Below are 288,358 nucleotides of genomic sequence, written 5' to 3'. Positions count from 1 at the left end.
AATGCCAGAGTGAGCGTGAGGTGCAGCCCACGTCAGTGTGCTGGAAAGTGATGTGGTGAAAGACCAGGGAGAGGTGAAAGTAACATAAAATGTGCATCCCTAGATCTGGTTTTATAAAGCCTTTAACAGAGAATGTCCATGTTAGGCAGCAAGTTGGTGACAGGTGTAGGGTCTGGGCCGTGGGTTAGTACACTGCAATCTGAGATGGCAGCTTCATGCAGTTGCAATGCCATAGGATCGTCTTTTGTCGACGAGTTGGCAAATGGAGGATCGGTGTCTTAACTTATGTCTATGAAAAGGTGGTCCATTGGAAAGGATGAACCAGGTGGGACAATTGAAAACGTGATTCCCCGAAATGGATGTGATGTGTCCGGTTGTGAGAAGACTTTCATAGTGAGCGAAACTCAAGACACCGCGCATGTCACAGAATACGTGGATGTCTCATGCGACACATCAAAGTGTGGGACCAGTTCCATTTGAAAGATATGCTGACACTGGTGTAAAGCTGTAGAACAGTCCCATTGGAAGTCCAATAACAAGTCTTGTGGAATTGGTGAGCAGCTTTGGGCAACGTCGAGTAGTGACATGACAGACAACAGTCGTGCACAGTGTTATGGAATAGTTCCCATGCAATTGTGGCAGCAAATTGGGCATGAGTGCTCGGTGTGATAGTTGTTTTGACTGGGTGCAGGTCACTGTGCTGTGTGGTGGCAGTGACATCACAGACAGAGGCGGTCAGGCGGAGTTGGTCGGGCCGCTATGTGGAAGTAAGCGTCTAGAGGCTGATACTGTGGCACATGGTCACCGACATTGTTGTCAATGGTATAAGTGCATTGTCGGTGATTGGTGAAATGTTCTTGATGTAATTTATCATTCACAGTCCACAAAGGGCATTGAATTATGGCAAACAAGTGCAAATCTGAGCAGATAAAATGTTTCAGCTCAGCAGTTGTGTGGTATTTCTGCATGATAGGAATGTCAATGAGGTTCCACAGTAAACTGTTCATTACTTTCAGCTATTCAGTACTGCCAGTGTACATTGAGTGACAGTGCTGAAGCACATTGCTTACACAATTGATGTATATAGATGGTCAGAGAGTTGGTTGAGAAGCATTGCACTGTTCACAGTTTTGGCACATGTCAGTTATGCATGGGTTGCATTCCCTTTGTGTAATAACTGTGTCGGCACAAAAATTGACCCATATCCAGTTCTTGCATATTGTTGGGATCACCTCTGTGGATGATGTCCCTACTTTGCTAATAGGGAGTCTTCCATTAATATATGCGAGGCAGGTATATATAAATATACTTTATTGAGTCATGAACACAACTCAGAACAAACTGCAGTCTTTGGTCAAATCATAAGTATTCCCCTTATAGTACTTCAGCAACACATATCACAATGCATGTCCCCTCAAAGCTTTCCCTTCCTGGAGATTTCTCTGAATATACAAATTCTATAAACACAGATTTGCTGTCCTCTGAGCCATCTTATAGGATAACTTGTAGTGTCAATATGGCCTCACATGCTCCTGAATTTCTCTGGTACCCAAACTTACCTGCCCCAATTATAATTTCTGCCAGTTTTTCCATTCTTCTGTAAATAATTTGTATCAGTATTTTGCAAGCATGACTTATTAAACTGATGGTTCCATGATGTTAGCCCCTGCCCTAATTGATATTATGAGGGTAATTTCAAAAGTAAGGTCTTCTATTTTTTATAAGTACATAGACCTGTTTATTTCTACAATGGTTACATCAGTTTACAGCTTGAACATTTAGCTTTTTTTGACATAATCACCATTTCTGTTGATGCATTTTTGTAGGCACTGTGACGGTTTTTGTATGCCCATGTCATACCAGCTCGCTGACAGCTCTGCGGCTTTGGTGAAGAAGGATGCCGCCACTGGCGTTATTGTTGCTTGGTCTCAGGTGTTAAGTGGTATGCCCAGGTTTTGTCACCTGTGACAATTGAGTCCAGAAAGTTGTCCTGTTCGGTTGCAAGGTGGTGAAGAAATGCACAGGAAGCATCAGCTTGTTGCCGCATGTGGTCCTCAGTCAGCATGCGTGGCACCCATCTTGTGCACACCTTCCGGTAGTTCAATGTTTCCGTTAAAATTCTGTGAGTGGTGCTTCGGGAAACCTTAGGAACCAACGTACAGAGATCATCCAGGGTGATCCGTCAATCTTCACGCATGCTTTGCTCAACCTGTCTCCTCTGAAACTGATTGTCTCCCACTTCTTTGTTTGTCGTGAATTTCAGTCCGAACAGCTGTGAACTCTCTATACCACTTACAACATTTTTGACAACCATGCATGACTCACCATACACTACCATCAATTGGCGATGGATTTCAATCGGCACAGTGCCATTTGCATTCAAAAACCAAATAACTGGGCGCAATTCACACTTGGCGGTAACATCCAACTGGAGCTCCATTCTCAATGGCTGCCAAGCCAAGACTGAGTGCCTCAGTGCGGTGTGCGCATGTTTACACACAGTGCGTGGAGCACTCTTCATAACAGTGTGACCAACTGCCACACAAACAGAGTTATGTACTTATAAAAAAATAGGAGACGTTGCTTTTGGGATTACCCTTGTATGATTGTTACATTCTTCTTGAAGTCTAGGGGTACTTCATTTGTCTACTATAGCCCACTTATCAGAGGAACAGTTTTGACATCACAGGCTCTCCCAACGATATTAATAATTCAGAGGAATATCATCTATTCCTGGTGCCATGTTTTGACTTAGTTCTTTCAGTGTTCTGTCAAATTTGTCATGCAGTAAAATATTATCCAGTTCTCCCCCCCCCCCCCAGTTCTCCCCCCCCCCCCCCTCCATGGACATGGGCATGCACATTGACAATGTGGGGTGACTTGCATCCCTTAATGATACAGACAATTATATGGTAGGTGCAACCACTCTAGGTGAGTATCTGTGGAGAGGCTGGGATGATGATTCCTCAAGAGGAATTTAGGGGATGGTGAATGTCACTGTGGCCTCTTCATGACCATCATAGCACCCTGCTCATGTCCATGGACCAGTACCCTTTCTTCAACACAGAGGAAGTGAGGTATTCCATCTTCTCCCCAAGCAAATTTGGCTTGCACATATTCCAAGCCCTATCCTCTAAGATCATCTTGCCCTTCATTAAAAATGGTACTGACCACCAGAGAAGATCACAGAGAAATGGAACATTCCCCTAATATATAAACCACACAGAAGATTAGTTCAAAAATGTTTCTAAGCACTATGGGACTTAACAGCTGAGGTCATCACTCCCCTAGACTTAGAACTGCTTAAATCTAACTAACCTAAGGACATCACACTCATCCATGCCCGAGGCAGGATTCGAACCTGCGACTGTAGCAGCAGCATGGTTCTGGACTGAAGCGCCTAGAACCGCTCGGCCAGGCAGCGGCCGACAGAAGATTAGTGACTATCTAAAGTTGGTCAAGGATGTTTGTCAACCTCTGGAGCAAGCAGGAGCGTACAGAATAACATGTAGTTCTGATTCTTGGAAGTTTTCCTGGCTTACTGAATATTCGATGAAGTTTTGGGATTGCAGCTGGATCATGTTGACTTCTTGCCACAGTATTTCAACTGGCAATTGTCCAGCCATCTTCAGGTGAGTTTCCACCACTGGAGACTGCCAAGTTACCAGCATCAGCTTTATAGCAAAAATTGACACAGAAATGCATGCACATTGGCAGCAGTCACATAAGCATTCTCTATCAAAATCTGTACCTTCCGCAAATACTGTTCTATCTGTGGCATGCAGGTGCATGCATAAAGGTGAAACTACATGTCTGCCCACTGTCGGAATGTGTGCTTGCTTCGCTAATACCAGATGTCAGATGTCACCAGATGTGTCATTATGAATAAACTGTTTACTCTCATTAAAAATTAGAGAGATCAACGGGTTAAATGTTTTGTCCAGTTGAAAGTCGCCATCATGATTTATAAGATTTTGTGGTAGTCATATTTCCACAGATTCCTTAATCATCGAATCCCAAAAAAGTTCTCGCTGGGGCCAAGATTTTTGTAGGAGAAAAAGACATAGAGTGTCCTGTGATAATACAGTGCTCAGTTATGGCTGACTCACTGGGCTGTGAAAGGTGAGTGTGTTGCTCATGTTCAATGCACCTTTCCCGTACTGTGCGTATCGTCTGACCTATGTAAGCTTTGCCACACTGGCAAGGAACACTCTAGATCATAGTCTTCTGCAGAGCCAGATCATCTTTTACTGAGCTGAGAAGGGCACTAATCTTTGCCGGTGGCCGGAAGATTACTTTAACTTGATGTTTCCTTAGGATCCTGTGTACCTTAGATGAAAGGGTGCTGACATACGGAAGAAACACCCTGGACTTGTACAGCTCCTTATCTTCTTGATGTTACGGGTGATCACGTTTCTTCCTCCATAGTGCCATTCTAATCTGATGTGGAGAGTAACCATTATCTTTGAACACTGACTGTAGATGTTCTAGCTCCTTTGTAAGGCTGTTTCCATCAGAAACAACATGAGCCCAGTGCACCAACATTCTAATGACTCCAGTAGTTTGTGAAGGGTGATGGCAACTCAACGCTTGCAGGTTAAGGTTCGTATGTGTGGGCTTAAAGATGGACAGAATGCCACTCTCCTAGTAACAAAGATATCCAAAAATGATAAGCAATAATCCTTCTCTATTTCCATTGTAAACAGGATGTTCTCAGGGTTTGTATTCAGTGTTGCAAGAAATGTGACAGTTGTTTTTCACCATGGGGCCACACTACAAAAGTGTCATCTACATATCACCAGAAGACTCTTGGTTTAAGTTCTGCCGAATCATTCTGCCCTTTCCCCAAAGGCTTCCATAAAAAATTTTGCTACCAAAGGGGAGAGGTGACTGCCCATTGCAACACCATCAGTCTGTTCAAAATATTCGTTGTTAAATAAAAAGTAGGTTGAGGAAAGGACATGATGAAAAAGTGGTGTTATATTGGCCGTGAACTTATTGCTGGTGAGTGCCAAAGAGTCCGTAAGAGGAACCTTAGTGAAAGTGAGATGACATTGAAGCTCACTAGTAAGTCAGTTTCACTGAGTTGAAGTGACTTCAGTCTGTTGATAAAGTCAGTCGAGTTGCGAACATGGTGCACACATTTCCCCACAAAAGTTCTCAGAAGAGAGGCAAGATGTATCACCAAATCATTCATGGGGGCATCGATATTACTGACGATTGGCCGTAGTGAAATTTCTTTTTATGAATCTTCGGACTAAGACCTCGTAGTTCTGTGCCAACCAGGTTATGTGGTCTTTCGAGCCCACACATATGGACCTTTACCTGCAAGTGTCGAGTTGCCATCACCCTTCACAAACTACTGGCGTCCTTAGAATGTTCTCGCATTCGGGAGGACGACGGTTCAATCCCGCGTCCGGCCATCCTGATTTAGGTTTTCCGTGATTTCCCTAAATCGCTCCAGGCAAATGCCGGGATGGTTCCTTTCAAAGGGCACGGCCGACTTCCTTCCCCGTCATTCCCTAATCCGATGAGACCGATGACCTCGCTGTCTGGTCTCCTTCCCCAAACCAACCAACCAACCTTAGAATGTTGGTGCACTGGGCTCGTGTTGTTTCTGATGGAAACAGCCTTACAAAGGACTGGAAGATCTACGGTCAGTGTTCAAAGATAATGGTTGCTCTCTGCATCAGAACAGTGCTAAGTGGGAAGAAACTTGACCACCCACAAACATCAAGAAGATGAGGAGCTGTTCAAGTCCAGGGCACTCCTTCTATATGTTGGCAATCTTTCCTCTAAAGTAGGCAAGATCCTAAGGAAATGTCAAGTTAAAGTAACCTTCTGGCCACTGGCGAAGATTAGTGCCCTTCGCGGCTCAGTAAAAGATGATCTGGGTCTGCGGAAGGCTGCAATCTACAGAGTTCCTTGCCAGTGTGGCAAAGCTTACATAGTTCAGACAATATGCACAGTACATGAAAGGTGCATTGAACATGAGTGCCACATCCACCTTTTGCAGCCCAGTAAGTCATTCATAGCTGAGCATTGTATTACCACAGGACACTCTATGGATTTTTCTGCCACAAAAATCTTGGCCCCATCAAGAACTTTTTGGGATTCAGTAGTTAAAGAATCCGTGGAAATACATCTACCACAAAATCTTATAAATCATGATGGCAGCTTTCAACAGGACGAGGCTTGGGACCTGTTGATCTCTCTAATTTGTACTGAGAGAAAACTGTTTATTCATAATGACGTGTCTGGCGACATCTGACGTCTGGTTTTAGCGATGTGAGTGCACATTCCAACAGAGGACAGACATGTGGTTTCACCTTTATGCGTGTACCTGAACGCCACAGGTAGAACAGTATTTACAGAGGGTACAGATTTCAATAGAGGATGCTCCTGTGACGGCCAACAATGAGCATGCATTTCCACACCAATTTTTGCTATAAAACCAATGCCAGTAACTTGCAGTCTCCAGTGGTGGACACTCATCTGAAGATGGCTGGACGATTGACAGCCAAAATATTGTGGCAATAAGTCAGCGTGATCCGGTTGCAATCCCGAAACCTCATGAAATACCATGTAGTTGTATACGTACTGCTGATAATGAGTTTAACGAGACTAAATATCTTGGAGACTAAACATCTACGGTCATCAACACAGACTGGAGCTTTGGCAGAATGTTTTTTAACTGTGTTAAATCTATCTTCAATTTGAAAGTGATTTTGTACAATTTACACCTTTGTGATTGAAACACTGTAGTTTTATGTTGTCCTTTTCTGTCCTTCTTTTTATATATATATATAAATGCCTAATCGTCAAAATAAAGGCCTTTTGTTGCCTTTTTTATTATTATTTATTCCTCCATTATTAAAAAACAACTATGAATGTTTCCATGAAAAGTGGTAATGTTAGGTATGGGTTTAAATTATGGCTTGTGTTTACTTAGCTTCATGTCAGGTCATACCTTCTTCAGAAGGGACAGTCAGTGCCAGAGCTGAAACATGGTTTCATAATTATTCTAAATTTCTCTTTCTATCAATTTTCTTGTTGTGGAGTCTAGTGAGTAACATGCTGAAATTAAATGTTCATTTATTTAGTAAAATGCAAAGTTATGTTTATACTTTTGGATCTGACATACTTGGACTGATGGTAAAATCCTTCTGTGAAAAATATGAGCTGTCAGTGATCTTCAAAAATAAATATTTCATTTCTCGATTTATCAATACAATCAAACCCAAAAATGCACTTTCCAAGGACACTGGGAAGAAGATTCCTTTGCTTCCAATGGCAATTGCAACATCAAGTTGAAAATTGCTGTTTGTATTCAAATTATGCAAAGCTTTTACTAATGCTGGAGCCCTTTTCAGAAATTACAGAATTGCACATTAAGAAGTATTTTGGAGAAGTGTATGGATGAATCTGTGCCCAGTGAGTCAAGTTTGCGGGAAAGTTATGGAAGTGAATGTTTCGATGAAGTAATAAAAAATCATTAAAGATGAAGTGAAAAATAAAATGATCTTAATTTCATCAACAAGACAACTGATCCTACAGGTCATTTTATTGCCAATGTCATTATTGGACCATTCGATCCTTCATAAGGTGAATCAATAGAAGCGCTGCTGCTGCTTACAACAGAGTGTCTGGAAAAAGTTAACAATTCAACTATCGCACAGTTATTTACCAATTCATTAGTTACTGTAGCCTGAAGAAATTTAATACAGATTCAAAACAGTTCAATAATGGAGGCAGTTGCATAATAATGAGGGATAACATTAACTGCCCTGTAACAACAATTCCCATGAATAGCAAATGGCGCAAAAGTTGGGCTCCAAAATATAAATTGTATTGCACTATCTGTATACAGGGCACCATGTGGTGATTTCAATATATTTGTACTGTAGGAAGACAGGTGTAGCTATGGGCAATCTGGAGTTGGACAAGAGCAGTACTTCTTGCAGAGCGGGTTTGAGTCTTCCTGTGGGTGTGGTAAAATCTGTAGATAGTTTGGAAGACAGGGGTCGCTTGTGGGGGAGCGGCAGAGAGACCAGAGGTGGATATACACAGTCCTTTATTCACTACGTTTACATGTGACACATCTTCTGAAAGACGAAATGCGAATTTTGGAAACTGTTTTTCGCTGTCGTATTTACATGTTAAGGTCTAGCCTAGTTAAATATGGCACCTGGAAAACAGCTGATATAGTTTATGATTTAGTCAGCAGAATTGCTATTTCACTTCAATTAGACGAGGTGTAAACAGCTTCAGTCTAATATTTCTACTTATTATTCACTGTACAAAAAGCCATTCCATCCATACTAGCCGAAATTTTGTTAAAACAAGATGAATCCTGGCCACCAAAGCAAGTTTTAAAACTGGTTGCATTTATGTGGTAGCAAAAATCAATTGTGGAATTGGAAAACTGGCAACCAGAAGTGGATTTCCAGAATCAATTTTTAAGTATTTATATGACCGCCCAGAAGCAGTATTGGGAAATTGGTTTACAAAATCCGGTGTTTAGAGCCCCATGTAAAAGGGGTGATTCAGTCACTCAAATTGATTCCTCCATGAACATGAACAAGTCTTTAATTATTCCATCCAGCTAGTACAGTCATTCAAGTGCATTTTCTTCTTCACATAATATTCTGCACTGAGTGGCCTGTGTAGTCATACAGTGAGCAGCATGCATTCACTGCCTGGGAGACAGAACACTGCATTGGCATCTCTGGTTTGTGAGAAGAGCTGAGACGGCAGTATGCGCCCATGCCGCAGTTATCATATCTTCTCGGCAGTGGAAGGTCATGTCATCCCAGTGGCACAACAATGGTGTTGCCCAGAGTTGAAGTCTGGACCAATGCCGAACAGCAGAGTCTGGCACCTTTCATGGTGTTGGCTGCCTGGGCTGGGCAGAAGAGCAGAAGTGTCTCATTCATGATCTATTGGCAGCTGAGTTTATGGTGAAGTACCCCAGCTGACACACGGCAGGTGCTGTGCATAGCACTGCCAGGCAAAACATGACGTACTTTGCTTGGCGACATTGAAATACTGGTTCTTGACAGTGAATTCATGGAAGGGCTGCATTTGTGGACCACTGTGTACCATCTGGAATAGGACAAAGTCTGGCGTGTGGCATAATCGGCAGCATGTATTGATGACGTAAAGTCAGTCAGGCCGTAGTGGCTTCTCAGAGGCTGCTCTCCAGCCACTAACACCTGGAACAGCATCACAGAAGTCTTGCTGATGCTGAATGGTGCTGATCGAGGATGGACAATGCCTGCCTGCATCCAATGTCTGTGGTTTGTGGCCTGATTTTGACGTTCGTGGCTTGATGACACAGGAGCTGATCACAGAGTTCAGTTCCTGTCTGGCTATGTCCTCATTGCAGTTCTGGACCCTGACTTCTGCTTTAAGTTCTCCTATAGTCTTATTCAGTTACAATACAAGTCATGGACAGGGTACTATAATACTTCGAGAAGATGAAACTAAGTTTATGTGGGGACTTGAACATTAACTTTTCATCAGACACAAGATCCAAAGTAGAGCTTGACACACTACTTACAACATAATGATTTTCAAAATACTGTTCAGTTTTTTACTAGAATAAGCAGGAATACAAAGTGTGTCACTGATTTTATAATTACATATGGTAAATTCATTAGGTATAAATACCTGACAAATGAAGTGAGTCTGTCAGACCATGACTCACGGATTACAATTACGAAACATGCTATGGAGGTAGATATTCACTACTATTTCTCTTATAGGCCTTGAGAGTAGACAACATTCCATTAGAACTACTGACAGCCTTGAGAGAGCCAGTCCTGACAAAACTCTACCATATGGTGAGCAAGATGTATGAGACAGGCAAAATACCCTCGGACTTCAAGAAGAATATAATAATTCCAATCCCAAAGAAAGCAGGTGTTGACAAATGTGAAAATTACTGAACTATATAAGTCACAGCTGCAAAATACTAACGCGAATTCTTTACAGACAAATGGAAAAACTGGTAGAAGCCGACCTCGGGGAAGATCAGTTTGGATTCCGTAGAAATATTGGAACATGTGAGGCAATACTGACCCTACAACTTATCTTAGAAGAAAGATTAAGGAAAGGCAAACCTACATTTCTAGCATTTGTAGACTTAGAGAAAGCTTTTGACAATGTTGAGTGGAACACTCTCTTTCAAATTCTAAAGGTGGCAGGGGTAAAATACAGGGAGTGAAAGGCTATTTACAATTTGTACAGAAACCAGATGGTAGTTATAAGAGTCAAGGGACATGAAAGGGAAGCAGTGGATGGGAAGGGAGTGAGACAGGGTTGTAGCCTCTCCCCGGTGTTATTCAATCTGTATATTGAGCAAGCAGTAAAGGAAACAAAAGAAAAATTTGGAGTAGGTATTAAAATCCAAACTTTGAGGTCTGCCGATGACATTGTAATTCTGTCAGAGACAGCAAGGGACTTGGAAGAGCAGTTGAACGGAATGGACAGTGTCTTGAAAGGAGGGTATAAGATGAACATCAACAAAAGCAAAATGAGGATAATAGAATGTAGTCAAATTAAATCGGGTGATGCTGAGGGTATTAGATTAGGAAATGAGACACTTGAAGTAGTAAAGTAGTTTTGATATTTGGGTTGTAGAGAGGATATAAAATGGAGACTTGCAACGGCAAGGAAATCGTTTCTGAAGAAGAGAAATTTGCTAACATTGAGTATAGATTTAAGTGTCAGGAAGTCGTTTCTGAAAGTATTTGTATAGAAGTGAAACATGGACAATGAATAGTTCAGACAAGAAGAGAATAGAAGCTTTACCGAGCGAGGTGGCACAGTGGTTAGACACTGGACTCGCATTCGGGAGGACGACGGTTCAACCCCGCGTCCGGCCATCCTGATTTAGGTTTTCCGTGATTTCCCTAAATCGCTCCAGGCAAATGCCAGGATGGTTCCTTTGAAAGGGCACGGCCGATTCCTTCCCCATCCTCCCCTAATCCGATGAGACCGATGACATCGCTGTCTGGTCTCCTTCCCCAAAACAACTCAACTCAACTCAATAGAAGCTTTCAAAATGTGGTGCTACAGAAGAATGCTGAAGATTAGATGGGTTGATCACATAACTAATGAAGAGATATTGAATAGAATTGGGGAGAAGAGGAGTTTGTGGCACAACTTGACTAGAAGAAGGGATTGGTTGGTAGGACATGTTCTGAGGCATCAAGCTATCACCAGTTTAGTATTGGAGGGCAGCGTGGAGGGTAAAAATCGTAGAGGGAGACCAAGAGATGAATACACTAAGCAGATTCAGAAGGATGTAGGTTGCAGTAGATACTGGGAGATGAAGAAGCTTGCACAGGGTAGAGTAGCATGGAGAGCTGCATCAAACCAGTCTCAGGACTGAAGACCATAACAACAACAATATAGAGACATCAGAATCTTAAACATTCAGTTTCAAAAGAAAAAACTGGATAATGAAATTTGTCAGAACTGTTTCTTTCTGATAACATAAATGTTAACTATAACATTTTGTTGGGTACTTACTTAATAGTTGTAGAAGAGTATCTACCAAGTAAAACAAGGAACAAGGGCACTGAAGAAGGTGGGGGAGGGGGGGGGGGGCATGTGCCATTGTTGACAAAGAGTATAAACCTATATCCTGTAAAATACTAAAACATCTTTATAGTATTAACAAAGATCCATACACGCCTGACCTTTTTGGTGAATATTATAAAGTAATTATAATAAATAATTATTATAAATAATTATAAAGTTTCATCATCTTTGTTTTTAGAGATATAAAGTTTACAAGTAGACTCCAACAAAAAAAAAAAAAAAAAAAAAAAAAAAAGGGAAGAAGAAGAAGGCATTGCTCAGTCATTGAACAAAGTCAGGAGCACATGGAAGATAATTAACACAGAAACAGGGAATTCATCAGACAAAATTAGCAAAAGCCTAAAGCTCAAAGTAAACAACAGAGTAATAGAAGATTCTGTAGCTGTTAGCAATACTTCCAACAAATTATTTACAAACATATGCCAGAGAATTACACAAAATAACTAAAATGATCATCTGCAAGCCCTACAGCTGATTAAAAATAAGCAAGACTACGCCATTAACTCATGTCATTAGTATCTGACTACAGAGCAAGAGACAGTAAAAGTTATAAATAAATTAGATAATAAAATAGTAGATGACAGGGGTTGATAACAGCTGTGGAGATGTGTACAGATGAACAGACATGCACCTGTTGGGAACTGACTGTGCATTTGAAACAAGGAGATACCAACAGTGTCCCCTCAATGACTGTTCAACAAACATTGCTGTGTATGGGCCTCTGCAGCAGATGCCTGGTTCATGCACCCCTGCTGACCACTGTTCATCCGCAACAAAAGTGAAATTTGCATGCCAATACCGCAATTTGGTGTCCACGGAATGGTGTCAGGTGCCCTCTTCAGATGAATAATGTTTTATGCTCCATCAGAGTAATGGCTGTTGGCACGTGTGGCATGAAATGTCTGAAAGTAAACACCCTGCAACAGTCGTCGGAATGGTCCAGGCCGGAGGAGGGAGCATGTTTTCATGGCATTCCCTGGGTGATGTTATTCTGGAAGGCACAGTTGATCAACACAAGTATTCATCTATCGCTGGGGAGGATTTCCACCCCTACCTGCAGTTTGTTTTTCCTCAGCACAATGGCATCTACAGGCAGGACAATGCAACATGTCACACAGATTGCAGTGTGCATGTGTGGTTCGAAGAGCACCAGGATGAGTTTACCATACTCCACTGGCCACCAAACTCCCCAGACTTAAACCAAATTGAGAATCTGTGGGACCATCTGAATGAGGCTGTACATTCCATAGATCCTCAGCAGAGAAACCTAGTGCAGTTGGCCATGGCACCGGAATCAGCATTGCTCCACATTCCTGTCACTACCTTCAGGCCTTTGACAGACAGCCACATTAATGTGACTGCATGGTGTATAAAGGATGTACCTCTAAACACTGAAAGGGAAGTGATTCTTTTTGCAGATGATACCACTGTCACAGCTATTGACATAAATTTACAGGCTATCATAACAAAAAGGAAAGAGATACTTGAATCTATCACTCAGTGGTATGAAACCTACAGGCTACTTTTCTGTCATGAGAAAAGTAAAGCAATACTGTTCATGAAAAATAACAGAAGACAAATAGCAGAAACTCCTCAAAATTCCAAACACTAAATATAAATGTAATTCAAAACATAAAATTCTTAGATCACTCTGTAGATAACCATTTCCTGTGGAAAGACCACATTGCTACCATAACTTGCAGACGAACTTCTGCCTTATTTGTCCTCCAAAACATTATACCACTAGCAGCAGATAATTTTATGTGAATGATTATTTCTCATGCTATCATAAGCTGTGCAATAGAAATAAGGGGTCAGTTGAGTGGTGCAATTAAAATCTTCAGACTGCAAAAAATAACAATCAGAATAATGCCTAATACAAGAAGAACAGACACCTGTAAGCTGCTATTCAAAAAACTTAAAATTTTAACTTTCTACGGTACGTGTATATGCACAAACTATTGCATGCATGGGAAAATAAGAAGCAGTTCAATAAGAATGATGAATACATAGTCATGATACCAGGAACTGTACAAAGTTAAGTGTTCCTCAACACAATATGGCTAAACTTTGTGATGTACACCTGCTTTATTTCTTCTTTGATAGTCCTCGGTTCTGATGTACTGCACTGTTATACTGGCCTAAAAAATGGGGTGTGGGAGTTCTACACTGACTACTGTAAATGGCGTAGTTGACAATTGCACAGTTATGTTTCACAATTCTGTACTTTCGCTGATCACAACCCCCCCCCCCCCCCTCCAATCCTCCAATATTACACAGTTATACGGCCAGTTCACTATTGGTAAATGATAAGCCTCATTAATAGCTTGCAGGCAAACATCAGCAGACTTCTACAATAGTTTGCTGTTGAACATCTATGAGCAGTAAATACCCCACAGTTCTTGCAGAATAATAAGGTTTGATACAGACTCCCCGTCTGAAAATTGGCTGTGGACTGACTGTCTCAGGACCTTTATATATCCTCACAATAATGGGCACTGAAACTATACATGGTCAATGTTTGATTTACAGAAATTACAATTAACACATAACTTATTCAATTAATTTAATCCATTGAAAAATTCCTCGTCTTTAACTGTTCCTTCTATCACAAAGGTTAGACCAAATTATTTGTTTAAATAATGAAATTAACACGTATAGTTATGCAAACAATGCTTTTGACAAACCAGGTAATCATTTTGGAATTAATTAAGGGCTGGCTTTGCTAACATGTTTTCAAATAGAGCCAAATAAATACTTAAAGAATCCTACTAGTTCTTCTTCCAAATGCTCATAATTAGTACAGAATTTATATTTGTTTATAAGTCAACAATAAAATCTAAGTCAAGAAACAATTACTGATTTCACCCTATAACAAAGGTATTAACTAGGAATAGCTAAAATAAATTAGGTACATACCCAAAACTAAGCAGAAAATTAGAGTTGGTGCCAACCTTTCTCTTTTATGGAAATGCAGATTATGCTCATGTATGTTAATGGTAATTAGTCAAAAATGGAAATAAAACGAATTTAAAAGAGGCAGACGGCAAAACAAGAGAGGAAGCAGAGAGGAAGTAAAGTAATCCCAGCTTGCTTCATCACAACTTGGAAGAAGTATTGCTTATATGGCAATAAATCTGTACAATCGTTAACTGCTTTATATTTCAAATATTAACTTTAAAGATAAATTTAAACAAACAATAAAACTGTTCCTTATAGAAAGTCCTTTCTGTTCAGTCAATAATTCATGCTAAATATAAAAAAATTGGAAGTAGGCGTACAGTGTAATAGAATTAAAATGTCTGTAGGCAGAATAGTAGTAGTTTCAAGATGTGTACTTCTGTACGATGTAACAGAATAAAATTTTGTATTGGTAGATTTTACAGTAGCTTCAGAATGTGTTATTGCGTATGGCATTGCTGTATTTAAAATGATATATCTATGATAATTAAATGGTGAATGTGATTATTATTTTGTAAAACTGCCAATGTAAATGTGTAGTTGGATCTTATCCTTACTACATGTTCATGCAAAGCTGCTAAATAAAGTAAATAAATATGACAATGTATTTATTACTTTTCATCTCATATGCTATGCCATGTATTAAAAACACTGAGACGACTTTAAAACTGCTGTTTCTGAGCATGCTTTACATGAGCTGCATAGTATGAGGGTGACTCAGAGGAAAACCTTAAAAGTGCTATAATACTTTGAATTGTAAACATGGACAAAAAACTTGCATGTCATTTTTCAACGTAGTCTCTCTGATGTTGAATGCATATACATCACCACTTTCGAAGTGCATGTATACCAAGCTGAAGGCTTGTTTTGGTTGTGTATGTAGTCAGCCCTGTACTGCCATTTTCACCTCTCTGTCACTTCTGAAATGCCTCCCTCCCATTGCTTCTTTGAGTGCACCGAACAGATGAAAGTCATTGGGGGTGAGTTCTGGTGAATAAGGATGATGTACAAGGCACCCAGATTTAATTTCCTGAATAGTCTCAACTGTCTTATAGGCTGTACACAGTTGGGCATTGTCGGGCTGTAGTAATTAACATTCCTGAAGTCAGAAGTCCTCATCTTTTACCCCTGATTGTAGAGTCAAGATGATTTTTCAGCTTGTCTTCATATGTGCTGGTTACTGTCACTCTTCTATCCATGTAATGTTCTAGTATTACTCTGTTTGCATCCCAGAAAATAGTGTGTATGACTTTTCAAGTAAATGGTTGAGTGGAGAATTTTTTTTGGTTTCAGCATGAGCTGTGGCACCATTTCTTGCTTGAGCTTTTCATTTCTGATTGGTGGTAGTAGACCCAAGTCTCATTGCGTGTAAAATTTTTCCCATAAATGCATCACCTTCGATGTGTAAACAACGGAATCACCTTCGATGTGTAAACAACGGAAAAGTTCTTCACAGCTATCGATGCGACGGTCTTCCAGTTTGGCAGTTGACTGACATGGCACCCATCTTGCAGAATCTTACTGGAGTGCAGTACATTGTGAACAAGCACTGCGAACAAATCCACTAACGCAATGCAATGTTCTCGTCCATCACTACACGGTGAGATTGCCCTCGCCTTGGGGCATCCTGCACAGAAGTTACACCAGTTTTAAACTCCCTACACCACTAGTACACCTGCTGCAATAAAACATGAATCACTATACTGCGCTGTCATTCTCCGATCAATTTCAATTGGTTGCAATGAATTTAGATTAGTTTGACACCTTCACTACACAAAAAACACATCACAGATCACTGCCAAATCATGGAACACATTGACTGCAGGGTGGCCTTCTCCTGTGTTGTAGCCTCACTCTGTCACCTGCCTGCACTTTCTGATCCACAAGGCACACTGTTGCCACCTACCAACTTATCACACAACTTTTTGAAATTTTATGGAACTTTTAAGGTTTTGATTTGAATCATCCTTATATGTGGTTTTCACAAGGTGTCAGGGGGAATACAGTTCTTGTTTCCAGATATTGACAAATTGATTTCTGGAATTAACAAGATCGTTTTGTGAAATACCCATAAAGGTTTCAGACATTTAAAGATGTTGCATCAAGTATATCTCTTTCCCGTCAGCCTATCATAATGAGATGTGGGACACACATTTCAGCAGCAGTGTATTAAAATTCAAATTTCCGTGATATAGTAAGGTGTTCATCACTCTGGAGCACCTCTTCTACTGTAGCAGTGAAGAACTTCTCAGAAGTGAGAAATGACTTAACTCATCCACTTGAATTGTGAGCAGAATTTCAATTATTGATCTAGCCGTCCTGTACAGTGTGGACAGGGACCACAGAGGACTTACGTTGTTGTACTGATCCCTCTAACAAACGAGTCCAAGTTGCTGTCCTTCACTGAAACTGAAACTTGAGCCAATGGGACTCACTTCACCTGTTTTGGAGAAACCCATTGTGCAAAGTGTCAAGAAGAAGCAAATGTAAAAGCATAGGGGTCTATTAATTATTGGAAATTCAAACGTACACCAAATGATGGTACCCTTAGGGAAATGGCAGCGAGGGAAAGGAAAGCACACCAGGTGCACTCAGGGAGTACACCAGGGGGCCTCATTCAACGTACTGAAGAGGCTATTCCAGTGGCCATTGAGGGAACGATGCAAGCAACTGCAGACTGTGGAGCACATTGGAACTAATGATGCCTGTCATCTGGGCTCTGAGGTCATGCTTGGATCACTCCAGCGACTGGCAGAAAAGACTGAAAACCATCCTTGTGCATGGAGTTTCAATTAAGCTCACAATTTGCAGCATTGTCCCCAGAACTAATCAAGTCCCCTTGGTTGTGAGTCGAGCAGAAGCACTAAACCAGATCTGTGACAAGCTAGGCTGTGACTTCCTGGATTGCACCATAGGACTGTGAACTGTAGGGTGCCCCTAAATGGGTCATGTGTGCATTACACATCAGAGGCTGCTACCCAGGTGAACACAAGGATTTTTTAGATTAGACAACTCTCCATCCAATCCAGATAACGATAGCTGTAGGAAACCCAGAAGTATCAATGAAAGATCAAAAGAAATGCATCTTACAGGTGAGAGTATGAAAATCCTAGTAGTCAACTGCCAGAACATTCCCAACAAAGTGCCAGAGGTTGAAGGACTCCTGAAAAGCAGTGATGCTCACATAATAATAGCTACAGAAAGCTGGTTTAAACCTGAAATTGACAGCAGTGAGATTTATGTGGAAAATTTAAGTGTATATCAAAAGGATAAGCAAATGGGAAATTGAGGTGTTGTATTAGTTGCTGTAGAGAAGAAACTCAAATCCACCGAGATATGAAATTGAAGCTGCATGACAGATTGTTTGTGCAAGACTCAGTATCAAGGGTGGGCATACAGTGATAATTGGCTCCTTCTATTGCCCATCAGACTAATCTCCTGATGTAACCCACAAATTTAGAGATAACTTCAGTTCACTTGTACGTAGGTCTGCCTATCATACTGTAATCATTGGTGGAGACTTTAATGATCCAACATTATCAATTGGGAAAATTACAGTTGTGTTTGTGGTGGGCATGATAAAATATCCTGTGAAACTTTACTAAATGTGTTCTCTGAAAACTACCTAGAACAGACAGTTCAAAATCTCACTTACGATGGAAATATATTGGATCTAATTCCAACAAAGGGACCTAACCTCTTTCAGGACGTCCACATAGAAACTGGTATCAGTGACCATGATGCAGTTGTGGCAATAATGATTACCAAACTACGAAGGACAACTCAAACAAGCAGAAAGATATATATGTTCAGTAAAGTTGAAACTTTCAGCACAGGGCAGGAGCACATACAGGGCAGGAGCACATAGAGGAACTCTGGCTCAAGTTTTAGAAAATAGTTGACAATGCAGTGGATAGATATGAACCAAGAAACTTCTAAATGGAGATTACTGCATAATAGGCATACAACAAGGTGTAGGACTATAGCTAGAGAGATGTTGGTTGAAACATGTGTGGCCATTAAGAGAGGATTGCCATATCAGAATACTGCCATAGAAGAATATTGTCAAGTGATCTTTCACAGAACCCAAAGAAATGCTGGATGTAGGTAATGGCTGTTAGTGGCACCGAAGTAACTCTCCAGTCCTAGCAAATGAGACAAGGACTAGAATTGAGTGTAGCAAAGCAAAAGCTGAAACACTTAACTCCAGTTTCAAGTGTTTCTTTATAAAGGAAAACCCAGGAGAAATGCCACAATTTAATCTTCGTATCACTGATAAGATGAGTGAAATCGATATTAGTGGTGTTGAGAAACAGCTGAAATCATTAAAATTGTACAAAGCTCCAGGGCCCAATGAAGTCACTGCCAGATTCTAAATTGAATTTTTGGCTGAGTTAACCCCTCTTCTAATTATAACCTATCACAGATCCCTCAAACAAAAATCTCTGCCCATTTGTGGAAAAAAAGCACAGGTAGCACCTGTCTACAATAATGGTAGCAGAAGTAGTCCACAAAATTGCTGACCAATATCTTTAACTTTGATTTGTTGTAGAATCTTAGAACATAGTGTTAGCTCAAACACAATGAGGTATCTTGAACAAAATTACTATACCACCAATCAGTACGGATTATGAAAACATCGATCATGTGAAACCTAATTCACACTTTTCTCATATGACATACTGGAAGTTTTGGATCTAGGCCATCAGGTAGATGCAATATTTCTTGATTTCTGAAAAGCACTTGACTCAGTACCACACATATGCCTACTGCCAAAAGTTCAATCATATGGGGCATCAACTGAATTTTTGTGACTGCATTGAGAATATTTTGGAAGGGATGGCACAGCATGTTATCTCAGATGGAGAGTCATTGTTAGCTGTAGAAGTAACTTCGGGTGCGCCTCAGGTAAGTGTGTTGGGATACTTGCTGTTGGTGCTGTATATTAACGACCTTACAGACAGCATTAATAGTAACCTCAGATTGTTTGCAGATGATGCAGTTATCTGTAATGAAGTACTGTTGGAAAGAAGCAGCATAAATATTCAAGCAGATCTTCATAAGATTTCAAGTGGTGCAAAGACTGACAACTTAACTTTGAATGTTCAAAAATGTAAAACTGTGCACATCACACTTCACACAATGGGTGTAAAACTTCACAAGGATATGAAATGGAGTGGTGACACAGGCTCAGTTGTGGGTGGAACAGGTGTTAGACTTCGGTTCATTGGCAGAATACTGGGAAGCACAATCCACCTATGAAGGAGATAGCTTACAAATCACTCATGTGATCTACACTCCTGGAAATGGAAAAAAGAACACATTGACACCGGTGTGTCAGACCCACCATACTTGCTCCGGACACTGCGAGAGGGCTGTACAAGCAATGATCACACGCACGGCACAGCGGACACACCAGGAACCGCGGTGTTGGCCGTCGAATGGCGCTAGCTGCGCAGCATTTGTGCACCGCCGCCGTCAGTGTCAGCCAGTTTGCCGTGGCATACGGAGCTCCATCGCAGTCTTTAACACTGGTAGCATGCCGCGACAGCGTGGACGTGAACCGTATGTGCAGTTGACGGACTTTGAGCGAGGGCGTATAGTGGGCATGCGGGAGGCCGGGTGGACGTACCGCCGAATTGCTCAACACGTGGGGCGTGAGGTCTCCACAGTACATCGATGTTGTCGCCAGTGGTCGGCGGAAGGTGCACGTGCCCGTCGACCTGGGACCGGACCGCAGCGACGCACGGATGCACGCCAAGACCGTAGGATCCTAGCAGTGCCGTAGGGGACCGCACCGCCACTTCCCAGCAAATTAGGGACACTGTTGCTCCTGGGGTATCGGCGAGGACCATTCGCAACCGTCTCCATGAAGCTGGGCTACGGTCCCGCACACCGTTAGGCCGTCTTCCGCTCACGCCCCAACATCGTGCAGCCCGCCTCCAGTGGTGTCACGACAGGCGTGAATGGAGGGACGAATGGAGACGTGTCGTCTTCAGCGATGAGAGTCGCTTCTGCCTTGGTGCCAATGATGGTCGTATGCGTGTTTGGCGCCGTGCAGGTGAGCACCACAATCAGGACTGCATACGACCGAGGCACACAGGGCCAACACCCGGCATCATGGTGTGGGGAGCGATCTCCTACACTGGCCGTACACCACTGGTGATCGTCGAGGGGACACTGAATAGTGCATGGTACATCCAAACCGTCATCGAACCCATCGTTCTACCATTCCTAGACCGGCAAGGGAACTTGCTGTTCCAACAGGACAATGCACGTCCGCATGTATCCCGTGCCACCCAACGTGCTCTAGAAGGTGTAAGTCAACTACCCTGGCCAGCAAGATCTCCGGATCTGTCCCCCATTGAGCATGTTTGGGACTGGATGAAGCGTCGTCTCACGCGGTCTGCACGTCCAGCACGAACGCTGGTCCAACTGAGGCGCCAGGTGGAAATGGCATGGCAAGCCGTTCCACAGGACTACATCCAGCATCTCTGCGATCGTCTCCATGGGAGAATAGCAGCCTGCATTGCTGCGAAAGGTGGATATACACAGTACTAGTGCCGACATTGGGCATGCTCTGTTGCCTGTGTCTATGTGCCTGTGGTTCTGTCAGTGTGATCATGTGATGTATCTGACCCCAGGAATGTGTCAATAAAGTTTCCCCTTCCTGGGACAATGAATTCATGGTGTTCTTATTTCAATTTCCAGGAGTGTATTCTAGAATATTGCTCAAGTGTGTGGGACCCATACTAAATAGGACTAACAGGGATATTGAATGTATAGAGAGAAGGGCATCACAAAGGTCATAGGTTTATTTGATCCATGGGAGAGTGTCACAGAGATACTGAAGAAACTAAACTGGCAGACTCTTGAAGATAGATGTAAACTATCCCAAGAAAGTCTACTAATGAAGTTTCAAGAACTGGCTTTAAATGATGACTGTAGGAATATACTACAACCTCCTACCTGTTTCTCATGCAAGAATAATGAGGATAAGATTAGAATAATTATAACACAGTGCATTCAAACACTCATTCTTCTTGAGCTCCATATGTGAATTGAATGGGAAGAAACCCTAATAGCTGGTACAATGGGATGTACCCCTCTGCCATGCATTTTGCAGTGGTAGAACTTTCACTGCTGCTGAGTTCAGTTTTCTGCCCCAATGACATGCCAGCCTCAAGAACCAAGCACCCTTTGATGAAGTCAGTGAAAATTTTGGATGATGCAGTGCAAAGATTGGAGAGACTACCAGGGAAAAAAGATTCACTAGTTAGGGAAAAGTGTAAAATGTTGTTTTTTAAAAATGCCTTTCTTAACAAACTTAGAATCATTTCAAACATTGTATAAGGTTAAAGTTCTACTGCAGTAGAAATGGACCCTACAACAGTTAAGTGTTTTAAATTTGCTCAAATTACTTCTCTAGACGTTAAGTGATTATTTTCACTTATGAAAAGTATTGTATTATCAGACAGGAGGCTCAACATGAATCCAGAAAATTTGCAACCAACAAGCTGGCAAATCATTTTAATGCATAGGCTTTCAAGAAGCATTTTCATTTTCCTATTGGATACAATTAGCATTTTGTTTAGTGTTATTTTAAAAATATGATACAACATGATGTTATTATAAATATGCTGAGTGTGCCATTTTATGAATAATACAATCTAGAGAATAAATAGGTGTAATGTAAGGTTTTCTATGCTGCTTTTTATTGCCTGCTTTAGCTATTTAAAATGCCTTTTTGCTTGCCTTTTTTTAATACTTTATAATGCCTAAACTTCCAGTCTCTGCTCAGCAGTCTCGTATTCGTCCCGTCCCTAGAATAGAATCAGTGTATGATACCCATCTGTCTGCATCTATAGTAAATTCTCTAAACAATTGTAAGAAAGTTGTCTAAATCTTTGGATAGCATGTATCTGAGATGGAACATAGGTATCAACCTGGTACTCACATAGTGGGAAATGGGAAATCACATAAAAACCACGTCCGGGCTGGCCAGCACAGAGGCCCTTATTATTAATGCACCAGTTGGACTTGAACCAGAACCGGCTTGCTTCCCCATTGTTTGGAAGTGTGTACTTTAACACACGTGCCATTTGGGTGAGTTTGTGGACAAGTTTATATGGTTACCATGGAGGGAACAATAGAAAAGAGAATAGAGCAGCACAAAGTCACTTGTTGAAGAGGGGAAACAGATAAATGGATTGTGATGGCTCCATCCAAACTTCTATCCACATTAAACTCACTAACCACCAACAGTACCTGTGCATTTCGACAGCTGCCATTGCTTGTACACCAAAAAATGCCTCCCATACCCTCTGGGAATCTGGAGACGGCATATGTGCAATGATTAGATTGCCCAGTATACTGAAAGTCTCACAGAGGTCTTCACAAACGAGCACTCCCCCCAGACCTAGTCTTAAAAACATATCTCCCATGTCATATCCCCGCACACCCCAAATCCTCCAAGAACCAGCTACAGAGGAGTGCCCCCCTTGTCACTCAGTACCATCATGGACTGGAACAACTGAACCACATCTTTTATCAGGGCTATGATTATCTATCATCATAACACATTCTCCAGACCCAAAATCATCATAGCCTCAACTTACGGTAACCTGCTGTCCCCACACCCTGCACCCAACAGTATCTGCCCCTCTGCCTGTACATCTCCCAATTCATCTCCCCTCACCCTCAGTGTGTGTGCCACTCTCTGACAATGCACCCACCTATCTTTTCCTCTTCTTTTATGTGCTCCTCTCCTTTTCCACTTTCCAATTCCCCCCCCCCCCCCCCCCCCGCCCCCCCTTCTCCCACAGCCTCCCAAGGCACAAACCTGGCAGCTTTATTCTGTTACTTTCTAGTCTCTGCATAATCTTCCAGGCCATACCTCTCTCTCTCTCCCCAGCCTCTCGCCTCTCCCATCTGTACCCTGCTATCCCACCCCTTTCTTGCCCACATACTTCTTGGGGCTTCAGCTGCCAGAGACTGCAGTTATGTGTGTGAGAGTTGCATTTTTGTGTGTGTGTGTGTGTGTGTGTGTGTGTGTGTGTGTGTGTGTGGTGTATTTTTGACATTGGCCTTGTTGCCCAAAAGCTTATTTGTGACAATCTTTTTATTGTAACTATCTGCAACTCAGCATCTCCACTATATGTTGAGTAGTAACTTTCATAATGTTGTTATATTCTATTCTGGATTTTCCATTGTTTGATTTCTACCCTATCTGGTATTTTTTTTCCAATAAGTAAGTCCCATTGTCCATTGCTACTGAGAGCTACCTGTCTTCCAATACTCCCACACATGACTTTCACCCTTCCAGTTGCTGAAATCATTTCCTTCGCCTCCGCGAACATCTTTGGGACCAATTAACTGGGACAGTGTGCACGTCTGTAATTACATAAAAAAGATCAAATGCTCAAAAGTTATTTCAATTTTCTTACTTTTTACATGTGCCTCCCACAGTTAATTAGAAGGTAATATTTACCTTTCCTCCTATTTGGTTTACAAAAACTATTTGTTTCTTCTTCTTAGCTTCTAAGGTCTTGAAGTTCCCATGCTGACCTCACATGTTGCCTAAAATTGCTGCTATCTTGTGCTACTTCCTGCCACTTATTTACATCCATCCTGCTGCATATTGTTTTAATTTCATTCACCTGCATACTTCTGGATTTCCCCCTGGGTCTCTTACCAAATGACTCCATGAATATTCTTGAAACCAAGTGATCACCTTTCATTCTCATCATATGACCTGTCCATTGAAGTCTTCGGGAAATTATTATGAGCATTATTGCTGCTTGTTGTGACAGCATGTGGATTTCTGTGTTATCTCTTCTTTTCCAGTTTTGCGATTCATTATCATAGTATGGATCAAAGATTTTTCTATAAACTTCATTTTCAGATACTTGTAATTGGTACTCTTCTGTTTTAGTTAAATTGCATGTTAGGTAAGAACTGATCTGATTATTATGTTATGTAGCTTCATTTTATATTTTCTTGTCAATAGCTTAGGCCCTAGAAGTTTTTGTATCCATTTTTCAATCTCATTTTCACTTCTGCTTGTCTCTGATTTTCTTTGCCTATTATTGCACCCAGAAATTTGAACTATTCAGCTTTATGTAAATTGAAGGTGGAGGTGAGGGGTTGTTATAGCAAGAACAATTGTGATTTATGGAATGTAGTACTTTATAGTAAAACAAGTAAGATACAATTAAGTACAGGTTGTGCATAGCACTGAACACATTGACTGGATAACAGTAATACAGATTACAGAATAGGCTGAGCACTCATTTGGAATTGCTTAAATAAAACTGTTTCCTTGGCGGCTCACCAGACCACGCCAGGGGGCTGCCTAGATGACCTCTATAGGGGACCTGTGAACTGTACGGACGTGTGATCTCTGAAATTGCATGTCAAAAGCACTGATATCACAAGGCACTGTGAATATGAGTCACGAAAAGCGTCAATGACAGCACTGGTGTCAATTTCATCACCTGATAGACAGCAGCTGCTGCAGCAAGTGGCGGGCAGGCACCTAAGAGTAGTGGCGTAAGTGATGAGGAGGCAGGTTGGCATACCTGCTCTCGTCTCATGAGAGGCTGTATGGCTGGACCAGGGATGGGGTTTCCATAGCAACATCCTTGTTGACATCAGTGGTTGACACCAGATGTGTCACCGGAGGTGTCGAAGACAGCGGCCACACAGGACCCAGTAACGGATGTGGGGGCTGCACTGGTGACGGCAGCTGAGCAGTGGAGGCAGAGGCAGAGGCAGAAACCCCAGCCAGTGACCAGGCAGCAACACCCACTACAGTGCACAATGAACTATCTGTGACACAGGAACAGGCATCAGTGGGGGCAGGGAAGGCGGTGGTCACTCTGGGACAGATCCTGTGATGCACAGCCACTGTTTGAAGGAACGGGACGTCCACCTGTCAGGAGTGTGGATAACACATAGATGCTGGCCCTGGTGATGCTTGGTGAGGGCAGGATCCCAGTTTGGCCGGCAGTCAAAACTACGAGCCCAAGACAGGCACACCAGCTGGAACCGTCACGGAGCTGGCGGGCACAGTGTTGGATGCAGCAGGTGAAGGAGGGTCCGTGATTGGCGTGCATGTAGTAGCTCTGCCAGGCTCTTGTCCATCATGAGAAAAAAACAGTACAAACTCAAACTTCCACATCTGAGTTTTAAACATCTGAACCATGTTTTTGGCCACACCATTAGATTGAGGATGAAATGGGGGAGCTGTGAGATGGTGAACACCACTAAAATGACAAAAAGATGCAAATTCTACAGAAACAAACTGTATGTCATTATCAGTAACCATGGTGTACAAAAGTCCTTCAATTGCAAAATTTTAAAACAGAACCAAAATAGTGGCTGCCACAGAAGTGAATGGACAACATGCAATGAAGGGAAATTTGGAATAGGCATCCAATACAATGAGTGAATACTGATTTAGGAAGGGCCCAGCAAAATCAATATGTCAATGTTCCCATGGATGCTGCAGCATTGGCCAGGGGGAAAAAGATGCCCACAGGGCTACCTGTTGCTGAATACAATGAGTGCAAGCAGTGCTAAGGTGCATAATGTCCCCATCTATGCCCAGCCAATTCACACACCTGCAGGCCAAAGCTTTGATGCGAAAGGTTCGCCAACAACCAACATGTTATGCCGCAGTACATCTTGGCAGAAGCAAATGGGAATCGCAACCCATGGAGCAGCATCCTCCATAGCTAAGAAAAGAATCTCATCAAACACAGAAAGGCGGCACACCAGCAGCTGATCCTATCGTGATGCTAATGATGGGAAAACCATCGACCACATTCTGGTTCTCAGTATCTAAATAGAAACAAAGTAACTCATCCTGATTGGACTCCAGGTATGGCCCAATTGGAAGGGGAGATAAGTCATTGGTGTTGGCATGTTGAGCTGTTAGCCGGTAGTGGATCTGATAATGATGAGAGGAGAGGAAGAAGGCCCACCGCTGCAAACCAAGTGCTGCCTTGCCTGGCACAGAAGCCAAAAGGTTAAAAATAGCCACCAGTGAATTGTGATCCATGATTAAATGGAACTTTGAACCATATAAGACGACAGGAAATTTATTGAGGATGAACACAGTCGCTAATGCATCCTTTTCAGTCTGAGAATACCTATACCAAACAGGAGTTAAAGTCTTACAAGTGTAAGGAATGGGTTGTTCAGACCAGTCTGTGTGTTTGTGTGCCAACATAGCACCAAGACCGTGCTGAGAGGCATCTGTAGCCAATATGAGATGCTGATCTGGCTGAAAAGTGGCCAAATATGGGGCAGATTGAAGCTTAGATTTAAGCAAACGAAATGCTTGGTCACAAGCTGGGGAACACAAAAAGGCACATCCTTACGCAAAAGCATGTGCAGGGGCTGACCAACAGTGGATGCATCCAGTAAAAACTTATGGTAGTATGCATCTTTACCTAGAAATGCCTGCATCTCCTTAATGGATGTCGGCCATCACAAAGTCACAATTGTGTCAACATGGTGAAGCAATGTCTTGACCCCTGTGCAAGAAACCACAAAACCAAGATACTCAATTGACAACTGAAAAAAATTGAGATTTGAGAAGATTACACTTGAGACTCACAGACTGGAAAACAGAAAACAAACAATTGATGATTACTAAGGTGATCTTCGGTGGAAGAATCTGAAACAATGATATCGTCAAGGTTATTGATGCAGCTGGGCACACAGGCTGTCAGTTGTTCTAAAACCCTCTGAAAAATTTCGGGTACACTACCGATGCCAAAAGGCAGGTGTTGATATTGCTATAGGTCGAAAGGTGTATTGACAATGAGAAGGTGCCTAGTGCCCCATCCAAGGCGAGCTGGAGGTACGCTTCTAACAAATCAGTCTTGCAAAAGTAGTGGCTGCCTGATAATTTTGTGAGCAACTCGTAAGGGTGGGGCAAAGTGTATGTATCTATCACAGACTGTGTATTAATCTTGACACTGAAGTTGCCGCACAGGTGAAGCTTACATGTCGCCTTCTTAATGATGATCACTGATGTAGCCCATTCACTGAAATAAATAGGCCAAATGACGTAGAGTGGTATCAAATGGTCTAATTTGGCCTTGACAGAGTCATGCAAAGCGACAAGAATCTGCTGTGCCTGAAAAAAAGGAGAGCAGGTGGACTCTTTCATGGTAACGTGGGCCTGAAAACCAGCAGCACAATTCTCATGGGAAAACAGAGATGAAAACTCAGATTAGAGGGCTCCAGTTGCTGGTACAGAACTTGATCTGATATTAAATGGACCTAATTGGCAATGGAGTAACCAAAAGTGTTAAACACATCTAATGTGAATAGGTCTTCAGTATGGGAATGATCCACAACAAGGAAGGTGAGAGGCTGAACTAAAAAGATTTGTAAGAGACAGAAGTGGAGAACTTACCTAGGATTTAAATATGCTGTTCATTGTAGCTAACCAACTTCCATGAAACCTGAGTGAGGGGAGGGCTAGCCAATGTCCACATACATTTGTGTTTACTAAAGTCACTGCAGCTCCTGTATCCCCTTGCAGTTTTATCGGGTTATTAAACACATGCAAGTCAATAAACAATTTGTCCAGGGAGACAGTCACTGCAGAGATACTGTGTGTGTGTTGGGGCTTATGGGCACTCAACGTCGAGGTCATCAGCACCAGAGATACTGTTTATGTCCATTGGTTCTACTGCGTCCGCCACGTTTGGAGAGGACTTACATGTCGATGAATGTGGCCTTTCTTTCAACACTTGTTGCAAACAGCCCAACACTTATGTCATGCAGTATGCTCATTTTGGACGAAGCAATATGGGCAAGACAGAATGGGGCACACGGCCTGTTGCTGCTGTGGCCATAACCGACGTTGCCCTATGTGATGCTGAGACGAAGGTTGTACTGTTGCAATGGCTTCCCATCATCCTGAACACTTGCAGCATGCCTAACAGGGGTTGACTGAACAACTTCTGATACTTCTCTCCATGCAGCAATCTGACCACCTGCAGCCCATGGCACTTCAAAGTGTACATTGAGTACATTCACAAGTGTTGGAATTGAAGTGCTTTTCCATGAACTTCTCTATCTGGGGACCGACGAATAATAATGTCAAGCACCAAGCGATCAGCAGAGGATTCACGATGGGTACTAGTAACAAATTTACGATAGTGGCTGAGCCCTGTGTAATTCTGCAGCCCAGGCTTTGTAAGATGGGTTTGGGCATTTCTGACAATGGTAAAATTTCACACTTCGCAATGACATGCACTCTGTCATAGTAATAGGATGAGAAAAGCTTGCACATTTCATCAACTGATAAGCTGGCTGGTTCTTGCAAAGGTGCATGTCAGCACAAGAACTGATAAATGCACGACAAAAGCCACGAAAGAAAGGAAGCCCTGCACAAATTTGCATTGACCCCACAAAAACCTTGGAAATGTTGGAGTAATCATGTCCCGTAGGAGTCTCAAATCCTTCAGCCGATTAATCATATGCCGGAAATGATGACTGTTGCGCTGACAGGAGAGCAACATGCCGCAAACACACAGATGCCACCTTCGCAAGAGCAGTGATGAGAGCCTGCTGTTGTTCCCCGGAACCTTGCTGCTGGGCAATGAGCAGTTGGAGTATTTCTTCCATTGAGATATTTGCCAGGTGACTGAGCACTGACACTAACATGTGGAGGAAACGTAACTCTCATTCACTGCCAAATTTATTATAGCAAGAACAAACACGATTTATGGAATGTAGTACTTCACAGAGAAACATGTAAGATACAATGAAATACAGACTGCATGGCACTGAATACCTTGACTGGACAACAGTAATAGGTTGAGCACTCACCGGCAATTGCTTAAATAACAGTTTCTTTGGCATCTCACCAGAGTGCATCAGGGCACCAACCCAGGTGGGCCATTATGTGAAATCAGTGGCGCAGAGTGAAAATATGTGCCGGGCCAGGATTCAAACCCAAGATCTCGTGCTTACTAGGCAGGGGCGCTAACCACTGTGCCATCCTGACACAATGTTTACCGCATTTGCAAGGACTATCTCGGCATGCCTCTCGGCTGACCCACATTCCCATCTAGCACCACCTATCCACCAGTCCCTGTTCACGTCCTCTGTGCTCATTACTTCGAGATTCTGGCAGGATGTCGGACATAATTGTGCATCTGCACTGACGGTGGTAGATTCATCACCCATCGAGACAAATCAATTATACGAATTATCTGAATGCGGACACGTCAAAAGAGCAGACACCTCACGGGATCCGTAGCACATTGACATTCGACCTCAAGCAGAAATCTAAAATCAGTGAGCACGGATGGCACGGACAGAGATTGTGGAGAGATGGGAACGTGGGTCAGCTGAGAGGCGTGCTGAGATAGTCCGCGCAGTTGCGATAAACACTGTGTCTGGGTGGCACAGCAGTTAATGCAACTGCCTTGTAAGCAGGAGACCCCAATCTGGCACACTTTTTCACTTTTCATTTCACATTTGTGACTGATTCTGCATAAAGTCCCTATGCAGCTGACATAAATTTATGGATGGCAATTATTAGGTTCAGTTGGTGGTTTTGTCTGTCTCTGCACCTCTGAAGTACTGCATATTTTGTTTTTTGATTGTTTAATTTTAGGCAAAGTTTGGATGCTTCTCTATGAGCTCCACAAATGACAGTCTACTCTCTATTTCACTTTTTTCTATGAGCACCATATCATCCACATAAGCTAAAACATTAACTTCATTTTTTTTTTGTCTTACTCATTTTATTTTTAAAATAGTCAGATTTTATTCCATTTAGCAAACTATATGTTTGTCAATGAAAACAATCAACTTTTGAAAATTACTTATATTTGTTTGTTAAGCTATTCTTACAGACAGTATATCTTGTAGTAAGGGTAACGACATTCTTTTCCACACTTTTAGGGTGCCTCACTTTTTGACACAACTAACTAACTAATAATACTCGAAGTCAGTCCTGTTTTGCTTATTGAGTTCTCTTACCTATTCATATGTAGGTTTCTTCTTGACTGCTTCATCGCTCCTACTTTCCTCTTGTACACTGTGGCATTTTTTTCCTTGGATACTTCAAGCACTAATGATCAAATAAGCACTTTGTTTCTGCTCTCTTTCCCAAACCTTTTCTCACTTCCAGTCTCCATTGTTCCAGGATTCCACATATTTTAGCTTCAGGCAATTTCACTAGAAACTCCTGTGGCTCACTTTGTAACATGTTTCTGCTACTGTGTTGTTCTGATGCATATATTTGCTGTACTATGTTGTTCTAATGGACATACTTGTTATGCTATCCTTGTAATTGTGACAACAGCCACAGAAGTGTGTGTGTGTGTGTGTTTTTTTTTTTTTTTTACACTTCTTTGCCTGAAAAAACTGAGCGCACGCATGCACACACACGTGTACAGTTTTTTTACACTTTTTTGTATGAAAAAGAATTAGAGTTGGGAAGTAAGTATAAGTAAGTACAGAGCATACAGGGTGGCCCACAGAAAGTAGTGCTTTTTCATTTAGTTATAATTAGTTTTAGCATTTATTTACACCAATATACACTGATCAGACAAAGGAGATTACAACCACCAGCCTACTATCAATATAAACCTGTCCAGGTGATAGCAACATCATTTGGTGAGGAATGATTGCTAGTCAGACACACGCATGATGCATGTAGTATTAGTGAGCAATCTGTCTGTGTGTAGGGGAAGACGCGCAATCTATCTGAGTTTGACTGAGGGCAGATTATGATGGCCTGGAGTCTCGGCATGAGCATTTCAGAAACTGCACAACCTGTCAGGTGTTCGAGGAGTGCTGCAGTTAGTGTCTTCAACAGGTGGCAAAACCAAGGTGAAACCACATCCATATGTAGTTGGGTTGCGTGGCCACCCTTCATTGTAGATGTTGGACATCGTAGGCTCGGCAGACTGGTAAAACAGGATAGGCTGTGGACTGTGGTGGAACTGACATGAGACTTTAATGCTGGGCAGAGTAGAAGTGTGTCTGAACACACAGTGCACTGAATGCTTCTAACAATGGTCCTTCACAGCTGACGATCTATACACATGCCAATGTTATGGTGTTAACATTGGGAACTACAACTGAAATGGGCATGTGGCCATCAGCTCTGGACATTGGTGCAGTGGCAGAGTGTTGCACGGTCTGATAAATTCCAATACCTTCTTCATCAATGCAAGGGAGGGCATGAATCCATTATCTTCCAGGGGAACAGCTCCTTGACACCTGCCGCAGTAGGAGACAGGCTGCCAGCAGCTCCATTATGCTTTGGGGAAGTCAGGTGGGTATCCATGGGTCAGTGGAACTTGTGCAAGTCACCATGATGGCAAGGAGTATCGCACACTAGATGCAGACCATGTACACCCCTTCACTTTATGACAATCATGTTTCCTGACGACAGTGGTATTTTTCAGCAAGATAATGCTCCATGTCACAAGGCCAGGAATGTGAGGGGTAGTTTGAGGAACACAGTTGCGAGTTCCAATTGATGTCTGGCCTGCCAACTCAGCAAATCTGAATGCGATCAAACATATCTGGGATGTGATTGAACGTGGCATCAGAACTCATTGCCTCCCTCCCTGGAATTTACAGGAATTAGGTGACTTGTGTGTGCAGATGTGGTGCCAGCTCCCTCCAGCGACCTATCAAGGCCTCATTGCTTCCATGCCACAATGAGTTGCCACTATTATCTGTGCCAGAGGTGGACATACTGGCCATTAGATAGGTGCTCATAATGTTCTGGCTGATCACTGTAACTTACATATAACTGTTTTACACACACTGCCATTAATGGACAGCCAAAGGCAAGTTCATTTCTTAAAAAGTACACCCCACATATGGCTGCCATAATTGGTGATGCACTGCTGAAGATTTTGCATTTGCTGCTCATAATGTACCCAGTAATTTCTTGAGGAGTGGATCCACCTCTAATGATCTCGATATCGATGAGACGTTAAACCCAATCTTCCTTCCTTCTTCTTTTCTTGAGGAATGGCCTCTCTCTTCCCAGATTATTGCTTTCAATTCATCAGTATTGTGAAATCTCCGTGAAAAAAATTGTACTTGTGATAACATCAAAAATCACGGACTGAAAAGACCAGAAGATCTCATCGATCCCAGGGTATCATCAAACTGTCACGGTAATCAATGTGGGTAGTGGTGTCCCAGTGTACTCATTGAATTATGAGATGTAGCCTCATATTGCTGAAACTGTAGCGCATTTAGATAGCAGAGACCCTGCAGCTGTTGATCTAAAGAAGTGATAATCATGGCTGCTTACAGCCCGAAATTGACACTCGGCTACTTACAGCCCGAAATTGACACTCGCTGGCTGACCACTGTTGTCTTCAGGAAAAATATGATCCGCATTTGCAATGCACTGTTTAGTAGCACACCAGACGACGACCTTTGGTCGATGCTGGGCCTTTTCACGAGTAAGCTGCAGGTTTGCCTTTGAGTACTATTGGAAGTTTTGTTTATTGACTAACCCATTCAATTGAAAGTTCGCCTTTTCTGACATCACAAGATTTGTCAGAAATTCATCATCCAGATCTGTTTTTGTCCAGTAATGTGCAGAAATTGCACCTACTAACTTTCTCTCTCAGCCATAGTTGTTGAGCCACTTACCGATTACAAGGATGAAACTTTAAATCCTGTTTCACACTCCTCTAGAAAAACATAGGAATGATTTGCAATGTTCTGGAATGGTGATGGACAGATCGTTGTGGGCTTTGGTGAGAGCCGCATGAACTCATGAGATATTTTCGAGCATTTGAACTGTGATTTTGGGTCCCTTATGTTTCACAATAGTTACAAAACCTCTCACACCATTGTTTTATCCACCTGGATATTGTCCTGATTGTAACATGGAAATGGCGGCCTCTTCCAAGGCACATTGCAGGTTGGACTGCCTCAGCAGTCTGTATATGGCAGAACTCCTCCACTGCCTCAATACGCATCTGCACCGGCCAACATTCTAATCAAACTGAATGGCATACTATGTGCATGACCACCTAATATGTCAAAGCTTCAAGAGCGCTTTGAGTGGTATAGTATGGTATGGAGAGCATTGCAGATGAAGGCACACCAGCAATGGACCACAGATCAGTGGAGATATATTGGTTAGTTTGACAAATCATATTGGTACTCACATATGGGCGACACACACCTGTGTCAATACAAAACCTCAGAAAGCCTTATCCTATAACTGTGTAAAAAATGTGATGCGAACTAGAACATGATGTGAGTGTTTCTGTGGCAGTTTTTCATAGGACTGGATCCTTGGATTGATGTGGTAAGGATCTCTACGTACTATATCATTACCAGCCTTGTCATCCAGTATAATAATTCATGTGCCCACAAGGCTGAAACTCTGATTTGCCACAACAACATTCAGGAGCAATCAAACATCTATTCTGGTCCATGAAGTCCCCAGATTTATAACCCAGTGAAACCCCTGGGATTGTTTGCCTATATCAGAAACAGCACCCACAGATTACTGAAAAGCTGCTCTAGTTGCTTAATTAGAACTTTATTACATCCATTCAACAGGTTTTGGCCTTTTGTTAAGCCATTATCAAGTGTGTCTGAAACTATCATTGTTAATACATAACACACTGCATGAAAAAAGATTAGTACACCCTTTCAGAGGTTTCCAGTTCACTCAAGATTTGTTGCTGCAGCAGAGCATATGGAGTATATGATAGGCTTACATTCACAGATCAGTAACACAAGTGGTCCTGAGCTACCATGTGTTGACCCATGCTGAAACACCTGTACTGGTATGTACTGTAGCCTCCATGGGTGGCAGTGCAGGCACTGACTCTTGACATCCAGTCGATGTAAAGGTGGCAAATGCTGTCCTGGGTTATGTTGTGCCATGCCAAGTCTACTCAACCTCTTACCGTAGTTTCGTAAGAGTTGTTGGTTGACGAGTCACAAGATGCTTCTCGTCCCATCATATGCTAAATGTGCTCGATTGGAGTGGAGTCCGGAGACTGTTGGCCAGCGGATTTGCTACACATCTTGCAGAGCACATCGAGTTTCATGAGCAGTGTGTGGGGGCGAGCATTATCCAGTTGGCACAACATATCACCTTCCTGTTGCAAGAATGGCAAAAGAACTGGTCTAACTATATTTTGCACATACCAAGTGCTGGTTAGTGTCCCCTCCAGAAACACCAAAGATGAGTAAGGGTTGTAGCTTACCACACCCCAGACCATAAGGTCTGGGGTGGGGCACTGCTTCTTGGATGGAAGATGGACTAGAGGTGTGCATGCCCGTAGTTCGCCTCCTAATAACCAGTTCGTGCCGATTCATCTGGTCTCAAAAGCCCTCTTTTCTGTGCTGTGTTGGTAGCTGTACAACCTGCCACTGCTGTCTTTACAATATGATGGTCCTGGAAAGCATCTGTGCCATGGACATCCAGAACTTTGTACAGGGTGTTACAAAAAGGTACGGCCAAACTTTCACGAAACATTCCTCACACACAAAGAAAGAAAATATGTTGTGTGCACATGTGTCCGGAAACACTTACTTTCCATGTTAGAGCTCATTTTATTACTTCTCTTCAAATCACATTAATCATTGAATGGAAACACACAGCAACAGAACGTACCAGCGTGACTTCAAACACTTTGTTAGAGGAAATGTTCAAAATGTCCTCCGTTACCGAGGATACATGCATCCACCCTCCGTCGCATGGAATCCCTGATGCGCTTATGCAGCCCTGGAAAATGGCGTATCGTATCACAACTGTCCACAATATGAGCACGAAGAGTCTCTACATTTGGTACCGGGGTTGCATAGACAAGAGCTTTCAAATGCCCCCATAAATGAAAGTCAAGAGGGTTGAGGTCAGGAGAGCATGGAGGCCATGGAATTGGTCCGCCTCTACCAATCCATCGGTCACCGAATCTGTTGTTAAGAAGCGTACAAACACTTCGACTGAAATGTGCAGGAGCTACATCGTGCATGAACCACACGTGTTGTACTTGTAAAGGCACATGCTCTAGCAGCACAGGTAGAGTATACCGTATGAAATCATGGCGGTGAATTGAGGAAGTACAGTACATACTGACGAAACCAAAATGAGCTCTGACATGGAAATTAAGCGTTTCCGGACACATGTCCACATAACTTCTTTTCTTTATTTGTGTGTGAGGAATGTTTCCTGAAAGTCTGGCCATACATTTTTGTAACACCCTGTATATGGCCGAGAAAATGTTTGTGATCACTGATACCAACATCATTGCACAACTAAAACAGCACATCCAACTTGTGTGGCAGTTCTCTGAAAAGTCTGTTCTGCCACTCAGAAGGCCACAATTTGACCCCTTTCAAACTCGCTCATTTGGCTGTAAGAAGCATGAATGTGTCTCCTTGGAATGGGTGCCTACTTGCTTCACACATTTGCACCACACTGAGTCTTGTGGCTGTGAGCATTCCTTATTAAAAGGTAGAGACAGATTGTGCTCTGGTAGCTATGCCACTGCGCAATCTGTTGGCAAATGATGTTGAAACCATTGTCAGTACATCTACGATCCCACATGTGGCAGAGGCCATCATCAGATTGAAATTGACGACTTCTTTTCAGGTGTACTAAATTATTTATTTTTTTCAGCAGTGTGTGAAGGTATATAAATATTTATATAATAGGAGATGGGAGACAATGGTTATATATGTACAGTGCAAATAAAGAAATATGTAACTGATATTATCCCCTAGAGGAGCAACATCAAATAATAAAAACAGTGAAAGTTTCATGCCCAATCACATCACAAGGAAAATGGGCGTGTCACAATTATAAAAACTGTACAATACAATACATCAAAACCATTAGCAATCTTTAGTTTAAGAAACGTTATAACCCAACGTGTTTCTTCTTCTTCTTCTTCTTCTTCTTCGTGGGTGGATGACTTATGACCATGCGTAATCAACATCTGTTGGTGTTCCTTTTCGCCCAGTATTCCTTCATAAGCAACAAATGGGCTAGCTTTCATTGTGTAGACCACGTATGTCAGTTAGTTTTTCTCTCTTCATCCTCAAAACCCCGAGTGTTTGTGATTTTCCTCATTTCATTTCTGTCATGTAGATTTGGAGACCCTAATTCTCTCAGGTCTTTTTCCGTCTGTTTGTACCAGTTTGGTCTTGTAATTTTGTTCTTTAAAAATGTATGGATTTTGTGTGTTAACATGTTTGAGTCCATTCTTTCTAAATGCCCCATGAATTTGATTATTCTCATGCGCATCGTCTGTTATTTTGGAGATATTTTTATACATTTCTGCATTGGGTTTTGGATAATGCACACCATCTTTAGTTCTTGGTCCTAGGATTTTCCTCATTATTTTACGTTCTTTCCTTCTAATTCCCCTTTTAGTGTTCTGTGTTGAAGGTTTAGTGTCTCAGATGTGTAGAGAGCTTCGGGTTTAATTACTGTTGTGTAGTGTCATATTTTGCAGTTCCACGAGAGACTCTTTTTGTTGTAAATGTTTATGGTTAACTGAAACGCTGTCTCCATTTTCTGGACTCTCGATCTGACAGATTTCTTTTCATTACAATTTTCTGCAATCCATTCACCTAAATATTTAAATTCTTTTATTCGAGAAATATAGTTATTATCAATTTTGAGATCAGAAGGTGCAAATGAAATTTGTAATCCAATTTTTGCTGCCCGCTCTTGTAATAATTCTAGCTGTTTCTGTGCATCGGTAATGTCTTGGGTGATCAATGCCATGTTGTCAGCAAATACTAAACAGTCTAATTCTATGCCCCTACGTTTTGGTCTCAGTCTGTGTGCCGGTGCACCTGCTTTTCTCAATTCTCGAACTTTTCAAGAGCATGTTTCATAATTTCGAATTGCAAATTTTTCAAATAAGATGCTGGAAGTAATTACACTGCTGGCCACCGCAAATGCAACACCAAGAAAGACAAGAGGTAGCACAACAAAATTTATTTTGTAGATAACATGTTGACCAAGTATCAAATGATTACGTTTACAGACGTCTGTGACATGTGGTTCCTGCCAGAATCAGTAGCCAGAGTAGCCGCCATTGTTGGAGATCACCGCTGCCACACGTCTCGGCATTGAGTCAAAGAGACGTTGGATGTGTTCCTGGGGTACAGCAGCCCAAGCAGCTTCCACACGTTGCCAAAGATCATCTGGTGTAGTAGCTGGGGATGTAATCTGGGTCACTCGTTGAGCAACCATGGACCACATGTTTTCTATCGGCGAAAGATCCGGAGAGCGAGCCGGCCAGGGGAGCGATTCAATCTGGTTATTGACGAAGAACCTTTGGACAATGCGTGCCACGTGTGGTCGCGCATTATCCTGTTGAAATATGGCTGTGGCCGAGCCCTGAAGGTAAGGAAGGACAACTGGCTCCAGCACCTCGGATATGTAGCGCCGGCTATTTAAAGTACCGGCAATGCGTACTAGAGGCGTGCGAGAGTAATATCCAATACCGCCCCATACCATAATACCCGGTGCAAGACCAGTGTGGCGGTGCATAATGCAGCTGTCCAGCTTCCTCTCTCCACGGTGTCTCCACACTCGAATCCGACCATCGTGGTGCTGCAGACAGAAGCGTGCCTCGTCAGTAAAGACAACGACATTCCATTCTGCCGTCCACATCCGTCTGTCATCACACCATTGGCGACGGAGACGTCTGTGGTTATGCGTCAATGGTAGACGAAGCAATGGACGTCTTGCGGACAGACCACTCTGCTGTAAACGGCGTCGCATGGTACGCGCAGACACTGGATGATGCGTTACAGACGCAATGTGCTGTGCTACGGTTCGGGATGTCACTGAGCGATCCGTCACTGCCATGCGCACAATTTGCCTATCAGCACGTGCAGTGGTGCACCGAGGTGAATGCGATCGACCACGTCGGTCCGTCGTACCCTCCTGCATCCAACGGTCACATATCCGCATTACAGTTGTTTGGTTTCGTCCAACACGACTAGCGATTTCTCTGTATGATAATCCACATTCTCGGTAAGCCACTATCCTTCCTCTGTCGAACTCGGATACTTGATCAAAAGATGTTCGCTGTTGTCTACGAGGCATAACTGATCGTATTGTGAAACAACCACAAGGTAAACACACGTGCCGAACGTACACTCGTCGAAATTGCCAAGCCTTAAATGGCGCTATGAGGTGGCGCCACAGGCGCGCGTGATGTGCGTCTGCGCTGAAATTCTAATCAGTTGCATATCTCATCGCTGCAAACTCATGGTGTAAATTTCACTCGATTCGGATGCTTCCTTCAGGGTGTTGCATTTACGGTGGCCAGCAGTGTATTTGGATTTAATGAAATAGTAAAATAGGTGCAGCTTACAAGCCAAGCATAAAGTTATGTTCTCTAATGAGCAAAATTTAAGCCACTGGGAATTGTTGAGAGCTCTAGTGTAGCTTGGGTGGTTTGTTGACTGCTTATGAAAGTATGTTTACAAACAATTAAGAGTTGCAAACTTTTGGAGTGTGTTTAAAGGCCAAAACTGACTCTGTGGATTCAATAAAATTCTAATTAAGCAACTAGAGTGGCTTTTCATTAACAGAACAACAGTTGCGGAATCAGCACTCTCCAGACACAGACAAACTAATAAGCACCCACAGATTCCGGGACACCTGCATCAGGTTCAGTAGCAGGACCCATTGGACATTGTGCCTCCTATCGCTGGAACCTTGTCCAGTCCATGGCAAAGTGAACTGTATTACACTCTTGTTAGGAAAATCATGACAAATTTTTTGTCGGTTAACCTTATGAGGGGTCATCTGTGAAGCGAAGATACAAGTTTAACAAAATTTTAAGACGTTCCATTTTTTCCACAATTGATGACATTTCCACATCCTCTACTGTCTGACTGAGATGCCACAGTTCAGCAGATCTGAAGCATCGCACTACCGTACTCGAGAGAAGAGTTCAGAATGCTACTCGCATCCATATTCAGCCAAGTGCAAATGTCATATAATTTTTTCTTCTTTAATATTAAATGGATAACAGCCTACATTACACTTGTCCGTCCTCTGCTGGAATATTGCTGTGTGGAATGGGATCCTTACCAGGTAGTATTAATGGAGGACATCAAAAAAGTGCAAAGAACGGCAGCTCGTTTTGTGTTATCGCACAATAGGGGTGAGAGTGTCACTGATACATGAGTTGGGGTGGCAGTCACTGAAACAAAGGCGGTTTTCTTTGCGGCGAGATCTATTTACAAACTTTCAATCACCACCTTTCTCTTCCGAATGCGTAAATATTTTGTTGACACCCACATAAGTAGGGAGAAATGATCATCATAATGAAATAAAAGAAATCAGAGCTCGAATGGAAAGATTTAGGTGTTCATTTTTCCCCACACACCATTCGAGAGTGGAATGGTAGAGAAGTAGTATGACAATGGTTCGATGAACCCTCTGCCATGCACTTAAGTGTGAATTGCAGAGTAACATGTAGGTGTAGTTGTAGATGTACTGAAACACCTGTATACTGCTTGAGGAAAAGAGTGAAGCACTCAGAGGACATAGATGTAAATGGTTTAGAGCTGCAATTATCTCTGACAAGTAGAATGACTACCAGATTGCAGTAGTGTTGTTTGTGTTTAGCATCGTTTCCAGGCCTGGTAGCATGAACAGCATCAGATGTTGAGTGACAACTGTGAAGGTCAGCGATGCCACTTACTGTGAGACAGTGAAATCAGCACCCGACAGAATTTGAAAGTGGCTTCTCCACTTGCCTGGCTGGTCGAATCATTCAGTATTTAGATTTGTGGGGCATTCGGACACGAGTGTTCTCACAGTGGACTGCGCAGAAATATGAGGGCAGGTATACTCTTGGATACTTACCACTGAGAGGGAGGATCACCCCACTGTGTGCTGAGCAGATCATAAACCCTTCACATTTGGGAACAAATAAAGGATTCCCAGCAACATTCTGCATCATCCCCCACCACTGGTTAGAGACTAGTGGCAGGTAGAGTAAGGAATTAACATCCCACGAATAGGCTGCCGTTAAGACACAACACAAACAGCTTCGTTTTGAGTGATGCCATGACCAGGAAGCATGGGCTGACAATGAATGGTGTCACATTGTGTTTGGTGATGTATCGCAGATACACACTAATGTGGCAGACCACTGTCAGTGAGTGTGATGGCAAGAGAGGAAAAGTGATGTATTCCTGGACTCACGGCGTTGGGAGCCATCGGGTATGACTTAAGGTCGCGGCTGGCAGTGACCGAGGGGAATCTGACGGCATAACAGTACGTGATGGGCACCCTGCATCCTCACGCGTTACACTTCATGCAACAGTATTGTGCTACCATTTTTCGATGACAGTGCTTGCCCACACATCACGTGTCTTCTATGTGTGTGATCGTGAGATACTGCTGTACCCAACAAGATCCCCAAATCTGATCCAAATAGAACATGTCTGGGTTCAGGTAGGACACCAATCCTATTCCAGTGCCAGTATCCAGATATCAAGGACCAATTACAACAGTTGTGGCCCAGCTTGCCTCGGGAGAGGATAAAACGACTTTGACAACTTTCCCCGACTGAATCGGTGTGCACATCCAGGCCAGAGATGGTGCAACGTCATACTGAGTGTGCTCATACTGCTAACTTCTTCATAAATTTGACTCGACACTGTGATCTCTGAAATAACATCACACACCCTCTATCGACCGGCGAAGTTTCACTTTGTTTCCTCCTTCTGGGTGGCTCACTTTTTTTGGTCAGGCTGTGTCGTCATTCAGTTACACAACAACGAAGGAGAGAGAGGATTAAGGTTCAATGTCCCACTGATAAAATGTAACACTGAGCACAATTTCAAACTGGAGAAGTAAATTCTGTGTGTCTTTTTCAAAAGAATTATCCTGTCATCGAGAATAAATCAATCAGTATCCTGACTCTTCTGAGCACAAATGCAGAGCCCACAACCCACATGTGACACAGTAGAATGAAGTCACCTGTACGACTCATGGCTCTTTTCTTAGCTTGGGAATACTACTATTACTTCACATCAAAGTTTTGCCTTGATGATACACTATCAATATTGATGCCTGCTTTAGGGTGTTACTGGCTATCTCAGCCAAATAAAGCGGAGTGTTGCTGCTGGAGATTGTTCACTGCATCACATCATGCCTCAAACCCATTACATTTGCCACAGATGCCAAGTCTTCTGATTAGAAAAATTTGCATATTCATAATGCAATCCTGCTCACAAACCTAGCAACTTTCATTTTCTCAAATTTGAAGGAACACCTGAATGAAAAAGCACAAGCAGACAATGAGGAAGTTGAAGAGGGCTTGTCAGAAGGTAAAGTTGCCAAAAATGCAAGTGTAACTATTGTTGTTTTCACATATTTATTTACATATATATGTCAACTTCCAGATTTTCTTTTGTGCGAGATCGTGTGTGTGCCAGATAGGTCTGAATCGAAATTCTACATTCTAATATTTTACTGTTCGTGTTGTTTTCACATCATCTTTCATTGACTGTGTCAACGCTTGTTTGCATTGTGATATACTTTGTATTTTCGAACATTTGCGAGTGTCGCACAAAAAAATGAATACTTCATTTGCACTTTTTAAAAACTGTTGGCAATGGAGTCCACATTCAAATACAATCATTCCCTAATTTAATAGTGCTTTTATGTGAGAAAAGACGTTTTGGGAATTTTCAGATATTTGCAAATGTTGCACGTAATGTATTCCACAGAAAGCTGAGCTACCGGTTTGTGTTCTGGAAACTTTGGCAACAATACGTTCTTAGAAAATCATTTCCCCCTTATTACGCTGTAGGTACATATGTTATTAGTGGAAAATTTCCATTTCTTTTGCTCACTGATCTGTTTCTTCTAAGTCAGTGTTTGAAATCGTATGACTGCAATGTAAACACCATCTCTGCTAAAAACTCAGCCTGGGCAGTGATGCAGGATGCTTACAGTGCTCACTGCCAGAGTAAGGGATGGACTGACTAAAGAATAATGAAGTTCCTGCTTACAAGGAGAGGTCCCTAGCAGTGAGATCGACTTTTTGAAATCACCTATACACTGATGCAGGGTCCCAGGTTCCACACCCTGCACCTTTTCAGCCTGGTGGGCTTTGTTTGCAAGTAATTGATGAAAAAAATTTTGGAATTTTGTGTGATGGTCTAAGCTTTGAAAAAAGGATGTTTAACAGATAGATTATGCAGTGTAATGGTTAAGGTAAGTCTGCAAGTTCGAATCTCATCAGATGCTTTGATTTTTTTTTTTTTTTTTTTTTTTTTTCCAAAAAGACTTTGGTCATTATTTTTGATCAATTACTTGGGCTAAATGTAACTTTTTATTTTTATTCCTTTGTCACATCGCTTTAATCACCATATTAACGTTTTTCAGTTGCTTTCATTTTTTCTTCCTATAATTCTTTTCTCACGGAACCTACATGCATGTGAATTTAATTCTTTTTATTTATCTACCGTAATATTTAAACATTTGAAACTGCTGATGTATCAGTTAAAAAAACAAACAACAAAGTAATCTCCTTATATTAACAGTACAATGGTGCCAAAAACATTTTTTTCATTAAAGGATGTATATTTTTTTGGATCTTAATCATCACACAAACATAAATCCTTACTGCACTATGACAAAAGTTACACAGAAGAAGATTTAAATGAACAAAGGGATTATATCCAAGTAAAATGGAGACTGAATGATTAAAATGATGTGAGAAAGCATTGGAATTAAAAATTACATTTAAATCAATTAATTAATTCAAAACAATCACAAACATCATTTCATAAAGATTTAAACACGAAAACACTCAAAGCACCTCACAAGATTTGAACCCACGAACCTTTTGCATTTTATGTCTGTATACTAACCATTATGCTGTCCACCAGTCTGTTAAATATCCCATTTTCAAAGCTGTAGAACATCTCTGAGAATTTAAAAATTGTTTCTGATCGGTTACTCACAAACAAGGGACCATAACCTATGTCACTGTATAGGTGATTTCAAAATGTTGATCCTGCCGCTGGGAACCTTGTCAACCTATAAAATGTACAAGCTCATTGGTGATTACATAAAAAGTAGCTAAATGTATATTCTAAACACACATGAAGTTCATATGAAAATACCGTGCATTAGAACTATTCTGCTTGTTTTATACCTTTACTTCCCAGGAACCCTTATAATCTATACTGTAGTGAAATGGTGTCTGCCAGTGGTGTCTGTGGGATACTCAAGCATACTTAATCCACTGATCTTCTTCATAATGGACTCTTAAGTACTAATTTTATTAAATGATGATATTCTACTGAATTAATTGTGCTGAAATGTGTCAAAGCCAAAAACTCGTCTACTGTTGATTTGAAATTTTTCGTCATTTCAAGATGGTGGCCATTTATATGACATCACTAAAAGGAATTTCTAGCTCCTTTGAAATTTAGCTGCTAATCACATTTTTGACAACCTATTTGATCTTTTACAGCTTACTTCACGTTGTAATAATTAACTACAATGAATAGCATTTGTATTTTATCAAATGTTTTAAGTGTATTTAGAAGGAACACTATGAAGGAAAGTACTTTTACATCATAACAAATTGATGATTTCTGGACTACCACATTGTGTGGGAGGGTGAGTGTGGAGTAGTTCACTTTCAACAGAGAAGACACTGCATGCTGCAGCAGCAGCTGGTTCTCAGCATGACAAGGATCTAAAGACCAATAACAGTGTCAACAGTGAGACGTGAACTACTGTATAATCAACTTTTCACCTTGAAGGACAAGTATCTAGATAGTGCAAAATAAGATTATAAACCTTGATGTGTTGTACTGCACAATAATAATAATAATAATAATAATAATAATAATAATAATAAAAAGCCCTGACATGAACAGCAAAACAGAAATGTGCTTTTGGTTAAACTAAATTCAGAGCAGTAAACAAATTCTTCATAATTAAATATTTGGACTCAAGTAAATACAGAAAATGGTTCAAAATGTTGCCTGGAACATAGAACTGTAGCCATTCAAAGTCTATTTTCTGCTAGTTGCTTTCTGTTCCAATTAACCGAATCCGTTAGGTATAGTTAGAGGACCCAAGTTGAAGAACCCTGTTCATGAGCAGCAGGTGTTCAGCTGAATTCTTGATCTGCCACAGGGTGTTAACACACTGACTGCCTCGGGGCTGCCCTCAGACACAGCAGAGCCTCGCACATGATGCACTGTGCCAGACAGCTGCCTTGCCGCCAACTCAGTCCAGGCCAGTACACATTAACAAAAAAAATATGGATATCACATAAAATATTTTACTCCATCCTTATTTACACACATCCATTAATAGGTCAATATTTAGAACAATCTAAGATGCCCTGGGAAGCATCGTGTCTCAGTGTAACGTGTCAACTCAATGCACCACGGGGATGCTGACTCCTGCAAGTTAGTTACCCCACAGCGAAAATTAGAAACAAAAGTGTTAGAATAACAAGATGGGAAGAGCCATTTATTGCCTGTCTGACTAAGTGTGACTTCCTTTATCCCTCATTTCAAAGCTTCAGATCTTTCTGCAGTTTTAGCCAACTTCAAGTAACACTCTTGGCACCTCTTTTGTACTTTTCTATTTCTATTATATTTTTCTCGTGTGGCTGTCAGGCAGAGGTCTTTTGTATTTTCCAATACTGGACCATGATAACTGTGGTAATCTTTTTGGCTCCTAGAGAACATCAAAAAAGATATTGTATGATTTTCTGTGTATTGGTGTCAGTTTGATGGAGAAATACAAAATAATGCACAATACCGCAACAAATCTACAGCACACACAACTGCAAGAAGCAACAACTAGGTCTAAGGCTAAACTGATACAATGTCTCCAACCTGAGATTACATTTACAGGCCACTTTCTTTGACAGTTACATTTTGTCAACAAGCCACATTTGAGTGTAAATGCATTACAAACAAACCACACCACGACATACTGTACTAAACAAAGTGGAGCTTGTGGCTGCCAGTGTTCACATGGCATCACGGAATCGTGGCAGTCGACATGTTAACACCGTTCAGTCTTCTGGCAAAGTATAAGGCGGTCCACACATGGGGATATTCTTGTTGGAGATCCCAAGTACAAGTAAAAAATCTTCCAGAGAGTGGTTTATTAGTTATTCTGGAAATGAAGTGGAATGATGAGATAAATGTATGTAGCCAATAATTATGCAGCATCAGTGACTGACAACAGCATATGTCAGAACATTCGGAAGCACCAAAGAAAGGAAGAACACAATGAATTCAATCTGACAAACTTTTAGATGTGGCAAAATTTGAACAAATAATGTCCACCAAATTTCATAAATTTAACTGGTAGTAACCAAGTGGATGCAATAATGAATTAAACAAATTGTTAATTCACCACAGGAGGCAACTGGAGATATGAACATAATAGTGAAGTGGTGCAGCTGTATGTTGTGCTTGATGTATAGTCAGCTTTGTTTTCACTGCACCAATTCTAGGTAGTATCAATGGCTCTCAAATTTTTTTTCCTTTTTAAACACAGATATTTATACCCAAAGACCACTCCAGGAAATAAACAATCTATTCACGAGATGGTGACTACCCTACAAATGGCACACTAACTGCATACCAAAAGAACAGATTTCAGCTGTTTATTACAGCCAGACTATAAAATGTAGAAACACACTGCACAAATCACTGGACAGATGAAGGTTCAGAAGTTTCGACACAGCTGCGCTGCTGTTTGTTTGTTTGTTGCAACATGGCGACTACACCACAAGAAAGATCATTTTGTGTGTTGGAATTTGCGGGAAGCCAATCCATTGTTCAAGTTCAATGTGCATTCAGCCTTTGCTTCAGCAAGAAGCCGCATCTGCACAAGCAGATTTATGACTGGCAAACAAAATTTGTGGGAGTTGGTTGCATACGCAAACAGAAGAGCAGTGGTCAGCCACCCACATCTGATGAAAATGTCGACCATACCCAAGATGCAGTCACAGGGAGAGCTAGGACGTTCACAAGACAGACAGGCCAGCAACTTCAATTTTGTCAAACAATGACACGACGTGTTCTGAAACGAAGCTGTCATATAATACCTTACGTGTCTGAGTCACTGCGGCAATTGCTTCCTGGTAACTGCAACAGAAGGTACAAATTTTGCATTTCAGTTCTCCAGGATAGGGCAGACTACACTTTTCCAAACAACTCATCTTTGGAAGAAACAACAGTTCATCTACGGAGTAAAGTAAATCGACATAATGTAAGAACGTTTGGTCGACAAAATCCTGGAACTGGTGCTGAACATGAAAGAGACTTACTGAAACTGAATATTTTTTTGTGCCATTTCTGCTCACAAAGTTTAGCAGAAGAAACTGTGACAGGAGTGTCATACCTGGATATGTCACAAAACTGGTTGTTTCCTCAACTTCACAAAGATTCCAACAATTTCATTTTCATGCACTACAGTGCCTCGCCTCTCTTTCACTTTGAGATGCTGTATTATCTTAACACCACCATCCCACAACATGGATTGCAATAGGTGGATAACAAGATCTTGTTCATTACTTTTAGCCTTCTAGGTCACCAATCCTCACACCTCCAAATTTTTTGTTGTTGGGTGACATAAAAGATAGTGTCTCTGTCCCACCTGTGGCAACTTCTTTTCAAGAGCTAAGACACTGGATCGTTGAAGCTGTTTATTGAATCAACAGGGACCTGCTGATTAGTTTGTTAATGAAGATATGGAGAGCAAATGGAAAAATTTCAAAGGCATCGTACAACGAGCCCTAGACAAGTATGTTCTGAGTAAGGTTTTAAGTGATGGAAGAGATCCACCATAGTTTAATAGCCATGTCAGAAAAGCGCTACGTAAACAAAGAGCACTTCATCTCAGATTTAAGAGAAGTAAAAACCTAGTTGACAAACAAAAGCTGAACGAAGCGAAAATGAGCATAAGGAGAGCAATGAGAGAAGCACTCAATGATTTTGGAAGTAAGACATTTTCAACTGACCTGAGTAAAAACCACAAGAGATTTTGGTCACATGTAAAATCACTAAGTGGGTCAAAAAATCATCTATTCATTCTCTCAGTGACCACACTGGCACCATAATGGAAGATAACAGAGAGAAGGTCGAAATACTGAATTCGGTCTCCAAAAGTTGTTTCACCGCAGAAGATCGTAACACTGTCCCTCCTTTCAGTCACTGTGTGAACGTTGAAATGGCAGATATTTAGACAGCCGATCACGGAATTGAAAAGCAGCTACAGTTTCTTAGTAGTGGGAAGGCATCAGGACCAGATGAGATACCTATAAGGCATCAGGACCAGACGAGACACCTATAAGATTCTATAAAGATTATGCAAAAGAAATTGCTCTACTTCTAGCAGTAATTTATCATAGATTGCTTGAGCGATGGAAGGTTCCGAACAACTGGAAAAAAGTACAGGTCATTCCTGTTTTTAAGAAAGGCCGTAAGACAGATCCACACAATTATAGACCTATATTGTTGATGTCTATCTGTTGTGGAATTATGGAACATGTTTTATGTTCAAGAATTATGACGTTTTTTGAAAACAAACACCTCCTCTATAAAAATCAACATGGATTTCGTAAACAGACATCCTGTGAGGCTCAGCTCGCTCCGTTCCTCCATGAGAACCACAGCGCAGTGGACAATGGCAGTCAGGTTGATGCCATGTTCCTCGATTTCAGTAGGGCATTTGACAACATCACTCATTGCCATAAAAAAAAAAGGGCTTATGGAGTTCCGAAGCAGACTTCTGATTGGATTTGAGACTTTCTTGCAGATAGAACTCAACAAGTTGCTCTTGACTGAACAAAACTGACAGCTGTAAAGATAATATCTGGAGTACCACAGGGAAGTGTAACAGGACTGTTGCTCTTTACAATAAATATATATATATAAATGATCTGTAGAAAGCGTTGGATGCTCTTTAAGGCTATTTGCAGATGGTGCAGTTGCCTACACCTAATTAGCAACGCCAGAAGATACGAAGAATTTGATGAATGACCTAAAGAGAACTGATGAATTGTGCAGGCTCTGGTAGTTGACCCTGAATGTAACATATTGTGCATACATTGGAAAAGAAACCCACTATTGTACAGCTACACTATTGATGACAAACAGCTGGAGACAGCGTCTGCCGTAAAATATTTAGTCGTAACTATCCAGAGCGATCTCAAGTGGAATGACCATATAAAACAGACAGTGGGAAAAGCAGATACCAGACTCAGATTCATTAGAAGAATCTTAAGGAAACTTCACTCATCTTCGAAAGAAGTGGGTTATAAGGTGCTTGTTCGTCCGATTCTTGAGTATTGTTCATCTAACTGGGATCCCTATCAGGTAGAATTGATAGAGGAGGTAGAGAAGATCCCCCGAAGAGTGGTGCGTTTCCTCATGGGATCGTTTAGCTGGCAAGAGAGCATTATGGACATGCTAAACAAACGCCACTGGCAGACGTTACAAGAGAGGCATTGTGCATCATGGAGAGATTTACTATTGAAATTTTGGGACAGCACTTTTCAAGAGGAGTCAGACGACATATTACTCCCCCCCCCCCCCCCCCATGGATGCATTTATAATGTTGTGCCTTTGCGACCATGTGCTTTATTTGTGCCTGCCACCTCTCCCCACCCACCCCCTTAATCCTGTCTGGTTATTGATTCACAGACCATGTATATTTAACAAAATTATTTTGAAGTTTATCCACTACACTTCTGGAGAAGCTTCATCAAAGCTTGTACTTGTCCAGGGTACCTGCATATACAACAGCACATACTACTAATAGTACAAGGGTTAATGACAATCGTTATGCAACCTATTACATCATCATCATATCAGCTCTTTACATGTGAAATCTTTACAAACGTTGAGCTGCATGTTCATTGCTCTTGTGTCCACATACATCAAGTATAATTCTTCCCCTATATACCTGGTCCAATAGAATTAAATTCAGGAAATCTAAAACCTTACACAAGAATGTGCCTGACTCATTGTGATCACACCTATCTGCTTGAATTATTTATTTTGTAAGTTCTTATTTCATATATAGTATGCACTTTTAATTAATGTAATTTGTAACTTGATGGCTTTTTCTCCCGAAATCAGATCTTGGCAACATTGTATGCCTTACATTTCCTTATTTTAATTTTCTTCAATTTTAAAACCCAGTTTTCAATTTTTTCAGTTATTTTTCTTTGAAACTATCACCAGAAACACAGTCATATGTAACAGCACTTCTGCCAATTGAAGAGATGTAATTATAATTTACCATCCCATTACTGTGGCAACTTTTTAGTTTCTTCTTACCTTAAAAACTAGAAAATTGTGAACATTCTGGTCTTAGCATATTCTAAGCAGGATATTTGCTGTAGTGATCCTTACTAACAAATACAAGGGTTACTGGGAAAAATTTTCTTCTTCTACTATCTCTTTATGCAGGTTGCTGGTAACTGCTGCAATTTATGGCACTTACTTCTTTCTGCAGCACTGCTGGAAAGGTTTTCAGTGGTGATGCACAGCAGGTATTAAGTAACATACATAGAGCAGTAAAACAGTATGACCAGAATCTTCATCCATAGTTATCTTTCTCAAAACATACTAGCAAATTCAAAACAATATTAAGACGTTCCTTCAAAAACACACTAGGATTGTGGTAAATCATGACAAAAAAACATTTAAAACTTATCAGAAATTTTAATTCTGATCATTTAGTTTCTGGAAAGTTTTTACAGTGACAGATGCAAATTTCTGGGACGCAATTATTTAAACGGTTTTTGTGATTTTATGAAGAGGATTTTAAAATATAACAAAATTAATGGAAAAGACATAGATACTTAATATTGCTTAAGAAGAAAGCATCATATTATTGCAATAATTAACAAACATAATACACGGTTCATCAATAATTACAAGTGATTCCAAATAAAACAGTCTCCATTCAACAAAGAGAAAAGAAGTTTGTTTTCTTTATATTTGTCGGTTGCTCATTCATATCAACACCATCATAGCACTGCTACTTCAATACCTTAAGTAAAAGGTAGCTTGTACGCTGCCTAATATCACACTGTTCTGAGTCAACCTAGAGTGAAAACAGTACTCATGTTAGCTAATGCTCAAACTGAGTAAATCAGTTTTAAAAAGTTTACTTTTATAAACAGTAACATCAGCCGTTGCGTGTTAACAATAATATATACATACGAATGATCTGAGCCAAAAATATTAACTGCTTAGTGTATAAATAGATTTTTTAAATCTTTTTCTTCAAGGACTACAATCATCTGAGGACCAATCAGTTTTCTTTTTATCATAAAATGGAAAGCCTGCACACATGCACACTTACTACACAGTACTACTACAGTAGTACCTACTGAATCAAACATCCTCTAAGTGAAGGTCACCTTTCACAAATACCTACACTGTCACAGTACTGTTCAAAAAGTATTCAAAAACACTTCCATACAGTGCTCCAGAAATGCTGACAAAAATCTGGAAAGCAATTATTGTGATAAGAAATAAATACAGAATTAATAAAATAGGTAATCACAGTTTTATGATCTAAAACTGAAATGTCACCAAGCTGTCAAAACATTCTAATAAAATGCTAGACACACACACACCAGCAATACAGCAGACTGCATAATCTGAAATATACTGGACTCTTACTGTACACAATTTAAAAGCAAAGCACGTGGAGGGAAACACAAGATGTGTTCCATTCTGCTCATACGGTTTATAAAACCATACAGTTTGCAACACATTTAAGATGTTGCCATAGTAATAGTAGAGTACACATGGTACAATACACCATCATAACAATTAGGCTTCAGTTCAGGAAGACTTAAATCATGAGAGCTTCTGAGCTTAACATGATGGTAGTTTTTTTTTTTTTTAATTTCTATTCAGTCATTTGGATCAGTTGTGTATCAAAGCAAACACTGGTGTTGCATATCCACACATTTGACGTGACAATGATTCCACACTTCAACTGCTGAACTGACTTCAGCTATGGTACTCTTGAAGCACTAATATGATTCACCATACGACATACTACACGACACCACTCAACCACATGAAAACTAAACAATCTGATGTTTGTGTGTATGTGTATATATAAATTTTATATAATAAAACGGTGCCAAAAGAAGCTGTAGAATTAATAGAAACAAATGTTATGTACAATTTAATATCGGCTAAAAACGTGGCTGAATGAAAAAGTTGAAAACCTGACATTAGAGAGAGATAGATAGACTGTGAGTTTTCCCAGTCTTGTAACCTTTCTGTTGTCTCATTATAGACAATCTCTTAGGAAAATTACTGTACATGGAATTTTTATTTCTCTTCTCTACACCTGGACCACTTTATACAACTTAGTCTCACAGGCTGCCAAGGTCCTTCTGAAGGACCTACGAAGGAAAACTTTGCTCAGCGAGAGAACATTAATCCTGCAATTTTCACAAGCTCAGGGACTCGGTGCTCCACTTCAATGCTTGCTACATTCTCTCAGGCATTTTTAGCTAGTCACAGGAATGTGCCAGCCATTTTGATTACTCAGTGTACTCCCACCATTCTTTCTCATACCCCTCATGAACATGCTCCAGCAGCGCTTTCCGTCTTCCATCACAATACCTAAACCAACAAATAGAAAAATTAGAATTTCAGTGGCAACTCAATCTGAAAATATTCTGAATGGCTTTGAAGTATTATACAGAATATTTTTCTTCAATACACAAGGCTTAAGCTTACAAAAAATACAGAATATTATATAATGATGAAGTTTATCAAATAAAGGATTCCAAATCCGAGCTAGAAAGGAGAAAGATTTGGAATTAATATCATGTCAACATTGGTTCATTAGAGAGACAGAATAAGCTCAGACTGGACAAGAATGGAAGAGGAATCAACCAAAGCCTCTCTGGAGAAATCATCCTGGCATTAGTCTGGTATGATTTAAGAGAACTGCGGAAAACTGCAGACCGGTATACCACACTTGAATTTGAAACCCTTTCTCCCCAAGTACCACTACCTCATGTTAGTTGACAAGAGTTCTAAACATATCAAAAGGCACTTAAGATTTTTTCCAATGAATAGTTTTTAGTATTCAAATGACTATCCCTCCAAAACAATCACACACATTGGTGTCTTTTACCTCAGCTAGAACTCCAAGACTTATAAGTATGATTTTTGAAAAAAGAAAGTTCATCACACCATTTATTCAAAAGAATTAATTATAGGTGGTATGCTATTCATACAACTATTAGCACTTGAGTGCATACGTAAACGCCTCAAAGACAATGAAATGTACCATAATCTACTGAAAGAATATTAATATTAACGAGATCTTAAATATATTTTTGTTTAGTGCACCAAAAGAACTATAAACTTATCACCCCCTCCCATCTGTTATTCTGCTGCCAAAATAATAATAATAATAATAATAATAATAATAATAATAATAAGAAAAGCCTCATCTACTACTTTTTTCTTTAATTAAACTGCATTTCATTACCATTGTTTTATTTTTTGTTACCTCTATAATCTCTTTTCATGAGGCTACCCATTCCATTCCAAATCCTTTGCCATCACTAACAAAATAACAATGAGTTTTAATTCCCTTTTCAAATTTCTCCTAGTTTCCTTCCAGCTTACACAATGCACAGATTGAGCAAAATGGGGAAGAGGCTACAACACTAAATCATTCTCTTCTCAACTACTGCTTCCCTTTCATATGCTTCGACTCTTTATAATTGCTGTCTGCATTCTAGACGAGTAGTGAACAGCTTTTCACTCCCTGTATTTTATCTGTATTAACTTCAGAGTTACATAGAGAGTATTCCAGTCAACAATGTCAAAAGCTTTTTGTAAATATTCAATCACAATAAATGTAGATTTTCCTTTCTTTAACTGTCTAAGGTAAATCACAGGGTCAGTATTGTCTTGTATGTTCATATGTTTCTATGGGACTCAAAGTTTTCCTGAGGTTGGCATTAGCCCAGATTTTTTGTATTTTGCAACCATGACTTATTAAAACTGATGGGTTAATAATATTCACATCTATCAGCACCTGTATTTTTTTGAATTTGAATTATTGCATTTTCCTGGAAGTATGAAGGTCTTTCACGTGCCTCACTAGATGGAACAGTCTTTCCATGGCTGGTTCTCCCAAGGACCTCAATAATTCTGATGGAATGTCATTTACTTCATGTACCGCATTTCACCTTTAGTCTTTCAGTGCTCTATTAAATTCTTTTTGCAATATCTTATCACCCTCCTCATCTTCATTTACTTCCTCTTCCCTTTCTAAAATATTTCTTGAAGTCCCTTTCTATTCTACAGCCCTTCTGAGGAAAGTACGTAAGTGAAGGGGAGTGATGTGAAGTAGAATGAGCATGTGAGGATTGTGGTAGGCAAGGCAACAGATCGACTTCAGTTTATTGGGAGAATTTTGGTAAGCTGCACTTCATCTGTAAAGCAGACCACATATAGGATGCTAGTGCGATGTATTCTTGAGTGTTGCTCAAGTGTTTGGGATCCGAACCAGGTCAGATTAAAGGAAGACATCAAAGCAATTGAATGGCTGGCTGCTAGATTTGTTACTGGTAGGTTTGAACACACAAGTGTTACACAGATGTTTTGGAATTCCAATGGGGATCCTTGGAGGGAAGTCAACATTCTTTTAGAGGAGCACAGTTGAGAAAATTTAGAGAACTGGCATTTGAAGCTGACTACTGAACAATTCTACTGTCACCAACAGACATTTTGTGTAAGGACCACGAAGATAAGATGCAAAAAAATAGGGTTTGTACAGAGGCATACAAACAGTAATTTTTTCCCTCACTCTATCTGTGAGTGGAACAGGAAAGGAAATGACCAGTAGTGTGTATGGAGTCTTGCAGAATATATATGTAGATGTAAAGGAATGATTCTAGTGACAAAGAAGTCTGCAAATTGGGAAATCCAATGAGCAACTGTGACAAATAGCAGATTGTTCTGGCTCAGCACCTAGGAATGAGCTTATCAGAAATGGCAAAGCTGGTGCCTGTTCATGTGCTACTGCCATGAGCACCTATGGAAAGGAATTGAAGGACAGTGAAGCCTTGTGTATGCGATTAGATATCAGAAGCTACACTTTGTCAAAGAAAACAGAGGTTGGTGAGTTGCCTGCTCCCTGGAGCAGGACAGGCTGCTATTTGTGGAAGACCTCACAACAGAGTACAATGTTGGTGCCAGTACGTGTTTCAGTACACACTGTTCAGCACACAATGTCCGGATTCATCACCATCCAGGCTGCTTGAAATGTGAACTAGGTCACAGATGCAGGCTAGTGAGGGCAATATTTGCTATGGGGGAGAGTTGCCTGGGATTTTGTGGGACCTGTGCTAGTAATTAAAGAACACGATAGCAGCCGTGGACTATGTAAGATTACTGTGGACCATATGCATACCTCGATCCTCAACATTCTCTCCAATGGCGATGCCATGTTCCAGCAGGGTAACTGTCTGTGTCACAAGGCAAGAACTGTGCTGCAGTAGTCGAGGAGTGAGGCGCTGAACTCAAGTTCATGTCTTATCAACTAATTTGGCTATGTGAACCCAATGGAACAGAACTGGGATGCCGAAAATATACTGGGCTAAATTTACTTGACTTGTACAAAGACATTTGGTGCAGCATACCTCCAGAATCCTCCCAAGGGCTTCTTGAATTCTTGCTGAGCAGAATCACTGCTGTATTGTGTTCCAAAGATGGACAAACAGCTACTAAGCAGATGGTCATACCACTGTGGCCCATCAGTATATTCCACCCACCTTTCATATTTCCCTTCTTTTGTTGGTACTGGTTTGTCGTCTCAGCTGTTGATATTCATACAGATGCTGCTCCCTTCTCCAAAGGTCTCGTTAATCTTCCTGTAGACAACATTTATCTTTCCCCTAGTTATAAATGCTTCCACACTCTCGTGTGTTATAGCTGTATCTACTTAAGCATTTTGCACTTTGTGTCAATTTCATGTTTTAGTTGTCTATAATCCACTTTGCCTGCTTCATTTGCTTTTTGTTGTTGTGAATCACAGATTAAAGCTGTAGAAATTGCAGAAAGGTAATATTAAGAGATAAGAATTGGATAAATTGAGAGATTGTTGTTGTAAACAACAAAAATGTCTCAATTTCTAAGGTTTTAATTTGTGGTTCCTAACCAATGGATTATGGCCACAGTTCACACTGACATCTGGAAATGTTTCTGCATTTTAAAATCTGATGTCAAACTTACTGTCTTACCATGATATAATCTATCTGAAACTTCCCAGGGTGTTTTCCATGCATACAACTTTGTATTACAATTTTTAAATCAAGTTTCTACCTTGATCAAATGATGCTCTGTGCAAAATTTTTCCAGACAGCTTCCCCTTTCATTTGTATCCTGCAGCCCACGTTCTATTACTATTTTCCCTTTCACTTACTTTCCCTACTAATGAATTCCAGTCTCCAACCACGATTAAATTTTCATCTCTCTTAACTGTCTTAATAATTCTGTTTTATCATATATTCTTTCAATTATTTAATTGAATAGATAAAAAGTCTACTCACCAAGCGGCAGCAGCACACACATAAAAGACCGTTGTGATTGGCAAGCTTTCGGAGCCAGTGGCTCCTCCTTCAGGCAGAAGGGTTGAAGGGGAAGGAAGAAGGGTGAATGGTAAAGGAAAAGAATCTGGAGAGGTCCAGGAAAATGGGTAGATTTTGGGAAAGTCACCCAGAACCATGGGTAAGCGGAGACTTACCGACGGAGAAGTAATTATGGAAGGGATTCGAGACATGGCCCCAAGGATTTTTCCGGCCAACTGTGCTGCACAAAACAGAGGACTCTAAGTACAGGATCCACAGCAGCAGCCGATACCATTGTGGCGCTAGTGATGGGAAAACTATCGACCGCATTCTGGTTCTCAGTATCTAAATAGAAACAATGGCTTCTACCCCTGTGACCATCTCCGCTGCAAGACTTGCCCTATGCACCCTCCTACCACCACCTATAATAGCCCTGTAACTGGCAAAACAAAAACTATCAAAGAGCGAGCCACCTGCAAATTGACACATTATATACCAGCTATTATGTAAACACTGTTCAGCCTTCTACATCGGCATGACTACCACCAAATTATCAATCAGGATGAATGGGCATAGGCGGAGGGTATATACTGGCAACTCACAATATTCTGTTGCAGAGCATCATGACATTTGTGACCTCAGTGCCTGTTTCACACCACATGTGCCATCTGGATTCTTCCCCAGACACCAGTTTCTCAGAACTCCACAGCTGGGAACTAGCACTACATGTCCTTACCCACCTGACCTTAACTTACGTTAATTTCTTCCGTTTCAGCTTTTCTTCATTGTAACTACTCTTTGCTTCACTCCGTTTTAATTTCTTGCATCTTTCATTGTCTTTTCCATCTATTTTTCACCGTCCCCTCCCACCTTTGTTACATACAATGCACTCAGCTTCTCACTATTATTCATTCGTGCACAATGTTTTAGTAGTAATCTCTGTCTTGCATGTTGCTCTGTTTTCCATCTTTAAGCTCTCAGGTTTTCAAATTTGTCCGAAGCAGTCCCCAACAACCAGTCTTTCCTTTTCATCCCATATGGTAAATCTCCCCTGAACTGCAGTTAAGTGTGACTTTCCCAAAATCTACCCCTTTTCTTAGACCTCTCCAGTCCTTTTCCTTCACCCTTCTTCCTTCCCCTTCAACCCTTCTGCCTGAAGAAGCCACTGGCTCCAAAAGCTTGCCAATCACAACCGTCTTTTATGTGTGTGTTCTGCTGCCGCTAGGTGAGTAGATTTTTTATCTATCTAATTAAATAATTTGAATATAATAGAGGGAAACATTCCACGTGGGAAAAAATATATCTAAAAACAAAGATGATGTGACTTACCAAATGAAAGCGCTGGCACGTCGATAGACACACAAACAAACACGAACATACACACAAAATTCTAGCTTTCGCAACCAACGGTTGCCTCATCAGGAAAGAGGGAAGGAGAGGGAAAGACGAAAGGATTTGGGTTTTAAGGGAGAGGGTAAGGAGTCATTCCAATCCCGGGAGCGGTGTGTGTGTGTGTGTGTGTGTGTGTGTGTGTGTGTGTGTGCGCACGCGTGCGAGTGTATACCCGTCCTTTTTTTCCCCCTAAGGTAAGTCTTTCCGCTCCCGGGATTGGAATTACTCCTTACCCTCTCCCTTAAAACCCAAATCCTTTCGTCTTTCCCTCTCCTTCCCTCTTTCCTGACGAGGCAACCGTTGGTTGCGAAAGCTAGAATTTTGTGTGTATGTTTGTGTTTGTTTGTGTGTCTATCGACGTGCCAGCGCTTTCGTTTGGTAAGTCACATCATCTTTGTTTTTAGATAATTAAATAATTTTATCAATAATTGATTTTTCTTTGTCCTATATTCTTTCAATGCTTCATCTTCTGCAGAGCTAGTAGGCATATAAACTTTTACTACTGTATAGTGGGCATGGCACTCATTCACTATGCTGTTCACACTACCTTACATACATTTCTATTTTTCTACTCATTTTTAGACCTACTCTTGCATTACGCCTATTTGACTTTCTATTTGTAACCCTGTACTCACACGACCAGAAGTCCTGTTGTTCCTGCACTTCACTAATTCCCACTATATTTAACTTCAACCTATCCATTTCCTTTTTAAATTGTTTAACCTGCTTATCTGATTAAAGATTCTAACAGTACATGCTCAATTCATAGAGGACCAGTTTAGTTTTTTTCCTGGTGATGTGATTCTCCCATGCAGGCCCCAGTCAGAAATCCACACCTGCAGGGGGGGGAGGGGGGGGGGGAAGTACCTCTGGAATATTTTACCCAAGAGGATGCCAACACATTACACCATATAACAGATCCCGTGATGAAACACGCCACTCTTCGTTGCATCTTCTCTATCTCCTCTATCAGTCCTAACTGATAGGGATCCCAGATAGATGAACAATACTAAAGAATTGGGCGAACAAGTGCCTTACAAGCAATTTCTTTCGTGGATGAGTTACATTTCCTTAAGATTCTTCCGATGAATCTGAGTCTTGTGTCTGCTTTTCCCACTATCTGTTTTATATGGTAATTCCACTTAAGATAGCTCTGGATAGTTAAATCGTCTCCAGCTGTTTGTCATCAATTGTGCAGCTGTACAATAGTGGGTTTCTTTTCTTATGTATGCACAATATGTTACATTCAGGGTCAACTACCAGAGCCTGCACAATTCATCATTTCTCTTTAGGTCGTTCTGCAAATTCTTAGTATCTTCTGGCATTGCCACTTTGGTGTAGGCAACTGCATTATCTGTGAATAGCCTTAAAGAGCATCCGACGCTTTCTACAGATCATTTATATATATTGTAAACAGCAACGGTCCTATCACACTTCCCTGTGGTACTCCAGATATTACCTTTACAGCTGTCAGTTTTGTTAAGTCAAGAGTGACTTGTTGAGTTCTAACTGCAAGAAAGTCTCAAATTCAATCGCAAGTCTGCTTCGAAACTCTGTAAGCTCATATTTTTTTAGCAAATGGCAATGCGCGATGTTGTCAAATGCCTTACTGAAATCGAGGAACATGGCATCAACCTGACCGCCATTGTCCGCTGCGCTGTGGTTTTCATGGAGGAACGGAGCGAGCTGAGCCTCACAGGATGTCTGTTTACGAAATCCATGTTGATTTTTATAAAGGAGGTGTTTGTTTTCAAAAAACGTCATAATTCTTGAACATAAAACATGTTCCATAATTCCACAACAGATTGACATCAACAATATAGGTCTATAATTGTGTGGATCTGTCTTACAGCCTTTTTTAAAAACAGGACCGACCTGCACTTTTTTCCAGTCGTTAGGTACCTTTCATTGCTCAAGCGATCTGTGATAAATTACTGCTAGAAGTAGAGCAATTTCTTTTGCACAATCCTTATAGAATCTTATAGGTATCTCATCTGATCCTGATGCCTTATAGGTATCTCATCTGGTCCTGATGCCTTCCCACTACTAAGCAACTGTAGCTGCTTTTCAATTCCGTGATCGGCTCTCTCAATATCTGCCATTTCAACGTTCACACGACAACTGAAAGGAGGGACAGTGTAACGATCGTCTGCGGTGAAACAACTTTTGGAGACCGAATTCAGTATTTCGACCTTCTCTCTGTTATCTCCCATTTCGGTGCCAGTGTGGTCTCTGAGAGAATGAATAGATGATTTTTTGACCCACTTAGTGATTTTACATACGACCAAAATCTCTTGTGGTTTTTACTCGGGTCAGTTGACAATGCCTTACTTTCAAAATCATTGAGTGCTTCTCTCATTGCTCTCCTTATGCTCATTTTCGCTTCGTTCAGCTTTTGTTTGTCAACTAGGTTTTTACTTCTCTTAAATCTGAGATGAAGTGTGCTTTGTTTATGTAGCACTTATCTAACACGGGTATTAAACCATGGTGGATCTTTCCCATCCCTTAAAACCATACTCGGAACGTACTTGTCTAGGGCATATTGAACGATGCCTTTGAATTTTTTCCATTTGTTCTCCACATCTGCGTCCTCATCACCAAATATTCTGAAATTTGTATCCTGTCAGCCTTGCTGAGCAAATATATCTTCCTGCCTTTCTTAACATTTCTTGCAGGACCCAGCATCGTAGATGCTGTCACAGCCTTATGATCACTGATACCTTCCTCTCCGTTAACTGATTCGATAAGTTCAGGTCTGCTCAAGATAATTTTCGGACAAGACATCCAGAACAATGCCACACGATTCCCTGTCTCTGGGACCAGTTTTGATGGCATAACACTCCCCAATCTATACCTGACAAGTGTCATCAGGCATGGCCCCAGGGAAGTGTGATAGGACAGCTATTATTCGCTATATAGCTAAAAGATATGGCACACAGGATGAGCTGCAATCTGTGACTGATTGCTGATGAAGCTGTGGTGTATGGGAAAGTGTTTTCATTGAGTGACTGTAGGAGGATCAAGATGAGTTGGACAAAACTTCTATTTTTTGTGATAAATGGCAGTTAGTGCTAAATCTGAAAAATGTAATTAATGCAGATGAGTAGGAAAAACAATCCCATTATGTTCGAAAGCAGCATTAGTAGTGTGCTGCTGGACACAGCCAGGTCAATTAAGTATCCAGGTATAACTTTGCAAAACAATGTGTAATGTACCACACATTTAAGGACTGTACTGGGAAAGCAAATGGTCAACTTAGGTTTTTTTTTAGAAAGTTTTTGGAAAGTGTGGTTCATCTGCAAACAAGACCGCATATAGTATGCTGATGCAACTTAGTCTTTGGTACTGCTCGAGTGTTTGGGCTCACCACCAGGTCAGATTAAAGGAAGACATATAAGCAATTCAGAGGAAGGGTGCTAGATTTGTTACCAGCAGGTTCTATCAACACACAAGTATTACCGAGATGCTTCAGGAACTCAAATGTAGCAAAGGCAACAGTCTTTTCCAGGAACACTACTGAAAAAAATTAGTGAAGTGGCATTTAAAGCTGATTGCAGAATTATTCTACTGCCATCAACATAGATTTAGTGTAAGGACTACAAATGTAAGCGAAATATGGACCTGTACGGGGGCATACAGACAGTCATTTCTGTTTGTCTGCATGAATAACCACCGAAAAACTGTGACTAAGACGCAGCTGGACGACCCAGTTGCTGAACTCTGCCCTACACAACATGCTTCCCTTCAATGACTGCTTCACTGTCTGTGTCATCTGGATTCTTCCTACCAACAACAGCTTTTCTGAATTGTGCAGGCAGGAAGTCGCTCTACGAGGTATCCTTCGGTCCTGTCCTTCTGACTCTGCTCCACCTAGCTGCCCTATCCTGCCCCACCATGTGACCATGCGCTCACTGGGAGCACAAACCTCCCCCTCCCTGCATCATGCCCTCACCACCCACCTCAAATTGCAGCTCACATCAAACGCAGTTGCAGTCCGCAGTCAGGCCACAGCAGTCAGTAACAGTAGCCATTTGTGTGTAAGTTGTGCTTGTGTGAATGCATGTGTGTTTTCTATTTTCATAGAATAACTTTATGTCCAAAAGCTTAAATGTTTAACATCTTTTCATTGGCCTGCCTGTGACTCGAATGTATCTATTACAATAGATGAATTCAATGGATTCCATAAATTTGGCAAAAATCCACAGAACAGCAATACATCCAGAAAATATTATGAAATTAAGAACTGATTGCTGAAATTAGGTACTATACAAAACTGGTTGCAACGCTATCCACTTATCATCTGGGCATGTCAGACAACAGCGTATTTGAGAGCCTAATAGTATTTGCAGTTGTGAAGCTGAGTGGTATCAAGATGGCACCAATTGGGTTAACTGTGAAGGAAAGCCAAGAGTAGAGTAGTAACATGGTTACTTTGGAAAGGTGGTGAGATATTATTCTGACATTCACAGCCTATTCCAGCAATTTGTAACCACAGGGTTGACATCCAGTAGGCTCTGTCAAAAACGTTCAATGTTTCCTACTATGAACAAGGAAAAAAGTAAGACATTGAACTGTAGCAAGGGATTGGGATTGGGAGTCACATCATATCCCCATGGGAGACCCAGATGCAAGACCTTCCCGATACACCCAGCCAACACTTCCTATCCAGTCCTGTCACAGGCTAATCCATGTCATATACCAGCTTTGCTGCGATCATTGCACAGCTTTTTACATTGGTTATGACTATCAACCAGTATCAACAGTCATCGCCAACAGCAAAGCAGACCATCATGTGGCACAACATGCAACTAAACATAATAGGCTTGATTTCAATGGCTTCTTCACTACCTGAGCCATCTGGATCCTCCCCTCCACCAGCAGCTTTTCTGAGTTGTGCAGATGGGAGTTATCTTTACAACACATTCTCCGCTCTCAAAATTATCCTGGGCTCAATCTACCATAACCTACAGTCCCTGCACCCTCCACCTAACAGTGTCCATCCCATCTGTGTGATCACTTCCTCCCTATTCTCATCCCCTTACCCTCTTTGTGTTCCACCCTCTGCCATCGCATCTGCCCATCTTTCCCCTTCCCTGCTCTTCTCCTTTTTCACTGCCCGTTTCCCCCCCTCCCTGCCCCACAGCTATCTGGTGCTATGCCTAATGGCATTCTAGTCCCTGCCCACCCCCCCCCCCCCCTCCCCGGCCTTACCTTGCCTTGCTAGGCCTTCCATTTTCCTGCCACATTTTCCTTATATTACTGATATTACAACCCAGAGTTTCCACTGTTTGACTGAACAATCTGTTAAGTTCAAAATAAGCTGCACACCTCGTGACAGGTTTACTTAGTCATCTCAAGGGTACTGAGGAGGTGTGTCAATACCAACCTCCTAGCAGAATGTTTTCCTGCAGACTTTAAGGGATTTTCACTTACACAGACAGCAAACTTACCTTGCAGAACTAACACAAGGAAACATCGTGAGGGAATTTATTATGTTTAACAACAGCTCAGTATCTACTGAAATTTTTAGTAGAAGTTGCAACAAACTTTTAGCGGTTCTCCTACCTGTATTTATCCTGGACTATTTGCTTTATGTCTGCCAAATTTTCAGATGTAATATCTCTCTCCAAGTACTCTGATAATGTTTCTGTGGCACTTTCCAAATCCCTTTGGTTATCCTGGGAAGAAGTAAACAGGTTTTAAGAGAACTTAGCATACACTTTGATTAATTAGTTACTGAATACTACAACATCCCTACACCAAACTATATGTTCAGTGTTTAATACCATATGTAAGTACAATGTAATTCTTGTTAGTCACCAGATTATCATTATTGTACAAAGAACTCAGACTGATGTGTCCTGGATGTAGGAGATTGTTCACTAAAGAAAATCTAGAGTTTCAAATGTAGAAAACAGAACTATTTGTGCGACTGCCATAGCTAACTGCCATCTTGTTGCCTATAGAACCAGCTTTTTCAAATGAAGGAAAAAAAAGAGTTACATAACGAAGTTAGTTGTGGTTGTGCTTTTCTGACACACACAGATGTGAAACTGTATTAAAGATCAGCCAAGTTCTGGACTAGGAATGTTCTTTCTAAGACTAACACAGCAAACAACTAAGTCACAGAGTTCCGCTAATTAATGACAACCCAAATTTAAAAACAGATGACATTTATCATATACAAGTGAAAAAATAAGTACCTCAAAAATAACCGATTGGTTATTTTTCTTTAAATAATATGCAAATACATATGTATACATCAGAGTTTGGCGGCACTGACACAGGATGTCGACAGCTCTCTTCAAGAACTGAACCTGGAACAATATACACATACATATACCTATTGTTAAGTCAAATCATATGGGAGACACACAATGCAATGAAATCTAAGCTATTATCACAGTAAGAAATTTCTGGGCTCTTAAATTTTTGACATTTTATGCAGTAATTATGGTCGTCTTTTCTTTAACATGTAATAAAATATAATGTGCACATTCTTTTAATGCAAATTTGTAACAAATTAAAACTGTGTGTGTGTGTGTGTGTGTGTGTGTGTGTGTGTGTGTGTGTGTGTGAGAGAGAGAGAGAGAGAGAGAGAGAGAGAGAGAGACTGTGAAGTCTGAAAGGACAGGAGTAATGAAAAGTCGAACCTCTGAGTCAGTCGATGATAGCACACTGCTGGGAAATGCAAGTATCGAACTGAGATCAGTGTATAAACTGGCTGCTGTTGCATCTGCAGTGCAGACCAAAAATGTTGAAAGGATAGTTCCACTACACCGTGTAGGTACTTTTTCTATCAATAATTATCTCTTCACTGTTCTTGGTTTTCTTGGAAAGTATTGGTTAAAAAATGTAATAAGCTCCACTGAGTAGTTTGTAACTTTAATGAAGAGAATATATTCATTTTAACAAAAAATGGACAGTACTTTTTAGATAACGGAAGAAGGGGAGGGGGAGAGGAAGAGGGAGGGAGGGAGGGGGGAGGGAGGGAGGGAGGGAGGGAGGGAGGGAGGGAGGGAGAGAGAGAGAGAGAGAGAGAGAGAGAGAGGAGAGAGAGAGGGGGGGGGGGGAGCAATTTTAATTTTTTTCATGGGGAAAATGAACTATAAAAGACAATTTTAAAAATTATAGATATGAAAACTGCATCAGGGCAAGGACTGCACTCAATAAATTAGTGCATACCATAAACTAGCTAACATGCATCTTCAACAATGTAGGAAAAGACAAATTGCTACTTACCGTAAGGAAGATACATCAAGTTGCAGACAGGCACAATTAAAAGACACTTGCTTGAAGCTATCAGCCACAGCCTTCATCAGTGAAAGAAACAGACACAAGCCATTCATATACAAAAGCAAGGACACACCCCATGCACACATGACCGCCAACTCTCCAGCATCTTCGGCCAGAATACAACATGATGTGGGATGGAAGCAGCTATTTGGAGGGGGCAGGAAAGGGGAAGTGATGGTAGTCTATGGGTGGGGAGAGAGACGAATGCTGTATGGTGAAGGGTGCAGGGACTGGACCACCAACTGGCACAGTTTCAGGATGTTGTGGGGTACGGAGTGGGAGGAAAAAAAAACAGAAAGGAGCAGGGAAAGACAGGTGGATGCATTGGCAGAGAGCTGCAAATAAACAGTATCGGAGATGAGAATGGGGAGGTGGTGACAGGACTGAGGGGGTGGAAACTGTTGGGTGGAGGGGGTTGGGACAGTAAATTACCATTGGTTGAGGCCGGGATAATTATGGGAGTGGAGAATGTGTTGTAAGGATAAATCCCAAGTGCGCAGTTCAGAAAAGATGGTGATGGAGGGGAGGATCCAGATGGCTCTGGTAGTGAAGCAGCCACTGAAATCAAGTGAGTTATGTTCAACTCCGTGTTGCGTCACATTTACTCTGCTCTCGGCCACAGTCTGGCACTGCCCATTCATCTTGGTGAACAGGTGTTTGGTAGTCATAACAACATAAAAACCTGTGCAATGATTGCAGCAAAGCTGGTAAATGACATGACTGATCTCATATGTGGCCCGGCCCCTGATGAGGTAGGATAAACCCGTGACAGGACAGGAATACGAAGTGCTCTGTGGGTGGATTGGGCAGGTTTTGCACCTGGGTCTTCCACAGAGATATGATCCTTGTGGCAAGAGAGTGACATTGGGGGTGGCATAGAGATGGAAGGGATGTTGTGGAGGTAGGGTGGGTGATAGAGGGGTGGGAAGTATCTTGGGTAGGATGTCTCATTTCAGGGCCTTGGCAAAGGAAGTGGTTCAGTTGTTCCAGTCCAGGGTGGTACTGGCTGAAGGGGACACTCTTATGAGTCTGGTTCTTGGGGTGGTGGAAAGATTGGGCGTGTGAGAGGAAATGGCACGGGAGATATGTTTGCAGACTACATCTGGGGGATAGTGCCTGTGTCAGAAGGCCTTGGTGAGACCCTCAGTATACTGAGCAAGAGAGTTTTTGTCACTGCAGATACAATGTTCCCAGGTGACCGGGCTGTCTGTAAGAGAAGGATTTTTTGGTGTGAAAGAGATGACAGCTTTCAAAATGCACGTACTGTTGGTGATTGGTGAGTTTAATGTGGACATAGGTGTGGATGCAGCCATCAGCAAGAAGGAGCTCAGAAGGAGCTCACCATCTAGGAAGGTGGAATGCTGAGTTGAGTACCACCATGTGATGGTGTCAAGGTTGTGGAGGAATGAAGGGTCCAGATCACGAAGATATCATTAATGAACTTCAACCAGACTAAGAGTTTGATGTTTGGGAGGCTAGGACAGTCTCCTCTAGACGGCCCATAAAAAGGATGGCATAGGAGGATGCCATGCGGGTGGCCATGGCTGTGCCACAGATTTATTTATATGCCTTGCCTTCAAATGGGAAGTAGTTGTGGGTTAGGATAAAGTCAGTAAAGAGTACGAGGAATGAGGTAGTGGGTCCGGAGTCTGAAGGCCATTGGGAAAGGTAGTGTTCAATAGTGGTAGACCATGGGAATGAGGGATGTTTGTGCACAAGGAGGTGGCGTCAACAGTGACAAGTAGGGATCCATGAGGCAAAGGAGTCGGGGTGGTGGAGAGTCAGCGAAGAAAGTGGTTCATGTCTTTGACGTGGGCAGCTAGACTATGGGCAACTGGTTGGAGGTGTTGGTCAATGAGGGCTGAAATTCTTTCAGTGGCAGCACAATAACCAGCCACAATGGGGCATCCAGGACTGTTGGGTTTATGGATTTTGGGCAGCATGTAGAAGGTGGGTGTGTGGGGTGCCATAGGGGTGAGAAGGGAAATGAATTCAGGGGAGATGTTCTGGGAAGGGCCTAAGATTTTAAGCAGGAATTGATTGGAGTTTGTGTTGGACTTCTGTGATAAGATCAGTTTGATAGTTTGTAGGTGGAATAGTCAGGCAACTGTTGGAGGCATTCTGCCAAGTGATTCATAACAACACTGGTAGACTCTCTGTCTGCAGATAGGATGATTAGGTCAGGATTTGTTTTGAGGTTGTGTATGACTGCTCTTTCTTCTACTGAAAGGTTGGTGTTGTGTGGAAGGGGCCTGGGAAGGAAGCGAGGCTAAGTTGGAGGTAAGAAATTCCTGGAAGGTGACCAGCAGGTGATTAGGTGGGAGGCAAGGATCATGGTTGGGTGGTGTTATGAAGTGGAAAAGGCAGGGTGCAATGTTGGAATTACAGTGGTTTTGGTTGCAACGAATGTCAGCAAAGAAGAGCTTCCATTGCAAGGATCGGGAGAAGGAGAGTACGTCTTTGACAAGTATAGTATGGTTAAATTTGGGTATAGGGCTGCCTTTGGATATGACTGAAACATCTGTGGAGCTGAGGGTTTTGGAGGAAAGCTTAAGACAGTGTTACAAGAATGTTTTGGCTCTGGATTTGGCGGAGAGTTGGTAGGGAGTTTTGGGGGAGCTAAAAGTCTGACGCAGGGTGGCTATGTTGGGGCAGTCCAATAAGATGTGAGCCACATTCAACATCGATTCACAATGACACAGAGGGGGGGAGGGGGGGGGGCCTCACGACGGAGGAGATAACCGTTAGTCAACCAAGTATGGCCGAAGCGGAGCCAGCATAGGATGACGCAGGCCTTGCGAGAGGCCCAGGAGGAGGACCGCCACGGAGTTGTAGAATCCTTAATCGCCCTGAGCTTCTTGGCAAAGAAAGAGTGTGTCATTCTGCATCCCAAAAGCCCAAAACCTGACAACGTATGCCGAGCGAAGGTCTATTTCCGGAATGCCAAAAGCAAGAGATGGCCTGATAGTAGCTAACTTAGCCAGTCGATCGGCAAGTTCATTGCCAGGAATCCCAACATGGCCTGGGGCCCAAATGAAAACCACCGAGCATCCACATTGAGCAAGGAGAGAAAGGGAGTCCTGGATAGTGAGAACCAACGGGTGGCGAGGGAAGCACTGGCCGATAGTGTGCAAACCGCTCAATGAGTCACTACAGATGGTGAAGGATAGTCCTGAGCAGGAGCGGAGACGGTCCAGTGCGCCCAAGATGGCTACCAATTCTGCAGTAAAAACACTACAACCATCTGGCAAGGAATGAAGTTCTGTGCATCGCGCATAGGTGTAAGCAAACCAAGTGTGGCCAGCAACCATGGAGCTATCAGTATGAATCACTTCTGAACCCTGTAATGAACTGAGGAGACAGTAGAATTGGTGATGAAGAGCTATCAGAGGGACAGAATCCTTTGAATCAACTGAGAGATGAAGACAGAGCTGCAGCCGGGAGACGCACCAAGGAGGGGTACGTGCGTGAGCAGAGAAGAGAGGCGGTAAAGGGAATTGCTGGAGCTCACAAAAGAGTGACTGAATGTGGACAGCCATGGTAGGCACACATCGTGGCCGCTGCTGTGGCAGGGTGATCTCCGTGTCTGGATAAAGGAGGCCATAATTAACGTGCTGTGGGGTGCAGTAATGCGGATTGCATAAGATATCAGCTGTTGTTGATGCAGAGCTCGCAGTGGTGGAATCCCTCCCTCTCCAAGAAGGCTAAGTACGGGGCTAGTCCAGAAGGCACCAGTCGCAAGTCGGATCCCACAGTGGTGGATGGGGTCTAGTATCTGCAGCGTCGAAGGTGACGCAGAGGACTTCCACAGTCTAAACGAGACTGGACCAACGCTTGATACAATCGCAGGAGAACAGAGCGGTCTGCACCCCAGGTGGTATTGCACAGACACCTAAGAACACCAATATGGGACCAGCACGTCCTCTTCCGCTGGCGAAGATGAGGGAGTCATGTCAACCGGGCATCGAAGACCAGACCCAAAAAGCAATGGGTCTCCACTACCTCAAGGGGCTGGCCATCGAGGAACAGTTCCGGATGGGAACAGACTGTACGGCGACAGCAGAAATGCACGACACGTCTTGGCCGCCAAAGACAAAGCCATGGGAGAGAGCCAATGAGTGCGCCTGGCAGATTTCCCCCCTGCAGACAGCGTTCTGCAGTGCCCATTATGGAGGAAGTGAGGTAAATACAAAAATTGTCAGCATACAAAGAGGGGGACACTATCGGCCCAACAGCTGTCACCAGACCATTAATGACTATGAGAAAGAGAGGGACGCTCAGCACAGAACCCTGTGGAACCCCATTTTCTTGCCGATGGGGAGTGCTGTGCTGTAGGAGCGGCCAACCTGGACCCGAAAAGAGCGACAAGAAAGGAAGTTATGGATAAAAATGGGCAGAGCGCCACGAAGGCCCCATTTGTGAAGGGTGGTGAGGATGTGGTGGCACCAGGTGGTGTCATAGGCTTTATGCAGATCAAAGAAGACTGCATGGAGGTGTTGCCTATGGGCAAAAGCCGACCAGATAGCAGACTCCAGGTGGACCAAGTTATCCACCGTAGAGCGGCCATAGCAAAAACCACTTTGAGTCGATGACAAAAGGTCGCGGGATTCAACTATCCAAAACAGCCGCCTACTCACCATGCATTCAAGGAGCTTGCAGAGGGTGTTTGTAAGGCTAATTGGGCAATAGCTATCCAACTGAAGAGGCGGCTTCCCTGGCTTCAACACCAGAACAACAATGCTTTCCTGTCACTGGGTAGGAGAGACTCCCTCAGTCCACAGATGGTTGAAGAGGGTCACAGTATACGATAGTGGCCAGCCACCAATGGCGAGGGCATTGGCAAATTTCCACTCGCTGAATGGAGCATTATATGGCTCCGAGCAGTGAGAAACAAAAGATAAAAGCAGTCGTTCTGAGCGGTCTTTCAGGAGAAGGAACATGGTCGGATACTGATCCGATGCCGAAGCTTGAGCAAAGTGCTGAGCGAAATTTTCTGCTACAAAGTCTGGATTGGTAAGGACAACACCATGCCAGAAATTCCTGCAACCCCAGTGGGAGGACGGTGGCCAAAAATTCGCCTGAGTTTCACCCAGATTTGTGAAGAGGGGGTGTGTGGACCTATGGCAGCTATATATAATTCCCAGCAAATCCGTTTCTGAAACTTGATTAGGTAGCGGGCCCAGGTGCGGAGTCGTTTAAAGACCAGAAGAAGAGCTGTAGATGGGTGCTGCTTGAAGTGTTGAAGAGCACAGTGGCTGTCTTTTATGACCACAGCAATTTCCAGAGTCCACCAAAGGACCATCTTCCGGCGTAGGGAACCCGAGGAAGAAGGGATTGCTGAAACAGCTGCTGAAAGGATGGCAGAAGTCAAAGTCTGAGTAGATTCCTCAACACTGTCGTGTGGCAATACAAGGGGGACGGGAGCAGAGGAGAAGGCACCCCAATCAGCCTTATATATGGCCCTTCTGGGAGGGAGACACTGAAGGAAGGTCAAAACAACCGGATAATGGTCGATGGTCACTGTCACATAAGTCATCGTGGACTCCCCACTGAATGGAGGAAAGAAGGCCAGGACTGCAGATGGAGAGGTCAATGGTAGAGAAAGTGCCATGCGCCATACTAAAGTGTGTGGGAGCGCCTGTGTTTAGTAAACAGAGGTCAAGCCCTGCCAGAAGAACTTCAACTGTCCTGCCCAGGTCAGTAGTCGTATCACTACCCCCAAAGAGAGTTGTGGACATTAAAGTCCCCTAATAGCAGGAAGGGAGAAGGGAGTTGTTAAGAAAGGTGGTGAGGGCATCGGATGTGGGCGGCCTGTCAGGTGAGAGGTAAAGCTTACAGATTGTGATTGGAGTGGCCAGATGGACCCTGACAGCAATGGTTTCCAGAGTGGTGTGGAGGGGAACCCATTTACTAACAATATCCTTGTGAACGCAGGTGCAGACACCACCAGAAGCCCGTAAAGGGCCAATTCGGTTCTGACAGGAAGCATGGAACCCATGAAGGGCACGTGAGTAAGAATTGACAAAATGGGTCTCCTGGAGGGCAATACAAGTGACAGAGTAGAAGGAAAGAAGGGGCTGCAACTCTGGAAGGTGACGCAAATACCCATTACAATTCCACTGGAGGATTCTCAAGCTGGAGTCCAAAGAGGAAGTGAAGGGACCAGAGTCAGTCACGCCGCCGAGTTGCCATCCGTCATCGATAGGGATGGGGTAATATCCATATAGGTGGTGTCAGACTCTGTTGGTTCACTGACTGGAGGAGGGGAAGGTTGCACCTCAGTGAGTACCGGAGGGGCCTTTCCCTTGTTCTTGCATTTCTGCTTCTTCTCTTGGGAAGGAACAGAAGTGCAGACTTCAGCGGAGGCGGCACGGAATTACAACAGGTAATCTTGGTGCCCACTGGCCGCGAATCGCGCTGCCGATGTGGAGCAGTAGCTCACCTTTCAGGAGGGTGCCGCGAAGAGGAGCCCTGGGAGGGAGCTCCAGGACCGGCAGCTGCCGGAGGGGAGTACTTCTCCGGCGGGGGGAGGGGGAGCAGCACCCGAAGGGGTGGGTATGGGAACTGACGGGAAGGGGAAGGGGAAGGGGGAGGGGGAGCAGGAGGCTGAAGGCATGGGGCGAATGGGGTGGGGCTGGAAAGAGGAGGGGGGGTAGGATGGGGAATGGACGTAACTGAAGCAAAAGTAGAAGTCACAGACACGGGATGGAGCTGGTCATACTTTTGACGAGCCTCAGTGTAGGTGAGCCGATCTAAGGTTTTGTACTCTTGAATCCTTCTTTCTTTCACAAACACCGGGCATACAGGCGAGCGTTGGAGAATGCTGGCCATGACAATTTACACACACTGGTGGCGGAGCACAGGCACTCCCCTCATTGAGTGGCCACCCACAATCAATGCAGAGGGGATCAGTGGTGTAGCATGAAGACATGTGTCCAAACCACAAGCATTTAAAGCATCTCATCAGCAGTGGAATATAAGGTTTTATATCACACCGATACACCATTACTTTGACCTTCTCTGGGAGAACATCCCCCTCGAAGGCCAGGATAAAGGTGCTCATAGCGGTGCGATTGTTTGGAGGGACTCGCTGCACATGGCGGATAAAACGAACCCCTCGCCACTCCAGGTTAGCACGGAGCTCCTCGTCAGTTTGGAGAAGAAGATCTCGGTGGAAAATAATGCCCTGTACCAAGTTCAAAGATTGGTGGGGCGTGATGGGAGACTGGGACGTCACCAAGACGGTCACAAGCATGCAGGGCATTTGATTGGGCAGCTGAAGATGTCTTTATGAGCAAAGCACTGGACCGCATTTTACTCATTGATTCCACTTCACCATACTTATCTTCAATAGTCTCCACGAAAAACAAAGGCTTGGTCGTGGCAAAACTTCCGCCATCCATCCTGGTACAAACAAGGTACCGGGGGAAAGGTTTCAACCCAAGCCGGCAAGCTTGACCCTCCTCCAGGGGGTGGCCAGGGAGGGGAAGGCCGAAGAATCAGAAGAAGGAGTGTCACATCTCCTACCACTCTTAGAGACGCCCACAGAATGGCCAGAATAGTGAAGCTTTTGTCGCTTCATGCACAAGGCGTCCGCCATAGTACCACCCACTCTGATCAGGGGCTCACTCGGTGGGTGCCACCCAGCCACAGCAAGGACCGTCTGGCACAGCGGCCATTGCCGGGTGTTATGGTGCCCCAAAGTGATGAGCATCGACTCCTGGGCATACACGAGGTGTTAACAGCTCGGGTACTAGCAGTTTGATCCCTGTGGTTGCAGGGGGCTCAGCAAAGTGGGTACTTAACAGCCCCACCACATGGACTGGTACCAAGCTGGTAACCTAGCAGGAGGGAGGCCAGGGTGCAAAGGGAAAGGGAAAGGGGAGGGGAGGGGGAGAGAAACCTGTACCATGGAAGCAAGGTAGGGAGTTCATCCCCAAATTGCTCACACTGAATGAAAAATTTTGGAAATGGAGGTCAAACCCAAGGGGACCAAAACAACGCTGAAAAGGAGATGGGAACAGCAAACTAACAAATAGCACAGACCAAAACAAAGCCAGGAGGACAGCCAGGTCGACCTAAAGAAGTCCACTAAGAGGGAAAAGAGGGAGCAAGGATAGGGAGGGAGAGGAACAGGGACATGAACGCAGCCTGGAAAGGAAAGGAGACTGCAATAGCTCGGGGCCCCGTGCGCACCACACACGTACCCACAAAAGGACTGTGGGCCCCCTGGGGGGAACACTGTGGGTACAATGGGGGTTGGATAATGGTGCCCCAAGGTGGCAGTAAGATTTCAGCAAGTTGGATAACTTACGGAAGTGTTGTCTAGAATGCTCATCCAGGTGCTGGAGAGCAAGGGATTCAATTTCATGGATTGATGTATGAAGTAGGGATTGCAGAGTAGTAGTATCGTGTGGTGGGAGCAGAGGTAGTTCTGGGATGTCTGTGCCATGGAGAAGTGTTTGTACAGTACCAGGTTTGTGAGGGCCAGGGATTGATGGAATCTGAAAAGGTGTAGGTCATTGTGAATGGAGGGGTGGGATACAGAGAGAGGAATCTTTACAGTTAGGTCATTTGGAGAGATTCCAAGGTTTAGGCAGCATTTGAGAAACAGGATATTGGACTGGGTTTTAGCCAGAGAAAGCGATACTTTTCTGGTGTAAAGAAATGGGAAAGATGCAGAAATGGGCAAAATAGGTGTTTATGGTTGTGAGAGGAGCTGGATAAGCGAAAAGATGCAAAAAGAAGCATAAAAAACATGTGAAGACACACACAAACACGCACAGATAAGCACATATATGCACGCACATGTAAAAATATGCACAAATACATAAAAATATGCAAAATTACAATGAAACTGCATGAAACAACATAGAAATATGTTAAAAACGTACAGGAACGTGGGTGAGAATGAATGATGGTGTGTGTGTGTGTGTGTGTGTGTGTGTGTGTGTTGCAATAAGCAAAGAGAGATGGAGGGGGATGGGTTATGTCGAGGATCAAAAGTTTGTGTGTCATGAGCATGCACATTCTCCAGCTTCGCTACAGCATTTGCATCCTGCAATGATGGTGATAATTGAGAGTAACTTAACTGTTCAGACAAAACAGGATAGCGTCTTACTTTGTAGATTTTTATCTAAAGAGATACAGTGTGTATTGAAGTACCAAATGTTAGCCGTACACAAGGTTGGTTGATTAATTTGGGGGAGGGGACCATACAACGAGGTCATCAGCTCCATCGGATTAGGGAAGGAACTCTGCCATGCCCTTTCAAGGGAACCATCCCGGCATTTACCTGAAGCAGTTTAGGGAAATCACGAACAACCTAAATCAGGATGGCCAGACACAGGTCTGAACTGTTGCCTTCCCAAATGCGAGTTGAGTGAGCTAACCATTGTGTCACCTCGCTCAGTCATACACAAGGAAACACTGCAGGGAACCGAATCGTCGTCACAGTTTTGGTCGTAACCATTTCGTTTCCTATGGTTGCCTATAATACTGACAATGCAGTTATCCTTTTAATGTTTTGTAAGGAAACACTGCAGGGAACCGAATGGTTGTCACAGTTTTGGTCGTAACCATTTCGTTTCCTGTGGTTGCTTATAATACTGACAATGCAGTTATCCTTTTAATGTTTTGTTATACTTCTGTTTTACTAGTTTGTTTAAAACAGATATGATATTTTCATTTTTGTTAAACATGGAACATGTTTAATGCAACAAAAGAAGGCAGCTTATGAGCTTTTAAAATAACAACTGGAATAGGCTCTACAGAACCAAAAACAATGAAAGAGCTTGAAAGTTTCATTATCATTAGGAAATTAAGGTGAAAAGGGAAGTCCATGAAAAGATTCACAAGTGGTGTAGGGAAGACTAAGTGCAGGAAAAGACCTCGAAAATAATAATGGATTATGGCAGCTGATGTTCAAATCCCACATAACTCATAATGAGATGCAGAAAGATGGCAAATCAGCGGTAAGGATTAAATTTGGTAAAGAAATGCAAGATAAAGAGATAAATGAGAAAGAAAAGAGGAAAAATAAAAAGGCAATTGTGGTAGAGGTGTATGGGGGTGTGGAAGACACAATTCTGAGAGCAGACAGATACTTTTAATATGCACATTATGAATCTTTTAAATTTTTACAATCAGATTAATAGGTGTGCACGTCATCTTGATGATAGTGCACCAAACAATGCAAGTCGTCTTTAGCTGAAAGTGACTTTTCCTTTTCTCTTTACATTATATGCACATCCTTAGCCATACATTTTTCTGTCTGTCTTTTGCCCAGATGAAACAATCACTAATGCTAAACCTAGGAACTGACAATAATCCCATTGATTCCTCACTCTGTGTAGAAGTCTTTTCTGACTTCATAATTCTTTTCACATTATGTGTACCTTCATTTCAAACTTTAATAGCTTTCACTGAAGAGTAAATGATTTTTACACTTCATAGTGCCTTTTTTTCTTTAATTACTTCCTTTAGTTCTTGAGGATATTGCAGGGTCTTTATCACAAATCTACAGCCCCCCCCCCTCACACACACACACACACACACACACACACACACACACACACAGCATTTCATCTGCAAACTGTTAAATTATTAGTGCATAAAAACTTACCTCTATCCATGACATATTATGCTGCTGCATTTCTTCCATCTTTTCTTTCACTGAGGCATACAGCTTGTGTTCAAATTTGAGAGACTGCATGTGGTTCATGTACCGGTTACAATAGAATAAGTACCGTTGGAGAGCTGCACGTGACCTTTCTTGAGCATCCCTTGCTGCTTTTGCTTCTTCTTCATCATAGCGATTGCAATTATACCTACATTAAAAAGTAAATAATTGCAATTACATGCAAAGGCCAACATAAGAAAGTAACAGTTGAAAAAGAAAATGCTTCAACACTATAATATATAAACACACTGAATCCATTAGAGGAAGGGGAGCACAGAATGAGTAAATGAACAAATTAGGGGAGCACAGAATGAGTAAATGAACAAATTACCAAACAACATATCTTGTTTTTTTTCATACGAAATATAGTTTGCTTTTTCAGACAAAAGGCTGCTATGTGTCAAGAGAATACTAGCAAAACAGTTGGAAGTGTGACAATATACACATATGGAAAGCGACAGCCCAGTTGCATGTCTACTACATCAATGACTGACATAGATGAGAAGTACGGGTCTGGTAACAGACTGATCTGTAGCATAGCCTGATATCTATATTAGTGACTTGTTTAATGCAATTTTCATTACAAAAACTAAAACTGCACAAACTAAAAAGTCCTGCATATGCAGCCGAGGTCTGTGGTGTAGATTTTTCACAAAAACATCAGGGTAAAATTATGACAGGTTTCTCATATTAATATTTACTTTAGTTACCAATCTTATTGATACAATGGTTGCAGACTAGATAAATCACAAGTTTGGACTGTTGCTGACTGCTATACGCCTGATGGACCAGCTACGTAATCACTTTGCGCAGTTTTTCCATTTCCTTTTCAACACTAACATAGCTCTCACATTTACTCGGTTCTGGACCTTTTAGGTGTTTTAGATTCCTTTTGACACGAGCTTTCCTCTGCTGCACTTTTCATAATTCTGAGCATATTTGCAACTTATATGACACAGTATCTTACATTAATTAGTAATTTGCTAATTTAATACTGAGTTTCACTGTTATTCCTGTGAGTATTTTTATTGTCTTGCTTTGGGTACTATTAGTGCTGCAAAAGCTCTTCACAACTGCACTTGAATCAATGTCTTCACTAAAAATGCTTCCACCCTACACAATTTATAGCTTTTACACAAGGCTAATCCATAATAATCATGTACATGCACCTACATTGGTCCAAAGATGTCACAGGCAAAACCAATACTTCATGACAAACACATACAGACACGATCTATCCATTGTAGGCTCTAGCACTGTTTATGCACTGTTAGGCTTGTTGTTATTAGCAATCTGATGGTATTTTGTTGTATAAGAAAGTATGAAGGAGAGAAAATAAATGTTTTCACATCAATATCGATGAGTGTGGGGCATTAGGTAACTCTTACCAGAAAATTATCATGGCCTCACCTGCAGTTTTGGTTTATTTCAAACTCCACCTTATGCAAAATACTACTTATTTCTTTTTATTCACCCAGACATGTTTGACACCTATGATTCTCCAGCCAAATTTCATCATGCAATATCCAAGTTCAAAGCCAGTCTGACAATACCATTTGTTCTTATCCCCGCTCTTCTCAAAAAGCTGTAATCTGTGCACTGCTGGCAAAGACCTGCAGCATACAGCAAAACCCCGCTTTTACACTTTTCAAGGGACTTCAAAAAAATGGTATAAAATGTGTGAAAATGTAAAATGTGGGAAATAATGTTTTCTGCTGTAAAAGTTTGTATAGGATAGCCCCTTGTACTTTATGTATGATGTAAGTATATAACAGGCATCAGAAGACTTGCCAGGGCTTTTTTTATGATGAAATAAAGGTTTATTATCTAATAAAAACAGCTAATGTAACTGGAATTGATAACTGCTTAGGAAATGGAAACATCTGACTTAATTTCAAATGTCATAATCGATGTTTTTGGAAAGCCTGCAGCTGTCATTCATTATTTAAATAATGAAATACTGCACTAATTACATATTTTTCCATGCTTAGCACGACACAATTCGAGAATTTTTTCTTGTTGTCAAGTGCAAATATGTAAATAAATATTTTGTATAGTGTTATTCTGCATCTCTTGCACTGTACCCATCTTTTTAAGGTTATCAGGTACTTACTGTGCCTCATCAGTTATGTAGAAAACCACACACACACACACACACACACACACACACACACACACACACGCGTGCACAAACTATCACTGACATTGTTTGTCTGTGTGTATCATCACAAAAAATACATACATAAATGCTGTACTTGACAACGACAATAAATTCTTGAAACACATTTTGCTCAGCATGAATACAATACATAAGCGGCACTGTGTTTACACTAAAAACATTTGAGCAAAACAAAGTGAATGACAGTGTCAACTAGCGCTCCACGTGGCCATACGCTGAAACACGCTAAATATGGTTCGAGAAAGGTGTCACGACGATCACAATAATCACGAAACTCCATTTGCGCCGTAGAGACAGTTCAAAAATGGTTGAGATTGGTCATGATATCTTCATTCGAATGAACCTAGTTACTCCCATCAGCCACCACGCCAAGTAGAGCTAGGTAGCGGCAGGAGATACGGCACAAATAATTGTTACAGCTTTTACTCATTTACCCGTTCAAATCCATTGAATAGAGTGCACTGGTGTCAAGAAACTTAACCATTTAATATTTGTAAACACTACTGGACAGCCAACATTATAGCAGCATCATATTTTCTCCACAAATATTTTTTCGTAATACGTAAATCACAGGAAAATTATAAATATGTTGATGCAAAATCAGGTGCAAATTAACATTGTGGGCATAGGAAATTTGATGGAACCGATAAAAAATGTTGTAAATGGCATGAAAACGTTAATTCCGGGAACGTAAAAGCGGGGTTATACTGTACTTAAAACAGACATCTCATAACCTACTAATGGTCTTCAACAGCAAGTTTTCAGCACATCTCAGAAACACTCAACAGCTTACAGAAACAAAGGGCGAAATAATACAATAAACAGACAATTAACTTTTATTTCAATAAAACAGCCTAGGGAAGATACTGGAATGATGTAATGTTGTAAAACCAAATCGCAAACAACAGAATATGGCAAAGACACGGCACATGAACAAACTTTGAGAAATTAATTGTAGAATCGCTTGTGTGTGTGTGTGTGTGTGTGTGTGTGTGTGTGTGTGTGTGTGTGTGCGCGCGCGGGTGGGGGGTGGGGGGAGGAAGCTATCAAGTGTGGAAGAGGGGGTAATGAAAGAAGCCCCACTGGCACTATGGCAATTAGAAAGTTACCTCAAATGGGTAAAAATTAGGGAAGGAAGCATCCATGGCCTATTTAAGGAACTACCCTGAAGTGATCTATAGCAACACTGTAAAAAAGTAAGTACTGGAATGGGTAATGTAAGTGAAATAGGCACGGAAATGAGAACACACTATTAATAATTTAAAAAATGAAAAAAAATATATCTTAACAAATAGTTGAGATGTTGAGTTGCCGAAAGGCACAACAAAAAGACGGACAGAAAGTTAGTGTTTAGCCAACAAGGCCTTTGTGAAAAGTAAAACAACATACACACATGCACACACTCGTGCGAATGTGTGTGTGTGTGTGTGTGTGTGTGTGTGTGTGTGTGTTTTGTCTACTTTTCACAAAGGCCTTGTTGGTCAAAAGCTAACTTTGTGACAGTCTTTTTATTGTGCCTTTCTGTGACTCACCATCTCCGCTATATGGTGAGTAGCAACTATCCTTTTCATTATACTGTTAAATTCCATCAAAATAATTCTGTATCTGTTTACTGCATTTTTACTTATTAAAGTGAGATAGTTTAAGTAAGAAAAGCTACACAACTAATTCAATCTCCTGAGTATGCCATATTTTATCAATTGTGATTTTATCCACATGTGAGTGTCAATAATTTTACTGTGACTAGAATCACTTAATGGAAAAATGGATACTGCTTGTATTCTAATGAATGTTAGTGATATCCAGAACACATTAGTTCACAGAGAATTAGTTGCAGGTACTTATGGTGATAGAACTTACCATGAAGATCCATGAGGTTCCCAAGGACCTAGGCACACCCAGCAAAAATCTGCTTTACAGTTCTGATTTTTGCAAACCATGTGATTGCAGCCACCATCTTTCTCAATTGTGACATTACACTTTGGACACTCCTGAAAATAATTGCCAAAATGTGTTACAAGTTACTTCTTACTTTGTCTGGTTCTTTAAAACAGGTGACTTACCTACTACAGTTCCATATGAAAGATTTTGTATTCTATCCATGTCAAATTTTGTTTCTCAAAATATTATATAGAAAGTGGCATGTAATAAACAAAATGCAAGATTCAGCACAGGAAAAGGAAGATTATGTTTTGACGATGAGGTCATTCGAGATGGAGCAGAAGCTTGCATAGGATTACAATGGGGCTAGGATGTCAGCTTCCTTTCCAAAGGAATCATCCTTACATCTGACTGATGTAAACCAAAGAAGATCTAAATCAGTAATGCTGGAGGGGGATTTTAACCATGGTCTGCCCAAATGTGAGTCCAGCAGCCAATGTCCCATCACTGGTCTTATTGCCTTCTATAAGCCAGACACCCTTCTAAATGAGGAGTGAGAGCTGCTTCCCATGTATCCACTTTCGTTTCAGTTCAGACTCCTTACTTACAATGCACAATGTCCCACACATATTTTCAAATATTTCACAGTAAGTACATATTGCCTTTACCAAATTTGTTATTCATATGGCTTTATACAGTACACATGCACATATTCTTAAGAAGAATGTGAGCATGGAAAGTGAACAAGAATATTCCACACCTTTTGTACTCAGTGTGAGCAGTTATTACTTCTCACACCATTGTTACTCGGTAAGTGTAGGGTGAGTGCAGCAATTGGAAGTTTAGTTACGGCGATGAGTGTGAACTCCTAATGCACTGTGCAAATTGTTATCTTTGTATGAAATCTGCAGTTAATATGTCAAATAGCTCAGCAAGAGTTCTTATCTGAGTATTTATTTTAGTGCAACAACTTCATATCTAATCTCCTGAAAGAAGCTGTATAAATTTTCAGTCGGCTCTCAATAACATTTCAAAGTGCTGCAAACATTGGAAGCTTGCTTTAAACGTTCAAAGATATAAAAATGTGTACTTCACAAAAAAAGTCAACTCATACAAATACCTGGGTGTAACACTTTGTAGTGATATGAAATAGAATGTTCACACAGGCTCAGTTGTGGGTAAAGCATGTGGTAGACTTCAGTTTATTGGTAGAATACTGGGGAAGTTCAATCAGTCTACAAAGGAGATTGCTTAGAAATCACTCGTGTGACCGGTTCTAGAATATTGTTTAAGTGTGTGAGACCTGTACCAAATAGAACTAACAAGAAATATTGAATGTACAGAGAGAAGGGCAGCATTAATGGTCACATGTTTATTTGATCAGTGGAACACTGTCACAGAGATACTGAAGAAACTGAACAGACAGACTCTAGAAGACAGACACACTATCCTGAGAAAGTCTACTAACAAAGTTTCAAGAACCGGCTTTAAATGATGACTCTATGAATATACTGTAACCTCCTATGTATCACTCACATGTGAGAATAAGATTGGAATAATTACTGCACACACACACACACACACACACACACACACACACACACACACAGGAATTCAAACAATCATTCTTCCCGCACTCCATACATGACTGAAATGGGGAGAAACCCTAATAACTGGTACAATGGGACGTACCATCTGCCATGCACTTCATGGTGGTTTGCAGAGTATAGATATGGACATAGATGCTAACCTTTGTGTTTGCTGCTATCCAGTTAGAAGTCTCTGAGTCATCATCGCACTTCTTTATCCACTTACGCAGCAAGTGGCATTTGACAGGATCGTGCCAGTTCTCGCCACATGCGAAGCAGAACGTGTGTGAACACTTACATGTTACAGGCCTGGCTTCCACATATTGCACTTTGATTGCATTGTTGCAATCTGGAGAGGGACACCACCTCAGCAAACGATTGCACTGTAAATAATCAACAAAAATACAATTAATGTTTCTAACCTTGCATAGAATTAAAAACCTGAAGTGGACCAATTCTCTAGAACAGTCAACAAAAGTAAGACCTTTTAATCAGTTACTTTCTTATACTTTTGCATTAAAGAATCCTCATGATAGTTCACCTATTAGTTTGACATTTCTTTTACAAAACACATCAAATAATGCATTAATGAGTCTTGAAACAAATTATGCTCTTTTATTAATTGTATCTAGTGTGACAAAATTTATTATTTCGATTTTGACAAATGGCCAGGTTATCATCTTGGATATAACTTTAATGAACTTACAAATTATGAACTTGCTATGTATTTCTTAGGTCAAGTATATGGTATACAACAACTTCACAAAATCTTCCATTAGTTACTGCCTCCTCTAACTGTTCTGCCTATGCTATAACTACCAAAATTATGTTGCATACTCAACACCATTTGCAAAATATATATCCACAATAACAAGTTCATCCCCATACTTATTTGTTTAATGACTGTCTCGTAAACTGCCATGTCACAAATTCTTTCAATATAACTGTAAGGTATTTACTTTCACAGGATACTTCAAATACTGTGTGTATCTAAGAATGTCACTCTGACACTGTTACACTTTGAAGATAGCGAAATTAATTTTGGCTAGATGAATATCTAAAATACATTAGCATTGGGATTCTGAACAGAGTATCCGCAGAAGTGTAGTACCATACTGACATCCAGTACACAACTGGAAGAGTGTGAATTGAAGTTAAGCCACAGTACACAGTGAATATTTAGGAGCTATAGAAGAAGTCAAACTGCTGTATGCTGTAAAATTATGAAAAGGATAGGTTGCTACTCACTGTGAGGATGACACGTGACACGTTGAGTTGCAGATTGGTACAACGAAAAGACTGTTACACAGAGAGGTTTCAGATAAAAACTTAAAATTCCAAAATTTCCCAGTTATAAAGGTGAAAATACACTATACACTGGGTGAAAGTACATTATTTCTGTCTTAAGTGACAATATACTTTCTGTCAGAGCTGTAAAATGTATCAATCCTTTTAATGGTGAGGGTTTTTAAACACAGGTGTAGAACTTCTTTAATGCACGGCAACATGTATACTGCATATTTTTGTATTACGAAAGTATAAATACGAATTGCACAGAGTACAGTAGCTTCCAAAGCACTGAAATCGAGATCGCACTGTGCACTCAGCTTCTGTCAGCCAATCATAGATTTTAATTTGCCGGATATAGACTGGGAGACTCAAACGTTCATAACAGGTGGCAGGGACAAAGAATCCAGTGAAATTTTTTTAAGTGCTTTATCTGAAAACTACCTTGAGCAGTTAAACAGAGAACCGACTCGTGGCGATAACATATTAGACCTCCTGGTGACAAACAGACCAGAACTATTTGAAACAGTTAACGCAGAACAGGGAATCAGCGATCATAAAGCGGTTACGGCATCGATCATTTCAGCCATAAATAGAAATATTAAAAAAGGTAGGAAGATTTTTCTGTTTAGCAAAAGTGACAAAGCAGATTACAGAGTACCTGACAGCTCAACACAAAATTTTTGTCTAAAGTACAGATAGTGTTGAGGATCAGTGGACAAAGTTCAAAACCATCGTACAATATGCGTTAGATGAATATGTGCCAAGCAAGATCATAAGAGATGGAAAAGAGACACTGTGGTACAACAACCAAGATAGAAAACTGCTGCGGAAGCAAAGGGAACTTCACAGCAAACATAAACATAGCCAAAGCCTTGCAGACAAACAAAAATTACGCGAAGCGAAATGTAGTGTGAGGAGGGCTATGCGAGAGGCGTTCAATGAATTCGAAAGTAAAGTTCTATGTACTGACTTGGCAGAAAATCCTAAGAAATTTTGGTCTTATGTCAAAGCGGTAGGTGGATCAAAACAAAATGTCCAGACACTCTGTGACCAAAATGGTACTGAAACAGAGGATGACAGACTAAAGGCCGGAATACTAAATGTCTTTTTCCAAAGCTATTTCACAGAGGAAGACTGCACTGTAGTTCCTTCTCTAGATTGTCACACAGATGACAAAATGGTAGATATCGAAATAGACGACAGAGGGATAGAGAAACAATTAAAATCGCTCAAAAGAGGAAAGGCCGCTGGACCTGATGGGATACCAATTCGATTTTACACAGAGTACGCGAAGGAACTTGCCCCCCTTCTTGCAGCGATGTACCGTAGGTCTCCAGAAGAGTGTAGCGTTCCAAAGGATTGGAAAAGGGCACAGGTCATCCCTGTTTTCAAGAAAGGACGTCGAACAGATGTGCAGAACTATAGACCTATATCTCTAACGTCGATCAGTTGTAGAATTTTGGAACACGTATTATGTTCGAGTATAATGACTTTTCTGGAGACTAGAAATCTACTCTGTAGGAATCAGCATGGGTTTAGAAAAAGACGGTCGTGTGAAACCCAGCTCGCGCTATTCGTCCACAAGACTCAGAGGGCCATAGACACGGGTTCACAGGTAGATGCCGTGTTTCTTGACTTCCGCAAGGCATTCGATATAGTTCCCCACAGTCGTTTAATGAACAAAGTAAGAGCATATGGACTACCAGACCAATTGTGTTATTGGATTGAGGAGTTCCTAGATAACAGAACACAGCATGTCATTCTCAATGGAGAGAAGTCTTCCGAAGTAAGAGTGATTTCAGGTGTGCCGCAGGGGAGTGTCACAGGACCGTTGCTATTCACAATATCAATATACATAAATGACCTGGTGGATGACATCGGAAGTTCACTGAGGCTTTTTGCAGATGTTTGCTGTGGTGTATCGAGAGGTTGTAACAATGGAAAAGTGTACTGAAATGCAGGAGGATCTGCAGCGAATTGGCGCATGGTGCAGGGAATGGCAATTGAATCTCAATGTAGACAAGTGTAATGTGCAGCGAATACGTAGAAAGATAGAGCCCTTATCATTTAGCTACAAAATAGCAGGTCAGCAACTGGAAGCAGTTAATTCCATAAATTATCTGGGAGTACGCATTAGGAGTGATTTAAAATGATATGATCATATAAAGTTGATTGTCGGTAAAGCAGATGCCAGACAGATTCATTGGAAGAATCCTAAGGAAATGCAATCCAAAAACAAAGGAAGTAGGTTACAGTACGCTTGTTCGCCCACTGCTTGAATACTGCTCAGCAGTGTGGGATAGAAGAGATAGAGAAGATCCAATGGAGAGCAGCGCGCTTCGTTACAGGATCATTTAGTAATCGTGAAAGCGTTACGAAGATGATAGATAAACTCCAGTGGAAGACTCTGCAGGAGAGACGCTCAGTAGCTCGGTACGGGCTTTAGTTAAAGTTTCGAGAACATACCTTCACCGAAGCGTCAAGCAGTATATTGCTCCCTCCTACGTATATCTCGCGAAGAGACCATGAGGATAAAATCAGAGAGATTAGAGCCCACACAGAGGCATACCGACAATCCTTCTTTCCACGAACAATACGAGACTGGAATAGAAGGGAGAACCGATAGAGGTACTCAAGGTACCCTTCACCACACACCGTCAGGTGGCTTGCGGAGTATGGATGTAGATGTAGATGTAGATGTATATGTCACATGATCTCATCAACCAATGACCGCAGATATTCTGGGCATAGGTCATGTGTTGTAGTCAACCAATAGCAACATCAATGTTAAGTAGTACAAACACACAAATAGGAATCTTAATGGTTCAAATTAATATGCATACAGTACAGCTACATGAAAAGCTAAGATGTCACATGTAATACTGCTCATCGAAATCTTCTTCTGTTTTTCCTCTGATGGTGTGGTTAGGCAGGATCCCAAGAGCACAGCTTCAACTGCAGCAGCTGCATATTTCTGACAAGCAAAATTACAAATTTTGCTGCTGTGCACTAAATATTTCATGGGTTATTTGTCTGAACACATTTTGTCAAGCACATCGACTTTTCCACTGAAAATCCAATTATGTGGGAAATTGCTCAAGAAGTCCACAGTGCACGTTTTTCCATCGTTACTGCATAATTTGTAATTAAAAAACTAAAAACCCACTGCGATTGTGAAAAAAGCACCTAGTGTTAAGTGTTAACCCAGGTTTCGGCATAAATAACTACACCTCTTCAGAACAACAATAAAACCAACAAGTGCCTAAGAAGACCTTTGTCAATGATTAAAAGAACACCATGGCTATACATTTATAAACGAAAAAGAAAAGGAAAACACAAACAGTACATATGTACAAAGTCAAAACCACTACTTAACTTAATGGTGTACGCTCCACCTCACACCGGCCTATGTTCGATGGGCCATGACCCGCCATAAACTGCAACTGCAAGTTAAGTAGTGGTTTTGACTTTGTACATATGTACTGTTTGTATTTTCTTTTTCTTTTATAAATGTATAGCCATGGTGTTCTTTTAATCATGTACATATGTACTGTTTGTGTTTTCCTTTTCTTTTTCGTTTATAAATGTATAGCCATGGTGTGCTTTTAATCATTGACAAAGGTCTTCTTATGCACTTGTGGGTTTTATTGTTGTTCTGAAGAAGGTTTAGTTATCTACGCCGAAACCTGGGTTAACACTTAACACTAGGTGCTTTTTTCGCAATCGCGGCGGGTTTTTAGTTTTTTAATATATTAACCAACAATTCCTGACGTGCTGTGATGCTGAAGGTTCTTTAATTTGTAATTTATGAAAGAACTGCAATAAATATGGAAAACTAATGTTTATTCTTGGTATTTTTTAGCTTGTGTTATCCTTTAGGACAAATCAAATGCATATGTGCCATTAAAATTTTAAATAATGGCATAAATGGATGGTGTTCTAAGCCTGAAATTTTTCCAAGCGGCTGGCGCTCAAAGTATTAAGTTTTGAATGAGAGTCAAATGTGCTGCAATTAAAGAATTCATCACAAATACTAACACACAACATTATTCATCTTGTATAAAAGGAAATTTGCTTTGTAAGTAATGTTTCACAAGCAACTATTCACAATGTTTTCCTGCAACCTGTTACAAATGCAAACAGTTGTGATGTCACATTCGTAGAAAGCAGTTTGTTGTTATGAAGTGTATGTATGCTCTTTGTCCTAAAGCCTTTGACACATTTTGTTGTTGGAAGATGCTTGTGTGTACAGTGTGTTTTGGTGTTTTAAATGGCACGTTTCTTTGGAACTAAATTTTTATTTTGGTGTTACTCACTTGGTTACATTTTATTGTTGCAGAACTGTTCTGCAGAAGTGGGGTAAAGTAAAATTCTTTGTTACAGTATCAGCTCTTACCAGCCAAAATCACAAAAATTGAACTGAAAATTAAAACAATGAAAATTTCCCCAGTTTTTCCCAGGTGAAAAAATCTCATGTTTTTCCCAAATTTCCTGGTTTCCTGGGGGATATACACCCTTGTATACAAACAAATCCATGGCACAGTCACTGGGCACATGCACAGTGGCCCCCCTATGTCAACTTTTTTTGTTTATGGGTCATCTAAAGGATACCTTCCTAGACTCCCAAAACACCCAACCCCTGGTCTGGTTCTGGTTCACTGATGATATCTTCATGATCTAGACATAGGCTAAGACAATCCATCCTTATTCCTTCATAGCTCCAACACCTTCTCTCCCACTCGCTTCACCTTGTCCTCCTCAACCCAGTGTGCCACCTTCCTGGACGTTGACCACCACCACCACCACCACCACCTCCTCCTCCTCCTCCTCCTCCTCCTCCTCCTCCTCCCCTCTCTGATGACTCCATTCACATGTCTGACCACACTAAACCCAACAACCATCAACAGTAGCTGTGTTTTGACAGCTGCTATCCCTTCCACAAAATCCCTCCCTTAAAGCATGGCCACCTGGTTCTGGCGTATCTGCACTGACAAGAACTACTGTGCCCAGTGTCTTGAAGGTATCAGAAAGAACTTCACAGACAGGCACCAACTCCCAGAACTAGCTTGTTAACCAGTTTCCTGAGCCATATACCGACCCACCCAATCCGCCCAAGAGCCGAGCCCCCCCCCCCCCCCCCCCCCCTTCCTCCTCCTCCTCCTCCTCCTCCCAGGACCCAGCTATGAAGGAATGCACCTTAGTGACCCAATACCACCCCGAGATGAGAAAAACTGAAACACATTCTTCATCATGCCCTGTAATGAGAGGCATCCTACTAAGATTCTTCCCCCTCCACCTAAAACAAGCTGCAATCATTACACAGCTTTTCATATTGGTACGACTACCAACCTGCTACCCACCAGGATGAATGGCCACTGCCAAATTGTGGCCAAGAGCAAGGTAGACCACCCTGTGGCACAATATGCAGCTGAACATAACATTCTTGACATCAATGGCTGCTTCACAACCAGGGCCATCTGGACCCTCGCCATCACTACCAGCTTTCCTGAAACGTGCAGATAGGAATTATCTTTACACTCTGCTCTCTAAATTATTCCGACCTCAACCTATGATAACCTACTGCCTCCACACTCTCCACCCAACGGTTTCCATCCCCTCTATCCTATCACCTCTTTCCAATTCATGTCCTCTCACTCTCATTGTGCACTACTCTCTACCACTGTACTCACTAGTCTACACCCTTACACCCTTACCCTACTATCCCCCTGTAATAACACTGTTCACGTTTACGTCGCACTTCACTTGGTGTAGACCGGGACTGTGCCCTAGGCATGCTCAATGTTAACTGACTGGGCACGGCCCGTGCTGCCTGAGTTGTTGTTGTTGTTGTTGTTGTTGTTACGCCGGCAGAGGTCGCGTCCGAATTCTCGTGTGCCCTCTGGTGGATGGGACTCTACTTGCGGCAACTACCGTCCGTGACGCGCCGTGCTGATGTGCGCCTCCCGCGATCTTTCTGGTGGCTACTGCACTCCTCCTCCTTCGGGTGTGAAGCCACTGTGATCCACTGCGTCGGAAGGTGGAGCGTCGGGCAGGAGCGATGACCTCCACATCCATTGGAAGGCCGGAGTCGAGGGGATCTGCCAATCCTCGAGCCAGAACCTTCGAATACGGCTGGAAGTGACCCACACGAAGAGGCCCCCGTCGTCCCACCACAAGAGCCCAGGACAGAATGGGGCGACAAGCTGTCGAACTCCGGATCCTGTGCCACCTCGGGAGGGGCAAGACCCAGTGGCAGGGACGATGGGGAAGGGACGACCACAGGTGAACCAGCCTCCTGAGAAACCGGGCCTGTGAGGCGGGCCGGCTCTCGCTGGGGCATCTCGAACGATGGCGATGCCGGTGCTGGAGCTACTGGAGGCTGCCAAGGCTGAGAACGATCGCAGTGCGGCAGTCACAGCAGGGAGAGGCGGTAACGTCCCCTGAGAAACCAACACGGGTGCCGGCAATGGGGAAGCCGGTGTCGGAGGGTGGGTGCCCAAACGTGGACGTAGCTGATTTTGGTGACGACGTACCACCCGGTCCCCTGCCTGCAAGGTATACAGCCGGCGGCCATTTCGGCGCAGGACCACCGCCAATATCCAACGTGGATTGCGACCAAACACACGTGCCCAGACCGACATACCCAGTGGAAAGCCAGGTACTCCGTTTTGCGAAGACTGGCGAGGACCAGGCCGGAAGAGGTGCAGCAGAGTCCTAGGTTGGCGCCCATGGAGGAGCTCTGCGGGGCTGCGTTCGCCCATTGGTGTGGTCCGGTATGCCGTCAGGAAAAACGTCAATGCCTCCTCCGCAGGAAATTCGTGCACATACTTTTTCACCTGCGTCTTAAATGTGCGCACCATGCGCTCGGCTTCCCCATTCGATTGTGGATGGAAGGGGGGAGAGCAAACGTGCCGAATACCGAAGCACCTACAAAAATCCTGGAAGGTCTGCGAAATAAACTGCAGTCCATTGTCCGAGACCAGGGTGATTGGCAGACCTTCCACAGAAAAGATTTTTGCTAGTGCCTGGATTGCAACTTCTGAAGTGGTTGAGGAGCAGCGAACCACATATGGGAATTGGGAATAAGCATCAATGACAATGAGCCAAAAGCCATTGAGAAACAGGCCCGCAAAATCGATGTGAACACGTTCCCATGCTTGGGTTGCTGGCGGCCAGGAAGAGAACGCTGCCCTGGGAGATGCCTGTTGGCTCGCACACTGGGAACAGGCGGCCACCAAGTGCTCAATTTCTCTGTCAATACCAGGCCAGTACACATGTCTGCGAGCCAAGGTTTTAGAACGGGAAACACCCCAATGCCCCGCATGTAATAACGTGAGGACCTCCCTTCGTAAACTTGCAGCAACAACCACGCGAGGAGCTGTATCATCGGTAGCCAGAAGGAGAACTCCTTCCAAGACCGAGAGGTGGTCTCGTAGAATAAAATAATTACGAAGAGGGTCCGAGGTGCGGCCTGGAGGGCGGGATGACCACCCCTGCTGAATGAGGCGAACTACTTGCCGGAGAACCGGGTCAGCTGCCGTTTCCCTGGCGACTCTAGAACTAGTGATCATCCGCTTGCCGGGACGCCACATCCAAATGAAAATACATAATCTCTTCTCGATCGAACTTAGGATCCGGGCCCACCGGAAGATGGGAAAGAGCGTCGGCATTGGCATGCTGTCTGGTAGGGCGAAAATGAATGTCATAATGGTACTTAGAGAGGAACAAGGCCCAGCGCTGTAGTCTGTGGGCCGCCCTATCCGGAATCTGAGAGGCGGGGCCAAATAACGATATAAACGTCTTATGGTCAGTGATTAACTGAAACTTCGTGGCATACAAGAAAGGGTGAAACTTGGTAACAGCGTAGACAATAGCCAAAGCCTCTTTTTCCACCTGGGAGTAATGGGCCTGCGCGGGACTAAGAGTTTTAGACGCAAACGCCAGTGGTTGCTCGGAACCATCTGCGTTGCGATGGGCCAGGACCGCCCCCACCCCATACTGCAAAGCATCTGTAGCCAGGACCAACGGCTTATGGGGGTCAAAAGTAGCGAAACAAGGTGCTGACGTGAGGAGGCCCTTCAACGAGTTGAATGCTCGCTCGCATGCAGGCGACCAATCAAAAGGAACACCCTTGCGCAGAAGGCAGTACAGGGGGTGGGCTATAGTGGAAGCCCTGGGAATGAACCGGTGGTAATAGGCTATCTTGCCTAAAAAAGCTTGTAACTCTTTCAGCGAAGCGGGCCGAGGAAGGTCGACGATACCTTGGACCAAACTTCCTAGTGGCTGGACGCCGTGCTGAGAGATGGTGTAGCCCACATACTCAATGGACGGTTGGAAGAAGTTTGACTTATGCAGGTTGCAACGCAAGCCCACAGACCTGAATTTGAGAAAGAGGGTGCGAAGGTTGTGCAAGTGTTCCTTCGTGCTGTGACAATTATGTCATCCAGGTAATTAATACAATGAGGGATTGTCAACGTGACGTGCTCAAGATAACGCTGGAATATCGCCGGGGCACTGGATATTCCGAAGGCCAACCGCTGATATTGGTAAAGGCCAAACGGGGTGTTGACGACCACCAGCCGTTTGGAGTCCTCATCAAGTGGTATCTGATGATAAGCCTCCGAAAGATTGATTTTCGAAAAATATTGGCCTCCCGCCACGGCGGAGAACAATTCATCAGCACGAGGCAAAGGATAGGTGTCCACCACCAATTGGGAATTAATGGTGGCCTTGAAATCACCACAAATACGTAATTTTCCAGAGGGCTTCCTTACAATAACGAGGGGCGAAGCCCGCTCACTAGAAGAAATGGGAAGAACGACCCCTAGGCCTGTCAGCCGGTCTAGCTCTTCCTTTACCTGAGGGCGGTGAGCCAAGGTGTCTGCCTCACGCGTAGAAAACGCGGGCGAGCCGACGCCTTCAACGTTAAGTGAGCTTCAAAATCTGAAACACGCCCCAGGCCCTCCTCAAAGATATCTGGAAAGTCTGAGATCAAAGATTCCAATGATTGATAGGGAACGTCTTCGGAGACCAACTGTATGGTGTCAGCGATAGAAAAACCAAAAGCTTGAAAGGCATCCAGGCCAAAAAGGTTAGCGGAGCTCGCGTCACTGACAACAATAAAAGTAATAGGCCGAGTGACTGATTTGTAAGTCACGTCGGTAGTGAATTGACCCAGTAGGGGAATGAACTGTTTACCATAACCGCATAGACGCCGGTAAACTGGCGCCAACGGGGGCGATCCAAGGTCGGAATAAGTTTGTGCATTCAACAACGAAACTGCCGCGCCCGTATCTACTTGCAGTTGTAACCGGCGCGACAGAACTGACACCTCGATAAAGAGTTTGCGTGCCGATGCGTCGGGAGCCTGGCCCGGTGAAACTTCCTGAATGTCAACGTCCATGTCCTCTGTACCTGCTTCCTTCGATTCTTTTGAAGCTGAGCGGCAAACTTTAGCAATGTGACCTTTTTTATTACATTTGCGACAAACGGCCCAACACTGGGGGCACTCTGACCGATCGTGATGTCTATAGCACGACACACAGGACGGCAACAGGGGCCAGCGGTCGGAATTCTGTTTACACGCCGTGCGGGAGCGGCCGTAACGGCCGGATTGTACCGCTCGCACGTCGTCCACCCCGGACGCAGTGGACGCGGCCGCGCCACCCTGAACTGCCGCGACGTTGCACCACGCTTCCAGCTGTTGACCTGCGACATGAGAGACTTCATACGATTGAGCAACGGACAGGACTTCCTCGAGGGAAGGGTCTTCTAACTGCAGGGCCCGTTGCCGGATCTCCCTATCAGGGGCTGAACGAACAATGACGTCGCGTACCATAACGTGGGCATACAACTCTCGTGACTGCTCCGTGACAAAATGACACTTGCGACTAGGACCGTGCAGGGTAGCGGCCCACGCCTGGTAAGACTGATGGGGCTGTTTCTTGCATTGATAGAACTCGACCCTAGCCGCCACAACATGCATGCGGCGGCGGTAATATGAAGACAGCAATGAACACAGTGCGTCAAAAGACAAGGACAAGGGTTCCTGCAACGGCGCTAGCTGCCGCAAAACTTGATACAGCAAGGGAGATATCCAAGACAAGAAGAGAGCACGACATACCTCCGCATCGGCAACACGAAATGCCTCGAAATGCTGCCGAAGGCGATGTTTATATGCGTCCCAATCCTCCGCCGTCTCGTCATACGGGGGAAAGGGAGGAGGGAATGGCACTGGAGCAGACTGCGTGGAGAGCAACGCCGGAAGCACTTGTTTCATGGTGGCCATGAGCTCCGTCTGCTGCTCAACCAAAACCCGCACTAAATCCTCCATGCCGTGGAGAACCTGCGAAACCGGAACAACAACGCAACACGCGAAAGAACGACCCTACTCGTCACCAATTGTGTAATAACACTGTTCACGTTTACGTCGCACTTCACTTGGCGTACACCGGGACTGTACCCTAGGCATGCTCGATGTTAACTGACTGGGCACGGCCCGTGCTGCCTGAGTAGTAGTAGTAGTAGTAGTAGTTGTTGTTGTTGTTACGCCGTCAGAGGTCGCGTCCGAATTCTCGTGTGCCCTCTGGTGGACGGGACTCTACTTGCGGCAACTACTGTCCGTGACGCGCCGTGCTGATGTGCGCCTCCCGTGATCTTTCTGGTGGCTACTGCACCCCCCTTCCTGCCTCACTCCAGATTACTGCTTTCGTTCAACACAACAGTTGCAGTCCAGCTAGAGCAGACGAAGATAGGAGTTGTGTGTGTGTGTGTGTGTGTGTGTGTGTGTGTGTGTGTCTCCTAGTGTGACACTCGCACTCACTCACTTTGTGAGTGTGTGGGGGGTGCAGCGGCAGGGGAGGGGGGCGCACATGGGTGTGTTTTGCTCCTTTCCTTTCTGAAGAATGCTTTGACCGAAAGATCAGTTCTTAACAGCCTTTTTATTGTGCAACTCAATCTGCCATCTTTCAAGTGAGTAGCATTCTATTCTTTTCAGAATTGTTGAATTTATTTAACCTTGTACAGGAGCTATGAAACACAAGAATTCACCCTGAAAGGTGGGAAGATCTGAGCTGCCGAAGTTGGTGGTTATGTGCCTGTGGTGTTTGCTTGCTTGTACGAATGACTAGTATGCGTTTCTCTTTCTTCTTCTGATGTAGGCTGTGGCTGACAGCTAATGTGTAAGTGTCTTTTAATTGTGCCTGTTTGCAACATAACGTGTCATCTTTATGACAAGCAGCTACCTATCCTTTCTTTACATTGTTGTGCAATTATTTAAGGTATTTCAAATGTCTTCTCAACTAATAAAAAATGTGTATATATTTTCCCATAAAACACACCTTTTTAATACATTCGAAGATGGGTCTGAAATACTGTAATAAGAAGATTACCACATTTACAACACTGGATCAAAACTGGCATACAATTTTCACATCCAGAATGGCAAGAAATAAAATGAGTACCATAATTTCAAAACATTGTGTAAAAGATTCTGTATCTATGGGCCACAGCTGAAAGAACCCAATATGTGAACAGTAGGTACTGTGAAACAGTATTCTCAACACAGTTCTGCAGAATCTCTTAACCCCCTCTCTGCTTTACCATGATCAAGAACCACAGTGTTAACCAGGAAGTGTTTAACTTCGTAGCAATGTTGCATTCATTAGAAATGAAGCAGTACCTTAGTTATTGCCAAGGGTAGGGGCAACAAATTCATCCTGACATGCTAATTTGTAATAACTTGTTTAAGAAAGCTACGAAACAAGCTATCATCGAATGATTATGACTGCTCAGTTTTGCTGCTGTACCACTGCACTTGGTGAGAAACTTATTACAAGACTTGGTCACTTTAAAGATATACACTAATGATGGGATAATAATTGGTGTTGCAAGTTATAGAGACAATTTCAATGTATACAGTATCCAATGATGTACTAATATTGCTGACTGCACAAAATCAGTAATACTCATTTATTACTTGTCTGTTTACCCTTCCTCTAAATTCTATGTATGACAGAATTTGTTACCAATATTCCAAACTGGACTTTCTATTGTCCGAGAATTAGATTCTTTGTAATTATTCATTCCCTGTCCCCCACCTTCCTCACTTTCAGAAAACATATACATTCATTACAATGTCTTTTCTGCAGCAGCTGATGCTGTGGTTATTTTATATGAATATCCACTTACACAATACATCAACGAGTTCAAGTTACTCACCTCAACAAAACTGTTCGTTATAAGATGTTGGTACTTCAACTTTACTTTCGAGTCCCGGACAAGAGCCATCACAGTTGCATCATCTACTAAAATATCACAGCCGTGTGCTGCACAGGCTATTGTCTGTCCCATGCCTTCCTCCATTATCTTTGTTGTAAGGTATTCAGCCCAACACTGGACACAGAAACGATGACCACACTCGAGGCCAGTCATCATCTGTGAAAACAGCACAAGATGTTTCTTAAGTTATGCCATAAGTCAGTTCTAGAAAACTCATATTCCACAAGAGAAAACTCAGTGCCTATGGCACCACATTAAAGTTGTGACATATCAAAGTAATAGCATCCAAATATTTAATGAGAACAACAAGAATAATTAGACTGTTGGATGTGTACAAATGTCGGGCACTAAACAGTGTGCTCTTTTAGAAATTCCTGACAAAATAAATGCTCCTGAGGCACATAAGCAGTGTATCTAGTGGTGTTTCTGAAACAAATTCATGTTTGCATGATGGGGAAGACCAAGCAAGTTGTTAACCGTCATGTTTTGCCACAACAATTAATGCCCTGCTGGGGTTGTTTCACCAACAGTTGCAATCATCGTGTAAATGAGGGCATCAGTTGTTTAATTGTCACTGACATAGTAATACTTCAGATCTTAATCAGTCAATGTATTGTATGACTAATTAAAAGTTACTTAATCATTTTTGCAAAACATTACTGGAAGAACAGTGACCTCAGTACAAAAATTTAAAAAGTCTTGATCACTTAAAAAACATTTATGACAATGGTGACCGGCTTTGGTCAATTTGTAAACCATCATCAGACATTCATCTTTCAACAGGCAATACCTGCTCTGTATAGCACCTCTGCCTGCTACCTATATCTACATTGATACTTGCAAACCACTGTGAAGAGTACGGCAGAGGGTATGCTCCACTGTATGAGTTATTAGGGTTCCTTCCCATTCTATTCACATACGGAGAAAGGGAAGAATTATTGTTTACAGTGCATTCACAGATTAAATTAATCTTCTCCTTATGATCCCTATGTGAGAAATTTGAAAGTAGGCGTTCTCGGGGTAGTTTACACCTGTCTTCAAGAGCCTGCCAGTTCAGTTTCTTCAGCATCTCTGTGACACTCTACAACAGGTTAAACAAACCTCGACCATTTGTACTACCCTTCTCTGTCTACATTCAATACTCCGTTAGTCCTTTTTGGTATGGATCCCACACATTACAGCAATATTCTAGAATGGGTCACATGAGTGATTTGCAGGCACTCTCCTGTGTAGACTGATTGCACTTCCCCAATATAATACCAATAAACCTAAGCCTAGCAACAGTTTTACTCACGACTGAGCCTAGGTGATCGTTCCCTTTCATATTTGTACAAAGTGTACATCCAGGTATTTGTACGAGTTGGCTGAGGCCAAAAGTAACTCACTGATATTATAGTCATAGGATACCATATTTTTCCTTCTCACGAGACACTGCCTTACTGTAGCAATGCCCATGTGGGCAAGAGGATTTGCGAATTTCAATGAAGTGGAGGGCTTTACTGGTGGCAGCATGACTGCCGGTAGGGTCTCCCACGCTGGTCAGGCCCCAGGGGAGAAACGAGATGAAGGGTGTCTCACAATGTCCCATCTTCCCTACCTCCAGTACTGAGGTTTCTTTCGCTTGTTTTGTTGGGTGGGCAGAGCTCAAAGCCTTGGGAGGCCGTCTGCCTATGGGATGGCAACCCAAAATATTGCCCAGTCCATGAAGGTGGGGTTGAATCGCTGGGCCAGTAAAATGTTTTCTCAGCTCAAGATCTCAGTCAAAAGCCTGGAAACAATAAAGAGACTGGATCATCACATAGATGAAAATGGCTACAAAAAAGGACTATGTTTATAATAATGTGGAATGTGCAGCATTTGGGTACAAAGAAAAGAGAAGTATTTCAGTGAAGCAAAGGTCAAGGGGAAGGGAAATTAAAATATAGCATTTTACAAAGAAATCATTTAATGGGAGATTTTAATGGAAAAGTAGAGGGTGGCCACTGATAGGGAGTAGTAGGAAGATATGGAGATGACACAGTAAATGACAATGGGGAAGGATTAGTGAATATGTGCGAGACATTGTCATTCAAGATTCTAAATGGTTTCTTTCCCCACAAGCAGATCCACAAGTACACATGAGAGAGTCCTTCCAGAAATATTAGGTCGAAAATAAACTATATTACTCAAAAGAAAAATTCCAACTTAACAACAAATGACGTTAAGCACCTAAAGTGGTACAGAACGTGGCTCAGATCACTTCCTGTTAGGTGCAAAGATGATAGCAACATCCAAGGGCCAAAGACAAAGTAAAGAGGCAAATATTCCCATGAGGACAGTGGATACTACGAAATACAACTTGGATAGCTTGAAACAAGAGTCTGTACAATTTCTTGAGAGGCCTTCAGAATAATTAGAGAACTGAAACAAGGATGGTATCTGTCTCCCACACCTATAAGATGAATGTGCAGAAGGTACTGGATTTGTTGTTGTTGTTGCTGTGGTCTTCAGTCAAGAGAGTTTGATGCAGCTCTCCATGCTACTCTATTCTGTGCAAGGTTCTTCATCTGCGAGTAACTACTGCAACCTACATCTTTCTAAATCTGTTTAGTGTAAACAAGCCTTGGTCTCCCTCTACTTTTACCCTCCGCGCTTCCCTCCAACACTAAACTGATGATCCCTTTATGCCTCAGAACGTGTCCTACCAACCGATCCCTTCTTCTAGTCATCTTGTGCCACAAATTTCTCTTTTCCCCAATTCTTCAGTACCTCCTCGTTAGTTACATGACCTACTCATCTAATCTTCAGCATTCTTCGGTAGCACTACATTTCGAAAGCTTCTATTCTCTTCTAGTCTAAACTATCTATCGCCCATGTTTCACTTCCATACATGGCTGCACTCTCTACAAATACTTTCAGAAAACACTTCCTGAGACTTAAATCTATACTAGATGTTAGCAAATTTCTCTTCTTCAGAAACACTTTCCTTGCCACTGCCAGTCTACATTTTACATCCTCTCTACTTCGACCATCATCAGTTATTTTGCTCCCTAAATATCAAAACTCATCTACTACGTTAAGTGTCTCATTTCCTAATCCAATTCCCTCAGCATCATCTGATTTAATTCTGCTACATTCCATTATCCTTGTTTTGCTTTTGTTGATGTTCATCATATCCTCCTTTCATGACACTGTCCATTCTGTTCAACTGCTCTTCCAGGTCCTTTGTTGTCTCTAACAGAATGACAATGTCATCGGCAAACCTCAAAGTTTTTATTTCTTCTCCATGGATTTTAATTCCTACTCCAAATTTTTCTTTTGTTTCCCTTATTGCTTGCTTCATATACAGACTGAATAACATAGGAAATAGGCTACAACCCTGTCTCACTAACTTCTCAATCAATGCTTCCCTTTAGTGCCCCTTGACTCTTATAACAGCCATCTGGTTTCTATACAAATTGTAAATAGTCCTAGCTCTCTATACTTTATCTCTGCCACCTTCAGAATTTGAAAGAGAGTATTCCAGTCAACATTGTCAAAAGCTTCCTCTAAGTCTAGAAATGCTAGAAATGCAGGTTTGCCTTTCCTTAATCTATTTTCTAAGATAAGTCGTAGGGTCAGTATTGCCTCACGTGTTCCAGCATTTCTACAGAATTCAAACTGATGTTTCCCAAGGTCGGCTTCCACCAATTCATGTTGGTATTTTGCAGCCATGACTTATTAAGCTGATAGTTCGGTAATTTTCACACCTGTCAACACCTGCTTTCTTCGGGATTGGAATTAGTATATTCTTCTTGAAGTCTGAGGGTATTTTGCGTGTCTCATGTATCTTGATCACTAGATGGTAGAGTTTTGTCAAGGCTGGCTCCCCCAAGGCTATCAGCAGTTCTACTGGAATGTTGTCTACTCTCCGGGGCCTTGTTTAGACAGGTCTTTCAGTGCTCTGTCAAATTCTTTATGCAGTATTGTATTTCCCATCATATCTTCACCTACGTCCTCTTCCATTTACATAATATTGCTCTCGAGTACATTGCCCTTGTATAGACCCTCTATACAGTCATTCCACCTTTCTGCTTTCCCTTCTTTGCCTAGAACTGGTTTCCTATCTGAGCTCTTGATATTCATACAAGTGGTTCTCTTTTCTTCAAAGGTCTCTCTAATTTTCCTCTAGGCAGTATCTATCTTACCCCTAGTGATATATGCCTCTACATCCTTACATTTGTCCTCTAACCATCCCTGCTTACCCATTTTGTACTTCCTGTCGATATCATTTTTGAGACATCTGTATTCCTTTTTGCCCGCTTCATTTATTGCATTTTTATATTTTCTCCATTCATCAATTAAATTTTATATCTTTTCTATTACCTAAGGATTTCTACTTGTTCTCATCTTTTTACCTACTTGATCTTCTGCTGCCTTCACGATTTCATCTCTAAAAGCTATCCATTCTTTTTCTACTGTCTTTCTTTCCCCCACTCTTGTCAATTGTTCCCTTATGCTCAAACCCTCTACAATCTCTGGTTCTATCAGTTTATCCAGGTCCCATCTCCTTAAATTTCCACCTTTTTGCAGTTTCATCAGTTTTAATCTACAGTTCATAAGCAATCGATTGTAGTCAGAGTCCACATCTGCCCCCGGAAAAGTCTTACAATTTAAAACCTGGTTCCTAAATCTCTGTCTTACCATTATACAGGGTGTACCACTCAAATCTCCCTGATTTCAAAGACCCAGGAAACAAAAACCCACAGTAGATACGACAATGAAAAATGCACCACATTGTACAGCATCTCAAAGAATTTATTTATTTATCATCAATACACCTGCACATGTGAACCAGTAGTAGCATGAAGAATATCAAATCTACATCCAATTTCTTGCCAAGTTCTCTGTAACATTTCCTCTGTTATTGTTGCAATTTCATTAGTGATACAATGTCGCAACATAAAAATATCGTCCTCTCTGGTCGCATACACGTGGTCCTTCACGAATACCCACATGAAGAAATCAAGCAGCATACTGTCAGGTGAACGTGGTGGCCAGGAAATGGTTCCTCCACGTCTGATCCAACAATTGGGAAATTTCCTATCTAGGAACTTGCGAACAGCCGTTGACCAATGCGGCGGAGCTCCATCTAGTTGAAAAACGATATTGGGTTGCAAGTCTTGTATCCGTGGGTACACAAACTGCTCCAACACGTCCAGATACACTGACCCATTCACTGTTTGTTCCGCAAAGAAGAACGGTCCAACAATCCTGTCGTGCATTAGCCCGCACCGGATGTTTAGTTTAGGGCTATCACGAACATGTTAATGACATGTGGATTTTGCGAACCCCAAATCCGAACATTATGCCTATTAACCATTCCTGATAGATGAAAGATTGCCTCATATGAAATAAACATCTTTCCAGGAAGCTGGCATCCACATCAATACGCTGCAGCATATCTGCAGATTTGTTGTCGGCATGGTTTGTCATTCATGTCAGATGTTGCAGAATTTGCACTTTGTAAGCACACATATGAAGACACTGGTGAACTACACGATTCAATGTTGATCGAGGTACATCAAGTTGCCTAGATGCTTGATGAATTGACTTACGTGGGCTTCTGAGAAACGTTTGTCTCACGTCCTCCACTGTCTCTTCTGAAACTCCGTAACGTGCACCGCCAGAATGTTTCAGAACACTTCCTGTTGCCAGAAACTTCCTATACAATTTCTTAATTGCTTTCACATCAGGTGGATCACCTTCATACACACAATGATAATTTCTTTGCACAGTAATCAGCGATTTTGTTTCTGCAAACCACACTACTGCTTGTGTGTGCTGCTGTGGAGTCGCCATTTTCACTTCCTGCAACCATGCTGCACTCTGGCAATAACACTTGGCACTTCTGACATGGGAATATAAATTCTTTAAGATGCTCTACAATGTGGTGCATTTTTCATTGTTGTATCTACTGTGGTTTTTCTCTCCTGGGTCCTTGAAATCAGGGAGGTTTGAGTGGGACATCCTGTATAATCTATCTGAAACCTTCCAGTGTCTCCAAGCCTCTTCCACGAATACAACAATCTTTCATGATTCTTGAACCAAATGTTAGCTATGGTTAAGTTATGCTCTGTGCAAAATTCTATCATGCAGTTTCCTCTTTCATTCCTTACCCCATTCCATATTCACCTACCAATTTTCCTTCTCTTCCTTTTCCTACAAATTTCAGTCCCCGATGACTATTAAATTTTCATCTCCCTTCATTGCAGAGACTGCCGCATAATAGGTGTAAAACAAAGCATAGGCCAGTACATAGATGCTGAGTGAAATGCATTTGGCTGTGAAGAGAGAAATGTATGAAACCTTCAGTGACTATTGTAGCTGAATATTGTCAAATGATCTTTGACAAAACCCAAAGAAATTCTGGTCATATGTAAAGGCTATTAGTGGCACCAAAGTTAGTGCCCAGTCATTCACAAATGAGACAGGAACTGAAATTGTGGATAGCTAATGAAAACGTAGAATGCTTAACTTAGTTTTCCAATGTTGCTTCCAAATGTAAAAACCCAGTAGAATTGCTCCAATTCAATCCTTGTACCACTGGAAAGATGAGTGAAATAAGTGTTAATGTCAGCAGTGTTGAGAAACAGCTGAAATCATTAAAATTGAACAAAACTCCAGATCTCAGTGGAATCCCTGTCAGATTCTGTACCGAATTTGAACCTGAGTTAGCCTCTTTTCTAACTATAATCTATCAAATGTCCCTTGAACAAAAAAAGTGTGCAGTAGCTGGAACAAACACAAATCACACCCATTTGCAAGAAGGCTGTAGAAATCAGCCACAAAACTACCATCCAGCAGCCTTAACATCAACTTATTATAGAATCATAGAACACATTCCGAGCTCAAACATAGTGAGGTATCTCAAACAGAATGATCTCCATTCCAATCAGCACGGATCCCGAAAACATCGATCATGTGAAACCTAACCCGCACTTTTCGAACGACGTACTGAAGGGCAGCTAAGTAGATGGAGCACTTCTTTATTCCTAATAAAGGATTTGAATCAGTATCACCTCTACCCATATTATGAAAAGTATGATTATATGGGGAATCAAGCAAAATTTGCCACTGGATTGAAGACTTTTTTTTGTAGGGAAGATGCAGCAAGTTACCTGAGATAGCGAGTCACTGTCAGATGTGCCCTAGCGAAGTGTGTTGGGACCCTTGCGTATTAATGACCTTGCAGACAATATTAATGGTATCCTTGGACTTTTTGCAGATGATGCAATTTCTTTAATGAAGTACTGTCTCAATGAAGCTGCATAAATATTCAGCCAGATATTGATAAAATTTCAAAGAGGGGCAAAGATTGGCACCTTGGTTTAAAAGTTCAGAAATGTAAAATTGTGCACTTCACAAAATGGAAAAATTGTAGTATTTTCGTCTCATAGCAGGGATCCTACAATTGTCGCCACATTCCACATCTATGTCACAAGACGCCTCGATCATGCCAATCTTCATAATCTTCCTTTATTCCTCTTCTCTCTGTAACTTCTTGGATAGTGCTTAGCCACACTTTCCATGGTTTTCCTCTTCTCCTCCTCTCAAGTGGTTGCCATGAGAGTAATCTCTTGAGCTATATCTCTCCATCTATTCTTTTGACATGCACAAATCATTATAGCGGTATTTCTGCTATTCTATATGTAATACTTTAATGAGTCTGCCTGCATCTCTTATTTCCTAGTGCCCTGAAATGAGAAAAGACCTGCATACTATCCTCCCCACCCCTCCCACAGTGGTATTCCACAGTCCACCGAACTTACACAATATACTTGTCCATCCCTACACAACCCCTGCTCCCAACTCCTTACTTCATGGCTTATACCCCTGTAAGAGACCTAGATGCAAGACCTGTCCCATACATCCTCCCACCACCACCTACTCCAGTCCGGTCACAAACATTAGCTGTCCGATCAAAGGCAGGGCTACCTGCGAAACCAGCCATGTGATCTGCAAGTTAAGCTGCAACCACTGTGCTGCATACTATGTGGGTGTGACAACCAACAAGCTGTCTGTCCACATGACTGGCCACTGACAAACTGTGGCGAAGAAACAACTGGACCACTTTGTTGCCAAACATGATGCCAAACATGATATCCCTCATTTCAATGAATGCTTCACAGTGTGTGCGATATGGATCCTTCCCACCAACACTAGCTTTTCTGAACTGCGCAGGAGGGAACTTTCCCTGCAATATAACTTATGTTCCCGTAACCCTAGTGGCCTCAACATTAGTTAGTCTTTGTCCTCTCCCATCCAGCCCCTTCTCTGGTCCCACTCCAGCACTACACAGCCCTCATTCTTCCATTGCACCCAGTCTTTTTACATCTCTCGTTTTCCACTATCCTCCCCCCCCCCCTCCCTGTCCCCACCTCTCCGTTGCCCTCTGTCTAACCTCCTGTCTACACATAGCTGCCCTAACCTCTTTCCATCTCGACCCTGTGTGCTCCCCACAGCACGTCACTGTCTGCCACCCCTACCCTACTATCTCTCTCCCTCCCTGCCCCAGCCTCCTCTTTTTACCCCCACCCAGTCGCCACTCCCATCATGCACTGGTGCTGCTGCTCGCAGTGTGGCCTCAGTTGGTTGAGACTGCCGTCGTGTGTGAGAGTTGCGTTTGCGTGAATGTGTATGTGTGTGTTTGTTGTCTAATTCTGACGAAGTCCTTACTGGCCGAAAGCTATATTTGTGGTGTCGTCTTCTTGTGCTTATCTGTGACTCAGCATCTCAGCTATATGGTGAGTAGCAACTTTTCTTCTCACAATATTGTTACATTCCATACCGGATTTTCCATTGTTTGATTTCTACTTGTTTTAGTTGTCCTTTGTACTTTGGTATTCATTGTTGCCTCAGCTGCATTGAGTTCCCTGATACGGTTTTGATGAGGACATCCTCAGAGGTGGGTCTATTTGTTGCCATTAAATGCAATGTATTTTCACCATAAGTGGGGTTCCAAACTATCTGTTCTATGTAGTTTTCAGAGAAGGCATTTAGTAATGCTTGACAGCATCTTTTGTCTCTTCCACCACTGACAAAACACTAATTTTCCAAATTGATTGTTGGATGATTGAAGTCTCTACTGACAACTGCATTATTATTGGAGAATTTAAGTACAAGCACACTGGAGTTGTCTCAGAAATATTCAGTTACATCAGCAGATGGTTCTCATGGGCAATAGACTGATCCAATAGCCATTTTACGTTCACCCCTGATACTGATTCCTGCCCACACAATCTCACATGTAGCTTTAACTTTTACCCCCATTAGCCTATCCTTCTGACATAGTTAAATTTTCCACAAAAATCTCACTGCCATTAATTTCAGGTTCAAACCAGCTGTCTGTATTTAATATTATGAGAGCTTCACTGTTTTTCAGGAGCACTTCAATCTGACACTTTGTTGCAAATGTTTTGTCAGTTAACTACTAGGGTTTTTATACTCTTGCCTTGGGGCGGGGGGCATTCTTTTGGATCTTACAGTTATACTTAGTCTCCTACAGCTATTGTTATCTGTAGTGAATGCAGTATCGCCTAGTATAAAAGAAACTCTTCTGTGCACTCCATACACAGTCAGCTACCTAGGTAGCAGCCTCTGATGTGCAGCACATACTTGAAAGATTTAAGGGGTCCTACAGTTCTCAACCGTATGGTGAAAGTCCAGGAGGTTGTAGGCTAGCTTATCACAGAACCCTCAAAGTATTTGGTTCAGTCCTTCTATTTGATTCAGAAAAAGGGGACCACAATCAGTTCTGGGGAGAATGCTGCAAATTATGAGCTTTGTTTAAACTTGTGCACACGGCTGGTATTCTCAACCTTCTCTGCTAGTTGCTGTAATGATTCAAGTATGACCTCAGAGCCCAGACAACAAGCATTGTTTGTTTCAATGTGCACCACAATCTCTTGTTGGTTGCACCCTGTTTTGTCAATGGCTGCCAGACAGCCTCTCTGACATGCTGAATGAGGCCTCCAGACATACACTCTGAGTGTCCTCCTTCATGTTTCTTGCCATCCCTTGCTGTGATTTCCCTAAGGGGTATCATTATTCACCATATGTTTGAACTGCTAATTTTTAATAGACCCCCTACCTTTTGTGTATAAAGCAGATTTTCCCAAAACAGGTGAAAAGAATTCCACTGGCTCAGTTTAAATTTCAGTGAAAGACAACACCTTGAACTTGTTGGTTAGGGGGATTGGTGTAACACCCTGAGTCCTCCGTCCCCCATCTATCATGTACAGGATGCCTAGATCTACCATTGGCATGCCACTCACACTTAAGTGCAAGAGTAATGACAGATCCCATAGTTCCTACAGAGGAGACAGGATCCACAGATAAGAATAGTACCTGAGGTACCTTTGGTACCAGTACAACAGGAACATGATTCTTGGGAGCTCTTGCAATACACCAGCTGGCAGCAGTTGCCAATCGTTTGACAGTTGTCAGCGGGATTTCCTGGTGCTTACAACCAACTCATTTCCTGTTCGAGAACAGCATTCACAGTGGGGCTGCATTGTGGTTAGGTGCAGTGTATTACAGCACAGTGAACAAATAACTTTAAACTAAGCCTGCCGACTATCGTTTAATTTGTTGAGCTAATAAAATTACTAACTCCCTGCATGAATTGAAGCAAATACACAAAAAGAGATTTCTGTTATGGACACTGAAAGACCTGTGGTAAAAACCACTAGTTTTTTAAACTGCGTTAAGATTCATTATAGCCTCTAACAAACTCTACAATAGAGTTAATGTATGATAAATGTAGATAATATATACTCCTTCTGAAGGAAAACTAAATGTAAAACAATATGTTAGATAAGAATATCTGCTATACCACTGGAGAAAGATCTGAAGGTGTTCTGCAAATAGACTAAAACTAGTCACCAATGTAAACATTTTTATGCAATCAAGAATGTTTGAATTTTTAACTTTAAAAGTTTCCTTAATTTTTAAAGTTTCTTGCTATTTCACGTAACATACCAATATATTTTACTTCACAGATATTAAATTAGTGACTACAAGTGCAATGAGAAGTATTAACTGAATCATAGAAAACGTGTGTTTATTCTAATGCTGGATCAACCTTCTGATAAACGCAGAACAGACTTTTACTGTATCTTTGACAAATTATGTATCCTTAGAATTGACACAAATAAACACATGAACAGTTCATCACTGACCATAAAGAGGCACAAAGTACAACTTACTGAAGATGGCAAGACTGAAAAACATATCTCACATTCTTCTGTTCCTGTTGCTGACCCCTTCCTTGGCAACTGCAAAATAAATAATTTAAATTATCAAATGATGACAAAGAATGCACGTAAATCTGATTCAAATGTCTCATCTTTTACAATGCATAAATTAACAACAACAAACATTACCTCTAAAATAAAGTTTTACTCTGCCAGTGAGTTTCATTACAGAAACAACCATGGCATCTCCCACAATGTCATAAGTCTTACAACTGCAAGCCCAGCAAGAAACATGGATGAGTCACTGTAGAGTTTGGAAATGTACTGTCAGACTGATACTTTGATTTGGACCATAGGAAATGTTCCAATAACTTACTACGAGTGTGGTCACAAAAGGCAAGGGTCTGGGCGCGAGTTACAATCTCAAGTTGTTTATTCACACACTCTGTCAGATTGTGCATCCCATCATGAAGGAGTGCTTTCAAAGATGTGGAAGAAGCCAAGTTATACTTTGAAAACCATTGCTCCCCCTCCTACATTACTGAGCGGACATTTGCATATAATAATTGAAACAAAGCATTTATGTAACTACACATACAACATTTTGTGTAATTCATCTTTGTGGGTGGAATCTACGGCATGTTCAACTGTATTCCACTAATATACCATTACTAGATAATCCATTCAGCTGTTTTATGATGGTATTTAATTCACAAAATCAATTTTTAAAGTATACAATTTCATCTTCAGACGTGATTGTGGCAGAACTCAAGTGAAAGAACACTGTACATTAAGTTATCAAAAAGTAATGACACTGAAAATCAATAACGCTACAGCTATAGCTATAGCTATAAAACCACTACATGCTCTACTGCAATGATAAAATATGCCCGTTCTTCGGTGCACCCAGTGTGAATGTCAAACATATACGAGATCACCTGACAACAGTGTAATACTAGTACACAAAGTGCTATCAGCTCTCTATACACTGTCAAAAGTCAAAATCCATTTAATACAAACACTAGTTAAGCCAAATATATACATCTCCAAGTTCAAATATTTTGTTAAATATAAGAGTGGGTAATAAGGTTTTTATTTTTACTTTGTTTTGGAACATTTGGGGATTTTCAATTTCCTGTTTGATATCTACCAGAAACTTGTTATGCTGAAATATAAAACTCCACTTTGAACCCCAAAAAGAGGCATGTTTTATACAAACTTTTGTTACGTACAGTATTCAGCTTATACATTCCAGAGTTAATCCTAAATTCACTCATTATGAATCAAGATTGTGACTGAGTACACTTATCTTGAAAGTCTTGCTTCACTGAAATTTTACTGTTTTTGTTGTTAAAATTGTGAGTGATCAGTGCCAAAAATTATGACAAAACATACTACTATGATATTCTGAAATTGGACAACACTTATATAAAAATGATTATTACAATTTCAAACTGAGCTTCAAGCAAACACATTGGGCATCTGAGGATTTGTTTCTTCCCACAGCCACTGTCTTTCGCTGGTTCAATTAATCAAAACATGAACTATATCCTCTTGAAGATAACAGTTAATCACCAGAAACTGTTGCTAATTTACTAATAAAGATCACAGATTTCCATGTTTGGAGAACAATGACAATGTTTCCCAGATTTACTTATCTATTTGCTGTAGTCTTAAGGTTCAAATAGCAACCTTTACTGATATCCTATACAAGATTCTACAAGTTGCCAAGCTCTGAAGTCAACAGATACCACATTGTACAATCCAGAGATGCAGGAGGCTCAACACTTTTTGAGTTTTTCCTGTTGGTGTTGGAAAGGTAAACAGATCAAAATCTATGTTCCATACTACAATTAGCAAAATTGTTCATATCTAAACTGAGACCAAAGAGCAATCACAAGTATGGATTTTCCCTGCTGATCCAACATGTGTGGATCGAGCAGAAGTGAATAATGTACCTGGGGGATTAACATACTCATTACCACAAAAAAGTCACTGTCATCATTCTCCTCAGTCCTCAGACTTGAGGAAATTACATACAGGAATGAAGATAAACAAGGTGAGTGGGCATCTTCATAACTGCCTCAAAAGCACCCTTTAAGGATGTACAACAGATGCAACAAGACCAGTCTGTCAGAAGTATTCTGCCATCCTAAACACTCTGAAAAGCACTCGAGCAAGCACACAAAGCCAAGGTAGAACTGGGGTTGGATTAACTTGTCTTGTGTGGGTTAGCCAAAACACAAGCACTTCTCTGAGGGTGCTGAGCACAAACCTGTATTCACCTTACAGCCCAGCTCTGCCATGGAAACAGTTGTGTCTACCTATGAATTATTTCTGAGCAGTTTCCACAGGGAGGTGTACAGAGCAGTGCTGAGTGTTTCAGACACTGTGTACTAGTGTGTACAACATGAAGGAGATAATGCTGCACAGATGTGAAAGTAAATTTGTAAACTGGCAAGAACTTAACATTTCTTTCACTACACTTTCAGAGCAATTTCTGTGTTTCAATAACTTTCTTTATGTAGCATGCCACAGCTGTTGAGGGACACTGTAATGGTTCTATCTTGGCTGCTGCCAAGTATTTATATTATTACATTTTGCACAATTAGCAAGTTTTGGTCTTACAGGGCATTCCCAAATGCTGTAAGTGCCAACAACATGTTGTAATATGAGATTATTCAATTTATTCCAGCGTACTTCACGATGAAAGAGTTCACAAGTGAACAGCCAGGTGTTCATGTCCAACGGGCACAATATTTCAGCAAGTGACCACGTTACCATCATTAGGTGTACTGATGAACTGACCGCTGAGGCACCGGGCTTTTACCCCCCCCCCCCCCTCCCACCGCGCCAGGGGTCCCCCAACGTGGTCCGCACCCAGGTGTGGAGTGTCCAGCATCTGTTCCGTTAGCGGTCCATGCCCAGGGGTGCGTGCCAGCCAACCAGGTCAAGTCCTGGATGTGGCAATGGATTGATGGTGTCACATGAGCCACAGCGGACTCTGTGCAAAGAAAGGCCACTGGACATCAGACATCAAAATTCGAGTATTTATCAGAATGACAACCTGCTGAGGCTCTCTGCAAGACTATAATCAATATCATGGCGAGGCAAGTGGATGAGGACGCGCTCTCAGTTCTTAAGTGAAGACTCAACTTTGCACCAACTCCTAAATCCACATCTATCATGGATATCACCAGTGCAGTGGAGCAGGCATCTGCGCGACCTGCAGCTGAAGAAGTACATCACGAAACCTGTCGTCCACACTGTAATCTTACCAGACGACAAGGGCAACACAACTGTGATCTTACCTCATCAGGATTACATTGAGAAAATGTGGGGCTTGCTAGAAGACATCGCATACTGGAGGATCAACACTGATCCTATCAAGAGAGTGGAAGGGAAGACCATGGCTCTTCTCAGGGAATGCGGCTTACCAGATGATGTTGTGAAGGAGCTACGACAGACAGCATGTGTTCCACTGATAATTTACAGACTTCCGAAGGCACACAAAGAGGGAGCGCCTTTACGCCAGATTGTCAGCAACATTTGTGCTCTGACGTACTCTCTTGGAAAGTACCTGAAGGTTACACTTAGCCCTTATGTTGTAAAATGTCCACATCATATTCGCAACTCAGTGGATTTTGTCAGGCATCTTAACAACTTAAGACTTCGTAATTGAGACACCCTTGTGAATTTTGATGTTTTCTCTCTCTTCATGAAGGTGCCTTTGCTGGAATCCTTGGAAATTATTGGTCAGAAATTTGACACAGAGATAACCAACCTTTTTAGGCACATCCTGATGTTGACATACTTTTTCTTCAGTGGCAGATACTACAAGCAGATGGGGAAGGAGTAACCATGGGGAGTCCACTTTCAGCAGACGTCGCCAACTTGTTCATGCAACATTTCGAGGAGGAAACCCTAGATTCATCACAGTGGAAACCTACCTGTTTGTTCTGCTACATTGATGACACCTTTGTCATATGGCCACATGGTAGAGACAAGCTGAATGGTTCCCTCACACATCTCAGTTCTAAACACCAGAACATCAAGTTTATCATGGAAGTTGAAGTGGATGGAGTTCTCCCCTTTCTGGGTGTCCTCGTTAAAAGAAGAGCAGATGACACATTGGGCCACAGCGTGTACCATAAGAAGACACACACTGATCTACATCTACATCTACATCCTTACTCCGCAAGCCACCTGACGGTGTGTGGTGAAGGGTACCTTGAGTACCTCTATCGGTTCTCCCTTCTATTCCAGTCTCGTATTGTTCGTGGAAAGAAGGATTGTCGGTATGCCTCTGTGTGGGCTCTAATCTCTCTGATTTTATCCTCATGGTCTCTTCACGAGATATACGTAGGAGGGAGCAATATACTGCTTGGCTCTTCGGTGAAGGTATGTTCTCGAAACTTTAACAAAACCCCGTACCGAGCTACTGAGCGTCTCTCCTGCAGAGTCTTCCACTGTAGTTTATCTATCATCTCCGTAACGCTTTCGCGATTACTAAATGATCCTGTAACGAAGCGCGCTGCTCTCTGTTGGATCTTCTCTATCTCTTCTATCAACCCTATCTGGTACGGATCCCACACTGCTGAGCAGTATTCAAGCAGTGGGCGAGCAAGCGTACTGTAACCTACTTCCTTTGTTTTCGGATTGCATTTCCTTAGGATTCTTCCAATGAATCTCAGTCTGGCATCTGCTTTACCGACGATCAACTTTATATGATCATTCCATTTTAAATCACTCCTTATGCGTACTCCCAGATAATTTATGGAATTAACTGCTTCCAGTTGCTGACCTGCTATTTTGTAGCTAAATGATAAGGGATCTACCTTTCTATGTATTCGCAGCACTTTACACTTGTCTACATTGAGATTGAATTGCCATTCCCTGCACCACATGTCAATTCGCTGCAGATCTTCCTGCATTTCAGTACAATTTTCCATTGTTACAACCTCTCGATACACCACAGCATCATCTGCAATCTTTACTTACATGCAAAAAGCTGGCACCATCCAGTGCAGAGGAACGGTGTCCTCAAAACACTGGTCCACAGGGCCCACACCCTGACTGACAATGAGAGCCTTAACCGAGAATTTTAACGTCTGAGGTCAGTTTTGCAGAAAAATGGCTCTACACAGAGACACAAATTAGGACAGCTCTACGTCCCTCACCGACTGTACAACTGGAGGAAACAGAAGAGGAAACTCAGCAGGATGGGGGCATAGAATTTATTCTGTTCTGTGGTGCTTTATCGGGAAATATTGGTCAAAATCTTCAAGAACATCAAGTGAAGACTGTCTTCCGCCCACCAATTAAGACACAAGCACTGCTTGGTAATGTCATGGAAAATCTAGGACTACAGAAATCCAGGGTCTACCAGATCCCCTGTGAATGTGGCATGACATCCATATATCAAACCATGTATACTATGTACTATCGAAGATCGCTGCCAAGAATATCCTCGGCACACCAGACTGCAGCAGACTAACAAGTTGGCGGCTGCTGATCATTGACTCTCGGAATTACACATAATCAATTACGACCAGACGAAGGTTCTGACACTGACATCCAAATATTGGGACTGTGTCATTAAAGAATCTATCGAGATTCGAGTACAGGAACTGTTGATCAATCGAGACAGCAGTTACATCCTTAGTAAGACCTGGCAACACACTTTGAATCTGATTAAAAGGAGAAAGAAGACATCCCACCACGAACTGACTTCAAGAGCAGGCACAGGTACTAAGAAGATACCGCCGGCATGTGCCTCTCAGTGCGAAACACAAATGTAACGGGTGCTGGACACACTGCGCCTGGGCACCAACTGTAGTGTTTCGGGAAATTTGTAAACATCCCAAACATGCCATTGGAAAGCCATCAACAAGAAATGCTCGTGAGTCAACTTTTTTTTTTCCAGGTCTTACAGTATACATGTATGGATGTTTGAATGTACTCAAGAGAGTGGTATTACTGAAGCAATTGTTAGCTGTGTTGTGAAAAGTAATAGTGAAAATGTTGGGCCAAATACAGCCCTGTTTGTGAGAAGTGTGGCTATTTATTTAGTAGCGCAACAGAGAGAACTTACGGAAGCATTCCGGGAATCTTCACTTCAGTTGGATTGACAGGGAGATGGCATGACACGGGGACCACCAAAACACTACTCTGAGAAGAGAGGATGAAGGTAATACTACTTTCATCTGGTGATGTATTGGGACCGGCAAAATACTGGGGTGGAAATTAACATTTATCCAGGAAATGGCGTATCAATAATTTCGGAGGAATGGCTATTAAGTGGAAAAATAAAGGAATTTCCTACGTTACCTGTTAAGGGAGTACATACTGTAGGTATTACAGGTACTAAGAGTAATGTAGTGAAATGGGAAACAAGGATTACTTTTGGAATAGATCAATTGGTGTTTGAACAAACCATGTTAATAGCCCCTAAAATAAATATGCAAGTATTACTAGGAGTAGATTGGTTAATGAAATATGCAGTGGTAACAGACTTTCAGAGTGGTGGTTTTAAGTGCAATCTAGGTAACTATAATAAAGAGATCTTATTTAAGACAGATCACTGTCCAAGACTAAATGGGAGAAATAATTTACGGTTAATAGAGAATATGTCTATTTACTCATGTCATAAATTAGGAGGGGAGAAAGGACAAGCAAACAAGCACTAAATAGTATTTGACATGACTATAATAGTAGGATGACAAATAGAAAGATAGGGTACAGGTACAGAAAATGGATTAATAGAAGAGAGCAGTAGAAACAGTAATGTTTTGAATCGTTAAGCTAGCTGGAGCTTGGGTTTTAAGAAAATAGAGAACAAAAGAAAGAATAGAGTGCAATTAAGAATACTTAGACATGTAATGTTGTCAATAGATGAGTTGAACTATGAAGTAGGTAGTAAGCAAAACACTTAACACCTGAAATAGAGTAAAGACATGGAAGTCAAAAGGGAACCTCAAAGTAATATGAGAGAAAGTAGAAGGAAAGGTAATGGAAGATATAAATATATCTGAAATGTGGAGTGTACACTCTAATTAGGAATGATGAATAAAAGGCAGTAAGCACACCTAAGAAAAGTTGACCTATAGTGTGCGGGCAGGGGCACCAAGAAAGGGATTGGCCTGTACCATAGTAGAATATTTGACAGTACTGAGACACAGAAGTGGTCTTTGGTGGAAGTGAGGATAAGTTCTGTTAAAAGGATAATCCACAGATTATTCTTAAAATTGGTTATAAATGACAAGAGGTTTTTCTCATTTTTTATAGTAAAGAAGTGAAAGGATTTGAGTGCAGTTGGGGAGACAGTTTACACCTCAATATAATTGCACGCAAAGGCTTTGGAATACAAGTTTGTACTCTTGGAAGGTGGGATATTAAGGAAGTTAAGTTCTCTAAAAAGAGAAGAACTTGGTGTCAATATAATGGAAACTCAGAAAGTTTATAATCAGTATAATAACGAAAAATGAACTACTTATGTAAAGAAGATAAATATTGCATTACCTACTTAAGGATGAATAATATTATGATGTCTAAGTATATCAGAATAAATGTCTCACAAGTATCCACTAGACATACAGTAAATTGTCTTAAATCTAAAACTAAAATGGGCAATTGGTTACGAGATCACGAGGAGCACAACTAAAAGGAACTTACGAATAACATTAATGACAAGTAATATGTTTGTATTACTATGCACGTTCCTCAGATACCTCGGCTGATCGAGAAAAGATAGCCGTGCTCTTAAAGAAAGTAACAAGCTATGAGAAATAATATTACAAATATGAAGAAAATGAATGAATCCTACCAAACAGGAACAAAGCAGTTAAGTAATTAAGACAACATGGTCAAGAGTGATCATTAATGATTATAGAAAGTTATGTTGGAGAAATTATGTAAAGGTAGCTTAAAGATGTAAGAGTAGGATAATAATAATAATATAATTGTTAATAAGAACATGTATGTAACTTGAGACTTAAGCAAGATATCTCTTGTCTGAATGGCAGGACATGTACTGTTTCAGGGTATTTGTAAACATCCCAACACTCCATTGCAAAGCTGTCGATAAGAGATGCTCGTGAGTAAATTGAATAAGGATAAATATAGTGGGAAAGGGAAACTGTTTGTATGCAGTGAAGGTGGAGCAGTGGTGGAGCCAGTGAGAAGGGGACCAGTAAAAATGGTATTACAGCCACTGGTCGTCCAGGAGTCATTTGTGCTATGGTGCAGCAAATGCCTGAATCGGAGAGCTATGGAATAAATGACACGCCAACAAGGGTGTAATGAACAACTGAAGGGCGGTAGTTGTTTTTCTGCCCCCCCCCCCCCAGGTCTTACAGTATACACATACGGATGTTTGAATGTACTCAAGAGAGTGGTATTACCGTATCAACTGTTAGTTGTGTTGTGGAAAGTAATAGTGAAAATGCTCAGCCAAATATAGCCTTGTTTGTGAGAAGTGTCGCTATTTATTTGGTAGCACAACAAAGAGAATTTGCAGAAGCATTCCAGGAATCTTCACTTCAGTTGAATTGACAGGGAGGTGACACGGCATGGAAGGATCTGGATGACCAAAACACTACTCTGACAGGGTGTATATGCGGACAAGGAAAAAAAATTCCCAGATTTTTCCCGGAATTCACAGTTAAGAATACACATCCTCCTGGATGAAAACACACTTTTCCCATGTTATTAAGTGACAGTATATTTTCTCTCGGAACTGTAAAACTTATCAATCCTTTGAACAGTTATGTTTTTCTACACGGGCGTAGAATTTCCCAGCACTTTAGAAAACGTAAATCAATGAAGAAAACTAAATTCAATGAAGAAAACTCCTTTTGGAAAGCTTTCTGATGTGCAGCAACATGTACGCTGCATATTTTTGCATTACGGAAGTATAAATTCGAGTTCCACCAAACACCGCATGTTACTTTCCGAACCATTGTAATCGAGATTGCGATGTGATTTTTGTAAGCCAGTCATAGCTCATGTCACACGATCCCGCTAGCCGATGACAGCGGATATTCAGACCACAGGACACGTGATGTCAGCTAAAAGCAACATCACTGTTAAGGATACATAAAAAGGAATAACGACATGAGTGTCTGATCTTCTGGGCTCGAAATACTTCTAAATGGCTCATCATAAAATGCTATGCGATTTAAGAAATTCATCATATATTCTTGGACATAGTTTAAATTGCGTAAAAGGAAATTTACTTTGAAAGTAACACTTTTCAAACCACCATTCGCAATATTTTCCCGTGAACTGTTAGTAATAGGTTCATTTCAGTAGTCGTCAGAGAGCACCAGATAACAGGCACCACTGCGCTTTGGCAGCTGCTATGACGCAGAAAGCCTGTACATTCGTACATGCAAAACATTAAAAGATCTTACACTATGTCATAAAAGAAAAAAAGACATCAGAGGATACTCCAAGAGCATCGGAATTTTGTGAACCATACTAAAAAGGGAACATTTAAAGTGCTTACTTAAAAAAGAGCACATTCGTATGCCCAGATTCCCAATGACGAAGACCTCGACCTGATATTAAGCTTTCCAGTGTGGGTTTCAGGACGTAAATTTTCTTTCAGTACCAGTACTGTATTAACTCATTTTTGATTCTTTATCATGGCATAATGCCATACGTGCTAGAAGATGATAACGTGCACTTGAAATGCAGTGAGCAGTTGAAATTAGCCAATAGTGTCGAACTAAACACTTTGTTTCAAACACATTGACTGCCTCAGTGTAAAAGATTAATAAAAACCAAATTTCTTTAGCAAACCGACAAAAAAACTTCATTGTTCTACAAGGCGATAAATGCATGGTTGTCAGAGAAGTGGAAATAAAATCTGAAACTAATAACGTATATTAGCTATCCGTAATTATGTAAATTTATTTAAATTCATTTGATAGCTCCTGGACATAAAAATCCATTTTGTTGTCATTTGACGTGAGAGGAAACAGCAAAATCACTAAATGTAAACACTGGTCACGTGCAGGCTACACACTTCCCCACTATAATTCAGACTGCTCTGTACATCAGCCTCGGATCTCGATATTTCCGAACCGGGGCAATACTAAGATAGTGCCATGACAAGTCGTCTCAGACCGCACGGCTACCCTGCGCAGCTTATGATTCATTCAGAAAGCAACTTACAGAGTGTGTTCACAAATGAACAGGGACGCGCATCCAAATTATATGGTAATCGATAGACCAACGTGCACTGGATGCTAGGCGCTTTGTGAAACAACGTTTTTTCTCCTCAAGAATATGAATTTCGCACGCCCACCCACCCTCTCCCTCATAGATCCGGGCCCGCTGCGCATGCCTGAATCTGGCAGCTTGGGCGCGGCAGTAAAATTTTTCCCGGTTGCATCTAGCTGCTTGCTGTGACTGCTTCCACAGCCAACAGCCACACTTCTGTAGTCAGAAGTGGGAGAAGGTACTACTCGTACACCACTCAACTGCGCGTGCAAGTGAGCCAGCTTGTAACTGCTGAAATGAATCTAATGTAAACAGTTGCGACATCACACTCGGAGGCAATCTGTTGTTATGAAGCATTGCATAGTCTTCCTAAAGCCTTTGACACATTTTGCTGTTGGCAAACGCTTGTATGAGCTCTGTGTTTTTTGTTGTATATGGCACATTTCCTTCGCAATATATGTTTTATTTTCGTTTTTTTCTTGTTCAGGTTTTATTTTTGCAAAATTATTCTGCAGTAGCGGGATACAGTAATATCCTCTGTTAGAGTAGTGATTCTTACCAGTCAAAATTACAAAAATTTCACTGAAAACTAAAATAACAAAAAATTCCCAAGTTTTTCCGGGTTTTCTCCCACATCAAAAAATTCCCAGGTTTTTCCCGGATCTCCCGGTTGTCCCGGGCCATATACACCCTGTCTGAGAGGAGAGGATAAAGGTACTACTACTTTCATCTGATGGTGTATTATGGTGGTCAAAATATTGCCCTGTTATATCAGCTAGGGACACAACTTCTCACTACTGCTGGTATAAGACTCACCACAAATCTTACAAAATAAACAGCAGCACGAAAAGATGGAAAAATGGACCCCATACAGCGACCCTGGTAAATGCAAATGGAGAATGCACCAGCAAGTAAGTGCTGAAAACTATTTGAGTCAGAATTACGACTCCAAAGAATAGAAGATAGAGAAGTTGCTTCTGGCAACTAGCGATCAACAACAGTGCCTTATAACGCACGTAACAATAAATCTAAAATAATTAAGAGCTTCTTTTGAATGAACTGTCAAAGAACAAATGTTAAACAGATATATGAATGGAAAATATAATTTACTGTCGCAAACCTGAAACAGAAAGAATAAAGAAGATAGTGGCAGCAGAAAGTGCAATGAGTGCATGGAATTAGTTCAAAACTTAACAAAATTGTTTCAACTGAATAATGCATAAGGCGGACATCATTGCAGCGGGATTTATCAATGCAGAGCAGCGAGCAGTTACACAAGTACGGGGTGTTGTATTGTCCAGTCAATGACAGCACACAGCACAAGAGAGACGTTGGCTTTAGCTGTTCTACAACCAGCATGCAGTCCACAGTTCAGCAGAAGGATGAGCCATGAACATTTAAAAACTAGGAACAGTTCTGTGAGTATAGGGTTTAATGTTAATATTGTCGACTAGTAATAAATAGTGCATGCAGATCACAAGAAAAATGGCAATGCAAAACGAGGAGTTAAGATCGATACTAGAAGATATAATTAAAGAACAAGCAGAGAAGGATACGGAAGGATGGAAAGCGGAACAAGTATAATTAATTAAGTCCATTAAGGAACAAATTACTGAATCAATAGATGGCGTATTAAGCCGTAAAATACAAGAAGTTAAAAATAACTCAGAATCTAACTTTAACACACAAATTAATAATCAAAACATTAAAATAATGGAAATAAACTCTGAAGTAAATGATTTATGAGAATCAGTGCCAGTAGAGGTACAACAAGTAGTTAAACAAGTGTTAACAGATGATGTACAAGAAAGTGTACATAGAATAACAACCCGACAGTGGACGGGCTATGTAGATAAAGTGAATTCCCAATTCCAAGCGGTATGAGGCAGTATTTCAGATGCAAATAAATGTATCATGTCCATACAGAAAAATGCTGTAATTAGGACACCTGATGCTACAAAACAGTTGGAAAAACATTTACACTTCTTTGTAGAGCAAGAAGTAAAACACAAAACAGAAACAAATAATGACAAAATCACTTCTGGGGGAAGGTAAAATTAACAGTAAACAAGGGAAGTAATAGACAATACTAAAAAGAAATTAGAAAATACCTAGTAAACCTGAAACTATGACAGGAGCAACTAACGATGTAATACAGGATTTATATATAGAAAATGGGTTTAATTTAGCAAAGCAATTTACAAAGTATAAACCAGATGGTGATGTACACCCAATTTATTCTTTAAGAGTGTTTGCCAGATCTTACCTAAAAAGTGGGATGACTTAAACAAAATAGATTTCACATTAGAATGTTTAATGGGAGATGCTGTGGAATGGGGAAATGCTCATGCAGAAGAATCAGTGTCTAGGAAAGATTTTGAGGAAAGCTTTAAGAGGAAGTACTGGCCATCAAGTACTCAGCAAAAATTAATATTAAAGTTATTAGACCCTACTCCATACAGCAATTCATGGGGCACTTATAAAAAGTACATAGAATGACATTTGACAAAATCTAAGTACTTAGATGATCCAATACATGAAATGCACTTAGTAAAAGTATTCATTAGATGTTTAACATACCACGCTCGACAAGGAATATTGTATAGAGTGTGGAAAACCGAGAATGAGTTATTAACATTTAGACACGCTGAATACTGAAAGAAATGAAAATTATTCAGTGAATGACAAATTCAGGGAATAGGAATAACAAATCCTTTCCTAATTCCTTACCATGGTTGAAGGAATCCAATTATTGTAGAGTAAGCAGTAATGAAACTTCACAGCAGGGATAATGGTCTAAATCACAATAACCATTGAGGGGGAAGAAATCAGACTGATAACATAAACTCACAGGTGTATTCACTTCAAAACCAGCAAATTAATATGCAACGAAATAATGACGCAGAAGTAAATCAGCCTATTACTGAAGTAATTTCTAAGTGGTATCTGGTCATAGTGACGCAAAACGAGAACAATATTGGGTCAAGGGCTAGACTCCAGGATGTCATGGAACAATACTCGGCCCATATATAAGTAAAATGACCGTTTATAGTAAAATATCACCTATTAACTATTGTTTATCAGCGGAAGAGGAAAATTTAGAAAAGGTGCAACGCAAACCAATTAAGAGGGGAAAATACACCCCAGGACCACGTTGGGAACACCTGGAGGGGGGGAGGAGATAAAGGCCCCGCGCTAGCGCCTTGGTGGTCAGTTCGTCTGTGCACCTGATGATGGCAACGTAGTTGCTTGCCAAAATATTACGCCTGTTGGACACCAATACCAGCTGTTCAACCATGAACACTTTCATCGTGTTGTAATATATCCATATACTAAGAGGAGACAAGACAGTTCTGAAATTTGGCATCAACAGCACTTGAGGAAGGCTTGTAAGATAGAAGAGAGCCAACTGTACAAAACATAATAAAATAAGTACTTGTTAATAAACCAACAGCTCAGGTGGAACCATTACAATGTCCATAATCTGGTTTATTATTATTATTATTATTATTATTATTATTATTATTATTTCACTTTCCTGTCTCACACGTTATGTCTGGTTAAAAATGGAAAGTGACGCGGACCTTGATCAAGCGTGACTTCCTTTTAACTGTACGGTATATGTTACATTGCATTTAGGAACTTTCGGGTAATTGAACATGTATCAATAATTACAGATTTCTGTAGTTGTATATATATGTTTGGATGTAGCTGTATTGCGTTGATGTACTGGTGGATATTGTGTGGTATGACTCCTGTAGTTGAAAGTATAATTGGTATGATGTCAACTTTATCCTGATGCCACATTTCTTTGACTTCCTCAGCCAGTTGGATGTATTTTTCAATTTTTTCTCCTGTTTTCTTCTGAATATTTGTTGTATTGGGTATGGATATTTCGATTAGTTGTGTTAATTTCATCTTTTTATTGGTGAGTATGATGTCAGGTTTGTTATGTGGTGGTGTTTTATCTGTTATAATGGTTCTGTTCCAGTATAATTTGTATTCATCATTCTCCAGTACATTTTGTGGTGCATACTTGTGTATGTGGGAACATGTTGTTTTATTAGTTTATGTTATATGGCAAGTTGTTGATGTATTATTTTTGCTACATTGTCATGTCTTCTGGGGTATTCTGTATTTGCTAGTACTGTGCATCCGCTTGTGATGTGATCTACTGTTTCTATTTGTTGTTTGCAAAGTCTGCATTTATCTGTTGTGGTATTGGGATCTTTAATAATATGCTTGCTGTAATATCTGGTGTTTATTGTTTGATCCTGTATTGCAATCATGAATCCTTCCGTCTCACTGTATATATTGCATTTTCTTAGCCATGTGTTGGATGCGTCTTGATCAATGTGTGGCTGTGTTAGATGATACGGGTGCTTGCCATGTAGTGTTTTCTTTTTCCAATTTACTTTCTTCGTATCTGTTGATGTTATGTGATTTAAAGGGTTGTAGAAGTGGTTATGAATTTGCAATGCTGTAGCCGATGTATTTATATGAGTGATTGCTTTGTGTATTTTGCTAGTTTCTGCTCGTTCTATAAAGAATTTTCTTAAATTGTCTACCTGTTCATAATGTAGGTTTTTTATGTCGATAAATCCTCTTCCTCCTTCCTTTCTGCTTAATGTGAATCTTTCTGTTGCTGAATGTATGTGATGTATTCTATATTTGTGGCATTGTGATCGTGTAAGTGTATTGAGTGCTTCTAGGTCTGTGTTACTCCATTTCACTACTCCAAATGAGTAGGTCAATATTGGTATAGCATAGGTATTTATAGCTTTTGTCTTGTTTCTTGCTGTCAATTCTGTTTTCAGTATTTTTGTTAGTCTTTGTCTATATTTTTCTTTTAGTTCTTCTTTAATATTTGTATTATCTATTCCTATTTTTTGTCTGTATCCTAGATATTTATAGGCATCTGTTTTTTCCATTGCTTCTATGCAGTCGCTGTGGTTATCCAATATGTAATCTTTTTGTTTAGTGTGTTTTCCCTTGACTATGCTATTTTTCTTACATTTGTCTGTTCCAAAAGCCATATTTATACCATCGCTGAATACTTCTGTTATCTTTAGTAATTGGTTGAAGTTGTTGATTTGTTGCTGCCAATAGTTTTAGGTCATCCACGTATATCAAATGTGAGATTTTGTGTGGGTATGTTCCAGTAATATTGTATCCATAATTTGTATTATTTAGGGTGTTGGATAGTGGGTTCAGAGCAAGGCAGAACCAGAAAGGACTTAATGAGTCTCCATGGTATATTCCACGCTTTATCTGTATTGGCTGTGATGTGATATTATTTGAATTTGTTTGGATATTAAGTGTGGTTTTCCAATTTTTCATTACTATGTTTAGGCACTGTATCAATTTAGGATCTACTTTGTATATTTCCAATATTTGTAGTAACCATGAATGGGGCACACTATCAAAAGCTTTTCGGTAATCAATGTATGCGTAGTGTAGTGACCTTTGTTTAGTTTTAGCTTGATATGTCACCTCTGCATCTATTATCAGTTGCTCTTTACATCCTCGTGCTCCTTTGCAACAGCCTTTTTGTTCTTCATTTATAATTTTGTTCTGTGTTGTATGTGTCATTAATTTCTGTGTAATTACTGAAGTTAATATTTTGTATATTGTTGGTAGGCATGTTATGGGGCAATACTTAGCTGTGTTTGCTGTGTCCCTCTATTATAACCATATGTTAAATAATTTAGTTAGATGTGAATGTGTTGAGGTGAACTTCTTTAGCCAGAAATTTGCTATTTTATCTTTTCCAGGGGCTTTCCAATTGTGCGTAGAATTAATTGCACGGGTGACTTCATGTTGCAATATTATCACTTCAGGCATTTGTGGTATCATCTTGTATGTGTCTGTTTCTGCTTGCACCCACCGTGCATGCCTGTTGTGTTGTACCGGGTTTGACCGTATGTTGCTCCAGAAGTGTTCCATGTCTGTTATGTTTGGTGGATTGTCTATTTTAATGTGTGTGTTATCTATTGTCTGGTAAAATTTCTTTTGGTTTGTGTTGAATGTTTGGTTTTGTTTCCTTCTATTTTCACTTTTTTTGTATCTTCTAAGTCATTTGGCCAATGCTTGTAATTTCTGCTTCTTTTCATCTAATTGCTCTATCGCTTCTTGTTGCGAGATTTTACCTAACCTTTTTCGTTTTCTGTCTGATATTTCATTTCTTATAAATTGTGTTAGCTGTCTGATGTCTTTTCTCAGTTTTTCTATTATGATCTGTAGCCTGTGTTGCCATGCTGGTTTTGTGGGTTTCTTCTGTGTGCTGGTTGGTTCTGATCTCTGCCTAGTGTGTATATTTAGTGTAATGAGTGCTCCTATGTAAACCAGTAGTTGTAACTCTTCCATAGTTGTGTTTTCATTTATTTTGTTGTGTATGATTGTGTTGATAGTTGTTATTGTTGTTTTGACTTGTGGATTATTTGGCGGTCTATGCAAGAATGGTCTAATGTCTGTATTTGTGTCTTTGTATTCTATATACGTCAGCTGAAATTCTTCTTCTATATCTAACATGTGTGTCACTTCGTGTTCTATTTGTGCTTGTTCTGGTGGCTGTCTTAAGATTTTGTTTTCCTCTGATTGTTTAATTGATGCGTGTTGTTCTTTGTTTGTTTGCTCTGGGATGTTTGAGTCCGTTACTGTATTTTCTTCTTCTTCTTCTAATTGCACATTATTTTGTTCCAGTATTTGTTGTACTTGTTGTTTGATGTGTTCTAATTCTGAGTGTGGTATCCTGTTATTTTTGATTATTACACGGATCTGATCAGCTAGTCATTGTTCTGTTAAAAATTTTAATTCTGGGTATCTGGTAATAAATGTTGTGTATACTTGTGATCTGTATCCAGTTGTGTTGGTTCCTAGGTTTGTTGCTTGGTAATAACAGAACATGAGGTGTCGGTTAACTTCATCTGACCATCTCATCCTCTGTCTTTGTTTTCCTTCTAGGGCGGTTGCAGGAAGGATAGCCTGCAAAACACCTCTATTTGGATTTAAATCATTTTCCTGTTGGCTAGCAGTGTCGTTACCACTGTGGGCGGGCATAGGGTTCAAGCGTCATCACCGACCATGACGGCGCTTGTCCGAGGCTTCTTTAGTTCTGTCCTGAACCAACTAATCACACTAAAAGGGGGGTTAGCCCTAATAGTGGTTTGTTCTTTTCGTCGCCTTTTACGACTGGCAGAACATACCCGAGGCCTATTCTTTTCCCGGGCCTCCACAGGGTTTATTATTATTACAATTATTATTGTGTAACATAAAATGGAAAAAAATGAAGGAAGAAGATAACAAAGGAAAACAATTTTTTCTTACATATGAGCCTAGACATCTTTCCTACAGAATTTAACAATGGTCATATATTTAACACACGTGAAGAACTTTTCCACCAGTTTCACACAGTGCTGCAAAAGAGGAAATGCTAAAATATACACAAGAATTTTACACTATCTTTTGCAATATAAAGACACTTTTGTAGAGTCTGCAAAAGCAAACGCAGTGTCTAATTAAACAGCAGAAAAACCAGCAACCACAATGTGCTGTGTACATATGCTCAGCTGCTATTACAAGTTGTCAGAGCCTCATTTACAAATTAATTAATATGACAGTTTCGAGAAATACAACCACAATGATTTTACCCAAACTGCACTACCAGCATATACTACAATTCAAAGTTTTAATTATCACCTCGCAAAAATAAAGGCAGTTCCTGTTCCTCGCAAACCTGGTACTGCTGAAACACATCTTCAGACACAGCCATCCCAGAATCACCTCTGCTCCCTCTGCAAGATATTGTTACTGTGCAATCTTTACTACATACACCACATCTCTACGATTGAAACTCTTGCACTCCAACATCTGAAAGAGCATTCCAGACACCATCTCCATAAAGTGTCCAACCTGTGATGTCCTACTCCCGCCTTGGGGTACCACTGTCCATCACCACCTATCTTACCCACAGGAAGCCCCCTTGTCAACATCTCGTAGCATCCATATAATGCCTAACTGACCTTTTCAATTTATCACATGCTCCAAAACTCCCTCCCAACACCTCACAAAATCCAGAATACAAACAAAACACAGTTTTCGACCTTTCCACCAACAACATTTGTCTCGTGGAAGTTTCAGTCCTATCCAAAGGGCATCACCTTCAGCCCCACACCCAAGTTTAGGTATGTCAGTCTTATCAGAGACCTACTCTCCCCCTTGTGAGGATGGAAACACTTCTTTTGCCAGCATCCTCCCCAAACAAAGCCAACATAATGCCAACATTGCTTTCCCAGTTCGTATCATCATTCTACAAGGATGTGCCACTATAAAGTATATTCAAGGCACCTGCTGTATCTGTAAATGGACTCTCAAACTCTTTGTGTCTGGGACACAGACACTACATTAATAAAATATTAGAGTCTCTGCTGGACATTATATTTATTAAAAAAGCCACCACGATAGTCTGTGAAGACCTCAACACAATCCTTGTGGATGAATCTGCATCTAAAGAGCTATTTGTTAATGTACTGAACAGCTCCAACATGTTTTCTCTTATAAATAGCCCAACAAGAATGACAAACAGGGCGGAAAGTCTTTTAGACAGCAATTTTTTAAACATGGTCACCATAGGGGCAGAAATTATCAATCCTGATTTAGAGAAAGCTGATCATAACGCCTTTATCCTTACAATTCCAGTTATACCAGTGGAAGAAACGAATGTGTATCTTTCCTATAAATGAAATTTCTCTGCATAAGACTGTGCTAGTTTTACAAACAGTCTAAGTAATGAACCCTGGTTAGATGTGCTTTCAGAACCAGGTACTAACAATGCTTACAATTAATTCTATTCAGTATTCAAGAACAATTTTAAAATGTGTTTTTCACACAAACTGACCAGTGTATATTCATTGGGATCGCTAAATCCGGTACCTGGGTTACGGAGGACTTGAGATTTCCTATAGGACTCTAAAAAGGCTAGTTCCCAAACGAAAAGATCCACAATTTATAGAATATGTAAAGATTGATAAGAAAACGTATCAATAGGTAGTTGCAAATGCAAAGCTGCTTAGAAATGATAGCATAATAAGATCACTGGGCAACAAATCTAAATATGTATACAAAATTGTGAAGAGTGAAACAGAAAAGAAAGATGAACAGCAGGAAATAATGCTTAAAATGCCATATATATTAATACTGAGAAAAAAGACTTGCCAAATATATGAATGATTACTTTATAAAGGCTTCCCACTGCCCAGTGGGAAACCATTGCAATCAGCCACCCAAGTATTGGCGGGAAAACCATAGCACTTATAGGGTATGGAGGAAAGCCTACCATTCAACCCCGAACAACTAGGCCCCTCTACGGTTCACAACCATAGTTGTAACTCAGAGCTTTCTCCACACAATGTTGAACACCTTTGACAGTCAACCATGGAAGGAAATCTTTTAAAGAAAATTCCACCGCGTGGCAATAGCCAGGAAAGACTGCATTTGGATATGGTGGGCAGCCACTTAAAAGATAACTTAGATGAGCCGGAGCATCTGAAAATACCCGAGACTGACAGCAGACTGAAACTTATATTAAAGACAGAACAGATAAGTACCATAGCGACGCACAATATAAATTCTCTCATTCAACCAGGTAAACTCAAAATATTGACAGAAGAAACTGATCGACAGGGGATTCTGACAACCTGACTTCAAGAACCAATGGAATGACAAGGATATAGAATTTAAAAGGGAATACCAGAGAAAAGAGCAATGGAGCAATGCCCACAATTCAGAACGGGACTCGTGGTCAACCTCAAAATGATAGATTCCATAATAGGATTCAAAGCACAATCTCCTAGGCTCTCAACATTAACTATAAAAGCGGCAAATAGAACATACATAATAATAAATGCCCATGACCCAACTAATGACAAAAATAATAGAAAAAACCACAGAGGAGATGTGGATGGATTTTGGGAGCTTTTGGATCTGATAGCAACAAACATCAACAAAAATCACAGCAAAATTTTAATTGGAGGCTTTAATACCCAATTAGGAAGGGAAAAGAGATACAGAGATGTAATAGGGAAATGGCCAGCACAACGAAGAACAAACCAGAATGGCATGAGATTGGTGGAATTCTGTAGAAACCATGACATTATCTCAAAATCAACATATTTCACAAGAAGACCAAATAAACTTAAAACCTGGAAACACCAAGACTGGATAAAAGGAGAATGGCAGTTGGGTCATGTCTGCACGGATAAGAACTACCACAAGGAAATCTGCAATGTGAAAGTCCTGAGAGGAACTGACACCGGATCAGATCATTACTTCATAAAAATAAAAATTAAATTCACCCCACTGAGAAAGAAAAAATCCCACCCAAAAAGGAGAGAACCTATGACCCCCATAAATTAATAAATACGAGGGTTGTATTTTAAGTACGGGCCGTTCGCGCGTATAGTCCCGTAGTTTGCGCGGACGCCGCAACAAGCCACCGCGCCACTTGCCGGCATCCTTCCCGTTCACACGGATGCAAATTGCAGCTCTGTAGCTGACGTGTACGCATCGCTGTGTTACTTTATAATGTTGACGATTATTGAATCGCCCGCCGCGTGTGAGATACGGTCAGTGATACATTTTTTGACCGCGAGAAGCCTATCAGCTGCAGAAATTCATCGTCAGTTAACAGAAGTTTATGGCTTGAATGCAATGAGTGAAGGTAAAGTGTATCAATGGGTTAGAGAGTTTAAAAATGGCCGTCAAAACGTGCATGATGAAGAACGCTCAGGCCGACCCTCTGTGATCACTGATGATTTGGTGGCTGTAGTCAAAACAAAGATTCGTGAGGACAGAAGATTCACAATTTCCACTCTTTCTATGGAATTTCCACAAGTTTCAAGATCGGTTTTGTACAAAATTGTGTCTGAAAACCTAAACTTTAAGAAACTGTGTTCTCGGTGGGTACCCAGACTCCTCACAGAGGACCACAAAGGGAAGAGATTTGCCACTTCATTGGACTTTTTGATTCGTTACGAGGAAGAAGGGGATGACATGTTGAGTCAAATTGTCACTGGAGATGAAACATGGGTATCCCATATCACTGCCGAAAGCAAGCGACAATTGATGGAACGGCGACACACAACCTCACCCGTCAAGGTCAAAGCCAAAGAGACGCTGTCAAAGTGCAACATTATGGTCACTGTGTTCTGTGACCGGCGTGGTGTTTTGCTAGTGGGCTTTATTCCACGAGGAACGACAATCAACTCAGATGCCTACTGTGCAACTCTAAAGAATCTCCGCAGAGCAATTCAAAACAAAAGGCGCGGCATGCTGACAAAAGGAGTTTTGCTCCTGCACCATAACGCTAGGCCTCACACCTCTCAAAAGACTCGGGATTTGATTGATTCTTTTGGCTGGGAAGTTTTGGACCATGCACCATACAGCCCCGACCTTGCTCCTAGCGATTTTCACCTTTTCCGGTACCTGAAACACCATCTTGGCGGGCAGCGCTTCAATGACGATGATGAAGTGAAAGCGGTCGTGAACTCTTGGCTGTCGGAGCAGGCGGCCGAATTCTTTGGAGAGGGAATTAAGAACTTAGTTGTACGGTATGACAAGTACTTAAATAAACAAGACAACAATGTAGAAAAATAGGTAAAAGTGTGTAGAATCAGAAAATAAAAGATTTTTTACAAAAGTATTTGTATCTTTTTAAAAAAATAAAAATGGCCCTTACTTAAAAAAACAACCCTCGTAACAAGGAATATGAAGAACAAACTAGGAATATAAAAATAACCTGGATGAAATACTTCCCCAATTGAAACAAATAGCTGAACAAGTAGACCCAACAAATCCTAGGAAAAAACACCAGTGGTGGAATGACAAATGTGATAAAACAGTGAAAGATAGCCTTGTTAAGGTATCAGAATCAAACAACAGAAGAATCTTACTTGGAACTCACAAAACAAAGAAAGATGACTTCTATGATAGAAACAAATAGTAAGAAAACAAAGTCATGAGATTACTACAAAACATTTAGCAGACAACTCCAAAGATATGATCCACCCAACACTAATGCTACAAGATAAAAACAATAATATGGCCCATAGTGATAAAAGAAATTCAAATATTTTAACAGAAACATTTAACGAACTACTAAATTGTTAGTATCCTCCGGAGCTTCTTCAAATAAACACAGAAACTCCAATAAAAACCAAACCAGAAAATATAAACCCACAGACAATTCAGGAAGTCTACAGAGCTTTGAGCGAGCTCAAGAACTACAAAGCAAGTGGAGAAGATAAAACATTTGCAGAACTCTGTAAATATGCAACAGAATCCATGAAAATATCATTACACCAATGCCTAGTTAAAATCTGGATTGCAGAAGAGCTACCAGAACAGTGGACTACAGTTATCATACACCCATTACACAAAAAAGGATAAAAATCAAATCCAGACAACTGCAGAGGGATTTCCCTATTGGATTGCACAAATAAAATATTGTCAACAATACAATCACTGTAAAGATCAACTTGAAAAGGAGCTAGGAGATATATCGAGGAGGATTTAGACCCTGAAGAAGCTGCCTGGAACAGATCATCGCGTTAAAATTAATAATGGATGCCTACAAAAGGAGACAGAAGCAACTAGTCATAACCTTTGTAGACTTCAAAAAATGGTATGATCGCATCTACAGATCTTCGCAACCACAGATCTTCTATGCTACACATATTAAGAAATTTTGGACTTCATCACAAATTAATAAAAATGATAAAATTAACCCTTACAAACACCAAGTCCAAAGTAAAATTCACAGGAGAACTATCTGAGCCACTTATGATTGAAACAGGGTTAAGACAAGGAGATGGTCTATCACCACTGCTCTTCAACTGTGCTCTTGAATACTTGATGAGAGAATGGTACCAAGAGAATCCTAAAAACATAACAACTGGAACCAAGAAAGACGATATAAACCTAAATTGTTTGGTATTCACAGATGACTAGGTGTTACTAGCTAATAATATACAAGAAGCTAGAAATCAAATAATGAGCCTGCAAAATATAGCACAAAAAGTAGGACCCAGATATCTTTCGAAAAGACATGAGATGATAGTAACAGACCTGCTATTAATAGACCATGTAACAGTGGACAACAGAAAAATTAAAACAGTGAAGCAATTTAAATATCTTGGAGAGATTATAACACACAACTTGGATGAAAAATCTGCTTGGCAAGGAAGACCCAATAAAATGACAAAAGCTCAAAAAATAACATGGTCTACATACAATAAGAAATGTCTATCAATTCAAACAAAATTAAAACACTACAAGATGGTGGTTGTTCAGCCAAAGGTAACATAGGCAAGCAAGGCTCTTTTTCAAGTCATTCAGTGACAAAATACTAAAGTTGACAAAATACTAAAAGTAGGGAGAACAGCAACAACATACATAAATAAAAAAATACCAGAAGGAAGGATAATGGCGGATAGTGCCAAATGAAGTAGTGTACAGGGAACTGGAGCCCATCACAGATACTATACATAAAAAGAGGATTTCTTTCTTTGGCCACATAATGAGGACACCAGAAACCAAATTAGCAATAAAAATTATGCAGAAACTGTGGAATCTGAAGCAACAAATAGGGTGGATCAAGGAAATTAAAGAGGATATGGGAGAACTAGATATAACCTTGGATGATATGCAAAACAAAGACAAAAAATTTCAAGAAACTGAAAGACAAGAAAATAAGATTTAAACCAAAAGTAGACAAATAACATGCAATGAAAAGTATACTTACAGATGAGGAAAGACGGGAAAGATCAGAACGAATGAAAAGATACTGGGCAGTTAAGAAAGAACAAAACGTGCACTTACTGAAGAAGAGGATCAGGAAATGATTGACTAAAGTGGTCGAATGTGGTCGTAAAAGCAAATAATAATAATGATAATAAACATAATAACATTAAGCAGAAAGGAAGGAGGAAGGGGATTTATCGACATAAAAAACCTACATTATGGACAGGTAGACAATTTAAGAAAATTCTTTATAAAACGAGCAGAAACTAGCAAAATACACAAAGCAATCACTCATATAAATACATCGGCTATAACACTGCAATTTCATAACCACTTTTACAACCCTTTAGATCACATAACATCAACAGATACGAAGAAAGTAAATTCGAAAAAGAAAACACTACATGGCAAGCACCCGTATCATCTAACACAGCCACACATCGATCAAGACGCATCCAACACATGGCTAAGAAAATGCAATATATACAGTGAGACGGAAGGATTCATGATTGCAATACAGGATCAAACAATAAACACCAGATATTACAGCAAGCATATTATTAAAGATCCCAATACCACAGCAGATAAATGCAGACTTTGCAAACAACAAATAGAAACAGTAGATCACATCACAAGCGGATGTACAATACTAGCAAATACAGAATACCCCAGAAGACATGACAATGTAGCAAAAATAATACATCAACAACTTGCCATATAACATAAACTAATAAAACAACATGTTCCCACATACACAAGTATGCACCACAAAATGTACTGGAGAATGATGAATACAAATTATACTGGAACAGAACCATTATAACAGAAAAAACAAAACCACATAACAAACCTGACATCATACTCACCAATAAAAAGAAGAAATTAACACAACTAATCGAAATATCCATACCCAATACAACAAATATACAAAAGAAAACAGGAGAAAAAATTGAAAAATACATCCAACTGGCTGAGGAAGTCAAGGACATGTGGCATCAGGATAAAGTTGACATTATACCAATTATACTATCAACTACAGGAGTCATACCACACAATATCCACCAGTACATCAATGCAATACAGCTACATCCAAACTTATATACACAACTACAGAAATCTGTAATTATTGATACATGTTCAATTACCCGAAAGTTCCTAAATGCAATATAACATATACCGTACAGTTAAAAGGAAGTCACGCTTGATCAAGGTCCGCGTCACTTTCCATTTTTGACCAGACATAACGTCTGAGAAAAGAAAGAAAGATAATAATAATAAAGGCTTCCCAAACATTTAGCTTAAATTTCACATATTGGGATAAATTTCAGTATTGTACATCTGCATACAGCAAGAGATTAGTTCGAACTAGTGAATGCAAAGTAGTAAAGGCGATTAAAGCCTCAAATGCAAAGTGTCAGCAGATTTAGATGAAGTACCAGTCTCACATTTAATCTGTACTGCTTCACAGATTACAAACCCCTTGGCTCATATGACTGATATCTCATACACTGAGGGAGTGTTCCCACACAGATTACAAATTTTGAAAGTGATACCTTTATTCCAGGCTGGTAATATGCAGAAAGTTGGAAACTATCGACCCATATCACTCCTTTCAGCATTATCTACAGTATCTGAGAGATTAACAAAATAACGAAGAATCAAATACTTAAATGACCACATGCTACTGAATGGTAATCAACAAGACTTTGGAATAGGTAGACATAAAGAAACAGCAATCAATGATTAGAAACTTAGAAAATAACAACACTTCAGTATGAGTTAATTTAGATCTTTGTAAAGCTTTCAGTACCATTAATCATGAATTTACATTAGTTAAGGAGGAAGCAATGGGGACAGATGGGATAGAAAACACATGGTTCCAATCTTATTTGCAAAATTAATCACAGGCTATGGAACTCACACTAGCTTGTTCTATTCTAACCAAAAAATCAGATTAATATCTGGTGGAAAGACAGTCAAAATACGTCTCTCGTAGGACAGTGTGTTGGATCCCCTTCTGTTCCTGATTTTCATATAGATAATACACAGTTTTCGTCACAAACTGCAGCTAAGACAGTTTTGTTTGCTGATGACACTACTATAATAGTGAGCACTGTTAAGGAATATCTGTCGACAACAAATGATTAAGTCCTCATACCCGTACATTCATACTCAATACCAACAGACTGACCCTTACAGTGAATAAAACAAACTTTAAATTGTTGATGGTGTACAGTAACCAGCCACAAGCTGGTTTTAGGTAATTTTATTCAAAAGAGTACCATTACCAGTTCCTAATTTTTCACAATTTATCATGAGACAGTTTTTCATCCTTTCATAAAAAAACTATGCATTTTATTATTTGTATACATTATATGACTTGGTTTGATGAAAGCATGAAAAAACCATCTGATGAATTGTGAAAAATTCTAAACTTGCAATGGTGCTTTTCGAATAAAGTGACCTGAAACCAATATGTGGTGGCTAGTTTCTGTACACCATCAGTAATTTGTTTCATGTAACAGCCTCGGTCTCCAAACATGTCTTTATTTGATAAAATTGCATAAAACAAATTGTACTAAGTTTGGAAACATGAATCAAAACCAAGCTCTCAAACTGGCACTGGGTGGAAATGACCTAGAAAGATTTCAATATACAAATCTTTTAGGAATGTCTGTTGACCAGGGCAAACTGGGAAGATCATGTAACAAATCTCCTAGAGACTCAGTTGGGCCTGTTTTGTTCTGAGAATGATTTGAAAAGTAAGCTCCTCAGACGGGGCTAGAATGGATTATTTGGTTACTTCCCACATCTTGTGGCTTATGGAATACTTTTTGGAATAAAACAAATTAGTAATAATTTTTGCAATACACAAAAGGGCAATTCAAATCTTGTCACATAGCTTTACAAGAACTTACTGAAAGCCCTATTTAAAAAGTTTTGTGTGATTATAGTACCCTCTTTTTACACATGCTAAAGTGTGTTGATGACAACAGCTAATCTTGTACACATGCAAACTGCAGCAATAAACACTGTTCTAACACTCCCAGCTGTGGGTTGCTCCATGTAGAGTAAGCAAGAATATCTTCAATATAAAGATATGTAAGCCACTTTGGTGTCATTCTTATAATGCACTGCCAACATACATAAAAAAGTTGAATGAAATGGCTTTTAGAACAGAGCTAATTTCTAATTGAGAAGTGTTTCAACAGTGTAAATGAATATGTTATCTTTCAGTAACAGTAGCAGTAGTAGTAGTAGTAGTAGTATGTACTCATTTATTGCTGAGGACTTTTTAATCTCTTAACAAATGAACCAAATGTTTCAGATACAATGAATAGACCTTCTCAGAAAAGGGACTTGGTACAAGAATAGTTGTGATGGAAATAGTGTTGGCAGATGATTGTGTGCTTATACTTTTCAGTGGCGTTATAAAATGTGTTCACGTGTTTACATTTTTTCAGAAGTGCAATATAACAAAAGTTTCATGTTCTAGTTGTAGCGTTCATCATACGTCTCGTGCACTTTGTAACTATCCTTGTGGACTAAGTACATGTGGTTTCCTTTCCAAATCATATACCGATGCAGTGGGTAAGCTAGTGTTAATGCACTGGACTCAGCTCTGGGAGGAGTGGGGTTAGTATCTCATTTGACCATCTTGACTTGGGTTTTACCAAGCTGCTAACGTGAATGATGTGACAATATTAGAGGAGGAAAGTTGCTACCCACCATATAGCAGAGATGCTGAGTCGCGATAGGAACAAAAAAGAGAGAGAGATTCACACAATTATAGCTTTCAGCCAACTTCTAGCCCTAGTCTCACCTAATCCTTTGCTATTCAGTATATGTGTACACAGTATTTCTGTAATGTATCTGACATGTCCTATACTATTGAACCAAATGGACAAAGGATGAATACATATATAAAATAAAAATAGACATAACTAAAACTGCCAAATATTGAGAACTGTGCACAAGAACGATTCAACAGAACCTTTAAGATATACTGACACAACTCAAATATCAGCATAAAATCACGGATTGAGACCATGAAGTCAACATAATTACACCAGTTTCCATTACTGGCAAGTACAATGCCTCCTAATCTCCCCACAACAAGAATAAAAGTCCTACAGAAAATATGAATTATATGCCAGAAGAACTTTAATGTTCTGAGGACATTCTGACTTAAACAAGGAAAGTGAAAGATCTTAGTACAGCCTATCTTTGTCACAAGCTACTATATACCATGGTTCACTTGTGGTTTTAATTGAAACTTGGAATCACTAGCACTCGGAAATAAGCTAACAAATCTTTAAATGTTCTTTCTGTCTGGAGTCAAGTGCATGAAGAACTACTTTCATGTCTCTTTATACTTCCAAGTTAGACTTTCCACATTAATAACAGTTAACAGCAGCAAACTTAACATGGTTTAACAATCTTTCAAGAAATTGTTGCAGCAGTAGGTTCAGTTTTGTATTACATTGGTTCATCTAACAACAAACAGGAAAATACATTAAGAATTGTGTTCATGTACCTTTATCTTTGGCCTTGTTATAACAGATGGCTTCCGGAAAGGGTTGATAACACGAGCTTCTGCAAATAACTGATCTTGATCCCCATCATAAAATCTCTCCATTAACTTCTCTTTATCCCATTTGAAATGGTTCAGGAGAATCCTAGTTGTTGTAGCTGGTATCTGTAAAATTAAGAAATGGTACATGTCACGTAAAAAAATCTTGCTAATATTAGACCATAATCTAAAATCTAACAAAATGTGGCAACTTCAAATTACGTGTGTGTGTGTGTGTGTGTGACAACCAACAATGATTACAAATGTGTCACCTAGCACAAAAAATAATATATTTTGGCAACCTGAAAGATTCAAACACACATCACAATCACTGCTGAAATCCAGAGGCATGCCGCCCCCCCCTCACCCCCCCCCCTCTCTCTCTCTTTTGACTGCCCCGTGCCCCACATCAAACACAAAAAACAAATGTTTGGGCCTTGGGCCTCATTGCGTTACACATTCATTATCTTTTGTTTTCTGTATGTGGGCCCTACCCATACAGTAAAGTAAAAAATACATAAATTGGTACTTTATACTCTTTTAACCCTAGCAATACCAGCGCATTTTCCACAAGGTGCATTACCAAGCAAGAGGGGGCGGGGGGAACTACTTTATGCCCGCCCTAAATAAAACAAAAATTTGAAGATGCAGATTTTGTTAACAGTTGTTGATTTTTACTCATGACATACTATTTAAAGGGCTATTGATGTGTAAATAAGGTCCTGAACCTAAAAATATTGAAAATGGCATTCACTGTGGGAGTGACATCAACTCAAAGACTTAAAAGTTTTGAGTTAACTTTTAACTAAATAAAAAATAAAAAAAAGGGAAATCTGATAGAGTAATTCATTTAATGTAATAAACATTCTTTTTTGAAATTTTAAAACAAAGTAACTGACTGGATTACAATATTTTCAAAAGGTGGGCACAAAGTACACCTAACCCCCTTGTATTGATTGATTGATTTCTTTATTAATCCATGTAACAATTTACATTGTGTGGATTTCGTCAGCAAAATCATATACAATAAAATATACCTACAATTACACACATAAAATTTGTATTTACACACATTTTTGAGGTATCTTAAATTAGTTTTATATCCTTGTGTAATTTGTAATTTTCTTATACAATTTTTGATTTCCTCATGTATTACAATGGAGGCTACTTTAATTACACTACATGTTTTAATTCAGATAGTCCATTAACTTTTATTTAATAAAAAAAATTTTAGTTTTGTTTTGAACTGTCCGATGGTGTCAATATCTTTTATTTTTTGGGGTAATTTATTATATAATTTAACAGCATTATACAACAAGCTCTGCCGAGTTTTAACTTTATTTTTCCTCTCTAGATGCAGATTGTATTGGTTTCTAGTTTCATAGCTGTGTACTAAAGAATTTTTCATATAGCAGTCAATATTTTTTTTTTACATACATAACACTTTGAAAAATGTATTCACAGGGGACAGTTAGGATTTCCAGCTTTTGGAAATGTTCAAGGCAGTGAGCCCTACTGCCACTCTTGGTTATTATACGAATTGCTCTTTTCTGTAATTTGAAAACTATTTGAATATTTTTACTGTTGACTCCCCAAAATATTATTCCATAGGTAATAACAGAGTGGATATAAGAAAAATATACACATCTGACACATGTAGTATCACAAACTGCAGTCAGAATTCTCAGAGCATAGCATGCTGTAGCGATTCTGTTACTAAGTATTTTAATATGTTCTTCCCACTTTAACTGACTGTCAACATGCATACCAAGAAATTTTGTGTGGTCTACACATTCTATAGTTTCATTGTTTAACTTAAAGTTGTTATAGTGTGGTTTTTTGCAGACATAGAAGTTAACAGCATTTGTTTTTTAAGCTTTAGTGTTAGTTTATTATTGGATGCCCACTCACATACACTGTTTATTGTTTGTTTGGCTTTTTCTTTTAGTGCATCTGGTGATTTGTCACTGATTAGAACATTTGAGTCATCTGCAAACAATATTGTTTGTCCATGCTTGATGCTCTGTGGGAAGTCGTTTATGTAAATGAGGAATAGTACTGGGCCAAGGACACTACCCTGTGGGACACCTATATTTACATAATTTGGGTCTGAAGTATACTTTACAATATAGTTTGAGCAACTTGAAATATGTGAGATTTCAGTTATCTGTCGTCTATTTTTTAGATATGACTGGAACCATTTGTTCAGAAGTCCCCTTATTCCAAGTTCATCTAACTTATTTAACAATATGTTGTGGTCTACTGTATCAAACGCTTTAGTTAGATCAAGAAATATACCTGTTGTGTAGTTCCCTTTATCTAATGCGTCTAGAATGTGTTTTGTGAGGTGTGCTGTTGCTGATTCTGTGCTTTTCCCTGATCGAAATCCAAACTGGTCAACAGACAGTAAGTTGTATTTATTTAAATAATTCATTAGCCTATCTTTCATAATAGTTATTGTACAGAACTCGTGGTTTTCCAATACAAACAAATTAATACTACCCATTAGTCTGAGAATGTCATGAAACTAAATCGCCCCTAACTTCAGAACTATTGGAGCTAGGAGACTCAAACTGATGACATTATAAAAGTTTTTGCTTAAACTTTAATTTGATATGTTATACAAAAATCCTGTAACATTTGTTTGCATTTGCTTAGAAAAAAAAGTACATATTTATGTTTACAATCAGTGGTTTAAATTTTGAGATGAAGAAAGAATGAGTTCTTGAGCAATAAAATTATATTGTATTACATAAAGGAATTTTAATGTTATTAGTTTATTAATAAAAGTTACGTGGAATAGAAACTGTGTGAGATGATTTTAAAGACCAGCTGCACGAAGCAGTCACCTGAATTATGTTACTTGAAGCCTCACTAGTCAGCTTTCATTTAGATTTTTTAAATGATCACAGCTAAAGTCAACATGTAGACACAGTAGGCACCCTGGGTTCAGCCTATCTTGGGATACACAACACTGACACCTGAAAATACTATGGGGTTTGGACAAGGAGAAAGTGATGCAGCAGGTCCCTTTGGACTGCCAATACCGGCTTGGAATTTATTAGATTGGTAGCCCTTTTCAAGAATCTAAAAACCTGCCCACCAACTTTAAGAACTGGCACTAGTAGTAAAAGCAATTTTAACAATCTCAGCTTCAATTCTTTTGGGCAAGTACGATGTTGGGAAATGGTTTGCATACTCTATTAACCATTCACAGTATGGCTTAATTACAACATGGCAGTCTAACATTGGAATGACAGAGAGTAGTTTGTGTGTCTCTTGAATTACTGAATCAGGGCAATAATCTCACATCACTTTGAGTTCATTTCTCAACTGTACAGATATCAAAATCAATGCTACAAATAGTTTCTGAGGCTTCCAGCAGGCATGCCTCCATATAAAGTGCACCAATGACAAATAACATTTCTTGTACTAGTCCATTGTTGTTCTACAAATGTGAGCCTGTACCTAATTCCTTCATGATTGCTCCAGCTAACACTGTGATAAACTGTGTTATCACATTTCCAAGTGAGCAGCAGTAATATAGCTAAAATAAACAGCAGGCTAGGCAAGAAAAAAATGTACGAACCATGCAAGAAAGTGGCACAGATTCCGAACTAGCAGCACAATCCCCACAATCAGACAGTTGTCTACAACATAATTAGTAATCAAAAGAGCAGTTGCCTTGGATCTCATCCAATTGCACTGTTTAATGCTTCAAGTGCATTGTTACTTTTACAAGGCAACAAATTGACATTATGAATGTTTATTTTATTACTGTTTAGTTAAACAGTGGTTTAGCTCGTATAATGCAAGTTTATTTTATCATTGTTTTAGTAAACTAAGCTTAAACTTTGTTTTTGCTCATACATGTTTACCTCGGTAACATAATGCCACCTATTCTTTACATGCATACAAAGTACACCATGCGCCCACTTGTATTATGAAAAATGGTGCACCCACTTGAAGGTTAAGCAAAATTTTACAGATCTTAGAGAGTCACGATTTGATTTTCAAATTGCCTTTGCAAATGTGCTCAACAGAAAGTCTTGACTGTGTCACCAAATCCATCATAAGCACATTTAACCAGTGTTGTGGTATAAATGCCTTTCTACACCAGCATTATAGTCTTGTGAAGGCATGTAAGAATTTTTTCCCATTCTTATATCACACTGCAATTCAAAACTTTGACCATCTTATTTTCCTTGAATATTAAGCTAGGCTTCAGCAGGGAAACATTAAATGCCACTGCACTGTGTTACAAGCAGCCATGAAAGATATCTTAGTTCAGTCATGTGGCTTTAGTGTTGTCTTCATTGTAGTGCACAACAAAAGGGTGCAGTGTGGCTTGGATAGTAGCAGGACTGGATTTCATCTTTAAATACATGTGAGTGAATTTTTAGGAAAAATTAGTTATGTCATATTGTGCCTCTTTTAAGTTATTTAATATACCCATGAAACTGCTTTGTCTCCCTTCGAACATTAAACATGAAGTAACAACTGAAACTGTGGACAATTATTTTCCAAACAACTTCGATTATGACTAAATTAATGTTGGCAATAAGCATCTAAATGAATTTACTTGCACACGAGAGGTTAAGAGTTCCTCTGATGTATAGAAAACACAACACTATTGATCAACACATGTGTCTGGTAAACAATACATGCGATAACAGTTGTACATAAAACAAAGGAAAAATTTACGTCTAACAGCAGAAGAAGAGTTATAGGCTAATTAATATCCTATCCTTTTAATTGTTGATCATTCCATTCAATATAAACTGTTATGAAAATCTGTGATGACGTAGTGTATTTTGTGGTGCAGTACTGTATTTACAAATCTATTTTCTTGACTTTATTTCTAATCATTTACAAGAACTACTTACTGTATAACTACAGGAACTTACATTCACTTTTTGTTTTACAGATCCGTAGTGAGAAAATTCTGACAACATGAAAATATAATTAACAAAAAAGAAATATGTTCAAGTTCCATCCAAAGATTCTACGAGAAATGACACTCTAGGATGTGGAATAAGTCTCAAACATTTTTTTCATCTGAGAGGTAAAAAGAATATTGACACAAATTGTAAATGTCTAGACATAATGGGGTCATGTAGCCACACATCTTCAAATAGCAAATCAGTTTGCAGAAAACATTTACACTGATCACATTAATGTACAGAAGGTTTGCAGAAGAAAGAAATTACATAAGACAATATTTGATATTATTTATAATATGTGTGACAATTACTTCTACAAAGTAATTTCTCAATGTTGTAGGAGATGGTCATCAATAAATATTATAAGCTCCTCTTAGACTGAAATTTATAAGTGGCTATACTTTTTATAGCAGCTGGCAAATTACTGAGTGTTTATTATGATGTTTGTTTTACTCATTACACAGAATAACTGTAAAAGGACGTATCACGAAAATGTGAATGTGAAACACTAAATCTACACGTAGGCCCTACAGCTCTGTGCTTTACGTTTGATGTTCCTACTACCATTTCAGACAATATACACTGTTAAATATGGAGGAACAAGATATATTAAACTGTACTATCAGTGGCATTTTGTAGCACGGTACATTGTATACATGTACATCTTTGATAGAAGCAACTAAGTATTGCTCATTATCTATTGAACAAGCTCAGTGACTACTGGACAAAGTCTACTTGTTCTTCTGCCATCTTGGCCAATATTATCTTTCTGGGGATCAGCTGCTGAATTTTGGGATTAGGCCTAATAACATATTTGAAGGACAGATGCTTGAAAAGTAATGACAGCCAAAAATTGAACTGGTCAAAGGGAACTGATCTACTTCCATTCATGTTACTAGCTGTGGTATTCTACAGTATGGTTCTTTGTATACATGTAGGTTACAGCTTTGATAAAAGCAACCAAGCACAACCCAGTGATAACTGGATCAAGTCTAGCTTTGATGAAAGCAACTAAGTAACACTCATTGACTACTGTACAAATTCTATGTGGTCTACTGACATCTTGGCGAACATGATCTTTTGAGGCTCAGCTGCTGAATTTTGGGATTGATATCAGATTTGAAAGACAGATGATTCAAAAGCAATGACAGCCCAAAACTGAAAACGTCAAAGAAAACTGATATTCTTCGATTCAAAACAGTTTGTGATGTTGACTTTGCAGTAGACTAAGTTATGTAATGTAGTGTGTCTCCAAGTGCTATTTAGACACTAACTAATTTTCACAGCTATGACTTCTTAACACCACAAGAAGAGTTAAAAGTTTTGCTATTTTTATGATAATTGGAACTTTTCATATTTTTTGTGATACTGCAAATAGTAAACTGTTGAAAGAGTATTACTGTATTATTTTTACCTAGATGAATTCATAAAATGAAATAAGGTATAAATTAATACTATATGTGATACCACTGTAAGTGTGACTGAAATAATTGTTAGCAGTACAGCCACTAATGTAATAAACAAGAACACTACATACGGCATAGTGCAAATTAAAAATATCAAGCTGCAGACATACGCTAGTTAGGTCTAGTCGTGTGTGTGTGTGTGTGTGTGTGTGTGTGTGTGAAGGGAGGGTTGAGTTGGAGACTACAGCATTGAGATATTTTTTATTTTTTACATATAGTCATGTCAACTGCTTTGTTATACATGTTGTCATTTATTTGTGGAAACTGATTTTAATTTGTTAATTTATTATTTGTTTAGCTATTAATTAATAGTATTTCCGTCGCTGATTTTTTGTGGGGATGACTTTGAAAGTATGTGTTTTGAGTTACTTTATCAAGCCTTACTTCTATCCCTACATTTTCCAAATTAGCAGTGAAAACGCTCACACATACTACTGACGAAATAAAAATATGTAAACAATCTTATTTGAAACGACTAAATAACGTAAAAGGATGTGTTAGTATGTACACAGCTTATCTCAAGGAACGAGTGCTTAAATGTTGTCGTTTTCCCGCATTTCCATGCGCTTTTCTCACCTCCTATGTGCACAATTACAAAACACGTTGCTCGAAAGCGAACCAAGATTACAATACACAAGTGTCGAATTTGACAAGTCTAACAAGCAGTTTAAATTTTAACTTTCATACCTCCACAACAGTATTCACTTCTTTGATAGAATCCACCATGTACTGGACGATCTCCTCTGTTGACAAAACTTCAAAAGGATATTCTTCAACTTCAGGCTGCCTCTCTCTCGGATTTGGTGCCTCTACTTCCATCATTGCAAATTCAACATCGTCGCCGCTTGATTCATTCCCGGAGTCGACATCGTCGTAAAGTGTCTCCTCTTCTGAATCCATAATTTGGATGTACACGAGCCACGTCCACCACCTGAGCAATCGCGAAACAGTTTATATTGAGAGTTGGTTGAAAAATTACACTCTTACAATTTGGACAGGGTCAGCAATCCACAAAATAGTTCACCAGTACTTCTGTCGATGTTTAGTACATGACGTCAGCTTCTGTCGGTCAGAGGCTAAGGCTGCTGGGTAGTGTATTGACAGTCACCCAACTTTAAAATTTACCATACTATAACAACCGACAGACACTGCAAATACGTAGAAATTGATGAAGGGCACACCTATTGATGTTATAAAATCAGAGCGCAGAATGAAAGTTTTGCTCTTTTAGACAATATATAAATAACTGCAAAATATGAAGATTCGGGGTGAAATATTAGAATCTCTGGTAAACAAACTACGATCTACCACCGCAGTAGTACGCCCAGACAGTAAATGAAATAAAATCAAAACATATGTTTGTGACAGAGATGCGGGTTTGATGTTGTTGTTTCCAATCGGTGGCAATGTGATATGGCATTACCGAAGGTGGAGGGCTATGCCATTGTTGAGAAAATAGGCGCTGGAAGTTATGCTTCAGTATATAAAGCGTTTAAAAAAGTAAGAACTTAGAACTATGCGATAAATTGAACACATCACTTTTTTAATAAAATGTAGAGTTAAGTCTGATGCTTTAAAACACAAGAAAGTATGCACGCACCTTTAAAAATGTTGAGATGAAGGCAGTAATTTGGAGGTAGTGGGATGCTAGCAGTGTTCTTTCACTGTACGTTCGGAACTCATCCCGTGTTTTAATATGTCGTTGCTAAACAAGTGTGAGCGCTTGATTTTTCCTCATACATTGAGGCTCTCGATTTCCGGGAGCATGAATCATGTGTCTGAACGCAGCGCCACTGTCCCTCGCGTCACCAATGTAAATTTCTCATGTTGCGCAAGAATAATGTAATTATTCGTCCCTAATCATCGTGATAAACCAACATGTAATCTGCTGTACTTCCGATATCGGCGAGGAGATTGCTATTGCAACTTTGTTACGTTATTTCAGAGTTGTTGCCTTTGTTGCGGCGAGAAAGCAAAGTTGAAGGACATGCTTGTGACACTTTTTTTGTATGTGCAGGAGATTGAAAAGCCTTCGGACGAATGTTTCTTTTAATAGAGATTCTGTGAACTATGCATGCCTAAACTTGAAAACAGAACAATATTAGTGGACATGCAAGCCCACTGGAACTCGGAGAAGAGCTTTAGTAACAATTTTGATGATGACAATTATTACCTTAAGAGCAGTGCTTGAACATGGTGGGCACTAAGTATGGTGGGCACTAAGTACTGAAGTGGGAAAAGTTCTATAAACCCATATTAAATTTTAGTAGTAGTCTGGTTAGTAGTCACCTTTCTCTCATACTAATATTGTCCCAGTTTGTGGGGTGAGTCAGGAAAAAGTGGCTTAAGTAAAGTCTTCTCTACTGTGGATGAAATATGCTACCTTGCCAAGACCTTTGATTGTGCAGATTTATTTTTGTTTTATTTATTTGTACTTATGCTGTTGAGCATAACAGTATCGGGGTTGTCAGACACATTACAGATATAATATATACATTTGAACACATATACAAATTAGGACAGGATTAGATGAGGATAGGCCGGGAAGTATGACATGGCTTTATCAATGGAACCATCCAAGCAGTCACCTTTAGCAGCATGGGAAAACCCAAGTCAGGACTGTTGGAGTGGGTACAAAGTATGCTCCTCCCGAATGCGAGGCCAGTGCATTAACAATGGCTTAGCCACCTCACTCGGTTTGTGATTTGGAAAGAAAACTACATGTACCTAGTCTACAAGTAGGCTACAACACGCACAAGAAGTATAATCAGTGTTATAGCTAGAACATGAAACTTGTTATATTAAACATCTGAAAGAATGTAAACACTTTATATAATGCTGCTGAAAAGTATAAACACACAAACACTTTCCAACATTGCAACCATCACAACTATTCTTGTACCAGATCCATTCTCTGAGGAGGTGTATCGCACTGCATATGAAACAGAGGAAACAAGAAATGACCCAAAGAAGGTTTTGCAAAGAAACGCATGGCATATATGGTTCACCTGTTAACAGATTAAAAAATACTCAACAACAAATGAGACCTACGACTGCTGTAAGATAACATATTCATTTAAACTGTAGAAACACTTCTCAATTAGAAATGTTTTCATATCCAATCTAAGAGCCATTTTCTTCTTCAACCTCGTTATGTATGTTCTTTATGTTTATTGGCAGTGCATTATGAAGAATAAAGCCAAAATGACTTGCATGTCTCTGTATACAAGATGAGGTGTTTTTTTTTTAACGTTAGACTTCTTAAAACATTGTTTTAACACTTTCCTGAGCATTTTTAAAGTGTGAATACTTTTGTACTGGTGAAAAATAAAGTTATATCATACTATATCCAAAATCTATGGTTCTGTTCTTTTGTCAGAGGTAGCAATATGGGGTACAGGTACGTACTGTCACAAATCATGTTTTTAATACACATAAGGTGAATTAGGCGCAAAATGCAACACCTACAATGCAATCTGAGGGGCAATGGGTACTCCACCAGTTACATTAGCTTTGCCAACTTGCAACCAAATTGTCACCTTTCAGTCTTGCCTAGCTATGCAACAGACGGGTGTTTGCAGAGCATAGATGTAGGTATAGTTCAGTCTGTCCCCACAACCCACATCACGATAATGTTGGTGCAAAACAATATTTTCAGTATTCTGGTTTTTTTGCTGTTTGCACACATGACATCACATACCACAGAATTATGCTACAGGATGAAGCTGACATCTGGTATCAGTAGGTTCAGTTAACTGAGATTTGTGGGTAATAACAAGAGTGAATTCACCGCTATAATTTTGAGATGTAAAAGTAACTTCTATGTAGACTATCTGCCCCTGTTGAGAGTTTCGAATGGAATTTTATATTCTGATGCAAAAGTCTGTAACAGGTTCTTAACAAACATCTGGTGGTATTAGGAAAATTGCCAAATATTCAGAAATAAATGGAAAGAAAACATCATTGGTCGCTCCTTCAATAGTCTGTCAGAACATTTGCTCTTAGGTATGTAAAATGTGCTTAATTTGATATTTTCATTTTAAACAGATCTTTGGCCATATACTGGGTGTAAATAAATTCCCTTTACAGACCAGAACAAGGGGAAAAAAGTCTAGTAAACATGGGCCTGGTGTGAGGAACCTGCCCTCAAGCTGGTAAAGGAAATTTTTGTTACACCCTTTATAGACAGCTGATAATGGTGTGTGTTAAGTAATGTAATTGCTTTGTTTGAAGTATTAGATAATAATAGCAACTGAGTAGTATAAGAGGCAGAACAATAGCTTTTCTCACAGTAGCTGTTTTTCTCCTAATGTACATAATCATATGTAAAAGAATATAGGCTATAACTAATTCACACAATTATCTTTCTAAGTAGTCGTAGTATGTTTTTCATTTAGGAGTAAAGGAGACCACTCTTTGAATGGTAGAAGCATTGAGGCATCAACAGGCAAACAAAAACAATGAAAGCTTGACTAGTGCACACAATGGCAGGATTGCTGTTGGGAGACGTAACTGGCAGCTCGGAGGGAGGCAGCAGGTATGCAAGAATGGAATGTGGGAGGGAGAGGTAACAAGTGCACAGGCTAGGAAGGCCACACATGGGCATTGGAGCCAGTGAGTTCGTGTGGCGCACAAAGATGATGACATGGAGGTGCAGATTCAGAGGGGAGTGGAAGGGTGTGCTTTTCAACAACTCAACACTTCTACTATCTTTTACTCCTAAACTATTTACATTCTGCCAGAGCTTTTCCTTGCCATATTTACTTTACAGAAGTATCATGCAGTGCCTGTGTTGTGCCATTAGTGTATAATTTGATGTCTTCAACATTCATGAGTACTCTCTTTCATGATGGGATTAATGGAATACGAAGTGTGAACAAAAGAACAATAAGAAAGAGGCAGGTGCTGCACTGAAATGAAGAGAAAAGAACTTTATGACACAAGTTGACTACAAAAAGGAGGAGGAGGAGATTAGTGTTTAACATCCTGTCGACATTGCGGTCATTAGAGATGGAACCCAAGTGTGGATTAGGGAAGGATGGAAAAGAAAAGCAGCCGTGCCCTTTTGGAGGAGCCATCCCGGCATTTTCCATAAGTGATTTAAGAAAATCATGGTAAACCTAAATCAGGGTGGTAAGGTGCAGGCTTGAATCATTGTCCTCCTGAATTCGAGTCCAATGTGCTAACCACTGCGTTACGTCGCTCAGTTGACTACAAAAAGGGATAAGATGACAGGGCATATCATAAGGATCAAGGAATTTTGGTGTGTTTGTTTGTTTGTTTTGTCTACTTAAGAAAACCATAAAAAGTGACAAATATTACAACAACATTTCAGTCAATTATTCGTAAATATAAAAATAGAATACGGGTCTTTAAAATAGTAAAGCTGTTTAAAAAACAGAGTGAGGTCTTTACAGTAAAGGAGACAGTATATTTTCCCAGTGCATGATGGTGCTGCACTTCAGTCTGCTGGTTGTTTATGCTACTGCAAATAACATTAGGAGAGATGATGCAGAATGGATGGCAATTGCTGTTACCTGTTGCAGCTCATTGGCACTCTTCTTCCAGCTGTGAGGTGCTTACATTAGCTGGGAACATGTAAGAACATGCACATCTACTGCAAAAAGTAGGGAAGGAAAGGTACAGTTATTTGAATGTATATAGTTCCCTGATTTCCAATTTTCTGTTTAGCTGACAATACATGAACATTCATTCACCAAATGCCGTCCATAGGTATGAATGATATATATGTTAATAGCACTGTACTCAGCTCACAAGTAGGCCTAGTGAAAAGATTAGTACGTGGTTCAGGTCTTAATATAAGCTTTTCTTTTTCTGTTGTGGCATCTGAAGATCACCACTGTAGGCCAAAACTGTTGGGACTGTGTCAGAAGTAATGAAAAACGTCGTTATAAGCCAATCAATGTCTCCTTAAATGAATTACAGTTAGCAAACTTGTTGCTACTCTGAAAATTAGTGCTTTGATCCCAATTATACCAAGTAACTGCAGTTTATGTACTTCTGCTTACTTGATATTTGCATGAGTAAACCAATGACTGTCATATTTTTAATATGTTGCCTACATAGTGAAAAGCAGAAGCATTGAGTCATTGACAGGCACACGCAAAAAAGAAGGAAAATTTACTAGCTTTCGGAGTACTTTTTTGATCTAGAGTACACACAAGTGCACCAGTGCGCCCCCCCCCCCCCCACACACACACACAAACTCTAGCTCGAGAAAGGATTACTCCTAAAGCTAGCAAGTTTTCTTACATTTTTTGTGTGTGTCTGTCGACGACTCAGCGGTTCTGATTTTGGTGAGTGATCTCCTTTACCCCTAAAAGTACTTACATTCTATCAGAACTTTTCTCCACATTTGAAATGATTAATGCTGTGAGAAAGTTTTCAGAGTGGATGTAGAATGCTCAAAAACTCCCAGTCCATCATTGATCACTGTCATAGCAGCTGTGAACTTGGTTTTAGCCTAATCCATTATGTGTGAATGGAATGAAAAGTATTCCTATTATTAAAAAGTTCTCTCCTCCATGGATTTGAAAATTATCTGCAGGATGTAGATGTAGAAGCAGGTATTATTGTGCTACTGTAAGGGATTTCCATCCATCCATCTATCCATCCATTCACATGTCTTGTTCCATAAATCCCACAATGAATGAGATTTATGGAACACTTCTACATCCATACTTTGCAAACAACTATGAAGTATATGGCAGAGGGTACATCCCATTGTACTAGTTAGAATTTTCTCCCGTTCCATTCACCTGTGGAGTGTGGGAAGAATGATTAAGTGCATCTGTGTGTGCTGTAATTAACCTAACCTTGTCCTCACAAACCATGCGAGAGCAATACTTAGGGGGTTGCAGTATATTCCTGGAGTCATTATTTAAACTCTGTTCTTGAAATTTTGTATGTTGGCTTCCTCAGGATAGTATATGTCTACCTATAAGAGTCCATGAGTTCAGTTTCTTTGGCATCTCTGTTACACTCTCCCATGGATCAAATAAACCTGTAACCATTTGTGCTGCACTTCTCAGTATACATTCAATATCCATTGTTAATCCTATTTGGGACAAGTCACACGCTTGAGCAGTATTTTACGCTGAGTCATACGAGTGATTTGTAAGCAGTCTCTTTTGTATACTGATTGCATTTTCTCTGTAATTTACCAACAATCCAAAGTCTACGCCTGCTTTCCCATGACTGAGCCTATGTGATCAATTCCATTTCATATCTCTACAAAGTGTTGCACTGAGGTATTTTTGTGAGTTGACTGATTTCAACTGTGACTGATAGACACTATAATTCAACATGTCATCTTTTGGTGAGTATCAATCTGTCCTTTCCATAACTGTTGATATTCCAACCTGGAATTTTCCATTGTTTCACTGATACTTTAAACACGAGATCCCCCCACCCGTGGGCCCGGAGGTTAGAAAAGGCCCGAGGTATTCCTGCCTGTCATAAGAGGCGACTAAAAGGAGTCTCACACCTTTTGGCCTTTATGTGATGGTCCCCTGTAGGGTTTGACCTCCATTTTTCAAAATTTTCCCAAAGAGCAAGCCAACTGGGAAAGAGTGCCTTACATGGTGCATCGTATCCATCGTGCATTGAGATCTTTAGCCCACTTTCTCATTGAGGCATTGCAGTCCCGCTCATCATCCATCTCTTCAGCAAGGACGCCTTCCTAGGTGCGTTTTCCTCCACCCACTATGCAGTATCATTTTCTGCGCTGACGATGACCATGGAATTCTTTGCACCTCATATCCAGCACTGTAGCCAGTCCGTTGTGATGGGCCGCCATGTACCCTGTTGGTTGTAGCCCCCTGACTACACAGGGATCGTTCTGCTGATGCCTGCACCATTAACTCACCATGTATGCCAAGGAGTAGATGCCTGTCACCCTGGGGCATCAGGACTCCTGGCAATGGTCATCCGGCCATGTGGCCTTTTCTGTGGCTGGGTGGTGCCCGTGGGGAGGGCCCCTGGTTGGAATGGATGGCATAAGGGCAGATGATGTGCGATGAAGCGTACCACATCATCACTTGCTGGTGATCAAACTCCAGCAGTCTCTAAGCATTCCAAGTCTAAGTACAATGCAAGGAAGTATGATCCTAAATCGTTCCCCTCGCTGGCCACACCATGGGAGGAACGCCAGGCTAAGGATGGCAGCAAACCTTATTCGCCCCGGTACCTCGTATGTACGAGAGCTGATAGGGACTTCTTTGTCTAGATGAAGCCTCAGTTTCTTGTAGATCATTTAGAGGATAAGTTTAGGGAGGTGGAGGGCTTGTCCAAAATGCGGTCAGGGTCAGTCTTGATAAAACCGGCATCCTCTGCTCGTCACAGGCATTACTCACTTGTGACAAGCTGGGAGATGTTTCCGTCACCATAACGCCTCATAAGAGCTTAAATATGGTTCACAGTATTATATTCCACCGGGACCTTCTTTTGCAGTCTGACAATGAGCTGTGCGCCAGCCTAGAGTGACAAGGAGTTCGTTTCCTCCAGGTCTGAGAGATAGTCAGGTTTCCACCGGTGCCTTCATCTTGGCCTTCGAAGGTGACACATTACCCAATGTCAAGGTGATGGTCTACCGCTGTGATGTCAAGCCATGTATCCCTCCCCCAATGTGGTGCTTTAAATGCTGGAAGTTCGGCCATATGTCTTCCCACTGTACTTCCAGCATCATATGTCAAGATTGTGGACATCCATCCCATCCCAATACTCCATGTGCCCCGCCTCCCATCTGTGTCAGCTGCGGAGAACATCATTCCCCTTGCTCACCAGACTGCAGGATTTTACAGCAAGAAAGGAAAATCATGGAATATAAGACCCTGGACCAACTGACCTACACTGAGGCTAAGAGGAAATTTTAGCGCGTACATCCTGTGGCTGTGACCTCCTCTTATTCCACTGCTATGTGGACAGTTGTAGCCCCATCAGTTCTGTGAATTCCAGTCGGCTCTCAGAGCCAGAAGACACTGAGGTTCAACAAGGTAATGAGACTGATTTTCTTTGCAAAATGTGGCAACCCTGCAGGCTTGCGTAGGCACAATATCTTTGACCTTGGTCTATAAGCTGCTTCTAGTCCAAGCGGCACATCGATGCAACTGCTCACTCGTGAGTTGTGCTGTAATAAGTTAACAGGTGTTTGTGTCTCGTGTCATGGAAATGGAACTGCATAATATTGTGCAGTGGTATGCCATTTCTTTTTGCGTTAAATTGGGTGAAGACGCGGCAACAACTTACGGTAAGCTTCAGAAGGCTTTTAGAGAGGAGGTTATGTCAAGAGCTCAAGTGTTTCATTGGCATAAAATGATTAGTGAAGGCAAAACGAATGTTGAAGATGAAGACTGCAGTGGACGACCATCAACCTCACAGATGGATGTCAACTTGTCCAGGTTGCGTGAACTAGTACCATCTGATCGAAGATTATCCGTGAAAATGATTGCAGAAGAACTGAACATCAGTTGAGAAATGGTTCGTCTAATAATAACTGAAGATCTGCATCACGATAATGCACTATCCCATACTGCTCTGTCAGTACAGCAATTTTTAACCTCAAAACAAATTTTAGTACTATCACAGCCACCTTATTCACCAGATATCGCTCCGTGCGACCTTTTTCTATTTCCAAGAATCAAAACGGTGGTCAAGGGACACCATTTTCAAACAACACAAGATATCCAAAAAGCTGTGACGAGGGTCTTGGAGGATATTACAGGAGATGAGTTACAGAAATGTTACCATCAATGGCAGAAGCACTGGAAAAAGTGTGTGCAATCAGAAGGGAACTACTTTGAAGGAGACAACACTAAATTTTACTAAAACAGTAAGCTACATTTTTTTTCACATCAGTCTCATTATTTTATTGTCGCACCTTGCACACCTGCCCCCTTGATGGTGGGGGGCACTTCCCTCCATGTTGCTTCCGCACCACCTACCTCGGGAGCACTGTCCCCCCCAACCATCGGGGACACCAGTCCCCACTTCTCAGCCGGAGAAGCGTAAGTTTTCTTTGGCTCCTCTCGCTAGGAAGGTGTCCCTTGGGTCACTCCCTTCCAGGGTTTCTCCTAGTGGCGAAGATGATACCAGCCAGTGGCTGAAGTGCCCAAAAGCAGCTGGTCATAGGGCTTCACGATCATCCTCCATCCCAGACACAGAATCAGTGACTCCCTCCCAGCCAGAGAAACCCAAGGATCAGCGAGAGAAATCCAGAAAGAAGACCCCGAAACCAAGGGAATTGCAGTGACAACCACACCACCCCTGCCTATAAGTTCTGCATCTGAGGATGAGGTGAAGATTGTGGCACCTGCTCAGGACCTAGATCTCACCAGATCCTCGATGCAATGGATACAGGATTCAGGAAATAAGTCAGTGGCAGCAGGTGACCCTGAGGTGCAGACTGCCTCATTGAGTGTTTCATGCCTTCCCAGTCTCACGATCGTGTCATCCTCCAGTGGAATTATGGCGTTTTTTTTTTTTCATCACCTGACTGAGCTGTGGCAACTGTTAAGCTTTACACCTGCTTTCTGCATTGCCCTCCAGGAAACATGGTTCCCGGCAATGTGGACCCCTGCCCTTCATGGCTACAGGGGATATTACAAGAACTGTTGCGAATATAATTGAGTGTCAGGTGGAGTTTGCGTTTATGTCCTGAACTTGGTGTGCAGTGAACCTGTGCCCGTTCAAACTCCTCTTGAAGCTGTGGCTGTCAGGATGTGGACGACACACGTAATAACTGTCTGCATCGTATACCTTCCTCCAGATGGTGCGGTACCCTTGAATGTATTAGCTGCACTGATTGATCAACTCCATAAACCTTTCCTACTTTTGGGAGATTTTAACGCCCTGAACCCCTTGTGGGGTAGCACCATGCTTACTGGCCATGACAGAGGTGTCGAAAATTTAGTGTCCCAACTCGACCTCTGCCTCTTAAATACTGAGGCCGCCACACATTTCAGTGTGGCTCATGGTAGTTACTCGGCCATTGATTTATCAATTTGCAGCCCAGGACTTCTCCCATCTATCCACTGGAGAGCACATGACGACCTGTGTGGTAGTGACCACTTCCCCATCTTCCTGTCACTCCCCCGGTGTCATGCCCATGGATGCCTACTCAGATGGGCAGACTAGGTAGCCTTCACCTCTGCTGTCACCATTGAATCTCCCCCACATGGTGCCATCGATGTTGTGATTGAGCAGGTCACTACAGTGATCGCTTCTGTGGTGGAAAATGCGATACCTCATTCTCTAGGGTGCCCCTGGTGAAAGACAGTCCCTTAGTGGTTGCCGGAAGTTGCTGAGGCAATTAAAAGAGCATCAGCGAGCTCTACAGCCACATAAGTGGCACCCTTCCCAAGAGCACCTAATAGCCTTTAACCGGCTCTGTGCCTGTGTTCACCTGCTTATAAAATGATGGAAACAGGAGTTTTGGGGGAGATACGTGTCGACCATTGGGTGCCATATGTCACCTTCCCAAATCTGAATGGAGGTCAGATGTCTTTTTGGGTACCAGACCCCAACAGGTATCTCTGGCGTTAAACATCAAAGGCATACACTCTACCAATGCAGATGCGATTGCCGAGCACTTTGCTGAGCACTATGTTCGAGCCTCTGCATCAGAGAACTACCACCCAGCCTTTTGCACCCTCAAATGGCGGATGGAAAGGAAAGTCCTCTCATTCACTACATGCCACAATGAACACTATAACGCCGCCTTTACAGAGTGGGAACTCCTCAGCACCCGTGCACATTGCTCCGACACAGCTCCTGGGCTGGATTGGGTCCACAGTCAGATGATTAAACATCTCTCATCTGACTACAAGTGATATCTCCTTGCCATCTTCAACCGGATCTGGTGCGATGGCGTCTTTCCGTCGCACTGGCAGGAGAGCACCATCATTCCGGTGTTAAAACCCATTAAAAATCCGCTTGATGTCAATAGCTATTGGCTCATCAACCTCACCAACGTTCTCTGTAAGCTGCTGGAACATATGGTGTGTCAGCAGTTGGGTTGTGTCCTGGAGTCACGTGGCCTACTGGTTCCATGTCAGGGCGGCTTCTGCCAGGGTCGCTCTACTGCTGATAATCTTGTTTCCCTTGAGTCTGCTATCTGAACAGCCTATCCCAGATGCCAACACCTGGTTGCCATCTTATTTGACTTATGTAAAGCGTACGAAAACAACCTGGTGACATCATACCCTAGCCACACTGTATGAGTGGGGTCTCCGGGGCCCACTCCCGATTTTGATCTACAACTTCTTGTCGCTCCATACTTTCCATTTCCAAGTTGGTGCTTCCCACAGTTCCCCATGTATTCAGGAGAATGGTGTTCCACAGGGCTCTGTATTGTGTGTATCTCAATTTTTGTGGCCATTAATGGCCTAGCAGCAGCTGCAGGGCTGTCTGTCTCCCCTTCTCTGTATGCAGATGACTTCTGCATTTCGTATTGCTCCTCCTGTACTGGTGTTGCTGAGTGGCACCTTCAGGGAGCCATTCACAGAGTGCAGTGATGGGCTCTAGCCCACGGCTTCCAGTTTTCAGCTGTGAAGTCGTGTGTTATGCACTTCTATCATTGTTGTACTGTTCATCTGGAAACAGGTGATTTTTTTAAGCACCTCACCACCCAGTCCAGATAGTAATAGCTGGAGGAGACACAGAAGTATCAGTGTAAAATCCAAAGAACAGCATCCCACTCAAGAGAATATTAAAATTCCAGTGATTAGCTGCCAGAGCATTCGCAGCGAAGTTTCAGAGTTTGAAGTGCTCCTAAAATGCAGTGAAGCTCACATAACATTAGGCACAGAAAGCTGGTTAAAACCTGAAATTGATAGCAGTGAGATTCTTGGGGAAAGTGAAAGCATGTGTCAAAAGGATAGGCTAATGGTAATGGTATATGAGGGTGGTGTATTGATCACAATGGGCAAGAAACTCAAATCCATTGAAATAGAAATTGAAGCTGCATGTGAGATTGTTTGGTCAAGATTCAGTATCAAAGGTTGGCATAGACTTTATAACCAGATCCTTCTATCAACCACCAGACTCACCTCCTGATGTAACAGAAAAATTTCAAGAAAACCTCAGTTTGCTAGTACATAAGTTGCCCAATTGTACTGTTATCATCAGAGGAGACAAATCACCCAACAATCAGTGGGGATAGTTAAAGTTTTGAAAGTGTTGGGCGTGACAAGACATTGTGCGAAATATCACTAAATACCTTCTCTGAGAACAACATAGAACTGATAGTTCTAAATCCCACTCTTTTTGAAAATTTAATAATTTGAAATCCCACTCTTTGTGAAAATTTATTGGAGCTAATGACAATAAATAGACCTGACCTCTTTAGGACATCCAAATTGAAATCAGTAACCATGAGACAGTTGTAGCAACAGTGATTACCAGAATACAAAAGGCAACCAAAACAAGTAGAAGCATTTGTGTGTTCAGTAAAGTAGGTAAAGAATTAGTAGTGTCATATCTCAATGAGAAATTTGAAATTTTCAAGACAGGGCAGGAGCATGTAGAGGACCTGTGGATCATGTTTAAAAGAGTAATTGACAATGCGCTGGATAGATTTGTACCCAGTAGAACAGTTCTAATGGGATGTACCCTCCGTGGTATACAGTCACAGTGAAGAATCTTCTAAAAGAAACAGAGATTACTGCTTAATAGGTGTAAAACAAACCACAGGGTAATGGATAGAGAGATCCTGAATGAAACATGTTTGGCTGTCAAGGAGGCAATTTATGACACCTTCAGTGTGTAATAACACAACCAGTGCCCTGTGCAGTGTCCAGAGTACCAAGTTCCGGGCACTGACCACCTCAGTCAACAATCTGCCAATACAGCACCCCCAACAGAAGCAGACACTCCCACACCGCCCGTTTCCATGTGACAACACCCATGCCTAGCACATTGAACTTCTTTTGGGAAGCTTCTGTGACAACCAGATGGTTCAGTGACAAGAGGAATGTGGCAGTAGTTTTCTCTCCACCTGGTAAGCTACTAGATAGCTGTATTTAAACCCCTGGGCCACCTGAGCAGGTAATCAGCACAGCAGGCCTGAGTTACTACACCTGCCGTGAGATTGATAACATTCTACTGACACTGTCATAACACTACAGCTGGGCAATACTGTGCCAGACAACTGCATACTTATGATGTAGCCACCACTGCAATCACTAGGCCTCGGACCGCAGACTGCTGCGTGATCACCCAGGCACTTGGCAGCCATATTTGTGGGACCACCGCTGAGTAACCTGCCACCACCTCATGGTCCGAGGCACAGGCAGACGACCACTCGGCTCTGAGCCACCAGGTTCTGCCAGCTGCCTACCAATGGTCTCCAGCCAACTGTCCAGCTTTTAGAATTACTGTTAAAAGCTTACACTGATTTGACGAAAGTCATGGTATATTTCCTAATATCGTGTCGGACCTCCTCCTGCCCGGCGCACTGCAGCAACTCAACACGGCTTGTTGGAAGTCCATTGCAGAAATATTGAGTCATGCTGTCTCTATAGCTGTCCACAATTTTGAAAGTGTTGCCGGTGCAGCATGTTGTGCATGAACTGACCTCTCAATTATGTGCGATAAATGTTTGATGGGATTCATGTTGGGCAATTTGGGTGGCCAAATCATTTGCTTGAATTGTCCAGAATGTTCTTCAGACCAATCGTGAACAGTTGTAACCTGGTGGCATGGCGCATTGTCACCCATAAAAATTCCATTGTTGTTTGGGAACGTGAATTCCATGAATGGCCGCAAATGGTCTCCAAGTAGCTGAACATGGCCATGTCCAGTCAATGATTGGTTCACTTGGACCAGAGGACCCAGTCTGTTCCATGTAAACACAGCCCACACCTTTATGGAGCTACCACCAGCTTTCGCATTGTCTTGTTGATGACTTAGGTCCAAGGCTCTGTTGAGTCTGCACCACACTTGAACCCTACCATTGGGTCTTACTAACTAAAATCATTACTCAGCTGCTCAGGCCTTGTTTTTCCAGTTGTCTAGGGTCCAACTGATATGGTCATGAGCCTAGAAGAAGTGCTGCAGCCAATGTTGTGCTGTTAGCAAAGGCAATTGCATCGCTCATCTGCTGCCATAGCTCATTAATGCCAAATTTTGCTGCACTGTGCTAACAGATATGTTTGTCGTACGTCCCACATTGATTTCTGTGGTTATTTGACGTAGTGTTGCTTGTCTGTCAGTACTGGCAAGTCTACACAAACGCCACTACTCTCAGTTGTTAAGCGAAAACCATTGGCCACTGTATTGCTTGTGGTGAGAGGTAATGCGTGACATTTGGTATACTCAGCACACTCTTGACACTGTGGATCTCAGAATATTGAATTCCCTAATGATTTGTGAAATGGAATATTCCATATGTCTAGCTCTAGCTCCAGCTACCATTCCGAGTTCAAAGTCAGTTAATGCCCGTCCTCCTGCTATAATCACACTGGAAACCTTTTTACATGAATCACCTGAGTACACTTGACAGCTTTGCCAATGCATTGCCCTTTTATATCTTGTACACACAATACTACCACCATCTGTATATGTGCTTTTCCCAGGACTTTGTCACCTCTGTGTATATTTATCTTATTGTTCTCTCGCAAAGGGAGTTCTCTGAAGGCTTGGCTGTTACCTGTGATTCTCTGATGAAAGCCCAGTGATAATCAGCTAACACTGATTCATTCCACCTTACTTTTCACTATCATCAAAACTTGATACTAGTCACTTAACTCAAAGCTACTTTTAGGCAGAAGACTAAGTGACAAAATAAGAAGTGTTACTTAGAAGATATATTACACCCAAATCTGTTTTAGCACTTGACATTTCCCGTTAGATTCATATGTTATACTTCATAGGAAAGTTTGCAAGTATGTGAAGGAAGGAATTCTGAACTAACTTCTCATCATGAGAGCTTTTTCCGTGAACAGCTTTCATATCTGTGAATCAACAGAAGTTTCTGCTGACATTATTTTGGAAACGTCTAGTTTTGCATGACCAATTTAGTGTGTGTGTGTGTTCGTGGTTTATGGATGCTGAACAGTGATACTATGTGCATACTCGCAAATGTAAGTAGGACTAATATGGTTGAAATATCATAAAACAAGGAAAGACAAGTCTTACACAAATATATGCTCTCATCCTTAATTGTGCTCATCTGCACAAAAACACTAGCTTGCATCCTTTAAGATAACGCAAAAATGGGCAGATGTTCTAAAACTGTCAATTAAAATACAAAAGCTGTTGTCAAATGAATTGCTGTCCTCATGTCTGAATATAAAATACAGTCTACTAAAGAGTGTTGCACTATGATCTGTACGCCACAAGCACTACACATTGGATGCCCTCTTACCGGAGCAAGAAGCCATGTGTCATACAACTGTGCCCTTTGTGAATACAAGTGACAAGGGCCTCATCCTGTCTGTGTGGCTGGGAGGAGGAATGCATGGCTGAGTTGGGGACTTTACCAGAAACAGCTTATTGTCGGTCACTTTAATAGGATACAACTGGTTTTCTTCAAGATATATTTCCTTCAATGGCAAGTGTTTTCAATAATTTTGAATCTGTGAAGAAGGCAAGTATTACTACAGAAGTAGGACATGTCACCCAAAATTAACTATATACCACACATTGTTTTAGTTTGGAAATAATTTTTCATTTTTTTGTCTTTCTCTATTAATTTGTTTTTGAAACAGGTATAGATACTGCCAGATGACATCCATAATAGACCTAATTTCTAGCTGCAACATGATATATCATACTGCAGGGAATAATAGTTTATTTATTGCTGGAGTATGCTCACATTTGCTGAGAGGAGTGAATAGGATAGAATAAAATAGAATATAAGTTTATTGTTTCATAACATACAATTTCAAGTCATTGACTTAATATACAGGAGACTCATCAAAACACAAAATACTGGTTCACAATTTTTCTTATTATATTATTAATGTAATGTACTGTACTGGATAATTAATTGAGTAAGCAGTTAATAATTTTTCTTACAAAGCAACAAACTTTTAAAAATTAAGTGTCCTAAGTGCTCTCTCCTGCTCAAATTTTCAGGTTGTCATTCATGAATTCTTCTACTGAATGGTAACAGTTGTGCACTAGTTTCTCATATAAGGTTTTTTTTTCAGTGTTTCTAAATTTGTACTAAGCAATTCTCTTCCTTTCACTTTGTTATAAATTTTCATACTCATATACTGTGGCATTTGAGCATAAAGTTTTAAACCATGGGTGGGTAGGATAAAATTATTTTGATTTCTAGTGTTGTAATCGTGTTGAGAATTATTTGCTACAAATAGATCAGGTTACTATGTAAAAAGATAATCAGCTCATAGATGTATAGAGAGGGAACACTTACTATACTTAGATTCTTTAGGAGTGGGTGACATGATTTTCTTCACCCTACAATGTGCATATTTCTAACGATCGTTTTCTGAAGTTTTAATATTTGATACATATGGTTTGAGTTACCCCAAAATACAATTCCAGATCTTATTACTGACTCAAAGTAGCTGTGACATACCACTTTTCTTATGTCCATACTGGTAGAATTGTACATTCTCCTTATTGCAAATGATAGGGTATTTAATTTCTTTGCAAGACACTTTATATGTGAGCCCCATGATAGATTTTTATAGAGTGGCATTCCCAGGAATTTTGCATAGCCTGCTGCAAATTATGGTTTTTGTAACTTATCTGAATATCCTTTAATTTTGCTTGTTTTGTTTTATACTGCATTCACTAAGTGTTTTCCATGTTTAATTTTAACCCATGTAAATCAAACCAGGTATCTAATTTTTCTAAAGTATTTAATACAGTTTGTGGAATTTGGTCAGTACTGTTGCTTTCAGTATTACAGGTGTTTCATCTGCAAATAAATCTGAATGACACTCAATATTAAGCAGTAGATCATTTACGTAAAACAGAAACAGCATGGGATCTAAGACAGAACCTTGGGGTGCTCATTATTAAATAGTTTTCCATTTTGAAGTGTAAATTCCTCTCTCTGATGATAGAACCATTATTTGTCTTCAGTTGGTTAGGTATGACTTAAAACATTGTAATAAAGTATCCCTAATTCCTTTTCCAGTATACAGAGTAGAAATAGTGTGTACTCCAGAGTAGCTTCACATATTTGTAAAAATGAAGTACTAACAAGGGAACCTCCCCATCACACCCCCCGCAGATTTAGTTATAAGTTGGCACAGTGGATAGGCCTTGAAAAACTGAACACAGATCAATTGAGAAAACAGGAAGAAGTTGTGTGGAACTGTGAAAAAATAAGCTAAATATACAAACTGAGTAGTTCATGGGAAGATAGGCAACATCATCAACACTGGGACCGCAGGAGCGCCGTGGTCTCGTGGTAACGTAAGCAGCTGCGGAATGAAAGGTCCTTGGTTCAAATCTTCCATCGAGTGAAAATTTTAATTTTTTATTTTCAGTTTATGTGACAAACTCTTATGTTTTAATCACTTTTTTGGGAGTGATTATCACATCCACAAGAAAACCTAAATCGGGCAAGGTAGAAGAGTCTTTTTACCCATTCGCAAAGTGTACAAGTTAGGTGGGTCGACAACATATTCCTGTCATGTGACGTACATGCCGTCACCAGTGTCGTATGGAATATATCAGATGTGTTTTCCTGTGGAGGAATCGGTTGACCTATGACCTTGCGATCAAATGTTTTCGGTTACGATTGGATAGGCACGTCCTTTCGTCTACTAATCGCACGGTTTTGCGATGCGGTCGCAAAACACAGACACTAAACTTATTACAGTGAACAGAGACGTCAGTGAACGAACGGACAGATAATAACTATGCAAAAATAAAGAAAGTAAAATTTTCACTCGTGGGAAGACTTGAACCAGGGACCTCTCCTTCTGCAGCTGCTCATGCTACCACGGGACCACGGCGCTCCTGAGCTCACATTCTCCTTGATGTTGCCTATGTGGGACATGCACTACTCAGTTTGTATATTTTGCTTATTTTTCACAGTTCCACACAACTTCTTCCTGTTTTCTCAATTGATCTGTGTTCAGTTTATCAAGGCCTATCCACTGTGCCAACTTATAACTAAATCTGAGGGGGGTGTGATGGGGAGGTTCCCTTGTAAGAAAATGTCAGTTTGATTTTCAGAAAGGCTTTTGAACAGAAAATGCTATGTATGCTTTCACTGGTCAAATATTAAATACTGTGAATAACAGCACTCTCTGGGATATTTTGTGATCTCTCAAACGCTTTTGACTATGTGAATCATGAAATTCTTCTAAATAAGCTTAAGTGTTATGGTGTGAGAGGGATAGTGCACAAAGAAGTTTAATTCATATTTAACTGGAGGAGTGCAGAAGGTTGAAATTAACAGTACAGATAGTCTACAGAAATCAATAGTCCTCTAACTGGGGAGGTGTCAAGAAATGTGTCCTACAGGGTTCCGTCTTGGGTTCCTTATTGTTCTTAACATGTATTAATGACTTGCCACTCATGAAAATGCAAAGCTAATTCTTTTTGTTGATGATAGAAGTATAGTATTCACACATAACAAACAAGAATTAGCTGAGGAATTTGTAAATAATGTCTTTCAGAAAATTATTTAGTCGTTCTCTTCAAATGTACTCCCACTAAATTTTGAGAAAACAAGATATGTACAGTGCTGTACAGTAAATAGCATAACACCATTGAAAAATATAGACATTGAATAGAGGTCTGTTGCTAAGGCAGAATGTTCAAAATTTTTGGGTGTGTGCACTGATGAGAAATTGAATCGGAAGAAACACATTGATGATCTGCTGAAACACTTGCGTTCAGCTATTAGGGTTAGTACAAATTTTGGTGATAAACATATCAGTAAATTAGCTTACTAAGTCTATTGTCATTCACTCCTTTCACACGACATCATATTTTGGGATAATTCATCATTAAGAGCAAGAGTATTCATTGCACAAAAGCATGTAATCGGAATAATAGCTGGAGACCACCCAAGATCACTTTGTAGACATTTATTTAAGGAACTCAGTATATTCACAATACCTTTGCAACACATATATTCACTTATGAAATTTGTTGTTAGTAACCTACCCCAATTCAAAAATCATAGCGAAATGCATAGCTACAACACTAGCAGAAAGGATGATCTTCACTATTCTGAATTAAATCGGAGTTTGGCACAGAAAGAGGTTAATTATGCTGCCACAAAATCTTTGGTAATTTGTCAAATAGCATTAAAAGGCCGACAGATAGCCATCCAACATTTAAAAACAAATTAAAAGAATTTCTAAATGACAATGCCTTCTACTCATCAGATGAATTTTTAGGTATGAAGTAGTAACTATAACAGAAATAAGTAAATAAGTAAATTTAAAAAAAATTCTGTAATGAAAACTCGTGTTAAATTGACATGCTCTACATAATTATGAAATGTTGCATTCATGATCTATGGAACAAGTATTAAGGTAATGTAATGCAAGGAATGATTCACATTATCAAAGGCCTTTGATAGCTTGCAAAAAATTCCTGTGGATAGCAGATACTGTGGTTTTGCCTTTTTGAAATCCATACTGATTTTCTGAGCTAATTTTAAATTTTTTCTTTGAAATTTTGAATTTATAGTGTGACTACCTTTTTGAATATTTTTGATAGTGCTGGAAGAAGAGAGATTTGGCGATAGTTTACCGTGTGTTCTTTTGTGCCTCTTTTGAATAGTGGCTTGACTACTGTGTACTTAAGTGTGTGTGGAAAATAACGTTATTGAATGGCCTGGTTAACTACTGTAGAAAGGGCCTGTACAATTATTGTAGAGACTGTTTTTAACACTTTTGTTGGTATCGCATCCCATGCTGCTGATGTTTTTCTTCTTTCTAAATCTTTTACAGTAATTTTGCTAAATGTACTGAAAACTTCACCTTCAAATTGCTCAGTGTTAAAGAAATTTACCTTATCTGAGTAATTCTCCACATTGATGTTTGACTTGTGTATGTTTATAAAGAATTCATTAAATAATTCAGAAATCTAAGCAGCAATATTATGAAAAGGAACTTTCCTTTTCAACTTTCCTCTTCACAATATAGTTACATTCCATCCTGGATTTTACATTGTTAGAAATCTAAGCAGGATTTACAGTAGTTTTGTTCTCTTATCATGATTTTATAAATATTTTGACCTCTAGCTGTGTCACTAGTTTCAGCTTTGATCACTGACCATAATGCCTTTGATTTGTTTTCACTGTCCAAAATAAATCTATTATTTGCCAGTTCTTTTGCTGCGTTTACAACTTTTTTAAAAGTGTTTTTGTAATTTTTTACATGGGTAACAAAAGCCATGTTTCAGTTCTTGTGTATCTGTCTTTTTGTTGCACCAGAGATTTTTATTCTCTCAATAATCCACTTACTTTATTTCGTACTTTTTTTTATGATGTACGGTAAGGGGGAAAGATTCATTAAAAACGTGCTGGAAGTTTTCCAAGAAAGAAGCAAAATTTTCAGAACATGAAATACTGTTATACACTCCTGGAAATGGAAAAAAGAACACATTGACACCGGTGTGTCAGACCCACCATACTTGCTCCGGACACTGCGAGAGGGCTGTACAAGCAATGATCACACGCACGGCACAGCGGACACACCAGGAACCGTGGTGTTGGCCGTCGAATGGCGCTAGCTGCGCAGCATTTGTGCACCGCCGCCGTCAGTGTCAGCCAGTTTGCCGTGGCATACGGAGCTCCATCGCAGTCTTTAACACTGGTAGCATGCCGTGACAGCGTGGATGTGAACCGTATGTGCAGTTGACGGACTTTGAGCGAGGGCGTATAGTGGGCATGCGGGAGGCCGGGTGGACATACCGCCGAATTGCTCAACACGTGGGGCGTGAGGTCTCCACAGTACATCGATGTTGTCGCCAGTGGTCGGCGGAAGGTGCACGTGCCCGTCGACCTGGGACCGGACCGCAGCGACGCACGGATGCACGCCAAGACCGTAGGATCCTACGCAGTGCCGTAGGGGACCGCACCGCCACTTCCCAGCAAATTAGGGACACTGTTGCTCCTGGGGTATCGGCGAGGACCATTCGCAACCGTCTCCATGAAGCTGGGCTACGGTCCCGCACACCGTTAGGCCGTTTTCCGCTCACGCTCCAACATCGTGCAGCCCGCCTCCAGTGGTGTCGCGACAGGCGTGAATGGAGGGACGAATGGAGACGTGTCGTCTTCAGCGATGAGAGTCGCTTCTGCCTTGGTGCCAATGATGGTCGTATGCGTGTTTGGCGCCGTGCAGGTGAGCGCCACAATCAGGACTGCATACGACCGAGGCACACAGGGCCAACACCCGGCATCATGGTGTGGGGAGCGATCTCCTACACTGGCCGTACACCACTGGTGATCATCGAGGGGACACTGAATAGTGCACGGTACATCCAAACCGTCATCGAACCCATCGTTCTACCATTCCTAGACCGGCAAGGGAACTTGCTGTTCCAACAGGACAATGCACGTCCGCATGTATCCCGTGCCACCCAACGTGCTCTAGAAGGTGTAAGTCAACTACCCTGGCCAGCAAGATCTCCGGATCTGTCCGCCATTGAGCATGTTTGGGACTGGATGAAGTGTCGTCTCACGCGGTCTGCACGTCCAGCACGAACGCTGGTCCAACTGAGGCGCCAGGTGGAAATGGCATGGCAAGCCGTTCCACAGGACTACACCCAGCGTCTCTATGATCGTCTCCATGGGAGAATAGCAGCCTGCATTGCTGCGAAAGGTGGATATACACTGTACTAGTGCCGACATTGTGCATGCTCTGTTGCCTGTGTCTATGTGCCTGTGGTTCTGTCAGTGTGATCATGTGATGTATCTGACCCCAGGAATGTGTCAATAAAGTTTCCCCTTCCTGGGACAATGAATTCACGGTGTTCTTATTTCAATTTCCAGGAGTGTATATAGCCTACTCCACCTTATTCAATCTATGATGGAATAAGTCCATATTTTCTGTGCGGAACGGGTGTTTGGTGCAGATGTTTTTTTTTAAGCAAGGTTCTATTGTTTTTGGTACTCCACAAACAGGCCACAATGATCAGAAACTCCTAAATCTAAATAAAATTTATTTGTCTCATTATAGGTGTAATTGGTTAAAATATTATCTACACATGTTGCTGACATTTCGTTTACTTGAGTAAAATCAGTTAAATTAGCACTGAAACTTGATATTTGAATCATGTCGGTGAATTTTGTTAAGTTGTTGGCTTCACTGGCTAAATCTATCTTGAAATCAGCAGTTATTAAGAATCTTTTCTTGATTCCGTTTCGAGATAACCAGACTCTGAAATGATATGTATTTTTGCAACACAGAACTATCTAGTATAATCACAAATTTATTTTTTTAGCACTCTGTAAAATATTTTGATACTTCTAAGACTCCACCAAGATGCTACACACTGCTCACAACTAAATTACAAACATGATAAAGAAACTGCTTTTTGTTACCTTCGAATCATGTGTCTGTTTGATACAGGAAGTTCTCCTTCCATACATAAAAGCCCACTTTCTAATAGGAAAATCTTGACATTCATTTAAAGTGATTGCTCTCCTTTTCCCAACCATTTTCTCTTTTCCCCGTTATGTTTGGCTTTTAGTCATTAGTGTGCTACAGAATTTAAGCTCTATCATTTTCATATTGGCTAGAAAGAGTACAGGAGAAATAAGCTGACGTGTTGTCACTGGCTAGTAACTGGTACCTGAATACCGTGAAATTCAACCCTTTTAACAAAAACAACAGTTTTTTATGTTATCCTTATTTGCTCTATTGGTCCTGTATATCCTACGAGTCAGCTTTTTGAATACGTAACAACATTATCTGACACTGATTTCCTTCTCTAGTCCTTTATATTTCGCAACTCTGGTCAGAATTCAGCGTTGGCATATCGTGTTTACAATATTGCTCTCAGGGTTGTCTGCATGCTGGAATCTACTGAGCATCATATGGTCACAATTACACCCAGAATCGTTTTATATAGAGAACATGGACAATGTTTCTAGTATATCAGATGGATTTAAAAACCTTGAAGTCCAAAAATAATCTGGATAAAAATTCAGGACCCTGTGCCATCCATATTATTGTACAGACCTATCTGAAAGGTTGGTTTTACAGATGGGGTTGGTATTCAGATTCCTTGGCTCACATTAGTAACTGGCTGAAGTAATCATGTACATTTTTGATTAAAGGAACAATCTACATGAAGGACATCTCAAAATTGCAACAACAGTTGAAAATATCAACAAGGTATTATGCTTGATAATTCCTGATTAAAGTTGCATAGAGTAGCTGGTGCCACAGGCATATAAGAAAGAAGCATACCATCCATTTCACGTGAAGAATTAGCCAAAAGAAACCTTTGAGCAAGATATGTGGCATTTTCTTTCTAATTCTTGACAAAGCAAATACAAAAATAAGTTTCTCAGCAATGTTTATAACATTATTTTTATCCATCAGATTTTGTGGCCTGATTTATTACCCTGAATGATAAATGGACCAATTTGGCATCAGAAAGGTAACAGAAATCAAAGCAATGGATAGAAGCCGGCAGTTACATACCAGTAAAAGGAAAAGTTGCTCTAATGTGTTGGAAAGGAAAGAATACAGCATTTTTAATTTTTTGTTTTGGGGGAGGGAGAATGAAGATTGCAAAAAGGGGTTTTCTAATTGGTTACCTTGGAAAGGATGAAACAATATTTGATGGATATTCTGCAGTTTATCTTGACTAGTTGCATGGAAAACATTCTTTTAAAAAATGAGAGAAGGCTGAAATTACAAAGGAAAGAAATCAGATCAGATTTTCCAGAACTGCACTATGAGGATAGAATCTACTGGATCGAAAATTATTGCACAAAGGATATTGACATTAAAGAGAACTACTATTCTTCTTCTTGTTCCTAAAACATTTCTGATTAATGCAGGTCCTCCACAAAGTCTCCAGTCTCCTTCAGTCTTCTATTTTCTGTCAAAGTCTTGTCATTGAGCATTTCCTTGCATTGTAGCCCTCTCTGATTCACATCATTCTCCTGGTCTCTCCATCTTGTTTGTGGTCTTCCAATTGGCCTTCTTCCAGATACTGTCCATTCCAGAGATCTTCAGGTAGCGTTTCTTTTCCCATTCTTTTATTGTGGCCATGTCAGTCTATTCCTCTCCATCGTATCTTTTAGGTGACTGATCTGAAGCATGTTTCTTTTTGTTTCATGTCTTATTGTGTCCCTTCTCATCTTAGTCAGGACCCCTTATAGAGAGTGGATCTCTGTCCCTTGTATTCTACTCAGATCTTTAGACAGTGAAAAATCCAGGATGGAGTGATGGCAGTATTATGAAAAAGAAAGATTCTGTCCATTCCAGAGTTCTTCAGGCAGTTTTTCCATTCTTTTATTGTGGCCATGTCTCGTATACAGGAGATGTTGAGTCACAGACAGATACAACAAAAAGACTGCTCTACATGTTGATCTTTCAGTAAAAAGGCCTTTTGCTAAAGTAGACAACACACACATACACACACACATACACACACACCTTGGAAGGACAGGAATTAACAAAGGTTGAGGCCATGGGAGATATGGAAATGTAGGATATATTGCAAGATGAGTTCCCACCAATGCAATAGAAAAAAGTTGGTGTGGGTAAGAAGGATCCAGTTGGTGTAGGCTGTGAAGCAGGCATTAAAGCAATGAATATTGTGTGTAGCAACTTGGTGGTCCAGCTGTCTTTTGGTCACAGTCTGTCAATGGCCATTCGTCCAGATATATTTCTTGTCGGTTATCGTGCCCACGTAGAATGCAGGACTGTGGTTGCAGCTTAGTTTGTAGTGAGATGACTGCTTTCACTGGTAGCCCTGCCGTTGATGGGATAGGTAATACTTGTGACATTGTAGTAGGTAGTGATGGGAGGTTGTATGGGACAGGTCATGCATTTAGATCTACTGCAGGGGTGTGAGACATGAGGCAAGGGATTGGAAGCAGGGGTGGAGTAGGGATGGACAAGGATATTGCATAGGTTTGATGTGCAGTAGAATACCACTGTGGGAGGGACAGTGGATAGGATATTCCTCATTTCAGTGCTCAACAAGAGGAAGTCAATCCCTGGTGGAGAATATGATTCAGTTGCTCAAGTCCTGGGTGGTACCGGGTCACTAGATGAGGGCTTCTTTGTTGTCAGATGGTGGGACTCTGGGAGGTGGTTGGTGACTCGAGAGATAAGACACCCCTAGCCTCATGGCTCATATCTCTGCAATAGATGTAGATACAAGGTGTGTGTCACACATCCTCCCACCATCATCTATTCCAGTCTGGTCACAATCATCGCCTATCGCATCAAAGGCAGGACTACCTGTGAAAGCAGTTACATGAGCTACAAACTAAGCTGTGTTCTATGTGGGCATGACAATCGATAAGATGTCCGCCTGCATGAATGGCCACTGATAAACTGTGGGAAAATCCACCTATCACCTTTCCTACTACCACTCCTGCACTACACAGTCTTCTATTGCATCCATGCACCCACAGTCTTTTTTTCCCCCTCCTCTACTACTTTCCTTTTCTGCTCCCCCTGCCACCCCAACCCTCTAACCTAGCTGCCCTACCCTGACCCCACCACATCCCTACATGCTTCCACAAGTAGCAGTTTACATCTACCCCCCCCTCCCCCCCTCCCCCCTCCCCATCCCCATCCCCATCCCCATCACCACCACCACCACCACCACCACCACCACCACCACCAAGACCTCAGTAGCCCAACACAGTGATCTTGTGTTTGTGTGCTGTGCATTGTGCTTGCATGAATATGTGCATGTTATCTACTATGGCCTTCTGGCTGAAAGCTCAACATGTATGGCAGTCTTTTTGTTGTGTCTGTCTGTGACTCAATGGGGTGTGGCTACAATGATTACCAAGTATAAAAACAGCTAAAAGAAGCAGAAAGATATGTTCTGTAAACAAGGTAAAAAATCAGTAGTATCACATCACAATGAGGAACTTGAAACTTTCAGCACTGGGCAGGAGCATGTAAAAGAACTATGGCTCAACTTTAAAAGAATAGTTGACCATGCACTGGATAGATATGTATCCAGCAGAACAGCTCGTAATGGAGAGAACCTCCATGCTCTACAGTCACTGTAAAGAAACTTCTAAAGATGTAGATTACTGCACAATAGGTGTAAAATAAAGCATAGGGCTATAGATAGATAGAAGAGAGCAGTATGTGATGGCTTCAGTGATTACCATAGCAGAATATTGTCAAATGATCTTTCACAGAACCCAAAGAAATTCTGGTCATATGTAAAGTGGCACTAAAGCTAGTGTCCAGACCCTAGTGAATGAGACGGGAACTGAAATTGAGGGTAACAAAGCAAAACATGAAATGCTTAAATCCATTTTGAAGTGTCCCTTTACAAAGGAAAACCCAAGAGAAGTGCCCCAATTTAATCCTTGCACCACAGGAGTGATGAGTGAAATAATTATTAGTGTCAGTGGTGTTGAGAAACAGCTGAAATCATTAAAACTGAACAAAGCTTCAGATTCTGATGGAATCCCTGTCTGATTATATAATGAATTTATGACTTAGTTAGCCCCTCTTGTAACTGTAATCTAGCATAGATCCCCCAAACAAAAATCCGTGACCCAGTTCGTGGAAAAAAACACACATCTGTCTACAAGAAGGGTAGTAGAAGTGATCTGCAAACCTACTGCCCAACAAAACTACTGTCCGGTATCCTTGACAAAAATTTGTTATAGAATCTTAGAACATATTCATTGTTCAAACATAATGAAATATCCTCAGCAGAATAACCTCCTCAGTGCCAACCGTCATGGATTCTGTACACATCCATTGTGTGAAACCTGACTTGCACTTTTCTCAGTGACATACTGAGAGCTTTGGATCAAGGCAGCCAGGTAGATGTAGTATTTTTTGATTTCTGAAAAGCATTTGACTCAGCCTCACACCTATGCTTATTGTCAAAAGTACAATCATATAGGATATCAAGTGAAATTTGTGATTGGTTTCAGGATTTTTGGTAGGAAGGACACAGCATGTTATCTTAGATGAAGAGTCATCATCAGATGTAGAGGTAACTTTGGGTTTGACCTAGGGAAGTGTGATGCTACTCTAGCTGTTCATGTTGTATACTAATAACCTTGCAGACAAAATTAATAGTAACCTCAGACTTTTTGCAGATGATGCAGTTATCTGTAACGAAGTACTGTCTGAAAGAACCTGCATAAATATTCAATCAGATCCTGACAAGATTCGCTTTAAATATACTGAAATGTAAGATTGTGCATGTAACACAAAATATTAAGCATCCTCAAACTGTAACATCAATGAGTCACTGTTGGAATCAGCCAACTCTACAAATACCTGAGGGTAACACTTTGTAGGAATTTTAAATGGAATGATCACATAGGTTCAATCAAGGGTAAAGCAGGTGGTAGATTTTGGTTTATTAGTAGAATACTGGGAAAGTGCAGTCAGTCTACAAAGGTGATTGGTTAAAAATCATTCATACAACTGCTCAAGTTTGTGGGACCTGTACCAGATAGAACTATAGGGGATATTGAAGAGAAGAGAAGGGCACCATGGAGTGTCACATGTTTGTTTGATTTGTGGGAAAGTGTCACAGAGGTACTGAAGAAACTGAACTGGCAGACTCTTGAAGATAATTGTAATCCATCCCAAGAAAGTCTATTAACAAAGTTTCAAGAACCGGCTTTAAATGATGACTGAAGGAATATACTATAATGCCCTACGTATCGCTCACGTAGGGATTGTGAGGATAAGATCAGAATAATTACTGCATGCACAGAGGCATTCAAACAATTATTCTTCTCATGCTGCATACATGTTTGTTTAGTCACAGGAATACTCAGAAAGCTCCAGTGCGAGCCACTACAAAAGAGATGCCATGTACTGCAGAGAGTCTTTCTCTCAAAATTCTGAGGACCAACATCAGTAAAGTGACAAATTACTTTGTCCAGCATAAAACTTGCATAATGACATTGGTTATAAAATTAGAGAAATTTAGGTCTATGCTGAGGGATTCTTTTCTCATACAATCTGCAAATTGGTTTTCAAGTAGGCAAAAATGCCCCTGGCACACTATGCAGCTGCAAGTACCCCAACATATGTGCCTGCAGCTGGTCTGTATAGTTTTAAGTATGCAGAGTGCACTCCAGCTTATGACAAAGAACATGAACATGTATGGTGTGCTATGATTATTTAACTATGTTAATGCTTTTGACAGAGACACAGGATTTTTTTTTAAATTTTATTTTTATTGACACGAGAGTAATGATACCATATAGGCTGCTACAATAACTTATGTCTCCTTAAGATATTTTTTATCTAAGTTAGTGGTGAATAAAGTTTTATTTTATGAGCAGCTCTTGTTGACTAATAAATACAACTTTATTCACAAAAACTTTATTGATTTTTTGCTGCCTTACCCCATAATATTATGGTGTAAAGCAGCAGAGAGTGAAATTATGTAAAATATATTAGGACTTTTGTATGGAAGGTGTCACATTGAAAAATATTCCTAGCTGCAAAGCAAACTTAGTTGATTTCAGCAAAGTGTTATCGATCTGGAAACATAAACTTAACATTAGAACCTTCATTTAGTATGTGATGGTAATAGATAACTTTAGGATTTGTAAGTCACTATTGTTTGCAATTTGTAGACATTGTCTGTTGACAGATAAGAGTTAACTATTTGTTGTTATCCTATTACAAGTCTGCTCAGTTTTTATCTTAACTGCATCTAGAACGTATAGTGTGTGTAAATGACAAATACCATTGCATAACAAGAGACAGTCTTCAAACGTGGATACTTATTTTTGTAAGAATTATGGTTCATATGGCTCTGAGCACTATGGGACTTAACTTCTGAGGTCATCAGTCCCCTAGAACTTAGAACTACCTAAACCTAACTAACCTAAGGACATCACACACATCCATGCCCGAGGCAGGATTCGAACCTGTGACCTTAGCGGACGGGCGTTTCCAGACTGTAGCGCCTAGAACCACTCGGCCACCCTGGCCAGCATAAGAATTATATTATACTTCCAAGAACCACACTACCCTGGCTGAGGAGAATGAGAATGAAATTTAAATAGATATTTCTTTGAATAAAGGAAATACACAACTCTAGAAAAAAATCTAAGTTACAAACAACAGATTGAACAATGGATCTCCAGGTGGAATATCAACAATGTAGAAAAAGGCAGATTGCCAGTTGCCATAAAGAAGACACGTCAAGTTGCAAACAGGCAGAAATAAAAGACACTTACATAAAGCTTTCGCCCACAACATTCATCAGTTCAAATTGTATGTGAAGTGTGCTTGCTTGTGTGTGTGTGTGTGTGTGTGTGTGAACAGTGTGTGTCTCTCTGCTACTGATGAAGGCTGTGACTGATATGTGTGCGTGCCATGTGCTTGCTTGCTTTGTGTGTGTGTGTGTGTGTGTGTGTGTGTGTGTGTGTCGCGCATGCACCTCTCTTTTACTGATGAAGGCTGTGGCCAATAGCTTTGTTACAAACACATAGAAAGAGCTACAACTACATAGTTTGAAGGTACTAGCACTAATGGCTCTCTCCTCTTAAACTGAAAAATAAAGATGAAAGAAACAAAGTCAAGATGATTAGTACCTATCAATTCAGAGAGCTAAAAATTAAAAATAATTCAGTGAAGCCAAAGGGTATTTCACATTAAGACTGTCACTTATTTATGTTACAAATTGAGCCTGCTCATTTCACCAACAACTTACAGTGAGAATTTTCACAGTGAAGTTGGATTCATCTTTGAAGAGCACATCTCACAGTTCATTCATTCATTGTCCAATCTTGGTGTTGCTAACTCCATAGTGAAGGTACTCATGTCTCCTCTGCCACAAGTGGAAGATACCTCTTGCAAATAGAACAATTGTTCTGAGCTTTTGATATGCAATTTGTGAGGAAACTGCAACTCCTGGGACAGTTTTGAAATCTGTAGACAGATAAAAGTTAACCTTAACTATTTGTTGTTACACTATTAAAGGTCTCCTCAGTTTTTATCTTACAATATTACCATTACAGTGAAACCTCTTTATAACGTTCCTCCATATAATGTTTTCCTCTATGTTACATCTGTTTTTTTCGGTCCCAACTAAAAGTCCATATAAAAAATATTAAATTTTCCTCTTTACTGCGTTTCCTCTATATTACAATTTCCTCCATATAATGCTCATATTTTTGGAACCCTGGTCAATTATTTACCTCTTTACAATGTTTAAGTGACTGGATGTAGACAAGTCGTTTTCCGTTCTGTGGATTCACAGTTTGCACCGGCTTGGAAAGCCCGCGCTCAGCGCGTTTCACATGTCAGCGGCAGAACCTGGTCACGTGACATGTGACGCACATTCTGCTTGCAATCTTTTTGGTGCCATTTCACCCATCCACCTACCGGGCCCCACGTTTTAATTACAAAAAACTAATCATTTCATACATTGATCATTTGCAATGAATATCATATTACAGTGTTGTGAAAATTTTAAATGTCATCTATGGCACCATTTGTCAAAGCTTATTAGTGGTATCCCGATCTTCAGTAATGCCCTATAATTATTATTTGGAAGCCTTCCTCTTTATAGTGTTTTCCTCTATACAGTGTTCAGAATTTGTGGTCCCTTGAAAAACATTATATAGAAGTTTCACTGTATATGGTGAGCAGCAACTTTCCTTTTCATAACACTGTTACATTCCATCCTGGATTTTCCATTTTTCAGTTTTTATCTTATCTGCGAATGGAACATAAAGTGTGTGTTAGATTTCATCAAGCAGTTAAAGCCATGTATAAGTCACGTTGTAGAATAGAAACTGTAAGTCAACTTTGCACAAGCCTACAACAAGTGTTTCCTGTGCTTTGGAACCAATGCCAAAATTCTGCTTTCCTTTGTTTATGGAACATTCAACACTGGTTGAGGATGTGGTCTATGTCAGACCTGTTGTAAGGTGCCTGAAGGGTTTAGCCCACAAAACAGATCCATGATAGCGTCTTTATGTCATTACAGTAAACTTCAGCAAGAGAATTCACTCTTCTCATAAATAAGGGGTTTAAATCATTTTTCCATCCATCTACTAAAAAAAAAAAAAAAAAAAAAAAAAAAGAAGTATCCATTTCGCATGTAGAGTAATTCCAGTTTGATGGTCAAATTGCTTATTATCTCTGATGATACGTGATGATACATTTGTTTATTGTTTATTGATAACTTTTTCACTATTATATTTTAGGATGTAAGTTTACTACATAATAATAACCGTAACCTAAAACTATTTCTTTGACTTTATGCTGCTCTCTCTCTCTTTCTTAATCTGTATTTTTTACAGCAATTTCCACTCTTTTTCAGGTTGGTGCAAGAGAGGTAGTTGCTGTGAAATGTGTGGATAAATCTAGACTGAGTGGATCTGCCATTGATAATCTGGTAACAGAAATATCACTCCTGAAAGTCCTGAAACATAAAAATATTGTTGAAATGAAAGATTTCATGTGGGATGAAAGGTAATTGTACTCAATTTTAGATTGTATTACATTTTTGTTAAAAGTTACAAAACCTGACAGGCTATGGGCAAAACTAGGACTAACTAAAATATTCAATGCTGTGTATACTGCCTACCCCCATGAACCATAGAACTTCTCGAGGCGGAGTGGCTTTCATGCCTCAACGATACAGACAGATATACCATAGGTGTAACTGCAACAGAGGGGTATCAGTGGAGAGACCAGACTAACCCATGCTTCCTAAAGAGTGCAGCAGCATCTTTAGTAGTTGCAGGGGCAACAGTCTGGATGATGTGGCCTTACAACTTAAACCAATATGATCTCACCGTGCTGTTATCATCAGGAAAAACGAAACTGATATTATGTAGCACAGTGTGTGGAGGTTAGATCCCTTGATTGAGTAGGTATGTTAAAAAAGAAAGAAAGAAAAAGGGGAGGTTGAAGTTAGATATAGTGAGCATTAGTGAAGTGCAGTGGCGAGAAGAACAGGATTTATGTTCGGGTTAATACAGTGCTATAAATACAAAATCAAATAGGGGTAATGCAGAAGTAGGTCTAATAAGGAATAAGAAAATAAAACAGGAATGCCAGTAAGTTAACTAGAACAACATAGTGAATACTGTAGTGGGTGGGGGCCAGGAGGTGCCGTATTAAAACTTGGCGAGAACTTTCCAAGTGATTTATTGTCTTTTAGCTACAGTGCCCTCGTTCGTCTTGGTCTGCATCACAGGGCTCTGCAATGTCAAGGAAGCACCCCAGTGGCCTGTGTAATACAATGCTGTGTCGAGCCGGCCTTGGCTGGCCCACTGAGTTCCGATGATGTCACGATGGCTGCGCCAAAGGCTGACTCGGTGACCACCGTCCTTGTTGTCTCTGCGCTGCTCCACCAGGAGCTGTAGGCTGGCGCCGCTGCTGCTTCTTCCTCTCTGGTGTAGCTGAGATCACGGCGGCAACAAGCGCCGGTGATCCAGCATCTGAATCTGCGGCCCTCACCTCAGGATGTCTCCGACGTGTATCGGGAGCCGAGATGACTGCCACTGGAAGGAGCTGAAGAGTGTTCTGCTGCTGGCTGGCTAGCTACGGACCCTGGGTCAGCCTCAGGGGGTCAAACCAATGACCCGCCGTGGACTGGAACACTGGCACTCCATCTGCTGCTGTCTGAAGCTGGTGGTGTGACACGCTCCGCCATCCAGGAGAGCTGCCACACTTGAATGAATCTCGTTAGAAAACGGCACCTATTTATACTTGTCTGTGCACCTCTGTTTTGCCAAGTGCACCACTTCGCGTCACATATGCATAACACTTAGGTTGCGTCAGAGGGCCCCTTCTGCCTCTAACTTGTGACATAGAAACTGCTGTGTGTGCCCTGTCTGGCAGTTCTACACCCCTGTGGTCTCTGTTTGCCTTCACAACTGCTGGTATGCGTAACTCACTGCAATTCAGCCCACACCTGGCTTAACTTGTGCTCAGAATATCGCACAAAACTAACTTTCCCTATCCTAAATGGTGGTGCAGCTACATTATTCCCCTCTTCGGAAATAGCCAGTCCCCGGGTCGACCCTTATCTAGCTCTTAACTTGTTTGGGTCGGCACCTATGGCATATTTCCTTACTACCAGAAAACTTAAATGTGGTCTAGTACCCTCTTAAAACCATGACATGAAACAAAACGTAAAAATTTATTACTGGATGACCACTGCTCGATCATCCCCTTACCTACTCGTCTCTCGCCCTTGGTATCCAGTCCACCGGAACTTGGACAGCTCTTGGTTCCCTTTTGGAATTAGCTCTCTGCCTGATCAGGTCGTGTATGTAAGGTTAAGTGATCATTTTATATCACACGATTTGCTATCAAATGTACAGTTCGGCTTTAGAAGTCGTTTGACAATTGAAAATGCTATATTCTCTTTTCTCTGTGAGGTACTGGATGGGCTAAACAAAAAGTTTCGAACACTTGGCGTATTTTTTGATTTAACAAAGGCATTTGACTGTCTTGAACTTACAATATTGCTCCAGAAGTTGGATCATTACGGAATAAGGGGAGTAGCTCACAATTGGTTCACCTCTTACTTTAGCAACAGGCAGCAAAAGGTCATTATTCACAATGTTGATAACGGCTGTGATGTGGGATCTGAGTGGGGTACTGTCAAGTGGGGGGTACTCCAGGGATCAGTGTTGGGGCCGCTCCTGTTCCTTATTTATATAAATGATATGCCCTCTAGTATTATGGGTAACTCTAAAATATTTCTGTTTGCTGATGACACTAGCTTGGTAGTAAAGGATGTCGTGTGCAACATTGACTCGGTTTCAAGTAGTGCAGTACATGACCTCAGTTCATGGCTTGTAGACAATAAACTAACGTTAAATCACAGTAAGACTCAGTTTTTACAGTTCCTAACACACAATTCAACAAAACCTGACATTTTAATCTCACAGAATGGGCATATGATTAGTGAAACTGAACAGTTCAAATTCCTAGGTGTTCAGATAGATAGTAAGCTGTCGTGGAAAGCCCCACGTTCAGGATCTTGTTCAAAGACTTAGTACTGCAATTTTCACTACTCGAACGGTATCGAAAGTGAGTGATACTTCAACATGTAAATTAGTCTACTTTGCTTATTTTCATTCACTTATCTCATATGGTATTATGTTTTGGGGTTACTCTTCCCATTCTAGAAGGATATTTTTGGCTCAGAAACGGGCAGTTCGGGCAATAAGTGGTGTGAGTTCACGAACCTCTTGTCGACCTCTGTTCACGAGTCTGGGTATTTTGACATTGGCCTCTCAATATGTATATTCCTTATTGTCGTTTCTTGTTACCAATATTAGTTTATTTCCAACAATAAGCAGTTTTCACTCAGTTAATACTCGGCAGAAATCAAACCTCCATTTGGATCGGACTTCCTTAACTCTTGTGCAAAAAGGTGTGCAGTATACTGCTGCATCCATTTTCAATAAGCTGCCACTTGAATTCAAAAATCTTAGCAGTAATCCACGCGCTTTCAAATCGAAACTGAAGAGTTTCCTCATGGGTCACTCCTTCTATTCTGTCGATGAGTTCCTAGAAAAATTAAGCTGATTCTCATTGTATTGCTGATAGCGTTTGCTTGAACTTATGGACTGATTTTCTTTCAGGTTCATGAACATTTATTTTTATCTGTTATTACTTTTATGTTGTAATTTCATGTACTGACACGTTCCATGACCTTGGAGATTTGCTCCTCAATTTGGTCCTATGGAACTTGACATGTAAATAAAATCAGAAAGAAAACAACACATAATAAAGTTAAGGCTGTGATGACACTTGGCACAGAGGTGCTCAAAATGATTGTTATTTGCTGTTGCCTTTCCCTATACTGAGCGACATGTTGTACAAGCTGCTCAGCTGATATGCGCCCCTCTTGCTCTAAAATGAACTGGTTTACGGATCTCAACAGACCTGGCTCCAGAGTTTGATTTAACAAGGCCAGATTCTGCCTTGGCAAAAACTCTAAAATGGCTTCTGGCCAGTACACCTGTGGCTGTGTAACATTCAATTGCATGACTCCTGAAATTGACGCTGGCAGATGGAAAGTTGGTCCTATTATGTTACACTTAGTTCCATTGATTAAAATTCTGCTCCCCTCAAGCTCTATACGTTTCGCTTCTGCAAATACTTCCCGCTCAAAACAACTTGCTACTATTACCAAATTCTCATAGGTGGAGAAGATCCAATGCATCCCAACCTGTTGCAAGCTCAATTTTGGTTCCACAATGTTCCTTGGACAGTCTATTTCTTTCCCCCTGGCTAAAAATAACTGCACTGTGCGTGTGTCCCAAATTTGTAGTTTCACAGATTTTCCTCCAACGTTCACTATTTTTGATCCAAACTCAACACCGATTGTGTGACTACTTTCATCCTTAAATTTACATTATATGAACTGGTGCAATAAACATGAGTTTCCTGACCCAGCACTGTCGATAACTAAAAATTTAAACAGGAAATCGTACGACTCTGACATCATTCAACACATACTTATTACGGCTTTGCCACAAAATTTACTCTGACACATTTATTTCTCCAGAACTTTGTTTGATTGCTCCTCCAACAGCACTCCACGTACATCAGATGCTACACTTCCCTTTTCAGTGACCTGAGGACAGGGATCACCACCACCCTTCCTCCCTCTTAAAAAAAAAAAAAGACTGCTGTCCCTAGCAGGCTCACAATACTTGAAAACACATATAAAATACAATGCCTAATTACTCTACGCAAACCCAATGATACATGACACGAAAACAGAAAAACTACAAATACTCTGCTACTTTCTGGATCACAAAACATATGGTACTTCATGCTGTACTCTATCTTCCTGGTTTTCTCTGTGCTTAGCACCTCTCTTTCTTCCTCTTTCCTTCCTGTGGCACGCCTGGAATCACATCCAGGCAACCCTTAAATGGCCGTATCCACCCAGTGTGTACTATTGTTGTTCTAGTTGGCAACTGAAGCTTAACATTAACGGGGGATGTGGTTTCAACAACTCGCTATGGCCCTTGATACCTCGTGAGGAACTTCTTCATTTTCTCTTTTTGTGTGTAGGGACTGGACAGTATTACCCATTGCCCCACTCTATACTGTGGTAAACTCCCTTGCTGCTTTACTGCATCTTCCTGCCTTTCCAAGGCCTTTGTATTCACCTTTTGTACCCGTTTCCAAACATCCTGAATTGTCCTCGCAAATTGACGTACAGAATCTGGAAGGTCCTAAGACATCAATCCCCAGCAAAGAGAATGGACACGTTGTTTCTGGTAATCGTTGTAGCTGTATCTGTTTCTGGCTCAAATCTGCTCTCTGCGCACATGGTATACAATTCTTGATGTACTGATCCGCATCTGCTTTCCTACCTCTCCACCAATACCTCTGCACCACTCTCCTATTCGTCGCTCTACACCCTCCATGACCGGATAACACGTGATCACATGCTTCCTTTAAAACCTCATCCCTCAGTTTCGCTAGCACTACTACCCTTGGCCATAACTTTGTTTCCCTGACCAGAAGACCGTCGTACATATTTAATTGTGGCTGTGTCCGATACAATTTACAATTGTTGTCCGTGTCCTGTAATTTTTGCCATACTGCTAGGTCATAACCTATGACTTCTACTTTTGCCACCTTCCTACTTAGTGCATCCACTTTACCATGCTTCTTCCCAGGCTTGTGCACCACCTTGTAGTTGAATTCACTAAGCCTCACAGCCCATCTAGTGAGTTTAGTGGATGGATCCTTCAACCTCAACAACCACTTCAATGCAGTATGATCTGTCACTACCCGAAATCTTCTCCCATATAAATAACATTTAAAATATGTGATTACATTGATTAGGATGTTCTTTCCCATCAATTTCCTGACTAAGAACACACCCTAATGCTTGATTCGATGCATCACATGCTAGTATAAACTCCTTTTCAAAGTCGGGAAACACAAGAACCGGACTTAATGTTAACGCTTCTTTCAGTTTGTCAAACGCTTTCTGACACTCTCCTGTCCATTCAAATTTCACATCCTTCTGTAACAATCGCATCAACGGCTGTACTAAATCCGCAAAACCTTTCACAAACTTTCGATAGAAATTGCAGATTCTGATGAATGACTGCACTTCCTTAACTGTTTTCGGTTCCCGAAAAACCCTTCCAGCTTGTACCAACCTCGTACCTGTTCGCACTCCGTCCTTACTGATAATATGACCCAAATATTTTACTTCTTCTAATGCAAAATGACACTTCTCCAGGCTCAATGTCAAACGAACTGCTCTTAACCTCATAAAGACTTCCCTTAACCACTGTCTATGTTGCTCCATACTACTTGAAAACACTATAATGCCATCCAAATAGACCAGACACTGCTGTGGTTTCAAACCCTTCAGGACACTGTCTAGCAACCTCTGAAATGTTGCTGGAACGTTTTCCAAACCGAATGGCATTCTAATGTACTGGTAATGACCTACAGGTGTAGAGAAAGCAGTTTTTGGATGATCCTCTGGAGCCACCTCTAACTGATGATAACTACTTGTCAAATGCATCGTAGAAAAGTATTGGCACTGTCATAAGTGATCCAAAGTCTCCAATATGTTTGGAATGGGGTATGCGTTCGTTATTCTCTTGTTATTGAGGTATTGGTAGTCACAACAGAACCTGTATTTCTTAGTTCCATCCATAGATTTTTTAGGCACAATGACAATGCCCACTCCCCAGCAACTATTACTATGCTCTATAATACCATCTGCCTATGTTGAACTAATGTGGTTGCTGGTAACGGCCCTTGTGAAAAAAATAAATCCTTAGATTCCCACAATAATTCTTCCATACACTCTCTTTCTCCTCCTTTCAAATGCTTAAGTTTGTCACACAACGCAGTTCTATTGGCAGTTAGTGGTTGATCGCTTCGCCTACCTCTCGAACACCAGTCTTCATCATCTGGCACATCCAAATTTGCTACTAAAACTCCTTTCCTCAAATTCGCATCTACAGCGCTAAAATTATCCATGTTCACGAGAACTACTCACCAGTCATTCCCCTCCTGTACCCGTACAACACTACGTTTCACAAAACAACCCAGTGAACCCAAAACTTCATTATCCTCCAATGGTTCAATAACACATACTGTAGCCACAGTAGATTTGACTCCACACTTACCCAAAGCAACTTCCCGGTACGACTAGACACACACTCATGCAAATTAAGCCTTAATGCTAATGTACGCGGTTCAATTGGTTTGTTCATTATGTTGAACGCCCCTCGCGACAGCTCTGTTTTGACAACAGTTTCCCCTAGCTGAAGTAACATTCCACCAAGTTCCACAGTTCATTGTCCAAGGTCAATTTTGGCATGATGTTGTTGCAAGAAATCTACTCCTAGGATCATGTCATAGCCCTCGCTTTTCCGTGATACTACCTCCATGCGTGCATCAAATCGGACTTTCTCTGTTCGAAAGTCAATTGTCACCGACCCCAAAGGTGTGACCTCCTTATCCCCCACTCCATGCAACCTATAATGTGGTGGGTCTAACTACCTTCATCCCATTATATTCTTAGTAGCCACTGACACTTGCACCCCTGTGTCCAACAAAACCTTAAACTTTTTAGGTCCTATGGATCCTACCACTGAACATTCCACCTCTGCATATGTATTCGTAGCATTGAAATTAAACAGGAGCTCCCTTAGGTGGGTCTTGGGCCCCCTCTGCCGTTTAAAGATTGTCCACATCTCCTATCTCCACTTCTCCATCCTCCACGCTGCTGATTTCCACCCCTTCCTCTATTTCTTGGTGACTGGGTACATCGCCTCTGCACATGTCCTGTACAACCACATTTAAAACATTTTATACTTGCTGCAAATACTGTTAGCCTCTTGCGTACCCCTATTACCACGTATGTTTCCTCGCATTGAATTGCCAGCTGAATGGCCGAATAAAAATCTTTCGGAGTCCCTTCACGCACTTTTCCGTGACATATTCCACTGGTAACCCTCTCAAAAATACATCAAGTGCCCTTTGCTCGGCCTCTTGCAACAGAACACTATTCGCTCCATCGCTCTGACCCAACTCGTAAGTATACTCATTAATTTCCCTTATCATGTCCGCAAATTTCTCCACCGTCTCCCCCTGTCTCATTGTCTTTGTACTTAACCTCTCCCTAAAGTACTGAGTGCTATTCTGTTTCTTGTACCTTTGTAAAAGCTCCTCCTTCAACTGCTTAAACTGTCCTACCTTCCTTAAGGCCTCTGAACACCTTATATATGTCTTCACTTCACCTGTTAATCTAATCTTGGCTACATGTGACAACTGTTCATCAGACCAACCGTTCATCACAGCTGAAATTTCCAAGTCCTCCACAACCGATAGCACATCCTCAGATGCCTTGCCAGAAAACTGAATAATCAGACTCGCGGCAGCTGGATCAATCTCATGTACCCTAGGCAACAACGACTGATCAGATGCGGTTTCGCGCTGACTTCTAGACGTTAATTCATTTCTCAACTGCATATTGTCAGCTGTCAATTGTGCTACTTTTTCCATCAAAATCCGCACCACTTCTGGTTCCGACACACCTTGCATCCTTGACTCTGTCATTGTGTTGCTTTCGTTCCCAGTTTGTACAAGAATAACCCGACTTCCTACAGCTCTGCATCATCACACTCTGTAACATCATACTCAAACCAATACAAAAGTAATTAAACACTACACAACAATGTTACTCCCTAAACATACTAACACTTACTCTGACAACAAAATAATATGCCCATGCAAAACATCTAAAATGTGGCTTCTAGCAGGCCATATCCAAAACACAGACAAGAAAGAAAACCTCCAATACTCAACAGAAAACTGGTGAAAACTCACCACATCTTGTGACGGTAATGCAGGCGGTGGGCTTGAACGTTGTACTGGACAGACGACATCCACTATTCTGACACCAAATGTAGTGGGTGGGTGCCAGGAGGTGCCGTATTAAAACTCGGTGAGAACTTTCCAAGTGATTTATTGTTTTTTAGCTACAATGCCCTCGTTCCTCTTGGTCTGCATCACAGGGCCCTGCAATGCTGAGGAAGCACCCCAGCCGCCCGCTGAGTTCCGATGATGTCAGGATGGTTGTGCCAGCAGCTGACTAAGCGGCCATGGTCCTCGTTGCCTCCGCACTGCTCCACTGGGAGCCGTAGGCCAGTGCCACTGCTGCTTCTTCCTCGCTGACATTGCTGAGATTGCGGCGGCAACAAGCACTGGTGATCAGGCATCCAAATCTGCGGCCCTCGCTTCGTGTCGGGAGCCGAGACGACTGCCCGTGGTAGTGAGCTGTAGAGTGGCCCGCCACTGACTGGCTATGGAACCTGCGTTGGCCTCAGGGGGTCAAACCAATGACCCACTGTAGACTGGAATGCTGGCACTCCATCTGCTGCTGTGTGAAGCTGGTGGTGTGACATGCCCCGCCATCCGGAAGAGCTGGCACACTTGAATGAATCTCGTTAGAAAACGGCATCTGTGCACCTCTGTTTTGCCAAGTGCGCCGCTTCGCGTCACGTATGCATAACGCGTGGGCCCCTTCTTCCTGTAACTTGTGACATGGAAACTGCTGTGTGTGCCCTCTCCGGCAGTTCTACACCCCTGTGGCCTCTATTTGCTTTCGCCACTGCTGGTATGTATAACTCACTGCAATCCGGCCCCCACCTGGCTGTAACTTGTGCTCAGAATATCGCACAAATACAATACGTTATTATATCCAAGATAGGCACGAAGCCAACACACTCACAATAGCACAGGTTTGTATTAGTTCTGACGGTGAAGAAGAGATTGAAAGAATGTATGATGAACTAAAAGAAATTATTCATATAGAAGGGAGACAAACAATTAACTGTGATGGGGGACTGGAATTCAATAGTAGGAAAGTGAAGAAAAGGAAAAATATTAGTAGAATGTGGACTGGGAGGGGGGAGGGGGGGGGGGAGCCACCTGCTGGAGTTTTGTACAGAACATAATTTAATAATCATTAACACTTGGTTTAAGAATCATGTAAGAGTACTGTATACGTGAAGAGAGCTGGATCACTAGAATGTATAATACTGATTATTTAATGATAAGACAAACATTTCAAAACCAGATTTTAAGCTGTTAAGACATTTTCAGTGATAGATGTGGGCTCTGACCACAATTTATTGGTTATGAACGGTAGATTAAAGCTGAAGAAACAAAAAGATAGGAAATTAAGGAGATGGGATCGAATAAATTGAAGAAACCAGAGGTTGTTGAGAGTTTCAGAGGGAGCATTGGGTAAGTTTGACTGGGACCTATGTTTAAACTGTTTGTAATAGTAAAGAGAACTTTTGACAATGTTAACTGGATAACAATCATTGAAGTTTTGAAGTTAGCAGGGATAAAATACAGAGAGCGAAATGATATCACAACTTGTATAGAAACCAGACTGCAGTTATAAAAGGTATAAGAGGTGAGGGACACGGGTGGCCAGTAAAAGCAGCCAAAAATTAACTTGACTTCATCTAGACATGTTATACGCATCCAGATAACTTAAAAGTCACACACAAATTTGACCTAATTAGAGGCAATAGTTTTGTCAACTGCAATGAACATTCTCCCTCCTGTGACCTCCAATCTGTCTTTCTGATATATGTTCCATGACTCACTAAGCATCTCAGAGCTCTCTGCTTTGGGCTTCAGGGCAATACAGTAGGAAACTTTGTTATGAATACTGATAAAATTTTGACATTTGACAACACAACCGAGGAAAGGAATGTGAGCTATAGTTATCAAACACTAACAATGAGAAAGACTCTTTGATGGAGAGCGTCTCCACAACTGTTCCAGTGCTGCAGGAGCGACAAAATGTTTGTCACTCACTGCAGAAATTTAAACATATGAAGTCGTCTGAAAATGTGTAATCAACCTGCATGTTGCTGCAGCGGACCGTGTGCACATTATCCGCAGTCAACAGTTGTATATAGTTTGCTATTTAACATCATTTGTATGTGTCCAAAAATCAGCTGTTGTTTCTGGAAATATTTTAGCATTAAACATTAGGAGTGATTTTTCACTTCAAATTGACTGTGTAGAACTGAAAGCTGAATACCTGCATCTTTTCTTGCTAGGGTTCTGTAGCAGGATTTCTTGGGGGTTCTGTAGCAGGATTTCTTGTTGGCCCCATCTGAACCCTTTGACAGTCTTATCCACTGGCCCAGCACCTCTCTCCAAAAGGAATGTAGAAAAAAAAAGTTCAGATTACAAGTTTATTGTATCTTATTAAGCTTTGTTTGACATATAATTGCCAGTTTTTTCAAAGTCAAGCACATTTATCTATTAACTACATAAAATGCAAGTGTAATTATGTACAATAAAATATGGCATGTAATTTTATTTTTGTCCTATATAACATTTCCATGCCAAATTCAGGTCCCAGTGACATAATGCATATATTGAAATCTTCTTCCTTGTAGAAATTATATCCAAAATTTACCTGCCAAACACACAATGCTTTGCTTGCTTTCGGAATGAACTTCCGTCTTCAATCTTGTTGGAGAAACATGCGCGCGCACACACACACACACACACACACACACACACACACACACACACACACACACACACGTCTGTCTCCCCATATTGTGCTCAGTTGACTGCCAGCTCTTTACTGGCACACAATGAGTGTACTGGGGTGAGGTTGGGGTGCAGGGTGGGGTGGGATGAGTGATGGAGAGAGGTGGGAGACAGAGAGAGATAATTGACAGGGAAGCATCTAGTGGCCCATGAGAGAGTGGGGAGCCATCTGTGGGCTGGCTAGGGGTGCAGGTTGGGGGGGGGGGGGAGGTGTGCAGTTGGTAGATGACTGGGCATGCAATGTGATAGACTAGTGCGTGATAGCAGCACACACCTAGCTGACACAGATTTGGCAGGGATACTGGGGTAGGGGATGGTGTGTGTGTACACACACACACACACACACACACACTATTGTGTTGGTAGTGGGGAGGCAGCGAGTTACCTTAGCTTTAGGCCCGAGAGGCTATGGGAGCAAAGAATGCACTGTACGAATAGCTCCCATCTGCGCATCTCAGAAAAGTTGCAGTGACGAGAAATCCCTCACTCAGTATGCTGAAGGCCTCACAGAGGCCTTGACAGACAGGCAATATCTCCACCCCCCCCCCCCCCCCCCGCCCGACCTAATTCACAAACAGATCTCCTGTGCCATATTCCCACACACACCTGATCCTCACATCCATCCCAAGAACCAACCACAAAGAAGTCCCCCCCCCCCCCACCTCCCCTCCTCCATCCTACCCAAGATAGTTCCATCCCCTCCCAAATTGGTGTTCTGCCACCCACCAACCCAACCTACACAACTTCCTAGTCCATCCCTATGCCACACCCACCCCCCCTCCCCTGACACAGGGCTCATACTCTAGTGGAATACCCTGATGCAGGACCTGCCCAATCCATCCATTCACACCATCTACTCCAGTCCCGTCACAGGCTTATCCTACCCCACAGAGGCTGGGAAACCTCTGAAAGCAGCCATTTTTATATACCAGCTCTGCTGCAACCACTCCACAGAGTTTTATGTTGGGATCATAACCAACCAGTTCTCAACTAGAATGAACAGCCACCACCAAACTGTTGCCAAAAACAAGTGGATCACCCAGGGGCACAACATGCAGCAGAGCACAACATGCGAGATTTCAGTGGCTGCCTCACAATCCGTGTCACCATCTGGAGCCTTCCCACCACCATCACCGCCACCACCACCACTAGCAGCTTTTCTGAACTGCACGGATGGGAGCTGTCCTTGCAGCACATCCTTCACTCCCATAACTTCCCTGGCCTAAACCTAAGATGACTCTCCGTCCCCCCACCCAATAGTGTGTGTGTGTGTGTGTGTGTGTGTGTGTGTGTGTGTGTGTGTATGTGTATGTGTATGTGTGTGTGTGTGTGTGTACACACACATACCATCCCCACTTCAGTACCCCTGTCCTCCCCAATTCGTGTGAGCTAGTTGTTTGCTGCTATCTCATGCCCTAGTCTGTAAAATCGCATGTCCAGCTCTCTGCCACCTGCCTCCTCTACCTGCACCCCTAGCTAGCTCACAGACAGATCCCCTCTCTCCCACGAGGCACTAAACGCTTCCCACCAACCCTCTCCCTGCCTCTCACCTCTCTTCATCCCTCACCCCACCCTGCACCCCAACCTCACATTGTTGGCCAGGAAAGAGCTGGAAGTCAACTGAGCTCAATGTAGGGAGACAGACATGTGTGTGTGTGTGTGTGTGTGTGTGCGCGCGTGTGTGCACGCGCGCGCTTCTCCTACATGATTGAAAAAGGAAGTTCAGTCCAAAAGCTAGGAAAACTCTATACCTTTTATTTGTGTGCTCATCGATGATGCAGCACTTGTGCCTCTCAGTGAGTCATGTCCTTTATTCCTAAATAATTAATAATTCTCAACCAGAACTTTCCATACATTATTAAACAAATAATGCTCTTAGTTAAATATGCAGGACATATTTCTCTATAAGGAAATGGCATAGAATAAGTAGCACATTACACATGCTAAGAGTCATAAATAGGACACAAAACAATGAAAACAGAATATAAAGCAATAAAAACAAATGCCTTCAGTACTCTTGGGCCAATTACAATAGCAAAGAAACATTGTGTGAGGTAAAAGTATGCATTAAGTAGGAGATACAAAATATTGAGCCCATCGGGATTGGTATTTTGTAACATTTTTAACTAATTCTGTTTTTTCTACGCACCAACTGGAAGCCGACAACATTTTTTTATTCTGTGATTTAATTTATAAAAACAGTGTTCCTTTGATGGAAAATCTATTTATCTCCCTCTAGGAACATCTACATTGTCATGGAGTACTGCAATGGTGGAGACTTGTCTTGTTTCATACGTAAACGCAGAAAATTACCAGAGACAGTATGCAGGAAGTTTCTACAGCAGCTGGCTGTAGCTCTAAAATTTCTCAGATCTCACAATGTCTGTCATATGGATTTGAAGCCACAGAATCTTCTCCTAACATCCACTCCAAAATTAATCTTAAAACTTGCAGGTATTTACTCAGAAAAAAGGTGATTTATTGATATTCTTTAGAACTTTATAAAATAGATTATTTGTGTTGTTTCTGGGATGCAGTTGTTTGCTGTTATATATTTTGTGCATCCATTGTGGTGGTTTGAATAACACTGATGTGTAATAGAGGGATAGGAGAGAGGGGGGGGGGGGAGTGGGAAAGGTTGTTTCATGGGTCATATTGTCATATTAAATGGCAGAAACCTTATGGCAGTCTTGGCTGGAAACAGTTTGGTGAGAGTAGAATTTCTAAACTGTGGATTCATGAGCCCCGCAAGTTTTCTACAGCCATAAGCAGTGGGCGTATCAGCAGTCACTATACAGTGCTACAGTAAAATGTTTCTGTCACAAATAACAGTACACAAGAGCCTCATTTATCTGGACTAGGTGGGACTGGATGTAATCTGAATTACCGAAAATCCCAATATCTGGCAATATTCTACTAAACACAAAAACACTAATATGTACTACAATATGCAGTCCATTTATTTTGGCACTAACAAAAAACACTTTTTTCGTACTTAAACTTTGTGGTTATCATAGTCTGCTCAGTTTTATTTGCTGGAATAAGATATAAGTTTCTTTTGTTTCAAACTTCTATAGCATTTGAGTGTAGCACAATCACATAAATGTTTCACTAACATCAGTTCAGCAGGAGTTGTTTCCAGCCATTATTTTCACCAACTGTGTCATTTCCTCCACCTGAGGCACTATATTTTTCCCTGAAATGCCACTTTCTTTGTACACGTCACCATCACTGTCAATCACTGTAGTACAGAGGTGGCAATACAGTTCTGTCTTCAGTTATCATGCCATAACCAGTATCATTGTCATTTGGCAACCAGGCATCTACTGTTGTCTACACCTGAACAGCGGGAATGTTTGCTAATATTTAAAGGACTTCAGACATGTTGACAAGTTCACAAACTTCGGCGGTGCAGTGACAAATGGCAGGCCATGACTTCCACATCAGTAGTTCATTAACTTGATCCCAAGAAGATGCAGATCTTTGATATTTTCTGATTTCAGTATAGAAAAACACTATTTTCTCCCTCTTCTTCAGCTAATTTACCCGGTATCTGTCTTCTGAATACATGTTCGACGTTCTCCAGTATGCCTTGGTCCATAAGTTGTAGAAGGAGACAAAAAAATTAATCTGGATAAACTGGAAATCCAGATTAATGAGGGCCAGATAAATGAGGCTCTTGTGTAGCACAAACTTCTTAAACCAACTGTCAACCTCAAGATACACTATTTGCTGATGGGGTGGATGGCTATCCAGACTAAACAGTCATTAGAGAACAACCTCTGAGCCACGTGCTACATCTCAGTTGTATTAATCTTTCTCAGATATGTTGGGGTTTGCTTAAGTCAGCTATTTCCTATTTCTGTAGGTACTTATGGAAACTACATGGCAGCTATTAATTCCCAAAACATTCTCCAAGATGTTTGCGCAGTACAACCATTCATCCAAGAGAGGAGTGAGGGTAGCCTTTGTTTGTTCTGCATGTCTTCTAGTCCCTTCTAATCACCTTTCAGTATGCTGTCATCTCAGCCTTTCATTTCCTCTTGAAATGGAGCCAAGAACTTCTGTGGTTCATTTACCATTCATTCACCTGGCTACATGTCTCTCAGACTAGCAAAAGCAAAGAGTGTGTTACTTGCTAAAATAAGTCTACTAGTACCATACATAAGCCTTAATTTGAGGAAGACACTTCTGAGACTGTATGTCTGCTGTGTAGCATTGCACAGGAGTCAGTCATGCTTCTGGGAAAACTGGAAAGAAGAAAACCGAAGGATTGGAGAAGTTGTGCTACAAAATGCCAAAACTATATTGACTAATAAGGTAAGAAAGGAGGTTCACAACAGAATCAGCAGGGTGTGGATAACACTGACAAGAAGAAGGGACAGGATGATACGAGTTGTTAAGACATCAGGAAATAACTTCCATGGTGGTACAAGGAACCACAGAGGACAGAAACTCTAGGAGAAGATGGGGATTGGAATATAACCGATAAATAATCGAGGATATTATTCTTGAGGAATCAAGCTAGCCAAGATCAGTAGCAGTTTTTTCTGCCACTATGACCTGTGTCAGCATATCTACACTGTCATCATTGGATCTCGTAACGTTACTAGTTGTACTTGCTTGTTAACATACTGAAAGTCACATAGCGATTTGTTATCAAATAAAACATGACAGGGACATCAGCTTGTCACAAATAAAATAACACACAATTAAAATATACAACTTGTTGTGCTGATGCATCAGCACACACTAAATGCTTGACACCAGAATGGCGACTTGCAGTAGTAATATGTTGTCTGACTCTTCATGGAAAGTGCTCTCTCAAAGTTTCAATAGAAAATATCTCCATGATGCACTAAATGTCTCTTGTAATGTCTGTCAGTGGAGTTTGTTGAGCATCTCCATAATGCTCTCGTACCGGCTAAACAATCCTGTGACAAAACATGTCACTCTTAATTGGATCTTCTCTATCTTTCTGTCAGCCCTACCTGGTAGGGATCCCAGATCCATAAACAAGAATTGGTTGAACAAGCATCTTATAAGACACTTCTTTTGTGGGTGACTTTACATTTCCTTAAGATACTTCCTATGAATTTGAGTCTGGAATTTGATTTTCTCACTATTTGTTATATGTAGTCTTTCCACTTAAGGTTGTTCTGGATAGTTACTCCTAGATATTTTGCAGTAGGTACTTTTTCCAGCAGTTTGTCATCAACAGTGTAGCTGTACAGCAGTGGATTTCTTTTCCTATGTATGTGCAATATTTTACATTTATTTATGCTCAGTGCCAACTGCCAGATCCTGCACCATTCATCAATTCTCTGGAGGGCATTCTGAAAATTGTTACTATCTTCTGATGTTGATAGTTTGTTATAGAAAACCAGATCATCCATGAACAGTCCTAAAGAGCATCCAACACTTTGGCAGCCCTAAAGAGCATTCAACACTTTCTACTATATCATTTACTTACATTGTAAACAGTAATGGTCCTATCACACTTCCTTAGGTTACTCTGCAAATTACCTTTACATATGATGATTTTGTTCCATTAAGAATGACATGTAATGTTCTGTCTGCTAGGATGACTTGAATCCAGTTGCAAATCTGCTCTGATAATAAGCTTGTATTTTTTTCACTATATGGCAGTGCGAGGCAGTGTCCAATGCCTCCTGCAGTCAAGGAACACGGCATCAACCTGAGTGCTGTTGTATATGGCATCTCCATCTCAAGGAGGAACAGAGTGAGCTGAGTTTCACAGGATCTATGTTTGTGTATCCATTGTGGTTTTTATAGAGGGGATTTTCATTCTCCAAAATCGTCATAATACTTGAGCATAAAACATCTTCCATAATTCTTCAACAGGTTGACGTCAATGGCATAGGTCTATAATTGTGTGCATCTATCCTATGGCCCTTCTTAAAAATTGGAATGATATGTGCTTTCTTCTGGTCACTAGATGCCCTTTGTTGCTCAAGTAATCTACGATAAATAAAGGGGGCGCAAGTTCTCTTGCACGATCTTTGTAGAATCTCGTGTGTCTCATCTGTTACTCTATTCTGAAATCAGTTATCTCAATATCTGCTATTTGAATGTTCGAATGATGAGTGAAAGGAGGGACTGTGTTAAGATCTTCTGTGGTAAAACAATTTCAGAAGACCGAATTCAGTATTTCAGCCTTCTCTCTGTTATCTTCCATTTCAGTGCCAGTATGGTCACTGAGTGAATTTTAACCCACTTACTCATAACTACCCAACCTCTGAGGGACAGACATATATACAAATCAGAAGGACTGCTATGGGAAGCAGAGTGGCCTCCTCCTATGCCAGCCTTTTGTTGGACCTCATGAAAGAGGCATTCATCAAGACCTAGTAGCTCCTTCACAAAAGGGAGGAAAGAAAAATAAAAGTTTATATGAATGTTAAAATTCTTTGTACCAATTAGGCCTAAGTAGTGTTATCCATTTTTTTGACGTGTCTCCTGTACACTAATCATGTGATTAGAAATTGTATATTATGAGATGAATAAAACACTATACACTATTCACTATTTGGTGCCTTATCATGGTACAGATTTTTGGATGACATTTTTGTGGTCTGAAATGGTATGGAAGCAATCCTCCTCTTCCTGCAACAGGTAACTCCTTTTCCTAACTCAAATTTACTTGGTAATATGTAGATCCATAGCCATCTTCCTCGACATTGATGTGCACCTCAATGAAGCCCACATCCAAACCTCAGTCCATAAAAAACCAACCAGTAAGCAATAATACCTACACTTTGACAGGTCTAACTCTTCCTACATCAAATACTCCTTTCCCTGCAGCCTAGGCATCTGAGGCAAATACACCTGCTTCACCACTGTATCCCTCAACACCTGCATCAACAGCATCTTCTGGAACTAAGTCACAGTTTTATCCAAAAACAAATATTCTTGGTAGTATTCTCCTCTGACAAAGGCAGCTACCATTTCCCAAAAGAAAATTAAGAAGTACTCAGAACCAGTCAGGCTTTGAATGTATCAAAAGATTACTCCACAAAGTCCATGATTTTCTGAAGTCAATCCATGAAATGAGATCCTCTCTCCTTTGTGTCTACCACACAAAAGCCAAGGTAACTTTCTGTCCCACTCCTAACCTTGTTAATGTTCTTATTGAACTATATGACTTCCCCAAATCATTATCCTTCCTAAAGATTCATATCTCTGCAGTCATTCCCATTGTAAAACAGTGTTGTCTCTGTATGTTCAAACACACTTCTCCGAAACTACTGGATGAATTTTAAAGTGGTTTTTGCAGGTAACTTAGATAGTTTGGGGCTCTGTATAGGTTTTATTTAATCAAAATTGGATCATGGAGTGGTGGGGATTGTGATTTAAAGTTTTACTAAAATTTTCTTGTCTATCTGTTTGAATGTGCTAATCTTCAAAACTAGTTGACAGATTTTCATGGTGTAATCACAGGTAGCTTGAATATAGCATGAGGCACCACATAATCCTTATTTCATCAAATACTGGTCACGGGAAAAAAGTTATTATTTAAAGTTTTATCTAAAACTGCCATATATGCCTGCATCTTTTTGAACATGCTAATCTCTTTTATGCAGTTTTCACAGTTAATTTGAACATAGCGTGGGGCACCACACAGTCTTAATTTCAGCAAATCTGCATCATGAAAAAAAACTGTAATTGAATATTTCTGAATATGCATACTATATTCATCTCTTGGTCTACCTCTATGATTTTTAGTCCCCACACTTCCCTCCAATACTAAATTGCTGATCCCATGAAGCCTCAGAATGTGTCCTATCAGCCGATCCACACTGACACTATAAATATGAAAGTAGCTCTGTCTGCTATGTTTTCACTGATTTATGAAATTTGGTGTGGAGATAGGTTGAATCCTGAGGAAGAACATAGGCTGCTGTAGAGTGTGAAGTACAAGATACTTACTGATTTGAAGAATATTATTTGAATTAGGGAAAAATATTTACACTTTGAGAAAACTATTTGCTCCTCTGACTTTTGATCTTGATCATATTTCTAAAAGGATTGTATTGGTTGATATGTGCTATGTGATATGATTCAAAGTAATGAATACAATGCTTATACTATCTTCATTGTGTTTCATCCATAATTTCACACTATTTGTTGCATAAAATTACGTGATGTATAGCTACTTAATAGCACAATGTGTAGATGTGTGCTCCTACCCATGCCCCTCTGTACGCACTATTCGGTAGCGACACTGTACATGCTGACACATTGTGCATTGAAACAGCTTAGAGGTTGGGAGAGAAGGACACACATCACCAGCTACGCTTACCAGAAGAGGAAGACATGTGACGGCAGCTGATGTTATTGCACATACAGTAGCTTGCTTGCTCACTATTACTAATCACAACAAAACTACTGCTTTGCAAGCACAGCTGCAGGTAACAGCTAGTTATATAATATAAAAGGCAAATAAACTGCAACACTATTTAACAGCAGTATTTATTAGTCAACATGTTTTCAGCACACTTGATACCTTAGAAAACTGGTTCCAGTCAAATGGGTTGAAAATGAACATTGCAAAGACCCCATTTCAGAACCAAACAGTCAAAATCCATGTAACTTAAAATTCTACATAATGATCAACCTATGAAAGAAGTTGACATGGTCAAATTCCTGGGACTAAACATGGACAAGTGCTTAAGCTGGAATACACATGTTGACTTCAAATCAAATAAACTAAGCAGTTTCGTATTTGCAATGCAGATACTAGCAAATTTTTTTTTTGCATGGAGACACCAACTGGTGTTTATTATTTTCCTCAGCAACCGTAACCATAAACGTAACAGCAGACGTAATTTAGTGCAACTGTGGGCTGTTTTTCATTCGAGACTAGCAAATTCCACTAACTTGAGTACTTGAAAAATTGCTTGTTATAGTTATTTTAAATCTGTTATTAGATATGAGATAATTTTTTGGGGAAGTTCAAGTAGTATAGCTTGAATACTGAAAATGCAAAAGAAAATTGTCTGATACATTCGTACTGCACACCAAATAGAGTCTTGTCACCCATTATTTTGGAAACTACAAATCCTAACTGTTCCCTCCACATACGTTTATGAAATTATAATCTTCCTACACAGCAGACAAAAATTATTTGAAGAGAATCATTTTAACCATAAATATAACACAAGAAATAAAAATAATTTTATGCTACCCACACACGAGTTGAAATTATATGCATGGATTCCACAGTGTATGGGAATGACAATATATAACAAGTTAATGGGCAGGAACATATACACGGTGTTCGGGGAGGAAAGATAAATATTTTACTCATTGATAGTGTAAGTAATTCTGAACAAAAAATCTTATATGAACATAGGTCCACAAATGCTTCTTTAGGGAGGTATGGGTACTGAAAGGAGCTTTAATTCTGCAAAACTGATGTGCACAACGTGAATGTATACACAATACAACTGGACCATGACGTCATTTTCTTAAAAACAATGTTACAGAGAAGTATAGTTGTGTTACACATTTTTACATAATGATTATTTACTTTGCATTTAGAATATAATGCATTCCAACATGCATGTTCCATGTATTCAGTTGGAAAAGATGTATCACATCTTTTACAAGTGGCTTTAACAGTTATCATACAGATGTTGTACAGTTCACAGAACAGGTTTGAGGTTCCCACCATGAACGTCAGTGCACTTTTGTGCTCTAGCAATAACATGTTGTGTTGCTTCTTCAATTGCCTGTGGTTGGTTCCTAATGAATTCTGCAGCGTCCATGATGCGATGAAGCAGTTCATCTTATGTATTTACCTTCACTTTGTGCACCTCTGATTTCATCCAACCCCAGAAACAGAAATCTAAAGGTGTAAGGTCAGGTGATCTTGGAGGCCAGTTAATAGCACTGCCACAGTGAATCCAGTGATTAGCGTAGGTGCGGTTGAGGTGGTCCCTCACATGTAAGATAACGAGTGGAGGGGCACCATCATGTTGAAAGTATATTCCAGTTTGCTTGGCTAAAGGAACGTCTTCCAATAGTTCCACAAATGAATTTTCCAAAAAATGCAGGTACCTCTCTCCTGTCAATCACTGATTGATAATAAATGGACGTATCAAAACGTTACCAGTCATGCCACACCAAACATTTATGGTAAAATGAACTTGGAAATTGCTATCCACTGAAGCCTGTGTATTTTCCCGTGACCATTGATGATTATTGCATGTGTTGATTGGCGACTCCATAGTGTCCTGTGCACTACGACCAGATAATGGGTATACTTGAAAAGAGAGACAGCATTGGTCGTATATTTTTATTATCGCAAAATCGATTTTCTGTCACTGAGTGACCATCTTCAATGCTGTATTATATAACTTAAATTAGTAAGCACTGGTGTCAATAAGCTTACGGCAGTCACATAGCTATGTGATTGCCGTAAGCTTATTGACACCAGTGCTTACTAATTTAAGTTATATAATACAGCACTGAAGATGGTCACTCTATGTGATTGCCGTAAGCTTATTGACACCAGTGCTTACTAATTTAAGTTATATAATACAGCACTGAAGATGGTCACTCTATGTGATTGCCGTAAGCTTATTGACACCAGTGCTTACTAATTTAAGTTATATAATACAGCACTGAAGATGGTCACTCAGTGACAGAAAATCGATTTTGCGATAATAAAAATATACGACCAATGCTGTCTCTCTTTTCAAGTATATTGCATGTGTTGTTTATTCCATGTTGTGAAAACTGGGATTCACCAGTGAATAGTTTGTATGGAAGCAAATGACTGTTCTCAATTACCCAGTGACAGAATTGAAGCCGTTGGGTGTTGCCAATGTGGAGATTTTGGACACGTGTATGTGATATGGATACAGGTTTTCCACATGTAATGTTTCCCATACACGTGTCTGTGGGACATTCATACGCAGGGACATTCTTCGTATGCTTGTACTGGGACTTTGCTCAACACTTGCGATAATTTCTTCCTTTTCTTGCAGAGTTTGTTGACGTGCACACTTGTACGAAAAACGTCTACTTGGAAGAGAGCCTGTTGCATGCAGAGTGATAAACACTTTGGTAAACACCCTACTGTCACGTAATCATTGAGTCAGAAAGCACCTATGGTATTCTTCTCTTGCAGCAGTAGCATTACTGTCGCAGAAGCCATAAACATACACCATATCTGCATATTAATGTAGATGTGTGGCATTTTTAGGAGCACTTGTATGAACAGTTAACACCATACACTACATACCTAACCGATCTATCGCCGGTGCACTACACAATGCGACTTACACAGCGCAACTGCGCAAACAATGGGTGATTGTACTATGTATGTCACATGACCATAATATGTGGTAGGTTGCGTCGCATAAACATGGCATGTTTCCGTGCATTGTTTGCAAGAAAATCACATTACGGTCCAATTGTATTGCAAATACATTCATGTTGTGCACATCAGTTTTGCAGAATTAAAGTTCCTTTCAATACCCATACCTCCCTAACGAAGCATTTGTGGACCAATGTTCATGTAACATTTTTTGTTCAGAATTACATATACTACCTCTGTTTAAAATACTGATCTTTCTTCCTCGTACACCCTGTATAATATGATGCTAGAAATTATAAAAATGAAGCTACAGCTGATTCTGTGGGAGAAATGCTACTATTCAATATAAGAATTCCTAGGGGATGAAATGATAATTTGAGCAGTGGGTAACTAAGTGTTAAATTTTATTGTATGTATATGTAACAAAATTGTATTATTATTATGATGTTGTTTGTTAACATCAGCTGTTCTTTGTTTATGGTGAAATACTACCACAGTTTGACGTGTCTCCTGTACCTGAATCAATTCCATTGCAGAGTTTTATGTAGAATTATCCAACACTAAACTGTCTGAGCTGATGAAAAGACACACAAGAACTGTCCACCTTGGGTGCACTTAGTATCCAGATGCTGAAGATGTTCTATGGCATGATTTAAGAGACCTCAGTGAGGGCATCAAATGGGCTGCTTGGATTGTCCAAGCCCCAGTACTATAGAGATGGGAACTTGCCTTCCAGCATATCCTCTCATCCCATAACCCTAATGAGCAAGGTGGCACATTGGTTAGCACAGTTGAGTCACATTTGAGAGGACAGTGGTTCAAAATCAGTTTCTGGCCATCTTGATTTAGGTTTTCCGTGATTTCCCTATATTATTTGAGGCAAATGCTGGGATGGCTCATTTGACGAATGCACAGCCAATGTCTTCCCTCATCCATCCCTAATCCAAGCTTGTGCTCCATTTCTAATAACCTCGTCCTCCTCCTCCTCCTCCTCCTCCTCCTCCTCCTCCCCCCTCCCACCCCCCTCCCCCACAACCCTCCTGAACTTAACTTACATTGTTTTATTATTGTATGGTTTTTCGTTATTATTGTATATAGTTTTTATTTAATACGTCATTTATTTAAAAAAATCTAACAATGGAAACTTCAGGCTGGAATATCAGCAATATAGGAAAGATAGATTGCTACTTACTGTAAAGACAACACATTAAATTGCATACAGGCATGATTAAAAGATGCTTACACATAAGCTTTCGGCCACAGCCTTCATCAGAAAAAGAATTCATTCACACAAGCAAGCACACCTCACACACACGACCACCAACTCTGGCAGCTCAGACCAGTTTCATGGTTTCACGTTTGCTCTCCAATTCCCCACCCCCTCTCCTTCTCTCTCTGATTCTTTTACTCCTACTTCTTAACTGTAGTATTCAGTTTGTTTCCTTTTAATCCATTATTACTTATTATTATGTTGTCATCACCACTGGACTGAAGTGGGCACAGTACTTAGCAATATACTATCGTTTGCCTCTTTATCTCCCTCAAGTTTACACTTTAGTTTTTGTCTCCCCCTGCCCTTGCAACATTTGGTTCCCTCTCATCCTGTGGTCTCTGTGACATATCAATCCTTTCTACCCTTTTCCAGCACATCCCTCTTTCTCGCTGAGGAAGGAATTAATAGTTTTAGAAACTAGGATTGTTTCTTGTACTTTTGTATTTGTCTATCAGCAGTACTAAGGGTTTTGTAAGAACTGACCAGCCATTCTATCTCATAAACTATTATCTCACTGAATAACAGAGGTGTTGACAGGCACACAAACAAGACTGAAAATTTGCCATTATTCCAGCTGAAGAGACCAAGCTGGGGGAGCAGTTCTGCAGATTGACTGGGTGGGGTCTTGTCAGGTGGAGTTGGCAGGGGGACAAAAGAGGCAGAAATTGGCACGCAGGACTGGGAAAGGGTGGCCGGCAGGCAAGGGGATAGGGCAACACATGCAAGGGATAGCAAAGCAATGCACAGGGACTGGCACAAGGGCGTTTGTGCAGCACATGGTAGTGATGACACAGGAGTGGTTTGAGAGGATATGAAAGAACAAAGAAAGGGGGAGCTGTGGGGAAGAGGTTGTGGGCCTAGGATGAGTGAAGTATGGGTCCTGGGAGTGGATGGAGGAGGGAATGGTGTAAGGGGCTAGCAGAGGTTCCTCCTGGTTGTTAGCTGGATGCTAGCTCCATGCACCACACCTACCTCCACCCAGCCCTAGGACCCAGATTTAACTCATCTTGTGCTCACACTGTCTTGCCCACAGCCTCCCCTTCAACAGTTTTATTGCATTCTCCCATTCCACTGCTCCCACCTTCATTATCGTGTGCTGCACGAACTCATCGGTGCCTATGCCTGTGTGTCGCTTTCATATCCTGTGCAAATCCTACCTCTCCCTCTGAGCTGTCAGCTACCCTTCCCCACCTTCTGTCCTGCTACCTGCCTCTTTTCTCCCCTCACCAACTTTACCCTACACAAACCCCACCTAGTCAATCACCAAGCTGCAGAACAGCAGTCCTACCAATGTGTGTGAAGTTGGCACAATGTAGAACTCTCTTCTCTCTCTATCTCTCTCTCTTTCTCATATGTTGGCATTTGCAGTGGGGGGACCAAAAGCTAGAAATTTTCAGTCTTGTTTATGTGCCTGTTGACAACTAATTGCCTTTACTATTTGGTAATTTGTAAACCTTTACTCCTAAATTATTTACATTCTACCAGGACACCTTCGGGGTGCACTCAGCCTCGTGATGCCAATTGAGGAGCTACTCTACCGAATAGTAGCAGCTCTGGTCAAAGAAAACCTTCATAATGGCCAGAAGAGTGGTTTGCTGACCACACGCCCTCTCCCATCCGCATCCTAAGTTGAGGATGGCATGGCGGTCGGATGGTCCCTATGGGCCACTTGTGGCCTAAAGACGGAGTGCTAACCAGGACACCCCATTACCACATTCACACATTCATTATCTATCATATATGCTCATTTATGGAGGGAAAAAATTAAAGGCCTTAGTTTGGAGTGTGCATAAGGCCATTCTCAGAAGTAACGATCTTCAAAGTAACTTTTATGAATTGGAGTCTATCCTGTATGTATCTCATGCATTGCACTTAAATACCTTGATATCCTCAAAATCTTCACAACATGATGGTGGCTGATGTATGAATGTTACATACTTCCTTATGTAAAGATAATACTGCACATTGAAATTCTTAAAATTAAAAAATGTGTTATTCCACAAAGCATCTCATTGTTTCCACAGATTTTGGTTTTGCCCAGTACTTGTCACCTGAAGACTACAACAGCTCTCTCCGAGGTTCACCTCTGTATATGGCACCTGAGATGCTGCTGAAACGTCACTACGACGCCTCTGTTGACCTGTGGTCAGTCGGTGTCATAATGTATGAGTGCCTGTTTGGACGAGCACCTTATTCATCCAGTAATTTTAAAGAGCTAGCAGAAAAGATAAAAAGCGAAATGCCTATTGAGGTGGGCATTATATTTTGAGTACTTTTTCATAATACATATTTTTTGTAATGCCTAAATATAGTATACATAACAAATGATTAGTTGTGCTATAGTTCTATAATGTATTCTCATATGAAAATTAAAAACAAAATCCTGCCAATACCCTTCCAGTACATATGTAGAAATGAATTAGTTTGTGCAGTAAATGACCATCAGACTTTATTTATGTTATAAAAATGATAATACATAACATTAAAAGTCACATTAAAATAAAATCACATATATTATACAGGATGAAATGAGAGGGATCACACATGTTGGTTGCTTTTGATCCATATAAATCCAGTATCTGCTGTGTTATGTTATCAGCTAATGATAATTGGTAGTTAACACACAAATAAAAATGGTAGGAATTTGCTATTCCAATTAATTTACACTAGCCTGTGCAAATCCAGAGCACTGCAAAATCAGCAACCACATTTGCAATTTGATAATGGAAGATCTGACTGGTCTGAACCCTTAGGGCCAAACACAGAATGGAACATATACAAGTCCACCATATTTTGATGATGAAGCTAGGAGAAGCACCTGCTGTGTTGCACATCACTTTGTTTGAAATTGTGCAAGTGATTTATGGAACATGGTGTTAATTAATAAAAATTCATCATGACCTGAAATGTAGTGAAGGAGACAGGGTACAAACAATGGATACATACTGGCATTCCTGTTAGAGCAGTGATTTATCAATGTACTTCATTCTTTTCATTTCCAGTATTGTGCCGGACAAGCAAAAAAATCAGCTCTGTTACCAAAAAATTCAGCTATGTTACCAATCACTCATTACTCATAACAGTGTATGATGGGATGAGATCAATAGCAAAAATTCAGTGTTTCCAAGTTTAATTTTTGAGACTTTGATAATGCATTGTTGAAAGAAGACTTGATTTCTGAAACAATTTCAGTTTGGCATTAATAGCCTCAGTAATAGAGAAGCAGTAGGTGAGGAGTAAATATCAAAACAGTGGGAAATCCAGGATGGAATGTGACAGTCTTTTTGTTGTGCCTATTTGTGACTCATTATCTCCACTATATATTGAGTAGTAAATGTGAATGAAAGAGAAACTACAACAAGAGATCACTTTCCATATGTCTTTTGACTAATTAAACTGTGCTTCATTCACAGGTTCCTCATGGTGGGTGCATTTCAGATGACTGCAGAGACCTGCTTGTTAGACTTCTTAAACATAATCCCTCTGAGAGGATTGATTATGAGTCCTTTTTTAATCATCCTTTCCTTGACCTGGAACACATGCCATCACCAGAATCCTATCAGAAAGCTGTGGAGCTGGTACAGAAGGCAGTGAAATGTGATGCTGAACAGAAATTCAGTGAGGCATTTGACTTTTATTGTGAATCCTTGAGGTATTTTGTTCCTCTTGTGAATGGTAAGAAACGAATTTTGCTTAGAAGCTTCACAATTGTATTGTTCAATTCTCATTTCTTTGTACTCAGACTGTTTTTCATTTTGTTTGGTTAAGAATCACTAGATACTGTACAATATTTTTATGAGTTTCAAAGAAAATGTGCTTCAGATCAATTTTGTATTATTTTGATAAGTGCTTTTGCTAAGCACAACTGAAATAACTAATATAGTTGTGCAATAGTTTACATAAAGAAAATCTAATCACAAACCAGTTTTCCACTAAACAGATGAAGATGATACCAAGAAAAAAATAGCCTTTCGTAATAAGGTAAATGAATATATAAGACGAGCAGAAGACCTGAAAACTCTTCTGTACGAGAAAGAAAACAACTGTAAACATCCCAAGGGTCAACATACCACAGATGGAACTTTAGAAGAACTAAGTATGAATTGATTTTATTTGTTTGTTTTTGTTATTCCATGTTATATATTAGATATAGCACTACTATAACTGTTGAATCTATTGTCTATGTATTACTGCATACACCACCTCTCTCCTTTTCTGTCCTCTCCTGTCTTTGAAGGAATTGTTAAAACACAAACTGTAAAAGAGTTAACTACACTGAGGTGACAGGTGTTATGAAATACGTCCCAGTATTGTGTCGGACCTTCTTTTCCTCAATGTAGGGCAGTAGCTTGACATGGCTTGGACTTAACAAGTCGTTAGAAGTCCCCTGCAGAAATACTGACCCATGCTGTTTCTACAGCTCTCCATAATTGTGAAAGTGTTGCCAGTGCAGGATGTTGTGCATGAACTTACCTCTCAATTATATCCCATAAATGTTCGGTGGGATTTGTGTCGGGCAACTGGGTGGCCAAATCGTTTGCTCAGGTTGTTCAGTATGTTCTTCAAATCTGTCATGAACAACTGCAGCCTGGTGACGTGGCGCCTAGTCATCCATAAAATTTCCATGATTGATTGGCTGCATATGGTTTTCAAGTAGCCGAACATAACCATTTCCAGTCAATGATCGGTTCATTTGGACCAGAAGACCCAGTCCATTACATGTAAACACAGCCCATACCCTTAGGGAGCCACCACAAGCTTGCACAGTGCCTTGTTGACAACTTTGGACCATGGCTTTGTGGAGTCTGTGCCACACACAAACCCTACCATCAGCTCTTACCAGCTGACATTGAGACTCATCTGACAAGGCCATGGTTTTCCAGTTGTCCAGGGTCCAACCAGTATGGTCATGAGGCCACAAGCAGTGCTACAGGGAATGTCGTGCTGTTAGCAAAGGCACTTTCATTGGTCATACATTTGTTGTATGTCCCACATTGATTTCTGCAGTTATTTCATACAGTGTTGCTTGTCTGTTAGCACAGATAACTCCATGCAAACACCACTGCTCTCAGTTGTTATGTGAAGGCTGTCCACCACTGTGTTGTCCTAGTTGAGGGGTAATGTCTGAAATTGATATTCTCGACACACTTTTGACAATGGGGTCCTCAGAATACTGAATTTCCTGATGATTTCAGGAGTGGAATGTCCCGTGCGTCTAGCTCCAACTACATTCTGCGTTCAAAGTCTGTTGACGCTTGATGTGCAGCCATAATCAATAATCATAACGGAAACCTTTAAACGTGAATCACCTGAGCACAAATGACAGCTCTGCCATTGCACTGTCTTTTTAAACTTTGTGCATGCAATACTACTACCATCAGTATACATGCGTATCACTATCCCATGACTTTTGTCACATCAGTGTATAAGTCTTTAAATTAGGGTGTTGTTGTCACCTAAGTTAACTGACACAAGCAAAGGAGAAGTAGCACTTAACTTTGGTTTTCACAACTAGTACCTGATCCCATTGTTTCGAGCTTTGTGACATAAATCAGTAAAATCCTAAAAGTTCAGGTTGCTATTATTGTGCCTCCTATTACTATTAAGATTGGCGCCAAACTATACTCAGTACAGCAGCACTATAACATTCTTCAGGAATACTCTCACTCTCTTTGTTGTTGAATGAATTATTAGGTGGTTCATAGTCCATTGCAGTTGTAGCCCATGAGTGAGGCATAACTTGGCTGCTCCTCACCACTCATCTTCCTGTGACAGCATGTGTATTAGTGGAACTTGCTTCTTACACTTGCTATACCCTCCTTTTTATTAGTGTCCAAAAAAGAGACTAATGTAATAAAGCAATTGTAATCTCATGAATCTTGGCTTGATAGTATGATACTGGTAATGACAAGAAGATTACATGGCTGAGTAGGCAGATTAATTGATAAGAGAAAGGAAAGGTTGTACAAAAGTAATGATGCTTGCAGCTGATTCAAGAGAGATAAACTGTAAGAGATTTTCTTTACTTTAGAAGATTTATTGTGCAGCAGATGAGTGAATCCAAATCATCAGAGTTGTACTTATGCTAGCAGTTTCATATTGTATTATTTATTTATTTATCATGTAGTTTTTTGACACATTGGGAAGAGATACATATATTGTACAGCATAATATTTACAGTATAAAATCTTTAAAAAAAAGCAAAAGCATGTAGAGCATTTATGTAATCTATCAACTTGGGAGTCACCAGCAAGAAGTCTTCTGGCCTACCATCATATGATCTTGTGGGGTTTAGTATCTGCAGAAAGTGTGACAGTGCAGTTACTCAACATGGTCAGTTGCTGGTGACTCAGTAACAGCCGGCAATTGGAACACCACAAGTGAAACAAACTCACCGTGTGAACTGAACTATGGAAAGCGGAGCATCCAAACCCATGTAGATACATGCACAACAACGTATGCAGCACGTGGCTGGTGTGGGCGGCTAGTGATGACACGGCACACAACTGTCGGCATGAGTGCAAGGCTAGGTCTGTGGCACTCTAACTCCGCAGGAGCACTGGCCTGCTCCACTTACTGCTGCTGACAAGTAAACATTTCTGTCAGTGGGTCCGCCCATATGATGCTATGCGTGTTTCTGAACTACTCCTGTGCATACCCGTTTTTTTTTTTTTTTTTTTTTTTTTTTTTTTTTTTTAAAAAGGCACATCTGCTATGTTAGGTTCTAATTCTGTTTTCACCGATCACGTTTGCATGGCAAGTCAAATCCCAGTGATTTTTGAGTGATTCACAGCATGTTATTGTTATGTTGTTCAGTCCATCTGTAAGTCCATGCATTAGTAAGGTTGAACACATCTTGCTGGATTGGTGCATTTTTATTATCCATGTTCTTTTTGTGTTCATCCACAAGAACATTTATGCGCCATAGTTGAGGGGGCTGAGGGCGAGGGTGGAATGTGGATTAGTATGGCAGCCATTACATAGGTGTCGATTTGATGACACCATTGATCATTCTCATGGCATTATTTAGTTGGATGTATTTATTTTGTGCATAACGGCTGTTTAGCCAGACTGAGGCACAATATTCAGTAGCACAGAATATAAGACTTGGAGCAGAAAAACATAGATGGATACCAATGCTCTCCGCATATTGTTTGAATGATCTTTTTTTTTTTTCAATTTTTCAGCTGTTTTTGTTATGTGCTCTCTGAAAGATAGTGTTCTGTCAAGAGTTACCTTCAGTTACTTTGGTGTTTTGTAGTTAGTAAGTGTAGTGTTTTCAAACTTTATATTGAAATTTCTTCCAGCAAGTTGATTATTTAGGGGGAAGCACAAAACCTTCGTTTTAGGATCTTTGGTTGGTGTCCCCATTTGTCTTCAAATCCTGCCTCACTGTAGATGGTGAGTGACAGAACTTGATCTGTGCAGCTTCATTTTGGCAAGAAGGCTGCTTGTTCGACCAGGACAATGAAAGAAATCTGTTGTGCTTGATATGTAAAGAATAGAAGACTAAACAATGAACCTACACTTTTATGATCTATTTACATAGCCGAACAGCTAGTGTGTGAGGTGTCGAGCTGTTGACAGGCACACAAATAAGTCTGAAAATGTTGTTACTAAGTTTTCAAACAGTGTCCTCCTTTAGAGTAACCAGCTGGGACAATGTGTGTATGTGTATTTGTCTAAACTCTATGTCTATGTTACCATTGTCTGTGCTGCTATTGTTTTAAGATCTGATGATGGCTGTGAAGCCGTTGATTGGTTACCTTTTCAAATATACTAAAATGTGGCCAAAACTGCAAATTCTACTGTTTATTTAGCTACCAAATTACCAGTCTGCTTTAAAGGTTAAAGCAACCTAATTTCATTTCGCAATTTTTGCTGTGAAGTTTCCTAACCTCCCATTTTGCAACATCTTTGTTTCCAAAAGCAGTTTATTTTGTGTATTATTGGCTGTATGTTATTTGTTTACCATCATTTAATCTTTTTAAATTGTCTCCCAACTCCATAGTCGTCTTTTCCTGTGCCTTTTTTCCTTCATGCTGACACTTTTGAATGCTTTTTGTTTCAATAAGTTTTTTTTGGTATTCTCCCATCCTTGTTCCACACCTCCCTTTAATTAATGCATCTGACATTTTCTACAACTAGTAAGTGGAAAATTTATGTAAAAGATGGACTTTATACCAATATTCCATTGTTTTGGTAGCTGATTTTTCTTTCCTTTTGTAAAATTTTGGTCTAATTATGACAGTGCACATGAGTATGTCATGATCAGACTCTATTTCTTGTCTTCAAAACACTGCTAATTTCTTACTGCATGTGACATAATTAACAATGGATTTTAATGCTATCACAATAATATTTAGATTCACAAAATGATTAAAAAAGATTTATTATGATTAGCAGTATGGTACAAAGTGTTTTTACAGTGCAAATTTCATATAGCGTTTTCCACTAATTTCTCCAATCATTAGAGAATGTTCTCCTCTGACTTCAGAAGGAACTGTTCTGGTACACTAATGAGAACATGCAGGATGTTAGCTTTAGAAACTTCACCCTTTGCCCATCCCCAGAAGAAGAAGTCACATGGCATAAGATAGGGGCTCCACACCAGTCATTCATGAGGACTGCTGTGAACCAACTGAGATTATGGAAAATGATGGTTGAGCCATCTGCATACAATGATTGCAAAATGTATTGGGGCACCGTCTTGCATAAAGACAAAGCCAATGATATTGGTGTACATAAACACAGTTGGCCAAATCTGATTTACCAGTAGGTCTAGGTGCTGATAGAGTTCATTGTGTTTCAAGGAAGGAACAGATCAAAAATTTGTTTTGATATTATACTTCAACAAACCACTACCAGTGATTGCGCTGTGCATACATAATTTTAAGAAATTAAACACATTGATCTTGCCAAAAGCTGAGGTGTGTTTTACTCTTTTACAGCCACTCTGGGCCATTAACACAGTAACCTGTCTTCTGGGCTCTCAATAGATAGCATAATCTATTGCATAAGCTGTCACAATACGGTATCCCGCTTCTGTGCGCAGGCTAGTACAACCCTTTGCACACATGCGGGATAACACGTTTTGTGGCTGCAGAAAGTATTCTGATTCTGTTATTTTTGAGTGACATCTTCTGATTTGTGTGTTGCTGTATAAACAACCACATAGCCTTTCATCCAGCGATGTTACATTTTCTCAACAGTGTCGTGTAGAATTTTGTACATAATAATGGGAATTATGGCAATTTAAAAATCTTCCCATGTTGAACACATTTTTATCCCTCTGATTATATGTATAATAAAGTGAACCACACCTATAGCTGATGTGTGGTGCATTGAAACACTCAACAGAATACAGTATTTAAACTAGCTTTCGAGCTCTTGCTGTTGCAAAGGTGTACACATTCACATTAACACTCGAACTGTGGCTTCAGATGAGAGCATTTGGGTGTATGTGTGTGTGTGGTTTTTAGAGAAAGAGCTCGAAAGCCAATGTAAATACTGTATTGGGTGTTTCTATGTGCATCAGTCAGCTATACATGAAAGATTTCTTTTCCTTTATTTTACATTTTATTCCACATAGGAATTTCCATTGTTATTATTCACTCTGGGTTACATTTGGAAACAACTGGTGAAAGTCTCTGAACCAGCCTAGCATGATTTCTCCGTACTACATCCGATGGTCACAATCTTTTGCAGACAGTTCTTGATAGTAATGCTACGTCCACAAATGAAATTTCAACTCTCCGTTAAGGAAATTTTGTATCATGTACCACATTAGATAATTTACAAGGGTTGCCTGGTGTGGTGAATTTTGGGGGCTCCTGATAAACATTCCTCATATCAGCCACATATTTTCCTCTGACACAGATGTCCTTTTCTTAAAATGCCCACCATAGGTCCCATAGTCATTAGTTTTATATGGCAGTTCCTAATATTCCTTGGATGCAAAGCACAGTGAGACCCTGCACCATCCACCACCATCTTTCTACCAGTATCAAAGAATGTCACGCTTCATGCTGAGTGGCCATAATGATAAATATATGTTTAAATTATTACATTGTATTCAGACTTTCTGGTTGTTTTTATGGTCTTTGGACTGGACCCTTGCTTTAATGCAGCTTTCCACACTGCTCTTATCATGTGTGAGCCTCTTCATCTCTGAGTAACTATTGCAACCTACACCCACTTAAACCTTCCTACTGTATTTGTCCTTCTGCCTCCCTCACTTTTTACCCCCCACACTTCCTCCATCACCAAACTGATGATTTCCAGAGGGCTCTGCATGTGTCCTATCACCTGATTCTGTCTCATAATCAAGTTGTGCCATAAATTTCTATTCAGCTCACTACACCCTGATTAGTTATTCAATCTCTCCATCTAATTTTCAACATTCTTCTATAGCACCACATTTCAAAAGCTTCTAGTCTCTTCTTGCTTGAATGTCTTATTGTCCATGTTTCACTTCCATACAGGGGTACACTCCAGACAAATACCTTCAGAAAATACTGTTTTATCCCTCTGTTGGATATCGGTGTAGGAAGACAGGTGGCCAAGAGTAGTGGAACAGCAAACTGTCGCAGTCAGAGATCTGCACAAGGGGAAATAATTATTCTGTATCAGTAATATATAAACATATTTGTAATTTACTCTGATCAGTTTTGAAGTATGATCCAATATCATAGTCCAATGTTGAAAGCAATATACATCAACACTAAACACACGGTAGGAGAGGCAGGATGTGATGTAGTCTGTTCTCCAGTATGCAACCAACTGAACCGATCATGCTTGGCTGACGTGTGGTTGTCCTGTATCCAGTCCACAGAGGTTGCTCTTGTCAACAGCCGGTAGAGACCAGACCCTCAGGAGGTGCATCATTGGCTGTGGTGTTGTTCTGCACGACTACTATCGGTGTCGTGCTATAGGCAGTGTGCATTCCATACCCTCTCTTTTTTGAGCCATATCAGTTATTTTGCTGCTCAAATAGTGAAACTCATATAATACTTTTAGCATCTCATTTTCTAATTTAATTCCTTTGGCATCACTTAATTTAATGTGACTACATTCCATTATCTTAGTTTTACTTTTGTTGATGTTCCTTTTATAACATCTTTTCAAGACACAGTCCACTCAATTCAACTGCTCTTTCAAGTCCTTTGCTGACCCAGACAGAATTAAAATGTGATCAACGAGCCTCAAAGTTTTTGTTACTTCCCCTTAAATTTGTAATTCCATTGCCAATTTTCTCTTTGATTTCATGCACTACTTGCTCAATACACTGACTAAATAACATAGGGGATAGAATCCAATCCTGTCCTAGTCTCTTGCCACTGCTTCCATTTCATGTCCCTCATCTCTTATAATTCCACTCTGTCTTTTGTACAGCTCATAGACAACACTTCACCCCTGTATTTCGTCTGTGCTAACATCAAAATTTGAACCAGTGCAATCCAGTTAACATTTGAAGAGCTAGTCCTAAATCTACAAACACTATAAATGTAGGTTTGCTTTTCTTTAACCTATTTTCTGAGATAAACCGTTTGGTTAGTATCACTTTGTGTATTTCAGCATTTCTCTGGTACCCAAATTGATCTTCCCCAAGATCAGCTTCAACCAGTTTTCCCATTATTCTGTAAATAATCTGTATTAGTATTTTGAAACCATGAATTGTTCAATAGCATTCACACCTGTTTTCTTTCAGATTGGGATTTTTACATTTTTCTGTAAGTCTTAGAGTATTTCACCTGTCTCATATGCCTAGCAACCAAATGGGATAGTTTTGTCATGGATGGCAATCCCAAGGATGTCATTAATGATGAGGGAATGTCATCTACTCCAGATGCCTTGTTTTGACTTAGGTCTTTCAGTGCACTTTGTGAAATTCTTCTAGCAGTATCATATTATCCCTTCTCATCTTCATCTACTTTCCCTTCCCATTCTGTAATTTTGTCTTCTAATTCATTTCCTTTTTTACTGTGAAATATTCGTGAGTTCAGTTTGAAAAAAAGCTCAAACCTATCTGCATTAATTAGGTCACCGTTTCTCCATGCAATATAATCAGTTTTGTTAATGGATTAGGTTTCATTCTCAATTGTTTTGATAAAGAATTCTAGTGTGTGCCTTAAACTTCTATATCCAACCTGCAGGCACATTAAATTTTCTACTTTCATTTTACTTCCAGAGTAATTTTCTGAATTATTAGCCCACTTCCAACAAACTGGCACGGCCTTGTATTGACCTATCTTGTGAATTAAAACATTTTCCTGTGCAGTATGTCTTCCAGCTTCCTCCTTCTTACATTACATTGGTCCTTACCAGTAATTTTGTTCACGGTCCTGTTTTGTTCATACATCCATATGATTTGCAATTTATCTCTACTTGAAGTACTTTCATCTTATTCTGCATATTGATTTGTGAGTCTCTAAAGACTTAATGTTATTGAAAATGCAGTTTGTCACAACTAGGCACATGGCTGGATAACTGGTGTGAGAAGTATGGCAGGCAACAGGAAATCAGGAAGGGGGCTGGGAAGGAGGTTACCAGTGCCCAGCCCAGTTCTCAACAGTGGCTGGCACTTACCTTTGTGGACTGCCTCCTAAGTTGTCCATTACCTGTAGAAAAACGAATGCAAGTCTCTGTGAGTAGTCAGAGGGCTGTGTGTTTTATGTGGGAAAGGAGTGAACTAAAGGGGAACATTTTGTATAGGCTCTTACAAGGAAACACTCTAGCTTCAAGTTTTGTGCACACTGTCTGCCTGAACTCGCTCTGCCCCTCTGCAGCCACCTAATGCCTGAGTGTGAAGTACTGTAAAGTGGAGTGAGTAACTTGTTTGTGAACTACAGGGTGTCCATAAAATAACTTTACAACTTAAGATTTTCATGCCTTTAAAAGTATACCAGACATTAACAAGTGGTTTTCAACATGTGATAAGATAATTCATGAAGTTTTGTTTCCTCGTTCATACACATCAATGTGTGCATCCTTTGTGGCATGGATAATGTCTAGCCAGAATTCCATTTCTCTCCACTTATGATTCAAGATCTCCACGCTCACATGTTCAGATCCAATGCGAATACACACTTTCAAGTACTGTAGGTCTCTAACCTTGAGCTGGTACACCAGATCTTTTACGAAACTCCACAGGATGGAGTCTAGTAGTGTGAGGTCAGGGGATCATGGCATTTATGGACATTTAGGGCCCAGTCGGATAATGCACCATCCTGCTGGAATATGACACTAGCATTCAGGTATACCAGTTGTGGCACAGCACTCTTGTAACATGTACAGGTCAACACCACCAGTTATCCCTCACCAAACATTGACGTAATGATTGTCTCTTACCATTTCATGTGTAATATGAGGTTGCTGTGAATGCCAATATCAATGTTATGAGATTCAGTTTGTGGGATACATGAAACAATGCCTCATCGGAGAAACAAATTCTTTTCAAAAAGTCATCTTGCCTGGCATATCCACTGCAAACTGTTTGCATTGAGGCTTGTCCATAGGCTTTAATGCCTGAAGCAGCTAATGTGCTATAGGGATATAGCCATAACCTCTTATGTAAGACATTGTGCAGTATAGATCATCTCATTTCCAACTCTCTGGCCACCACACGCACCGATTTTGTCAGCCTTCTTGCAAATGCCTGCTGTACCTTGTCCATGTCGGCATATGGGACAGATAAGTGACCTGCTCCGTTTTTTATGGAAAACACTACATTTTGTGTCACAAATGCAATGTAAATAAATAAAATAAATGATTCATTAATGAAGTAACATAGCACAACTTAATTTTTTTTATGGAGAACACTACATTTTGTGTCACAAATGCAGCGTAAATAAATAAAATAAATGATTCATTAATGAAGTAACATAGCACAACTTAATTTTTTTTATGGAGAACACTACATTTTGTGTCACAAATGCAGCGTAAATAAATAAAATAAATGAGTCATTAATGAAGTAACATAGCACAATTTAATTATCAACATAGCTGTTGTGCATTATTTTCTTTGGATTTTAAAGCTGGCGCTGTTAAAGACGAGTGCATATGCAGGAGATGCACTATTTTTCAACTTTATTGGCATGAATAAATTATAAATCTAAACTCATTAACTTCATTCCACAATAATTCTTTGGTTGCTTGGGTTTATTCATTTTGATTTTGAGGCATATTTATAACTGCAGAATGTCATTATCAGAATATTGTTAAAATAATATTGAATGTATATGTGCATGAGGTTGATATATTATGTACTCACATTACTTACTACTGTCCATGTAAAATAATGTCTGTTCTCAAACAAGATTTCTAAACACATTTGGCACATATGTACACCTCCCCCTCTTCTTTAGCCTTTGACATCCCACAAATAGGAAGAGCACTGGTTGTCACTCCAAATGTACAGCACTCCATGCTCGGGCTTTAGGTGGCTGAGGTGGAGCAGAGCGAGTGGTAAACAAATGGTGCACATGAAAATTCAAAAACGGTGCACATGAAAATTCAAAAACTGTGCTTCCAGAAGGGCATAACTGTGTACTGCTTGGAAGTATGGTCCAAATTTTTGTGTGACATTCATTGTTGGAGCTGATATCTTGCATGCATGCTTTTCTCTCTGTAAATTATGAGGTCAGGTTGGTGATGTTTCCTAGTTAGGGAAGACTTCACAGAACTGGTTCTGAAGACCATTTTGCCGGATAAAGGATCTTACTTGGGAGCATCTTAATGAGGTTTTAATGAATTGTTAATTGACTACATGTCTGAGAGAGCTCTATAAAGTGTTTTTACTAACTGTTGTTTTCTGCACCATTTTCAACAACATGTTTAATTAAGTAATCTGTTGATGCTTTGCTCGTCAACTGTAAGGTTTGATTCGTGACATTCTTTATTAGACACTTTTTCTCTGTTCCTTACTTGGTTAGTCCATCTGATCTTCAACAGGCTCCTTAACATTACAGTTGAAAGGTTTCAGTCTGTTTTATTTCTGTCTTTCCCATTGTTCATATTTTACAGCCATACAGAGCTGTGCTTCAAACAGATTTTCATGAACCTTTTTCTAGCCTCCATGTTTATACTCTGTCTTTTTTTAAAGCCATTTTGCCCTTTACTATCCTTGTCATTAACATCTTTCTCCTTTATCTATTATACTTTTGAGATAGCAAAATTCTGCTATCACTCAAGAGTCTCTTGTCCTAGTTTATAATTTAGGCATCAGCATGTCCGCCATTGGTTATTGTTATTTTGTTTATTTGCATATTATAGCTATCAGCTAGTGCAAGTCTCATTTCATTAAGCACCTGACATAATTCGTATTTACTTCAGTGACCACTGTTTTGTCGGCAGCAAACTGTATTGTGCTGATTTTCTTTCCATTGCAAGTAACTCCCACATTGAGATAGATCATTACTTCCTTCATGATCTCCTCCTCATATAAATTAATTATCATTGGTGACAACCAACAACTGTGTTTTAACATCTTTCCTGATGGTGTGAAAAGTGGCAATTGACCGTGAATAAAGAAAAGTGTTAAGTTATTCACGTGAGTACTAAAAGAAATCCGGTAAATTTCAATTACGCGAGAAGTCACACAAATCTGAAGGCTGTGAATTCAACTAAATACTGAGGGATTACAATTACAAATAATCTAAATTGGAACGACCACATAGATAATGTTGTGGGTAGAGCAAATCAAAGACTGTGATTCATTGGCAGAACATTTAGAAGGTGCAACAGGTCTACTAAAGAGACTGCTTACACCACACTTGTCTGCCCTATTCTGGAGTATTGCTGTGCGGTGTGGGATCTGCATCAGGTGGGACTGATGGATAACATTGATAAGTTCAGAGAAGAGTGGCTCGTTTTGTTTTATCCCAAAATAGGGGAGATAGTGCCACAGACATGACACGTGAATTGGAGTGGCAATCATTAAAACAGAGGCATTTTACGTTGCGACGGTACCTTCTCATGAAATTTCAATCATGTTTTCTCCTCCGATAGTGAAACCATTCTATTGGAACCCACCTATGTAGGGAGAAATTATCATCACAAAAAAATTTAAGTGCTCGTTTTTCCCGCGCGCTGTTCAAGAGTGGAACGGTAGAGAGACAGCTTGAAGGTGGTTCCTTGAACCCTCTGCCAGGCAGTTAATTGTGAATAGCAGAGTAATAATGTAGATTCTGGCTTCCTGTATCATCCTTACTTATTTGCTTATGATATTAACTGCAGGAATAGAAGGGTAATATGGAGCAATATTACCCTTCTATTCCTGCAGTTAATATCATAAGTACTACCTAACAATGCCCCCCCATGAACCATGGACCTTGCCGTTGGTGGGGAGGCTTGCGTGCCTCAGCGATACAGATGGCCGTACCGTAGGTGCAACCACAACGGAGGGGTATCTGTTGAGAGGCCAGACAAACATGTGGTTCCTGAAGAGGGGCAGCAGCCTTTTCAGTAGTTGCAGGGGCAACAATCTGGATGATTGACTGATCTGGCATTGTAACGTTAACCAAAACGCCCTTGCTGTGCTGGTACTGCGAACGGCTGAAAGCAAGGGGAAACTACAGCCGTAATTGTTCCCGAGGACATGCAGCTTTACTGTATGATTAAATGATGATGGCGTCCTCTTGGGTAAAATATTCCGGAGGTAAAATAGTCCCCCATTCGGATCTCCGGGAGGGGACTACTCAAGAGGACGTCGTTATCAGGAGAAAGAAAACTGGCATTCTACGGATCGGAGCATGGAATGTCAGATCCCTTAATTGGGCAGGTAGGTTAGAAAATTTAAAAAGGGAAATGGATAGGTTAAAGTTAGATATAGTGGGAATTAGTGAAGTTCGGTGGCAGGAGGAACAAGACTTTTGGTCAGGTGATTACAGGGTTATAAATACAAAATCAAATAGAGGTAATGCAGGAGTAGGTTTAATAATGAATAAAAAAATAGGAGTGCGGGTTAGCTACTGCAAACAGCATAGTGAACGCATTATTGTGGCCAAGATAGACACAAAGCCCATGCCTACTACAGTAGTACAAGTTTATATGCCAACTAGCTCTGCAGATGATGAAGAAATTGATGAAATGTATGACGAGATAAAAGAAATTATTCAGATAGTGAAGGGAGACGAAAATTTAATAGTCATGGGTGACTGGAATTCGTCAGTAGGAAAAGGGAGAGAAGGAAACATAGTAGGTGAATATGGATTGGGGGGAAGAAATGAAAGAGGAAGCCGCCTTGTAGAATTTTGCACAGAGCATAACTTAATCATAGCTAACACTTGGTTCAAGAATCATAAAAGAAGGTTGTATACCTGGAAGAATCCTGGAGATACTAAAAGATATCAGATAGATTATATAATGGTAAGACAGAGATTTAGGAACCAGGTTTTAAATTGTAAGACATTTCCAGGGGCAGTTATGGATTCTGACCACAATCTCTTGGTTATGAACTGCAGATTGAAACTGAAGAAACTGCAATTTAAGGAGATGGGACCTGGATAAACTGAAAGAACCAGAGGTTGTAGAGACTTTCAGGGAGAGCATAAGGGAACAATTGACAGGAATGGGGGAAAGAAATACAGTACAAGAAGAATGGGTAGCTCTGAGGGATGAAGTAGTGAAAGCAGCAGACGATCAAGTAGGTAAAAAGACGAGGGCTAATAGAAATCCTTGGGTAACAGAAGAAATATTGAATTTAATTGATGAAAGGAGAAAATATAAAAATGCAGTAAATGAAGCAGGCAAAAAGGAATACAAACGTCTCAAAAATGAGATCGACAGGAAGTGCAAAATGGCTAAGCAGGGATGGCTATAGGACAAATGTAAGGACATAGAGGCTTGTCTCACTAGGGGTAAGATAGATACTGCCTACAGGAAAATTAAAGAGACCTTTGGAGAACAGAGAACCACTTGTATGAATATCAAGAGCTCAGATGGCAACCCAGTTCTAAGCAAAGAAGGGAAGGCAGAAACGTGGAAGGAGTATATAGAGGGTTTATACAAGGACGATGTACTTGAGGACAATATTATGGAAATGGAAGAGGATGTAGATGAAGATGAAATGGGAGATACGATACTGCGTGAAGAGTTTGACAAAGCACTGAAATACCTGAGTCGAAACAAGGCCCCGGGAGTAGACAACATTCCATTAGAACTACTGACGGCCTTGGGAGAGCCAGTCATGACAAAACTCTACCATCTGGTGAGCAAGATGTATGAGACAGGTGAAATACCCTCAGACTTCAAGAAGAATATAATAATTCCAATCCCAAAGAAAGCAGGTGTTGACAGATGTGAAAATTACCAAACTATCAGTTTAATAAGTCACAGCTGCAAAATACTAACGCGAATTCTTTACAGAAGAATGGAAAAACTGGTAGAAGCGGACCTCGGGGAAGATCAGTTTGGATTCCGTAGAAATGTTGGAACACGTGAGGCAATACTAACCTTACGACTTATCTTAGAAGAAAGATTAAGAAAAGGCAAACCTACGTTTCTAGCATTTGTAGACTTAGAGAAAGCTTTTGACAATGTTGACTGGAATACTCTCTTTCACATTCTAAAGGTGGCAGGGGTAAAATACAGGGAACGAAAGGCTATTTACAATTTGTACAGAAACCAGATGGCAGTTACAAGAGTCAAGGGGCATGAAAGGGAAGCAGTGGTTGGGAAAGGAGTGAGACAGGGTTGAAGCCTCTCCCCGATGTTATTTAATCTGTATATTGAGCAAGCAGTAAAGGACACAAAAGAAAAATTCGGAGTAGGTATTAAAATTCATGGAGAAGAAGTGAAAACTTTGAGGTTCGCCGATGACATTGTAATTCTGTCAGAGACAGCAAAGGACTTGGAAGAGCAGTTGAACGGAATGGACAGTGTCTTGAAAGGAGGATATAAGATGAACATCAACAAAAGCAAAACGAGGATAATGGAATGTAGTCGAATTAAGTCAGGTGATGCTGAGGGAATTAGATTAGGAAATGAGACACTTAAAGTAGTAAAGGAGTTTTGCTATTTAGGGAGTAAAATAACTGATGATGGTTGAAGTAGAGAGGATATAAAATGTAGACTGGCAATGGCAACGAAATCGTTTCCGAAGAAGAGAAATTTGTTAACATCGAGTATAGATTTAAGTGTCAGGAAGTCGTTTCTGAAAGTATTTGTATGGAGTGTAGCCATGTATGGAAGTGAAACATGGACGATAACTAGTACGGACAAGAAGAGAATAGAAGCTTTCGAAATGTGGTGCTACAGAAGAATGCTGAAGATAAGGTGGGTAGATCACTTAACTAATGAGGAGGTATTGAATAGGATTGGGGAGAAGAGAAGTTTGTGGCACAGCTTGACTAGAAGAAGGGATCATTTGGTAGGACATGTTTTGAGGCATCAAGGGATCACAAATTTAGCATTGGAGGGCAGCGTGGAGGGTAAAAACCATAGAGGGAGACCAAGAGATCAATACACTAAGCAGATTCAGAAGGATGTAGGTTGCAGTAGGTACTGGGAGATGAAGAAGCTTGCATAGGATAGAGTAGCATGGAGAGCTGCATCAAACCAGTCTCAGGACTGAAGACCACAGCAGCAGCACCTAACAATGGAAAACATATTCTATTCCATATTATCATGAAGCCTTCTCCGAATCTATGACTGTAATTTATATTTCCTCTTTTTTCCTAAATTTGGCCTAGATTGTTGGCTGCAGAGTTAAAACTGTTTCTCAAATGCACCTGCTTGTCCTAAAACCAAACTGATATTCTAGTGATCTACTTTCAGTTCTGTCTCCCATTCTTTGATGGTATATTTGATGCAGGTAGTCTGTCTGTTATGAGAATCTTATTTGCTGAAGCACAGTATTTATCTTTTTCATTTCTCCATTTGTTTCTTACAGTGCGATTGTGTGCGACAAACTCCACAATGCAAACCGCTCTGGAAATTGGTGCTTCTGCAGAGCAGTATTTGAAAGAGGGACAGTACTCACATGCATTGGAAAAATTTCAATCTTGTCTAGGTTTACTTGTGCCACTGCTGAGCAGTGAACCAAAAGGAAGAAGACGTGACCTCTTACATACACAAGTAAGTCATGAAACTGTGCAACAACAATATGGAAAGGATAGTTTGCTTTCTGCTCAGAACATAGAAGAGGCGGTAAGTCGCAGAAAGGCTCCATGAAAAAGAATGGTAGAAATGTACAGCTTTCAAATTATGTCCTTCATCAGAAGGAGAAAACAGTCACACACTGGCACAAAACACACACAGGCATGTGCGCACCCACCCACCCACCCACCCACCCACACACACACACACACACACACACACACACACACACACAACAAACACACACGCATGCGCGTATGCACTTGTGTGCGCTCGCTTGCAGTGCGGTCTGACTGGAACTATGTCTGAGATGAGCAGCTGGAGTAGATAGTGGGGGCTATGGAAGAGGTGTGGGGAGTGGAAAGGTAGCAGGATAGAAGTGAGGGCAGAGGCTACTGCTGTCTGTGGGAGCTCGCAGGGTCGGGCCCAAAAGGTGAACATTTCTAGCATTCTTTTTCAGAGTGCCTGTCTGCAACCCAATGCCTCCTCTATGTGATGAACAAGAGTCTATTTTTTCCATGTTGTTGTTATTCCAGTGTGGACTTTTGAAGTTGGAAGACTCAGTCAGTAACTGTACCTGATTCAAGCTGCTGCTTCATAGCAGCCCATATGAATGAGAAATCTGGATGCTACTTTTTACTTCAAAAGCAATCGATCAGCAAAATTTCATAATGTCAGATTTTGGGAAGTGCCCATGTATTAATTAGATGACTGATGACCTCAGATGTTAAATCCCATAGTGCTTAGAGCCATTTTAATTAGATTTGTCTAAACTAAGTAACCAGGTTTTTGAAAGTAATTATTCTCTTCTTGTGGATATACTTCCTGATCCCGGCTGGGTATTGAAAGCTGATGATGACTGGAAGCATAAATTATGCAGCTTTTACTTTTCTTGTTTTTTAGAAGCATTCTGAGACAAATTAATAAAACTTATGTCTCTCCAAGTTAATATTTTGATAGCCATGCAGTCTGATTTGTTATTTAATTTCTCCCTGTCTTTTTTCAATCATGTATAAAACATTGTTTCTCTTTTGTAATCTGATCTTCTCTCTTATTACATTTGATGTGATAGAAACGTCAAAGACCTGCCATATGTTCCAATAGGGTGAGTTTGCAATAAACTGAAAGTGAGTGTTTTCACGTATTTTTATTGGGAACCAATTTATAAGGAAAAGTTACTGCAACTCTTGTGTAAGAAGTGTTTGAGATGTCAAAAAATAAAATGCAGCAGCACCTTTCATTATATTGCTGTCAACAGGAAGGTAAATCACTATGAAAATTCTGCTTGATTCATTGTCATTTTAATTACAGTCTTTGTATTAATCAACTCTCAGAATTTTCTCATGTTAGAGCACTGAATATGTTATTCTTGCCTGTTGTTTGTTTATACCGCTCAATAAAAATGACTATTACAGAATATTTATAACAGGCTTTTTCCAATCAACATCAGTAGCTGTATACTATATCCCCTCATGAATTTTGTGCTTTTTTTCCTTATGGTGCACTATTAAAAACTATGGCAATTTGCCTTGTCATAACCATTAGATAGAAGGAATAGAGATAACCACATGCCATGTGCTGTTTTCCTCACAAGTCTCCCACTTGAGAAGTCCACCAAAGAAAAGACGGAAAAAAGACTACCAGAGAATGGCTGGCACAGCATTACCACAAAGCTGTTCATGGAGGCCAGACTGCTGGTACACAACATTTGTGTTTGACCCATGACTTTCCAGTATCCCATTACATGGAAGGTTATGTATAGTGGTAGCAATAACTACATCACAGAATTAATTTTCAAGGATAAAGTTACTTTATGCATTTTAAATAGCTCTTCCACTTGCAGTGAAGGGGCACTGCTTGCATTTGTAAATTAATATACGAAGAAAACAACTGGGGAGAAACTACAGTGTGTATGCACTGAACAGAGTATCAAGTGTGCAGTTTATCCTCTGACTACACACTATGTTCATGTAAGCATGTGTTCAGTAACATGAGCATGGCATCTCTCTCTTTATTATTCCAGTTGGACAATATTAGATTTAAATGTTGTGTACCCAAAACTGCTAGTAAACCAACCATTCTGTTCTCTTCATAGTTTGATGCTGATCTGTAAGAGACATGCTGAAGATTTTTTTGTTGTGGTAGTAATAAGGTATTTTCATACTTACTCTTAATAGCGATCTTGGTCTTGGTAATTTTGCAGGTGCAGCAGTGGTTAACACAAGCTGAAAACATTAAGTCTTTCTTAAATCTCATTAGTATCACCGATGACACAGCAGCACTTTCTAAAGGTTTGTACTTTTTCACTCTTCAAGGTATTTGCTGTTTGTTCTTGATAAACATGCTAATAAGCTGTAATGATATGTTATTGAATTTTAATGTTACAGGACACAGTGAACTGTCTTGGTTACCATGTAATTATAATGCATAATATGTGTGAACACCAAAGATCCATAGTTTTACACGTGTGTAGCAGCAGAACAGACCTTTCAGCACAGAAATGAAAGTTAAACACCTTATACCATGAAAAACACATTGAGTGTGAGAAAGCAAGTTTTGTGAGGTGGTGGGTTGGACACGCAGCTTATACAATGCCCATGGGTCACAGCTGCTCTTGGCAGCTGAGTTATGAGCAGCAGGGTGAAGGATGTTTTTGTGAAAATGAGGGCACAGTGCATCCTGTGATTGGCTGAAATGCACTCAGGCACATGTGCGCAGGGGCTTTTTTTTCTGGGAGAGCAAAGCCGAGTTCAACCCCTCCTCCTCTTCCTTACAACAGTATGCTGCTCTGGAACCAGAAAATTCAGCAGATGGGTAGCAGTGAGTGACATCAATGAAAATGCCAAAATCTCAGGTTATCCAGATGGCCATTGGCTGTATGAAGGTGTTATCTGTTAGTAGCCTTAGGATATCAGTCCATGAGATGATGCCATTTAACAGGCCAAAATCCAAGGGGGCAGGATGATGTACAAAAACTACTACTGCTGCACACTATGTGGCCAGATGGTCTTCCTCGTGAGAAACAGTTTGTGAAGCTGTTGTTGGACTCCTGTTGGTTGATGATAGTCTTTCCAGGTTAGGCCCCATTTCTTGTCAGTGGAAAAGCAGACAGACACAACTACAGAGTGAGGGGGCCTGGAAACCTACACGCTATGGTTATGTGCGAGTGGGATAACCCATTCTTCATTCGTGAACCCACAGTGACCATTGCCACTTACCTGAATACACTGAAGAATTACTACAGTCCACTGTTACCACTAGACACAATTTTTTAACAAAATTGTGCCCACACCCATTAGTCAACACTGTACACTCCTTACTTTGAGAGAAATTTATGGATCAAGGGATTAGGGGAAGTGAGTGTATCAAGGGATTAGGGGAAGTAAGTGAACGCTATGGCCAACACATTTGCTGGACCTGAGCTCATTGGTCTTACTTCTAAAAGTGTTTGTGAAAGAACAAATGAATAATGTTGCAAAGCTGCATTGCTGGATAACAGCAGCAGTAGGATTTGTCACACTGGTGATGCATGCAGATGTGTGGCAAGAGATCAAGTTTTGCCTACACCCAGTCAGTGCTACCAATGTCACTTGTGTCAAGCTCTCTGTGACTTGTTCTTGCCAGTTGTGTAATTCCCAATACAGTAAACATAATAATCCTCAATGTAACAGGTTTTATCAGGCCATTCCCTGACATCCCTGTATATTGTGAGCAAGAAGATTATAACTTAAGTTTGGAATGCACGATTCCCCATTTTCTCTGTCATGTCAGCGATTGGCCTTTTGGCCTTATGTGACATCTTCAGTGATAATAACTGTTTTTGGGGGGGGGGGGGGAGGGGGAGAGTGAAGGTGTGTGTGTGTGTGTGTGTGTGATGGTAGTTCATTTTATCAGACTAGTTTTGAGAATTTGCCTGTCACTGACTGTATCTGTATTACAGAAGACAAATATTTCTTTAAGTATGTTATGTATTGTATATAACTTTTTTGAGTATGTGGTTTCTCCATATTATATGACAATATAAGAAACCACATGCTCATAAAACACTTCAGTCCTCTTATACCAATGAAGTAACAACAGGAGCAATAAGAGAGCAGAAAGTTTCTACAAGATACCTCAAACTAAATATTCATAAGCCTGCAAAGAAATGTTCAAATTTCTGTTGGAGACCTCAGTGCTAGAAAGAGTAAGAAAAGAAATGTAAAATGATGCTAATATAATACTTCAGCATATGAAATAGTAGTTAGATATGAGGGAAGATTAGTTAGCCTTTTTTAACACTTCAACATAAAAATTATTTATTCAATTCAAAAACCTCTCAAGGGCACAAAATTGAGAGTCCATCAGGACTTAATGACACATGTATTTTATGCAGACGAGTCTGCAATGATGGCTAGCAAAATTGTATCAGAACTCAGAATAAATGGTCAGCAAAATTTTCATCAAGTCAAAAATAGGGGGGAACAACATATTTACATGGCAATTATGCATGTAAGAAAAAATATATGTGCTAAAAAAAATTCATTAAGTCATAAGTCACTCATCACGAAAAGTAGCTAAAAGCGTGGAACACTGGAGGTATTCAAACAACAACCACCATAAAAAGAAAGAGGAGAGAGAGAGAGTGTACCGGTATATGTAGGGGGGGGGGGGGGGGGGGGGAACGTAACTGCAGAGGCATTCAGAAGAGAGAGAAACAACATTTTAATAAGTTTTATAGCAGACCAAATAAAGGAGGCAGAATTTTATGGAACATTCAGAGAAGACTTATAACATGACCATTGTCCACCCCCCCCCCCTCCTCCTCATTCATTCCCCAAAGAAAAGGAAGAGATGACACTCCAGAATAATAACTATGGGCAGTGCACATTTCTGGCCAACTAATTTAAAACAAACTTTGTGGGGTAGCTATTTTCTGCAGCAATTATATTGATATTTCTTATAAACAAAACACCTTTTTCTTACTGTGATAATGGTGTTTCATTTACCAGAAGGATATCACCTTTTCATTCGATACATTCCTGTTATTACATATATTAAACATACAGTTAAAGCAGTTCACATCCATATCTCTTTTTACATAAATCCACCTCTATAGCTGATGTTGCCATTGTTACCAGATGATATTGCTTGGGAGCCTGACACTGAAAATTGTGATCGTGGAAGAAATTTTCATTATTGATGCTTGGTCGGCATAGGGAGGAGAGGTAATGTTGTAAAGTTTCTCATCACTACATCTCACTTCAATGTTCTTTTGTCACTGAGGTTACATCTTAATTTTCCTTCCTTTCAGTGTCCTGAGTTAAAACCCAACTCCTCCACAGGGTGTCATGGATTAAAGTTATGTACCCTGTCATTGGTGGTGAAGGAGGGGTGGGGGTGGGGGGAAGTGATACCCTTCACACTATTTCGAGTATGCTATGAGCTGGCATTAAGTTTTACCTGTTCACTTTCTTTCTTTCCATACTCCTCATTACAATACAATACAGCAATGCACATGTAGAAATCACAGTTATCCACATGCATAGGCATAGCCAGGGGGTTCAACACATAAATATCTTAATACCCTTTCTTTTCTGAAGAAGGCTTTGGCTGAAAGCTTAGTGAGTAACAGTCTTTTCGTTGTGCCTGCCTGCAACTCAGTGTGTCATCTTTACAGTATGTAACAATCTATTCTTTTCATAATTGTTGATATTCCACCTTGGACTTTGATTATGAAAAACTTAAGTTCTTGTGGATCATTTAGCTAATAAATTATAACATTCATCATCAAGCAGAAATCAATTGGTAAAATTCTTTTGTAGATTGTACCTCCCTGGAGATATGTTTTAGTATGGGAGAAAATGCAGATAGCAGTGAACATTTGCACATACACATTTTTTCCAACAAGTAGTATACAATGGAACCTTTTACATTCTCAGATTTGATGTTTCTCGCAATTCTACATAATAAATTCATAGTCTCAGTAAAAAACCCGTTCCCTGATTTTAAATTTCTTACTAGTAAAGTTTACCTTGATTCTAAGTTCTTACTCAACATCTTGCTTGACTTCATCCCGTTTTCTTCATATTGACATTTGATGTGACTGAACAAGTTGTGAGTGGCTCAAAAGACAGATGGTTTGCACTACAGGTGGTGGTGGAATTAAGGGAATGTTTTAGGCTGTTGTGAGAGGGAACATGAGAGAGGAAATGCTTATGTAATCCACAATCAGTGTTGCCAACACAACTTGCAACATTTAGATTCACCGCAAGCTATGATACAACTACTGCTAGGTTGCAGTGGTAATGGAAAAACAGGACAGTCAAAGCGAAGTGTTCCAGACTGAGCCAATATGTGACGAAGGGGCCCAGCCACCATCTTCGCTTGGACCACTTATAACACAGTTTCATCTTTTTGCATGTATTTCCGATGTATTGCATTCAGCAACAATATCAATCATCAACCTTTCAAATTCAAACCCCGAGTCTTGAAGAATATGCTCGGTCATAAGTGAGGAAATGTCGCCCATTTACAGCTAGTGAACTCTTATCGGCTAGCGACTTGTTAAGTCACCCAATAGCCAACACAGCCACCACACCATACTAACACACATAAAATGAGCTCATCTATTGGATGTGTGGAGAGGGGTAGAGCCCCTTCAGCGATGGGAGTGCAGGTACGGGTGAAAGCATTTTGTGAAGTGCTGAAAATATATTTTTCATCCAGATGATGTGCTATGACAGAGATGCCGCACGAAAATAGAACAAGTGTTTTACACTACTTATATATACACACACTTTGCACCACACACATCACACATTGTGGATCGTAAAGACTGGCAGCAATGATAGAGGGCATGAAGAGAAACTGTAGCACCTGAGCTTTCTTTCAAATTTACGTTTTACATAGTGTACAGAAATTTGCTGAGCCGGCTTCTAGTAAGCTTGTAACATCAATTGGGAAAGTAAACTCACTTTTTCACGTCTTTGTTTCTCTCGTCAAGCCTAAAATAACAGTTTAACGGTGGTGAGCATATGAAGTATGGCTCATAAGAAAAGCATTAAACAATAACGGCAATGGTGACAAAGTATGTCATTAACTAGATGTTGCATTTATGCTTATGGTTTAACCACTTAGCTGCTGTGATGTTTTTGGTTTAATTCTAGCTGTTGTGATGTTTTTGGTTTAATTCAACATGTTCATCAGTTTTTGCTTTTTTCTTGGTGAGCATAAAGGATGATCTCTCAAAAATGCATGTTTTGAATGTATAATTTGTAGTCATGGCAAGTCAGAAAGCAGCTTGATCATCTTGTACCCAGAAACTAATTTCAATTCTTTGATAAGGTTTTACTTGCTGTTACACAGCTGTGATTTTTTAATTACTGTTGAAATTCAGCACCACAAATTGTTGTATAAACATTGTATTGTACATTTAACTTCCTTCACTTAGACAGATTTTATACAAAGTACTGGAGAGGATTGCAATTTTTAATTATACATGCCAATTACATCTGTTTTGCTCATATTTTGGGGGTTTTAGAATTTTCCTCAATTTTGTGCTTTTTAAGTCTGGACCGCATGAAAATGAGTTAGTGAGTGGAGGAAGCAGCACAATGATCGTCACAAAGAGAGGAGAAATACATGGAAAAGAATTTCCATCTTGCTCAAAGCTGATGCCCCCCCCATTCATGGTTCCCACTTTGTAGGCCCATCAATCATCTGCTAGGGTAGAAGTCAGGAAGTTAAATTCAGTGTTTTATGTCTTGTTGAGATCTAAGATCATTAGAGACAGGTCTTTGCTCTGTTTTTTTAATTTTATTTTTATTATTGTTGGAGAGGAACGAAGTGGTATGGCTTTTCAAGGAACCATCCTGACATTTGCCTAGAGTAAACTAGGAAACTATGCAGAACTCAAATCTGGATCTCTGTCTCTGAACCCAGCTCTCCCGCGTGTGAGTCTAATGCATTAGGCACTACGCTACCCTCATCATCATCAGTTTTCTGCTATATTAGCAGGTCCTTTGCCTTGCCTCTCCATTTTCTGCGAACCATTGCTTCCTTCTTAAGGCTGTTGTATGTTGTACCGTGATGCTGTGTGGTGTACCGTCCATCACGTCATCCAGTAACTGAAATCTCTTCCTTCTTCGCTTGCGTTTCCCTTCTACATAACCTTCTAAAACTGTTTTTATCAGTCCGTCACTCTTTCTTAATGTATGCCCAATCCAATTTCTTTTTCTTCTTTTTATTACATCTGGTAACTGTCTTTTCTCCCCCACTCTTCTCAGTACCTCTCCATTTTTTACTCTGTCCATCCAACTTATTCTTTCCATCCTCCGCCATGTCCACATCTCAAAAGCCTCCAGCCTTTCTCTGTTGTTCTTTCTCAAAGTCCATGTGTCAGTACCATTCAGAACACTCCATACAAAACATTTTATGAGTCTTTTCCTTGGTTCTCTTTCCAGACTGCTGCAGAAAATTTTCCTTTTATTATAAAAATGCCTCTTTTGCCATTGCTATCCTTGTTTTAATTTCTGTGCTGCACTTCCAGTCAGTGTCTATCCTGCTACCAAGATACTTAAAATTTTGCACCTATTCTAATATTTCTCCGTTCAGCATAATTTTTATCTCTTTATTTCCTCCTAGTGCCAATTCTTTTGTTTTCTTTGTGTTAATTTTCATTCCATAATTTTTTCCAATATCTTCAATAGTATCCACTAAATCTTGCAATTCTTTTTCCCATGTGGCTAGAAGGACCATGTCATCAGCAAACCTCAAACACCCTACTCTTCCTCCTCCAATTCCTACTCCTTTGTCATCTAATGAGCATTGGTCAATCATATTTTCCAAGTAGAGGTTGAAAAGGGTATGTGATAGACAGCATCCTTGTCTTACTCCTTTTGGCTTGTGTTTAGTAGTGTCCAGTGCTAGCTTTTCGAAGTGCTCCATGTATAGATCGGCTGTGCTTGGTGCTAGAGGAGAGCCCATAGCTACACCATCTATCTGTTTGCAGAACTTCCCACCACATTTGAAATAGATGGTGGTTAGCACATGGGGAAGAAGCTTGATGATATCCTCCTCAAAGTGCTCTTCGAGTAAAGCCAGGGAGTCTTCTATTGGTACTCGTGTGAATAAGGATGTCACATTGAAGCTGACTAGTAGGTCTTCATTTTCCAGCCGCATGCCCTGTAGTACCTTCACAAACTCAGCCGAGTTTTTAACATGGTGTGGGCCATAACCCACCACATGTATTAGCATCTGTGATAAATGCTTAGCAATACCATATGTCGGCGATCGGATGCAAATGTGGGATGCAATATGTAGGACAGACGCAGCGTTGCATCTCACAGTGCCGCAATGAACACATCAGGCATGTACGCTTGGGTCAGACCAACAAATTTGCTGTGGCGGAACATAGTATTGACAAGAAGCACACCTTTGATTTCAAGGACACAAAGAAAATACGAAGTACAAAGCTTACACGACAACTTAATCAACCGCGACAGTGGCTACCATCTCAGCACAGCCTGGGAGCCTGCAATCAGGAAAATCAGAGAAGAACATTCCATTCCACCAAGGGACATGGAAGGAGCAAACAGAGATGGACACTGGGAAACGAACCCTGCACATGTATCCGCCCCACCACCGGCTGCTCCACGTGCAAATGGCGATTCCGCAGGCATGTGATTGGCCAGCGGCGGGAAGTGGAGAGCAGTCCAGCAGAGATATCAGCCTGCGACGGACAATATCCTGACACTTTGCCTGAAGATGATGGAGACGTATTCCATCGAAACGTTGCTACGAGATGACGATGCTACTCGGCTGACAACCTGTGAAGACTTCATATATGAAATTCACCGAGAAAGCCTGCACTCACTGATGTATCCAATTTTGGCTATTATCTGAATGGCAACTGTTGCTCTGAGCTGAGCCTTTTCAGGGCTTGGTTGATGTACTGTTCCCAGTTAAGCCTGCTATCTATATACGAGGTGCGGCTAGAAAAAAACCGGACTGATGCTGGAAAAAACATTTATTTACAATTATTTACAATTTCATGTTATCTCCTTCAATGTACTCTCCTCCTCGGTCTCTACACCGCTCCATACGAATTTTCCACTGTTCATAGCAATGCTGCAGATCATTTTCGGTAAGTCCATACATTACTTCCGTCGCTTTTTCTTTTACTGCTTCAACAGTCTCAAATCTAGTTCCTTTCAAAGCTGACTTGACTTTAGGGAAAAGAAAAAAGTCACAGGGGGCCAAATCAGGCGAGTAGGGTGGATGATCTAAGATGGGAATGTTGTGTTTTGCCAAAAACGTCTTCACTGACAGCGCACTGTGAGCTGGGGCATTGTCTTGGTGAAGGATCCATGACTTTTTTCTCCACAAATCATTCCGTTTTCTCCGTATTCGCTCACATAGGGTAGCCAGGACGCTAATGTAGTAATGCTGATTCACTGTTTGTCCCTCTGGTACCCAATCAATGTGCACAATCCCTTTGAAGTCAAAAAAAAAAACAATCATCATTGCCTTGAATTTCGATTTTGACATTCGTGCTTTTTTTTGTCGTGGAGAACCAGGAGTTTTCCAATGCATCGATTGGCGTTTAGTTTCGGGATCGTAATAAAAAAAACCACGATTCATCGCAAGTAATAACATTTTGTAAAAAGGTGGGATCACTTTCAATGTTTACCAGGATGTCAGAACAAATCATTCTTTGGGGTTCCTTCTGTTCAATTGTGAGACACTTTGGAACCATTTTTGAACACACTTTGTTCATGTTGAAACTTTCATGAAGAATCTGCCTAACACTTTCCTTGTCAACTCCTGTTAACTCAGACACTGCTCTGATTGTTAAACGGCGATCTTGTCGAACAAGTTTACCGATTTTTTTCAATGTTTGCATCAGTTTTTGCTGACAATGGTCTGCCAGTGCGAGTGTCATCACTGGTGTCTTCGCGGCCATCTTTAAATCGTTTAAACCACTCAAACACTTGTGTTCGCGATAAACAATCATCGCCGTACACTTGTTGTAAGATTACAAACGTTTCACTTGCAGATTTTCCTAGTTTGAAACAAAATTTGATGTCAACACGCTGTTCTTTCTGTACACTCAACATTTTCCGACGCACAGACAAAACGTCAACTACTTAAAACAGACGCCACGGGCAGACTGAGTGCAGGAGGCAGATGAAACTCGAGCAGTAGGCGGAGCGAGAGTCACGTGACAGGCCACGCGACTTTCAGCCTTATTGCATTCGTTTTATTGTTTCACCAGTACTAGTCCGGTTTTTTTCTAGCCACACCTCGTATATGCCCAAGAATTTCAAACAATCTGCTCTCTCTGTCAGCTGGCTCTCATGTATAATGTTTATTTCCTGTGGACTTTTGTGACCAGGATGGAAATGAATAGAATTAGTTTTGCTGAGGTTTATTGATAGAGAATTTACTGTGAACCAGTTCAGAACATCCTCAAGTAAATGGTTGGCATTTAATTCTAGATCAGAGGGTATCTTACTGTCTATCGCAATACCTGTGTCATCAGCAAACACCGTAAAATTGCTTGCTTTGCTTGAGGACAATGGAAGGTCATTGATATATATGAGGAATAGCAGGGGGACCAAGGACAGAACCTTGTGGAACTCCATATTTTACTGTTCCCCAGTCGGTCTCTACCCCTCCTATGTGACTATTGTTACCATCTAGCACTGTTTTCTGTAGTCTGCCCTGTAGGTAGGATTTGAGCCAGTTGCTCATTTGTCCTCGGAGTCATAATGGCATGCTTTCTTTATCAGTATTCAATGACTAACACAGTCGAAGGCTTTAGACAGATCGCAAAATATGCCCACAGGCAGTCTTTTTGTTGAGGTATTCCAAAATGTTATTCGTAAACGAAAATATTGCTTCGGTTGTGGAGATACCTTCTCTGAATCCAAACTGGTTTATACTAATTATTGCATGTTTTTCTAGGTGACCGACTATTCTGCCATATATTAGCTTTTCGAGAACTTTAGAAAATGTAGTCAAAAGAGATATAGGCTGACAGTTTGTAACATCTGAGGCATTGCCTCTTTTGTAGAGGGGCTTTACAATAGCATATTTCATACTTTCAGGGAAGATACCTTGTTTGAGAGAGGCATTGAATATATGAGCTATGACTGAACTCATTGCAGCAGGCTTATAGCAATTTGCTAGAGATGTCATCAACACCAGTTGAAATTTTTGCTTTTAAAGAAATAATGTTTTTCTTACTTCCTGTACTGTTATAGGGACTATACCTATCTGCTCTATGGAGTTTGGGAAATGACCTTTCAGTATTTTTAATGCTTCTTCTAAGGAGCCATTGTGTCCCGCTTTCTCAGCAACACTTAGAAAATGCTCATTGAAAATTTTTGCCACAGTATTTTGATTTCGTGCCTGCCTATCTTCATTATTGAGAACAGTGTTTTGGGACCTACTGGGGCAATTTGCACAAGCCTCACTCTTTATCACTTCCCACACAGTTTTGATTTTATTACTAGATTTATTAATTTTGCAGCACAGATACAAACTTTTTGACTTCTGGATAATTTTGTATAGTAAGTCATATCTTCCCTTCCTGTCCAGTTCTTCTATTGCATCACATTCCTCTTTTAGCCATTTTTGCCCAGCCTGCTCTGTTTCTCTTCATGCAGTTCATTATTTAATCTTGGGTACATCTTTCTTGCATCTTCAGTGTTCTTGTTTTCAAATTTTCTTCTCTCCTACATCTTGGAAATCATTTCTTGTGTGACCCAAGGTCTTTTGCCCTTTTCCCTTTTACATATCCTATATTTTGCTGTCCTGCTTTAATGATTCCTTCTTTCAGCATATTCCAGTACTTGTTGACATTATCAGGTAGTTTTTGTCTTGTAATGTGTTTAGAAACTCAAGTGACAGCATTTCTGTAATTTGTTGGATCTTATGTAAGTTTTGTTCGCTTTTAATATCTGCACCTGGTAATGTGTGTACCTTCTTGATTCCATTCCTGTATCTTTCTTCTACCAGTATAAATTCAGTTTGGTTTCTGTATTTATCCCATGGTGATTTCCAAGTGTAGAGCCGCCTCTTGTGGTTCTTGAACCAGGTGTTTGCCACTATAAGCTGCCTTTCCCTGCAGAAATCAATCATTCACATCTATCATTTCTTTCCAAAACCATGACTGTCTACTATGTTTCCCTCTTTCCTTTTTCCCACAATGGCGTTCCAGTGTCCCATTACTATTTTGCAGTATTTGTTATTTTTGTCCATTATTCTCTCTATTACATTGTACATTTCCTCAACAATTTGGTGATCATGTTCTGAAGTTGGCATATATGCTTGGACAATCAGTAAATCTTTTTGTGCTCCTTTCAGCCTTACACCAATAACCCGGTCATTTGCGTAGTCCACATGTTCCACAGATTTAGCCAATTCCTTTGTCATAATCATTCCTACTCCATTCATTCCTTTTCTTCTGCTCCTGAGTAGTACAATACATATTCATGTGACTGTAACTGGCCACCCTCGACCAACTCTTGTTCTTTTCCGACCCTGGTGCTATTAGGTTTCGAGGGCAGCATCTGACCCGGAGCGGGCGGCCTCCAGAACTGCGGAAGGCAGATTCTTCCCTGCATAATGCAGTCTCCATTTTATTCACAAAAATGGCTTCCTGTCATGTTCATTCAGTATCCGGTGGTAAAATAATCCCCCATTCGGATCTCCGGAGGGGGCAGAAAACAAATAAAAAAAATTATAAGGTTTTGTGAAAGTGCAGAATAGGAATGCTTACGTTCATCATTGTAGTACTTATTAATAAAAATGAATATGAAATGAAATAAAGCATGTTTTAATTATTTTAGATAACTAAAGTTGGCAATAACTGGGCTACTGTATGAAGTTTATCAACTTTTCTTGGCAGTGACTCCTCTTTTTCATTAAAAGTACTTGCTGGTAGAAGTCTGAAGTCGTTATGTCATTTGTATTCTGACAAGTCTCTCCAGCCTTAGTGATCTACTGAATAATTGTGTTTGGACAGAATTAATTTAACTTTATACTCATTACTACAAATAAGCACCACATTTGAATGTGAATATGTCTATAATGTGCTTACATGAAACATTGTTATTTCCTTGCCTTCAATGCTACATCAGAAAATGCTAGTTTTTCACCTGCCAATAACAGAGTTTCATCTCCATAAAACATGCACTATCTGAGAATTGGTTAATTTTATGAAAAAATTTATGAGAGAAAAGTTGTAGAGCATTAAAATGTTATTGACTGGCGATTCCATAGAGTGAGGCCAGACACAGAGGCCAACAACAGGAACTCATCTGAATGGTTGAAACTGATGCCATAATCCTGAAGTACATTAGATCACGAGTTTATGAAGTGCAGATTTCTCTCTCTTCAGATATGATTGGCGACTCCATAGAGTGCTGTGTGCACGACCACCATATGATAAGTAAAATTAGAAGGAAGGTCAGCATTGGCTGTAATTTCGATGATTTATTAACAGCAAAATTGATTTCAATCACATAATGATCACCTTCAGTGCTTTATTGTACAAATTAAAGCTCGTAGGCACTGGTGTCTAGTTATTAGCAGTAACAGAAGCTATGAAATGATCACAATAACATTTAAAATGTGTTTTCAAAAAGCTAAAGAAAGAGTCAAAGAAACTTTTAAAAAACCCTGTGTGGTTAGTAAATATTGCCATTTATCAGTTTTATGGAAAGGTCAATATTTTACTTTCCATTGAACGTTTTTTTTCCAATATTCAATCATTTCATTTATTTACTGGATTTTTTATTGACACTGCCAAATCTGGCAGTGGAAGAGGTATCACTGAAAGTGTTACAGATATGTTAGATCTGACACAGTGAAGAAAAAAGGCATATAAACACTTATGAGAGGTTTAAGATGAGAAACTACTTTTGTTCACAAAAATTGCAGGAAATGCTGTTAGAAAATGAGTACAGTTCAAAATTTACTTTAAAACAGCCTGTGGGGAAGACAGATCACAGGATTACATGAAAAATGAAGTGCAGAAACTGATTTTTTTTTTTTTTAAAGAAAAGTTCTTCGTGACATTACAAAGACATATTCAGAATCGATAATGAAAATGATGAGGAAAAATTTTGAGTAGGACACATTGAAGATCTTGTTGTTGAAGGCAGACACTATGGTAACTTTGCAAAAAAAATTCACAGGTATGATATTGCAATTCGCAGTAGCGTTGGATGACCAAAAGGTGATGAATTGTCTGTCTACTTAAATTTCATTTTATGAATGACATTTCACACTCAATAATACATTCTGAAGAATTATAGTGGATAATTTGCATAGGTCGAAATGATACAAACATGGTTGTTCTGAAAGTTCTAAGAAGATTTGTTATTTGTTGAAAAAATGAGCCAATACGACAAAACCATTATAAGCTTTCAAAACACAGGCCATTCCGTCTTATCAGTTATGTGAGGCCAACAACAGGAACTCATCTGAATGGTTGAAACTGATGCCATAATCCTGAAGGACATTAGATCACGAGTTTAAGTTGAAAGTGACATCCGGAGTCACTGAAATTACTTCATAGAATTATCATTTGTCCAAAGCTAAAGATGACAGTCAATGGCCTTTCACATTCTGTTATTTCAGCTGTAAGACCGAATTCCTTTGTTTCTAATACACAACTAGCTCTTGAGAAAATGATATACAAAAAATATGGATGAAGAGATCTTGTATGTCTGCTATCACTTTTTGAATTAACCCTACAATGATATCAGGCAATTTAGAAGTATTCAGTATGGAAAAAGCAGTAGGCATCTCTCAAGACAATTATTTGATATAGTTCATGTTCAACAAATTGTAAAGCATTCAAAGATTTGGAGATCAGAAAGCCCCTGCAACATTATGCCACCCCACAACATAACACCTGGACCACCAAACTGATCGTGTTCAATAATGTTCCTGAGTTTATTACATGTTCTCACCTCTCGCCTTATGAGGGTACATTCGGCATTGCTGAACATGATAGTTTTGATGGTTCAGGTGTTATGGTGGAGAGATGCATAATGTTGTGTGGGTTTTCTGACCTCCAAATCTTTGCACGATACGGTCACTGGGTCAGAGTTATTGCAACACTGTATTCCTTCTCCATGAGTGTCATTTCAGGGGTGCATTTGGCACTGACTTCCTTTTTATGGATGATAATGCATGATTACTCCAAATAGAATGAGCGGAGGAGCTTTTGGAATGAGACAAATGGACTGACTTGTCCATTCCTCACTTAATCCCCTTCAACCACTCGCAAAATGCATTGGAGAGACATATTGCAGAAGGTCCACATGCACCAACAACCAGTCAGCAGTAGTCAACCATGCTGGTGAAGGAATGGAACATCCTACCACAAGAACTCCTCTACCACCTTGTCGCCAGCATGGGAGTACATGCAGAGGATGCACTGTTGTCCGTGATGTCACACACCCTATTAGGAACCACATCCCACCCTTTTTTACATCCAGGGAATCACAGTGACTTCAAAGTAGTTATTCTCTTTGCATAAAAAGTCATATCTGTTCATCTCATAGCATATTTCTTTCAGTTACCTTACGTACTATACTACAGCAATTCTTTTTAGGTATGGTTCCTCATCAAGCTGGGTTACTTGGCGGGGACTTATCATGTGAAAGTTACTTCAGCCCTTAATTTTTGCAGTTGATGGATATGATTTTTATTGAATTGATACATGGCAATATTTGCCAAGACTTTTTGAAAATCTGCTTTGATACAACTTTTCTCTTGTATAATTTTGTGTCAGATTGGTCACTTCTGAAATATTGCACATATTATTTAAATTTATACAATTAAACACAGATTATCATATAAATACTTGCTTCTAAAGTATTTACATTCCAGCAGGACTTTCCTACTATAATTATACTGCCTAGAATAGATATCATATGCGCACACTAGCCCTCGGCAAGTGTAGCAATTAGGGCATCCTCATGGAGGGATAGTGATACCTGGACTTTCCAGGACTCCAGACAAACAAAGTTCCTTTGAGGCTCTGTGCACACAATGGTACCAACATTGTGGCCAATGCTAGCTCATCACCCACACTGGCAACAACCGCAGTTTAAAAATGCGGTAATTTCGAAATAATGTTTACACTGCAATTGATTTGAAGATCATGTCTCTCCCCCCTCCCACACACACATTTTTAGTTTTGTCAGTATTTCGGCCGAGGGAGTTTGAACATTCACCGTGGCCCTCCTCTCGCTACTCCCGTGTCCACATAGTGTGGATACTCACTTGCCATTTTCACTTGCCATTTCGGAACGCTCTGTGTGAAGGCATTGGTAACCATCCCCACCATTATTTTTGTGATTTGTGTTTCGTCACCAATGCTTACTGGTTGGGTACAGGACTAGCATTGACTTGAGTTTGAAAATGTTTTCAGAAACAGATGGTCCTCTTTCATCTGAAAACAAGCCTTGAGATTTATGAAGAAGGAAGATTGTAATTTTCATTTACTTATGCAAAAAGGCTTAACTGACAAATAAATGCCATTTTTGAAGAATTCTTAACATATAAAACAAAGGGGGGGGGGGCAAGTAATTATTAATTGTGCAAAATACATACTGTCTTCAAGGGGTAAATTTTGTGTGGGAATTTTGCGGTCACATGAGCTTTAGTCAGGAACTGCACTGACTGTTTACCTGTTACCACTCTGGCAAAAATAGTGAAAATTGGAAGAATGTGAGAGAGGAGGAAACAGTTTAAGACTGAAAAATGCAAGAATTATGTGAAGTTGTTAGCTCTTGCAGCCTTGTATTGTAGATACTTTATGGAATGGAGCCTGCTAAAAGAGCTGAGAAAAGAAGAGCCTTGGAAGATACAAGGAAGGCAGAAAGATGTAATGGCAGAAGTAAAACTGTGAGAGTGGGTCGTTCCTGGATAGCTGACAGCAGAGCATGTGTTCGTGAAAGACACACTGTGTGGCACACAGTTTTAATCTGCCAGGAAGTTTCCAGTCACTGCACACACTGCTGCAGAGTGAAAATTTATTCTGAAAGATAAAAGTAGATTTCACATTAACAAAGAATGTATTTTGTTAATTATAAAGTAAGTTTGAGACATTCACCACGACTCTCAAGTTGGAACGTAATCACAGTTCACAAATAAAAGTTACCTCCAGTCTTGTTGTCACCAGTAAGGTGTGGAGACAATGCAAATATCTCGCATTGCAGTTCTAGATGAAGTGTTTTCCTGGTACCTTTCTCAGTTCTATCATTTAGTGTTAAGTGTGCATCTGTATTGTGTCAATGGTTGTGAAGAGTGCTTATGCAGTATACTGTTGTAATGGACTAGTACGAACTGAAAGGAAGATACGATGTGGAACATAGTGCCAGTAGAGGCAGCCTACTCCTCTTGAAAAGCAACAAAGGATCTACTGAGTTTTATGTCTCCATTCCTGGAAACTGTAAGGATGTTACTGATCCACACTCCACGACACAACTGCAGCTCATGATCTCACGGTCGCTTTCTCGCTTCCCAAGCATGGGGTCTCAGGTTCGATTCCCAGTGGGGTCAGGGATTTTCACCTGCCTCGAGATGACTGGGTGTTTGTGTTGCCCTCATCATCATTCATGAAAGTGGCGAGGTTGGACTGAGCAAAGCTTGGGAATTTGTAGGGGTGCTGATAAGTGCACAGTTGAGCGCCGCACAAAGCACTCGTCGTCATCCATGACACAATGTGGTGGTGCTTTGTATTTTAACTTTGGACAGTGACAATGACATTTTTATTGTATTTTTCGTAGAAATTTCAGCAAGTAAGTGAAGTACAATTTTGTTATCATCATACGAGGTGCATTCAAGTTCTAAGGCCTCCGATTTTTTTTTCTAATTAACTACTCACCCGAAATCGATGAAGCTGGCGTTACTTCTCGACGTAATCGCCCTGCAGACGCACACATTTTTCACAACGCTGACGCCATGATTCCATGGCAGCGGCGAAGGCTTCTTTAGGAGTCTGTTTTGACCACTGGAAAATCGCTGAGGCAATAGCAGCACGGCTGGTGAATGTGTGGCCACAGAGAGTGTCTTTCATTGTTGGAAAAAGCCAAAAGTCACTAGGAGCCAGGTCAGGTGAGTAGGGAGCATGAAGAATCACTTCAAAGTTGTTATCACGAAGAAACTGTTGCGTAACGTTAGCTCGATGTGCAGGTGCGTTGTCTTGGTGAAACAGCAAACGCGCAGCCCTTCCCGGACGTTTTTGTTGCAGTGCAGGAAGGAATTTGTTCTTCAAAACATTTTCGTAGGATGCACCTGTTACCGTAGTGCCCTTTGGAACGCAATGGGTAAGGATTACGCCCTCGCTGTCCCAGAACATGGACACCATCATTTTTTCAGCACTGGCGGTTACCCGAAATTTTTTTGGTGGCGGTGAATCTGTGTGCTTCCATTGAGCTGACTGGCGCTTTGTTTCTGGATTGAAAAATGGCATCCACGTCTCATCCATTGTCACAACCGACGAAAAGAAAGTCCCATTCATGCTGTCGTTGCGCGTCAACATTGCTTCAGCATTCGTGGCACCCACCTGGATGACACTTTTCGCATTTTCAGGTCGTCATGCAGGATTGTGTGCACAGAACCCACAGAAATGCCAACTCTGGAAGCGATCTGTTCAACAGTCATTCTGCGATCCCCCAAAACAATTCTCTCCACTTTCTCGATCATGTCGTCAGACCAGCTTGTGCGAGCCCGAGGTTGTTTCGGTTTGTTGTCACACGATGTTCTGCCTTCATTAAACTGTCGCACCCACGAACACACTTTCGACACATCCATAACTCCATCACCACATGTCTCCTTCAACTGTCGATGAATTTCAATTGGTTTCATACCACGCAAATTCAGAAAACGAATGATTGCACGCTGTTCAAGTAAGGAAAATGTCGCCATTTTAAGTATTTAAAACGGTTCTCATTCTCGCCGCTGGCGGTAAAATTCCAGCTGCCGTATGGTGCTGCCATCTCTGGGACGTACTGACAATGAACGCGGCCTCATTTTAAAACAATGCGCTGTTTCTATCTCTTTTCAGTCCGGAGAAAAAAAATCGGAGGCCTTAGAACTTGAATGCACCTCGTATTTTTATGTTTTCCAATGTTACTTAGTTGCTTCTATCTCCTTAGGATATGATTTATCTAATGCAACTACATGAAAAGCTGTTTTTATTGTGCCATGTGTGTTTTGCTACCTTTTATTTGTGAAGCATCTCCAGTGGCAATTTGTGATCTTCCTGCAGTTGTGCTAAGATGGTTTCCAAACATTCTGAGCATCCAAACTATCAAAGTAAAACTCCAGAATGGCAAATATACACTAATGAGATCGCAAATCACAATTGAAGATACTTCACAAATAAAAAGTGAAATTTGTATGGCACAATAAAAACAGCTTTTCACTTAGTTTCATTACATGAACCACATGCCAAGAAGTATATTATATATTGCAATGGGGTTTTATTTCTTTAATGTCCAAGATAATAAGAATATGATAAATTAAGATTTTTTAATAATTTGTCTTATGTGGCCTTATCTGTTTCTTTTCTGTCATTGCAGAAGCCTGTAGTATACAATGAAGTTCATTTGATGAGAACCAATGGAGTGTTATCTAGTTACATCCAAGCATTCTTTTGAAACTACAAATTGATACCACAAAGTTGGACACTTTATAAAGCTTTCAGAATTGTCACTGATGGTAATTCTTTGGGGATGACAACAATTTTCTTTGTAAGCAGTGTTTCTTTTATACCTATCAAGTGAAGTTTGCTGAACTGTATTGTTCCTTCTACCTACACTGTGTTGCAAGATACAAAACTAATAAATACTAAAAGTTTTATTTATAAATGGTAACAGATTGTGTGTGTTTCATGAAGAATTTGAAATATTATAGAAATTACTATGAGGTGTGTCCGGCAAGCAAGTGCTATTTCCTTCTACTGCCCTGCAGCACTAGTGTTGCAGTTCCATGCATCTCTCAGGTTCATTGTCTTTCCATTTGTTAGAGACCATTCAAAATGTTTTAAGACAGTCTCTGAGGTCACAGACTGTGAAGTGCATTCTGTAATATGGTTTTTGAACAAAAAGAATGTTAAGCCAGCAGAAATTTATCATCAGCTTTTAGACACTCATGGTGAAAATGTAATGACTGATGGAATGGTGAGAAAGTGGGAAATGATTCAATGTTGGACGAACCAGTGCTCATGACTAAGCACAGTGCGGAAGGCCTCCTGTTATCAGTGATGGTTTGGTTGAGAAAGTGAATGAAAAAAAAAATCATGAAAATAAGACTATTCACAATAAGAATGCTTTGTGATTAGTTTCCTAAAATTTCAAAAATCGTTTTGCTTGAGATTGTCACAAATTGTGTACTGTTGGTTTTCGAGAATGCTTACAGATGTCCACCAAATGAAGTGACTTGGCAGTGCTTTGAAATTTATTACCTGATACAATGATGAGGGAGACGAATTCTGAAACATAATTGTGATCGGTGATGAAACTTGGGTTTTAATGTCGCTCTAGAATCAAAAAGACAGACAACAGAGTGGAGGCAGTCATGATACTACACAAAAATTCAAAACATTGTCAGCACAAAAAAATGTGCACAGTGATGTGACAGACAGGGCATTCTGCTTGTTGAATTCCTTCTAAAGATGTGATACTGTAAACATTGAGAAAACTTCGGCATTGCTTCATTCGATCACCCATCGTAGTACAGTCCCAATCTCACACCTAACTACCACTTGTTTTTGAACTTTAAGTGTGATTTTGGAGGAAGGCGCTTTTGACAATGACAAGGCAGAAAACTGTGTGTAGCAAGTTTTGGTATGAAAAACATGTTTACTTACTTTACGGACATGCTTTGTAATATGAGACACAGAGAAAAATAAAAAGAATCTGTTAACGGAGTTACAGCTGTGTCACAGTAAATGGCAATGAAATCTATTATTGAGCTACTAACTGAATAATTTCCTATACATTCACCACAACCAATGAGCACTTCTTCCTTAACTTATGATCACCCCTCGTACACTAAACAAAACACTCTGTGTAGTTCTCCCTCCTGGCATCCAGTTCATAAGTAATGAGAATTCCATTAGATTTTGGGATTGAAGCCAAATAGTGTTGACTTCTTGCCTTCCTATTTCGCATGACAGCTTTCATCAGATGAGATGATATAACTGGAGATTATAACTGCATATCTACATCTATACCTTGCAAACCACCATGAGGCACATGACAGAGGATACATCCCATTGTACCAATTATTAGGGTTTCTTTCCATTCTGTTCACTTATGGAGTGCAGGAAGAACGATCTAATGCCTCTGTGCATGCAGTAATTATTCTAAACTTATCCTCACAATCCCTACGTGAGCGATATGCAGAGTTTTGTAGTATATTCCTAGAGTCATCATTTAAAGCCAGTTCTTGAAACTTTGTTAATAGACCTTCTCAGGATGGTTTACATCTATCTTCAACCAGCCCACTTCCTCCAGTATCTCTATGACTCCCCCACAGATCAAACAAACCTGTGACCATTCATGCTGCCCTTTTCTGTATATATCCCCTGTAAGTCCTATTTGGATGGGTCCCACATACTTGAACAATATTCTAGAATTAGTCACACGATCTGTGTGCAATCTCCTTTGTAGTCTGATTGCACTTCCCCCAGCATTCTATCAATAAAGCGAAGACTACCAGCTGCTTTACCCACAAATGGACCAATGTGATCATTGTGTTTCATATCCTTACATGGTTTATAAAAAAACTTCAGACTGTGGCACATGTTAATAACTGCTTGCTTGATTTCCTGTGTTGAATATTAGTTGAGCTAAGGCGCACAAATGCATCCTTAAAAATGCTGATTTGACACCTACTGCCATGAGCAGTAACAATTAATTTTATCAATTTGATGAACTGTGACCCATAATTCTATAGATGGCGTACATGCAATAATACCAATATGTATAGGTCAACACTCAATAGAGGGTGGTCTTGTAGCAAGAGCTACGTGCATGTACTGCCAAGTCAGTTTTTTGCATTAACTTACATCCAACTTCAGTCTTGCAGCCTCTTTGTGTTAATCAAAAACAAAAGTGCTGGCTTAATAAACATGTGTTCACCCTTTGTTGTCTTATGCAACATACCAAAAGTATTCAGCAGAAGTGAGAAGTAAAAATATTGTACACCTTGCTGAAGCCTTTCTAATGATGTTGGAATTCTTACTCATTTGCTAAAAAAAAAATGCTCCATAGTAGTTTTTGTTGCTGACAATAATAGTCTCTACTGAGCTGTGATATACACAAACTATAACATGTAATTATTTTGATGTCTACTTTGCCTAACTAAGGTTTGTAGTACTCTCGTGTGAAGATATTATTCAACAAACTCCCATCCACGAGGAAATTGGGAAACCCTGCCAGTTCAAAGGAAACTAAAAAACATTCTTCATTCACCACTCTTTCTACAGATTATCCAGTGTCAAGGATTGGAAAGTTCTGTTAGCAAAAGATGAAAATTAGTAATGTGACTTCACGCTTTCCCCAACAGATCTGTTGCAAATACGCTTCTTGGGTTTGCTGCCGGATCATATTATGTAAATCGCATTATTCATCATCAATGCAACTGCTCGACGACATGCTGCCATCACTGCTGCAAGGCGTGACTGATGATAATCACGCGGCAGAATCGAAATTTATCATGCCAGGAGCAGGCAACAATACGTGTGTGTGGGAAGACACTCATAGTTGGAGGAAAGCGGTGCTCCTGGTGCTCCCTTCCAGGCACCGCAGAAAGGCCGTACGCACATGCGCTATGGGCAATGACTGTGCTGCTGGACACTCCCGCGGTTAAAGGCTGACCTAAATCTCAGTAGCGCATTGCATCATGTAATGAATCGGGAGTTCTTATTTTCCCTGTTTTGATTTAATGGCAGCCTTTGTTGTATTCCAGGTGGCGCTTAGATGAAAACCTGCATCCCTGTTGACAAGACTGTCTGCCTTATGGATATGTATGGCCTCCTTAACAATACAGTCCCAGACAGATGACCCCGAGGATAAAAGCCTACGCCAACAGGCTGCAGTTCCTCCAAGACTGTACAGCCTACGTAAGATACATAAGGATGGGACTCCTCTTTGCCCAATAGTGAGTGACATTGAAGCTCCTACTTTCTGGCCAAACATCTTACTACACTGTTGGGACCTCTCATGGGGCAAGTGTGATCAACCATATCCAGAATTCATAGGATGCCTGAAGACCTTCAGCTACAAGCGTCAGACATTTTGGTTAAGTTTTGACTTTTTATCTTTGTTTATGAAAGTACCTCTGCAGGACTCATTAGAGCTTATCAGCAGCCAATGTCACCATGGCATTATTTGAACATGTGCTTACCTCAAGTTATTTCTTATTCAGTGCCCAGTATTTTGAACAAGTGGATGGTGTCATCTGAGTGCCCCATTGTGGCCTACTATTTTATGGAAGACTTTGAGCAAAAAGCACTGCAGTCGGCAAGTCTCAAACCTTCCTGTTTCTGGCAGTATGTAGACGATACTTTTGTGATGTGGCCACAGAATAGAGACGTTACCTGTGTTTCTCTGGCATCTGAACTCACTCCATTCCAATGTACAGTTCACAATGGAAGTGGAAAAGGATGGCATCTTACCATTCCTGGGCGTCATAGTCAAAAGAAAAGCTGATGGTACACTGGGACACAGTGTCTATTACAAATCAACTCATATGGAGCTATACTTGCAGGCCACAAGCTGTTGTCATCCTGCGCAACACAGCAGTGGCCTATGCTCTTTGTTGCATAGAGCACATGTAGTCTCAGATGCCGACAGTATACCAGATGAGTTACAACGCCTGTGAACGGTATTCCAACAGAATGGCTATTTTGATAGGCAGATGCATTCCATTCTAAGCACACTCTAAGCACAGGGATGTAAATGAATATGCGGAGGCACCCACTGCAACAGCATTCTTGCCTTATTTTTGCGGCATGTCTTAGAGAATGGAAAGGCTCCTCAATAAGCACGACATCAAGTGCGTTTTTGGCCACCAGATAAATTGATGAATTTACTGTGCTCGATCAAAGACCATCTTGGCCTTAGGAAATGTGGCGCATTTAAAAATCCCATGCCAATGTGGAAAATCTTATATTGGACAGACATGCCGAACCGTGCAAGAACGTTGCCTCATACACGTGGGGCAACCTGATAATTCAGTGGTAGTGGAGCACTGCCTGGACACAGGACATCGTATGCTTTAAGAACAGACAGAAATTTTATCCCCAACGTCATCTTTCTGAGACTGTGTTGTTAAGGACGCCATACTATCCATAAGGCGGACAATCTTATCAACAGGGAAGCGGGTTTTCAACTAAGCGCTGCCTGGAATCCAGCACTGGCTTCCATTAAATCAAAGCCGGGAAATTAAGAACTTCCGATTCATCACATGACACAACACACTACTGACACTACTTTAACCGCAGGAACATTCAGCAGAACAGTCATTGCCCATAGCGCACGCGCAGATGGCTTTTCCGCGGCTCCCAGAAGGGGGCACCAGAAGCACCGCTTTCCTCCAACTACGAACATCTTCCCTGCGCATGCATATTGCCTGGTCCTGGCACAATAAATATCGACGCTGCTGCGCGATTATCACCAGTCGCGCCGCCTTGCAGCACTGACGGCAGCAACTACCACCACCTGATGATGTCGAGCAGTTTCATTGATGGAAATATTGTGCGAGTTACACAATACGATCCGTCAGCAAACCCGAGAAGCATATTTGCAAGTAGTAATGTACTGTAAATAGGACTCAGCATTTACACATGTGGTTAATTACTGTATTTGAAAGATATCATAATAATCAACTAAATACTATGAATATCAATAGATGTCACCTACGTAATATAACTGAGGAGTCAGCAGTTTTCTCTCCAGTTTCAAAATTTCGCTGGCATAGACATTAAGCAGTATAGTGATACTTCATTGTTAATACAGTATAAAAAAAGTGTGATTCCCTTATCATTTGTTGCTGTACAGATTTACTCGCTCCATATTCTCTTCGGTAGGATCTAAAGAAAGCAATGACTGACTGACTGAACAAGTGCCCAATTAGTTCCAAACAGGTCTTCCTATGACATGCTCCCCCACTCCTAACAAGCAGCGAGAAAACACTTGTCTTATCACAGTACCTGATGGATACCCTACCTGCACTCCCTAAAATAGTATTACAGCTATGCTGCAGCTACTATGCTACGTTCTGTTTGGGCAAGGTAACTAACTAGCTGTATACTACACCAGTTGTGACATCAGGAGCAACTTTAATTCCTGGCACCCCCCTCCCCCTGCATCACAATCACACCCCCTTTAATTCCATTGAGCTGTGAAAATAGGAATTCTCTCTTTAGCACATTTTCTATGCCCTCTGTCCACCTGGCCTTAACCTTCACTAGTCATCAGTTTCCTTACTTCTAGCCAGTTTCCTTACTTCTAGCTTTCCATATTGATTCTTTTTCGTCGTAACTTGACAATTTCCTTTCATCATTCTGTTTTTCTTTTACACTGCCCCCCCCCCCCCGAGAGAGAGAGAGAGAGAGAGAGAGAGAGAGAGAGAGAGAGAGAGAGAGAGAGAGAGAGAGAGAGAGAGAGTAGGGGGGGGTTGTTATTTTTGCTTACAATTCACCAAAAAATTACATTCTTGTTTAGTGAAGAGTTAACCAATGACATGGACAATGTTATCTTCAACTTCCTGAGAACTATATCATGTGCATCTTTACACAAGCACTTGCAATCAGAGATGTGTGTGTTCCAGCTGTTAAATTCATGTGGATCACTGGGTTCTTTACACTTTTGATGAAAGATGAAAATGTCTGGAAAAACAGTGGTTTGATTGTGTTACTTGTTTTGAAATATTATATTAACTTTATGACTTTGGCTTCTTGCAGTTATTCTGCAAACCAGTAGCCGCCCAGCGGGAACTCAGACTGCATAAATCCGGAACAATTTACACCAACCTATGTGGATAACATGCTGTTCATGCTTTTGTGCAGCTTTGTGTTGTCCATAGTAGACATGGTATGCTCATATGACATTTAAAAATCTACTGAGTGAGGTTGCACAGTGCTTAGCATACTGGACTTGCATTCAGGACGACTGTGGTTCAAATGCACACCTGACCATCCAGTTTTAGGTTTCTATGATTTCCCTACATCACCCTAGGCATAGTGGGACGGTTCCTTTGAAAAGGCACAGCTGTTTCCTTCCCCAGCCTTCCACACAATCCGAGCGTGTGCTCTGTCTCCAGTGGTCTCAACGGAGTGTTAAACATTACTCTTCCTGTCTTATTTTAAAACGTACCTCGGAAACTGTCACCAGGTCAGCTATAGTTTGTCTTTTCATAATTATGTGATTTGCAGAGATACACTTTTCTGAAATGTTCCACTTCTGTGGTTATTTCAGTCTTTGAAAGTATTCTACAATAATCAGCTGAATTTTGCGGTACAAGGTGATAATATTTCAATATCTTGATAATGTTGTATGGTGCTGAAGACAATGTAACCACAGGACAAGTAAAAAGTGTAGGATATGAAATAACAAAACTAGTCCTGTTTTGCCTTAAAACAAAGGTAATTAAACAGAAGCAGGAGTAGGGAGTGTACACATGCCAGGGCAAGAAAACTATTTCAGAGGAACATTGTAATCAGAAGCAGTCTGCAAAACACTTACTATACATAACTGGGGAGGAGGAACAATGAATGCCATTAAACTTGATAGAATCACCTCTTGAACTATCTCTGTTACCAATTGAAACCTCATGGACTGACAACACAAAACTGTTCTCCATTTTCACAATTGACACTAAGCAATTCTCAGACAGATGTCCAGGAAAAAATGAAATTACCATATGGCCTTGTTGGCTGAGAGGCCCCACCCGGGGAATTTCAACTGTCAAGTGCAAGCCTTATTTCAGTCGACACCACATTTGGAGACTCGCATGCAGGTGATGAGGACAACACAACACCCAATCCATGAGCGGAGAAAATCTCTAACCTGGCTGAGAATCGAACCTGAGCCCATTGCAGGGGAAGCAAGTGTGTTACCATTCAGCTAACCAGGCAGACAGCTGTCAACAATGAACTGTACACAGTACATTATTGAAATTCTTTATATGATCCTTGGAATAATCTAGCTTACCAAATACCAAGTCATAATAAAAATGTCCCATTCTTTCTTGGAAATTTGTAACACTTATCAAACCACCCTTGTACATTAAATCCAGCTATTTTCTAACAAGAATATCCCAAAATCTCAATAAATAATTTTTTGAAGAAAATGGCTGCAGTAAGAATACTGTATGACACAGGTACCCACTCATGTTGATACGACCTCTTCACGAAATATAGTATCCGCAGGTTCTATATGCTGGTATGAACCTTCAACAAGACTTCACCAGCAAGAAATCATGAATCCAAAAAATTCAAAAGCAAATTAAAACCTGTAATTATTCTTCCAACATACTATCTGATTATATCTATTTAGATTCTAGGAGTTAAGATTTCTCCGACATGTCAGCCAAGTAGCCTCATTCTTGTAGCTCTTTTTTCCAATTTAATTTTATTAAATTTACAATTAGTAAGCACAAATAATTCACATAAATTTAACAATAGTTCATTAGTAATTAAGCTTAACATCTGTTTCATTTTGTTAATGTATACCTTTTGACTAACTTTGCATCCCAGGTTTCTCCATTATGAGAACCACAGAACACAGTGAGTGAATGAACAATCAAGACATTGAACAAAAAACTCAGGAACAGTAAACAAGAATTTGATAAAGAAAAGACAGATGACTTGTCCCCATGCTCATGTATGGGACTGAATATGTAGTCCTTTCTCAAGAAACAAAACAGTAAAAATACAGGTACAAGAAATGAAATTTCATGGAAAAGAGTGAGCAGACCACTCATCAATATTGTTCCTGAATGTTTTATATCATCTATCCACCTACCACTAGAATTCAACTGACATCGGTGGAACATTAAAGCCCAATCTTCTGTCTATTGTCATAACTTCTCATGAAATCAGTATACTGCAGCAGTTTCTTGGTCCATCCACCTCCATACCACATTTATTGATCAATATGAGATTCTGTTGCCGTCACTTTTATACCCTGTTATTCAGTCTTCTACCAATTTCTCTAAGCAACCTTTAGTTTTTGCATTGGAATTCCATGTCAAAGCAAAATCAACCAATACAATACTGTATCATTAATAATGTATAATGGAAAGTCTTAATGCTGTGAGCCATAGAAGCACTTTCACTGATGCAGTTAACAGGTAACCATGCAATTAAGGCAGAAAAAGAAAGAACACAAAATTCAGAGCCCTCAGGAAAGTGAAAGGCTGAGTATGCAACGAGTACTCACCATTACTAATTATGATTCAGAATAATCTTCTGAAACAGTGTGACACTAGACAATGGAATCCTTTAAAGACAACTTGAAAAGAGCCCTTAGCCAAAAGAGACTCCTTTTCGTGAAACAGGCCATGAACTCATGCAGTACATGTTACCACTGACTTTCTTTCAAAGGTAGTATGTGCTGCACTAAAATCTACTGTAACAGAGTGCTGAAGGGTGGGGAATTAGGAAGGACTGGTTTGTTACCCGAAACTATGCCCCCTAAGTAAGTAAAATTTCCAGTATGAACACAAAGGTATCTTCAGAACACTGGTTTCCTTCTCTGCATACTTTGGTACTATTGCCTCAAACTTTCAAATCACATTACAAATCTATATCTGGCATTCAGCAATCAGTTGGCTGGTTGCAAGTTTTCACTTGACTAATATCACTGTGTACATTATCTTCTTTAAATAAATATATCAAACTGAAGTCAGTCTTATAGATAGAAGGTGGTACAGACCAAAGAAACTGGTGCAGGACTGTTGTATAAGCATGCATTGCTACATTGCAGTGCAATGTATTGCATTCCCAGTGAACGGAATTCATTAATTTACCTGAAAGCAGCAACTAATTGCTCTTTTATTTACAGTTTCACCTCTCAAAGAAATATATACCTTTATGATTATTAGAAATAACTGACACGTTGTTGAAACCTTTGCGCTGTTCATTAAATAGAAACTAACAATCTCAGCTGATTTTTTCAACACTTATTATAAATTAAAGCAATATTAATTCCAGAAAGTTGGGCCACTTCAAGGAAACATCTTTATTTACTTACTTACCAAATTTCTTGAAGACTTGTAAAGAAAATATTTAGAACAGCTTAAGAATAGTAAATTTTGTACAATACCCTTTTGAATGGCAACTGTTACAGTGTGCATTCATAATTAGTATGCCACTTATTAACTGTCAAGTATCTTGGTTATCATTAAATATATTTCTTCAGTCTGAAACACTTGTGACAATGGTATGTACGAAAAAAATCAACTTATCACAATAGGAACAGAAATTGAACTTAAAACGCTAGTGATTGTTCTTTACATATTTCCCATAAACCACTAGAATGTGAGTGGTAGCTTGTACCTTTCACACTATACTGTGTATCATTTTGCATCCTGGAATTTCAATTATGAGTAATAATTTGCTTACTTTTTCTCTTCAGGTATCTGCGTAATACTTACATATTTATGAACCCAACAATAACATGAAGGGAAAGTAATAAAAATGGAAACACTTCAGCACTTTCGCCTTGGTGTTTATACACTTAGCTATGCTATGCTTAATCTTCTGCACTGCTGCACTCCATGCGAAGAAAAACAAGCTTTTGGAAGAAGTGTTACCATCGCCAACACTTTGAATAGTGGTGGAATATGTTATTTTCAATGCTAAAAATACAGAACATTGTAAGAATCATCCACCAGAGTGGGAAACCTCTGGAAATGTCCTGTAATGTGGCTTGAGTACATGTAGATTAGAACAAATTAATGTCATTCACAGACTAATTCATGCATTAAAATTATTAGCAACATATTGCAAGATTCGTGGATGAACTGAATTTATGTCATTTGAGCATGTAGGATTACATTTTGTACAATAAATATACATGTTTCTTCATTCCACTGTAAGCTTTCATCGCATAAATTGAGTTTGTTACTGCATAGGACCTACCAACCATTACTTATCATCAGCTCCTCCCAACCCAGAGCTGACAGGCACCACTTTTTTCCCCGGCAACAATGTAAAATCAATTGTACCCCCACCTGACAACATAAAACTACAAATTGCTTTCGCTTACCAGGATAAACCATATCAAGTTGTATCCTGGCTGTCCATCATACTTATCACAAAAGGTTTTTCTCTCCGAGATACTGATACATAATACTCTAGGAAAACATTAACACATTCTTCAGCTGGAGCAACCGAGCACTGCCAGTTAAGGTTATAATTTGCATTCAAAGTTATGGATCTTAAGGCACTTGGGTTTCTGACAACTGCTTATGCTAATAAGACATATGAGCAATGTTATGTGCATAAACTATTGAGGATATCTATAAAACACAGTAAATGATATGAACTTTTCCATTAAAATAGCTTGAGATAAAAGCATTTCCAATTCCAAATGACAGAAGTGTCATACTTACACCAGGCTGTTACACCAAGCATAAACCTTCCAGGCTGCTTCATTCTTGTAGAATTCCTTTAAATTATTTTAGAGTTTTTGTTCTCTCTCCCTAGTATTGGTGTCAAACATAGCACATCCAAACGTTCATAATGAATGTTCCAGTGTGATGGGTCATCTACCCTTTAACTGTATCGCAAGATTAGTTCATGGAGGGGAAGGGGCTGTGTGTTTCCTGCCTTGCTACTGAATGTGTTCTGAAATTTACATATACCAAAACAAAAGTGTTTCCCCCATCTTCAAATTTATAGAATGAAGCATAAATCCATCATTTCTCTGAAATATAATCTGATACCAGGACATTACCTCAATGGAGTAAATGATTAAACTTATTTCTGCACAGCCACTAAGCTTACACATCAGAATAGGAAAAAACCACATTGCAATGTTATACGTAATATTTGCCAAAATAACTATAACTTAATGTAAGACATTTTCCTCCAAAAAAGTCAATCTCAAGTGCAACTTTGTTGTAATTTTCTGACAATATTTCGGTTATCTACATTGTGTATATGATTTGTGAATTCAGTTCAATACATTTCCAAACTAGCAATGATGGAAAATAAATTATAAAGAACACTGGATAAGCAGAGGGATGCTCATACTGTAGACACCTTTATATTCTCAATTAACAATGCATAAACAAATATCAAAGTTCACAATATCAAACCTGCACTATAGCCTATGTATGACTAAAAGAGGCAGAGCATTTTAGGAGTACTTGGGCAAACTAATGCAGAAAGTGGGTTCCTAACAAAAGCTTATCTCTTCCAAATTCTGTGGTTATAATTCAAATGTCTCATTCCCAAAACTTTAATTTCATCCAAATTTGTACACACCATCACAAACCCCTCATATTTGGTCAAAATTTTGATGCCACATACAGTATTATCTTGACAACTATTTTGAACACGCAAATTTTTGGGCTCAATGAGCTATTTGTATCATAACTTTCCTGCCGCTGCTAATTTGGGGCCGAAAAATCTAAATACAAAACAATGTCCGAAACTTGTTAGCCATGGCCTTAAATTCTCCCATGTTTAAATGCAGGCCAACCCCACAGCAACAAGTTTGTAATACAGCAAAATGAAAACGTACCACGTTATACACCTACGTCACCCTGTACATTGAATGGAATTGAACACCTTACTTCCTCTAAGCTGAACTGATCTTACTTCGAACCACATAACACACACGTGACCAAATAAAAAGAACGCCGGAAACAGGTCTAATGAAACCCAGAACAACGAAACATTACTGACACAAACAAGAGATACTGTTATAATTCAATACGTACCGAAAATGGCCGGAACAAAATTCCATTTTCGCACAACGCTGAAGAACTTTCTAAAGTAATCAGAAAAGACGCTGATTCACATTACATACTTTATTCCACTTTAACGCCAGGGAAAACCGTGGCACTCACAATATTGATCTTACAAAAATTCACACATACATTTAATCGTTATCTTCTTCTTCCTCGTCTTCTTGGCTGTTTATCTGGAAGTACCTCAATTCGTAAGTGTCTTTGCCGTTGGCGACAACTCTCAGCCAATCCCTCAAATTATTTTTCTTCAAGTATTTTTTGGTGAGGTACTTCAAGTATCTCTTCGAAAAGGGTACATCAGAATTAATGGAAACTTTCGCTTTGTTTCTCTCCAGAGACACGTTGTTCCCAAAATTATTGGTTTTTCCGTTGACCTTAATGCGTTCCTGAAGGTACTTCTCGAAATTTGCGACATCCATGATATTGTCCTCAACAGGGTGGGCACAATCCACAGTGAACTTAAGAGTAACCTTCTTCTTCTTTATGCCTTTACCTCGAATATGTTGTTTTTTTGACGAGGGTTTCTTAGCAGACACTGCAGCCATTATGCAAACGTGTTGACACTAGGCAAAGGGCATGTAACGTTAGTTATCCCTTCATACACAAATAGGATTAATTACCTTAACCTGTTAGCGAAAACACTCACCTGCTCTTACGAAGAATAATTACAAAAAATTAAAATGCGTTGAAACACGAATCACAATCAACCACCACGTGTGTCCGACACACCACAAATTCCCCACTCCAAAGACCTTCGTAAGAGCTACAGGAAATACAGGTCTATAGGAAGTGTACAAAGATGAATAAAATGGTTGCTGCTTGCTGCAGCCAACATTGAGCAGCAAAATTCATACGCTTATGTTTTAAATAGCGTGTTTCTGTTATTTGTTTCACCAAAAAAAATTCTGTAAACATTTGTTGCTTTTAACGATTATAATAATTTCTATATCTAAGACGTGGAGGTGTTAAAATAATAATTTTTTCACTTAATTCATGGAATCTTTAAAATTTCATAGATAATCAACACTCTCCATCGGATAGAGATCAGAAAAAAAATTAATTATCTACATTTTGTGATTGAGGACTCATCCCAAATTATTTCTGTCAGCACATCAGAAGGTGGTAGATTTTCGTTGGATAGCGAACGTAAAATACATTTGTTGCATGATTGCGACGCTGCTAGCGAAATATTAAATTTAAATCGTAGCATTGTAAACGCCGTTTAGCTCTTCGTCAAGGAATTACCGCAAACTTTATAATTTGAGAAACGAATAAATTTGAAACACAGTTACAAACATTTCTTCTAAACTAAACTACTGGATCTCGCTACTTCGACTATACAATGTGCTGACGCTGCTTCAGCACAATTAGTTTACTTGCAATGCGTCATTAACTTTCAGAAATTTAATGTGGGAGCACTCGAAGCTACACATTTGTAACTTCGCTGGAAGAACTCGTTAAATAAAATTGTTGACATTTATGGCATCCTAGAAGGCTGAACATCACGAAATTTCGATTTCTGGCTGCAATCTTCGTATGAAAAAAAATAGTTTCTGTGTGAAATCATAAAAATATATTTTTGAAGTTATCCAGTTGCAGTAGTGTGTTATTTATCAGCGTTTTCCTTCCTTCCCATTGCACCCAACGTTACGTCTCTGCCTTCCTGATTAACAACTGAATGTCGACAGTCGATTGCTGAACGAAAGTAGTGAAAGGATTACGCGATAGATGGCACTGGCGTATAATTTTACTGCTTGCAGGGAATTCTATTCAACTACTCAGCAAACGTAAAGCGGCCAACTCCAAAGCACATTGACGAACGGGAAGCCAAAAGTATGTATGTGTGTGCTCAAGACGAAACTTGGATGACAATGAGAATAATAAATATTATACAAGAAGATTTTCGTTTCTCATCAGTGTTGTAGTGTGAGGTATTACAGGGTGACATTCGCACTTAAATTAGTATTTGCACTGCAGTTAAGTGGTTATTCAGCATTATTTTTTACAATTTCTATTGCAGAATATGTGAGATTATGTTGTTGATTCATAGTATAAATGAAAATATTATTTTGAATATTTAAGGGCAGTGACGTGCCGATTTCAATAGAAAATTTAGATTTAGGTCCCCCTAACACGGAATATGTAGCCTGGTATTCGTTCCGTAGATGTGAATTTAGGATTGTAATGCACCTGTAAATCACGAATTGAAAGAATATAACAGCACGCATATTGCATAGTGTTCTAAGGGAACTACATGTCATCGTAACACAAATCTAGGATGAACTTATAGCCTACCCGCAAAAGGCCGGATATACTGGGTGATCAAAAAGTCAGTATAAATTTGAAAACTGAATAAATCACGGAATAATGTAGATAGAGAGGTACAAATTGACACACATGCTTGGAATGACATGGGGTTTTATTAGAACCAAAAAAATATAAAAGTTCAAAAAATGTCCGACACATGGCGCTTCATCTGATCAGAATATCAATAATTAGCATAACAAAGTAAGACAAAGCAAAGATGATGTTCTTTACAGGAAATGCTCAATATGTCCACCATCATTCGTCAACAATAGCTGTAGTCGAGGAATAATGTTGTGAACAGCACTGTAAAGCATGTCCAGAGTTATGGTGAGCATTGGCGTCGGATGTTGTCTTGCAGCATCAGAGATGCGGTCGATCACGATACACTTGCGACTTCGGGTAACCCCAAAGTCAATAATCGCACGAACTGAGGTCTGGGGACCTGGGAGGCCAAGCATGACGAAAGCGGTGGCTGAGCACACGATCACCACCAAACGACGCGCGCAAGAGATCTTTCACGCGCCATCTGTCGGACATTTTGTGAACTTTGTTTTCCAAGCATGTGTGCCAATTTTTACCTCTCTATCTACATTATTCCGTGGTTTATTAAGTTTTCAAATTTATACTGACTTTTTGATCACCCTGTATTAATGGTTTGGAAGGCACAGACGATTTTCTCCCTCATCCATTCAAGCCACTGTTCTGTCTCAAACAATAACAGTGTTGAACTGCTTTTACATTTTCATAACCACTGCTTTGAAATACCAGTACGCTACACGTGTTTTATTTACGCCTATGTATGCAGGAGCTGCAATAAAATGCACAAGCTCCTCACGTTAGTTCTGCCATAGCAGTTTACCAACTAGCTTCGTCCTGATGTAATGCAAAAGACAAACAGTCTTGCAATACAGTGTCTCTTGCGGGCAAGGACTCGAGCAATGCCTCAAGGAAACATCGTGACTGTATATGAGTGTCGACATTGCACTCTCATTTACAAATACAATAATCCAACGACTTTCACAGAAGTAACTTTCTGATCTCCATTTGAAAGGTGCTCTAAATCACCTTCGCGTAAAAGAGCGTTAGTCCTATACGAGAGCTACTGTTAGATCACCTAAATCAGCGTTTCTTAATTTTGTCGACAAGTGGAACCACTTTTATTTTCGAACCCCATGCTTGTTACTATAGAATTATTTTAGAGCACCATTCAGTAAATGATTCTTTGCAACAAAAGTGACAGTTACAGGTCTTTCGATAACATTTAATTACTTATTAACACAACAATTCCCTTTTATATAATTTAGTTAAATTTATGAAAAAGGTAGTTTTTTTAATGGTGCGTAGAGAGTGACCTTCATTTCTTTCTTTCCTTTTTCAGGATAAAGTATACAACATTTCATAAGCAAGATATAAAACTGTAAATTTCTGTAATAATCTAAAGTACACTCTATATATGAAGTTACAAAGTGTAAAGCTACTCATGTTTCTCACGAAATACGATAGGGTCATACAGACCGCTGTGGATAGGGTCTACTGTGACGGACGGCGGTAACAGTTTGAATAGTCTGTTTTTTTGTTTTTTTTTAATTTCATAGAAGCGTTAATTTTAATTGTTGTTTTTCAAAAATACTTTCTTGAATGTCATTAAAAAAGGCTTGTACGTCTCGCGGAACTCCTGTGTGATCCTCACGGATCCCATGGTTCTGCAGAACACTGTCCAAGAAACGCTGACATGAAGCAGTTCTTGAGAATATCTGCAGCTGTATTTCATATCATTACGATGTGTCATGTTAATGCGTAAAAGCTTAGTTGACAACATCGGTAGCTCCGTGAGGCTATTTGCAGATGACACGGTTGTCTACAAGAAAGTAGCAACATCAGAAGACTCGTACGTACTCCAGGAAGACCTGCAGAGGATTAATGAATGGTGCGACAGCTGGCAGCTTTCCCTAAACGTAGATAAATGTAATATAATGCGCATACATAGGGGCAGAAATCTATTCCAGTACGATTATGCCATAGGTGGTAAATCATTGGAAGCGGTAACGACCGTAAAATACTTAGGAGTTACTATCCGGAGCGATCTGAAGTGGAATGATCACATAAAACAAATAGTGGGAAAAGCAGGCGCCAGATTGAGATTCATAGGAAGAATTCTAAGAAAATGTGACTCATCGACGAAAGAAGTAGCTTACAAAACGCTTGTTCGTCCGATTCTTGAGTATTGCTCATCAGTATGGGACCCTTACCAGGTTGGATTAATAGAAGAGATAGACATGATCCAGCGAAAAGCAGCGCGATTCGTCATGGGGACATTTAGTCAGCGCGAGAGCGTTATGGAGATGCTGAACAAGCTCCAGTGGCGGACACTTCAAGAAAGGCGTTACGCAATACGGAGAGGTTTATTATCGAAATTACGAGAGAGCACATCCCGGGAAGAGATGGGCAACATATTACTACCGCCCACATATATCTCGCGTAATGATCACAACGAAAAGATCCGAGAAATTAGAGCAAATACGGAGACTTACAAGCAGTCGTTCTTCCCACGCACAATTCGTGAATGGAACAGGGAAGGGAGGATCAGATAGTGGTACAATAAGTACCCTCCGCCACACACCGTAAGGTGGCTCGCGGAGTATAGATGTAGATGTAGATCTACACTTTTGCCAGAGAAGCAATGTCCCATCCTTCGCAAAAATGCTCAAAAACTGTGATGTGGTCATTTAGTTCTGCCAATAGCAATATTAGAGGAGGTGAAATTTCATTACTACAGTTTTTAAACAATCTGATAAATGATAAAGATGAGGGAGCCGCCCGTGCAGCCCAGGCTCTCAAGGATGGCCGGCGTTTTCTTCAGTTTAGAACTACTTTTTACACATCATGGCAGAATCTACATCAGCATCCATACTCTGCAACCCACTGTGAAGTACACGGCACAGGATACTTCCCAATGAACAACACATTAGTGTTTCTTCCCATTCTGTGCACGTCTGGAGTGCAGGAAGTGACTGCTTAAATGCTTACGTGCACTCTTATCGCGTATTTGCTTTCCCTATGAGAGCTAGACGTAAGACACTGTAGCATTTTACTACATTTTTCACTTAATACTGGTCCCTGGAACTTTGTAAGGATAACGATGACAATAATTGTAGGATAACGGTGGCTGTAGGAAACCCAGAAGTATCAGCGTAAGGGCGAAAGAAATGCTTCCACCCTACAGGTGAGAATTTTAAAAGCCTAATGATAAACTGCCGAAGCATTCGAAACAAAGTGCCACAGTTTGAAGCGCTCATGAAAAGCAGCGAAGCTCACATAATACACGGTACAGAAAGCTGCTTGAAACCTCAAATTGTTAGGAGTGAGATTTTTGGGGAAAATTTAAGTGCATATTGGAAGAATAGACAGATGAGAAATGGAGGTGGTGTATTTGTCACAGAACGCAAGAAATTCAAATCCACTGAGATAGAAATTGAAGCAGCATGCGACATAGTTTGGACAACACATAGTATCAGGGGTGGGCAGGAAATTATAATTAGATCCTTCTGTCGCACACCAGACTCATCTCCTCATCTAAACCAAAACTTTAGAGAAAAGCTCAGTTCACGTGTACGTAAGTTACCCAACCATACTGTAATCATTGGTGGAGACTTTAATCATCCAACAATCAGTTGGGAAAATTCCAATTTTGTTAGTGGTGGGCGTGGTAAGATATCCTGTGAAACTTTCCTAAATGCGTTCTCTGAAAACTATCTTGATCAGATAGTTAGGAACCCCACTCATGATGGAAATATATTGGATCTAATGGCAACAAATAAATCTGACCTCTTAGAGGATGTCCACATCGAAACTGGTATTAGTGACCATGACGCGGTTGTGGCAACAATGATTATCAAAGTACAACTAAAACAAGCAGAAAGATATGTATGTTCAGTAAACTAAATACAAAATCAGTAGCGTCATATCTTAATGAGAAACTTGAAACTTTCAGCACAGGCCAGGAGCATGTAGAGGGACTATGGTTCAAGTTTAAAAGAATAGTTGACCAGGCACTGGATAGATATGTACCCGGTAGAACAGTTCATAATGGGAGGGAACCTCCATGGCATACAGTGACTGTAAAGAAATTTCTAAAAAAACAGAGATTGATGCATCATAGGTGAAAAACAAAACATAGGTCTATAAATAGAGAGATACTGAATGAAATGCGTGTGGCTATCAAGAGAGCAGTGCGTGATGAAATGCTCAACTCCGTTTCCAAATGTCCCTTACTAAGGAAAACCCAAGAGATTTGCCGCAGTTTAATCCTCGTACCCTACAAAGATGAGTGAAATAAGTATTAGAAACAGCTGAAATCATTCAATCTGAACAAAGCCCCAGGCCTCTATGGAATCCCTGTCAGATTCTATACTGAATTTGCAGCTGAGTTAGCCTCTCTTCTAGGTGTAATCTATCGTAGATCCCTCTAGCAAAAGACCATGCCTAGTTCTTGAAAAAAGGCACAGGTCACACCCGTCTACAAGAAGAACAATAGAAGTACTCCTATGTTCTTGACATCAATTTGTTGTAGGATCTTAGAACATATTCTGAGCTCAAACATTATGAGCTATCTCAAACAGAATGACCTCCTCCTTGCCAGCCAACATGGATTTCGAAAACATCGATCATGTGAAAACCAAATCGCACTTTTCTCAAATGACATACAGAAAGCTTTGGATCAATGCAGCCAGATAGATGCAGTATTACTTGATTTCCGAAAGCATTTAACTCATTACTGCACCTATGCTTATTGTAAAAAGTACGATCATATGGGGTATCAAATGAAATTTGTGACAGGATTGAGGACTTTTTGGTAGAGATGACACTGCATGTTACCTTGGATGGAGGGTCATCATCAGTTGTAGAAGTAACTTCAGGTGTGCACCAGGCAAGTGTGTTGGGACCCTTGCTGTTAACGTTGTATATTAATGACCTTGCAGACAATATTAACAGTAAAATCAGCCCTTTTGCAGATGATGCTGTTGTCTATAATGAAGTACTATCTGAAAAAAGCAGCATAAATATCAGTCAGATCTTGATAAGATTTCAATGTGGTGCAGAGATTAGCAACTTGCTCTAAATGTTCAGAAATGAAATACTTTGCATTTCACAAAACTAAAAAGCATAGTACTTTATGACCATGATATCAATGAGCCACTGTTGTAATCGACCAACAAATACCTGGGTGTAACACTTTGTAGGGATACGAAATAGAATGATCATATGAGTACAGTCGTGGGTGAAGCAGTTCTTAGACGTCAGTTTATTGGTAGAATACTGGACAAGTGCCATCAGTTTACAAAGGAGTTCCTTACAAATCACTTGTGAGACTGGTTATAGGATACTGCTCAAGTGTGTTGCACTCTTACCAGATGGGGGATACTGAACATATACAGAGAAGGACAGCATGAGTGGTCACAGGTTTGTATAATCCATGGGAGAATGTCACAGAGTTACTGAAGGAACTGAACTCGATGACTGTTGAAGATAGACATAGACTATCTCGAGGAAGTCTATTAACAAAGTTTCAAGAACTGGCATTTAATGATTACTCTAGGATACAACCCTATACATATTGCTCACATAGGGATCATGCAGACACGATTAGAATAATAACTGCACACACAGGGGCTTTCAAACAACCATTCTTCCCATCCACCATAAATTAATAGAATGGGAAGAAACCCCAGTAAATGGTACAATGGGATGTACCCTCTGCCATGAATCTCACGATGGTTTGCAGAGTATATGCACTGAAGGTCCAAAGAAACTGGAGTATTGGGGCAAGAGTAATTCTGACACACTGCATTGTTGCCAGATGTATCCAAGATGGCGATAATGTCATCCAAGATGGCGGCGTGTAGACTTGGCAACAGCGTATGACGTCATCCGAGATAGCGGCCATGACATCAGCTGATGACACAAGTACCGTTATCCAAGATGGCGGCTTTAGGCGGGAAAGTGCCACCCCCCTCCTCTCCCCTTCCCTAGAAAAATGGCCAGAAGCTCAAATTCCAACAGGATAATGCATCACACATAAGAAAATGGCGGGAAAGAAAGGGCAATTGGGCTACCTTCACTAACCTAAGTCAATCGACTGCCATTTCTTCCTAGGAACTGGCGCCAAGTTTGAATTTTGGCAGGAAGATAAGTCACTTGGGGTTTCTCTTCTAAGCTAAGAAAATGGTGTGAAAGAAAGAACACTTGGACTAACCTCAGTCACCTGACCGCCATCTCCTCCTAAGGATTCGTGGGAAAAGGACTCGACCAGTGCTGGATATAAGTCTTTATTTAAACAATTTCATGCAGCACAGCCATCCAGTGTGTTCACCATGAGGTCCAGACTCCAACTGACCTAGTACACAATACAACCACCAGAGGGTGCTCTCATCTGTGATGTAATCCAAGATGGTGGAGGAAATGGAGGGAAACAGTGTGTTCGCCATGAGGTCCAGACTCAAACTGACCTAGTACACAGCAACACCACGAGAGGCTGCTACCATGATGTCAGCTGATGATGCAAGTACCATTACCCAACATGGTGGCAAACAGTGTGTTCACCACGTGATTTGGTACACAGCACTGGCACCAGAGGACGCTGTCATCTGTGATGTCACGCAAGATGTTGGCAAGCATTGTGCTCACCACATGGTCTAGGACACAGCCAGAGTACGCTCCCATTATGTAATCCAAGATCGTTGCTTGCAATAAGTGAAACATGTGTCACCCCTCACCCTACCTGTAGTCAAGTGCTGAGAGAGAGATTCTGCAATGCTTTCTCTCTCATGCATTCCTAACGGGGCATGTGCCATGAGTATAGCCCGTGAGTGCGCGAATGCTGACATCATGGCTTCTAGCCCGCATGCTCATACTGATGCCACATATTGTCTTCTAGAAATGTGCTAACGATTGTAATGGAGCACGATTGTAGTGAAGTCGAAGTAGATACTCCGTGCGAATTGGTATGGGTGGAGGTTATACTTGCCAGCCGAACTAAGTTAATAATTGGCTCCTTCTACCGACCCACAGACTCCAATGATATAGTTGCTGAACAGTTCAGAGAAAATTTGAGTCTCGTAACAAATAAATACCCCACTCATATGGCTATACTTGGTGGGGACTTTAACCTTCCCTCGATATGTTGGCAAAACTACTTGTTCAAAACCGGTGATAGGCAGCAAACATCTTCCGAGATTGTCCTAAATGCTTTCTCCGAAAATTATTTCGAGCAGTTAGTCCACGAACCCATGCAAATTGTAACTGGTTGCGAAAACACACTTGACCTCTTAGCCACAAACAATCCAGAGCTAATAGAGAGCATCATGACTGATACAGCGATTAGTGATCACAAGTCGTTGTAGCTAGGCTCAATACCGTTTCTTCCAAATCCACCAGAAACAAACGCAAAATAATTTTATTTAAAACAGCCTTCCTAAGAGACAATCTCCATTCCTTCCGAATGACTATGCAAATGTAGACGAGATGTGGCTCAAATTCAAAGATATAGTAGCAACAGCAATTGAGAGATTCATACCTCATAAATTGGTAAGAGATGGAACTGATCCCCCATGGTACACAAAACACGTTCGAACGCTGTTGCAGAGGCAACGGAAAAAGCACACGAAGTTCAGAAGAACGCGAAATCCCGAAGATTGGCTAAAATTTACAGACGCGCGAAATTTGGCACGGACTTCAATACGAGATGCCTTTAATAGGTTCCACAACGAAACATCGTCTCGAAATTTGGTAGAAAATCCGAAGAAATTCTGGTCGTATGTAAAGTACACAAGCGGCAAGACGCAGTCAATACCTTCGCTGCGCAGTGCCGATGATACTGTTACCGACGACTGTGCCGCTAAAGCGGAGTTATTGAACGCAGTTTTCCGAAATTCCTTCACCAGGGAAGACGAATGGAATATTCCAGAATTTGAAACACGAACAGCTACTAGCATGCGTTTCTTAGAAGTAGATACCTAAGGGGTTGTGAAGCAACTCAAATCGCTTGATACGGGCAAGTCTTCAGGTCCAGATTGTATACCGATTAGGTTCCTTTCAGATTACGCTGATACAATAGCTCCCTACTTAGCAATCATATACAACCGCTCGCTCACCGATAGATCTGTACCTACAGATTGGAAAATTGCGCAGGTCACACCAGTGTTTAAGAAGGGTAGTAGGAGTAATCCATCGAACTACAGACGTACATCATTGACGTCGGTTTGCAGTAGGGTTTTGGAGCATATACTGTATTCAAACATTATGAATCACCTCGAAGGGAACGATCTATTGATACGTAATCAGCATGGTTTCAGAAAACATCGTTCTTGTGCAACGCAGCTAGCTCTTTATTCGCACGAAGTAATGGCAGCTATCGACAGGGGATCTCAAGTTGATTCCGTATTTCTAGATTTCCGGAAAGCTTTTGAAAGCGTTCCTCACAAGCGACTTCTAATCAAGCTGTGGGCCTATGGGGTATCGTCTCAGTTGTGCGACTGGATTCGTGATTTCCTGTCAGGAAGGTCGCAGTTCATAGTAATAGACGGCAAATCATCGAGTAAAACTGAAGTGATACCAGGTGTTCCCCAGGAAAGCGTCCTGGGACCTCTGCTGTTCCTGATCGATATAAATAACCTGTTCTCTTAGGTTGTTCGCAGATGATGCTGTAATTTACCGTCTAGTAAGGTCATCCGAAGACCAGTATCAGTTGCAAAGCGATTTAGAAAAGATTGCTGTATGGTGTGTCAGGTGGCAGTTGACGCTAAATAACGAAAAGTGTGAGGTGATCCACACGAGTTCCAAAAGAAATCCGTTGGAATTCGATTACTCGATAAATAGTGCAATTCTCAAGGCTGTCAATTCAACTAAGTACCTGGGTGTTAAAATTACGAACAACTTCAGTTGGAAAGACCACATAGATAATATTGTGGGGAAGGCGAGCCAAAGGTTGCGTTTCATTGGCAGGACACTTAGAAGATGCAACAAGTCCACTAAAGAGACAGCTTACACTACACTCGTTCGTCCTCTGTTAGAATATTGCTGCGCGCTGTGGGATCCTTACCAGGTGGGATTGACGGAGGACATCGAAAGGGTGCAAAAAAGGGCAGATCGTTTTGTATTATCACGTAATAGGGGAGAGAGTGTGGCAGATATGATACTCGAGTTGGGATGGAAGTCATTAAAGCAAAGACGTTTTTCGTCGCGGCGAGATCTATTTAAGAAATTTCAGTCACCAACTTTCTCTTCCAAATGAGAAAATATTTTGTTGAGCTCAACCTACATAGGTAGGAATGATCATCAAAATAAAATAAGAGAAATCAGAGCTCGAACAGAAAGGTTTAGGTGTTCGTTTTTCCCGCGCGCTGTTCGGGAGTGGAATGGTAGGGAGATAGTATGATTGTGGTTCGATGAACCCTCTGCCAAGCACTTAAATGTGAATTGCAGAGTAATCATGTAGATGTAGACGTGACACATCACGCATCTAACGTATGAATTACCTAAGTACTTGATTCCAATCCAATTTTAATGATATTGATAACTGAATCACTTGGAGATTCAGTGATCAAATGAGAAGTTCGAGGTTTTCCCACTAGGAGTGCAGTCGTCATTCATTCTTTCCTGACATAACACCCCCCACCCCTAGAATGCTGCACTCCTATTGGCTACTGCATTAGTGACGTGATTTGACGTCATGGAAGCTATATAAGCCAAACCATAACCGAACTCGCCCTTAGTCTGCTTCTGTACTTCACCCAGAGGTCAATGGTTGTACTTTCGTCCTCATCATGAAGCGTACCAGCAGCACCAGCAACACGACAACAGCAGCAGCAGCGGCAAGCGCCGCCGAGGAGATGAATATCAATTACCAGGTAAGTACTTTTTCGGTGTTAAAATATCTGTTTGAGCCACAGTCCACAGACTGCTTCGCCCTTTAACAGATTCTGTGTCGGTACTCAATGTTTGTTTGTGCTATATCTGTTTTGGACCACAGTCTACACAGACTGCTGCATCCTTTGACAGACTGTGTGCCTGTGTTCTATGTTCTGTGTTATATCTGTTTTGGACTGCAGTCTACACAGACTGCCGCGACCTTTAATGGATTGTATGGGTGTTATATCTGTTTTGGACCGCAGTCTGCACAGACTGCTACACTGGACTCGCATTCGGGAGGACGACGGTTCAATCCCGTCTCCAGCCATCCTGATTTAGGTTTTCCGTGATTTCCCTAAATCGCTTCAGGCAAATGCCGGGATGGTTCCTTTGAAAGGGCACGGCCGATTTCCTTCCCCATCCTTCCCTAACCCGAGCTTGCGCTCCGTCTCTAATGACCTCGTTGTCGACGGGACGTTAAACAACACTAACCTAACCACAGACTGCTGCGTCCTTTAATGGATTGTGTGTGTTATATCTGCTTTGGACCGCAGTCTATACAGACTGCAGTGCCCTTTAACATATTCTATATATGTGTTACATTTGTTTCGGCCACAGTCCACAAACTGCTGGCCCTTTAACAGATTCTATGTCTATGTTATGTGTTATGTCTATTTGGGCTTCAGTCCACAGGCTGCTGCACCCTTTAACAGATTGTGTGTATGCATGTGTGTATGTGCATGCTACTGAGATTTTTTTTCCATACTGGATCTTATACTCAGTTTTTTCCATCTTTCTAGAATTCATCCCTTGCATATTGACTGAGCTAGCCCATCAGCTAGAGGTCTAGAGGGCTGGAGCACAGCGCAATTGTAAGTACATTTTAAAACATAGTTCTTAGATAAAATAATTTCGTTTAATATATATTGGTTTTCCAAGTGCCTAGATTGAGCTGTCTGAGACATATACTTTTCTTTTCTTTCTAGATGATTCTATGCATAGGGAGGGGGCTGCTGAGGGTATCATGCAAGGCAGGGGTGAAATCCCTGACTGGGTTCACGAGATGGTGGCCGCTGTGGATGAAGAAGAAGAAACCAAAAGGTGTGAGCATATGACCCTTTTAGATGAGGCAGCGGATATACCTGAGTGCGTGGGAGACCTCACTGAATGTGCTGATAAGTTGCTCAAGCCAAGGAGCCAGAGTGAAGAAGGTGAATATTCTTTAACTTTATCATTACAGCAAATAATTATGATTAGTAGTGTTATTATTTATTGTTTTAAATCTATATCATTAAACTTACTTTTTTTCTTATTTATGTTACAGGCATATCACATAAAATACATCATGTAACTAGAGCGGTGGTTGCGGCGGCGGCAATTAGCTGCACACCACAGAGACAAGCTGCGCCACATACAGTGCTAATCACAGCTGCGCGAGAGGCAGCAACAGCACCCGCCCCCGCACCGCCGCAAACCCTCTGGCGCCCATGGGCAACTCAGCCGGCAGAAGAAGACAAACAAGGGTATCTGTCTTCCATCTCACTGGTCGGTAATGGGGACATCAGACCCCAGGGGCCATTGCCACAGCCCGGTTGTTCCCACCGACCATCACCACCTCTGCCTCCTCTGACAGTTCACTTCTGCTGTCAACGTAAGGTTTGTGTACCAAGGCGCATACCCCTCCCTACAACTGATGCATCATCACCAGCCCCGTCATCAACGGGCTGGACTCCTAGTTGTAGTAGTAGTACTAGTAATATTGATTATCCTATGGCTAGCAGTAGTGCTCTCCCCCATCCTATTGATAGTGAAGGACATCATAATAACGGTATAAGGACCCCTCTAGAATACTCAGCAGTTGGTAGGGCTTTTGAGGGGCGCATCTCATTCACAAGGATTGATAATCTGGGAGGGAGGTACCGCGACCCTGTCGAGTTTTTGGAAGCATGTCTCCCTGTCTTGGAGACCGAGCTCCTCAAATTCCTAGACGATCCGAGTTTTAACGCCATTAAATGCAGCGCAGTTCTATGCTGCGAGCTGAATCACCCACCTAAACATTCAGGTAATGCAGAAGCTACAAGTCTGCACTATATATGGGGTGATAATGGCGTTATTTCTCGGAGCACATCCATTGCTGAGCGTTATCGTGAATCCACCTTGAGTGCTGTTATGGCCCGATTTTCCGAGATGGAAGCACGTGGGTCCGCTAAAGTGCTCAGTGGTATACCGCACCTTGACATCCACATACATGTCTATGATCCAGTAAATGGAGGGTCCAGTTATATTAAGCTCTCTGAGGATACAGCTAACAAGAAGGCATGTGTTAATGTCGCAAATACAAATGATGATACTTGTTTTGCATGGTCAGTCCTGGCTTGTGAGAGAAATTACAAGACAAATCCACAGCATCTGAACAGTTATGAAGTCCATGATATTAAGACCTATTATAACTTTGATGGTATAGAGTTCCCTGTAAAGATCCAGGACATACCTAAGTTTGAGGTGCAGAATACTGGAGTATCGATTCATGTTTATGGCGTGCAGAAGAATAACAACAAATCAGATGAGCAAGACAAGCGCACCATCGTCGACCCCCTCCATTCCTCAAAATTTGCAGGTGAGTGAGAGCTGCATGTAAACATGCTGCTGTTCTCTAAAGGTGATAATTATCACTATGTTTGGATCAGAGACATTGAGAGGTGGCATGAGCCCCCTCTCATATTTCTATCTTACGATTTTCCTCTCCAATTGCATGCAGTGTAAAGTTGCTATTCCTTCACACGCGGACTTCCCACGCAGCGTCTCTCGTCACCCGGGTGGTCCAGTGACAGGCGGGCACTGCTAATCTTGAAAGGGTAAGCCGACGGGTGTGAGGGAGTCGAGTGAATGCTTTCCAGACGCCGACATGGTAGAATAGTGGAGGAGACACGCTCGGAGGGGCCTGAAGTAGCGGCTGGGCTAGAGGTCCCGTTACTTCGCAGAAACTTAGCGAAAACACTTTCTGGCGGGGGTACCAGCGAGGCGTGGGAATGACTTGTGTACCCAGGCAGTTTTGGCGGGCAAATTCCCGCGCTTTCTGCAAAATCGTAACTGTGATTGGCTTGGTCAGGGCATAGCTCCGTGACGTAGCAAAATCGGCGCAGAAATTGGCGCCAAGAATCTCCATTGGTGGAATGGTAGTGCTCCGGCAGTAGAGTGGAATTTTCCGCCGGTTTTCGAGTTGCTGATTGGAACGGTTAACCATGGCCACTGTCGTGGGGGCGGGAATGTTCTGTGTTCGGTTTGTACGGGTGCTCTTGTGAGTAGTCGGCTCTCGCCTTTCGGTCGAAGTAGGTTACAAGACTGAGCTCTCGCTGCGCGGGTCAGCGTGCCTTCTGTTGGCTGTCTAATATACTTTTATTTAATTGTAACTGTTTGACGAAATTGCTGAAGTTTCGACTTCAAAGTAACTTTCCGAGTACAGTTGGCAATTGAGCGTTCTGTGTACAAGAGGCCTATGTTGTCTGTCTTGAGCAGTTTTGGCTAATGTTGACTGTATCGGGGTTACTGGGTGACTTCGCTTGTTAAAATCAATCACTGTACCGTCAGTGATTGTGTGGCGAGCCTTCTTCGTCTCCCTCAGAGGCGCATTTGTATTGCTAGGAAGTCTTTAGTCTGCAACAACCAGGCCAGGATAATTTGTTTTGGGCTATACTCGCGACATTATCATCACCACGACGGGACGTCGAAGCTACCAGCCATCGCTTCCAGTACGCCAGATCGTGTCCTTGCAGCTAAGAAGACAGCTTGGTAATGTACGTCCGCAGCACCGGCAAAGCAGGCATTTTTGCTAGGCGTTAATCAGAGCTCAGCAGAGCGCGCCTGTGCGTCTTTTCTAACTTTGTTCTATGTTGGGTGTTCATTGTCTGAGTTCTCACTAATGTAGCAGCAATTAATGTGGGTTAGCGGTGTGTCTCTCTTAAGATTTGAGTGGCAAGGAATTGGCTCCACATACCACTTCGTCATAAACGTCACAATCTAGTTTAGGGACAACTTCACCTTCACAGCGTTTGTTTGAGTATCCAATTTGAGCCAATTTGATGTATTGTAAATGTTTCATGTGTTTTTGTTTATTATTTTGTGTTCAGTCTTAATAAATCATATTGTTATTTTGGACAGAACTTTCATTCTGTTAATCGGTAGAGCAACCCTATCATTTCTCACTACGTTAATGAAACCTTCCTTTATTTAACTTATTTATCAAATTAAATTATTGCAGGTGCCAAACTCTTTTCTACTCCACTTGCAGGGTTGATTACAGTCAGTTCGCGTATCTTTTTAATCCATGTGCAGCAGCAAAAGTCAGAGTTAGAATAGGGGGGAGGGGCTTAGAGCATCATTTACATATGTAGATTCTAGAAGAATTTAGTGTTAAATACACTGCTAGCCCCGGCACCTCGCAACATGTCCCACCTCCTTTGTTCTCAGTTAAGTAACAAATGGTGTAAAAAGCATATTTGTTTAAGGTGTTCAAATGGCTCTCAGCACTATGGGACTTAACTTCTGAGGTCATCAGTCCCCTAGAACTTCTACTTAAACCTAACTAACCTAAGGACATTACACACATCCATGCCTGAGGCAGGATTCGAACCTGCGACTGTAGCGGTCATGTGGTTCCTAGAACGGCTCGGCTACCCCAGCCAGCATTTACGGTGTCTGAAATATTTTTCATCAGAAGATTTATTAGCTATACATCTATTAGATTGTACTTCCAAGGACCTGGTACGTGTCATTATGCCCACAGAGGAAAATAACTTCATTAAATTTCAAAATGCTCACCACTAGCAGCGATGTACTCTTGTAGTGTACACCAACTTTGAATGCCTGCTGGCTCCTACTACTGATTGTGAAGGGAACCCCTTAGGCTCACATATAACATTCATACAAAAAAATGTACCAAGTTGTATGTGGATATGATTCTAAACTTAACCGCTATGGGTCTTTTGTCGGAAATGATCCTGTGGTTTGGCTCCTCACTGAGCTTGAAGGACTTCCATGGGAAGTTGATAAGCTCTACAGCACTAACATTCCCATGGCCAAATCAAAGGAAGATGATGAACTGCATAAAAATTCGGTTAAGTGTCATATTTTTGGGCTACCATTAGATAGAAAAGCGGAAACTCCCCATAGAGATCATTACCATATTACGGGAAAGTTTCACAGTGCAGCTCATAATGCATGCAATTTGAAGTATAAGTTACCACGGCACATACCTGTCTTGTTCCATAATTTCAGTGGGTATGACACTCATTTTCTCGTTGAACACTTGGCTAATTTCAGTATGAAGAATGATCAGGTCAGCATCCTCCCTGAAAGTGTTGAGAAGTACATTTCTCTCTCAAGATGAATGCTGCCAAAAATTACGCTCCGCTTCCTTGACTCTTTACGCTTTAGGCAGACTTCACTCCAGAAACTCGTTGAATCTTTACCTCAGAATGATAAGCATATCACTCGATCAGCATTTCCTGATGAGGAAAAGTTCCAACTTGCGTCTAGGGAAGGAGTTTTCCCATACAAGTATGTCGATAGTATGGCAAAATTAAATGAAACCAGGGTTCCCGACATATCTCCATTTACCAGTACTCTCACAGGTGATGCCATAACTACAGCAGATTATGAGCATGCCATGAATGTCTGTCGGGAATTCAACATCCCCAATTTGGGAGAATATGCAAGACTATGCATGGACACAGATATGGGTTTGCTCGCAGTTGTTTTCGAAAAGTTCCGGAGTTTATGTATGGTCACGTAATCTCTAGACCCCGCCTTTTCTTACACAGCACGTGGGTTGTCCTGGGACGCTATGCTAAAAATAAAAAAAAGGGGCGCAGCATCGAATTTAGACTGATGCTGCAATGCTTCTATTTTTTGAGCACAGGATCTGTGGTGGACTTTGTTAATGCGTTCACAGGCATGCCAAGGCAAATAACCCACAGATGAGTGTCGGTTTTAACGCATCCCTTGATTCGAGTTACATTATGTACTTAGATGTGAGCAACTTATACAGGCACGCCATGATGCAGCCACTGCCGGTTGGTGGGTTTTGATGGGTGCCTGAAACCGAACTGAAGGGATTAGATGGAAAAATAATGGGTCTTGCGGTCGATTCTGATGTAGGGTATGTGCTGGAGACAGACATCACATATCCTAATAACTTGCATGGAGAGACAAGCGACTTGCCGTTATGTCCAGAGCAACAAATCCTGCAAGGAAGCACCATCCCTAAACTGCTGGGTACTGTTGGAGATCAGCAGAGGTATATTATTCGTTATCATAACCTCCATCAGTGCCTCAGCTTATGAATGAAGCTTCTTAGAATCACCTGGGCTATCTCCTTCAAGTAATCCCCCTGGTTGAAGGAGTATATTGAACTACACTACTGGCCATTAAAATTGATACAACAAGAAGAAATGCAGATGATAAATGGGTATTCATTGGACAAATATATTATACTAGAACTGACATGTGATTATATTTTCACGCAATTTGGGTGCATAGATCCTGAGAAATCAGTACACAGAACAACCACGTCTGGCCGTAATAATGGCCTTGATACGCCTGGGCATTGAGTCAAACAGAGCTTGGATGGCGTGTACAGGTACAGCTGCCCATGTAGCTTCAATACGATACCACAGTTCATCAAGAGTAGTGACTGGCGTATTGTGACGAGCCAGTTGCTAGGCCACCATTGACCAGACGTTTTCATTTGGTGAGAGATCTGGAGAATGTGCTGGCCAGGGCAGCAGTTGAACATTTTCTGTATCCAGAAAGGCCCGCACAGGATGTGCAACATGTGGTCGTGCATTATCCTGCTGAAATGTAGGATTTCAAAGGGATCGAATGAAGGGTAGAGCCACGGGTCGTAACACATCTGAAATGTAACGTCCACTGTTCAAAGTGACGTCAATGCGAACAAGAGGTGATCGAGATGTGTAGCCAATGACACGCCATACCATCACGCCAGGTGATACGCCAGTATGGCGATGACGAATACACGCTTCCAATGTGCGTTCACCGCGATGTCGCCAAACACGGATGCGACCATCATGATGCTGTAAACAGAATCTGGATTCATCCGAAAAAATGACGTTTTGCCATTCGTGCACCCAGGTTCATTGTTGAGTACACCACCGCAGGCGCTCCTGTCTGTGATGCAGCGTCAAGGGTAACTGCAGCCATGGTCTCCGAGCTGATAGCCCATGCTGCTGCAAACGACGTCGAAATGTTCGTGCAGTTGGTTATTATCTTGCAAACGTCTCCATCTGTTGACTCAGGGATCGAGACGTGGCTGCATGATCCGTTACGGCCATGTCGATAAGATGCCTGTCATCTCGACTGCTAGTGATACGAGACCATTGGGATGCAGCACAGCGTTCCATATTACCCTCCTGAACCCACCGATTCCATATTCTGCTAACAGTCATTGGATCTCGACCAACGCGAGGAGCAATGTCGCGATAGGATAAACCGCAATCGCGATAGGCTACAATCCGACCTTTATCAAAGTCGGAAACGTGATGGTACGCATTTCTTCCCCTTACACGAGGCATCACAACAACGGTCCCCCAGGCAATGCTGGTCAACTGCTGTTTGTATATGAGAAATTGGTTGGAAACTGTCCTCATGTCAGCACGTTATAGGTGTCGCCACCGGTGCCAAACTTGTGTGAATGCTCTGAAAAGCTAATCATTTGCATATCACAGCATCTTCTTCCTGTCGGTTAAATTTCGCGTCTGTAGCACGTCATATTCGTGGTGTAGCAGTTTTAATTGCCAGCAATGTAAATACCGAAAAGAGGGCGGTTGCGAGTAATGATTTTGAAAAAGATTCTTATAAATTAATCAGCAATTCCATTCTCGGGAAAACCGTGCAGAATGTATGAAATGAACATGATATTTTGATTAGAACTGCATGGGAAGGGTGTTATAGCGTGAGAAAGTGTATCACCAAGCCAAATTTTAAGTGTGCCACCATCTTCAATGAAAACTTTGTTGCTGTGGAGATGTCGAAGACTGCAGTAGAGTTTATGAAGCCTAGGTATTTGGGGATGTGTATACTGGATATCTCCAAATTGTGCATGTACCATTTCCGCTATGAGTTTGCAGAAACTCATTTCGTAGAACCAAAGTTGCTTTATATGGATAGACAGCTTTATCTACTGTACCAAGAACTGAGATCCACATGAAGTAATTAGGTGCCATGGTAAAGAATTCGACACATCTTCGTATGAGGTCGATAATCCTTACAGTATTGTTCCTAAGAACAAGAACGTTATTGGTCTCATCAACGATGAGGCAAATGGTTTACCGATTGCGGAGTTTGTGGGATTGAGGTCCAAAATGTATGCATATTGTACAATAAACAGGGCACCCAGGGACGGGCAAAGGGTGTTAGACGTGTGGCATCTTGAGCTCTCACGGTTGAAGACTATTTGCAGTGCCTGTATGGTTACAGCATTCAAGGCACTCCTCCACACATCGTTCGGCAAACTGGTATTCCATCACGAGGTCACGAAGTGTACGCTGTACTGAAATCTAAAGTCGGATTGTCTCTTCATGGCGATAAAAGAGTCATTTGTGAGGATGGGGTGGAAACCCTCCCATATTCTACCTATTTCTTTGAATCGAAAGTAGGGGTGGGGGACTCTGAGAGATAGAATGAGAGTGTCAATAGGGTGAGGGGGTTTATGCATCAAACAGTATGGTTCTTTAATCACTGCGTAATTATTGGTTGTGTGTATGTTGTGTGGTGTGAGAGGGTGTGCATATGTGGGGGTGTAAAAATATGTATGAATGTGTGTATGTGTGGAGAGTGTGTAAAATATGTATGAATTTGTAAATACATTCTCTTATATATATATATATATATATATATATATATATATATATATATATATATATATGTGTGTGTGTGTGAGAGAGAGAGAGAGAGAGAGAGAGAGAGAGAGAGAGAGAGATAAAAAAATACTAAAATTAATTCCTTATGTATATACAGGGCTATTACAAATGATTGAAGCGATTTCATAAATTCACTGTAGCTCCATTCATTGACATATGGTCACGACACACTACAGATACGTAGAAAAACTCATAAAGTTTTGTTCGGCTGAAGCCGCACTTCAGGTTTCTGCCGCCAGAGCGCTCGAGAGCGCAGTGAGACAAAATGGCGACAGGAGCCGAGTAAGCGTATGTCGTGCTTGAAATGCACTCACATCAGTCAGTCATAACAGTGCAACGACACTTCAGGACGAAGTTCAACAAAGATCCACCAACTGCTAACTCCATTCAGCGATGGCATGCGCAGTTTAAAGCTTCTGGATGCCTCTGTAAGGTGAAATCAACGGGTCGGCCTGCAGTGAGCGAAGAAACGGTGAAGCGCGTGCGGGCAAGTTTCATGCGTATCCCGCGGAAGTCGACGAATGAAGCAATCAGGGAGCTAAACGTACCACAGCCGACGGTTTGGAAAATCTTACGGAAAAGGCTAAAGCAGAAGCCTTACCGTTTACAATTGCTACAAGCCCTGACACCCGATGACAAAGTCAAACGCTTTGAATTTTCGGCGCGGTTGCAACAGCTCATGGAAGAGGATGCGTTCAGTGCGAAACTTGTTTTCAGTGGTGAAGCAACATTTTTTCTTAATGGTGAAGTGAACAGACACAATGTGCGAATCTGGGCGGTAGAGAATTCTCACGCATTCGTGCAGCAAATTCGCAATTCACCAAAAGTTAACGTGTTTTGTGCAATCTCACGGTTTAAAGTTCACGGCCCCTTTTTCTTCTGCGAAAAAAACGTTACAGGACACGTGTATCTGGACATGCTGGAAAATTGGCTCATGCCACAACTGGAGACCGACAGCGCTGACTTCATCTTTCAACAGGATGGTGCTCCACCACACTTCCATCATGATGTTCGGCATTTCTTAAACAGGAGATTGGAAAACCGATGGATCGGTCGTGGTGGAGATCATGATCAGCAATTCATGTCATGGCCTCCACGCTCTCCTGACTTAACCCAATGCGATTTCTTTCTGTGGGGTTATGTGAAAGATTCAGTGTTAAAACTCCTCTACCAAGAAACGCGCCAGAACTGCGAGCTTGCATCAACAATGCTTTCGAACTCATTGATGGGGACATGCTGCGCCGAGTGTGGGAGGAACTTGATTATCGGCTTGATGTCTGCCGAATCACTAAAGGGGCACATATCGAACATTTGTGAATGTCTAAAAAAACTTTTTGAGTTTTTGTATGTGTGTGCAAAGCATTGTGAAAATATCTTAAATAATAAAGTTATTGTAGAGCTGTGAAATCGCTTCAATCATTTGTAATAACCCTGTATATAAGCACCATGTGCTGGAAAATAAAAAAAAAATTATCGGTACTTGATTTATATATAGCACAATGTGCTGAAAAAAATTTATTGTCTCTCTTTTGTTACTGATGTGTGTGTGTCTGTGTAAATAGACATCCAGTCAAAATAGTTTTATTACCATCCAATTTTTTTTTTCTTTAGTACAGCTGTTTGGGTTGGATGCTTTAGAGCCACCCAATTAATTCTTATTAATAAAGTATTTCAGCTGTTTGTGGTGCAAAATGTCTAGAGCCACCCAGTTCAAAAGATATTTAGAGCTGCTCAGTTAAGTTGGAACCATCCAATTCAATGTTGATGTTATTAAAGTATTTCAATGATAAATGTATATTTCAAACATATATAGAAGTCATTTAATGGAAAATGGAAAATATTTAGAGCCATTTAGATAAGTACGAGAACGTTAATTCGCAGAGCAGCTCTGTTCAATATAGTCTATTTGGATAGAATTTCTTTACTAATAGTATTTAGCATGTAAGTAAGTTAGTCATTACCTGTGCTTTCTTTTTAAGTATGGCTGTATAACCGACATTCCCTTCGAGGAATCTCCAACATGTGTTGGATTCTAGTAATAATAATAAATTAAGAGTATCACTGCATTGAACTGAAAGTATATCTCAAGCACTATATATATTGCACATCACAAACTAAATTGTAAACTCAAGAACTGAATTGAAATGAATAAAGGATAAAAAATTCGTTACCCTACGTCACTGTTCTTACTTGGAAAAACCCTAATCATTTTGTTTTTGTTAAAAAATATATATGTTTGAAAATTCTGCAGTTACATCTGCATTGCACCGGCCACGTCTACAAGACTTGGTGCATTTAACACACACACACACAATTTAAGAGAATTGACTGCATTCAGATCTGCATTGCACACATCTAGAAGATGTGCTGAGTTTTAAGACACAATTTCAGAGAGAGAAAGCGAATTCACTGCAGGTGAGGTGAAAGCGCTTCTATTAATAGCACAGGTAGCACTACTCCTTCGGTGACAGCGTGCAAAGGCTGTGATAAGTGAGTCAGACAGTTCCAGTGGAATGCAGGTATAGTATCATCGTTAAAACTTAGATGCTAAGGATGCAGGTGTCAAAAAGAAAACGTATACACGGATTGTTAGGGAAGAAAAATTATACATTTCTCATCCAACTTAAAAGTAATTTTACGTTTTCATAAGCAGATACAGTAGCACTTTTTTGATACATGTTCTTAAGTCGATGGATAGATGGGCAGCCATAGATTTCCAGGTCTTGAACAGAAGCAAATTTAAAGATTCGACGCATCCATGAGATCTTGTCCTTTGCCTTCATGTAGACGATGGTGTCCTTGTGATAAAATAATTTAAGCACAGTCACCATATCTTTATAGGGTATGCCAGGATCATCCCAGTGAATTCCGTGGTAGAAATGTGTTAACCTCTTTGCGCTCTTCCTTGTCTTAGCATACCTCACGTGCTTGAAAGATCTTGGTGATGTAATGTTTGCAGAGAATGTCTCTGTTATTCCAGCATGTTGTGTGTACATCACAAATGCAACATCTTTAAATACGAACTGTCTATGCTCACCATCATAGAAACCCTGAGCATCCGCAATGATGTTCACACCTTGACACGTCATCCTGAAATGCTCTACGTACGCTGCAGTACCTATTCATTTATACAGCTCGCTGCACACCTGTGATTCGGCAGTATTTAATCATACGGTCATGCAGAACTGGAGCATATGTGGTAGTGTGTTCTGGGAAATTTGTTGATGATTCAAATTCAATTCGCACATCTATATTTTTAGACTTAATTATCTCATTCTGTTTAGAGATGGGCAAAACTGTTCTTTTCAGAGATTGGATCAGAACTGTTCACTCCCTGAAATGAATTAGCTCTTTTTCATGACTCACCACTCATTTACAATAGAAAATAAATGGAAGGCACATTGCCCTTTAAACTTGGTTTATTCCAGTACTATACCTGTATTTTGATCTTATTTGATCCTATTTTGAAGTAACACAGATAATGAGTAAGAATTTTGCATTGTTTATTGAAATTTCCACAATATGACAAAGTTTTTGATTATTGATTTATTTTGCACTATCGTGGTTTTTTGGGTGATCGGAAAATGTTGTAACTTGAGATTTACATTAACAATATATTTGGCTATAATGTATTAAAATTTCATTAACCTCATACAAATACATCGCAAGCCATATATTTTTAAAGTGAACGTTTCCTTCCGAAGACGCCTAAAATCGCAAAATCCGTACCAGAATAAGAAAAAAAATATATAAATTTGACTGTAAAACGAAAGTGCTGCATATAGCCTTACGCAGAATAAAACAAGGAAAATATTGGTGTATCACATTTTGCGATACGTTTATCGGTTCGCTCGTAATTAAAGCGTAAATTCGAGTGTCCATAATAAAAATCCTATGGTAAGAGGAGTCATCAGGAACCTAATCTAATCAGTTTAAACAAATAAAAATAAAATAAAAACGATTGATGTATACATAACATAATAATGTAATATACATAGCGGTATTACTACGAAGAACAATATCTAGTGGGGACGAACTCCGATGCAGAGGCGCTGAGTCGAGCAGGTCGAGCCGCGAGCTGTATTACTGCATGAGCTGAGACCGCAGAGACCAGAGTGACACCTGAGTCGCTTTGCTCAACGCTCTGGCTAGAGTCGAGACGGTGGGGTGAGCGTTGAGCGGGCGAGTTCCGAGGGTGGGGGGAGCGGTGAACTCACCCGCTCCGAGACAAATCGTCCGTTCCCTTGCGAGCAGGTTTTTGCAAGTAGTTCCTATGTTATCCGCTAGGTGGCTCTCTGTCCTGTTGCTCGCATCAACTGCCCAGAGGGCAGGACGTGCGACTGAAACGATCGCTGACAGAGTGCGATGCGAAGTTAAGCTGCGCCAGACACTGCACACGGCAGATGAAGCACAGAGACGGCACGGCATATGTGAAACACAAAATCCAATGGGGCACTGCACAATGCAGGCAGCCAAGGTAGAAGCAGGGCAGAGGCCGGTGCTGGCTGTGTTGTGTGGCGTGCACTGTGCTCTGACCAGCAGAGGCGCTGCTGATATGCTCCGTCTCTCTCTCTCTCTCTCTCTCTCTCTCTCTCTCTCTGCCGTGGGAAACGTTTGGAGCTACCGTTCTTTTTTTCTGAATCACTGATTGTTCACTCCTTTGAAAGATTCAACTCTATGAATTAGTTCAAGAGCGGATCCCCATCTCTAATTCTGTTTCAAGCAGTCTATTACGATGATCGGTGAAAGCTCTTTGAACTTATGCGGACTGAGTAGAAACCCTCTTCCCTCTCCTTCAGCAATTTCATAGTAAGAAGCTCAGAATCCTGCATACATGTCATACGCTAGACTATATACATTTTGATTCCACTCCAGGTGTAGATTGTCATATGGGTAGAATTCTGAATTCAGGTAGACTTTGGCATTAGTTAAATTGCGGTTATCGAACATGGTGGAATCATTTGCTATATTACCTCTTCTATCAGTCTGAAACACCAGTATCATGAATCTGGGCGTCTCTAGATGGCTGGAGGTTCTAAAAGCCCATGTTTGTATGCTCACAGTCGGTAAGACTGGGAACTCGAAAATCTCCCACAAGCGAAATGTCAGTGACAAAAATGTGCCTGAATTCAGGACTTTTAAAAGCTTCAAACGCTCCTCGTCTGATACACTGATGTGAGGCATTTTCATATTATCTTGCTGATTGTGATCATATTCTCCTCTTGAGCTCCTTGAACATAAGAGTTATTGTCTGTCGCACTCTGCACCAGAATGAGTTCTTGTTTAGCGTTCATAAGTATCTGTCTCCTGTCCTCAAAGTACCCCATAAGCATTTTTAGAGGTACGCAGGCTGTAAATCGCTTGTACTCTGCAACTGTTCTATCCTCTGGATCGTCTATGAACCATCCTGCATTTTCTAAACTATGCGAATCTGCTGGTGATGCCGAGACGTATGTTTTAAGGGTTGACGATATGGCAACATTGCGCGTGTGGTCGATCTCAGAGCCGTTGAGTTCACAGCATATCTCTTGGAACAGGAATGCTAAAGCGTTACGTGTCAGCTTAGATCCCAATGTATTGCTGCCGTCGGTTTTCTTGAATGACCCCTCTAGATATATTAAACTCTTGCATGGAAGGGCGAGTGCGTCTTGCTGCTGGATGACAATCCTGATTTCATCATTCTTGTTAAACGTGGTTGAAGCGTAAGATTTATGAGAGAAGTATTCCTGACGTATAATTCTCTCATCATACTCTACTGGACTGGTTATATTGAGTGAGGACGTTATTGCGCGATTTCAGACCAACTGATTTAAGAAACTTGTAGTTCACACGTGTTACCACTTTGCTGTTCGGTAATGAAGTGGCATGTTGTGTGATTGCGTGCACTTGTTTTATAATGTACGCCCATCCTGTCTTAGATGTAATCGTACAATGATTTCCTCACCACAAAAGTCGACAAGTTGATTATTCTGGTCCACAATACGCAGCTCAGAATAGTCCAGTGTCTGAGCTGTCATTGGAAGGTATACTGCATTGGCAAGGGTCTCAACAATCTTATACCCTGCTGCAACTGAGGGGAAGAATCCATAAATAGTGTGAATCAGACTATCGTTGAGATAGGAGTTCGTTGCAATGTTACACTCGACACGGGTTGTGCTGATGGGGAGTATGTCCACAGTCTGATCTGACGTAAAATTTACTTGGACCCTTCTTCAAAATCTGTCCTTTTGTGAAACCTAGAAGGCGTCCTATTGAACCTTTCTGGTTACAGTCAATCGTTGCATTTACAGTCTTTATTTCAGATGTAAGTGTATTGATGTTTGCACATAGTTCAATGTCTTTTCCAGACTGTTTTAAGACTTCGTTTGAATGGTCGATATTGTACGCACCCGGTTCTATTTCCACAATATCTTTTTCACCATTAATATCCAGATGGAGTTTATTGTTAGTCTCTGTGATATTTGGGATGCTGTTGTGCGTCTCCAGTCCAATCAATGCAACACTCCATTCACCAACTATGTGCAGTATTTCACGGTACATTAACTGAATAATGTATAGGTTTTTTGGCAGGTCGTAGGAAAATAAGATTCATTAAGCTGGATGTTCTCTCAAACCGCCTATCACCAATCTGTATTGTGTCTTCAGTTACAGTTATAGATGCGTACCCAACATGTACAGTCTTCCCCTGCTAACGCCGAATGTTCTATATATCTGACCAGGGGTGTGACGAATAATGAATTCATCAATGGCAACACTCTAGTTATCGTGTGTTCTTGTTTTTGCTGAGAGCTGTCGGAGAGGTTCAGTAACCGACTTAGTGTTTGCTGTCGATCAATATGCCTTAACCTCAGCAGCCACATTTTCTGATGAACTGCTTTACGTGCATGAATCACTTTCTGCTTCGTCGACATCTCGGTGTATACTAATCAGACATCTGTGCAACATGAGGCTTTATGCAGGGTGTTACAAAAAGGTACGGCTAAACTTTCAGGAAACATTCCTCACACAAGAATAAAGAAAAGATGTTAACTGGACATGTGTCCGGAAACGCTTAATTTACATGTTAGAGCTCATTTTAGTTTCGTCAGTATGTACTGTACTTCCTCGATTCACCGCCAGTTGGCCCAATTGAAGGAAGGTAATGTTGACTTCGGTGCTAGTGTTGACATGCGACTCATTGCTCTACAATACTAGCATCAAGCACATCAGTACGTAGCATCAACAGGTTAGTGTTCATCACGAACGTGGTTTTGCAGTCAGTGCAATGTTTACAAATGCGGAGTTGGCAGATGCCCATTTGATGTATGGATTAGCACGGGGCAATAGCCGTGGTGCGGTACGTTTGTATCGAGACAGATTTTCAGAACGAAGGTGTCCCGACAGGGAGACGTTCGAAGCAATTGATCGGCGTCTTAGGGAGCACGTAACATTCCAGCCTATGACTCGCGACTGGGGAAGACCTAGAACTACGAGGACACCTGCAATGGACGAGGCAATTCTTCGTGCAGTTGACGATAACCCTAATGTCAGCGTCAGAGAAGTTGCTGCTGTACAAGGTAACGTTGACCACGTCACTGTATGGAGAGTGCTACGGGAGAACCAGTTGTTTCCGTACCATGTACAGCGTGTGCACGCACTATCAGCAGCTGATTGGCCTCCACGGGTACACTTCTGCGAATGGTTCATCCAACAACGTGTCAATCCTCATTTCAGTGCAAATGTTCTCTTTATGGATGAGGCTTCATTCCAACGTTATCAAATTGTAAATTTTCACAATCAACATGTGTGGGTTGACGAGAATCCGCACGCAATTGTGCAATCACGTCATCAACACAGATTTTCTGTGAACGTTTGGGCAGGCATTGTTAGTGATGTCTTGATTGGGCCCCATATTCTTCCACCTACGCTCAATGGAGCATGTTATCATGATTTCATACGCGATACTCTACCTGTGCTGCTAGAACATGTGCCTTTACAAGTACGACACAACATGTGGTTCATGCACGATGGAGCTCCTGCACATTTCAGTCGAAGTGTTCGTACGCTTCTCAACAACAGTTTCGGTGACCGATGGATTGGTAGAGGCGGACCAATTCCATGGCCTCCACGCTCTCCTGACCTCAACCCTCTGGACTTTCATTTATGGGGGCATTTGAAAGCTCTTGTCTACGCAACCCCGGTACCAAATGTAGAGACTCTTCGTGCTCGTATTGTGGACGCCTGTGATACAATACGCCATTCTCCAGGGCTGCATCAGCGCATCAGGGATTCCATGCGACGGAGGGTGGATGCATGTATCCTCGCTAACGGAGGACATTTTGAACATTTCCTGTAACAAAGTGTTTGAAGTCACGCTGGTACGTTCTGTTGCTGTGTGTTTCCATTCCATGATTAATGTGATTTGAAGAGAAGTAATAAAATGAGCTCTAACGTGTAAAGTAAGCGTTTCCGGACACGTGTCCACATAACATATTTTCTTTCTTTGTGTGTGAGGAATGTTTCCTGAAAGTTTGGCCGTACCTTTTTGTAACACCCTGTATATCCGGTCATTTTCTTTCTCCTCTTACTATGATCCTGATCGCCCTTCTCAACAGCAAGGAAGTCTACATCTATTTTCCCCTCAATAGCCTCGACCTTTTCAGTTAAGTCAGTTACTTTCTTACTGACTTGACTAACTATCTCATTTAACGCATTCACCATTGTCAGAAGAGTCTCGTGATATGTCTCTAGTTCCCTGGGCATACCAGCAACTTTATACGCAGTAGCCTGAATTTTCGCATCCATGTACAGGCGAATGTTCTGTCTGTGTACACCCATCCTCTCGGGTTGAGAGGTAGACATAGGCGCGAATTTGTCCATGGTGCAGTGTAGCCTGATGTACTAACCTCTGTTACTGTGCGAAAACTCTGGAAAGTTTCGCCTGTACCTACCATCACTTGTTTTATCAATAACGAGAAATCCATACTGTGAATGAATCCAGCAATCAGCACATATCTTAACAAAATCATTGAACAACATGTCCGTTCTGACATGTGTCTGGTAAATGTGTTTTAAATTCAGGTTGTCTTGTTTGAAGGCTATAATGAGGTTTGCGTTATCCCTAACCAACTGTTTGAGGATTCTGGAATATGTTTGACTTAGATAAAATACATCACCACCTTTATGACGACGGAAACAGAAACATTTTCTAATTTGGTCTTGGTTTTCCACAGCACCATCATCAAATATGGAGACGGTGTTTGGCTTTGCTTTTTCAGATGGAGGGATATCACCGCTTTCACTGAATGTTGTGTATGTAACACCATCTAAACTGCACAATATCTCCAGCAATAGCTAATACTTGGGTTGAAACAGAGTTTTTGAGAATACCCACACATGTTCAAATCGGACCCATCCACATGTGTTAGCAGAGGTATGAGGACATTAGTCTTCCCACAACTGTATACACCTACAATAATTGCTCATATATTATCAGGATGGAGAATTCCCTTCTTCTTGTTCTTCTTCTTCAGGTCTTCATTCGGATCTTCACAGGACCAGTCACTGACAACAAAGTCCTTGTGGTGAGGGTGCTTCACCTAGCCTGCCATGATACCTACTGTGTTAGCTACTGGCGTGCAATAGGCTTTTATATGATAAACAATGTGTGTGTAGCGACTATAGCGTAGTCACCTTACCAACTGAGCTACAGCAGCTACACAACAGAATGAACGCCAAGTGGTATATTTCAAGGGAAGAGTTTTACCTACATTAACGTACATAAATGTGTACTAGTGTGCATTAACCTATGTGACATTTTGCCTAGAGAAATAGAAACACAAACACAAATTTAAAATTGTAAATATATTTATTTATTCTCCATCTACAATTATCATCAACATCGAAAATAATCACTTGCTTCCTTTTGGTGCAGCAGCAGTACAGTATTTGGAAAATAGCTGATTCTTGTATCCCTCAAATTCAGCACGTATATCTCGTAATGTTATCAGCACATTGCAGTAGTCTGGTACTCCATCAGTAAATTTGAGTTCAAGTTCAACACCTATTCGAGGAATAGCACAGGACTTCGGCACTGCACTTATACAGGTACTAAAACAACGATCTACAGGGTGATTCAAAAAGAATACCACAACTTTAGGAATTTAAAACTCTGCAACGACAAAAGGCAGAGCTAAGCACTATCTGTCGGCGAATTAAGGGAGCTATAAAGTTTCATTTAGTTGTACATTTGTTCGCTTGAGGCGCTGTTGACTAGGCGTCAGCGTCAGTTGATGCTAAGATGGCGACCGCTCAACAGAAAGCTTTTTGTGTTATTGAGTACGGCAGAAGTGAATCGACGACAGTTGTTCAGCGTGCATTTCGAACAAAGTATGGTGTTAAACCTCCTGATAGGTGGTGTATTAAACGTTGGTATAAACAGTTTACAGAGAATGGGTGTTTGTGCAAAGGGAAAAGTTCTGGACGGCCAAGAACGAGTGATGAAAATGTAGCATGCATCCAGCAAGCATTTGTTCGCAGCCCAGGAAAATCGACTAGCAGAGCTAGCAGAGAGCTGCAAATTCCACAATCAACTGTATCGAGAGTACTACGAAAAAGGTTAGTTATGAAACTACCTAACGTCAACCACCCGAGGCGATGGATTGGCCGCCAGGCAGCCCGTGACAGAGAACTTCATCACTGGCCTCCAAGAAGCCCTGATCTTACCCCCTGCGATTTTTTCTTATGGGGGTATGTTAAGGATATGGTGTTTCGGCCACCTCTCCCAGCCACCATTGATGATTTGAAACGAGAAATAACAGCAGCTATCCAAACTGTTACGCCTGATATGCTACAGAGAGTGTGGAACGAGTTGGAGTATCGGGTTGATATTGCTCGAGTGTCTGGAGCGGGTCATATTGAACATCTCTGAACTTGTTTTTGAGTGAAAAAAAAACCTTTTTAAATACTCTTTGTAATAATGTATAACAGAAGGTTATATTATGTTTCTTTCATTAAACACACATTTTTAAAGTTGTGGTATTCTTTTTGAATCACCCTGTATATCTTCTATGTGAATGCTACATGTGCGAAGCCAGTTAATGATGTCACTGTATACAGCTTGAACATATGGGCGCCATCTATTTAGTGTCTCTATCGTACTAGTTACCACCATGTCTAGATTGAACAAGTTGTCAACAGTCAAGTGCTGCATGAAAATACTCTGACCCTCACCACTTTTAACTCTTAGTGTAGCATCGCTATACACTGATAGAATACACACATTAGACTGCCGCAGTACACGTCCTGGTAGGAGTGGGATTCAGCATATTCGGTAGTCATATGCTTCTCCATGTATGTTTTTACATGACAGAGTTCATCCCACCCGTAGTGTGAAAACCGCACTTTAATATTTTCGGCACATTTTCGAGCACTAACACAGCTGACAAGCTTCCGTCTTGTGAAACTGCAAGTCAAGCATGAAGACGTTTTGAACCACTAACCGTTAACACATAGCACGATGTGAATAGTAAAGGTTGTGATGCGCTGGGGGTTGGTATCTTCTCATCCATAGCATTCACACCACTGTGGTTAGCCACCTGTTCTTGCACTGATCGTTGTACATCCCTTGTTCCATGATCAATAGATGGCACATAGAGAGGAGTCCAGTGCTGTGAAGCCCCCTCAAGTGCAGTCTCTGGCACTGAAATTAACACCTCGCTATCCTGCTGCAGCATGCTGAGAAGCTGCACCACAGGATCCTCTGTGGAAGAGTCTGAGGCCACTGCGTGTGCAGACCCCAACAGGTTGGAGCCTGCTGATGATGACGCCACTGGAACCCACTGCCGTCATCACAGGTGCAGCTACCAGACAAAGAAGAATATTCATAAGCATCATTTGCTGCTGCTACTGCAATAATCTTCCCCATGAACCATGGACCTTGCCGTTGGTGGGGAGGATTGCATGCCTCAGCGATACAGATGGCCGTACCGTAGGTGCAACCACAAAAGAGGGGTATCTGTTGAGAGGCCAGACAAACATGTGGTTCCTGAAGAGGGGCAGCAGCCTTTTCAGTAGTTGCAGGGGCAACAGTCTGGATGATTGACTGATCTGGCCTTGTAACATTAACCAAAACGGCCTTGCTGTGCTGGTACTGCGAACGGCTGAAAGCAAGGGGAAACTACAGCCGTAATTTGTCCCGAGGACATGAAGCTTTACTGTATGATTAAATGATGATGGCGTCCTCTTGGGTAAAATATTCCGGAGGTAAAATAGTCCCCCACTCGGATCTCCGGGCGGGGACTACTCAAGAGGACGTCGTTATCAGGAGAAAGAAAACTGGCATTCTACAGATCGGAGCGTGGAATGTCAGACCCCTTAATCGGGCAGGGAGGTTAGAAAATTTAAAAAGGGAAATGGATAGGTTAAAGTTAGATATAGTGGGAATTAGTGAAGTTCGGTGGCAAGAGGAACAAGACTTTTGGTCAGGTGATTACAGGGTTATAAATACAAAATCAAATAGGGGTAATGCAGGAGTAGGCTTAATAATGAATAAAAAAATAAGAGTGCGGGTTAGCTACTACAAACAGCATAGTGAACGCAATACTGTGGCCAAGATAGACACAAAGCCCATGCCTACTACAGTAGTACAGGTTTATATGCCAACTAAATCTGCAGATGATGAAGAAATTGATGAAATATATGACGAGATAAAAGAAATTATTCAGGTAGTGAAGGGAGACGAAAATTTAATAGTCATGGGTGACTGGAATTCGTCAGTAGGAAAAGGGAGAGAAGGAAACATAGTAGGTGAATATGGATTGGGGCTAAGAAATGAAAGAGGAAGCCGCCTTGTAGAATTTTGCACAGAGCATAACTTAATCATAGCTAACACTTGGTTCAAGAATCATAAAAGAAGGTTGTATACCTGGAAGAATCCTGGAGATACTAAAAGGTATCAGATAGATTTTATAATGGTAAGACAGAGATTTAGGAACCAGGTTTTAAATTGTAAGACATTTCCAGGGGCAGATGTGGATTCTGACTACAATCTATTGGTTATGAACTGCAGATTGAAACTGAAGAAACTGCAAAAAGGTGGGAATTTAAGGAGATGGGACCTGGATAAACTGAAAGAACCAGAGGTTGTAGAGAGTTTTAGGGAAAGCATAAGGAAACAATTGACAGGAATGGGGGAAAGAAATACAGTAGAAGAAGAATGGGTAGCTCTGAGGGATGAAGTAGTGAAGGCAGCAGAGTATCAAGTAGGTAAAAAGACGAGGGCTAATAGAAATCCTTGGGTAACAGAAGAAATATTGAATTTAATTGATGAAAGGAGAAAATATAAAAAAGCAGTAAATGAAGCAGGCAAAAAGGAATACATACGTCTCAAAAATGAGATCGACAGGAAGTGCAAAATGGCTAAGCAGGGATGGCTAGAGGACAAATGTAGGGATGTAGAGGCTTGTCTCACTAGGGGTAAGATAGATACTGCCTACAGAAAAATTAAAGAGACCTTTGGAGAGAAGAGAACCACTTGTATGAATATCAAGAGCTCAGATGGCAACCCAGTTCTAAGCAAAGAAGGGAAGGCAGAAAGGTGGAAGGAGTATATAGAGGGTTTATACAAGGGCGATGCACTTGAGGACAATATTATGGAAATGGAAGAGGATGTAGATGAAGATGAAATGGGAGATACGATACTGCGTGAAGAGTTTGACAAAGCACTGAAAGACCTGAGTCGAAACAAGGCCCCTGGAGTAGACAACATTCCATTAGAACTACTGACGGCCTTGGGAGAGCCAGTCCTGACAAAACTCTACCATCTGGTGAGCAAGATGTATGAGACAGGCGAAATACCCTCAGACTTCAAAAAGAATATAATAATTCCAATCCCAAAGAAAGCAGGTGTTGACAGATGCGAAAATTACCGAACTATCAGTTTAATAAGTCACAGTTGCAAAATACTAACGCGAATTCTTTACAGACGAATGGAAAAACTGATAGAAGCGGACCTCCGGGAAGATCAGTTTGGATTCCGTAGAAATGTTGGAACACGTGAGGCAATACTAACCTTACGACTTATCTTAGAAGAAAGATTAAGAAAAGGCAAACCTACGTTTCTAGCATTTGTAGACTTAGAGAAAGCTTTTGACAACGTTAACTGGAATACCCTCTTTGAAATTCTGAAGGTGGCAGGGGTAAAATACAAGGAGCGAAAGGCTATTTACAATTTGTACAGAAACCAGATGGCAGTTATAAGAGTCGAGGGGCATGAAAGGGAAGCAGTGGTTGGGAAAGGAGTGAGACAGGGTTGTAGCCTCTCCCCGATGTTATTCAATCTGTATATTGAGCAAGCAGTAAAGGAAACAAAAGAAAAATTCATGGAAAAGAAGTAAAAACTTTGAGGTTCGCCGATGACATTGTAATTCTGTCAGAGACAGCAAAGGACTTGGAAGAGCAGTTGAACGGAATGGACAGTGTCTTGAAAGGAGGATTTAAGATGAACATCAACAAAAGCAAAACGAGGATAATGGAATGTAGTCGAATTAAGTCGGGTGATGCTGAGGGAATTAGATTAGGAAATGAGACACTTAAAGTAGTAAAAGAGTTTTGCTATTTAGGGAGTAAAATAACTGATGATGGTCGAAGTAGAGAGGATATAAAATGTAGACTGGCAATGGCAACGAAATCGTTTCTGAAGAAGAGAAATTTGTTAACATCGAGTATAGATTTAAGTGTCAGGAAGTCGTTTCTGAAAGTATTTGTATGGAGTGTAGCCATGTATGGAAGTGAAACATGGAGGATAAATAGTTTGGACAAGAAGAGAATAGAAGCTTTCGAAATGTGGTGCTACAGAAGAATGCTGAAGATAAGGTGGGTAGATCACGTAACTAATGAGGAGGTATTGAATAGGATTGGGGAGAAGAGAAGTTTGTGGCACAACTTGACTAGAAGGAGGGATCGGTTGGTAGGACATGTTTTGAGGCATCAAGGGATCACAAATTTAGCATTGGAGGGCAGGGTGGAGGGTAAAAGTCGTAGAGGGAGACCAAGAGATGAATACACTAAGCAGATTCAGAAGGATGTAGGTTGCAGTAGGTACTGGGAGATGAAGAGGCTTGCACAGGATAGAGTGGCATGGAGAGCTGCATCAAACCAGTCTCAGGACTGAAGACCACAACAACAACAACAACAACTGCAATAATAATAATATTAATAATAATATTGCGAAATAGATACTTACTTTTCTGCTGCTTCCTAATCCTATTCTGCTGCTGCTGCTGTTGTGGTGACTGATGCTCCATCTTGACTGACTGACTGCAACAGAGATCAAGCAGCTGCTGAGTCCTCCTTATATACCATCCACTTATGTCATCATGATGCCGTGTTCCTGTTGGCTGAATGACACGATCATGTGATCTATTGAAGTGCCCACTAGCGGCGAGCTTGTGAACTAGCTCAGTTCTTTGGTCTGCTGGATTGAAGGCAGTTGCGTCTTGTGGGCGGGGAGTTTATATGTTGGCTTTAGATAAGGCAGACAGTTCCAACAGTAGCAGATGTTTCCATGAGTTGGGTAATGCATCTTTATAGCATCTCGATGCGTAGCATTTATTTGCAGGACCATATTCTTCCTCTTCATATGTTCGAGCATTAATGCTCGCTTCTGTTCTACATGTAGGAGGGTATGGAGGCAGTCCTCAGTTGTAAGCTTACAAACAACATAACTGTTAAACTCGCCCCAGTCAAACACCAATAACTCATCGATAGAACACATTCGGCACGACCACGAGGATGGGGTTGAGCAGCTGCCCCTCAATGGTATATATCATGCATACGAACATGCTTACATGGAAGTGAATTGAGAGAGTGAATGCTTCATGTTGAATATCTTGGCAGTTTGTGCATGCGCATGAGAATGCATCCTGGCTCCATCTCTCTGCAGTATTGAAATCTGTTGCACTGAATTCTTGTGCATATTCCTCCTACACTCCTCCATTATCATACTCTTCCATACCTCATGTAGTGAACTGTGGATACAGTACTCCTTCGAATGTGTACATGTAATGCAGCTTTTGAAAGCTGCTCTGTCCTTCACAATCATCTTGCTGCTTGAACACATGATGATGGTTTCACAATGACAGCTCTGCAATTCCAGTCATCTGAGTGGAGAAAAAAAACTGCAGCCATCTTGGATAACAATACCTGCATCATCATCTGACGTTATGGTAGCACCCTCTCGTGGTGGTGCTGTTTACTAGGGCAGTTTGGGTCTGGACCTCATGGCAAACACACTGTTTCCCATCATTTCTCCCCACCATCTTGGATTACGTCACAGATGAGAGCGCCCTCTGGTGGTGGTACAGTGTACTAAGTCAGTTGGAGTCCGGACCTCGTGGTGAACACACTAGTTGGCTGTGCTCCATGAAATTGTTTAAATCTTATGTCCAGCACTGTCAAGTCCTTTTCGCACGAATCCTTAGGAGGAGGTGGAGATCGAGTGACTGAGGTTAGTCAAAGTGTCCTTTCTTTCACGCCACTTTCTTAGCTTAGTAGAGAAACCGAAAGTGACTTATCTTCTTGCCGAAATTCAAATTTATCGCCAGTTCCTAGGAAGAAGTGGCGGTTGGCTGACTTGGGTTAGTGGAGGTAGCCCAATTGCCCTTTCTTTCCCACCATTTTCTTAAGTATGAAGCATTATCCTGGTGGAATTGGAACTTACCGCCATTTTTCTGGGGGAGT

At 40.8% G+C, this 288,358-nt stretch overlaps 2 protein-coding genes across 6 annotated transcripts; one reads left to right on the top strand and one right to left on the bottom strand.

Annotated features, from left to right (window-relative positions):
• Window positions 1-50,462: 50,462 nt before the first annotated feature.
• Window positions 50,463-142,784, bottom strand: LOC126199300 (E3 ubiquitin-protein ligase ariadne-1). 3 transcript variants are annotated; one of them, XM_049936135.1, is made up of 11 exons: window positions 142,638-142,784; window positions 141,725-141,968; window positions 134,593-134,754; window positions 106,044-106,112; window positions 94,756-94,971; window positions 81,408-81,629; window positions 79,637-79,767; window positions 75,541-75,745; window positions 63,824-63,937; window positions 63,186-63,298; window positions 50,463-52,257 (listed from the first exon to the last, which is right to left on the bottom strand). In XM_049936135.1, exons 2-11 carry the CDS (start codon window positions 141,935-141,937, stop codon window positions 52,176-52,178), a joined length of 1,527 nt encoding a protein of 508 aa, XP_049792092.1. In that variant the 5' UTR covers window positions 141,938-141,968; window positions 142,638-142,784; the 3' UTR covers window positions 50,463-52,175. The 3 variants fall into 3 exon arrangements, with proteins under 3 accessions (XP_049792092.1, XP_049792090.1, XP_049792091.1); XM_049936133.1 differs by lacking the exon at window positions 142,638-142,784 and adding an exon at window positions 142,062-142,194; XM_049936134.1 differs by lacking the exon at window positions 142,638-142,784 and adding an exon at window positions 142,068-142,112.
• On the top strand, window positions 142,363-248,577 carry LOC126199301 (serine/threonine-protein kinase ULK3). 3 transcript variants are annotated; one of them, XR_007540146.1, is made up of 10 exons: window positions 142,363-142,537; window positions 173,480-173,631; window positions 187,007-187,221; window positions 199,412-199,638; window positions 200,801-201,062; window positions 201,328-201,483; window positions 217,279-217,463; window positions 219,688-219,775; window positions 238,079-238,249; window positions 248,147-248,577. XR_007540146.1 is itself a non-coding variant. In XM_049936136.1 (9 exons), the coding sequence occupies exons 1-9, from the start codon at window positions 142,451-142,453 to the stop codon at window positions 248,173-248,175; spliced, it is 1,401 nt and encodes a 466-aa protein (XP_049792093.1). In that variant the 5' UTR covers window positions 142,363-142,450; the 3' UTR covers window positions 248,176-248,577. The 3 variants fall into 3 exon arrangements, 2 of the variants coding, with proteins under 2 accessions (XP_049792093.1, XP_049792094.1); XM_049936136.1 differs by lacking the exon at window positions 238,079-238,249; XM_049936137.1 differs by lacking the exon at window positions 248,147-248,577 and having other exon boundaries at window positions 238,079-238,343.
• The last annotated feature ends 39,781 nt before the right edge of the window (window positions 248,578-288,358 follow it).

The sequence above is a fragment of the Schistocerca nitens genome, chromosome 8 (assembly GCF_023898315.1).
Source record: "Schistocerca nitens isolate TAMUIC-IGC-003100 chromosome 8, iqSchNite1.1, whole genome shotgun sequence".
NCBI lineage: Eukaryota > Metazoa > Arthropoda > Insecta > Orthoptera > Acrididae > Schistocerca > Schistocerca nitens.
This window is presented reverse-complemented; position numbering and strand designations above follow the sequence as displayed.

Bases quoted from the DNA above. Each gene is read 5' to 3' on its own strand.
- LOC126199300 (XM_049936135.1), bottom strand. From the start codon at position 141,937: ATGGATTCAGAAGAGGAGACACTTTACGACGATGTCGACTCCGGGAAT. The intron at 106,113-134,592 runs GTACATGAACAC...TTTATTTTGCAG, and splicing joins TAACAAGGCCAAAGATAAAG to TTGCCAAGGAAGGGGTCAGC. The intron at 79,768-81,407 runs GTTAGCATCTAT...AATTATTTTCAG, and splicing joins GGATAGCAGCAAACACAAAG to GAGTGTCCAAAGTGTAATGT.
- LOC126199301 (XM_049936136.1), top strand. From the start codon at position 142,451: ATGGCATTACCGAAGGTGGAGGGCTATGCCATTGTTGAGAAAATAGGC. The intron at 173,632-187,006 runs GTAATTGTACTC...ATCTCCCTCTAG, and splicing joins GATTTCATGTGGGATGAAAG to GAACATCTACATTGTCATGG. The intron at 199,639-200,800 runs GTGGGCATTATA...CTTCATTCACAG, and splicing joins AAAGCGAAATGCCTATTGAG to GTTCCTCATGGTGGGTGCAT.